A 288,358-nucleotide genomic window follows, 5' to 3' on the forward strand; every position below is an offset into this window, starting at 1 on the left:
TGTGGCAGACGGCGCACACTTGCACCATCCTTTGCGTATGAGGGTGATCTCTTCCATTATGAAGTTTCCGAAAACAACGACAATGGCACTGGATGGATGGATGAATGGATGGATGGATGGATGGATGGATGGATGGATGGATGGATGGATGGATGGATGGATGGATGGATGGATGGATGGATGGATGGATAATAACGGTCGTACTCTCTGTATAGGGCGGTAGCTAGCTTGAACCACCTAGCCTATAAACTAAAAATAAAAAGTATGAGTCCTGGCTTCCCCCTTCAAGCCCAATTTGTTTCTCCTCTGCAATTTTGTAACTATCACTAGGAGGTGTGGGATATCACTAGGATGACCTTTGGGAGATCGGGCAAAAAAAAACTATAAACATCACCCCCCGCCTCTTTCCTCCAAAAAAAAACGTCGCCAATTTTCCTCTGGTCAGACCTTGTCGGCGTTACCCCAGCGCCGGGCCCACTGCTATTCAGGGTTGAGACTTTGGACCGGAGCCACGCGGTAGGTAGTCCCAATTTTCCTCCGTGCCGTCTGTCCCCAGCTGTGTTAGTTAGTTGTACATCATTAAAATCTCCCTAAATAATTTCCACCAGTCTTCTAATCCCCCTTTTGTTATTTAAATGCACTTATTATCTCTCCTTCGATTCTAGTCTGCAAACCCCAGCGCTCCAGCTAAGTACGTCGCCCCCTGCGGGAGGGTGGGAGCAAGCCATGTGCACCTCAACACCATCTGTTCTATTGCCTCGTCTTCCCCTTTTTATACGGCACACCGCGTATTGATTTTCTCATACTTTGTCCCATATGTTTTAGTCCTCAATACTCCTGTTCTAGCCTCAGATAACAAAGAGCTCCCCCGTGAAATATCTTTCCTTATTTCCTGTTTCCGTCCCCTGTATATACTAGTTAAATCTGATTTTCCCTGCATTCTTTTTGCGCACATTTTCTATTAGCTTCTTTTACTTCGTTTTTACAGAGGTGGACCGTTATATTGGTATTTCAATTTCAATTTTCGGGTTCGGTTTGTCCATTCAATGTTCAGACTTTACTTTTCATATACAAATGCTTATGTACCTTTCTCGCCCATTGTGTATGCTGCATTGTGTCCAGCTTTGTTCAAATTTCAACTTACTGATCGCTCGAACCCAGCCCATGTCTCCCTGAACTTCTTCATTTGGTGTATTCCCATGCGCCCCCAGTGCCAGTCTGCCCACGCTCCTCTGCCGGATCCCTGAACTCGACTGAACTTCAGATTTTATGCACAATACTGCACTGCCAAAAGGCAACCCCGGCACAGTGACTCCCTTTCGATATTCCCGCAACAATTTCATATCTACAGTAATTCCACATTGCCCCATGCTTCACGATTGCTGCATTGCCTTTTCCTTTATTTAGAATATTTTCTTCCGGTTCTACTAAGTATTCTCTTCCGTCATTCACCCATGCTCCCAGAAATTTATACTTCTCCACGCGTTCTATTAAAACATCTTGAATTCTCAGTGGGTCCCCTTGCTCATCGTTTTAAACCGTTATTATTGACTTGCCGCCACAAAATTTAAGTTTCCGGCCTAGGGCTACCATACCGACTCGATCAAAGGCCGCGACTTATGGGCACAGATACAATCCCACCATTTCACACTACTTACAGACGCCGCCTTTCCTTCCCGTATCGGTAACAGTGCTACTCGCGACACCTGCCAGGACTTAACGTTCATAACGCCATATCCAGGTCAGGTACATTGGACAAACACGGCGATTACGTTAGGAAACGACCACTTTATTTTAGCTACAACCATCCAATTTCAAACACCGCGCACACGTTGCCACCAGATTACCCTAGTTCACTGGGACCACTTCCGGACGCGGCGAGATAACAAAGAAAGTGGGCCTATTAATGATGTCCAACAATGGACAAAACATATGACAGACAACTTTCAAGCAACAAAAAAGCACCTACCTGAAGACATACCACACTCTAAGAAAAAATGGAGGAAAAAAGTAGCAACGGCGCGCCTTCCTCCCTTCTACCGACGCGCCCCCAAGCGGACACGAGAAAAGGAGAGGAACGAAATGTTTTTCTCCTTCTCCAGGCAGACGGGAGAAAGCTTTCGCCCTCCCGACTCATCGTCTTTCGGTTTCGTTTTTCGAGCAGGTCGCGCGCGTTGTTTAATAAATAGCTGTTGAGTTGAATGAGCTCCAGCAGCAGCGAAGGCCGCCTGTAATTCCATCTTCTAGTTTAAACGTCCAGAACATTTCGGTTGCATTGACGTTTTTATCACTAATTTTATCAAACGAGCAAACGAAGCCGCTAGAAACAGCGAAGTTCGGAGCAGTGCCAGCAGCGCCACGTACACTGGGGGATGGCCGTCTCCGGATTGCGTGACTCGCGCGGCACGGAACGACGGAACTACAGCCACTGCAGGCTGCAGCGGGAGGCACTCACTTGATCGAATGACGTTTTAGCGAACGCCCACGTTTCATCGAACGACACTTTAGCGAATAGTCGGACGCCGCGAAGCGGCGTTTTCGGGTGGGCCAAGTGAGTTCATATTTTTGTAATGAGTTGCCGCAGACTGTCGCCGCGAAGCGGCGTAAAGCGCAGCGCGACGGATGGGTTAACGCGCGCCCCCGTTATTCGCTAAAACGAGCATTCGCTCAAATGTCGCCGTTCGCTAAAATGTCATTCGCTCTTGTGATATGGACCCGGCTGCAGCACTACAGACTACAGTAGCGAAAGCACGCGTAACTGTGTCGACGTTTTCGACGTTATGGAAACTGCAGGAACTGCGTCCAAGACAGGCAGGCTTTGCTGCCGGCTGCCTGGGTGCCTTCCCCCCTGAGTTCGGTTCTGTTTTCCGATGCCGAGTGCAACCGGCGTTCAACGTGGTTTTGTGTTTGTGCGTGTCAGCAACATAGCTGCAACATCGTGATGACAGTGTTGGGTTGTGAAAAGAAGACTGGAATTATCGCCGATGTGACCATGTGTTCGCGTATCAGTGGTGTAACAAGAAGATGAGATCGTAAACTGTTGGGCATTGATGCCGCTGGTCGGGTTGTGATCGGAGGGGGCGGGGTGTCGCAGGTTGACATTCCGCTTTACATTAAAAAGTTTAATACCACTTGAGGGATTACGTGCAATCGATCAACGTGCGGATAGTCATGTTGGAACGCTGGTCTGAACAGTAGAAGCTCCTACCGTACAGTGGCCAATGTGACTGTCGGAATTGTCTCGTCCCCGACAGCGATTGCGCTCAGGGGCAAGGACTGAACAGTACGAAAGCGTGACGTAAAGTGCGTATATTTACAGTATGGAATATCGGCATTAAAAACAACAGTAGGTAAAATCGAAAAAAAAGCTACCCTTTATTTTGCTGTTTAATTATACTACGGTTGCTGGAGAAACTGCCCTCCGTGGCGCGCTGGGATCAGCGCTGGAAGTTTTCGGGCTCGCCACGGCGTAGTTCCGTACACTTAACACCTGCCGCAAGTCGCGGCTTTGACTGCATTCAAGTTGATCGAAAAGCAATTTCTCAGTCCGTGAAGCATCACTTCCAGCTGACTGAATACCCACTCTACAGAGATTAATTCAAACGGCAATTGCAGCTTCGCGCGAACAGCACAAATAGAAAAACAAATAGAAATACAAGCTACGACTTGCCGTGTGGGGAAACAAACTCATGGCTTCGAACCGCATTGGAGCGGCTTGATTTATTGGCTTTCAAATAATTACGGCATAATTGAGCGTTTACTTTTTAATAAGAGATTCAACCCCTGAGCCATTCAAAATACTCTCAGCGGTATGACATTGCAGGGAAAAAATCAACATGCTGGGAATATTTTTTATTGCTTAGGGAGTCACCGAAAAGTTCCGCACGTTCAAAACGACCAGTATAAAAGACGGAAACGCAGAGCACGAGTGTAGTGTTCGGGTTAGTGTGGTGTTCGGTTGTATTGATATTTGTGTGTGTATGTGTATGTGTGTATGTAATGTATGTTCACCTGATGCTTGTAATAAGTGTATGGGTGTCATGTGTGTATAGTAGAGGGTCCTGAAGCACAGTAGTGGCCTGAGAGAAGCAAATTATTTTTTGTAGAACATGAATTGGGCGGTACCTAGCGCCACCTAGCCTAGCTACTTGCAATTACTCTGCTTGACCCCGCCATCTGGTGGCTGGCGATTTAACCTTCTATCACGCTACGTGATAAACAGCAGCTTCGAGTTCGTTCTTTCGAGAGCGGCTTTTGGTTTCGCGGAGTGAGTTTGCCCTTCTCCATGATGTGCGGTTGACGAAGGAATTGTGACTCGAGGAACACCAAAGGTAAGACGCAAAGTGCGCGAAGTAACTAGGTATCGGTTGTCTCCGTTTAACATCGCAGTGCTGTCGACGAGAAGACTGAGTAACTGCTTTCGAAACGCAGGTGTCTGTACCTGTGGGGGGAGTCTGGCTTCGGAAATAAACACAGTTTGCGGAAAGCTCGTGTTACGCTTTTATTTGCTGCTGCTCTCGTCCCGTACAAGAGACGTAGCGTCCTCGTTAAGCCTTATTGGGCTCGATTTTCTCGATTCGGGGCCGCCATATTGAGATGCAAGCAACGGTGGAACTTTGCTCCCCTGCTTCAGGGACGAAGGTTTCTCCCTTTCTAAAGGAACATAGGTTACAAGACCGTTCCTCCCGTAAGGGAGGACTATCCGTACCCTTTTTTCTAAGAGTGCAGCTCCTTTGGTAGGCGCCCGCCTAGCTTCACTATGACGCTCCTGTAACCTATCCCTGCTATCTGCTAAGAGTTCAATGTCGTCTGCGTAGAACATGCTTGGTAAGCCTGTACGACACATCAAGGCCTAAATTGCACTCTTCAAATTTCTTTTCCACTTTACTTAGGTGTATCATAAAAAAAAAAAAAAAACAGGCGATAAGGGACAACCCTGAGTCCAGGCACGTAGCCAGGGGGGAGGCCCATGGGGCCCGCCCCCCCCCCCCCCCGAAACCTTTCATTTTGCGGGAACCTCCTCTCCCCCCTCCCCCTCATACAGTATTTTGTCATGGGCGCCCCCCCCCCCCCCCCCCCCCGAACCAAAATCCCGGCTACGTGCCTCCCTGAGTCATCTTGTTATTTCTGCCAGTTCTGTTATTTCTGCTTCGCATGTTACAAGAATCTTAATATTTTTTTTAATACCTGTTGCAACAGCCTAATCAAATGTACATTTAAATCCTACTCTGAGCTGTACCGAGAGTTTTTTCCTGACTCACATTACCGTACGACCCCTTAATATCTAGAAATGCTAGTCGTAACGGTATTTTCTCATCTGTGCCACCTCTATATATTGAATGATGATGAATAAGACATCATTCAATCTTCTGTCTTTGGAACCCAATTTGTAGCTCACCTAAAGTTTTTTACCGGTTCTTCCGTTATTTGTTTACTACCTGCATCGCTATTCTGTACAGGGCCGAAGTTACTGTTATTGGTCGGTATGATGCTATCATATCCTATTTCCCTTCCTTTTATTTAGTAGCCTCATTCTACTTAGTTTCTAATAATTGGCTACTCTCCCACCATTATTATTTGATCGGCTGTTTGTCTTAGCTTCAGTTTGCTTTTTGTTAAGAGTGCCTTGACTAGTCTCATTCCTATGCCATCCGGGCCTGTCGCCGTTCCTGTATGTATTTTAGTTTCTGCTTTGTCCTATTCCCCCGAGGTGGTCTCGTTAGTGTTCTCGTCTTATGCCGTGTTGCTGTTTGTGTTCTGTCTGGTTCAAGTTCTGCGAACGTTGCCTCGATTGTTTGTCTAATGAATTCCCTTGCCTCCTCGCCCTCTACATTTATCCTCTCGTGTTTGGTCAATAAACTACGGCACCCTTCTGTTTCCTCCCCTTGTGCATTAACGTGCTCCCAGAACCTCTTTGCTGCATTCCTATCATTTGGATTTACCTCCAACGTCCACTGCACTCCAGCTCTACTACTCTTGGTATGGATTAGAGAAGGTGCCTCTCTTTGTCTTTCCTGAAATGTATTCCATCTTGATGCTACTTCAGTGGCTGTGTCCCTTCTTTTCTTCGCCCATCTGTGTTCCTTTGAGGTATCTAGTCGCCCTGCTATGACCGCCTTAGCTTCTGTCCCACCAGCTTTTTGATGTGTGTTTCGTTCTTCTTCATATTTGTTTGATTTTGAACGTCCTTGGTTCACATTAAAAAGTGTTCACTAAATCGTCATATGTCCTATCTCTCTCCAGTTGTTTGGATACTAAGTCTCAATGCGTTCTGATACTTCTTGTTGGCCGTCGTTTAGGGTCAATTTACTTTCTCGTTCAAGAATTTGAAACGCTGGTTCTGCTGCACCAAATTTTAATTTTACTCGCTTATGATCACTTCCTAGGCTCTTCGTACCTTCCTCATCTATCTGCATGTGTCCTAATTTCTTATATAATTTTCTAGATATCCGACTTTAATCATTTGTAGAGTGCGAATTGCTTCTCTCCCACGTTATTATTCCATCGCATTTTACTTGGGCGTTAACAAGCAGTAGATCAAGGGCATCGCAAAATTCTTGTAGCATCCTCGCTTTTTGAATTCGTATATCCGTTGAAGTCTTCTAAGTGCGCATTCATGCCTCTTAAGAAATTTTTTGCCGATTTAAGCCAATTTCTTTAACATTTTTTTAAATACACTTCAAGTGCTGTGCATTTTCCATTTCTGACTGTCTCCGTTTTTGGATGCACAAATTCTATGAGCGTGTCTAAACCTCTAATATTGCCTTTTACCCACATGTGTCCTCTGCAGCTTTCTCTCGCCCTTTTCTAGCCCTGTCTTTTCATGAGCACTCCCAAACTGCCTCTTTCCCGTTCACCTTCACATCGATTGCATTCCACTCGGAAATAACCTGACAAGTACGTAAGGTGGTTCTTTCATATTTCTAAGATGCGTCTCTGCCAATTCATACTTTACAAAATTTTTATCATTTATTTATTCTGCAATTTCGCCCCACTTTGTTTTGTTTGTGCCTCCTGTATCTTTATAAATCCAATATTTATTTGCTTATTTTTTCTTCTGCGAGGCTTCCTCCCACCCTCCATATTTTCATTTCAACTCTCAGCTACCTGAGGGCACTGCCGGCTCATAAAAAAAGCTTTTGCTCTAGATCCCACCCTCCTCCCCACCCGCAACCCCGTCAGTTCCCCATAGTGGATGCCGCCTCGGCTAAGCGAGGGGATCGGACTCTCCTGGTACACCTCCCTGTTCACATTCATGACCGGATATCCGTTCTTAAAGCTTAGTCCCTTGATGGTCCTCTTAGTTTCGTGGACTGCCCACTCTGCTGCTCTTCGTTACTATGTTCCCAACTCTCGACGTTTCACTCTAGCTGCATTTGCCATGTCGGCCTTCGAGCTGCGTGGGTGCAGGTAGAATCCCACAAATTACTCCTTTTGCACCTTTGTTTATTTATATTTGACAATCACTACGAACCATCGGGGGTTTCGATGAAAACAAACTGAAAAAGGATTATATTCGTAACGAGAGTGTTGGTAAAAAGAAGAGGTCATTATGTTTAAAAACAAATGAGGAGCATGTTTACTTTAAAAAGTGCAGAGGACTGCCGAATAACGCCAGTCATGTAACGTCCGGAATGTAACACAAAAGAAAAGTAGAGCGGAAGAATACACTAGGAGAGGGGAAAGCATAAAGGAAAGAAATAGGGCGAAAACTGTGGTTAGTAATTGCACGCACGTCTGCACACACATAATACAAAAAGGCTTGGAGATAGACAAGATACTTTACGCTGGGGTTTGAATGAGTCAGAAGAGATATTATATTAACTGCAGACGAACTTACAGCGTCGATAATTGTACTGCAAGCAGAGTTTTAATGCAGAGGAATTTTTCTATCCTAGCTACACCGTTACATTTTTTGCCACGTGCTCATGAAGGCCCGACTACGTGAGACGCATTTTGCACACCTCGTTCGTGCCAGCGGCACCCCGCGTCGGCGAGCGCGCGTCGCTCAAGGTCACCCCCTACAATAGCAAATTAAAAATTATTACAGGTCAACGGCAGCACGCTAGTATTTCAAATTATTTTCTTCTAAAGCAGCCGTTTTATGAGCTCCAACAAAATTATTTTATCTTCTCTTTGTACATTCTTGATGTAGCAGTTATGTCTTCTTCTGCGTGTTCCCTTATTATAATAATACATTAAAAAAATCCTCTATAAATTGAATAAGACTAAAAGTCGGAATTTTGTAAGGGAGCGCACTGGCCTGTGCACGCCCGAAAATGGACTCCGTGAAGGGGCTGTATGTACTTCATCAATAATGTAATGCGAGATGTGTTTCACAGGGATGGAGGCCCATATAACGTAGAAAAAGTAATACAACTCTAAAAAATACCGAAGGTTTTGTTTTTCGTTTTTATTGTCAGGTGTTGTTGTTTTGATGTTAATCAATGCTTCTTAATTATATCATGTTAAGGTTGATTGTCAGGGAAATATTGTTTTGAGAATTTCCTTTCTCCCATAAATATATCGTAAAATTCAGGCCTGCAAAACTTCGCAATCAATCACTCAAGGTGCCATGTTCGAAAGATTTTTTTAATAAAATACACGTAAAACAAATTATCAACAAATATTTTCTAAAACCACTTACCTGCACTCATTCACTGTTTCTAAAAATCAAGACTTTTTCCTAACATAAATACTTAAATTCCTTACTACCGAACGTGGCCACACAGGCAGTGCGCGTAAATGCGAGCCTCCACCTCTTGATGATCTGCAATGTTTTGACCCAATGTTGATGTTTTTGTTTGTTTGTTTGTTTCGAGAACGAAAACATGTACTGTACTTTTTTATACTAAAGGATGTTTTAGCTAACCTGTGTCACGACTTAAAAGAAGCAAAAGCAAAAAAAGTTGTGTATGCTACCCGTGTCGAACCAACGCAGTTTTGTAAACAATTCATTGAGCATGTTAACATATTTTTGCGATGTGCCAAACTGACTAATTATCTCCCATAAATTAGCTAACTTCCTAAATATTGGTATGTACTCGAATTAACCAATAAAAACTGGTAGGGCGTGTCGAGCTTCTCCGGGCTTTCCTGGGCTCGGGAGTTCGCTTAATTTGGCAGGCGATGCCTCGCCAGTCAGATTTAAAAGCACTCTGATGGTTTTCGTGACGCTCTTTCGTGACGTTCCGTTCAGTTTATAAAAACCAGCAATACGGCGCATGCTGCGTTAAGATACAACACATCTATACTTCTTTTTTTTTTTTTTTAAGCCGCGGCTCATCAAAGTTTGGTCAATACTCATTTTTCCTTAGAATACAGGATATCTGTTCTAGTTGGCATGGCTTCATCCTGAAACAGTGCAAAGGTTACACGGACGAAGGAAAAAAGTGGACGGTACAAGCGCCAACTAACTGAATGTTAATTCTTGATAAACAGCGAAAAAACATTAAAAAACACACCACTCTTTAGTCATGATGGAGTGGCGTATGTGCATCACAGAATTGGATGCTATCAGTATGGTGCCTGGATCGCGTCTTCGACTGGTGTGTTTAGCGTCCTATGCTGCCCATACATCAAAAGTGGTCCCCTAGTGGCAACAAATGACGTCACACAAGTCGGAGTGTCACGCTGTTGCCTATCGCGATCCTGGCGGTTGGTCGTAGAAATGCTGGCGAAAAGCACGAGTGAACGCGAGTGTCGCTGTCGTCACGGCGGGCGTCCCAACTTCCGGCTGCCCTAGCTTCCGTGAACTGTCACAGTGGTGAGCGTCCTGCAGCAGAACTTGCGTCTGCCATATATACCACAACTGTTGGGACTCCGCCAGGGTCGTGACCGGCGACAGCATAACACTTTTATGACGTCATCAGGCGGAAATCGAGGGACCACTTTTTGGGTCGCGGTGAACACACCAGGCGGAGACGCGTTCCAGGCACCATACATCAGTTATACAATCTCGTAAGGGATCTCCCTCAGTCTAAAAATTCGACCTCACTGCCTATCAAAGCCAAGGAGGCCTGACTCACGCAGGTTGTTTTCTTCTTTTTTTAATCTGTGAGCCTCCACAAGCTCCACAAGCTCGCGAGATTGTGGTGGCTCACAGAGCAAAAAACAAGGGCACAACCTGCGTGAGTCAGGCTTCCTTGGGTTTGATAGACAATGATGTAGAATTTTTAGATCGGAGAAGATCGGCTATGGAATTATATTACTGATAACACCGAATTCTGTGATGCGCAGGCACCATTCTATTATAATTAGAGAGTCGCGTGTTTTTAAGTTCTTTTCGCGGTTTACCAAGAATGTGCACCTCAGGCGTTAGTCAGCGCCTGTACCGTCCAATTCTTTTCTATGTTCGTGTAACATTCGTGCTTTTTCGAGATGAACTTATTTACCACTTTAACAAAGCAATTTATTTTGTCGACAGTTTAGGAATGGTACTTTATAAAACTTCATATTAAGAAAGCGAAACAAATTGAAATATTTTATTCATAGAGCAGTTTCAATGCTTCTGAAGTTAATGTCATTAAAAAACCAACGCTCCCGTAACAAACTACCTTTTTTGTAAGAAAACGGAAACTCTTAATTCACCTAAAACTCGTAGGTTTTGTTTTGTTTTTCTAGGTTTTCTTATCCCCGAAGACTATTCTTCTAGTACGAAACGAAGATAGGTAAAAGTAAACGAAGTTTTTCAAGGCAAACACCTTAAGATAAATTAACGAGAAAGTACCAATATAAAGTAGAACGTCATCACGTGGGATTTCGGGGGCTTCCTTTGTTCAACAGAATCATATATCAAGCCCATTAGCAGGACCAAGGCCGAAATCAAAACTGAAGTAGTTTTTGCGCCTTAGGACTGTCATTTGTTGCACGATCGTTGTATTTAGGCTGCTGCGTAACTATATCTTAAGTTCCTTATGGAATCTGCATCAAGAATAATTATATGTAATCAATATACATATCTAATAAATACCTGCTTATATTAAAAGTATAGTATTTTAATTTAAGTATGGAAACATGTATGAGCGCCGAAACTTATTTGGTGAATTTTCACCTATATATTGAATATATTTTCTTAACGTTAAGTGTACATTTTCTATGGCATTGATCTGGAGCATGGTGAATTTGGTCAAAATTTAATTTAATTTTCGCAACGGTAGGTTACTTCGAATCTCTTAATTGCCCACCAATCAAGCAACGGATATCAACATGACAAAATAATAGGTTATTGTCAACATAGTTGCTTCCCTGTTTATAATGAAATATGATCTAAAAATTTTTAAAATTTCCAAATTAAGGTTGCATCTTTTTTGTACTTTCATTAAACAAGGAAAGTGCGTATTTGAGCGGGAATGTGCTGCGCTCATTCACAAACTTGTACTTTGCATGACTTGTCATTCTTAAGGAAAAGAGACTTACAAAGATCCAGGTAAGGATTCTAGTGGTTAACAAAAAGCAACCCAGAGGGTACCCTGGATGTGCTTCATTTTTAACGACCTAACAAGGCTCCACAGTTGCCACAGTCACATTTCTTCAAACCGCTGACACATTCCAACCAACATTTCATCGCATGGTGAGTGGGCGACACGTTATGATGCGCCACAGCGATCGACATGACATTCAACACTGATGAGGTTCACTCGAGGAGCGGCTGATGCTCAAACTGCCAAAACTACAGATAGGTAACATCCGGCTCTCCACTTCTCTAAGTTGAGGGACAAGAGAGACTTCAGAGCTGTAAGCAACGTTTAGTGGGTCTTTGGTCCCGTGTGTCGTCCAGTGTGTGAACAATGCAATAGCCTGACTACGCCTGTCTAAAGACAATGACAGGCACCGCGTGAATGTACTCGAGCGTGGAGATAAAGACCTAAGTGGGTTATTTGGCTAATCGTCGGTAGAAAGTGGTTTGCAGACGTGTCGAGATTTCTTTGCCGTTAGAAATAACGGGAATAAAGCAGCTCCTACATTTTTTTCGTTCCTATCTAGACCCACCCTGACACAATTTGCACAGTATTTTTTTTAAGGAGTACATGTTGTGTTAGGTGCCACCAAGGGGCATCCCCCAGATTGTTCAGCCTCGTTGCCGTGCGCTTCGTGACTAAAGTCACGTAGAGCAGGAGGCTGGAGATGAGAGGCTCGTATACGGCGCAAGCGTTTTTCAGGCACTAATTAATTCTGTAGAGATCCCTTTCTTGAACAAGATTAAGGGGAAGAGGGGGGGGGGGGGGGTGTTCACCGATCGGAACGTCAAAAGGAGCTGTTCAGTTTTTTCGCCTCGCTCATGTGGCTTCTTGTACGATTTAAACATTTGTGGTCATTTACCTGCAAAAAATGCCCGTGAGTTCACTATCCCACAGAGCGCTCAGAGAGACAAACGCAGCCTTCTGGAAAGGAAGGCAGCAATTATTATGCATTCGATCATGCATGAAAAAATATTTGAGGCTACAATCCTACAAAGGCGGCGTGCTCATATTGTGCGCATGGTCAATAATACACACAAATATCCGAGGTACCTGCAACCAGAACTGCACTCTGTGGCATGTTGTAAGAAGAGGAAAGTGAAGAGGGAACAAAGGACATAAACAACTGGGGCTATACTCGCGGTCAGCTTTCTGTGGCAGTGCAATCAATGCTAGGCGAGAGGGTGCACCAACTCAAAACGGGAAAGGGCAAGGCCTGTACATGCGCTTTCCTCCTCTCTTCGGATCGCCACAGAAAGCTGACTCCAACCATAGTGAGGAGCGGGCAGCTCAGATCGCTTCCTGCCACTGGCAAAGTAGGTTGCTGTTTCTTTGCTTCAACAACTGGCGCCCAAGCCATATTGGGAGTCTAAACAAATACTGTTTCACAGTGCTCTCGGAAGGCAAATAGTAAGTCCGATCTGAATCCGTTTAACAAGCATGGCTAGCGTTATCACACCCCAACAAACATGCAAATCCAGCCGAAAAGAAAAAAAAAAAAAAAGAACACGAGGCTTTGAGGCTGGATCGGAATTGGCACTGGATATCGATCGCCTTTCTCGATGGCAGAACTTATTAAGGTCAAACAAGCGACTGGCCGCGTTCTGAGCTAAGCGCAGTAGCTCCCTTCCTTGGAATAGCAGACACCGCTCCTACGTTCACGTACTGCCCGGTGACCCGGCGTTTTCCGACTAGGGGATAAGCACTGGAGTGGTGTGTACACCATTCCAATACTTACAAGTCCTCAGCCCAGCGTGCGATCTCATCAGTCAAGAACGCGCATATTCGTCGCTTCGCAAAGCGAGCAATTCCCGCGTCATACGCACGAACACCGAAAATAAAACCGGCCAGGAGTTCTTTTTTTTTTTTTCTGGAAAGGTCTGTACGCCTGCGAATATATGGGAGTGTACGTTTGGTTGGAGTTTTTGTAGTTGGTGACAGGAAACTAGTAGATGCTTCGCTTCGAGAGCTTCAGCGTACGCGCACCCGAGGCCAGGCGCAGGGCAGCGAGCGCGTATACGCCTTTCCGAAAAATACCAGGAGATCTCGCGGCGACGGGAATTATGGGGCTGTTTCGATGTACGCTTCTGCCGAGCCAAACGCTTCGAACGCACAGAAAATAAAACGAACACAAAAGAGGTCATCGCATACCCTTTTCTGCTTTCCTTCTGCCTCCTCTGTGTTTTGAGGTGACAAAATTTTAATTAAGCTAACGTCAGCGTCGTTTTCAAATCCTGGATGATGCGACCAGCTGACGGTGAGGGAATCGCACTTTTCAGGAAAGGTATATCGGAGATGTCACTTTTACTGCGTTCTTAACCTGTTAGCGACTGTAGGTGCTCCCTCCCTCCACGCAGCAGGTGACAGGTGGCTGCTGAACTCCCTTGATACCTTCTTTTACAAGCAACAAGAACCAACGCGCATCAGGGAGGAATTTTTTTATTTGACCTAATGGCGTCTTTTCGTTCATCAACCTAAAACTTGCCCCGTCACCCAGTTGGCGCAGCAAAGAATGCAATGGCGTCGGAAAACGGGAAAGGGCAAGGGGAGCGACCGCTTTCCCATTTTTAGATATTTTAAAAATTTACCGCAAACAGTACGGGAAGGGGGCAGGAAATCGCTTATGCCCCCCCCCCCCCCCCCCCCCCCCTCTTCCTTCCAAATAGTTCCGACGCCTCTGAAAGGATGAGTCCATTTGTAAAAAAAACACGAAGTGAGCATTTTCTTCCGGAACTTCAGTGACTGCACGTAAAACTCCATGTCGCTCTACAGAAAAACCTCTACAAAAAAACAGGCATGTGTGTGCGGTGTGACGTAGAGAGTCGTTCACATATGGATAACTGGGTGCTCTCCTTACACCATAAAGCATAAAGTTGAGGATATGCCATACGCACGCTGCTATGTCTGAGAAGCGCGCCTGTATTCTAGAACAGCCAAAAGATATCTTTCTCAGTTACAGATTTAGCTCAATATTATACATTTTCTTCTGCCTGTCTCTTTTCTTCTTTTTTTTTTTTTTGTGACACTAGAAGTGTGCTTTATGGCTCAGAAGGGCATGGAGAACCAGAGTATGTTGAAAAGAAGAGGGCAGGCAAATCGGACTAATGCAAGGATAATTATTTGCTATTCTTTTTTAATCATCTGAAGGATTGTGAACAATCATTTTCACAGTCCTATTCAGCAAGTCAGCATATTTTTGCACTTTGGTAGGCTGGTTAAGTAACAAAACTTAATTAGCTGTTTTTTAATTATCGTTTGTTTTCCAATTATCAGACCCGGAATCGAAATCGGAGAATCCTGAGAGCAGCGGCTGGTATCGGAAATTTTCTATTTCGTATATTAGGCGATATCGACGGCGGATGTCCTTACCACTACAACTACATCACTGCAATTAAGGGAGGGGAGTGGAGAGAAAGAGTTCATACCTGCAATCGCCGGTATGAACCCCTGGCAATTAGCCTGTGCGAATGAAGACCTCTGGCAATTGAGTTAAGTTTGGAATTTATATATGGAAAATTAAAAGCGCTATAAACACGAAGGACTAGTAGTAGAAGAAGGTACACCACAGGGCGCTCGTAAATACAGCAGCGCAGACATTTAAGCACGACGTGATCGTTTTCCCCACGGTTGGAGGGGGAATCTTTAAAAACATCGAGTATAATTTTCTGGGGTTCTTTCAGACCGCTGCTCCTATTGTTCCGACACGTGTAAGACAAATGCCTCATCTCTCCCAAGCTTGTCTGACACGCCTCTTTTGCTGACCCTGAGAAACGTGTCGTCTATTCGGGTGATCGTCCCCTGCTGCTCTCCCCCTCCCACAACCGCATCCCGAAATCAGGTGGTCTCGCTTGAACGTACTTAAAGAGGCCCCACCGGCTTGCAGGCGTTAAAGACACGAGTCGTCGTAGAAGCGACGCAACCCCCCTCAAAGCAAACCGGCGCACGTACACCGGGTTTGTCGTCAGTGTCCGAGAAGTGGGATCGGTAGCGCGGCACCGGAATGGATCCGCAGGTGACTTCGAACCTTAATTGGCCACTGGTAAAGCTGCTGGCCCCGTGGATTTTGGGTTCGATAGTGTGCGTCTACGTGACCGCCCCCGTCCTTGACTGGTTCAGGATGTGGAAGACACTGAGGCCCATGCCCGGCCCTTGGAACCTTCCGCCCTTCGGGTTTTTGTTTGTACTCATAAAAGATAGCTTCAAAAAGGAGGTAGAGCATAAGGAAGCCACCGCAAGTAAGTGATTTATAATGTTGTTTTTTTTTGTGGGTCCGCTTTGCAGGGACAGCGGCTAGTACCCTAACGTGGCAAAATTCGGCGGTGTCCGTATTCGCGACTCCAACTAACTATAGGTGGCGCTACTCATTTTCCAAGATGGCGGTTATAGTGAGGGTCGGAGATACGTGCCGCTGTTGAGCCTGTCTAGTGTACTGGCTTCACTGAGTGACAGAAATTATTTCTGGTAATACGAGGAAGCTAGGGTGTTAGGAGCGCAGGTCACCTCTTTACCCTGAAAACAAGAACGGTGTTTAGCGTAAAATTAACGCAAGAATGCGCGTTTTAATTCTGGAGCGAAATCGAAACTAAGCTCTATTTTGGATTTAATTTCTCGGTATAGGGCTTAATTTTGGGATTCTTTCATAACTCAAGATGTGTCTCACATCGTAATTATTTAGTTAGAGAAGTTGTTCGCGAAAACTTTATTTTGTGACATACATTTTGATCCAGGCTATTTGTAGTTGTTGAAGCAATCATTGCTTATATGTGTGCGTCCTCGCTGCCTTTTCTCGCTCAGATAATTGTCATGGGAAATAATGAACTGTAGGCCCTTTTAATGGCTTTTGGGTATTTATATGATTAATTGGTATAACATTCTTTCCAGCAGATTAATAATATAGTTCAAATTTTTACAATATATCTACAAAACGTATGAATTAATAAACGAACAATCCATAGACGGAGTCCGAGTCAGACAGCTGAAGTTTTTTTATAGCAACGCGGTCACGCATAGGACTTTATATTCCATCCAGTGTTTGACTGTTTGTCTATCTTGATAACGATGTCAGAGTTTTTCATATGCTAAATAGAAAACGAACTGAAACCTTTCTGTAAATACTATTTCGGTTAAACTGTGTTTTGTTGTGATCGAAGCGTTAATTGGGGGCATGCATTGCCGCGATTTGTATTAATAATATTAATAATATTAAAATTCAGATATTTTAATACGTAATTTTTTAAGCTATAATATAATTTGTTGCTTATGATCTAATTTGAAACGCGCGAACAAATATGACAATCAAAAGTGTGCTAAGTATCATCACTGGTGTCAATTGAAGCAACTTTAATTACCAAGTATTAAAATAAAAACAGTTAAAAATAAATGAAAACATTCTAGCTAATGTGAGAAATTCATGTAAAATTACATTTTTGTGGGTAATGTATATTTTGCTATCAACGTCGCGACTTTTAACGATCGGCAAAACGCCTTAAGTCGCCGCCAATGTCGTTCCTAACCAAATGCCCAGAAATAAAAAAAATAAAAAACTTTTTGTAATTACCAATTTTTTCATAACATTTAGTTACTTTCATTTTTACACTCCGTCGTTTTGCCAATCTCAGCCTTTCAAGTTCAAAGGAACGCCTATCTGCTTGTACGTCTGCTCACTGCAGCACGTTGCGTTGGCGTTGGAAGCCGGTGAAACAGTAGTGAGTTTTAGTATTGCGTACACGAGCGAACGCAAGCGCTGTGTGTTTGCGTTAGCTTTGCGTGCTCCGCGCTGCGCGTGCGTGGAGCCCAAAATTGCGGTCTTGGATGGCGCATGGCGATGAGGCGCACGCACAACGTGTCGCTCGCAACTCTAACGCAAACGCACACCGCTTGCGTTTGCTTCAATGTGCAATACTGAAACTTTCCAGTAAGGTACAATCCCATACCGGCTGTAGCACTACGTTGGGACAGTGAAGAGTGTTGTTTGCATTGGGAAATGACATTTCGCGAGCCAGGATCGCGAGCAGTTCCGCCGTGCCCGCTGAGCAGGAGAATCGGGGGACCCTCTCTAGAGCGCTTCCTGTTTCCGCCGCGGGAGGGCGAGCGTCGAGCTGGAGACGCGAATGCACAATAACTCACGTCATCACAGGGTGACTACCGCCGCCGCTTCGGGGTTCCGGATGGCTCTCCGGCGTGTCTAGAGAATCTCAACTATTATACTAAATCAGAGCTTCTAAAACAAATATGTTAAAGCACATGTCTAAAAGCAGGTCTCCTAATGAAAATCTTTCAACAACGCGACAGCCGCCGTTGTCAATTAGAGCACACCTTGTGGGGTCATTTGCAATTTTTGTTTGTTGTGCTTACTTAACCTAACATGTTGTCACACATCAATTCCAATGACAACCAGGGGCAATAATAATATTTCTCCTAGTTTTTTATTGCATCATTTTTATTGGAACTAATTAACCGATTACCTCTAATTGGTTTTTTTTTACATTAAGGTAACAAAAGACAAGTATATTCTTAGAAAAGGTTTCAGAATTTTCTGATCCTTGATTTTGATTCAAGTGTTCAATATAAAAACTGAAAACACTAAAAATCAACACTTTTTTTATAAAATAAAATTCCTATTTTTTTCATTCTCATAAAAAAAAGATATTTGTATTAATTGTGCGAAACGTACTTGACTAACATTTTCCGTACTGAACCCATCGGACGCCGTCGGCTGATTCATTATTTACGGTCTTTGCGTTCAATCGAGCACATGCAGGGAACCTGCCGATCCAAAATTGATTTCTATCAAATTTAAACCAATATCATATGCGACGACAAAATTTCATTAAGTTTTGACATTAAAACTGCTATAGAATCTTACATTTCACTAATTATCGCACCGCAACATGTCTATTTTTAAACAACTTTATGTTTTAAAGGTTGCTTTTTGTCTCCGTCGTGTTATTTTAAGATGTTGCGCTACTGACGCGTAAACGTTGCGGAGTCTAGAGTCGGTCAATGATATTCAAGAAAATGTTTTAAGTTTTAAGCTAATTATGTCATATCCGCCACATTATAGAGTTCGGTCGTGACGCAAAATATTCGGGTGCTGGGCAAAAACGAGTGCCGCTGGGTCTCAAAGCCGGATTTCAAGGAGCAAGCTCGCCCTGTTTCTTGTATGGTCGAAATTGAGCATAAATTATGCTTCTCCCAACAGAAAATTGAAAGCGACCATAACCACCGACAGCTCATTAAGAGGCGCCAGGCCTGCCTTGTTACGTTCATGCTGCTTGCTTCTTGATTGGTCCTTAGGTGTTTTCATCGCATAACACCGCAATTTGATTGGCTGCGTAGTGATAATTAAATGCTCGCCACGACCTGGAAGGATAGTGGGCTAACCTCAATGCTAGCTGCCTCGAGGTCTACCCACTATCCTCCCAACTGGAGCCAATCACAGTTCGGCGTTCGGACGCCACCGCAACCTCGGCGCAAAAAGCAGACGAACTTGCGCTCCGTATAGGTTGAGTTTAAAAAATCTAAAATTTGTTATATCCAATATAAAGAAAGGTGATCGCGAAGAACTACATATTTCTTCTTGAAACTTGAATTATTGTCCGTTATTTTCTTACGTATCAGTGTGATGAGAACACCTTAAAAATCGATTTGTACCAATCAAGGTGCGTGTGTAGATTCTCATATTCTGTGTTGAGTTTTCTTGTTTTTGTTTCATTTGCTAGAAATATTCAGCCTGATATGTGATACTTGCAAAAAGTACACGGACAAAACCTTCAAGGTGTACATCGGCCTCACTCCCGTGGTGGTGATTCATACTCCAGATGCGGCCGAGGTATGGACGTGAATTCACTCTTATATCGTGAAAACTTCTCTTAAATATCAAAGTGCCAGCGCAGCCACGCTGGTTCACGATGCAACTGGAAACAGCGTACAACTAACAAAGACGTGGAAGGTGCAGACGGAACAAGCGCTGGGGTGTAACTGATTATTTGGTGCAAAGAGAAATGAGCCGAAATTGCTGCAGCCGCCACGCTGATTCTCGAACTAAATGCGTAAGCGTTTCGCATAGCGGTTATGTATAACAAAACATGGTGAATGCAACCTCTCAGCACTTTTCCGCGGGGGTGAACATCCTCCAAACTTCCATTTCTCCCCGGTGCAAGCAGATCAGGTCACACAGCGTGAGCATGAGGGGCGGCGGCCGCACAGGATTAGCTGGTGTTAGAGATCGACGGCGTGACGTCACAACTATAGCCACGGAGGGGCAGTGGTGGACTACGGGGCTATAGCGTTCTTGGGCCGCCGTCGGAACGCTGCGAGTTGGCGTGTACGGGTGGCCCAAGGTGGGTTAATAATATTTTGTAATGAGCCAACCTCAGACTGTCGCCGCGAAGTGGCGTGAACGGAGGGGCCGGGGTGCGTTAACACGCGCTCCAGTGATACACACGCCGTCCCCCACTGTGCGACGCCGAAATCAGCGAGGGGGACGTCACTGGCGATTGTCGGTCGCTAGGTGTTACGTCACGACATCGCTTTCTATAACCAGCCAATCCAGTGCTGCCTCTGTTGCTATGCGTCCTATCGCCAAGCCTCTCAAAATATGCACCCCGCCGCCATTTGATGGTGCTTGCAGGTGTTTCTTAGCCAGTTTCCACAGCCAGTGGGGCTGTGGCGCCTTCCCGTGGCGACGTTACGAACTTTATGTATGTGCGCTCCAAACCAGTCCAAGGTCAGCAGATGTATCAGGGCTCTAATGCAAACGCATTAAAAAAAACTTTGCAAAACTAAGTTACTTTTCCACTGGGTTACGGAGCAGTGCCAATATTCATTTCAGCATGACCATAACTGAGTCGCTGAAACCGGTAGACAGAGAGCCCGTAATATTGTTCACCAGAGTTTTTTCGCCCCTATGCACTATGTCTAAGGGCTATTCGAACCTGAAAATTCCCTCGGAGAGCGTTTGCATTACAACCTAGATTATCCCCTTGGCTTTGCTATCCTTCAAATAATTCAATACCAGCATTTCCGATCTGTAAAAGTCTATGATTAGCAGGTGAACGAAAAGCGTGGTAGAGATGCTGGCGACTTTAATTTTATTTCACACACAAAGTACATTGAAAATTCGCACGGACACTGATTCCAAAGCTAATTCCTAGAAAAAAAACGATCAAAGTGAAGCAAGAATATTAGGATTTAAAGCGGTCCGGATCTTGTTGAAACCCTCGTGAGCACATTTTTGTGCAACATGCTCCCATATGCCTGCAGTCTTCGGGAATTTATAAGCAGGGTGTTCAATTTTTAATTAAAATAGATTTTTAGGAAAATTAAGTGAGAGCTAGACGAGAGCATCTTTACCACGAATTATCAGGCTCAGCGGACATTAAATAAGGGGATAATTTTCAGGGTAGGTTGAATATTTAACTGAAATCTGTTCATTCGCTTTCTAGTTATTGGCTTTTTGAGGGTTATAATGTCGCAATTGCAGTATTCACGGCAAGTTCAATTGGAGGCCAGACCAATTTAAATTATTTGCAAAAGGTAAGGGTTTCTTATATATTAGTTTCGCGTTTTGCGTTTTTTTCGTTCGATTTAAAAGAAAATAGAGTGCCGCAAGCGCTGCCTGCTATGGCGCGTAAAGGAGTGACTTCGTTGCTTAAGTCTGGTTGTCACTTCTGTCGTTGGCGCACCAACCAAGGTAACGCTGCTGAGATAGTGACGACGTGATTGAAACAAGTACGTAACTCTTCGGTGTCATTGTAAGGCATTCGTTTTGAGTACAATATATTTTAATCGGGTCGCGAAGAATCGCGAAAATTGGTCAGTTCCTAACTTTAAAACTATTGCTTTTCGCAGTTTTATTGGTCTGGCCTCTAATAGTAATTGTCGTCAATTGTACAATTCCAAGATGAGGCCTGAAACCAATAATTTAAAAGTTAATAAGAGATGTTTAAATATTTAGGCATTTCGTCAGGACGACAATGCTCCCATCTAATTGCAGAAGGGTTTGGATTTGGGCTAGTTGGTTCAACATGTTTAGGGGTTGAAAGCGCTAAAAACGACGGACGAGTAGGAGAGACACACACCACAGAGCGCTCTGTGGTGTGTGTCTCTCTTACTCGTTCGTCGTTTTTAGCGCTTTTAACCCCTAAACATCCCATCTAATGTTCTCCGAGCTGGTGAAGATGGCGCGCTAACATTTAACCTAATTTTTATCTGTTCGAATTGCAATTAAACGCCCTGTAGATACGTTACGAGTTACAACACGAAGGGAGGTGTGCCATGCATTACTACCTGACAGATTGCTTGTGGTTGGGAAAGATCACTGGGCCGAAATATTTTGCGTATTTTTTTTTGTCAATGAAATAAAACGAAAGAAAAACGGTTCTTCACAATATTAGATACTTTTTATGGGGGAGGGCTTTACATCTCTAGTCGTATCTTAATCGGTTTCAAAACTTACCCACTTCATGCGATCCGCAGAATGTGTTCCTAGGATATATAAATCATAAAAAAACCTAACTTCAGTACTGGCGCCCTTTGCCGTTACTATCATATGTCTGGAGATCTGATTAAAAAAAATACAAAAAGAAAAAGTACAAAACATAAAAGGCAGTAGAAAAAAAATGGAGGAGGATTACCGCTCCCAAGCGAAATTTACAGCAGCAAAGGGGGTAAAGAAATACAGAATGCTACGCTAACAATTTATTATAAGGATGTTCTCACTGAGTATCTACGGCTTTGGAGGAAATGCTGCCAGATCGGCCATTCCCCACGCATTTGGCCGAACAAAGCAAAAACAGGCATGTTTCTTTTTTTTCCAGACGCTACTTACAAGTAACACCAACCAGAAGAGGCCGTTCATGTACAACTTCATTGATTCCTGGGTGGGACAATTCAACATTCTAGTTTCGTAAGTACTAGCTTATAAATGGACAAACTTTGGTCAGTGGTGATATCCCGAAACTGAACTGATAGAAACGGCGCACCTATGCAGAGGACTCGATGGAATAAACGCCTATTCATGAGGCTTGCAGTCACTCTTCGACGTGGCAAATGATGCGAGACTCGTAACGTACAACAGCGGCCGGGAGAATCAGAGGTGTTTTTCTCTGGCCACCCTGGTATGCTGCCTGGAATGACCACACAGGAGCAGAGAAGAGTTCAGGGGAAGTTGCATTGGAATATATTAGATAGACAATCGAACAGGCTGTCCTCTGCTTGAGCAGAGGCGGAGCGTTCCATCAGGTACAGCGACAGGCCCGACCGACATACCCATGTGACTCATAAAGGCCCTATGAAAAACAAGCGAGTTCAAGTTACGGCGTGTGACTAACAAACTAATTATGGGAGTAGAGGTGTCCAACTATTTGAAACTAAGTAAAATGAGACTAATATGGAAAGGCAGAGGAAACAAAGAAATATTAAGTCACATAGCCCGATAACGGTCACTTCAGTTCTATACAAATTAGGTATGCAGATAATAAAGCGAAAAATAGAGGAATGGTCAGAAGATTGCAAGTAATAAGTGAGCTCCGAAATGGATTCCTAAGAAGGCTGAAAAATAACTTATTTGTCATCACTTAATGTATAAAAATATATATTAAAAACCAAACTTCTTTATGGTTAGCTTATTTGGACGTCAATAGAGTGTACGATAATGTGAGCGAGAAAAAATACTGGGGTCAGCTAAAGGAGTATAATTTAGATGCAAATTTGGTTAGGCTTCTTCAGCAGGAGTACACAGACTATAAGGTAGTTATAACATTGAAAGGAGAAACTACACAACCAGCAGCAATAAAAAGAGGGCTCAGCAAGGCTGTCCATTGTCACCTCTGCTCTTCATAATATATCTCAGTGAAATAGAAAATAAAGTAGTGCAAAGCAGCTTAGGTTTTGATGTGAATTATATGGACGAAGGGAGAAATGTAATAGAACTAATTCCAGGACTAATGTATCTAGACGACATAGTAGTCATACCAGATAACCGCGACACATCACAGGAACTACCCGGAATATGTGTAGAGGAAGGGGACTGTTTGGGCCTAAGTTTTAGTAGTGACAAGTCTCGAGTAATGGTCTACAACGACGAAAAGTGGAAGTGCCTGAATATACAAGACAGTAAAATAGACTTAGGTAAGAATGAAAACATATCTGGGTATATAGCTTAATGAGGAAAGGAGGAATATGGAGAAATTAGAATCAAAAAAGGGAAAAGAAATGCGTCCATAAGCTCAAGGCAGTCCGGACCTATAATAGAAATAAAGTGGTCAGGGGTATATGGAAATGAGTGATTATGCCGGGAATGTTTTTAGGCAATGGGGTAATGTGCATAAAATCAGCAGTTCAATCAGGATTAGAAATTCGACAGAGAAGCGATGGCAGATTGGCACTGGGACCACATGGAAGGACACGAAATAAAGGAGTATGGCGGAGCGGGACATGGAGTGGTCCTTTTTTGAGAGCAGAGAGGTAACTAGTAAGTTAAAATTTGAACAAAGTTTAACCGAATGGATGATACGCAGTAGAAACGGAAGATATTCGAGTATTTATATATGAAAAGTTTAAACACAAAAAAAAAAAACCGAACTCAAAAGCTTACATCGAAATACTTGCACACTGGTGATGGAGCTAAGCAGACTACTTTGGTGGAAAAGGGAGTGATAGATGCAGAAATAAAATGTGGTAGGGAAGAAGGCAGAAAAAGCAGCTTTAACAATGTAAAGGTTGCAAAAACAAAACATAAGAAAGGAAAATGTGGTTTACCATTGTTCTTTACTGTTCGAGGAGAAAACGGGAGTTTCCAGGACAAGGACGTAAGGGCTAAATTTCAGGAGACCGATACATTATGTACCGCACGTCATAATGGAAGCTGAGGGGGTAACGGATTCGGTCGGGGCCCCGGGTTTTGCTGCGAAGATAGAGGGACAGAAGAGAAAAGGATTCCAATTACAAAGAGGCGATCAGAAGATTGGTGGAAAGTATCTAAAAAAAACTGAATGGTGCAAACTAACAAGCACTGCTGAGGACATGCGGGACAGAGGAAAATTGAGACTCCCTCCCGCGTGGCTCCGTCCCAAAATCTCAACCCTGTCTCCCAGTGGGTCCCGCGTTGGGGTAACGCCCACTTGGTTTTGAGCAGAGGAAAATTGGAGACACCCTCGCTGGGGGCCGGAAGCAGGGAGTGATGTTTTTAGTTGTTTTGCCCGATCCCCCAAAGGTCATCCTGCTGATATCCCACATTGCTTGGTGACATTTAGGGGGAGAAAATTCGCTTAGAAGGGCGAGAGGATGTTTGTCTTCCTAGACTTAGGCAAGGTGGCGCAAGCTACCACCCGTTACGAAAGGCACAGCCATTAACATCTATCCATCGATCCATCCACGCGTCTCCGACTGGTGTGTTCACCGCGCCCTAAAAAGGGGTCCCTCGATTTCTGCCTGATGACGTCATCGAAGTTTCATGTTGTCGCCGGTCGCGATCCTGGCGGTTTCACAGCAGCAGTGGTGGATATAGCAGACGCTTGTTCTGCTGCAGGCCGCTTTCCAGACAGTCTATGAAAGAAGCTTTCATGGTCTGTCAAACTGTACAGCAGCCAGAATTCGAGACTTCAAGCAGACAGCGACACTCGCGCTCACTCGTTCCTCTTGCCGGGACTTCTAGCACCAACCGCCAGGATCGCGACGTCCGATAGCATGACACGCCGGCTCCTGCGACGACATTTGTTGCCACTTCGTGACCACTTTCAATGTGTGAGCGGGATAGGACGCGAAACACGCAAGTGAGAGACGCGTTCCAGGCATCTTAAAGCAGTGGCATTGAGGTTGGCGGGGTTATCCAACCTGGATCATTGAAGATCCTTAGCGGCCTTAAGTAGGAGGAAAATATCACAACATAAATTATTCAAAATTAAATTATTGCAAGCTCGGATTCTAGGTCAAAGCTTCATCATTCTGTCAGCGAATATAGTCAGCTCTTTGAATAGGCTAGACTAAACGAGTTTTGAAATGAAAACAGACAGGCAAGCTGGATTATCGTGTTATCTCGCGCTTTGTATTGCCCCTGACCTCTGAATTTACAGGACTGACGAGGTGTGGCGCTTCAAGAGGAAGCTGATGACTCCTGCCTTTCATTTTCGCGTGCTAAAGAACTACATGCGCATCTTCAACGAGCATGGCGATGGTCTGCTTAAGAACATCTGCGCAGCGATCGACAAAGCGCCCGAAGATCCTGTCCGGCTCTTCGAGACCACCCAGAAATGCGCCATGGACATCATCGGAGGTGGGCGTAAAGTTATAAGGAATATTCACTGGGCGCCATATTTGTGGGTGCTGTCTAGAGCGCATGCTCAGATTGAGCCCACATTAATAGGCTGCTAAGGCCGGCAATCTTGAAGGTCCGGAATGCACGTTACAAAAGAACTGTGGAAGCTCGACATCAGCACGCGCTCAGCAGTCGCGCACACAGCTATGGCCGCCAGTGAATACTTTCTATAATGTCCGAGCCCAACCCACTAGAGCGACGAACAGAAACAACCGACATAAACAAGCGTGAAATAGGTGCAGCGTGAACACGAAGATGCTGTAAGGATCAGAGCGTATGTTTTCCTTAATTGGTATTGTTTTGTCTTCCACCGCTTGCTAGCATTGCCGAGAGGGTCACTTCTTCGAGGGGAGGGGGTGCTGGCGGTGCGCGAGAGCGAGCAAATGGCCCCTCCGCGAGCGCGCGCGGCGCCGCCGCGCGGAAGGAATGTGTCCCCTTGGGGGACGTAGGCGGACCCCCGGAGGAGCGGGGTCTGGGGGGTTGGAGCGGGAGAGGTCCCGGAGTCGGTCGCGGACGTGTGTCGTCCGCAGGTCCTTTGTTCTTTGTTAATATATGGATAGTTAAAAAGCATCAAATCGTCGTCGCTGCCACTGCCTCGCCATCGAAGTCACCAGCCGCGACCGGGGAGAGGATCTTCGACAGCTGACGTCTCTCCCCACCACAACAAGAACTTTCCTGATGCCTTTGGTAGGCTCGCTGTCTCTCGGTGCACGTGAAATAAGCACGAACGATTGAAAGCCTGCCAAAGGTGCCTTCGCGTGCACCGTGCTCGTGCTTGAGTCTTGTCTGCGTCGGTTGTTTCTGTTTGCCGTTCTAGATGGCATTACAGAGGAAGCGAGGTTAAAGACTGCGAATAGACTGATCTCACTGAGCGTTTCACGCATGCGTGGCGCCGCCATAACTGTACTTCATAGGAAACAGGCGCCGGTTCACGAGACAGCTCGTGCTGTTTCGTGCACCGCTCGTGCAGAAAGTCTACAGTTCTTCTCACGTTGCATGGGGGCAGCGGGGGCGTAATGAAACTGGCTGTGAGATCGGTCTATTAGTTATTTTAATCAGAAAGCAGAAGTTATGACAGTCTTTATTTTATCAATAAAACTAATGAGTGTGCCTTTTTTTTCACATCTTTGTTTTTTGTGACTCAAATGAGCATCGACGATTTCTTGATAGTTTATTCTGATTTCACTGCCGCTTATCTACGAAATTGTGGTTTGCTTTCTTTTCAGAGGTCACGACGGGAGAAAAACTAGGGCTGCAGGAAAACAAAAACTTGAGCTTTATGGAGTCTTTTAACCGGTATGACTTTTATATACAGAGCGTGACACAATTAACGCGAACAAGCAATCCCGGGTATATTTTTTATAGTATATTCAAAAAGTCAAAATCAAAACTTTTCGTCTTTTTATGAAGTGCTCATTTGGTGCGTTAACTTGATCAGAAAAATGTTTTACTCGAAAATATAGTCTCGAATCACACTGCGAAAAAACGCCGATGCCGCGTGTCCCGCTGCGTCGCGCATTGTGCAATGGTGTGCTGTCGTACTTCAAGAGTAAAACAACAACAACAAATTCGCTATATTCACTGCCAAAGCGCAAAATTGTTTATCATCTATATTTCTCGTAAACAAAATATAACAAGTGCTACTTTAATTGCAACACAAAAACAAGCAAAAATTAATTGATTAATAATGGGTATAAAAGAACTTATATATTAAAGATATGATAAGATAAAACGCTGCTTAATATTAAAAGCTGCACCGCAACTTTCATGATATGCTTCGCTGCGTTATATTTGTAATGCCACCGTATTTCTCCCACCTTTTTTTCTGAGGCATATCAGCATTCCAGCACGTGTCTTAGCCAGCTTTTAACAGAGTCTCTTAATTCTTCATAATTGTAGATGCTAGTGCATATTCAATAGAACAAAATGTATGAACAGGAAACGAAACCAGGAGCTATGCTTGTGCCTAATAACCGTTCAAGTCCACTGGGAACCCCTACATCAATGCTTTTTTTAATTGTCTTTAATTCAAAGCACAGATGTTTGTGATAAAACATTGGCCGCCTCCTTTATTTTCATTTTCTTTTTCTTTTTTAACTTGGCGGTGTTCGACGGCTGTGAGTGAGGGCGCTAAAATGACAAGGTTGGGGACGATTGAAAAAATGGCGACGACTCGTTCGAATTGTCTTAGAGAAAGAAATTAACGGAATCCCCTAATAACAGAAAACGCATCAGTTTGCCATTTACGCCATTTATTGGGGCAGAAATTTAAAAACTGGATTTAACCATTTTTTTTTTCCTTTCGCAAATACGCTGTTCTCAAGCTCGACATTTTTAGAGTGATGCCTAGGGATCATTTCCCTTCGTTTGCAAGAACACAAAATTATTTTGATATCGGTGTTGTCAGTGGCCTTTCGAGTACCCAGTGAATACATTGAAAACGAACTATATGTGTGCTATAACTATAGGACTGGTTCAGTATTCCGCTGTTTATTTTTCAGCGCAATGTTCCTCCTTTCCACGCGATCCTTCAGTCCGTGGTTCTGGAATCAAACGATTTACGACAATTCAAGCGATGGAAAACACTACAACGGTGACATTCGAGAAATGATGGAATTCACACACTCGGTGAGCAAATTTGATTCGGATTTATTTTATAGTTCGATAAGCGGAGACTATTTTTTTTTTTTGTATCAGAAAACTTGTATCACATTACGTGTATCACATTTCACGTGTGTATGCATTGAGCATCCAATCAGGTTACTGCTTATCCCACCCTTTGTCCGGGTGAAATAACAAATAATTATTGTGTTTTACGTAGCTAAGCTATACTTATTTTACCTTCTCAAGATAATTCATATGCGCAGACAGGTAATTGTTTCGACCTAACTAGATGAGTAAACTGCCGAAAAAGGCACTCGGGTGGAGCGGCCGGCACAGAGCGCGTCGCCACAGTTCACTTAGCTGCGCAAGTGACGACGGCGAGGGGGAGAGCATTCCCTCCCTCTTCGCGATCACATGGGATTTTGGGTTCGAACATCGTCGCTTTTCGCCAGCTACCGTTATAAACAATGCAAGGTAGGGACATCCCCCCTCCACAGTGCCATGACACCCCACCTTTTTTTTTTTTTTGTATTTCTTTATTGTGAACAATACCTTGGATCAAATCCGGGGTCCCTGATTGACCTTCTTTCGAGCACATCACAAACGTACGCACTTGATCGACCAGACACACACGGCGGCGGCTTCTTTTCAGACTCCACACGTTCCCCCGGTATACGCTGTAGTGAGAGAAGAGAGGGGGAGGGTGGGGGGGGGGGGGTGGCGCTTGAGTAAGCAGTTGCGAGTGGGCGCGTTAAGTCCGTGCTCCGGAGCGCGAGAGTTTGGTGCTCCTTTCACTAAACGGACAGGAGTGCCACCGGAGACTGATACTCGAGCGCGCTCTTCGTTCATCAAGAATTTTTCGGGGCGCGAGTGACTTCTTCGCGCTCCGTGATGTCACGTAAACAAACAAGATGGCTGCGCTGCTGTTTGTTAGACGAAAGGCGTAGCCGGACCGCTGCCCCTTTTCAGTTGATTAGTGCTTAATCCAGCAGGTAAAAACGATTTGATGTGAAAACCAAGACAGCAATTAGCGTTCTGAAAAATGTTTGTTCGTGGATCTCGCCTGAAAAAGAAATTCATTTATCAAACGGTAGCGTGACGATAGCACAGCGACAGAAAAGTGGTCGAGATGACACATTCGGACCGCTCTGTGCCATTTATAATGCTTAGCCTAGCGAATAAAGATACTTCAATTTGAAAGCCAAAACATCAGTGAGCGTTGAGGAAAAGGTTGGTTCGTGCGTCTTGCCTGAAAACGAATTGATCTATCGAACGAGAGTGCCGACAGCTCGGCGACCGAAAAGTTGTGATGAAAAAACCGTCAGACCGCTGCCCTGCTTGGAATGCTTAGCCCAGCCGCAGCGATGAAAGATACCTAGATTGAAAAGCCGAAACACCAGTTAGCGTTGCGGGGATAGTTTGTTCATGCATACCGCCTAAAAACGAATTGTCGTGCTATCGAACGACGGTGTCCCGGAATCGGCGTAGCTTCCGTCTCGCTGCGACACGGAACCGACGGAGCCAGGGAATCTCTGGCAAATTTGGGGGTTTCCGGCGTCGACAAGCGGGTTCAAGCAAGAATGTTGTCTTTGATTTAAATGGGAACAGCATCCATGGTCAATCAATAGATCGGCCAAGGTATCCTTCCACATATGTGCAGGAAGCGAGTCTCCAAACCTTTCAGGAATATTCAAACGTTCGTAGAAACTTCATAACGTCGCCGTCTCTTTTGCTTTACACTCTGCCGCTCCACACGGACCTAATTATTCGAAATATTTTCGGCTTCTGCCACCCGTATCCACGGTTGAAAGGAGCTCGTGTGGGCCGTGGCCCGTCGATGTGTCTGGCCGTGTTCCAAAACTTACTCGATGTAACTCTAGGGTAAAGGTGGTTATCGAAAACCTACCCGCGTCCAGCGTTTGTCTATTTTTGTTGTCACGTGACATAATCCGCCACGGTAACTCGGATCCATTCGAGTAGGTTGGGAACGCAGCCTCGGTGGGTCGCGCTCCTGTACGCTATGCGTCGTTTAGTTGCTGCGCTCGGAGTATGAAACTCGGAGCGTCGGAGTAGGAGTGAAGGAGGCCGCGCGCCCAGAGTTTCACCCGTACATGGATAACGCCTCGGAGATTTGTCTGCTTACGTCCCTATAGAAACCGACCAATCTTCGACTTCGCGTGTGCTTCTACGCGCAATAATTGTGCACGGGCCAACGCGTTTAGCGCGCACACGGTGTTGTTTTCGCTGCCAAGCTGCTCTTTCCCGGCAATATCGCTAGCCATTGTGTCGCCACCGTCCTCGGTGGTCGTCATGGTACGTCCCGTCAACTCTGCTCGGTTTACTGTCATGAGCCGTCTTTTCTCGAACAAAAAGCCGCGAAAGTTGACGTTCGTCTGCTGCTTCCGACAGGGTGGGACGTTCAAACGGGCGAGTCAGGGCCCTGGAGTTACGCCATGGTCCAATTGCGCGTCCCGGTCCCCCCGGCCGTCCCAAGTACCTACTTACCTCTTATGAACTTCCGACGCAACTACACACGCCGCCTCTCCGTTACCCCGATGGTGTTGTTGACGATGGCGGAAGATGAGCTCGATAGTCGGCTACTCCGCGTACGGCTCCGCCATGTCGAAAAGTTGAACCTTCGCCTCGGATCGGAAGCGAAAATTTGGGGCTCAAACAGCTCCTTCCAAAATTTGTGAAACGTCACTTTGACGTCACCGATACTCCCACGAACAACAAGCCTGAAAGCCCGCCTGAAGACAATCTCGACAGCATTGACTCTAACGCGGTGCAGGAATGTAAGGACACAGGACGGCAGCGTTATCAGCGCAGTCGTTCAATCAGCGGGTCCCACGTGTTGGGCGCGCGAGTTCCGGCGAACCTCGTTACGACTTTGTGTTCCACAAATCTCGTTGGGTACCCAGCAACGAGAAAGTTCCAATGACTGAAATTACTTCCCGCGTGAGATCATCGTCTCAAGGGTTCAATCACCACGCACCGCACAATCCCGCGCCAAAAAAAAAGAAAAAAATGTGTTTGAGGAGTTTGATGATTAGTTGAAGTCTAAGTTTTGGTTTGCTTGTTTCCCGATGGAGGTTTGGACACCGGTAAGTTTTACTTTTAAAGATGCGTTCGGTGTATCTGCAGCCAATAGGAAATTGAGCCAGTGCAGTAGAACTTCTAACCTGAGTTTTCTGACGTACTATCGGCAAGGAATGGAACGCGAACGCCGGAAGGCGTGGCCTCCCGTTACAGAACGCGCCTCCTGGAGTGGCCCTGGGAACTAGCAAAAATACGACGGGGAGGGAAGATATTGATCCTACTGAGATGTGCTCGACCCTCGCTCGGTGCGTCTGATGCTTCCGCCTTTCGCCGGCGGTGCTCTAGATGCTTTGTCACTGAGTAGCGACAACGCACTGACGCTCGCTCGGCGCCTGCGGCTTGGCTGCGGCTTCTAGCGCACCACCGCCGAAAGGCAGAAGCATCACATGCGCCGAGTGACGGTTGAGCTCATCTCAGTAGAATCAGCTAGTATCCTCGCTCCCCGGCGTATTTTCGCTACTTCGCAGGACCCCTCGAAGACGTGGAGTTTGTATAGTAGGTCGCGCGTTTCGACGTTCCACTTTCATTATTTTCCGATAGTACATCTCAAAGAAGTGATAACACAGTACTGAAAACACAGTAGGGATTACACAGTTGTAATTACAGGTACAGAGATCAATACCATAAAGGTCCGGGTTCCGTAGCGCTACCTCTGTTGGCAGTAGTACGTAATACATTAATGGTCTGTGCTATCAAGGTACCTTTACAATCCTAGCTTAACAATAATCGAGCATTTAAAGGTGATTTATACCATATTCTTTTCGTTGTTTTTCAGATCATGCAACAAAACTCAAAATTATCAGACGAGAGAATAATTTCAAAATGTTTACCACACCACAATGAGCTCGATTTCTCTGTGAAGAACAACACGCTGATGGATCTACTAATGAAGAAACATCGCGAGGATAAGAGATACACTCTGAGTGACGTCAGAATGGACATCGACAGCATTATCGGCGCGGTGAGTTCCCCGCAAAATTTGCATCGATTCAGAAAGGTTAACCTTCAAGATCGATACTTACTGAGACACCAAACATTTTAGGCTAATTGGTCTGGATTTTACGCGAGGAGCGTTACGCTCGAGTGTGACGAAAAAGCATTACGCGCAGCCAACGTTACTAAAACACTCAGTTGGGAAACTCCCATAGAGACAGCTTTGAAAAAGTGGCCCCAATCTGTCTCCCAGCACCGAGCTAATGACTAACACAACGCCACCATTTCAACCGCAGCGGCCACTCAAAGAACTGCACGTGACTTGTATTTTGGCTTTAATACAGATACAGCGGTAGAGGTTACAGGGGTGCCACCCCCGTCTCCCCGGCGGACGCGCCGCGATCTACTACAGAAGTTAAAATGCACCTAGGGCGGGACGCGCTACCTGAAAGGCCCGCTGAGGCATGGTTGTATGAAAACAATACTAATTGTTCCGCAAAACGTTGCGAACTGAAGATGATAAAAACATCTCACGCCCGTCATTTGGTACTAAACGCCAATAAATTTTATACGAAAAGAGTCTTTTCCGTTTGTTTTTACGCAAAAACAGACTTTCAAAAAGCTCGAGGTTACCATAGCACAGACAAACGAAAAAGAGTGGCGCTGTTGTCGCATTTAGCTCGGTCTCGGTGGACGCCAGCGGCCCAGGTTTCGACGGCGAGTTTCCCAAATGAGTGTTTTAGTAACGTTGCGCACAGCCCAAGGCAACATCAACCATACTCAGCCCCCATGACAGGCGTATATATATATATATATATATATATATATATATATATATATATATATATATATATATATATACTTAGTAATACGTAATTGGGCCTAATTATTCATAACGATTGCCAGATTAACCGAGCGACTCAGCGGGAATCCAACCACGGACGTGCGATATCCGGAGTCCGACACCTTTGCTCGTCGCCAGGAGAAGTTTTTTTGGTCTCCGTGCGCTAGCATCGGGCTCGTTGTGAGAAACTGCATGATGCACTGGCGACTATGTTGACGCGAGCTATGCGGTGCTATGTGAATTCACTAGTTACGACTTTGAGGGGGGCAGGCTTTGTATTCTAGGTGGTATTGCTACGGCGCCTCAACGTCCCTGAAAGGAAACGGAATCTGTCTCGAAATGTTGAAACCGCCAAAGTTAGGACTTGGTTGGAAGTCTGTATTTAGCATACATATTAAGGGTCCATTTTAGAGCGTTTCAGTAATCTTTAGCGTCGTCAACTGGCTACCTGTCTTCCTTCTTTTTTTTTCTTTTTTTTTAGGGAAACGATTCGACAACGACTGCCATGTGCTGGACGTTGAATCTTCTTGGCCATAATACTGACGCTCAGGCCAAGGTTCACGAGGAGCTTGACGAAATATTTGGCAGCAATAATGACGGCGAGATTAGTGCGGACGACCTCAGAAGAATGAAGTATCTGGAATGCTGTTTGAAGGTACGAATTTGCCATGGGACACGCTGCATGAGCTACGTTATTACATGATCTGTTTACTCGATCTGGTTCAGGAGGCCCTGAGACTGTATCCCTCCTTCTGCGTAATTGGAAGATTACTCGACGAGGATCTAATAATGGGTGAGTATAAACTGACATTTTTGTAAGAAGTAACAATTCAACTGACATCTACCTTGGTCATAATTTTTTACCCGCTAATATTTGTTGTAGCTTGAGAAGCGTACGGCTGCAACGTTTAGAGTCGGTGGACACAATGGAGCCGTTAGATTTCTTCTTCGTAAACTATAATCAATTATTCTTGAGACAGTGGTAAGAAAAAAGAAACTCCAAACAGTTGAAGAGACTGAAAAAAGGGCAAGGTGTATTTTCTTCTGTCTCTTCAACTCTTTGATGTTTCCCTTTTCTTACCACAGTCTCAGGATAATTCATCACGGTTAACCTTCACCAGCTCGCCTGCACGCTTACTATTATTTCTTCGTACTGAGCTGTCTCTTGTGCACAACACCAGGTAAAAAATGATTGCCTTTATGCGAAAACAAAAAAACACCATTTCTTGGAACGGTTACGACACGACTTTGTCAGCTTCTCATTATAAAGATCAACTTAACAAATAACATATTTAATCTAAACAGCGAGCCTTTGTTTGTTTGTTTCTTTCTTTCTTTCTTTCTTTCTTTCTTCTTTACTTCCTTTCTTTCTTTCTTTCTTTCTTTCTTTCTTTCTTTCTTTCTTTCTTTGCAAATCCGCTTATTTTATGGTGTGAGCTAATTGCTCGTAAAAATATTCATAGGAGACGCATCTTATCTTTGGGGTATTGACCGGCATGCTTTAAGATGCTGGTGAACACGCCAAAGACAAGATGCTGGTCTCCTATAGATATCTTTACGAGCTAGAAATTCACACCCAGAAGGCACGTCATTCAGTTTTCAGACGCACAAAAAAAAAAAACAAAGGCAGATACACACGCAGTCAATCACGCACGAGAGTGGGATCCCAACCCTGTTCAGTGCACTCATTCGCAAGTGACCGTATAATGATAAACAATAATAATGTCGTGTGCATGTTTAGACAGCCGCAAGTTAGTCAGCCTCAATGGGCGTCTGGTGTCCCAGCAGTAGATGAGAAATTTAGCCAGGGCAGTACAACCACTAGCCTGAGGTCTTTAACGTGCACCACGCAGTAGTGATGCAAGACCGCACGTCGGTACGATGCTCATCCAGATCGAAGAGGGCAGGGGTGGGTTTCGAAGCCGGGATTCCTGGCTTCGGCATCGCAATTACGAAGGTCACAAGTATGTTGTTTTGCTCTCGTCAGTCTGTCATGTAAAGCCTAATATATTTAAGTTCAGGAAATGTGTCTCCAAATATAAAACATCGTTACAGGCGATAATTATTAAACATAGTCGCAAAAACAGCCTCCGCTAACGCTGTTTGAAGTGGTGTCAGTGCACCAAACACCGTTCAAAAGGTGTGTATGCCTCGCTTCAACAAATCCCACTTTTCCGCACTATTTTACGCCCTTTAAAAATGAAGAGTGTTCCATGCAGCAGCACTTTACTTCGCCGTTAAGAAGGATGTATTGCTCAAAATAAGGATGCTGGGAGGGCGCAGCCATGAACGTAAGTTTCTGAAACTCCCTTTTCACAACATTAAGGGTGTAAAATTTCTTCGTGTGTATCCACAAAATGATGGATGACGTTTCGTCAATAAGCTCCTTTAGGGCTGTCTCCTAGCGAAACGCCGTTCGACACGCTCAAGCTTCCTGGTTGTCTCGTTTTGAGTTATTCTCTGCCAGCTTTGACTGATTTTATGTTTTCGTTTCTTTAAGATTAAGCTCAATAAAATGCAAGCAGCTTGAGGAGACGGCTCGAGTGTCTGTTGACACCAGAGCGATAGCGCGCTGGTAGAAGGTTAACAAAGTCACAGCATACGCTGATTACTCCTTCTCTGTTTCTTTTTTTTTTTTCAGACGGTCACAGGGTACCAAAAGGCGTAACGTGCTTCGTTAACATATACAGCCTTCACCGCAATCCAAAATATTTCAAAGATCCTGAGCAGTTTCTCCCCGAAAGGTTCCTTTCTGACGAGAACAAAAGCCGGCACCGGTTCAGCTACATTCCCTTTTCTGGAGGCCCCAAAAACTGCATCGGTATGCTAACTTTTTTTTTCCTGAAAAAACATTTACATTTAAGATCTAGTTATTCCCAATGTTTCACTCAACCAGATATCGTTGCCCTCGTCTGTTGTCCCTTGGCTGAGAAGAGGTTATCGCATTCTGAGCCGCAGAAATTTCTCTCCGTTTATGGTTCCCAAAATATAACCTTAAAAATGTTAACCACTTAAAAACTTCTGCTAATCATTGCCTGATTTTTATTTTGTTTTTAGCGTATTTTTTCTATTTATATTAATATATGGCTAAACTTAGTTCGACATATTATATATCTATAACCCTTATGGTGTTTCAGCTTCGAATGAGCCTTTGAAGATCGGTATAACCCTCCAACCCCCTGCCCCCCTTCCTTTTTCCTTCCCTCACCAGCCACAGACGCACACATATCCAGATACTTTTTTGTGTGTCTTTCCTCGTACTTCCGTCATTTACAAAACCAAGTCCCCTTTAAATTCTTACAATAGTAAAACAACCCCTTGTTTTGTTTTCAGGGCAGAAATTTGCCATGATAGAGATGAAACTAATATTGGCGAAGGTGCTTCGGAAGTGCGAAGTCAAATCCAAGATTCCGCTTGATCGACTCAAAGTTGCCTACGAAGTCATCATTAAGGACAAAGGCGGTAACAAAATCTGGATTCGAAGAAGAACAGCATTCTGCTCGACTCTGCAATGACAATAATTAATCGGCGAAACGACTGAATCATGCAACTCACCCGCATGGGTGAGATAGGATATCTTATTTAAATAAAAACTTCAATTACCATCTACGGGAGTTGTGTCTTTCTACCTTCGCGACCTCTTTCGAGCAACCTTGGGGTATTTCACGCAAGGTTTGTTTTAACTACTCTACAAATTTCGCATACAAGTGTCATGCGTGCCCAAAATTGAAGCTCGTGAGCTTTTTGCAGAAGAGACACCGATGGACACGATTGGACACCATTTATAATATCACCACGGAACGCGATGTGTAGACGGTATGTTATGTGACGTCAAATTTAAATTCAAATTCAGCTTTTTTTTCCCCTTGAGAGAGGGAGCACAAAAGAAAAAGGAACTCAGGTGTTTGCTTGTCAAGCCTCTGCCTTCCCCAAAGCAGCGGTTAGGTTATCTAGCCAGAAACCTGGTGTAGCCAAATGACGGGGCACGTGGTCATTTGGCGACACCAGGTTTCTAGCTAGATACTCAAATAGGGCTCCTAAAGAGATGCGTGAGGCTTTCGAAATCCAGGCAAAAGGCAAAAAATGCATAAGTGATACGTCCCTGTCCTTATCGGTGAATGAGTATTCCTTCTTGTTGCGGGGGTTAAACAGAAGTTACGAGAAAGTATGTGTTAGTTCGAAGCTATATATATATATGATTGTTTTCACAAATAAAATCCAGTTGCGAGTGCGCTCTTGTCAGTCTACTTCCTCATTCTTGTGTGTGTATTTTTTCTTATTGCGCTTTTTAGGTGTATAATGTAATTCTTTCATTCATTCATTCATTTGTTTATCTGTGCGCCCATGAAGAGCTTTCGCATTTGTAATGATGCACAATTAACATACAGCAAAAGGGGAGAATATTTCTACAGATTGACAAGAGAAAACTTGAACGCTGCAAAAGATAGGTTAAAAACGTCAATACAGGAAGCATCGAAACTATTATAGAAGGTCTGAATGCGTGTTATGGGGCAAGTTTGGAAGAATTGATTGACATAAAATGAAAGAGGAATTCGTAACAACCTTCTCAGGACATGAATATTTATCGCTGAAGTTAAGTCAGGGAAATCAATGACTCCGTAAAGGCATTTGAACAAAAATATGAGATGTATGTCCCGTCGTCTGGAACTCAAGGTAGAACAGTTGTATCGTTCTAAAAGTATTCTATATTCAAAGTAAACAGTGCGACCGACATACCGGTCGTACATACCGGTCTTGTTTATGTTGTTGGGACTGCTGTTGTCTTCTTTGTTTTTTGCTGTACTCTTGTGTCGCCTAGCCACTTTTTTAGATTTTTATCTTAGCTGTATACTGTAACTCTTGCTTATGTTATTCTGACTGCTGTTGTCTTCTCTTTTTTTTTTTCTTTTGCATCTACTCATTTTTTTTTTTTTCTTGAGCATAGCAGAGTTAACAAAAAATTCAGATAGGATTTACAATTACGCCAACTCTAGTGAGTAAAAATCACTGGATAAACACGGGGTTCAATGCACACGAAGTCGAGTAATTGCAGGGGATGCCCGCACCGAGAAGAAAACCTCGCCAAGCCGCAGCTCGCGTTCACAAAAAGAACCGAAACCGTGTCATTAAATTTCTGCCCTTTCCTTCCGGAAAAAGACCCGCACGTATTGTCCGCGGACGATGGCTGTACGACTGGTCAATAGGCGTACCGAGGGTCACCTCCTACCTTTCGAAGCAACCGTCAATTGAGGATCGGGGTGAAGGACGCCAAACAAGCAAAAAATGCGTCACCATTGTTCGAACTCGCGCGTCATTTTCGCTGGTACATTCGGTGGCCTCGCTTATGAGGTTTACCACATTGTACGGGTCGTCCAGGTGCAATCATCCCGGCAAGTAGTCTGGGAAACTGCGTCCCTAGTCCGACTCAGTCGTTTTCGGTGGAACGATCATTCGAAAGGCCGCCCGTCACTATAGGCCATAATACCAGGTACACAGTACACGGACGACCAACTAAAGCGAAGGCGGCATATCTATCTGAATTGAAAGATTTAATCGACGCTAGTGCATTCTTTAAAAAAAATTACAACAATATCGGAGGAAACATCTTTTCTTTTTCTTTTTATCATGCACTCATCAAGTTGAACTTGGGAGACCATACTGGAGTTAAAACCTTTAGTTTTCTTTTTTTCACATTAACTGCGAACGCAGTTGACTGTACGAGCTGCGGAGCCAATAAAGTAGTGCCGAAAGCGCACCGTTACACCGTTCTCCGTCTTTCTTTCCGTGGTCATCCGCCAGCTCATCACATCAAGTCCCAACAGTGCACGGGGACTTTACGGCCCGCAACCGGCTGAGTCGTACTCCATTACTCTGATGAAGACGTTCCAAACAACAGCAATCTTTTAGTTTTTGTGTCCTCTTGTTTGTCTTCTAGGCCTTGGCTGCGCACGGATTCAAGATGAATAAATTAAGTAAACTTGTCCCTTTCAAACACGGTCCGAAAAAGCGCTCTTACATTGCGATGATCAAGCTATGGCGATCGCATCTTAGTGCGAACTATCTTTGAACGTAACTAACAGGCTAAAAATGTCCTTTAAAGTCAAATGAGAGCATACTATTTAATTAAAAACCTTCAATCCCTCTTGAAGTAATTTACATTTCCCTTAGTAATAGTAACTCTGTCCTGAAGGTCGGACGTTCAAAAACGACGTCCTGCCGTTCTCACAGTTTGCAACTTGTCAGGGGTGTTGACTGTGGCATAGCCTCCTATATGCTGACAAGGCCTGGCAAATTGCCACGAGAAGCGGCCACCGAAATGGAAAAGGTCGAGCTGATGAGAGGTGAGCCACGTGACTGGCGCCTCGCTGCGGCGTGACGCCGAAACACACTTGTACCGAGCGAACAAGTGTGTTTCGGGTCCTCGCCGCTGAAAAAGTTGTGCGCTCACGTCCAGGTTCCACGAGAAATGACTCGTTGATGCTCTGTGCTACCAGATCCTCGCGCTCCAAATCTGTGACAGGGCACTCCATGGCTCCGTCGTCGAATTGCCAAGCTTTGCGAGTATAGAGGAGGCCATGGCTGTGGTCAACGCCGATTTTGTCTATTGTTATCGACAGAGTGAGAACGGCATGGCGTCTCGTTCGAACGCCCGACCTCCAGCACACGCTCCGTGCCTTCCGCCGTGCTTCGGCTGCGCGTGCGCGCTCGAGGTGGACGAGACGCTGAAGCGTTATGGCGAAGGTAGGAAGCGCGCGCTGAAGGCAGGACTGCTGCAGCTCCTCGTTGTCGTTATCACTTTGTCGGTGACTATGGTAACGTTGGTAGACACCCCGACGTGCCGATGCATGCAAACATCCGTCTGAGCACACGAACTTGAACTGTGTATAGACCATTCCATTTAGCGCTCTCTGGCCGGCACCATTTTGTTCGACAGCAGCGCCCTCTCCATACATCCGGGAAATTCAGCGGGTTCGGCGGGGTAAAACGAGAGAGAGGGCACGCGCCCGACTCCGCTAGCAGACGACAAACCGGGAGGTTGTCATTCTCCATCTTTGGGCTGTATCGGCGGGCTGTACGGAACATCAAACTCTCGCTCGTGGCTGCCGTTGTGAAGTGGTTCGCGTTCTTAGAATAGTTATGGCCACTCCAAAATCAGCCTAGAGCTCTCTGTTGCTCTATTTCCGTAAATGATCAACTAGCATATCTTTCTTCCGTTACTTAAATAGCAGTTGAGTCAGCCGGCAGTACTACCCTCAACTACTGCGTGTATTGAGGCAGGAGAGCACGTTTTTATTTAATATTTCAGACTTCCACTCATGGTCGATAAAAGCCTACACCAGTACGAACTTTGTATGATAAAAAAAGGTACAGCAACCGGATTTATTTTCGCCAAGGAGACCGGCCAATCTGACACAGTTTTCCCTATTTTTGTTTTTTATTTGCACGCAGGTAACAACGCAATTGGACCCTGTTAGTCTTTTTATCTAGCATAGTATTACACGATAACTGGCATACCAAAATCTGCGCATCTGCGCTTGAAATTTCCAAAATGACGCGATTTTAAACAGAGTTTGTACGCCAGCGGGATGCTAGGTACAGCCCACTCGTCGGAGCAGACGAGATACAGTTGAGAGGGGGAGGGCATTTTTTTTCTCTTTTTACCCTCTCTGCTTTGACCCTAATGGAACGGTCTATTCGCGACTCCAGCGACCTATAGGGGGCGCCCCCACCAAACAAACATGGCGGCTGAGTCCAGGTCGCGGCGGCTCGGCCGGGCCGCCTGAACAGGTGGCGCGTTCAATTTAACAGATTTTCTTTTGTTTAATGCCCAATTTTATAGGTATTTGAACTGAGACGGTTAAGTGTAGCCGGTGCAGATAAACTTGCAAAGCATAGTTTTGTTTTGCCGATGTTTTTTTGTTCTTTTCGTGTCAAACTTTCGTTTCGGAGACTTCGTTCAAAACCGAAACTATGGGCTCCGGAGAGACGGTAATATACTAATCAGTTTTGATCATCTAAGGAAAGCGGCGATGACTATAGAATTGTTCCACAGAGAGTAACTTTTCAGCTAACTCGCACGCCTCGACCATGCGACTTATCTGTCCGCGAAATTGAGCTTTTGTGCGTATCCGCGTTTACGAAACAGCTCCAGTCGTCTGCTCGGCCAACAACACAGGCTGCAGGAAAATTACGAAAATTAAACAACCGCTTCTTAAGCCAAGGACCATGTTAACCCGCCGGCGCCCCACTAAGCAGCTGATACTCGTATTTAAATTCAGGTTTTAGTAGCAACCGAGAAGTCATTTTGACGAGCGGGTTATGTATTATATTACGTACTATTGGGGGGGGGGGGGGGGGGGGGTCCCACTAAAGCGATATTAGTACACCCTTCGGGTTCAAATATGAGCTTAGTTGACTAGCTATTAGGTGAGCTGCTGAATAAAAGTATATTTGACAGACGGAGACATACTACTTAAACTTAGCCAAATGGTTCTATAGCCGGCAGCACGGGGACAAACTGAGGAGAGTCTTCATTGAAGATCCTTGCAGAACCTCTCTGCATAATATAAATATTGGAGGCGCGATAGGTCAAAATGCCGTGACAGCATCTAACGTTGCGAGACTTGTCTCCCACCTTTTGAAAACAGATAATTTCCCCCATTCATCATTTGCAGTGAGCAAGTTTTCCTGAATCAAGTAAGTGCGAAATCAGCCCAACTGCTTCAGTGTGGTCCAGAGGCTTTTTCGGCGAAAAGCAGCCAAGATGAATAGCCAACGCACCGACCGGCGTGGGTGGCTCAAACGTGAAGCTAACCGAACACAACCAAACTCAAGAAAAGCAGCTATCGAACCTTCCCATTCACTTGACTGCAACATTGATGTTCCCTCCAGTATCAGTTACCAAGCAGTCGTCACTTTGAATGTGACTCGAGACAGACAAGAAATCAAAAAGTTTTCCGTGATTCCTCCCCATCCAAAAAAATCGAAAGCACACGACCGTGTGCTGTGGAGTAAACGGGCTTTCAAACACGTAATAGAAGAAAAAAAAATCTACTGAGGCTTCACCACACTAATGATCACTCAGGCAAACTTAAGAAATATTCGGCCTTCGTCAAATTACATCGTACGCCACCGCGCCGACAACACTTCTCCGCGAAAGCCACCAGAGACGCGGAGGGGCGCGGAGCGACCTGGACCGGCTGGTTCCCGGTTTTCCCGCTTGGCGGCGTCCGTTTTGCTGGAGTCGCGAATAGCTAGACCTTAGATAGTCCGTAGAGGGCTTGAAGAACGCGAATTTCATTAAAGGCATCGTGAGGAAGCTTGCCAAAGACGAAGTGCGGATAAGCCAAAAAAAAAAAAATCAAGAGCAGAAGCAAAAAAAAAAAAAAAGATACGGAAGGACACTTGAGATTGCTTACGTGTAGGAATACGAAAGTATCCGTATACGAAGCGTATTCCTACAAATTGAGCGCCCCGCTATTCTCTGCAGAGGCAGGCCGAACAGCCTCTGCGGACGCCGGCCTGCGGGGCTCTGGGAAGCGGCGGGTGTGCGCTGCTGCGGCGGCCCGCGGTCCGCGTCGCAGCCATTTTAAAAGCCGTTCCGCGGAGGAGTTTCTTTGCCGTTTTTTCGTGGTTACGGCGCGGAGGGAATTTCTCTGCCGTTTTTTTTTTCCAGTTACGGACAACGCCGGCTCCACTTCATGAAACAATGAATGTTTTCGCATTTAAAAAAAATAAAGAAAAGCAAGTAAGCGACCTTTACTTTTAAAAGTCCTATAATGCATGAAATGCATTATAAAGAATTGGTGAGCGAACTGGCGTGTCACGTGACGTGTATTTTCCCGCTAAATTTAGCGGGAAACGAATGGTTGTATAAGTCATGTGACGTCGATTTCATCGCTAAATTTAGCGGGGAAACTGGATTGGTGTCTGCGTCACAAGACGTGAATTTTCCTGCTAAAATTAGTGGGTAACTGAATTGGTGAATAGGTCAAGTGACTTCAATTTCCCGATAAATCTAGCGGGGAAACTGAAATATGCTTACGCCACAAGACGTACATTTTCCCGCCAAATCTAGCGGGGAAACTGAGTTGACGTATAAATCACGTGCCGTCAATTTCCTTAAGGTATAGGTCACGTGACGCCACTTTCCCCGCTAAATTTAGCGGAAAATGCACGGGTGGACGAACGGACAAGATTTTGGGATGGCGGGTAGTGTCAAAAAGGATTTCATGCCTTTAAATGGCATGAAAATTATCAAAGTCGTGCTGAGGAGGCGGCCCTGAGACGACAACGGACCTCAATAATGACGAATTACGCAAGCACCAATCTGCAGTCTCTGTGACACACGTGACACACATGCCTGCACGCATGGGGAACTGGTTAGGCCCCATGCTCGCAGTTATCTATACAGCCTTTAATTCGCTGAAATTCGTCCCATCGAAAGGGGTGTCTAATCTAAGGGAAACGATTTCTGTCATCTACGGATCTCTGGTAAGGATAGGGTTCTACGCACATAATTTTTTTTCCTTATAACCTCCGCGGTGGTGGCGACTGGAAGCGATCATATGACTGATGACGTCACCAGGAGTTTTCGAAAAACGATTGTGCAATTTACCAGGGGAGGATCCCATGAACCGCTGTGGCTGTAAAAAAAAATCGCTTGGGGCTAGATTACGGAATACGCAGGATGTGAAAAGACTGCCTGATGCCTTCTTTTTTTTTTCGCCAGCTCGCTTTGCACGAGAACCGAACAATGCACGGCAACATTGGAAATTGATTTCATGTGCACAATGTCTGAAAGAAAAATACTTCGAGCATGATTTTGCCTTTTATTTCTGGCAGCACCTTTTTCTGCGAGAAGCCAAGGGCGAAATCCCGGTCACTAATTGCCGCTTCAGTTGTGCATCCTAAATAGAACACCATGTTTCATCACCTGCATTCATGTGCTACAGAAATATGGCATCATTGTTCACGCTAGCAATTATATCTCCAAAAATTATCATCCTTTCCTAACGCCCGGTCTTTTGCTGACAATTGCGAAACGACGTGTTCCGCAGCACGGGTTACATGTTCAACTCATCTTTCAGAATAGCGTGACCTCTAGCATGGCCGAAACCTGCTGCCGTTTCAATGTCATCAATGATCTGCGAGCGATTTTCACGAACACGCCTTCTACCTCGCTAATTTTGCTATCTCTTCTCACCGCAGCGGGGTGGCCTACAAGCGTGTCGCCTTTGACAGAATATCTACACCTTCTGCGAAACACCGGTGCCACCTAAACACGAAACAACGTATCGCGGCTTTGTTATCATACACCTGCTGAGTCACCTGCAAGGTTTCGGAAGCATCAGTGATGAAACGTAATGTTCATTCGCAGCCCTAAATGCAACATGATGCTCTTCACCACTGACGCTCCACCACCTTGGAGAAAAACGCGTCGTTTGCTTGCACTGATTTGTCGTCTGGTAACCGTTTGCGGTGTCTGACAAGCCAATGAGGGCCGCTACCTAGAGGTAAAATATATTCGGGGATATTGTGAAAAATTGTTCCACAGTGCGACTGGTCCTCGAACTGTTTGACTGCAGTGGTGTTGATTCCCGTGAAGAAGTTGAACTACACTGGAAGAGTTGCCCGATTCGGGAAAGTCTTTGCAGGGTGATGGCTGGACTAGGTTCAGTTTCGGGTGCCTTTATGCGCGTTCAGCCCTCCTCCCTGCAAGAGGTAAGCCGAGGAAGGCCCGTGACGTCTCCATTCTCGCCACTGATAAACGTGTAACTCCGCATGTCCGCATCATTTCTTGTTGCGCACAACACGAAATAACGTTTTTTTAGGTTTTATGAGATAATCGGATACCAATTCATTCCCAACCTCACTTCTTCCCCTTAGTTTTAAACTGGACTGATATAATAATAAAACTACTAATAAATTACTTCTTTAACATCGCTATAAATTAAACAAAAATACGATTCTCATATGTTTCGCGGCCTTTGTGTAGTGACATTATTTATTTTCTATATACCATTTCACTTTCTCGTCGTACACACAGTTGCGTTGCGCTGCGTTGCGTAGTGCAACACAGCGCCTCCCCATTGGCTAATCATAAGGGTCGGCATGGCAACAACTCGACGCGGCCGGTCTTAATAAGACGCGAGCGGTTGCAGTCGCACTCCAACGCGATTGTGTGAACGAGCCTTCATGTCGGACCCCAGTCGACGCTACGATCTGAAGGAGTCAATCACACAACGCCAAAAGGGCTTCGTCACTGCTCTCGTTATTTTTGTGGCTATGCTCTTCGCGTATTCTGCGAACGGCACGATTCATTCTCTCTTATAGACTCCTTTCGAACGTCACGTGCTCATTGTTAAAAGGTATAAAACACTGCACAATGCCGGAACGAGCCACACCATATTAATGCGAGATTCTAAAACTACATGAACTAAAAATGAAGTGTCATTAGTAGAGTTTCTGACGTTACAACAGTGGTGATGTTTTTTGTGTCCGCCATTGTGCAGGGATTCCGCAGCTTCCGACGGAGGGCGCACTTCCGAAAGGGGTCTACGAAAACGAAAACGAACGCAAAAGCAAGACCATCCCGTACTCTGTTTTTCCCTTCTTGTTCTTTTTCTTGCGTTCTGCAATCACGAATTGATAAACTAACGCGAACTTCGTCTTCCCTTTTCAGATAATATTTCTCGTGTAATCCATCGGATCGCAGTAATGCGTCAAGCAGACGGGGCGCCACATACTTCTTGGGATGGTCTATTAGCGCCTTCACTCGCAATTCTAATGTCCCGTATTCAAAACTAAGGCAGTCCGACGCCGTGTGCATGACGGCACGTAGCAGCATTCCTGCTAGCAGGGCGGCACCGTCATCAACGCCGCGCGGCCAAGGGGACATCACGCCCCACGGAAGAAGCTGTGCGAGAAGAAGAGAGGCCGCACGCCCAGTCCGGTTGTGAGTATACGTGCACTCCACGTGCTTACATTTTTTTTTTTTTCTATGCAGGCATTTTAATGGCAGCGAAATTGGAATATACGTCGCCTCTCCGTCGCTGCACAGCGCCCACGGGAGCGACACGGCAGTGACGTAGTCAGCTAAGTTTAGCAGAACGTCACTGTGAGTCACGCAAGCACATGGCTGGTCCCCCTGCGGGTCACGTGGTCACGTTACCATGTGACGTGCTTCAGGAAAAATCAGGTCGCGTGATGCCACCGAGTCAACAACGTTGAATGTGCGATGCACCGATGCGCACTCGGAATGTTTTGCCCTTGGCACGGGCTCACTGACACAAGTGGGACCCAAGTATACACGAACTCAATTCTCCTACGTCACGCCGCGGTGGTGGCGCGGCGGGCGCACTTCCGGTCTGGAGCGGTGGGCAGAAGTCGCCTTGCGAGACATGCATTCCTGCGTTCCTTTGGAAGAAACCAGACAAAAAACCTGCCGTCTCGTAAAAATGCTGCGATGGGGGCTGTACCAAGAGAGTCTGGAAAGGTTTGAAGATCAGTTTTCATGTGTTTCTGCCCCCTCCGTTCGTCCGAGAACGTAGATAGTAGCCGTGGAAAGGGCAAACCAGACACTGTCGAACTGCGATTGCTTGTGCGGACAAAACTTTGTGGTCGCCAGATGTATTTGCTTTGTTTCAGCATGAACGAGAAAGAACCGCCAAGTTATCCGGACCACCCGCGGGTTCAGTGAGTCTTCAAATTCACACGGCCGCCTGATCGTTCGAACTATCGTCTGCTCTTCCAAACTTGTCTGCTCTTTGTCGTCTGCTCGTTCAAACAAAATCGGCCCGTAGACCAAACTTTGACCCGGTGATTGCAATAAGAAGTAATTGCAGGCCTCAAAAGACTTAAGTAGGCTCGGTGTAAACAGTAGATACAAGATGTTGATCATTGGTACCGGTGGCCATCACCGGTACCAGTGATTAAAATCGGATGGTACGCGCTTTCGATTTTCAGTATCGACGTCGATCATCGCCGCTATCTTCTACACTTTTGCAGCACGAGCGACGTCGCGACCGAAAATAGCTAGAAGAATCTCATCATGGTTTTGGCGTCCATTCTGCGGCGTTCATGCGAATGAATCGCCGCACGTCAAATTATTTACGCAAAGTTTAGCGGCGTAACGAGCCTTGATAATTTCGCTCAGGCGGTCGAAGTGGTAAAACATTGTGATGAGGACGTAGAATCGACAATTCCAACGCGAAAAAGACTATGCACGCTCACGCAGACGCCGACAACGTGACGTTCCAATGGTTTGTTGACGCGGGACGCGCTGCTTCTTGCCTGTACTCCATTGCGCATGCGTTCGAACTGTCGTCTGCTCCTTCAAACTTGTCTGCTTTTTGTCGTTAGCTCGTTCAAACGACAGCGGCCCGTAAACCAAACGTGGACCCGGTAATTGCGATAAGACCTAAGTGCAGGCCTCAAAACACTTTTGGAGGTTGGTTGGAGTAAGTAGGCCAAGTGTAAACAGTAGATACAAGAAGATGTTATCATTTTTATCAGTGGCCATCACCGACTTGTAATGCCCGGTTCTACTTGCGGTTTTCAGCATCGACGTCCACCATCTCAGCTACGGTCCACGCTTTCGCAGCCCGAGCGACGTCGCGACTGAAAATAGCGCCCATTCTGCCGCGTCAACGTGAAATGAATCGCCGCACGTCACATTATTCACGCAAGGTTTTGCCTCGTTAATTTTGCTGAACCCGCTCAAGTAGTCAGACATTGTTAGGAGGACGTAGAATCAACAATTCCAACGCGAAAAAGAGCACGGGGACTCCCACCGACGCCGACAACAACGCAATTCAATGGTTTGTTTATGGGCGACGGCGGGCTTCTTGCGCACCATCCACCGCGCATGCGCGGCGCCGGTGGCGTCCGCTAGGGGCGCTCCGGTTTGTTTGTAAACATGAGTTGGTGTATACAAGCACGTAACGCCACCGACCACAATACTCTTTTGTTGCGGGGTAAACTCAAGGATAAAAGAGAGCGTTTTCTTTCAACCCTCCCTTCGCAAAACTTGGTGGCCTAGCTCGGAGGTCGCAGTTTTGGCACAGTCCTCCCGAGTGACGATATTTGAATGTAGCTCGTGGACTGGACCCGAACTTTACGTGAGCACTCGATTTGGGCTAGCGATAATAAATAGTTCGACAAGCCATTGGTGGTTCATGTTCAACCACCGGAATCACGACAACAGCCGAACCGCAACAATATCTGAAACTCGGCGCGTGTCCTGTACTTTGCCAACCCCATCGCGTGTCTATATGTTAAACGCTGGCGGCGTGTGATTGACCCCAGGGTCGGCTTGCTAGAACCGTCTCAGCCGAGACTGGGTGAAAGAAAGCACTGCAAAGGCTGGGGCGCGCGAGTGTCCTGAGAAGCTCTGTTGAGACGCGGTTTGTGTCCCCCTCAGCTCTCACGCTGTCTTTGGCAGTGCTTTCAATTACGATATAGTTTCGCCAATGCTGGAAACTCATCCGAAAACCTATGAGAGCGGCGGCGAACGGGACAGTGGCGCCTCTAGCGGACTCGGAGTCTACGGAAGCAGACGACGCAATGGAAAAGTATATGCTCCGCGACGTCCTCGAGCTTTGCGAGCCTCGTTTCTTCACCCTAACAGCTGAAACAATTCATTACGGTCAACGCGTTTGCAAAGCAGAATCCACTGATCGCAACTGCACCGAAAATCAAATAACAACGCGCGCAGAAACAAAGATAGAGCAGTTTATTTAGAGGTCTCAAACGCCACTCAGGAAATCACGCGCGTTTGAAGCGCATCTGGGAAGCGGAAAAAAATGTGTTTAGCTTCCCGAACTACAGGTTACTGTTGATCCGTTACAAACTGCGTTGTCACAATTTCTTACATTAAAAGAAGATCATTAAAACGTGCGCAAACAACATGTTAAGATTACCAGAGCAAGCGCACCAGCCGCTGCAGCATAACAAAAACAAAAAGAAACGGAAAAAATGACCATGCGAACACTTTCCGAAATTCGCTGGAAAGATAGTCTTCATCCCAGACGAAAATAAAACGAAATCGCGAACAGCGGCGAATAAAACATAGAAGTTAGCAGACTATACAAATAACCCAGCGAAGACCTTCTCCGACGAAAACAATCGTTGCGACGCTTATAAAAAAATATATATATAAAGCTTTTTTTTTTTTTTTGGTTGGCAGCAGCAGCTTGGGTATCTCACGCGCGGGGCGGGAGATACCAGAGGGGTGGCAGTGGTGGTCGCCGTCGTTGTTGAGTCCACAACAAACAAAACCAAAAACGACACGACAAAACTCCAGTTTTTTTTTTTTTTTTTTTTTTTTTCTTTAGCCGCTTGGTAATATATTTAATAAATGTCAAAACGCACATCTGAAGATTTCGGGTTAGAAACTCAATCGAAGGCGAAAATAGGAGGTTATCGCAGACCACAGTATAGAAAACAACAAGTACAACAAAGTTGCAGACGGCCCTCAAAAAGCCCAGGCATCGCGTAGCAGACGCAGACGAATCGACGGTAATAAGGGCCAAAGCGAAGGAAAGAAAGTGAAACCTAAGCCGAACAAGGCAAAGCAAAATACGCGATGGTTCGATCGTCAAGTAAACAAAAGAAAAAAACTCACAAAGAAGAAAACCTAGAAGCAGAAGGAAGAAAGAAGCAGACCTGTGCCCGTTACTTGAAAAATGCAATGGATTACAATTCCAAATTCCAACCCAGCCTAAAAAGTAATGGATTACCGTTACAAATTACTTTCGCTAAAAAGTAACGGATTACTTTACTCGTTACGTTACAAATTACTTTCGCTAAAAAGTAACGGATTACTTTACTCGTTACGTTACAAATTACTTTCACGTTACTTTTTTCGTACACTTATCAAGAGAACAATAAAAACAATTTCGATGTTTTCACAAATGTTCTAAAATACTACATTCCCTTTCTCGTACCCCCCCTTATGGCAGTCCTTCTAAAAATAAAATATTGTATTTAAGAGAGAGAATGTAGGTGCACTACATTCACCTGTAAACAGACAAGGCAGCAAAAGCTGCACCCCCACCCGCCACCTTTATAGCTTACAGCGACCGGAAAGGATCCCTGGAATTCCGCAGACAAAGCTAGTGATGCGCATGCTCAGTAGCAGCGTCTACCTACGCTAGTAGATGAAGAGGACAATGCCTGCTCGACGTTGTCTTCTTGATCTTTATTTTTCGGATATTTGTATATGCCTTGCACATTTTTCTAGTGGCTCAAGTGACTGGTCATACAAAAAATCGTGTTTTCTTTTCGGTTATTCTCTTCATCACGATGGTCTCTATTTTGTTGAACTTGCTATCTTTATTCTGCTGATATTCCTGCTCATATGGCTCCAATTTCTGTATTATGTTCATATTAAAAATGAAAATACGTGTAATAAAGTAATCCGTTACCAAAATTTGTAACAAAATTACATTACATTTTACTGCCGCAAAAAGTAACGTGGCAATTACAAAATTACTTGAAAAAGTAACGGATTACAATTAAATAAATAAATCCGTTACTAGTAACGGATTACTTCCCAAGTCTGCAAGAACGCGGCGGCGTTGCATCGCCGCAAAATATAAAAAGAAAGTAGACTGAAAAATTGAAGAGGTTGCAAAACGGTTCAACGGGTGCCGGCCTTTATTGTAGAAGACGCAGAAGACGTTAGTCGTCCCGGCGCTAACAATCAGAATTTGTGCACCAAATGTAACGTAACCGAAATCACCTTTATTTGCGCTACGACGCTCTCTTTTTTTGCTTTTGCACGCGCGAGAAGTCTGCTTTTTTTGTAAATCCGCTTTTATTAATTTCAGTAATAGCATCAGATTTGCATGTGCACAAACGACTTCTTCAAGAGCATACTGACATCTCAGTAATGTACGTGGTTCGAAAGTGCCTTTTGCTTCTTCATCCGGAGACGATCTTAACGAGGTTAGCCAGCGCGACCCGATGGTTTTAAGCAAGACATTTATGCAAAATGGGTATGGAAACAACATAACGAACTTCCTGATAAGAACAGTAAAGTCGAAACGTAGCTAGGTTAGGAAAATTTTGTACGTTGCCCAGACTTGTACCGTATGCATTACAAGTAATCAAATTACTTGTAATCGATTACTTTTTGGAGTAATTATGTAATCAGTTAATTACTTTTATTAGGCAGTAATCACAAGAGTAATCTGATTGCTTTTTGTAGTAATGAAAATTACTTCCAACCGTTACTATGTTTCCACCCCCCCCCCCCCCCCCCGCACTCATCTTTCTTTCTGAAATGACAAAAATATAATTTGCTTCTTTTTTCGAACGGAAAAGAAACATTTTTGCGGAGCTTTAGGAAACGAGGTCAATCCCTTTGTATGTACAGTTTCTGTGAAACGTCCATACCTTTTCTTTTTTCTTTTTTTTTTTTTGAGCCAGACTGGGAGTGGCAAGCCCCAGGGAAGCCCCAGTGCGTGACAAAGGACATTCAGGGCGAAGTTTGAGGAAGCTGAATGTAGCTTTGTAAGTCCGTCGTTCAAACTAGCCCCCTCACACACACACACACACACAGAAAGGAAACAATCCTGCTTATGGTACCAACTCGCAGCCCATACGAGAACCAGAACCGAAGAATGTCTAAAGCGGATGCAAAACATAACGAAGCCAGTTCGAATACACGTCAAGGTCCCATACTTCCCCTACGTGGTCTTTGTGACAAGCAAGGTTTCGAGTTGAGAAGTGGTCGGGCGATCTTTTCCGCTAATGGATACTACACATGATCCGTTTCAAATCCTGGAGCTGTTGCTCTTTTGCATAACATGCGAGTTCATCCACATGTGAATAATGTCTGGAGAAGCGCGTATGTGTGCGAAAGAGAGTAAGGGCCTCTTAGTTGCCAGTACAAGAGAATATATAGAGCAAAAAAACAGAATACCTGTTATTTGGAACCAGAGATTCCAAGAAAACGTAGGAAAATGAGCGACGCAAACTTTGAGCGACCACTCCCCCCCCCCCCCCCCCCCTCCCCCTTTTCCGCCCAACTGGCGAACGCCCAAATCATTAAACTTCTTCAAACGAATTCTATGCTTGTGTCCGCATTGTGAAGGTGCAACGACCACGAAGAGGGAACCCGTTTTTTTCTTCTTTAATACTTGTGAAAATGTGAAATATAGTTTGGAAATTGTTCATTGTTATGAGCGCTAAAGATGTAAGTCTTTACACAATAAAGTACTCGGAAAAGTAACGGTTACTTCTTAAAGTAATGTCCAATTACTGTTGCTGTTGAGTGATTAAGTAATCTAATCGAATACCGTTTTAGTCGAGAGTAATAGTAATTGTAATCGATTACTTTTTTTCAGTAACGTGCACAAGACTCACGTTGCCCTTTAAAAAAAAAAAATAGCGCGGAGTTACGTTCGTGTTTTGCGTAGCTTACATTACTTCTGGCGGAGTGTTTTCTTTAGGAGAGCCCCGAAATTGCACCCTAAAAGTTCTAACACCTTTCCCACGCAAAGCAAACGTCCTTCGCTCATGAGGTAGAACCTATTTTTTAACAGAGCTCGCAGCGCCCCTGGCGAGCTTGAAGTCTCCGAGCTCGCCAGGGGCGCTGCGATCACTTTTAGCCTGTGCTCCACGGGAGTTGCCAGCATTGGCTGTATATGGTATTTTGTGCTTTCTTTCGTCCAGTCTCAGCTGAGACGCGGCTTCTAGCGAGTCGGTCCAGGTCACTCGCAGCTTCTTCTCGCTGCTAGTTAAGATAGTGAGAGCAGCTCGTTTTCTTTAATTTTCTTTTTCGACTACGATTGCGCGGAAAGAAAAACTAACACGTGTTCTCTAGGTTACGAACATCGTGAATTCATTGTAAGCGGTTTTTTCGCAAGGTAGAAATATTGTGGCAGCGCCCCTTTAATTTTAGAGCACCCTTCGGGGATCGCTAACGAGAATTTTGCGGTGCTTACGACAGCTCGCATCGTCACGTTGAGCACGGATTGAGCTCACACCGGTAGGGCTCGCAGTCCGCAGATGGGGCCCGCTTCAGACGGTGCAATTTCTCCCAGCAACCTCATTTAGGGTCCAGGGAAAGCTAGAGAACAACTCGCCAGCAAGAATGAAATTACTTGCAAAATTTCCCTGTCTGAAGCGGGTCTTACGATTGACGACGACTGGATTGGCTGGGATCGCTTGTAGCGTCCGCTTGCGACTGGACTTGAGGTGAAACAGAATAGGGACCCTATTCTGTTTCACCTTAAGTCCAGGCGCAAGCGGACGCTATAAGCGATCCCAGCCAATCCAGTTCTGTGAGCGTTGCACGTGACTGGGATTAGCGCGGCATTGCACTGGCTCCGATGGCTCGTAGCATCTGTTGCGGCCAGACGTACGGTGAAACCCAGTACGTGCGCCGAGAAGCTGAGAGCCAGGAGGAGAAGAGAGGGGACGGTCAAAACGCCGAGCTCTGATTGGAATGATTACTGGGTAGACCTAGGTAGACCTAAAGCTATAGCTGCCTTTGTCTTCATGGCACTCGTAAAACGCTTGAGAACGCAGAACGCCGGTGTCCAGCGTTTGGCTTTCGCACTCAAACGAGTTCGACGAATTAAAAAAAAAAGAAAAATTGGGTCGTGTGTATGTTTATACAGCCTAGAACTTGGTCTGCCTAAACGGGTGACGAATCTCCCAGCTGTATACATGAGAAATTTAGCCAGTGCAGTACAACCACTAGCCTGGGGCCTTTAACGTGCATCGCACAGCAGTAGTGATGCACGACCGCACGCCGCGGTACGAAGCTCATTCAGATCGAAACTGGCAGGGGTGGGGATTGAACCCAGGATCCCTAGGCTTTTCGTAGAGCTTATAGTTCTTATAAGCTGTGGATCCTGTGGGCTCGTGCTCTATGCAGGCTCAACTAGAGTCACCGAATGTTCTCAGAGTACCGAAACTCCCAAGCTTCGTTTCAAAACCGAGTCTAGGCGCAGCCAGCGCCGCAGTCGCAGAGCGCAGTCGCGATATCCAATATGGCGCTTCCCCGTGCGGTCGACGCGAAGCGCGTATGCAGTGTAGCGTCCGCTCTCGTGCGAGCTCTTCAGTCCACGTTCCTGGCCTGTGGCGACACTGGTTTCATTTTTATTAATGTCATTTCCTTCGTTCCGAGCGGCGCGCTACTTGCTCATCTCTGTCTCGTATCTTTCTGTCGCCTCGAACACACATCGAAGTCGAGTGTTTTAGGCTTAGCGTCTCAGGCGTAGTGTTTGAAACTCAGCACCAGCGCAACTGGAGCGAGGAAACGGGCCGGCAACCTTCTTTGGCGAACCAGATTAGCGGCTACTTGATATGAAAATATCTAGAGAAAATCAACGCATTTTCCGTTCTGTCCTAACTCATCAATGCACAGATCTCCCACCCTTGCGTACCCGCCGTAGCCGTGGTAACGCGGAAGGTTTTTTTTTTTTTTTTACGGTTTTTGTTGTTTTGGGCCGATCCACAGAATGGCCGACTGATAACTTGCGCCACGGGCTAAACCGGCCAATCAGAACTGGGTCTGCGAGATTGACTTCCGGTAAGCGGGCTGAATGGAATTCGGTATACTGTGGGAAGATTTAGTGACTTTCTAGGCTCAACGTGACGGCACGATGTTCCGCTAGCAAAGCAGAGCTCTCGCGAACGACCTACGAAATGTTCCCTATAATATCGACGACTATTTGCACGTTGTTAAGGCTAGCGCTACTCCCACTGTGCAGCCCTGCGCTGCTGCGACAATAGGGAGTTTTCGTAGACCGCGTTTCCCACTCCGCTAAGCCCTCCTCCACGAAGAAGCCGCTAATGCGCCTGTGCGCCGATGGCCTTGACTGCAGAATTCCGGGTAGCGTACCGTGTTGCGGAGAGCTTTGCGGGACGGCGAAAGCGATCTACGAAAACTCCCTAATATACGTGGCTACGTTTGGCGTTTCACGTGCACTCATTCTCGTGGAAAAGAGGCGCGTTGGAGTACTGAGAAAACTACGCTAGCCTTGACAGTGTAGCCCAAAGTAGTTGACGCCAAGTATAGTAACGCTGGGTGTGCTGCCCTGACATGCGTGTACAGTATATCCCTAATGCATTCTACATACGGATCGTTTGAGCAATATATTGAAGGAGCGTCTTTATTTTTTTTTTTTTCAAGTGCCAGCAGGAACTTATTTGACACACGACTTGTGATTGCATATAAGAGTCAAACAATTACGCTAACCCTTTTCTCTATGGAGCTCCAACGAGCGTTCACCAGGCGGCGGCTCCGTGACGTCTTGACGCACATGCGGCATGGAGTCGATGGCGGATTGGCCCCTTGAAGAGACCACATCAATAGATTTTTAAAGAAATTGCGTTTTAAGTTAGCACAGATGTGTACTTAGATGGTGCTGATCCAATGAAACGGTAAAGTGAGTAAACGAAAAGAAAACTCTTTTCGTACGAAAGAAAGTCTAGCTCGTGTGAAAAACACCAAATTACAATGTGGACGACTGTGGCGTTTATTTTGTCGAAAAAGGAGGAAATGAAACGTAAGACCATTTTATTCCTCTTTCCTTCCACATATTGTTCTCTCGTAATAAACGCCGCAATAATAGACAACGCTATCTCATGGCTCCTGCCACCCCACAAACAAAAATTTAACTGGAACATTCATAAAAAAAAATAATAAAAAAGTTTTAATTTTTTTACATGAGTGAGTTCATATTTTTTTTTATATATTTTGAAATCATAAGCGCAGCCCTTACGGGAAACTTTGACGTAAATCGTCAACCTATGCGGCCCCTTTGAGGGGTCAACTTCCTTTCAAGGGACCGCGAGGACATTCTTCATATCGTTCCGCTGACATTGTGTTCGACATTGTGTTCCCGGTGAGAAGCTCTCTAGGAGCGCTTCTGTTTTCCTCACGTTAACCTCACTTTGGGTAATGGACGTGCTACCCACGCGCTTATATATTTTCATTTTCATAGTGCATAGCAGCTTGGCATTGCACGTGCTTGCACCAGAAGTGGAGGTTGAAGTATCCTCACTCTGCGTTGTGAGAAAATTCCACCAGGCGGCGTTACTCAAACTCCTCGCCGCGAACAGGGGGGAGGGGAGGGCGTCACCGTTTCTCTTTGAATAAGTCCACGACTTAGTTCTTCTATCTCGACCCTTGTCCAGCGCTGAACCCGCACCTTATTCTAGTTTGACATCACTGGAACTGGGGACTCGACACTTCCTCCTGTACCTCGTTTCCCCTACGATCACGATGGACCCCGACGGACGCTGCGAGAAATCCCAGTCAGTCCAGCGCTCTGAATGTATCGCCTGCCTATGCACCCCGCGAATCGCTGCCCGCCTTCTGAAGGTCACGTGACCCTCACGCGGCAGCGGATTGGCTTAGGGGGCTCCCGCAGCGTGCACATGCACGCGGGTAAAAACCTTACCCCTCCCCACAATTTTGCTTTGCTTGGTCCGGAAGAAGGGAGCAGCTTTCACGACACACTTCCCGCTCAAAATGCCTCGCCGCATAATTTGCGTCGGACGGACGGCGAGTGTACTCCGTGCACGCCTTAGCTGACAGCGCGGTGGCAGCTACGCGCTCGCCGGACCGGTCGGCTGCCCCTCTTTCCTCGCCCGACCCCCATCTCTGCGCCTGGGTTTGGGCGGGAAGCGCGTGATCACGCGACGAAAGACAGATCTCATGACTGGTCCAACTAGAATGTAGCTTCCACCGCACTGTCACAGTAATAGTCAACATGGTGCCCGTATTTATTTATTTAGTTAGTTTTGTTGTATGTTATACCTTCGGAAGTTGACGTTCTCGACCGTCCGAGTGCAATGCGGAAGCTGAGGCCTGCTCATTACGTCATCGTCGGTGGATCCCCGACTCTCACCCCCAGTGGGACAAGATGCGTCCGTCCTGGCATCTCCGCGCGCTAGCGTCCGACTCTCGGTGAGACGCTGCAAGGGCCGCTGTCGGCGGTGCGGGCGCGAACCATGCGGCGCTGCGTGGAGCCACTGGTGATGACGTATGGGAGGCGGATTCCCGGCCCTTGTCTTCCAGGTTGTATCGCTGCGTGCCCTGGATACCGAGGCCATCACGAAAGAAGCGTCGCCGCGGCTCCGTGTCATTATTCTGTCCGGCTCCCGTCTTCTCCAAAGGTGCGCGCCTCCAGTCGAAATGCTGATTTCGAAAGGGCCGCTGATGTGCACGATACGCCCCGCGCAGTTGCATTCATTTGCTAGTCGCGTCTATTTTGGTTCCCGCCGCGACCAGTCTACGACCTCTTGCTGGGAGCGCGGGCATCGACGACATGCGTCCGACGGTTTTCCGCCCGATTCCCGCACACCTCGGAAAGTCGGAGAAACAAACGCTACCTGATTTTCATATCGCTATACATTTTTTTTTTTTTTTGCTTGTTTGGTTTTGCGAACTCACGCAGGGTCTCGGGGAATTTCTAAATAAAGTATCGATGCAGCGGAATACTTTTCCTTTAACCACCTGACAGCCGACAGTCAAGAGCAAAGTGTTCCTGACAGGGCCGTCATAGGTCGCTGTTATCTTATACATGTTCTCTTCAAGTTAAATGCGCGTATCGAGATATTTCAGCTAGAGATTTTGTTTTAGTTTCTGTTTTTCACCAATCACTTCTTTTTTACATTTACTAAAATATTTCACTCATATCGAGTTTACACTAAGTGTTACAATTCAGCAGTTCAAAAAAAAAAAAAAGTCACAAGACAAAAACGTTGTTTCCTCAACCTTTGACATGCTGTATTACATTTTACAGCCTTGTTCCTTACGCCTGGAGGTGAGATTACTGTTTCTTGATAGCTATTTCTTATTCCCACTTATAAAAAAAGGAAACATTCTTATTTTGCTTGTGCATTCTCTAAGCTCATACGAAACCACTTTCCTTAGAAATGAATTATCTGGTTTTGTACACCGGGTGCGCCTTTTTTGCTTTGGTCATTTTCTTTCTTTAAAAGCAAGCACGAAAAACGCATTAGATGACCTTTTGATACCACAATTCAGAGCTAGCATTTCGCCAGTAATAAGCCACAATTCAAAAGAAATAATAAAAACTTACTCAAAATTAGTTATAAAAATCTGCTTTTTTTCCCCGGCAGATGTGGGAAACCGCATTTACAAAAGAGAGGCTACAAATTGTAAACACTCAAATTCAAAATCGCGCGCGGCGGTTTTCGGCGGGGCATGGAGGGAATCTGCGTTTTCAGTTTTCAGGTCACGTGTAAAAAAGATAGTGTCGAGTGTGGCCCCGAACGTTTTGTATACCGCTGTACTCAGATGAGCTGAAGTTCCTAAGAAACTATTGTTTGCTCCTATCATTGTTGGGAAGTAATTCAAGTACATTGTACTTAATATACTATGTCATGTAGGTTTAGAAAACTTGTACTTTTGTTGAAGTACATTCTCTGAGTATGTACTTATACTTTACTTGAGCTATTTCTCTGGTACTTTCTAAGGAAAGTAAATTCCCGACTTCAAAGGATATTTCCCGAATTCGGCATTGTTCAATTTGTATCACACAATGGTTGATTTATATACTCTGAAGAAATACTGAGAGGGATATTTTACTCTCACCACAAACGCGAGCAGACGACACATCGCTCCGTGTGTACTGAAGGCGGCTTTCCCGCAGCACTTTGAACTCTTGCTTAGTCAGCGCAAGCGCGGCAAACGCGGAGGATAAAAATATTAGAAGAGGACACTTCTCCACGTGAAGCAATGCATATCAGAAAAAAAAAGTACTGTATAGGGAATTCAAAAAGCCACAGTGAAAGAATGTTAAAAGCACTTGTACTTCACTTTAAAAAGGCATTGTATTTATAGTACTTTAATTCAAGTACATTTCGCCCGGTGTAGTAACTACTTTACTTATACAATACAATACAATACAAAAATCATCTTTATTTACTTTGTTTGAAAATAATACAATATAAAGCCCACATAAGCCAATGATGGCTTGTGTGTGGGACGCGACAGGAGCCTCTGCATTTTTATTGCACACATAACTAAAAATAACAAAACATACCAATATTAGTACCTATTACTGCAGTTCCACCTCCTTCTCCAGCTTATATTAGTTCGCCTACTTTGATGAGTACATGTGTAAACCCATCGAATCCTATTGAATTAGCATTTACATTACGTAAAGAAAAACAGAATTCACGACTTACGAGACAATTCTAATAATAGAACACAATAACAACCTTTTATATCCTGCGTTTCGGGGATACTCATCGGTTATACCTATTACCTTTTAAGAATCTTTTTTTCCCTGTTCAATTATCCACTTTTTTGCTATTTTTTTTATTCTAGGGGATTTTATTTCTAGTAGCTCATCGGGTAATGTATTATAAAGCTTAGGTATGTAATATTTCCTTGTGGCCTCTCCATATCTTGTTCTTACAAATGGTTCAACAAATTTTTTATTAGGTCTTAATGTCCTTTCTTTTTTATTTTCGCGCCTATATTTATTGGTGAAAAATGCTTTATAATAATATCATACTTCATTTGATCTCTGAAACGTAATATTCCTAATTCTTTCTGCATATAATCTGAGAGATTAGTTTCTTCGCGTCGGTACCCAATATTCCTAACTATCCTTTTTTGAATCGATTCTATCTTTAGTTGTAAATACTTGGCACAGTGCCCGTAAACTGTTATTCCATACTGAAGTACGGATTTACCCAGTGAATTGTATATCATTTTAAGTATGGATCGCGGTACTAGTTCTTGGATGTGGTACATATGGGCCATTAATACCCTTATGTACTTGAAGTACATAACCTCTCATTTACTTTGTACTTTACTTCAAGTACTTTTTAGATATGCTTTACCCAAGACTGGCTGTTACACAGGTTGCCTATGCCAGTCCGGTCGTGTTCAATGAGAACTACTTCTGATAAAAGCCGCACCGTGGCGCCACTGTCTAGTCACACTCTTTCGATACCAATCCGGTCGAGGCAATCTGCTATTTTCAATCACATATAGACATCGTTGCCGCAACATTACAAATCAAGGAATCGCGTAATCTAGCTTAACCTGGCCTAACCTAACCTAATCCTATTTAATCAACCTAATCCAATCACTATCATCCATCCATCGTTTATTATGAGCCCACGTTACGCCCGAACCAGGACGTGACCCTCCGACCCTGACCCTTTGTGCATGCCTAAAAAATAGAAACAAATTGTTTCATCGCAGAAAAACAAAACAAAAAAACATCATATGCGTGGTAATGTTTCGGTGATCTGAGTTATTATGAAATATAATAGTGTTAAAATATAATAGCTCGTAAAAAAACTGACTTCATCTTAATAGCTCTGCACACCATTCCGAGTATTACTAAATGTAACATGGTCGTAACGTGAAAACTACCTCATTTAAGAAAAATACCGCCATCCCTATCCGCAAGATGGTCATGATTTGCGTGCACCGCAAAAATGACAACAAAATAGATTGCGACAGAGTGGCACACTTCATATTGTCACTCTGTCGCTTTATCCCTTAAGTCACGTCAGTCTCGAGTTTTTGCTACATACACCTCGGGCTGTGCTATAGAGGTCTGGCGTCACACCTCGACTTGAAGAACCAGATAAACAAAAAACGAGAAAGTGAGAAACTAAAAATTTTCTTAACTTTACATCACCTCGCAGAATCTGTCGTGACAGAGTTGATGTGCCTTCGAGGTCGGGGGTTGACCGGGCGCCTCAGTGGACGTGCCGTCTCCAGCTCATTCTTGCGTTAGAGTTTATGAACGGGCCTCTGGCTGCCTTGGGCAACGATTCATCGACTTATCTCGTGTATTGCACATGGTTAACAATGTTTCTGTCTGCTTGTTTTTTTTTCTTTGATGTCAGAAATGTTGCGAAAGTGCTGTCGCGTCACGGCCATTAATTTTACAATATTTCTCGCATCTTTAATGCACACATTTCATTTAAGGATCAAGATATGAAGATAAGGCAGGTAGGCTGGAGGTATAACACATAACACAAGTTCGAGGTTGAGAACATGGAAAGGGAAACAGACAACTACATAAAAGCCTCTAAGCATAATGTAAATGGTTTAGGTAACCTTGTTATCCGCTTTTATAGTTTCTGTGCGCTCAGCCTCTACAGTTTTAACTCTCAGGTTTATAGTTGTTTTCCCGAGTCTCCGTTCTCAATATACTAACATCAACTCGTGTATAAAACCTGTATTGTTGATAAGTAATGTAAAAGCCTAAATCCCGTTTATTTCTTCTTCTCTTCTTGATTTTTCTTGATTTCAGCAAAGCATTTGATAAAGTTTCTCACCAACTACTACTCTTCAAGCTTAGCAAACTCAACCTCGACCCTCAGATACTAACTTGGATTGAGTGTTTTCTTACAAATCGTTCGCAGTTTGTTCATGTAAATAACTCTAATTCTTCAGTGTCTTCTGTTACTTCTGGCGTCCCTCAAGGCTCCGTTCTCGGTCCTTTGTTATTCCTCATATACATCAATGACTTGCCGTTGTGTGTCTCATCATCGCTTAGTTTATTCGCGGATGACTGCGTTATTTATCGTAAGATTACTAATGATTCTGACTCTCTCCTTCTTCAAAACGACTTAAATGCTGTTCTTGATTGGTGCAAGCTGTGGTCCATGACACTTAATACTAAAAAATGTAAAACAATGAAAGTGTCTCGCCGTAACACTACGCCTTTTATCTATCATCTTGATAACGTTTCTTTAGAATGTGTGACTTCATATAAATACCTCGGTGTGCATATTACTTCTAACCTCTCCTGGCATATTCATATTAACCACATCATTGCTAATGCCAATTCTATGTTAGGCTACCTAAAACGTAACTTTTCTCTAGCACCAGTTTCTCTCAAACTAATATTATTCAAATCTTTGGTTCGCTCAAAATTAGAGTATGCAGCTTCAATCTGGGATCCTGGTCAGACGACGCTCACTTCTCATCTCGAGTCAGTTCAGAACCGCGGCGCTCGTTTCATACTTAACAATTATCACCGTACAGCTAGTGTATCATCCATGAAATCTCTTCTCTCCTTGCCACTGCTTTCTTTGCGCCGTAAGTGTTCTCGTCTATGTCTTTTCTATAAAATATATAATTCTAACCCCATTCTTAAAGAAAAGCTCTTCCTCGTCCCACCTTACGTTTCTCCACGCATTGATCATCAGTACAAAGTCGGCATTCCTCATTCTCGAACCTCAGCCTATCACGAATCTTTCATTCCTAGGACATCACCAGAGTGGAACCACCTTCCGGCGTCATTAATATTATTACCCTCGTTAGATCTGTTTAAAAGTGCTGTTACTAATTATTTTTGCGAAAGTGACCCGTGACCTATTCCATGTCTTCTATTACTGTTTGTTGTTGTTTTTTTCACTCACTCCCCTCTGTAACGCCCCCAGGGCCTTGAGGGTATGTAAATAAATAAATAAATAAATAAATTTAGAGATGGACACACTGCGAGAAGTTACGCACCCTCTCCCTTTTCTTTGTATTACCGTTATATCTTTCTTTTGTTAATATTACTACATTCTGCCACTTGGTGGCGCCCGCTAAAAATGCACACACTTGATGGGTAGACAGATATCGATATTTGCAGAATCATTAATTTATTTTTCAAAATGCCCCCCCCCCCCCCCCCATTTCTGGTTACACTAACATAATTCCAGGGAAACTCAATTTAATTATACGAGCCAACAAACATATCACTCACTCTCTCTCTCTTTCTCTCTCTCTATATCAAATTCTAAGAAAGACTCAAGCAAACAAATCCTTTGTTTGTGTCAAGACGTACCAGAAGCTCCGTAGAAATTACGGGACGCTGTTGGCAACGCTACGGTCGTTCACTTCGTTGCTGAACTAGACATCGTAAAAACCTAAATTAAAATTGTATAAATTAGTTTTCTTCGAGCGTATAGATTGTGCGCACGGTATTTTCTTTGGCATTTTGTGCCCTCATGCAGAGCGTTTGGTTTATCTGAACACTGGAAATCGTAGTGTGCAATAGACTTTTCTCAAACTTGCGCGCTATTTGTAGTAGCTATTATAGTAGCTGCTGCGACATTTTTCCGTGTCAGTCAATAGTGACATATGGGCCAGTTGGTACATGACTTATTTTGACAAAATGCGCCGCAAGACAGGGACAGAGTAAGTAAGACAACAGGAAGCGCTACTTTCAACTGAATGTTTAATAAAATAACACACTATTTATACACCCAATCTTGCTTGAGAAGGCCGATTGGGTGTATAAATAGTGCGTTGTTTGAATAAACATTCCGTTGAAAGTAGCGCTTCGTGTTGTCTTGCTTACTCTTTCCCTGTCTTGCGGCGCATTTTGTCAAAATATTTTCGTGTCCGCCATTACTTGGTCACTTAAACTGAGCATGTAATTACTTCTATGTATACGAAGGCTGCGTCAGGCGTGAACTCGGACCCAATTTCACGCTTCTTGCGTGCCCACCAGTGTTGCTTGATGGGGTTTCGAAAATCTGTGGCGAAACCATAAATGTTTATCGGGAGGAGGGGGCTTACTTTTTGGTTGGAAGGAAGGAGGCAAAAAATTAAGAAAATATTTGCCTTTTTTATAAAAAGTTTTTTTAAGAAAACGTCCATGAGGCTGCACATGTGACTGATATCAATACTCTACTGCATGATTGACACAAAAAATGACAAAAAAACTATATTTATTTATGCTATTTTTTCATTCAAAATATGAATAAACACGAGAGGTGTTGGCGCAACTTAAACCACAGCAGCATAAAAAAAAAAGTTTCTTTTGTCGTTTTATCAAAGTACAATATTTTTTTTTTAATGAAGATATAGTGAGAGATGCGGAATTCTGAACGATTAAAAATATAAATCAGGGTGCCCGTCGTTTCATCGTAGTCTTTTTTCTGTATTCACTATGGCTTCTGCTGAAACACGTAGGGTATCCACTTTCATATTTTGACATTGTGCGGGAGAAATAGGGAGAGATAGCGAAAACACTTCGGGAGGGGTTCTGACCCCCAGACTAGCCCCCCACCCTGGCCACTTACCTGTTGAAAAGGGTAAATTGCATTCAGCTCCGCGCGTGGCGTTTCAAGTTTACAAAACGAATTAGTTTCAGCTATAAGCTCAGCTTAAGCTTTACGTACCATTATAGACTCATCCTTCTCCTCGCCATCTTCTTTAGTGAAATGTGCCGTCCGGAGAGTATAACATTGATCTCCATTTTTCGAACACGCACGCTTGCCTTGCTATCATATATTCGCTCTCAAATTTCACGTGAAATAAACTGATTCATCCTCTATTGATTCCTTCCCATTTTTTTTATTCATTCATTTTTTTATCTAGCGCATTGAAGACCAAGCTGCGCTCATTTTTCATGCTTCATATCAAAGCTATGGTATTCAACTGTCTTAGGATTTTTTTGTGTTAAAAGTAAATTTATTTTTAAACGCATATCATACTATAGGACATTTTTTGTTGTTTATTATTACTAGCATGAATAGACGCGCGTTAACAATCAGTATCTTCATTCGTTTTCCCGCCTTTTGGAATCATTATTTATATGTATCCTTAATGAGTGAATCGCCTACTCACGTTGTTAAAAAAAACGGGGACCCTTAAACAGTTTTCTTTGAGAACTTTGGGAGCCCCACCTGATAGTACTTTGTATTTGTACTAAATCCCTCTGTACCGAAATAAATTCTGGCTTTGACTTTGACTTTGACTGACTTTGCATTCCAAAGCCATTTTACAACATGTTAGTGGCACATCTTATCCCAAAAACCAGATAACAATATGTAACTACCGTCTACTTCTCGAAAACAAAACAATACGGTCTGACAGACTGTATGTATTGTTTTGACTAAGAAAAACACTTATTATGATCAAAATTCAGCAGCTTACCTATATACAAAAAGTCATTTAGGTAAACTGCAGTGGACTTAAAACTTGTTGTTGGCCTAGTTGGTTCATGATGCAGTCTAGAGGTTTTTTTGTGCGACACAAGGGACAATCACAAGTGAGTAGACACGGACAAGCGCAAACTTTCGACTAGTTTATTCGTGCTCGATCGACCACGAACATCCAGAAAGAGCATGCGCAGCACGCTACACAGAAGAAAAAGTTTTCAGTGGACTTGATTCTCCCACCCTAGAGGCTCGAACCCATCACCTCTGGAGGGTCGAGGCCTCCTCCTAAATTTGTCAGACGTCCTTCGCATGCATACGTACCCCCTTATAGTTGTCTTGTCCTTCGCTGGGGCAACAATTCTCCAACGCTCGCTTTCCCCGGTGCTTTTCTGTCTCGTTTTTCGTTTTTTCTGTTTTGTCTTCCGTCGGTGCATCCGGTAATTCACTTTGAACTAGAGGCGCAGTGTCTTTCGTCGTGTCTCGCCATCGGCCGTTACGCCTTGTTCAACGTATCCCCCCCCCCCCCCCCCCTACGGAACCTCCCTCCAGGGTGCGCGCATGAACAACACGAAGAAAACGGAGCTGTCAGGAGAAAGACGAGAGTAAGAACAAAAACCAAAAGTGTGCTTCAGACAAAGCGACCGGTCCACTGAAAACTCGCTTTCCGTTCCAGCCTCCGCCGCGAAGCGAGCGGAAGGAGCGGACTCCAAACGCCTCGTGCTCCTTGGCGAGGACAGCTGGGTGCCGTAACGTCCGCTCCTTGGTCGCGATCTGCTCAAAGCTCTTCTAAGGTGCGCTTCGCTGAGCTTTGCTCTGTTTCGAGTACGCCTTTTTTTTCTGGACCTTTGGACCCTGTCTCTTCTCGCTCTTTGGACGACTTTTTTTTTTATTGTTTTTGCTGGATCGCCCGTGACAGTACGTCCAGCTCGTGATGTTGACTGGATCGATGGATAAATTGTGCTTTGAGGTAAGTCTCCAATCAATATTTTTCTATAAATAAAATTTTGATGTTTCTTTTCCTAATATTTTGCTACATCATATTGTAAAGTTACATTTGCAATGAATTAGTATGCATAATATTAAGATTTTAATTGGTTTTGCATATAACCGACGAACCTGCATTCACGCGTCTTTGTTCGCGTTATTTATTTTATGTGACCATGTTGTAAGTCGGTACTGCATGACTAATCTAATCAGATCTGTGTCGCTACTTTTATTAACAAAGCGAGTTGAGTATTAGGCTGGTGTTTAACCTTATTTAATGAGTTCGCTCTTGTATGCGTGGGTACAATAAAAAAATACAGTTAGCATATAATGTATGCTTAATTCTCTATGCATAGTATCTACATAAAGTAACAATACTATAGGTTAAAATTAAACGTAATATTTTTTCACAAATCGGAAGGCAACAATGTTCAATATATTCAACAATATGGGTGTTTACCTTGCGTGGTTTAAAGTTCAGCGCATAAATTCGGGCAAAAGCGACGGCGGATAAAAGCGAGCAGGCGTGCAACAGCATGAGAATGACATTTGCTTCTGTGATTGATGCACCTCTTGTCGAACGTTCTCAAAAGGATTGAGTAGTGGACAATGTCTGCATTCGTGCGAAATAAGAGTACTACTAGCAGGCTACCAGAAAGAAGTCATAAACGCCGAATAAGCTGTCGCACTTTCATTGTTAATTTTTCATTAGTACGTTAAATTAAACCTAACTGTGTTTCTGAAAATCTAACATCAATCTAAAACCACATTTATGAAGCGCGCTAACAATTTTTTTTTCTCTCAAGAGTACTAAGCAGCATGATAAGCAGGGTACGATCGCTTAACTTTAGATTCCATATTTCTTACACGAAAGCTCCTGCTAACCCAGTGTTGCGCACAACCAAGCTTTCAATTCTGTTCCTTTGATGACACTGCGCGCAATTGGTTAGATAAAGTATCAACGTAGAATTACGAATGACTCTATCTTTAGAGATCAAAATACCGACTAGTTATTCTTCTAAAATCCTCACTTTTTTCTAATGCATGACAGTTTTTGTGATATAATAAATATCTTAATGGTATTCCGAGTTATTCGGAAGCGTAGAAAAATTCGGCGACATAGCTCACATGATTTGCTATTTCCGTGACAGTACACGACGCCACGTCACCCACATTCTATTTTATGTAACCCTTGTTTTTAGAAAAATAATTTTTTGAATAGACGACGTATTTTTCTAGCCAATACTTTTTTCATGTTAATATTATCAAGGTGTAAAAGAACATTAAATGTACAAGCAGTAAATGTACATGGTAATATTTTTTCGCGTATTTAAAAAAAAAATATAAAAGTATGAGTCAGGATTAAATGCAGGTTACCAAGAAAGGTACATACATTGTTCACGTACTTCAATTTTTGCCTAGACTGTATACGAATCACAGATACTTGTACCATCACAACCAACATGACCTGAAACACACTATCAAGCCTCTTTCTGCGTCTGTGGTCCCCAGAAGCGCTATTATCTCTCACATTGTCAAAGAGTCCGAGGAATGGGACATCAACTTCACATTCCATTTCTAATTCAGGCCAGAACTCCCTAAAAACTGGCAGGTACGGCAACGAAGCATAAAAGACTGTTTCAGCTCATGCTGAACGCAATAGTACAGTCTACAACATTGCGAAAGACCCATTTGCCATGCCAGGTAATGCGGCTGTCCCCGTCACGCTTTCGCCCGAGGCACTTTAGTTTTAGGGAGAAAACATAACATAGGTTATTTTGTTTCGTCGCCCCAAGCAACGCAGGTCTGGCCAAAGCGAACCCAGCACAGCCGCCTTAAGCTGCCTAGCGGAATGGGTCTTTCATATTGGCGCAGACTGTACATTACTCAACGACTGTCTTTTTTTTTTCAAAAGGTGAAATATTTACTGTAATGTGGGGATATTAATCGTGTTCTGATTTTCAGACAGCGAGTGTTGTACTGCTAACGGCGGCAGTCATCAGCCTTCACGGAGCGCTGACCACAGCTCATCATCCAGGAACCAAGGTATGCACACGCGTCTTGTCGTCATTAGGCATGAAAGCGTACATTCCGCTTCGACTCTGTGTACGCTGCAAGTGGTGCTGATAAAAAGACAGAATCAGAGAAATTATTTGGTGACATATTGGAAAGGAAATCTATACATATGCGAAGCCATTTTGAGTGTGGGACAAAGTGCGATCATAGTTCCAGCTTAACAAACGCATTCAATAATATTACAACACTGGACCGATAAGAACAACAAAGAACGAATCACGAAGCAAAAAGTGTGAGCATATTAAGTCGCACAGTGACTATATACTCTATTCATTTCCTCTATCTGTCCGTTGTCACTTGGCACTTTCATTCTTTCTATAGTTATGCCATGCATATACTAACTAGCCAAAGTGTCCGCATACTAGTTGCTTTTTTTTCTGCAAACCTCGATATTTATTTCCCCAGAGTTAAATGTCTGTCGCAGTAAATGTAAGCGTAAATGTAAATTTCATTGCATTTTAGAAAGGCATATCATCACCTCGACATTGCGGGCAAAGTTACAAAAAGCGTACCTTGGCGCCTTTCCTTCACTTTATAAAGCCCGCTTACCAAACCGATCGACCTTATGACACGAGGTTGACGTCATTTCTACTCTCCACTCTTCTATGTAAAAAAAAATAGAAAAAAAAAATACTTACATTCGCTTTTTCCAGAGCTCTAAAAATCCTATAGGTGGCTTGACTGCAGGACCTCCTCACGACAGAAATTAGGCTAATGTGGTGTGGTATTTTTACTGGCTAGTAAAGGAAACTCATTGGCTACGGAACAAAAATGAGGTTCCTAAGACTCGGCACGCCGTGCGTTTTTTACGGTGTCGGTAACCATGCGGGTGGAAGCTGAGGGAGAGAATTGAAACCACAAAACAGCGCAAATAACGACGGACCAGAGGAAGACAGACCGACGAGGCGCTGACTAACAAGTGACTTTTTTTTTATTAGGAAAAAACACGAAAGCCACGAATCCTCCGAATAATCTCTCACACCGACGTCAACACACACTATAGGCTCCCCATTGGCTAAGACACTATATCTCTCTTTCTGAAACAGGGCAACAGAGGGCGCACTGACACGCATGCTCTTAAAGTCCCTAGATAAGAACTTCCTACATGTAGCAACATGTTTCGAAGCGCCAACTGCGTGAGGGTGCAGGTTCTAGGAAGCGAATGGCTGTGCACAGCAGGGGTATGAACTGAATTTCGCCATTTTGTTCCAGTGGAATGTGCCTTGTCATTTGTATTGGTTGTCGTTACTTGTAAAAGAAGTATAAAGGGACTTTACGTGCCCTAAGTCCAATACAACTACAACCAATACAAATGACAAGGCACATTCCGCAGGAAACAAAATGGCGGCATTCAGTTCAAACCCCTGCTGTACGCCGTCATTTGCTTCCTAAAACCTGCAGCCGGCACTTCGAACAATGTCGCTGCTGGCACACCCTCCGTAAAACGACTAGCGTATACTCTTATAAGATCGAAGTTACGCCTCATCTATATGGTCTTCATGGAAGTCCTACCTCCCGTCCAAAACAGAGCCCTTCGTTTTATTTATAACAGCTACTCACCATATACCAGCATATCAGGATTACGCCAATCAGCTAACCTTCATTCACTTTCCTTTCGCCGTCAAGTATCACACCTTTCTCTCCTCCATCGAATTTTTATCACAATAGCCACCTCAAAGAATCACTTCTATCACCTCCCCATCGTATTTTCCCGGGTCTAGATCACCTATACAAATTACGTCCAATTCACTGTAGAAGGGTATGCACTTGGGCTAGTTAGTGGTCCATATTTTCGAGGGTAAAAGCGCTAAAAACAACGGACAAGTAAAAAAAACGAACAACGCAGAGCGCTCTGTGTTGTTTGTTTCTTTTATTTGTTGGTTGTTTTTAGCACTTTTACCCTCAAAAATACGCCCAATTCTATCATAAACTCTTTCTCACCAGGCATCCACACTACCATTGGCCATCGAGGATTGGAATTCACTACCTCACAACATCGTTTCTATTAATAATACTATACTAATTTTTTGAAGCCATTACCCTCTTTTTATCTAACCTACCTAGCTAGCTTACAGTGTTATAATTGTGTTTACTGTTCTATCTTTTTTTTTTTTTTGTTCTATTGCCACCCCCTTGTATAATGCCCCACGGGCCCTCAAGGAAAATAAATGATGATGATGATGACGATGATGATAATGAACGCTCCATCAGTCAATCATTTACGCAACTACCAGATTGTCCAATGTAATGTTTACCGCACGATAACGGTCCTCTAGACCGTTATCGTGAGAGGAGAGCGCAAGTGGACACCAGAGCGTAGAGCTTTGGTCGAAATGACCGGTGGGGTAGAGGCAGAGCAGGGGTAGAGAAGACAGTTTTGTCTCTACTCAGTGTTCGAACGCGAACACCAAAGACGCCGGCGTTTGACGTTCGAACTCGTTTGAGGAGTGAGTAGAGACAGAGGCAGCTATAACTGGTGCCTCTACCCCACTGGTCATTACAACCAGAGCTCGGTGTTCTGAGATTCCAGCCGCGTTCTCGTCTTCTCCTCTCACTCAGTTTCTATAGCGGTATAGGCTTGGCAGGCCCACGCTCTAAAGCAAATATAAGCTAGTTAACTTTCCTTCTTAGGACTCGAGACAACGGATCACGGCGAATAGTAACTGTATGCCAATAAATCCGAAACCAAAAATACGATTAGATCTGAAAAAATGCGATATTTGCTAAAACAACGAGAATTACGTTTGACTTCCCCATTGCCCATCCGCACATCGCATTTAATTTTTTCTTTTTTTCCGATCTAGTGGTATATTTTAAGAAATCTGGAGCTTCTACTTCCCCACAAAGTTCTCGGAAGAGCCAATTACAGCAATCAACGGAAGAAGGTCGGCCAGTGAACGATGAGGCTGAAAATATGTTTAGACCTAAAAAAAAGACAGCCTGCTCTCAGGCGCCGAGCTTGACGTTTCACTCCGCTCAGTGACACAGCGCAGACTGTTTATTTTTTTTAGGTTTAGACATATTAACGGCCACGTCATTCGCCGAGTTTACTCCATAAATTGCAGCGATTGGGACGATGTCAGAACGCCAATGAGAGCTCAACGTTCTGACATCATCGTCACCCGTGCGCAGGAAGCAGGCATGCTTCTTTCAGCCAGGGGGCGCTGTAGCGTCCTCGGGACCAAAGCCGTGTATAGAGAGAGGAGCTGGCGGAAGCCGGGAGTGGAGCGGCGAAAGCGGCAGCGCCGCCAGCGCCGCATATTTCTCCCGTGATATAGACCAGTGTCCGAAATCCTAGCCCCCAACGATAAAAATGGGAAATAATAATCTCAAACAAAGGTTTCGCAAAGAGAGGGGCTGCGCATGAAATAAGATTTTTGCTCTTTACAGCGCTCTTGTCATCGGTGTTCTTCCTGGAGCCTCGTGACTATGCATTTCTGACTTTCTTACACCGTGAGATGTGCAAAGGTTCCTAAAAAAATCTAGGTCTTTCAAAAAGCGCAGCCCCCGTACTGTGTCATGGCGTCAGCATAAACAGACTTGGCGGCGCCCATGGAACAGAGCAGACACTGGTCTATAGACCTTTCCAGCGGCAGTCTCGAACGAAGCGATTTACAGCGCGCGTCCCTGGTTTTGAGAGTGTACGTCAGTGTTGCCCGACTGCGCTGAGCTTTGGAGTTTCTCGTCAATGAGCAGTGGCAGCCTGCGTAGACGCAATTCCGGACGCTGGTGGAGGCTAAATTGCCGCGTTTTCCTTTTTATTTTGTGTTCTGTGGCGAGCATAACTTATAGAGGTCTTTCAGAAAGCAGTGCTCTATTTTTGAGAACAAAAACAAAGAAGTGAAAGCTGTTTTGGTGAGTCCGCGCGCGACAGAACAAATGCAACTGTTATGTTTGTTTCATTTTATGTTCATCGTTTTACGGCACCGTACACTCAGCCGTGTCAATCTATATAGGTCAAAATATTTGACCACACAGGATATCCAAACTGCATGGATATTCCCCGCCCACAACATGAAATTCAATGAGTCTCATCAATCGAACAACATATATTGTACGTACCCCACGGTGCCGCGTTATCCGAACAGGATTTGAGAAAGGTCTCAAATAACACAGCATATCCAATATACAGTGTCGACGATAGTCACTTCACGTCAATCGGACGGAATCCGGCGCGTTTTGAGGAACATGTAGAAGAGAGCAGCTTTTTTGCACAGCTTCAAAGCAAATGAACGAACGTGTCTATTCTGTCCCCACACCCCGGACCCGACCCTATCAGCTATTTTTCGCGAAGACCCGGAACACAGCCGGGAAGGCTTTTTGGAGATTATCTCAACGGAAATAATCCTCCAAGAACGTCGAACTGCCTGCGTCACGAGCTGCTTGACGTTCGCTCGCTTCGTTCGTTTTCTGCGAAGGCCGAGCAGCCTACGAGCCCTGGTATCATCTGGTTCTCACAGTGGAAGATAACATACAAAGGGTAAGCATCCTAAACAGGCGAATAAAGTAAAAACTTCCAAGAAAAGCCGCCGAACTCCGAATGCAAAATGCAGGTGGGGAGTCACTCTGACCGGGTTTCCACAGCTCAGGCGGGTGCCAGAAATTTCTGGCTGATAGGGGTCGCTCGATTCGCAAAATGGCGGCGGCCAGAACGCTCTTTTTGCAAAGGTCTATAGCTTGCGAAGTAAGAATGCGCTGGGATGACCTTGAAAAATTCGCGTTGCGGAGAACTTTTTTTTTTTTTTTTTTAATAAGGCTAAAAGTTTATGAATGTATACAATGTATACTTGTAAAAGATTGGTGTAAAAGTTCAACTCTAGCATGCTGAAATTAAATACTTGAATACATCCTTACCTAGAAATTGTGATTGGAGGGTATTTGTTAAGCTCACTGCCTCCGCTAGGGGAATATTTGAGGCTAGTGGTTTGTCACAAGAGCTGTCAACCACCACGCCCAAAGTCATTGAAACTCTTTTGGACTATGGCATGCCCTTGTTTTCGCCCTATTCTTACCAATTAGTGGCCAAGCTCTCTACATACACATCTATGCACGGGACGTGACCACAAAAGAGGCACCTCCGCTGGCGTTCACAAGGCATAACCATTTAATGTTGACACGAAGCGGCGTCTAGCGTTCCATCACGCACGATCCTCCACAGGCATAAAGTAGCGTCTGTCAGCACCCCTCAGCGTCTGTTCACGGGCACTGTACAGCGTTTAAAAAAGATACAACGCAGCGCGCAACAGAAACGCGACCTTAAGGTATCCATCTCACTTCGCCCTTCAGGGACGCTGCTCAAAACTTGACAGCCTCAGGCCTATAGACAGCCGAAGGTGCTGGAACGCTGCCACTGCTGCAGCGGGAAAGAGTAAGCTAAAAAGTGGCGCTGATCGTCCGGGGACTTCCGTTCTCACAGCATCGAAGCAACATCCGCAGTGCCTCTGGGTGTATTTCATACGTACTGGCTAGATGATAGTCCTAGTTTACACAAATGTGTGCCATATATACTTCGTTTCCCCTTAATACAACACAGGCCGAAGCTACCGTCTGAGGGAGCCAATCATGAGTAGCGCCAAAAGGGCATCGTCATCGTTGTCTTTGTGGCTAAGCCTAAGTCTTTTTTAGAGTTAGGCTAGCTGGTGCAAGCTACAGCCCGTTAAAAAGAGCCACTAACATCCATCCATCCATCCATCTGATATCAACGGCTAAACCGATCAGGCACAGAAAAAGCGCAGGATCAGGGCGCTAATTCACTGTGCGTGATTAGTTAAGTTGGCGATAGCGAGCCCACAGAGGCTATCAGCGCCGTGACGATGCACTTTTGACGTCGCCTGACTGGCTCTCTTTAGGGTCGTATCGTTGGTTGCGGTTTAAAGGGATACTGAACTGAAATTTGGACTTCGCAAAATAAGGCCGCTGAAGCATTGCACGGGAAGCTACGAACACCAAAGCATCACTCATGCATCGATATCCCAAACGGATGGCCGTATTTTTGGAAAAGAAAGGCGCTATCGAGCGAGGTCTATGACCAGTCTTGTACACGTTACTAAAAAAAAAGTAATCGATTACAATTACTATTACTCTTGGCTAAAAAGTATTCGATTAGATTACTTGATTACTCAACTGCAAAAGTAATTGGACATTACTTAAAGAAGTAATCGTTACTTTTCCGATTGCTTTATTGTGTGAAGACACATCTTTAGCGCTCATAACATTGAACTAATTCCAACCTATATTTCACATTTGCACAAGTATTGAAGAAGAAAAACTGGCTCCCTCTTCGTGGTCGTTGCACCTTCACAATGCGGACACAAGCATAGAATTCGCTTGAAGTCGTTTAATGATTTGGGCGTTCGCCAGTGTGTGTGTGGGGGGGAGGGGGGGGGGGGCGGGGGCGGAGGGGGTTCTAGATCTTGTTAAGCTTGAGCAAGGGTTGTCGCTCAAAGTTTGCGTCGCTCATTTTATTATTCACATGTGGATGAGCTCGCATGTTATACAAAAGAGCAGCAGCTCCAGGATTTGAAACAGATCATAGTATCCATAAGCGGAAGAGATCGCCCCGACCACTTCTCAACTCGAAACATTGCTTGGCACAAAGACCACGTAGGGGAAATGGGGAAATATTTCAACTGCCGTTGTTATATTTTGCATCCGCTTTAGGCATTCTTCGGTTCTGGTTCTCCTACGGGCTGCGAGTAGGTACCCTCAGCAGGATTTTTTTTTTCTGTGTGTGTGTGCGTGGGGGCTAGTTTTAACGAAGGACTCACAAAGCTACATTCTGCTTCCTCAAACTTCGCCCTGAATAGCCTTTGTCACGCACTGTGGCTTCCCTGGGTCTTCCCACTCCCAGTCCCAGCTCGAAAAAAAAAAAAAACAGACATTCCACAGAAACTGTACATAGAAAGAGATTGACCTCGTTTCCTACAGCTCCGCAAAAATCTTTCTTTTTTCCATTCGAAAAAAAAAATGCAAATTTTATTTTTGTCATTTAATAAAAAAAAGGCGTGTGGCGGGGGGGTGGGGGTGGGGTCCCGTGGGCAAATTGTAACGGTTACAAGTAATTTTATTACTTCAAAAAGTAATCAGATTACTCTTGTGATTACTGCCTAATAAAAGTAATCAACTGATTACAAAATTACTCCGAAAAGTAATCGATTACAAGTAATTTGATTACTTGTATACGTACGGTACAAGTCTGTCTATGACCTCATTGTCCCCCTGTAAAAGTCGAGAATCAGGGAAAGCGGCCTCGATTCTCTCCTCCTCGCTTCGGTTCACCAGCTCGACGGGACATAGCGAGGAGGAGAGGGAATAAGAATCGTGACGTGACTTGTCTCGTCGACCTCGTCGGCTGTGTTCAATCGCGCACTTTTTTTTCCAAAAATACGGCGATCTGTTTGAGATATCGCTGTATGAGTGATGTTTTGGGGTTTTGCAGCGTCCTGCCTATCCGTCCAGCCTTGTTTTGTGAGCTCTAAATTTTGGTGCAATGAAACGAAGTATATATGGCCATCAGTGTTGCAATTGCTGACCATGAGAATATTTATTCGCGTTACTTCGTTATCGGAGAGGTTTAGTACATCGTTCCGATATAGGTCTGATACAACCCCGATAACAATACGATGCACGCGCAAAGGCGGCGGCGGAGTATCTGGTTATCGTTATCGGAATCATCGGAACGATCTGCTAAAATTCTCTATTACTAACAGGAAAGGCAAATCGAAACAAACACACGCGCGCAGAAAATATCGAACAAAATTATATTGAGAGCGTGGGAATGAACTGTGTGTGAGACAGTCTTATTGTTTGTAACAAAACGAGCTCGAGCAAAAGGGAACAAAACACGCACATACAAAAAAAAAAAACAGGAGGACGTCAACGAACCCAATGCTTCGAAGGACAACAACAGCAAAAGACGCAGACAAAAACACAGAACTGATTATACGGCAGACAAGCCATATAATTCCTGTCGTTCCATTTTTCAATACGCCAATGTCACTCAGTGATGAAAGAGCAGCGACGAACGGTATTTTCCTGCTTGTTTGTTACCCGAAAATGCGGAAGCGGGAAATCTAGGAAAGTGTAAACAAAAAGCGGAAGAAACACGTTTTAAAAAATTCATTGACGGCTCGAATTTGATTTTTCCTCCTAATCGGTGAGTCAGTAATTATTTCGTTAGCCTGTTGAATGTATAATATTGTTTTGGTGTCACGGTGGTTAACATTTTATATAGAAAACGACTGTAGCCGCATCGAGACGCGGATCTTTTAGTTATTATAAGCCGAGAGACAACTGGGCAGTATAATTTTAAAATGCGCGCGCGTAGTATCACCTTGGGAGATCAGGAATCAAAGTTAGTGTGATAATAACAAAAGGTAAAAGTTGATATACGTAGGCTTCAAATATTTCCTTCTGCTTTTTTACCACGCATGTGTAATCAAAAGCCGCAAGAGACCTCTTTCAAAACCCCATCAAGCAACATTCGCGGACGTCTTTCTCGGGCACGAAGGGTGTGATTGGGTCCGAGTCTCGCCAATGGGTGACGAAACCCTCGCGTCAAATACGTGCTCAGAATTCAGAATACGTGCGCCCCGCTCCCTCCCCCCCCCCCCCCCCGTCCCCCCCCTCTCCCCTCTCACCCCCTCTCCCCTCCCCCCCCCCCCCAAGAAATAAAAATGTTGGATTTGTACATTAGGTTCGGGAGCTGATAGATTGCCCACATTATTTGAGAAGGGTCTATTCTTAGCACAATTATGTATCAATGATTCCAACTTTTAATGCGTGTGTGGTTGCACTTTTACGTAGCCCACGTGTCTCAAAACGATATCTCCTATACAGTGTAAACATTTATGCAACTCCACTAAATTCGTAAACATGGTGCTGTTGTTGTTGTTTTCTTTGCGTATTTAAGAAAATCATCAGCCTATATGCATGAGCTTAATTCTTGCTGTGAGCACCAGAAAATAGCGAAGTGGGCGCTTAGTAGGGGGCTATCCGACGCCCTCCCCCTTCCTCACCACTGTCATTTTTTTCTGAATGCCTGAGGTAACTAAACGTGTAACCCCGTGTTTATGAAAAAAAACTGTGCAATAGCCGTCAGAGGACAGGTCTCGGGGTTTTCGTGCTGCACACCGGCTTACGAGCTGAAATGAAAGTTGCGAAAGACATCCTGTCGGCCGGTGTCCAGTCGCTGCATGCAATGCGCAACCTCATTACAGGTTGCGAAACAACTTCCGAGAGAGGTTGCTCGACGTATGCAACGTCCGTACAGTTGGCTGCCATCCGACATGCAGCTTTTTTTTTATTTGTTTTTCCTGACAACTTGGATACTTTGTCGCGAAATAAAAAAACGCGCAATTTGCTGTTACTGTCTTTCTCATACTACGTGAACGGGTCCCTTTCTTCGCTGCTGCTTTTCAAGGCAATTTAAAAACAATGTACTGCTTTAAGCTACGCGATATATGGAGTGTTGCTTTCTTGAAGTTACATAACTAACAAATTACTGGGTCTTTCTTTATTTTAAGAAATAATTGTTGACCGTTTATTAAATATGCATTACCGAGGAAAGCCTCAATAAAAAGGCGTTATTTTTGTCAGTTCTTTTTTTTTCTATTTAGCATAGTTACTGCTCGCGCGCAATGATGTGTGCATCTAGAACCTTATCCTAGAAAACAAGCAATGAATATTTGTTCATTAATATCGCATACGTCAAAAGCACGTGTTATTTTATTTTTCTCTATTTGCGGAGAGAATTCGCCTCCTGCTTGAAGTTTTCTCACAGCCCAGAGAGAGGATACTTTAAGGCCACGGTCCCACTGAATGTGGCAGTTTAGGTACTTTTCGGCAGGCCATTACTCATCTCCTTTTAAATACTGTTTTGTGGGATTGATGTCATTTGAAAGGCAATGCAATCCTCTTTCATTTGATATTATGTATGTGTTGGTTTTTACTGTTCATGCGCATTTGTAGCGTTGCGAATATGATGGCGCGGACCCTCACTTGCTCCGCTAGTTCATGTTTTATGAACGATCCATTAAAGATAGCACGGTTCCAATGTAGCAGTTTTGTTAAGATGATGTCGGAGCAGAATCTAACGATCCACTTTTTTGATATTTGCACTACTTGGTTTTTTTCATCCCTCCAAATATTGCCCTAAAATTGACATTTTTCCGCACAAATATGTTTTTAATGACAAGAGCTAGGGCAATGAAATTAGCTACAGATGTAGTGCTTATAATTGGTAATATGCAAAAAAAAATTTAATGTTGTGTAAATTTTTTTTTGTTTAGATATTTTATATCAAACGTAGCACTTTTTTGTGCTTCGTGTCATGGTAGTTCAAATGCCGCTGAAGAAATAATTAAACTATGATAAAATCTTTTATAACATTTAGAGCTACAATGGTTGCCCAAGAGGTGGACGATGGCTTTTTTTCATTTTCAAAGTCATAACGCTCCAGGAGCCCTTCAAACTTACCTGTTTTTGACGCATATCTGTTTTGGACATCAAACAGATTTATTGGCATTTAATAACATTTGTAGTTTGGAATAGATATACATTGCGATGTATTAAATTTTCACAATGATATTGCTTTGGTTTCTTAATAGGTGTAGAGCTTAGCTAATTTTAAAAACAATTAAAAACTGTTTGGGTGTTTTGTTGCGCTACCTGGCGGATGGCAGACAAACTGTTGATTTCTAATGTTCAAAAAATTTCCGAGGGCGGCGTTGGCGTCTGTATCATCATCAATCTCCGTGTCTTTTTACCCTCACATTTAAAAAATATATTGGAAGATTTACTATCGATAACTGAATGGTTTAAGTACTGGGTCAGGCTAATAAATCTAAGACCAATATTTACACAAGCGTAGCGTGATATAATGTGTTCATTATTCGATATGATTGAAATCTATAAACAATGAAGACGAAGAGGAAAAGAATACACCCGAGTTCACTTTATGCCTAGAGTCACTAAATGAGCCTTAAAGTATCGGCACTCCGTTCTCCAAAATTGTTTTGGGCGCCGCCATTTTGGGTCTTGCTCAGAGCAAACGCAACTGCCGATCATCGTGATCTAAAAGTACGACTTCCTCAGCATTAGGTGCGGTGCTAGGAAGCTGATGCAATATTGCAATGCTCTGTCGCGGGTTGTTTAAACATTTGTGAGGGAGGGAAAAGCATTTCCTGTGATTTTAGATAAAGCTTCGTATAACTGGCAACCATGATTTTAAGCCACAATATGACCAAGTGTCGTTACTCTGAACCGTAGCTAATTTACTGGCACAAGCGGGAACAATGAAGAAGAGGCAGGTGTCAAAAGGTAGTGGCTTGTGGAATCCACGGGGCTTACGATATGGCCCCTCCAGGTATTACTGGGTGGAGCACTTCATGTGCCCTTTGCATAGGGTGGAGCACGACATCTGGCCATTTTGTCCCCCTCTTTTATTTTTATTTTTTGTTCAGAAGCGCGTGAAAGAGCGTGTCCCTGCACGCGCTCGTGGCGCTGATTGTGCTATGGCGACATTTTGTTTTCGTCGATTTCTTTGTATTTTCCCCGTGAGCGCGTGCTGTCGGCATCGGGTACTACAGAGGGTGGCATCACCCTAAACAGAAGGACATTGAGGCACCCTAGGTATTACAAGCCTCTTGAACAAGAGCATGAATAGTGTTATTAAATAAGCTACGCTTCAGAGTAGCTACGCTTGGCCTTAGTATGGCTTAAAGTTATGGTTGCCAGTTATTTGAAGCTTTATCTGAAATCACAAGAAACGCTTTTCCGTCCCCCACTTTAAACAGTTTGCGACAAAGCAAAGCAACATTACATGAGCTTCCTAACACCGAATCTAATGCTGACGATGTCGCACTTTTGAATCATGACGATCGGCAGTTGCGCCTGCTCTGCACAAGCACCAAAATGGCGGCGTTCACAACACTGTCGGGGAAGAGAGTGCCGATACTCTAAGCGCCGCTCATTTATTGGCTCTAGTTGCCGCGAAACTCCTTTTCCCTGACTGAAACTGAAAGTAAATATGAATAATACACCATTATTATAGCTTATTTAGTTATAACCAAATACACATAATGAGAGGAGGAAGCGGGCGGGTAGGAGAAACGCGGGTTTTATACGCGACCGTTCTAACCGTCTCAAAAGAGAGAACGCACGAGCTTGCGCTGGTTTAGAAAAAAAGGCATCCAAAGAAAAGAGGCGGCACATTGTGTTCTTTGTTATTATGCGTCTAATTGCAAATTGTTGTGTGTATGTTTATTCAGCCGGAAGTTAGTCTGCCTTAGTGGGCGTCTGGTGTCTCAGCTGTAGATGAGCAATTTAGCCAGTGCGGTACAACCGAAAACCTGGGGTCTTCAACGTGCGCCACGCAGTAGTGATGCACGACCGCACGCCGGTACGATGCTCTTCCAGATCGAAACGGGCAGGGGCGGGGTGGGTTCTGCAACGCGAGCTTTCGCTCCCAGTGCTCCGAGCTGGTGTGCGCTAGACCATGCACTCGGCAACCAACCCCCCCTTGTGCGTCTAATTTATATACAGGTATAAGTATTTGAAGACCGACAATGGACGTCGATCGTCTCGAGGTAATGTAACGTAATAACATTATATAAATTATAAACTGGTTGAAGGACTGAACGACTTAATTTTTCAATTCTTGGATTGTAATGTGGCGGTAGCCTATTGTACTTACTGTTGATGAAGAGCAATATGAGGTGACGAGGTAATGATTAAATGATGAGGCTCTATAAGGACGACGACATTAATGGGTGTTGAACCACAACGTACAGTGCCAGACTTGTTTCAAGTATCGTGTACCCAAAGACTTTCTTCACCCGCAACAGTATATGGTAGAATCAATGAGGATGTTGCTTTACAACTGTACGTGGAACAGGAAAACTGCACTGTGCAGAAGCGCGGCTCATTCGTTAATATGAGGGACGGATTTCTAGCAGCATTCCCTGATTGACTACTTGGAACAAATGGCCTCGTTGATGTAAAGTGTCTCCGTTCCAAAAGATTCTTGAAGCATACTTAAACCGCAAAGGAGTATGAGGCGAAAAATAAGAAAAAGGAGTCTGGTGTAAAAGGTCCAGATCACCACCGTAGCTTCTAATATCAAATACAAGGGCAGTCACACAATACACAAAGAAAGGTTTGTGATTGATATCCAACCTATTCAGAGAGATGACACCTCCTGGTCAACCAACATAGAGCCTTTTCTACTCAAGTTTTACATGGAAGGCCAGACTTCCGCTGAAATTCCTCACGTAGACGAGTTGTCCGACCGAATAAACTGCCATTACTCCCGATGTGGGTATCTCTCGATCTTTGTTCGTAAGCGATAGTACCATGAGATCGAGGGGTGTGGCTATTCTTCCGCCGAATATTGCTTCGGCGGGTTCTTTTCCGTGTAAGATGAGACCGACGCGTGCTGCCGGAACAAGAACCTGGCGGTTCTTCACTGAACTGCTTCTTCCGTAAGCTTCAAAAGGGATTTTTTTTTTTTTTTCGTTTCGCACACCATCTATTCTGCTTGCCCGTTAGTTGCAGGATGGTATGGTGCACTAATGTGATGCCTGATGCCGTTTTTTTCTTCTTCAAAAACTTGTTTATTTTATTTGAAGCAAGATTTGGCGCGTTATCAGAGAAAAGTATTTTCGGTAGGGCAAAAGTAGGTAAAAGAGACCGTAGAACGTCAATGGCGTGTTTGGACGTCGTGGCAGACATCGTGTAAACTTCCAGCCAATTAGAGTACGCATCGTACATGACTCCGCAGATGTGGATACGTTTCGCCACCCACCGACTGAATAGTGGATCGTTTTCAGTTACTGTTCGAGTCTTTCCACAAAGTTAGCCCAGGTGCCAGGACTTTTGTCGAAAGCGGTAAGTGTTCGAAACGTCGACAACGTCGGTAGCCACGTGTTGTGCTTGAAACTGGACACTTACCAATCGCTGAGAAGAAACTTGCTTGTTCGTCTGCCATGAGTCGTCCGATATCCGGTCATCACCACAACACCATCTCCCGACAAAACTGGTCTTCATTGTCCGCATGTCCATGGTTAGCAATCACGTCAACTTATAAATTCCCGAACGCTCATAACTTGCCGTCGCTAAACGCCGTTCATTCATAGCGTCTTCATTGCAAATAAACGTCTTCCTATTTCTTCTGATGGTTTCCCTAAGCTGTACTTACAACATAATGTGTGTCGGTACTTCCGAAAATATTGCAACGGCGTTTGTTTTCCGGGAACTATAATGTAACAACCTTTACAACATCTTCCGGACCCCGTGAAACACAATATTTCGTGACGTTATTTTAGTCGTCATTAAAATGGTGAGGTAAGTACCGTAAATCGCGAAGCAGTTTACTAGACGTCCGCTTCCACTGGTTGAGTCTACTGAGCGTGCATTCCTGCAGAGGAAATTTTCATTGATAGAATATTGACACGTCAATCAACATTTGATTCCTTCTTGGTAAGATTTATTGCGAAAGCACGTTACAACCGCCGACCGCATCTCCCTATATCAGACAACAATTTATACCCAGCCTGACATTCTCGCATACATCCGTTTGGTGGGCCACGCTACTTGAGCTAGCTGAGCACAGCTGGCAGCGGCGCGAGCAAGGCCACGAGGGGAACGTGATGGTGCTCGAGCCATCCCACTGTGAACCAATGTTTCGGCCACCCCACGGGTGCGTGTCGCCATCTATTGGTTGAACTAACGCCTTGTTCAAGATGGCTGCCGTGGGACCGCAGCCTTAACTTCCTCTGCTGGTGCAAGCACGTGCAGTGTCAAGCTTGTATGCACTATGAAAATGAAAACATAACCACGAGGGTAGCACGTGCACGACCCATAATGAGGAAAGCAGAAGCGACCCTAGCGAGCTTCTCACCTCAAATAACACCTTGAGACTAAGTTATATAAATGTAGCTGCGACTTATATTAAACATCCATTCATTGTTTGAAAATCATTCCTTGTGGCAATACAGCAGAAATAAGTTAGTTTGTGTGATGTTCGCGAATGCAAACAGAACTAACATGCATGCTTACGAATACGCATATGTGAACGCCTCATCGTTAGTTGTGTGAGAGTAAAAGCAGTCGAATATCAAAGACGTCTCATTTAATACGGCTACCCGCTTAATGCAGCGACCACCCATACACATCTTGGTCTGGTCAGCATCGGTGAGTAAACAAGAGTATGTGAAAGCAGAGCATAAACAGTAATTACATGATGCGTTCACGAATGGAAAGAAATATGTAACCGATCTTGTTCTAGAAATCAACATGCCGACGTTTACGCTCTGGTCGAAAACTGTGATCATGTGCATAGCAGTTCGACAGAACTATGAAGAATAATTCATCAAATGACTTATTACGTGGGAATAAGCGTTTCAATAGTTTTTTTTTCTATCATTGTTTATTTCTTTTTCCGTCAACGTGTCTTCTAAATACCTGTTTATCTTGTCTAGACCATTATTTTCATTGCCATACTCTGTTCCTCATTAAGTAGTGTTGGAGGGAACGCGTTACAAGTAACGGCGTTACCCGTAACGCGTTCCTTTTTTTTTGGTAACGGTTGACGTACACGTTACATTTTCAAAACAACAACGGGTAACGTACTTACATTACCTATTTCGAGTAACGGATAACGTAGTAACGTTCCACGTTACTATATTCTTTCTTTCCAAGGCTTAAATAAATTACTCTTCAATTTTTTTCGTGTTTCTGGGCGCTAAGCCATATGAATTTTAGAGTTTTTTTTTTTTTTCGTTTTCTTTTTCTGATAGTATTTGGGTGAAATCGTAAAAAAAAGGTAGTTATACTCAGTTTTTGCGTGGATGTAATGTTTCTTGAAATATGGCGCTTATGCATACATGTAACGTCAAAAAAGCAAAACGTGCTACTTCATAATTAAAAAAAACAATGTAACGCAAACGTGGCGTGCGTTACTTTATATCAGTGACGATAACGCGGTCACGTGTACCTTTCTATTTTGTGGTAACGTGGGTCGGTTGGCGTTCCTTTTATTTGCAAGCAACGAGTAACGTGTTTCGCTACTTTATTTTTCCGTAACGCCAACAACACTGTCATTTTAGAGAGCTTTCGAGAACCGCTTTTGCACGTTCGACACCGTACGACGGGCCCTCCGGTACGGACTGCGCATGCGCGAGTCTTCTGCGCTAGCGCATGCGCAGTGCGCACCGGAGTGACCATCGTATACCGTATCGGGTGTGCAAACCGTTCCCTAAAGCTGCCTATTAGGTCCGATCGGAGCCAACGTTACGATCCAATGGGACCAATCAAGCGGCGTCAAAAGAGCATCGTCATAGCGCTCGTCGATGTTGTACGTTTGCTTAGAGCGACTAAGCGAATCAAACACAAAAAGAAGTGCAGGATCACGCCAGAGTCATCATGCGTGGCTGGTTTAGCCGATGACAGCAGACGCGCAAAAACGACGAACGCCACGATGATATATCTTCGGTGCTGCCCGGTTGGCATCATCGAATCGTAGCTTTGACTGCGGTCGGACTGGAGGTGAAATTCAGAGTATGCCGTCCCTCCGAAAACCCTCATTCCTCACCTGGCCGCCCTTCCCTCTTCCCTGCCCGACAGGAGGTTCAAACCTTCGTAGTGATCCACCACCCCACCCTCAAACTCGGCCACGGCAACCATCACCATGCAGCCCCTGCGTCCCCCCTCTCCTCTTCTTTCGGCTACCAGATCCACCGGGAGACGAGTCATCACGTCCCGGCGCTCATCTCAAGTGGTCAGCTGTCGCCTCTGCTCCGAACCACGGCGGCGCAGACCGCCTTTGTGAACGTGCAACATCTCCCGGTTGCGCTGCATCACCATCATCACCACCGTCACCACCAGTTTCACCCAGAACCCCTGGTCTTGTTGGGGGCTCCGACCAGGCTGGACCGGCTGGCGGCCCAGAGCTCCAGCTTCCGGCACAACTACAACCCGTTCCTGCACATGCCCTCGTACCCAGCCTATCCTGGCAGAAACGCGGCCCTCGGTCTCGAGGAGGATCTCCTCACAGAAGCCGAAGCCGAGCCCACGCTGAAGGTGTACAAGGCGGACGCCGAGTATCCGCCTCTCAACCTGAAGAACAGGAAGAAGCTGTACGCCGTCGGTTACATCTACATGCTGGACTTCCTGGAGGACACGTACCTCAGACGGCGTCGTCGTCGCTAGTACGTGTACACGTCGTCAGCCTGCCACAGAGCGGCCGGCGCTGCCCGTGGTCGCTACTATACGCGCTTCCTGTACCTGGAAGCGTGGAGGACGTTACGTGAGGCGCCAGAAGCCGTGGGCTGTTGCGGACGTTGTTACGTAGCAGCCTCTCTTCGTGTTGTGTGGGCAGCTTCGATCGCCTGGCAGAGCAGACCAAGGAGTGTCTCGAACGATACACGGATGTGCTCTGGGATAATGTGGCGGAAGGTAGGCCGAGTCGAGGCGTGCACATATTGAAGGAAACGGAGGGGTCGGTTGACCACTTGAAATGACCGCCCGATTTCGTTGTCATATATGTTCTTGTTTTCTTTATGGATGTGCAGGAAAAGTTGTGGCCGCTCTCGCTCGAGGAGCAGAACAGACGGGCCGATCGACGTTTAGCCTACATTATCTTTAGGTTGTTGTGCTTTAATATTTGTATGATGTTGTTGCGAAATCCGAACCGACGTCCGCAGCCGACAAATGTAACTTCAAGTTATACAGTGCGTCTGCTTAGATGATCGCCTTTAATGGTTCCTCTATTGAATTGCGATTATTCGGTTTAAGGTATCTTCCACGCAATGGGAATAATATAGGGGGCGTCGTACGATAACTGTATACACATATTTAACGCAGCCTACCACACGCTTTGTTTCAATGAGGATGTGGAGGCTGCCTGATGAAATGTTCCACGCAACTGCCAAGCTTAAGAAGAAAAAGTTATAATGGTAAGTCTAAGAGCACGTTCGTTTGTACTGCGGACCAGAGCTAAAAACAAAACAAAAACGCATTTCTAGCCGATTGCCATTGTCTTCCTTTAACCCAGTAAATTGCCATTTTACTAACACATGTAAAGTATCTGTTTCACGTGCACTTAGTTTTGTACCGGGCTGATATGATGTTTTCACACCATATCCGGTCGTTTTCATGCACGCGTCCAAGCATAGCCTCCTCTACGCTTTTTATCCCGACCATCCGACAGACCTTTGCGTTTTGTGACGTCACGCAGCAACTATTGATGTCAGCCATTGACACTGGCGAAATTCGGGGTGCAGTTTCGTGCATACGCTCATGAAAGGTTTAATTAGGAGGCTATGGTCCAAGAATATAGAAATGTTTTTCGCTTACCTTTGAAAACAAATACCAAAGGTTTCCGGCCATTAATCGCTTGACGAGCGTTTTATTTATAACGATTTAAAGCGGCCTTTTGCGGCTAGAAAACATATCGTTCATTCGCGAGAAAGGATATGCAAGCGAAGGAGGTTTGAAAAGGCAGATGGAATACTCGTTCTAAATATTTTTGGAAATTTATTTACTTTAAGAGCCCATCATCCATTGCATAGGGTGTAATTATCTTTTTTTTGTTACTTGCATATAATATAAATAATTGCATTAAACATGCCTTATACGGCATTGAAATGCGCAAGAAATTATTTTCAAAAAGATAGAGGAAGGAGCCGGATATGGCTGAGGCCAAATTTGCAACGCTTTAGTATAACAAACAAACGGTTCTCAAATCTTGTACACATAAACGCGAGAAATTTTGAGAGTTTACGAAAGAATTATGATCGCTTCTGCGGCTGTTCAATCAAACCTCACCGGGATAGTTTATCGCAAGCGTGACAAAAAACTGCTTAGCGTGACAAAAAACTGCAAAAAACTGCTAAACAAAACACGATAACGTGTTTTGTTTATTTTTTATTTTCTTTTTTGAGTATGACAAAGACAACATTTTATATCACTGCCTCATGGGGTATTATCGCATGACAAGTAAATAGTGATTTCCTCTTATCTTACTAAGTATGAAACCTCATACGGCCGTTTTAGTCATGCTATCGTAACGTGCGACATTATTCGTTAATCGAGCCATTGTTTCTCTGAGCTTTGCAGGCCTAAAGATTGTCATTAAGTCACCGCTCCCATATTTGTTTTTGATAAGAAAGGTATGGACAAAAAGATACTTGAGTCGGCCGCCGCTTGTATGTCTCAACCACAACCCTATCGGAGGGATTTTTTTCAGACAGCGTGCCAAAAAGACGCACCAAAAATGAGCATGTTCACAACAACCTTACACTTGGTGTTTGCATTCTTGGAGGCCAGTACCCAAGATTGGGTAAATCGATGTTACAAAGCCACCTGTTTCTTGTTTGTTGGTAGGTTTTGTTTTTACATTTGGGACTTCAAAGGTTGATATTAATAAAACTTCAAAAGAGGGAAACGCGATATGCTTTTTGATTTTGATTTGTGTTTGTTTTGCCTCCCGCACCTCGGGAAGCAAAACAAACACAAATAGATAGCTACTTATGCATTGTACCCCTTAAATATATTTTACGACTTAAAGATAACATCCACAAAATATGTGAGCTCCGCGAGCTCCGTACTAAAACAAATTTGTATACGATTTTTTTTAATACTGTCAAGGAATGAAATGCTCTCGCGCAAATGCGTAATCTTTTTTTTTTTTTTTTCGTGTTTGCTTGTTTTTTGTGGTAAGAGCCTGATGAGCGCAGCAGGTCGACATTGAGTAAAGCATAAAGATTAACCGCGCGAGACGTTCAAAACAGAAATGCAGTTGACGAAGTTGACGAGTTAATCTGCAGCAACCTCACGTGAACTTGAGAAAATGAGCCGATGACGTTTCGTTATAATGAACAGTTCAGCATGTAATTAATTTGTCTCGACCGTCTCGCTCGTTATGCTAAGTAATAAACGCAGGTTGTCGACATCCCCTGCCTTGGCTTAGTTGAACTGACAGCGTCCCAAATGAATGAAATAAAACGGAGCCACCCTTGCATCCGCATGGGTCCCGTAAATTGTTGTGCCGGTGAGCATGATAGATCGTAATATGCTTGCTTGTTGGCTGATTAGCAAGTTTGCAAAGCAAATAAATAAGTACATAATAGATAAAAGTGACGCCACTCCACTGCCTAGTGGAGTGGCGTCACGTGTGACGTCACGATCGTAAAATTTCCCTGCTAACCCAGGTAACAATTTATGTTGTGGAGATAGTCTGCGCAACAAAGGCGCGCAACATGAAACCAGTTTTATTGCAATCGCGTAACAATGTTGTAGCAGCAGTCATAACACTGCAGAAGTGTTTGTTCCTAAAGCACTGCGGCAACTGTGTCGGTCAACCGTTGACTGTTTCATGCTCGCAACAGTTACCGAAGCATCACTTTTATCTAGGAAAATGTGTGCTGTCCTGATGTTGCTAAATATTCTGGAAAAGACCAGCGCAACTGTAGGCGAAACATTATCACGCAACACAAGCTCCGCCAACAACGTCACGTTTGCATTTGCGAGATTACGGAACTGCTATTTTGCTACATTTCCACTGATGTTGCGGTAGCGTCGTGCACTTTGATTCCAAAATGTTGTGGTAACGTAACTTTTTTTTTTTTTTTTGCTTTTGCCAAGCAAAGCTTACAAACAGTCATCGCAACGTCCGTTTTTACAGTCAGCAAACTGTACCCATGGCAAATTCAAAAACAGTTTGCATTTATACTGCCAGAATGCAGTCGCCAAACATGTCTTTCCAAAAGTGTTCCAACCGTAGGACACAACAGTTTTGCGCTAGGTTAGGTTAGGAAATGTTTCAAGGAAATGTTGCGGAAACACTGGGCACCATTGTTTGTTGCAGAAGTTGCGCGCCACAACGGGACTGCAGCTGTACATCCGTTTTTGCCCACTGTTGCCGCATGCATCTTCTCAACATTTGCACTGCATGACGAGGCAGCGCTCCTCGCGACAGTGCTTCCCCATGATCGGGGCAACAACGTCTTGCTTCTGTTGTTAGAGTTTGTCGCATGCCACAGCTGCGCGGCATAGTTTTGCGGGTGTTCCTCACTTGTCTCACAAACACTTAGGCAGCATTTTGGCAACTATTACGGGCAGCTCATCGCGGAGAAGTGTAGAGCCAACGTTACTTGAATTTAGTTAGTAAACTACCATAGAACCTACCCCCACAAGTAGCACCGATCCGTACAGATCGGCCAGTCGGAGAATTGCACGGATACTTGTATTGGGTCAGGAGCATCGCATTCGAAAGCGTCAACTATTTCTCGTTTATTTTGGCCTTCATCGGCCATATCGGCGCCGAAACATACACGGCGGAAGGGATTTCAGGGTAAGCAAAATTTATTTGACACCATTGCGAGTTTTTACAATGTTACAAGGTCACATGTGATGCATGCTCTACACAAAACAATGTTTGATGCCAACCCCGTCTTCCAAGTGGACGCGCCGCGGATAACTATCGAAGTCAACACGCGCCCAGGTCGGGACGCGCTACCTAAAACCACCGGTGAGACGTGGTTGATAAAAACAATATCAATTGTGCCTCAAAACCTTGTAAACTAAATAAAAAAAAAAAAGAAAACATCACGTGCCTGCTCTTTTGTACCGATCTCCAATAAAAATTCCTTAAAAAGAAGTGTTTTTTTTTTATGCTAAAGACATGTTTTTTAAGAGCTCATGGTAACCAGAGTCCGGAGAGGTTGCTCTTCCTGTGGCTGCTAGTAGAGGGCGACACTGCCGCCTTCTCCTGAAGTTCTCCGGCCCCGCCAGCACCGCTCCGTTGACTTATGCGAAGCTCTGTGTTACGACCGCCGTTTTAATTATATTTCTTTTGAAAAGAATAGTTCCGAAATCATATGTTTGAAGAGTACCATAAAACTGCCTTTTATTCCCCTGTTTTCCTGCTGCTTGTGGTTCTCTAATTGGGTAAGTGGTGCCGCAGCACCTTCCGCGCCGTTACAAGCGCACTCACGCTACAGTGCCGCTGAGGCAGGAACTAACCACCCAATGACCCAGCTGAAGGTGACATCCTCAAAGATTAACAGAGCAGCCTACTCACAAAATAACCACCCCCCCCCCCTTTGCATTTATATTCTTATTGTAATCCGCTTAAATTAAAGGAGTCATGAAATTATTTTTCATTCCTCCCTAGCTTTAATCCTCAACTCAAAAGCGGATTGAGAAATCACGAGGTCGTGACATGCTTGGGCACCGGTGCGATGACTCGAAGCTCTCACCGTGCTTTTTAATAAAGGGGTCATGAAACGCTTTTCCAACTTTTTCCTGTGTAGCTCTCCTTCTCAACTCATAAATCGCGCATTCTATTAAACAGTTCAAGAAGACGGAAAGGGGGGAGTCTCCTCTTGCTTGAACTCTCGTTTGTGTAACCGGACACAGCCATTCTCCCCCTAGAAGATTAGCCCGCCGCTCAAAATTCAGACTAAAGTTGCTTTCCCCACCCCGTTCGCCCCGAAGCTGACAGTGCTGTGGAAGCTACGTGCTCGTTGGGCCAGCCACATTTTTGCCACATGATCACGCTCTCTCGCGCATACCCACGCGCAGAGAATGAGGTCAGGTGATGAAAGGGAGGCGGCTGATAGGTCCGGCAAGCGCGTAGCTTCCACCACAATGTCAGCTTAGGGGTGAAGGGAATAAGTGAGGTCCGGTGTCATGTGACGTGCGTTTGTCCCCCGGTGACGCGCTGCGGGGACCGCGGATGTATCACAGTGAAAAGGCTTACGAAAGGAAGGAGGTACGAAATAGTCCGCTGTGTTTTCAAATTTTCGTACCGAAAGTCAGGCTTTTGACTTTCTACTTTTTTTTGCCCACTGAACGATGTGCTATTAGTAGAATTCCAATATAAATTAATTTATTCCAGCCCAAAATTTGTTTCATGAGCCCTTTAAGTGTTCTGTGTTTTCCTCTCAGCATTACTCCCTGTTTTTAGATACACAAAACCCAGGATTGTGTCTAAATTCCCAATATTGCCTTTGATCCAAATGTGCTCCCTGCAGCCCTTTCGTTCCCTTTCCCATTCCTGACCCTTTACTAACACCCCTAATTTCCCTCCCTTGCGTTCCCCTTGGGCCCATCCATTGATATCCAGGTATGTATGGTGGTTCTTCCATGTCCCTCAAATGTGTTTCTGCTAATTTATACATTGCAAAGTTTTCGCTTTCTAATTGCTCCTCGATCTCCTCCCACTTAATTCTGTTCCTGCCCCCCCTGCAGGTTATGAAACCTATATTAAGCTGTTTCTTTTTCCTATTCCTACGAAGCTTCCTCCCACCCTCCCAATTCCTCCCCCCTGGATCTTCATTTTGGCCCTCGTTTACATCGGCGCCCTCAGGGCTCCAGGACCCCCCAAAAAATATATGATGTGACGTCGAATTCTATAGCCTACCGTGCTGCCAGTGGTTCCACGTGGATACCCCATGTAAAAGTATCGGAGAGAGCCTCGTACACCACCCTGTTTACTTCCATTACTCCGTACTCAAATCGTCGGCTCATCCCCCTTATCACCCGGTTAGCTTCCACCACCCGGTTCTCTATCTGCAAAGACTGTCCCCAGACCTCTGGGATGATGCATATTTGCACATGCACCATCTCAGAGACCTCCCTCAGCTTACGTAACCCCAACTCTATCTGGATGCCGAGGTTCTGGCTCCGTCCCTTTAACACATCATTTAGTTCTGCATGTACCACCACTAGATTCTCTCCCTCCCTGCATCCCCACATCTCCTCCTTCGCTTTGGCCATCGCGTCTACCATGCACTTTCCTGACTGGGCCACTACGTTTACCCTCCCATCCCCTTGCACCCTGTCCAGCAGCCCCTCCTTAACCCTTGTTATGTTCGAGTCTCCTACCACCAGCACCCTTTTAACCCCCGACTGTCTGCCTTCACTCATTCCAGCTATATGTACTTTCTCTGCCTCAACCTCTGCTGTTTTCTTCGGACCATGCTGTACTGCTGCCCTCTGTCTAAGCTCCTCTACCTGTCGCTCAAGCTCGGCTCGCTGCTCCCGTTCTTGCCTAAGTTCTCCCGCCACGATCTCTACCTTGCTTTCCCATTCCCTGGTCATCTCCTCCACATCCGCTACGGCCCGCTTAATCAAATCTCAGACCAGAGCCTCGAGCTGAACCCGCTTCTCCCGCTCTACCCCTATTTCCCGCTTCAACTCCTCGACCGTGCCCGCCCATTCCCCTCCCATTCTCCTGAAACCGTCCTCGACCTTCGCCTTCGCGCAACTCCGGCATGTAGAGCTGCTCCCTTCGGCTTCTGCTACACTTGCAAACTCCATCCCCATCATGCTGCACCAACGTCCACACTTCTTACATTCTACATCGGGTCCTTCTTTTACTTTAGGCTTCGCATCCTTCTTCCGTCGCGTATTCACCATCGCCTCGACACACAGGGCAACACCCCGAGAAATATCCCTCCAAAACTCAAACCAAGAAAGCCCTCCAAAAATTGAAAACGTGCCCGTGGTTTGGTCTTGTGACCCTACCTAAAAAGACTACTTTAACCCAACTACTCTATCCTACCGCTACTTTAAAAACTCCTTTCAACCACCCCATAAACACACACAAAACTAAACTAAATATACCAAAAAATCACTTAGCTTTGCAGGAGCTCCGGGAAACACGTCCTCGTTCGACTTTGTCGCCCACCGCCCGCCCACCCTTCTAAACTCTAATCTGATTTTTTTTTGTGTGATTTCTGTGATGCTTTGGACCTAGTGTTAGTTAATGCACAAGTGAAATGTGATGGCAAAATAATGTGGAAACGAAACAACTCACACTCAACAATAGACTACTGCCTCATGTCCCACAAACTGTATGAAAGGTTAGGAAGTATGGAAATAGATGAGGAACGTACAACAAGCTTTGGGAGCGACCACAAACGAATTAAAGGGATTGTCCGGTCGAAACCGGAAGTACTTAAGTTTTTGCGCTCGTTGCGTCCAGGGAGCCTCCATGTAGACAAACGTTATTTTTATTTTGATATATGATCTCCCGTTATTAATTAAACCTTTCATGAGCGTAAGTACGAAACTGCACCCCGAATTTCGCCAGTGTCAATGGCTGACATCCGTATGCTGCGTGACGTCACAGAACGCAAAGGTTTGTCGGATGGTCGGGATAACAAGCGTTGATCGATGGATGTCTTGTATTTTGTTTCGAATTATATAATCTTCTAGGGTGTACCCTACTGAAATACGGTTCTTTGAATGCAGTTCCTAAGCATGTACAAAAAAAGTCACGCCTCTTAGCAGGATATTACTCGCAAACAGCCATAAGCTTCGAGCAAACGTATGCCGTTTCGCGCAAACACAACTGTGCAAGTGCGACGGCCACCGAACGAACTAGGGGTGCTTGCAAAGCAAAGGTGGCAAAGGATGCAGATTTCGCCTCTGAAGCTGCACCTAGATACACGAAGCAGCGGCATCTGGGTACACATGTCGTCGGATCCGCTGGATCTGTGATGAGGCTGCGGGACGTTCCCTCAGAAGCGATGTCCGCGGGTGAAAGGCAAACGGCGAATCGTTCAAATGCATGTCGTCACTTGACTTGGGCGAGCTTGGTGAATTAATCCTATAGTCACGCTCCATTTTCACGCACGGGTCAAAGAGAATCGGGCTGCAAGCGTGCTAAATACAACTTCTGGCATTGTTTCCAGACGGCCTAGCTGTTGGTTTTTGTCACAAACTCTGGCGCCCGCCGACTCTCCCACGAGCTTTTTAGAGCGCAGCTCTTAAGCGCGATCCAAACCAACGCTTCTTTTTGCGCCTGTAGGTCGTGCGGCTGCGGATGTGACGCATTTTCGTGACGTCGCGCCGCTTCTTCGCTCCTTCCGGGCGCGCATAAAAAAGTTGGTTGATTTCAACTTCTTCTCAACGCGCACAAAAACGCGCGGTGACGTAGTAGGACGCTCCCGTGTCCCGGCCAATCGGTGGAGGGCAAGCTAGTTCCGGCTCCGCGTTTCTCGCCGTCTGGCTGCCCTCTCCTCCCCCCTTTTATTCTCTTCCAACATGACAACGCAATCTCTCTCTCTCTCTTATTCTCTCGCCGTCTGGCCGGCCAGTCTGTCGCAGTTGCACCTTGTTTGTGCGCTCGTGCCTGCGTGCGCGCGTGCGCGCTCGCCCGAAGTTTCGCCCGTCCAAACCAAAGCGCACGGTTCTGACTCAGAAAGCGCGCCCGGAAACAGCAAAAACGCCACGAAATGCGTCACATCCGCAGCCGCACGACCTACAGGCGCAAAAAGAAGCGTTGGTTTGGATCGCGCTTTAGGGGCCCGTTCCCGGCTTGAGCGGCGTCGGCGTAACCAAGGTCATCCCAAGGTCACGTGACCCCCAAAGTCACGTGACCCCTCCAGGTCACGTGACCCCTCCCAGGGTCATCTCAAGATCACGTGACCCTACGTGACCCCCTGAAGGTCACGTGACCTTGGGGGTCACGTGGGGTCATCTTGGGATCACGTGACCCCCAAGGTCACGTGACCCCTCGAGGTCACGTGACCCCTCCCAAGGTCATCTAAAGGTCACGTGACCCTTTGAAGGTCACGTGACCCCCAAGGTCACGTGACCCCTCTGAGGTCGCGTGACCCCCGAGGTCACGTGACCCCTCCCAAGGTCATCTCAAGGTCACGTGACCCCAAGGTGACCCCCACGTGACCCCCCAGGTCACGTGACCCCTCTGAGGTCACGTGACCCCCCGAGGTCACGTGACCCCTCCAGGTCACGTGGGGGTCACCTTGGGGGTCACGTGACCTTGAGGTGACCCCCATGTGACACCCAAGGTCACGTGACCCCCAGGTCACACCTCCCCGAGGTCACGTGACCCCCTCCCCGAAGTCACGTGACACCCCCCCCCCCCCCGAGGTCACGTGACCCCCCCCGGAGCATATTAAAGAATGAGGGGAGGAGGAGGAGAAGGAGGAGGGGTCTACCCTCCCCTCAGTAACCTTCCCTCCTCCTCCTCAAGAGCTGCGCTCCAATTCGGCGTTACAGGGAGTTATAAACGGCTTTCACTTTTTTTTTTTTTGCGATTTTGTGCTGCTCGCCGCGCCCCTTCGCCAATTTGCCTTTTCATCGGGCAAATTGCGTTGCGGCGACCACAAACGGGAAGACAAAACCCGGTTTTGTTTGTTTCTCCTTTTCTTTCCCCCGGGGGTGCCTTCGCCGCCGACAAAGGCGCGAAATACGTCGCCGTGGAGGGGGACGGTTTTCGTGGGGAACCGAATCAGCCGATGGTTTTTACGCAGAGCTTTTTGGGTCGTCAAGGGGGCAAGACGTTCATGGTTGCGGGGTGAAGTCGGCGGGAATGGCGTCCCGGCGACGCGATATCTTCTGAGTCTTCTTTATCGTCACCGCCGCTGTCTTCCTGCTAGTTCACCACCGCCGAGAGGCTGACGATGCCCCTTCGACACCAAATTTCAGTGAGACCCGTGCGTACGCTTCGGACTTCGCTTTTGCGGACGTTTTATTTCGATTTGCTCTCCGTCCGTGGCTTGGTTCCTTTGTTTCATTGTTGTTTGTATTCTGAACCGCAGTATCGCTGTAGCGCGCCGACCGTTTTCTTTATTGCTTCTTTCTATTTTATATTCAGTGAAGTTCCTGTGGAACCTTGGGGTTTTCTTTTTGTTGTGTATTGTTTGCCATTGCGCCAAACCTTGAAATTTATGCTTATATATATATAATTTTTTTTCAAGTAAATATATTGTTCAATGTTCACACTCTGTGTCCGCCTGAGCTCATTCCGTTCTTCCCCAACTTGGGCACACGCGCCAACCGCGCCGGCTGACCGGCCGGCCTCAACATAAATAAATATTGTTCACAGTCGTTGTATAGGGCCAGCGGGAGAACCGTCAAAGGGGAATCGAAACTGTGACAGTTTCGGTTTCACTGCATAATCAAATTGATTGATCCGATTTGGGCGAGGAGTGGATGAACGTAGTTTAATATCGTTGGCACAGCATCGCACCTCAGCTTGCGAGCCTTCTGTCCGCTTAGAGCTCAGCTCGTAGCTCTCTTCTGTGACGTGATTGCTGCATAAGCGGGATCTCGATCTTGACGGGAACCCAGTCCCTACGCACAGCGACGATCCACTTTGCTCGTCACTGCACGTCTCGCGGAAAAGTGTGGAACGTCATGTCTTGGCTCACATGTGCTGCCCTGTGGTTGTGGCACCCAACCGCACAACAAAAATCTCACCCAACCACGAAATAAGTCGAGCACAACAACAAAAACGAAGCACGCTGAGCCGTTCACTCGCAGGAAAACGACAAGACAGAAATGCTCGCCTGCTCGCTTTGTGTTTTGTGATGTCAGAGTTTCAATGTTGCCAACGAAAGCAGCGCTTACGCTAGAATGCGATTGGAACAGTATAAATTCAATTACTCACGCAGAGGGGCATATAAAATTCAGATATTGCACGTACGATGCTTCTCGAGGCAATAACAATGACATTCAATGATTTTCTCGAATACAAAATTTGACCGGACAATCCCTTTAAGATTAAATTTGGCGCATCCGAACCAGAACAACAAGCTCGGGAACGAGCGGGTAAGCCGAAACTAATACCCCTGTCAGACGGGCTTGTTTAGTGTCACTACAAGCGAGTGCACTTCAACCAGTCGAAACACACTCCAAGTGTGTTGGTGCCACACGGGAAAACTTAGTGTCACTCCAAAATGATGGCAATGACGATGGGTAAGTAATGGGCACGCAAAATATTGAGTGCATACGCATTTTTTTATAAATAACTTCGTCGTCTTATTAGAAACACGTTACACACATTGTTGCGCTAAGTCACGAGCTTTGACCCAAATTTAAATCCAATTTGATAATTACGATCAGCCATTACAAGCCAGTGATGCACGTCCGCACGCCGGTACGATGCTCATCCAGATCGAAACGAGCAGGGGTAGGAATTGAGCCCAGGATTCCTGGGCTCTGCAGCGCAAGCTTTCGCTCCGCGTGCTCCGAGCTATAGATAGTGTGCGCGAGCCCACTTGGCCACTCCCCACTCGCCACAACGAAACATCATGGAGTGTGTGGAGGACGAGCTCGAGGGCGATATCTGCGATGTTGGACAGTTTAAGAGCGTGGTTGGGTTACTTTTCTCCGTGAGAGCCCGACGCCTTTCAGATGAGAGGTAGCTAGACCTGGATGCCGACACACAGGCTAGAATTTCAAGTGACATCGATCAGCAGCTGCAGGTTAATGCCTTCATGATAGCCGCTCTCATGATTGACAGCCTACCCGTGATCAGTCGAGAACGGTGGACTTTCCAGAGGGACGAACGGTGGTTCGAAGACACCTTGCCCCGTTTGGGAGAGTTCCATTTCAAGCGAGCCTTTTGCGTCTCTCCTGCTAGCTTCATATTCCTGGATCGCTAAACTCGTCAACAAAAATATTCTTTGTGTTATGACATAGTGGGAAGGAGCCGAAAGATTGCTGCGAAGTTTTCTTTTCTCACAAACCCGCAAATCCGTCTGTCTTCATGACGTTTTTCGTTAAGGGGACGAAAAATCCCTACGCCTCTCTAGGCACCGAACAAGAGAAGCACTAGAGAGCGTGCGGAGACGACCGTGGCTCATACGTGTGACGTCACAACAAAGATTATCAGCTGCGACCGTCATGTTTGATGGTCCCTAAAAAGCACGACGGATGCTTGGGAATTGCATTTTAAAATCAACACCGTCGAAGTGGATAGTCTGGTATCGTTCTTATTTCCGCCGATAAAGCAGAATGTACTAAAAAGCGTCCCTGCCGTTCTTTTGATTGATCTCGGCCTTTTGAATCTGGCCAAAGTGTAGCCCGACGTGGCTAGGTCACAACCAGCCGACTACCGTTGTCCATTTTCGGGCGAATTTCGCCTCCGGGCAGTTGTCCCTTCATCGGCGGGATAAAATCATTTTATAGTTGACATTCGAAGATCAGTCAGTTTGGGATTAAGTACGTGTTCATCAACGAAAATAAGGAAATAAAAGTAATGTCAGGTTGTCAATATTGGCGGTGATGCTTCAAGAACGCAAGGACACTAAACTTGACATCGTCGATTTGAACACGCACCATCAAATTTGTCGTTCACAACTGATAATCCTGATTCCATCGTCAAAGGTACCAACTATAAAATGACGTCACTGAACGCGCCCGCACACTATATACGTGCCCTGGCACGAGTCTTGCGCTTGAAAGTCTGTTATGGCCACTCTCGAATTCATAGAACGCGAGCCGTTTTAATTCCGGAATATCTTGAACCGTTATTTTGAAAATTGCAGGCTGTGCTGTTCCTCGTCATTGCTCATTGGAACACCTCTAAGCAGGGTCGTCGAAACAGGAAGATGGGGAGGGGGGATTTAGCCCCCTCCCCTCCCCCAGTTCCGTCGAAAGAGGGGGCAAGGGGCATAAGGGTGGAAGGGGGGAAGGGGGGGGGGGGGGGGGGGGTATCGCCCCAGTCCCGAACCACCATAGCATTTCAGAGAGTTATAATAAAATATTAGGGGAAAGGAATATCCCTCTTCTTCACCACCATCACCTACTCTTTCTCTCTCTCTCTCTCTCCAGAACAATTTCTACGGCCCTTCTTGAGACTCCTGTGCGTGCGTGCGTGCGTGCGTGCGTGCGTGCGCGTGCGCGTGCGCGTGTGCGTGTGCGTGTGTGTGTGTGTGTGTGTGTGTGTGTGTGTGCGTCTGTGTGTGTGTGTGTGTGTGTCGTACCTTACTTCTTTCTTTAGAGCGCAGCTCTTCGGCGTCCGTTTCCGGGTTTCGCGGCGTCGCCGTCGGCGTAACCGGCCCGCTAAATTTAGCGCGAAATTGACGTCACATGACCTCAACACCAATTCAATTCCCAGCTACGTGACTTCAACGCCAATTCACTTCTCCGCTAGATTGTCATGTGATGTCCTTTTCCCTGCTAAATTTAGCGGAGAAACTGAATGGGAGGAGGAGGGGAGGAGAGGAAGAGGGGAGGAGGAGGGGCATACCCTCCTCTCTGTACCCTGCCTTATTCCTCCTCAAGAGTTGCGCTCTAATTTTGCATTACAAAGATTTGTAAACGCCTTTATTTTTTTTTTTTTATTTCCTTTCTTTGGCTTTCTTTTTTTTTTTTTGTTGTTATTCCCCGTTTCCCCTCATCTCTCAGACATTACTGACGGCACTACACAAACCGCCTGTAGGTGACCCGGGTGGCGGTGTTGACAGTGGCGGAAGAATAGCTCTATAAAGCCGCCCGCGTACACCGAGCACGGCTCCACAACATCACAAAGTTCAATCTTCGCGTCGATTCCGAAGCGAAGATTTTGGCCTCAAATAACTCCTTCCCAAAGTTGTGAAACGTCACTTTGTCGTCACCAATAACTTCCACAAACGACGATCTTGCGACGAGAAAGTTCAGAGTATTTACCGGCCGCCTAGGTACAATCGACGCATCATTGATTCTAACGCGGAGTAGGGATGTAGGGACACTCGGGCGAGACGTCATCAGTGCATGCCGTTCAAATGGCTGGCACCACGGTGTCGCTCGCACGCACTTCGATGGAGCTCGCTACGACTTTGTGTTTTACATTCTCGCGGGGGGGATCGGTGGCCGAGTGGTCTAGCGCACACCAGCTCGGAGCACGTGGAGCGAAAGCTCGCGCTGCAGAACCCAGGGATCCTGGGTTCGAGCCCCACCCCTGCCCGTTTCGATCTGGATGAGCATCGTACCGGCGTGCGGTCGTGTATCACTACTGCGTGGTGCACGTTAAAGACCCCAGGCTAGCGGCTGTACCGCACTGGCTAAATTTCTCATCTACAGCTGGGAGACTCGTCGCCCCTGTGAGGCAGACCAAGTTCTAGGCTGTATAAACACACAAACAACCCAATTTTTTTTTTTTTTTTTTTTACATTCTCGCGGGAATTTGAGTACCGAGAGAGCTTGGATGATTGACACCTCGCTCGGCTTGACGTCAGCGTCGCGAGAGTCCAATTAGCGCGTTCCGCAACTTTCGGACACAAAGTTGTGCTCGACGAGTTTAGCTACCCTGGTGGAGTCTTGCAGGTGCCTCTTGGCCGTCGCTGGCCGTCGCGCAGGGGCCAAGGCTGGAAACTAGATTAGAAGCTTTTTTTTCTACAATGCACTACTTTCCTGCCAACAGAAAACAAGTGCGTATCTAATATTACTCCTATAAAAATAATAATAATTTTACGCAGCGTTAATTTCCTTTATTATTTTTACTCCTTGAACACTGCTATCGAGATTACACACTTGGTCTACCGGAGCGAGCGTAGTATGCTCCCCGAACTCACTTCATTGGAAGTGTGTTCTTCGGGCAGGGCTGGGGATTGAGCTCAGGATCACTGGGTTCTCCAGCGCGAGCTTTCTCTCCACGTACTCCGATCTGGTGGGCGCTAGCCCCCTCGGCCACCGATACCCCTTAATAAAGACAGGTTAAAAAAAAAAATTTGCCGTTTACAATTCTCTGTAATGCCGAATTGGAGCGCAGCTCTTGAGGAGGAGGAGGGAAGGGTACGAAGGGGAGGGTATGCAGCTGCTCCCCCTCCGTACCCTCCCAACCACCTCTCCTGTTCCCATCCCACTTAGCGTAAAACTTTCGCTAAATTTCCCGCTAAATTAAACCGGGAAATTTTCCCGCTGAATTGACGTGTGACGCCACTTGACACGTCACCTGAGATTTTAAGTGTAACGTCACGTGACGTCACACGGGTAAAATTTTCCCTCTAAATTTAGCATAAAAATTTTCCACCAAACTTAGTAAAAAGTTTTACAGAAAAATTTAGCGGTAAAATTTTACCCTCGTGACGTCACACGTGACGACACACGTGACGTCATTTTGGGAAACAGCCCATAACGCAACGCGCGGTACGCCAACGCCGCTCAACTCAGAAGCGGGTTCCTAGGAGCTGTGCTCTAAAACAACGTTACATTAATGCACGATTTTAACGCCAACTGGATGATTCTGATCGATCATCGCAAGCCAAGATAAAGAAAGAAGCATATCCAATTTTGCCGTTCCGCTTCGTTTCAAGGAAGTCTACGAGGAGGCCCTGAAACTGCCTAATTAGATCACAATTATCCTGTTGTCTCGAATAGTTACATGCTGAAACAAAAGTACGCTCCATCATTCTCTGCTAACCAAGATAGCCGTTGACTGACTGACTTTGTCGTCGTCTTTTATCAATTCGCGCTGCGCTAATCTTGGTTCAGATCAGCCCAAACTCCAAGTCCACTCCACTATTTTTTTGCAATGCCACTCTTCTACATGTCCTCTCTTTCACGAATTTCTTTTTTTTTTTATAAAATAAAACTTACGCCACCCTTTTGGTTTCTGTGTTGTTATGTTTTACTGTTGAAACACTCCTATTGATGCCACGCCCTCGATCGAGCGAAGTGAGTTCGTCAAGCTCACTCCAAGCCAAGTGTGTTCCTCAGGAAGGAGCCGTGTGGCATACTACAGAAATGACACTAAGGGCGAAGTGCACTCGCTTGTAGTGACACTAAACTAGCCCGTCTGACAGGGGTATAAGTGAACCTCGAATACAAAAAGTATCTAAAAGCATTCAGAACATCGTATCGAAAAAAAAAACAGAAAGGGAATGGACGCATGAGGATCTAATACCCCTGTCAGACGGGCTAGTTTAGTGTCACTACAAGCGAGTGCACTTCGTCCTTAGTGTCATTTCTGTAGTGTGCCACACGGCTCCTTCCTGAGGAACACACTTGGCTTGGAGTGAGTTTGACGAGGCTCACTTCGCTCGATCGAGTGCGTGGAATCAATAGGAGTGTTTCAAAAGTAAAACATAACAACACAGAAACCAAAAGCGTTGCGTAAATTTTATTTTATAAAGAGAAATAAATTCGTGAAAGAGACGACATGTAGAAGAGTGGCATTGCAAAAAAAGTGGGGTGGACTTGGAGTTTAGGCTTATCTGAATCAAGATTAGCGCAGCGGTGAATTGATAAAAGACGACGACAAAGTCAGTCATTCATGGCTATCTTCGTTAGCAGAGAATAAAAGAGTCTACTTTTGTTTCAGCATGTGATTATTCGAGACAACACGATAATTATTATCTGATTAGGCGGTGTCAGGGCCTCCTCGTAGACTTGCGTGGAACGAAGCGGAACGCCAAAGTTTGATATGCTTCTTTCTTTATAGTGGCTTGCGATGATCGATCAGAATCATCCAATTGGCGTAAAAATCGTTCATTAATGTAACGTTGTTTTAGAGCAGAGCTCCTAGGCACCCGTTTCTGAGTTAAGCGGCGTCGGCGTAACCGCGCGTTGCATTAAGGGCTGTTTCCCAAAATGACATCACACGTGACGTCACATGTGTGATCACGTGTGACGTCACGAGGGTAAACTTTTCCCGCTAAATTTTGCGGTAAAAGTATTTGCTAGGTTTGGCGGAAAATTTTTTTGCTAAATTTAGAGGAAAAGTTTTACCCGTTTGACGTCACATTTAAAATTTCAGATGACGTGTCATGTGATGTCACACGTCAATTCAGCGGGAAAATTTCCCGGCTAAATTTAGCGGGAAATTTAGCCAAATTTTTAAGCTAAATGGGATGAGAATAGGAGATGAGGATGGCAGGGTACGAAGGGGAGGCAGCTGGCATACCCTTCCCTTCGTACCCTTCCTCACTCCTCCTCAAGAGCTGCGCTCCATTTCGGCATTATAGAGAATTGTAAACGTCTAATTCTTTTTAACGTGTCTTTATTAAGGGGTATCGGCGGCCAAGTGGGCTAGCGCCCACCAGATCGGAGTACGTGGAGAGAAAGCTCGCGCTGGAAAACCCAGTGATCCTGAGCTCAATCCCCAGCCCTGCCCGAAGAACACACTTCCAATGAAGTGAGTTCGGGGAGCACACTACGCTCGCTCCTGTAGACCGAGTGTGTAATCTCGATAGCAGTGTTCAAGGAGTAAAAATAATAGAAGAAATTAACGCTGCGTAAAATTAATATTATTTTGATAGGAGTAATATTAGATACGCACTTGTTTTCTGTTGGCAGGAAAGTAGTGCAACGTAGAAAAAAAAGCGTCTAATCTAGTTTCCAGCCTTGGCCCCTGCGCGACGGCCAGCGACGGCCAGGAGGCACCTGCAAGACTCCACCAGGAATATGAAGCTAGCAGGAGAGACGCGAAAGGCTCGCTTGAAATGGAACTCGCCCAAATAGGGCAAGGTGTCTTCGAACCAGCGTTCGTTCCTCTGGAAAGTCCACCATTCTTGACTGATCACGGGTAGGTTGTCGGTCATGAGAGCGGCTATGGTGAAGGCATTGGCCTGCAGCTGCTGATCGATGTCACTTGAAATTCTTGCCTGTGCGTCGGCATCCAGGTCCAGCTGCCTCTCATCTGAAAGGCGTTGGGCTCTCACAGAGAAAAGTGCCCCAACCACGCGCTTCCACTGTCCAACATCGCGGATATCGCCCTCCAGCTCGTTTTCCAGATACTCCATGATGTTTCGATGTGGCGAGTGGCCAAGTGGGCTCGCGCACACCAGCTCGGGGCACGCGGAGCAAAAGTTCGCGCTGCAGAACCCATTAATCTTGGGTTCAATCCCTACTTCTGCTCGTTTCGAACTATACTCCGTTTCACCTTATGTTGTACCGCAGACAAGGCTAGTAGCGCGAGCTCATAGCGTTGGGAGCTACTCTCAACGCACGAGAGCTTGTGCCGCCGAGATGTGCCCTGAGCAAGGAGCTCGCGCTTGTAGCCTTTCCTGCGGTACATTATATGGTGAAACAGAGTATTAGCGATGTGCGCGGCCAAAAGCGTCGCTGGGATCAGCTTTCCACGATTGGCCAAACCATGGGCATATAAGCGCTGTAAGATTGCCAACTTTGACGGTGATAGTTCCGGATTGCGATGGCTCCTAGCTTCTACTCTGCTTTTTAAACAAACCATCGAACTCGTCGTCGCCCCCGATGGTAAGTAGCCAGAAAAACAACAGGCGACGTCACGGCGAGGCAAATACCAGTCGTGACGTCACGGAGGGAAACCATAAGAGGGCGCCACCGAAACATCTCGGCGCTAATAGAGAGTTTTAGTAGATCGTTCCCATGACTCCGATAACGATATCCCGATACTCCGCCACCGCCTCCCTTGCGCATGCATAGTATCGTTATCGGGGCTATCGGAGGTATCGGAACGATCTACTAAAACTCTCTAATAGATGAGCATTGTACCGGCGTGCTGACGTGTATCACTGGCTTGTCATGGCTGATCGCAATGATGAAGTTGGATTTAAATTTGGATTAAAGCTCGTGACTTAGCGCAACAATGTGTGGTAATGTGTTTCTAATAAGACGACGAAGTTGTTTATGAAAAAATGCGTATGCACTGTAATATTTTGCGTGCCCAGTACCTACCCATCGTCATTGCCATCATTTTGGAGTGACACTAAGTTCTCCCGTGTAACACCAACACACTTTGAGTGTGTTTCGACGGGTTGAAGTGCACTCGCTTGTAGTGACACTAAACTAGCCCGTCTGACAGGGGTATGATAGGAACAAAGAGAATTAGAGAAGCATCGAATTAAACAAAGAGGACAGCAAAAACGAAGACACAAACCAAAAAGCTGGTGAGATAAGGAGGTCAAAACAGCCATATTGCAGCGCCAATTGAGGCATCTAGGGAGCATAGGTGGGAAAAGATAAGGGAAGCTTTGCCAACTGAGTTAGCAGCAAAATGGGAAAACTTCCAAGAGCGAAAAAGGGAGGCATCAGCTTTAATGCAGGCGAAAATTGGGAGGGCAGGAGTGCAGTGGATGATGGAAATAAATAAAAAAAGATAGGATATGCAGCAAAAAAATATTTGGGAAAGCATTAAAGCGTAGGGGAAAAAGACAGGGGGGTTTCGAACACTTACTGACCACACAGGAGGGGAGAAGAGTGGAAGGGGAAGAGGCACGGGAATATATTAGGCAGACAATCGAAGAGCCTTTCTCTCAGCTTCAGCAGAGGGGGACGGTGGATATATCACTGACAACAGCAGCGTAGAGGAGTAGCAGAATTATGTAACAAAGAAGACGACCACAAGAGAATGGGATAAGGCAGAAATTAAGGTTCCAGCAGGTACAGCGACAGGCCCAGACACATACCCATAAAACTTATTAGGACACTAGGAAAAACAAGCAAATTGAAGATACGACCTGTGATAAATCAAATGATTATGGAAGGAGAGGTGCCCAATGATTGGAAACTAAGTAAAATGAGACTAATATATAAACGCCGAGGAAACAAAGACAACATTAAGCCGTATCCCCAATAACAGTAACTTCAGTTCTATACAGATTAGCTATGCAGATATTAAAGTGGAGAATTGAGGAATGGGTAGAAGATATGCAAATACTGGGTGAGCTCCAAAACGGATTCCGAAGAGATAGAAGACTGGAAGATAACTTATTCGTCAGCACACAATCTATAGAAATAGCAATGGAGAACCGGGCTCCTTTGTGGTTACCTTATTTGGACATCAAGGGAGCGTACGATAATGTGAGCCAGGAAAAACTCTAGGTTCAGCTGAGGGAATATAACTGAGATGCAAATTTGGTTAGGTTTCTTCAGCGGGTGTACACAGACAATAAGGTAGTTATAACATGGGAAGCAGGAACTACACAACCCGCAGATGAAAAGAGGGCTCAGGCAGGGCTGTCCACTGTCACCTCTACTTTTCATGATATATCTCAGTGAAATGGAAAAGAAATTAGAACAGAGCAACTTAGGTTTTGCTGTGAGTTATATCGGAGGAGGAAGAAATGTAGTACAGGTAATACCAGGACCAGTGGCGTCACTAGGGTCAGTGGCACCCGGGGCGGTGGCCCTCCGCGACCCCCCCCCCCCCCCCCTTTCCCCCCCGCTATCGCGTGGCCCACCGCGAAGGCCGTAGCGCTCTTCTCGTGACGTCGCAAAGGAAGGCCATCGGGGGCGCGCGTCGAAGCGAAGGCAACGCGCGTGGACCGACCCGACCGTCGTAACGCGTTTTTAGTCACATACGCGTGTCATATTAGCTAAAGTGTAAGCTGCACATAGCAACGGGTATAGAAAACATTTTATTACACGAGCAAAATATTACACCGCTAAATAATCGGTACGAAATGGCACGAGGTATGCGTATAAGACGTCTATAGAAAAATGTGATTGTTTTAAGTCGAAAACATTGAGTCACGAAATTAGTGTTGTAGGAATGCATATTTTATACAGAAATACTTCGACAAAATGGCGAGACACGCAGCGATTTGGAAACAGCAAAACAGAACAGTTAAAAATCAGGTAGACGTAGTCAACGCAGACAAGGCAAGACAAGTGTTTCTCACGATCATGTAAGCGACGTTATCGCGTGAAGTCACTGAATTCTTGCATCATACCCCGGCCACATGGCAAAATTAATGCAATTTCGATCGAATGACATTATGGGGTCGACAAATCCGCTTGCGGAGCTCGTATAATCACTCAAGACCGCGAGCTGACTGAATGAAAATATATTAACTTTTCCGTGTGGCAGGGGTACTAAACGTGCTACTTAGTCTACTAATTTACCTCTCCCTATGGGCTCGAGCTGTCTTAGAACAAAACATAACTTATTTTGTATATAATAATACTATTACCTTAATAGTTAAGATTCTAGTATAAACGCGGTAAAGGTAATGCAATAACCTTAGTATAAATAAACACAGAACCACAAACAACGCACTGTCAGTAATCACACAAACTTGTTTTTCACCTTCCAGTGAAAACTAGATTACCGCGCATATTTACAAATGTCGACGCAACTGCATACGAATAACGACAAATAACAAAATTGCAATCTATCATGCGATTAAAAAAACGATTACAGCATTTTACTTGCGTCCTACATGACCAAGAAAGCCCGTAAACAAGTTGTTTCTCACCTTTAGATCGTATCCATACGTCCCACAATATCCGTGACGAACAGATTTGAACACGAACTCCAATCGTCTCTCTGTCCAGAGAGGTCTATCGATTAATCGACCAGAGTCTTCGTTGGCTAGTTGTCACACGTCACTCAAACCGTAGCAGGACCTGTTTCACGAATCCACGTAAATGCCGTAGTATCCAAGCGAACACAAAAAAAACTACCCGAGACTACGGTGATGACAGAAATACGACGGGAAACATGTCTCAAAAGTACCACACACGAGGGCAGCGGCGACGAAAGGCTTAAAGGGACCATGAAATGATTTTAAAATCTAATTTCATCCACCGCACGTCGTAAAAGGTGTGAAAAGAAACACAAAAACACAAAACTAGGGAGCCAAAAAAAATTATTTGCTATAGAACTTTTAAAAGAAAGCTGGACTCTTTTGCGACTTCTTTCCTTCAAAAGCTCTGCCTTTTCACTACGATGCATCCGCAGAAATGGAGCACGTCAGCCGAATCCACGTCGCCTATTGGGTAAGAGCCTACCTCACCAGCACCGCGATCGTAAACAATAAATAGCCGGCGAATGTTTCCTAAAAGTTTTGTTAAATAATATTCAGACCCACATTTTGTAGCATAATTAGAGATGTGTGGCGAAAATTGCCAAATTTGATAATGCTGAGAGCCAAGCGCCATCTATCGTGTGGTAAACGAAGCAACTACTGCGCGTGCGCAGTAGGGCAGGGCTGGCAGGGCCGAGTTCAGAACGGTTATTTCCTTTGGTTTCCTTCCTCTCAAAACTCTGACTGACTGAACGTTTATTTTTCTACGTGTTCATCTCGCGCGTGCCGACTTCAAGCAGCAAGAAAAAAAATGTACTTAAAACAGACCATCCCGCTCCGACGAAGCTCTCAGAATATAGGCCTAGCAGGCACTCCGACTCGGCGCAGCGTTGCTTCGTCGCAAGACCGTCTGTCTGCCTGCGACCGGCTGGCGTGCTGAATGGAATATGCCCGCGACACCTTGTGGGGTACCCTTGTGGACCCTTCCCGTATAATAGTTTGATCGCTGACCTCAATTTTACATTAAGATGTGAGGTCAATCTCTTCCCCTTGTTTTCCGAGGCAGTGTTGACGAACACTCGTCGAAAAGGGACCCTCGTCGATTCTCTCTTCTTGTTTTGTGTGATATAGAGCTGAAATAAACGCTGTATGGATTACCTTCGTAACACGGTATGTACACTTTGTTATTGGTATGCCATTTTTATTCTGACAGACTGCACGTCACAGTCGAGCAGTAACAGTTCGTGAGAGGTATACGTGCAATACGTGAGAGGTATACGTGCAATACCGGTCCAACCTTTCTTTGCCGAGTGTCGCGTCAGTATCGAGTTGCAATCGTAAAAGATCGGTCCCGAAGCGCTTACCAACAGCGCGAATACAGCACTTCCATCAAACGCGCGCGTCCGCTCCGAGTGTTAACAGGCATTTACGTGGCTCTTGCTGACACTCGTAGTTCAAACGTATCTTTTTTAACGTCGGCTCGCTCCTGCATCTCCGAGACCGCGAAAAACGGCGCGGCAATTTGTTTCCATCTACGTCGCTTTGCAAACGACTGACACTGGCCGCCTTTTGCCAACAATAACAGTTGGGTTGACTTCTGGAGTCTTCACCGGAAGACTCGCTGCACTTCCCAACAGGCATACCGGTGTATGGGACTAGTCCCATGCTGTCGCTGTAGCGCAACATATCTCGTTGGATTTCGCTCAGCTGCGATGCGGCGATGAGAGGCGCCGATTCAGAAAATACATCGGTGACATCGGCGCAGTAAAAACCTACCGGCGCACCTCAACTCGTCGCCGCTAATGCTCCCATCTCCTACTGCCGAGAGAAGTTCCGGTTCCGGAAATAGCGTACGTCACGGCTTGTTTTGCGGTCAAGAAAAAGTCGATATTTCATTAATTTTTTGTGTAGAAGTTAATAAACCGAGACGAAAACGGATGCCTGTTCGGCATTCAGTGAACATTGACGGTTTAATGTAAAAGTTATCTGGAAAAAGTAAAAAAAGTCATTTCATGGTCCCTTTAACGTTGTCGACCCATCTCTTGCTGGTGTGCGCTCCCTGCGACAATGACTGGATTCCTTTTCGGTTTCCTTCCCTTCTGAGATGTCTCAGCGTTCCTTTTCAGACAGTCAGCATCTCACACACAACGTAAATTTACCAGAATCGGAGCCGTGGGGCATCGGCAGCATCGCAGCCGGTCCAAACGTTGGCCGGCTTTCGAAAAGTGTGGGGTGCTGCGGAACTGCACGTAGTCCCGCGGTTACGGGGATATTCATAAATATAAATTTGGTACTCTCAACGTTGGAAGCGCGTTGTATATTAAGTTTATATTATATATATAATAAATTGTACAAGACTGCGCCTTTAAAACGTAAATTAATGTCGGATAAACGCGCATGAACGAACACCACCGCGCCGCTTTTCAAGGATCATTGTTTTCACGTCGATAGCGTATTCTCACGTCGTTGCGCCATGGACTTCCTTCCTCCGCCATTGTGACGTAAGCTCTCAGAGCGCTATGGCCTTGTCTTCTAGGAGGTGTTGCTGCGACACCCCCCCCCCCCCCCCGCCCCCTCTCGCGTGGCCCGCCACGCCCCCCCCCCCCTCCCTCATGGCCTGCCGCGACACCCCCGGTGACCCCCCTGAACGCTGTACCCGGGGCAATCCGCCCTTCCCCCGCCCCCCCCCCCCCCCCCCTTGTGACACCACTGACCAGGACTGATGTATGCAGACGACATAGTACTTTTGGCAGATAACCAGGATACGTTACAGGAATTAGCTGGAATATGTGGAGAGGAAGGGGGACACATTGGGCATGAGTTTTGTAGTGACAAGTCTGAAGGAATGGTGTTTAACGACGAAAAGAGGGAACCCCTGAGGATACAAGACATTGAAATAGACCAAGTAGGAATAGACAAATATATGGGAGTCTGGCTCAATGAGAGAACGAAATATCTAGAGGAACATCAGGAGTATAATATTAGGAAAGGGAAAAGAAATTAATCTATTATGAATCTCAAGGCACTATGGAACTATAAAAGATATGAAGTAGTCAGAGGCATATGAAAAGGAGTGATGGTACCAAGACTGTCTTTTGGCAATGCAGTATTGTGCATAAAATCAGAGGTTCAAACAGGATTGGAAATTCGACAAAGAAGCGTAGGCAGACTGCCGCGGGGGCACATGGAAATGGCACCAATTGAGGGTGTGCAGGGGGAAATGGGCTGGTTGTCTTTTGAAAGTAGGGAGGCAATTAGTGAGTTGAAATTTGAACAAAGGTGGACCGAAATGGATGATATGCGGTGGGCACGGAAGGTATTCAAATATTTATGCATGAAAAGTTTAAACACAAAATGGACAAACCGAACCCGAAAGCTTACATTTGAATACCTACACACTTGTGATGGGGCTGAGCAGACTATTTCAGTGGAAAAGGGGGTGAAAGAGGCAGACAGGAAAATGTGGGAGGGAAGAGTGCAGGAGAAATCAGCTCTAACAGTGTACAGGTCACGAAAGCAGGACATAAGAAAGGAAAATATGTTTGACAATTCACTGGGAAGTTCTTTGCTGTTCGAGGCGAGAACGAGTTTTGAGGACGAGGACGTATAGGGCTAAATTTCAGGAGATAGACACATTATGTGCTGCCTACCATATTGAGAGTGAGACACTTGAGCACTTGGTTTTGAAGGGCACGGGGCATCGTCGTGCCCTCCCTGAAGGGGTAACAGATTTGGCCGGGGCCCTGGGCTTTGTTGGCGGCGATGGAAGGACGGAGGAGAAGAGGATTACAGTCACAAAGAGGCGATTAGAAGATTGGTGGAAATTATCTAGGGAAAATTTAATGATGCACAACTAACTAGCACAGCTGGGGAGAGGTGGGACAGAGGAGAATTGGGACTCCCTCCCGGCGTGGCTCCGGCCCAAAGTCTTAACCCTGTCCCCCAGTGGGCCCGGTGCATGGGTAACGCCGACAAGGTTTGACAAGAGGAAAATTGGGTTTGTTTTTTTTTAGACTTAGACTAGGTGACGCAAGCTACCGCCCGCTACAAAGGTAAAAAAAGTCAAATTTTTGGGGTTTTCGTGCCAAGCCAACGACGGGCATCTGGCACGGCCCAGCGGAGGACTGAGGATTAATTTGGACCACCTGGGGATCTTTTGACGTGCAACCGAAAGCTCGGTTACACGGCGCCTCCTCCGCAATAAGCCTCCGCTAGATTGCGGGCACCTCGGCCGGGATTCGAACCCGCCACATGGGGATCCGTAGGACAGCGCCCTCGCCTCGGAGCCACCGAGGACCAGGGCGGATTTAGAGGGCGGGTCCGGATGTCCTGACCCCCCTCTTGATTTATGCATGTGTTTTTTGCATGTGTAAAATTTAGGACGTGAAACGAGGGGGAGGGGGAGGGGGTTCCTAAACTTATGGTACGCTGACGAACACCTGACCCCCCTCAGGAAATTCCTGCATCCGCCCCTGCCAGTAACATCTATCCATCCATCCGGCCGCAAGCAACCAACGAGGTTGCCAGCAACGCAGAAGCTGACTCAGAGCACTTCCGCACTTCCTGCTCGGCTGCAGCCTGCAGCCATAGAGTTATTATAATGAACACTACAGGTTCAACTAACGCTAGGCGCTAGTGTACTGCTGCAAATCGAAGCAGACAGCTACCAGTCAGAAATTGACTTCCGGTAATGCAGTTCTATGAGAAAAAGCGAGTGCATTTCGTCTGCGTGTCGTCCTGCTATCTTTCACTGGTCGGCTGCACCTTCAGATATAGACGCTTTCAGCGCGCGCCAGATTGAGCCGCCATAAGCCGACCTTCTCTTGTTTTACCGAAATGCCGAAGCACTGAAGCGGGCGTTGACGAGCCTCCACAAAGGCCTATGCTGGGGAGAATAACAAAGTAACACTTAAAATGGCAATAACCGGTCCTGCTGCGGTAATGATGAAGTGAAGAGAACGGAATAAGAGGAAACAAAAACTGAAGGTCAGTTATGGCGGCGCCCATGCACAGCTGCCTGAAAGCGTCTATATTCAGACGCTGCTCCCGACGCCATCTATCAATACGAACGTCAAACACACCCCGCTACTGGACTTGGTCGTCTGGACGCCGCCCGCCGTAGGCCCTGGCAAGTTTCTTGGCCCTACGACCTGTGACATACACCTTTGACGAAAAGTTTAGATGGCTACGTGAAGGCGTCGATTTTTACGGTCCATTTTAGATCGAGCACGGTGACTTGACCCTTTCAGTACAGTGGCTTAAAGGGGGTAGTGTAACGAACGAAACCGGAGAAGCGGCACAGCGTTGGAAGACGGCGACGGGTGGCGCTGGCGCTTGCAGCACCGTCGTTCCGCCTATGGCTCCGGCTTGGCCGCTTGGTCAGCTTGGCTCCGGCCAACTCCGGCCGATTCGCAGCTGTCGACTACAGGGAGGTAAAGGTGGGTGAGGAGGCGCGGGGCGCGACGGGGCAACCTTCAAACAGTCGACACCCTCCCCCCCCCCCCCCCCCCCCCCCGTGCCCCCCTTCTCGGAGGCCGATTTGACATGGGTGGATCACCCGAAATAAAATCAACTACCGGCCTTCCAGGTGGTAGGAGGCTCGGTACTCAAGGACGAGGGTTCGAAATAGGGTAGGTCGCACCCTAGGAGGCACACTTGTACTCTGGACTTGGAGAACCACTCCGTCGCTTCAACCGAGACTGAAGTCCGCGGCGGCGGTTTCAAAGCACGGCTTAGAACCAAAAGTCGGAGCAGCGGCGCACATCTAGGGGCCGTCGGCGCAGTGTGGTTCTGCGGCGGTTAAAACAAAAGGTGCAACCCGAGTCCTGTTATCTTGCTTTAGATTCCCCCCCCCCCCCCAAAAAAAAAAAAAAAAAAAAAAATGGAGTTTTTGGATTTTCCCTTTGGTCAACCGGTAGCCCAGCACAATCCGTGAACGTTCCAGCTCTTCGCCATGTCACGGCTAGGGGTGTCGCGAACTTTTGTCGAACCAGATTTTTAGGTCGAACTTTCGGGGTTCGACCCTTCGAACTTTTCACCAGATTCGACCGGTTCGACTTTGTGGACTTTGTGGACACTGTGGCCAGACCTTGAAGCAAGCATGTCTAGGTTTGGAGAATTTTTTTTGTATGCAATGGGTTATTTTGTTTTATGAACAGTTGCAATGAAAAGAAATCAATTTCTTATCACTGAAGACGTTAATAACTTAATTTTTTTGTACTGAATTAACTGAAAGAGCCAATCAGCGCTGCCCTTGATTCATCCCTTAGCCATCACCATCCAATCCGAAGCCAACTGGCCTGCCTGTCGCGCATGCGCACACGAGTTGAACCTCAATGCAAGGTTCGCCGAACTTTTCACTAAAAGGTCGAAAGAGTCGAACCTGGTCGAACTCGAACCGCGGCCGGTTCGCGACACCCCTAGTCACGGCGTTGCAGAAAGCAGGGTAAAATACAACTACACTGATAACCGAATCAAATGCACTGTTATCGTAAATATTGACTTGTGATTGCGCTTTTGTAGATCATCTTATTCGTTTTGCTGGAGAGACGCAACTGACGGGCATAACAAAATGGTTTGCGTATTCCGCATACCTCGCAAAAGCACTTACCCAGTCACCTCGCGAAAAGCGCGAAACACGGAATCCGCACCGCCCTGACTTGCCAGTCTTTTACCTGCTTTAGAGCAGTTTGTACCTGCTAGTAGGTATGTCTACTGAAACTGCAACTTGAAACTAGGGGCAATGCCAGAGAGAAAAGAGACAAAGTTAGGAAAGCATGCTCGCTCTCTCCAATTTCTGAACTCTCAAGTGATTGTACCATAATTCCCCAACCTCTTTCCAAAATAAAGAAAAAACGCTATGGTCACTACGTAAAAAATGGTCTCAGTTCATGCATCCGCAGGCAGGTAGGAAACGTTGCCCGAATTTATTCACACCGCATGACGAGCGCAACAAACTCACACGAGATTTACAAGAAAATATCGGTGGTGACTTAAGTTTCCCTGAAATTCTGTATGACCGGTCGTTTGCAGGACCGAATCATCTACTCGGGCGGTGTGCGTCGCCGTGCAAACGCCAACAACACGAAGCATAAAAACGGCAGGTCTAGGACAACACTCCGGAGTCCATTGTTCAATTGAAACGACGTAATTTTGTTGAAAACGCCCGCAGCTTTTTACTCACGGTATGCGTCGAGAATCTTCCACATTTTGAAACGGAACAAAGGAAGATTTACTTTTAAAAGCGCTCGCTGCGTCCTCCCGGACCAGCTGGACCGGCCGGATCAGCTGATGACGACGGAACTGAACCCTTTGCATTTCAACCCCACAATAGCCAATTTGCGCTTCGGGTTAGTATGGGCTTCTACCCCCGCACCACACACCACGAACGTTTCAACTCTTTGTCGCATAGCCGTGTTGCACCAAACAGAACGAGATCGCCGAAGTCAACGGAGCGCTGTCGTGAACCTTGGCTTGTGGTTGCGCACTCGTGGACCCTGTGACTCCCTTCACTTTCAAAGCACACACGACGATTACGAATGATACTTTCCGTCTTCCGGAACCATCACAGGGGCACTTCTCCGGTCACGTCTTCGCTACATGTGCTCGTAAACTTCGTCAAACGTGGTCAAACCGAAGCTAGGGTGGCTAGACCGAAGCTGCCGAGGCGCGTTGTTGCTAGATTTTCTCCGACCAAATAAAAACAACGAAAGCAAACCGGCTCTAGCTTCCAGCGTACATCGGCGTTGCGCCGTGGCCAGATTTTCTCCGTCAGCTCTAACCTAAAGATGACCTACAGATGCAGCAACACTGGTATCAAGTTTTAACATGGCGGCCCCCACGGAGCGCCGTAAATTCTGAGGAGAGTGCATTGATACTAACGATACTAACTCCAGAGCACTGATCTCTATGACAATTGCTGGATCGCGCTTCCCCGCTTGTTCGCTGCAGCGCAAGTGAAGCCACCGGGCTTCACTCGCTTGGGATACGATTTGCCGTTTTTGCTAGCCTTTGCTGCGGTTTTCCAGCGTGCTGACGACACGTTTTCTACTCGTTCGTCGTCATTCGCCGAAGAAGTTTTTTGAAGACTCTGTGTATTGTTGAGACTTTCCGTTGTGAACACGTGGAAAATTTTACGAAAGTGCAGTGTCGCAGGAAAAAGGCACAACGCGTCGAAAGGAAGGGCTGGCGGCGTGTTCAAAGCATCCTTGGCACGCCGAAGTGCCGTGTCTCTGTGCCTTCGCACGCTTGGATACCGACCAAGAACCGACGCCGTGTGTATGTGTTCAGCGAGTGCAATGTGCGTGAAGCTGTTCGTGCCTCTGGATCAGCGTCTTTTCCCCTCGCGGTTTAGGAACGAGCTTAATCCAGCGTCCACTAGCGACGGGAGATGGGGACAAGGTACGTCTTTTTTTCGTCCTTAGACGATTTACACAATACCGTGCACGACAGCTCCTCATCACTGATCAGTGCTGGCTTATTATCAACCTACGCGACTCGCCTAATTGTAATTGGTCAACAGATTGCACACGACCATATCGGCCGCGCTTCAAAGATTTTCATTCTCGCCGTCTTGTACATTTGCTTTCGAAAACCCCCCTGGCTCCACGTACAACGTTGCCCTATTCGTGCTCCCACGGAATCTATTAGAGTAGATTTGGGACATAGCCATGGTTAATATAGTACATAAGAATACGTACAGATCTCCCCCTTTTATTGATAGCAACTCACCGGAACAGCTGGACGATCCAGAACTCCGTGGCCGATATATATAAATGATCTAAAGGCATCTACGCGCGACACACGTTCAGAACTTTGGCGCGGCGTCAATTCTTGACCGGTATCCAAGCGTGCGAAGGCACAAAGATGCATCACTCGGCGTGCCAAGGAAGCTTTGATCACGCCGCGACACCGGCGACACGTTTTCGACGAGTTGTACCTTTTGATACGGTTTCACGCACATTGCACTCGCTAAACACATTCACACGGCGTCGGTTCTTGGTCGGTATCCAAGCGCGCGAAGGCACAGAGACACGGCACTTCGGCGTGCCAAGGATGCTTTGAACACGCCGCCAGCCCTTCCTTTCGACGCGTTGTGCCTTTTTCCTGCGACACTGCACTTTCGTAAAATTTTCCACGTGTTCACAACGGAAAGTCTCAACAATACACAGAGTCTTCAAAAAACTTCTTCGGCGAATGACGACGAACGAGTAGAAAACGTGTCGTCAGCACGCTGGAAAACCGCAGCAAAGGCTAGCAAAAACGGCAAATCGTATCCCAAGCGAGTGACGCCCGGTGGCTTCACTTGCGGGAGCGGCAAGCGCGATCCAGCAATTGTCATTGAGATCAGTGCTCCAGAGGAAAACGACCGCCATTTTCCCATACATTCTGGCCATAGAGATCATACATACTAACTCTAGAGGAAAAGGTCCGCCATTTTCCCATACATTCTGGCTGCCGCAAGCGGCGGATCATGCAGGCAGACCCTCGGGGTCCCAAACACGGTTACATCATCAGAGCAGTTTTGTGAAATTCAACAATCCACGAACTTGCCGGTGGAAAGATATTCGCGTTCCTTTCGAAGCTTTCTTTTTGCATAGCGCGCAGATGTACGGCCTAGCGTTAACGCTAAACTAAACCATATACCCGGCTTCGCCGGTGGGGCGCGGCTGGCCGCGGTTGAGGAATACGAAACTGCGCAACCACCAGATTTCCGAGATTTCGACAGAAGGGAAGTTAATGCAGCGTAATGACTTTATTGCTTTTTGTAAGCGTTAGAATAGCTCAGAATTTAGTTTACAACGTTAAATTATTACTGTTTATATTGCTGAGAGTTTTCACTCTTCGCGTTTACCATGGCAACGTTGCTTTCTTTCTCTCGTGTTCCGTCGCTCTCTTTTGCGATCGTTCACTCGAGACCCCGGGTGTCGGCGCACAGGATTTGCCACTCCTCCTCACCCACCTTTACCCCCCTGATTCTGGCTGCCGCAAGCGGCGGATCATGCAGGCAGACCCTCGGGGTCCCACACACGGTTACATCATCAGAGCAGTTTCGTGAACTTCAACTCCACGAACTTACCGGTGGAAAGATATTCGCGTTCCTTTCGAAGCTTTCTTTTTGCAAAGCGCGCAGATGTACTCCCTCGCGTTAACGCTAAACTAAACCATATACCCGGCTTCGCCGGTGGGGCGCGGGTGGGCGCGTTTGAGGAATACGAAACTGCGCAACCACCAGATTTCCGAGATCTCGACAGAAGGGAAGTTAATGCAGCGTAATCACTTTATTGCTTTTTATAAGCGTTAGAATAGCTCAAAATTTAGTTTACAACGTTAAATTATCACTGTTTATATTGCTGAGAGTTTTCACTCTTCGCGTTTACCATGGCAGCGTTGCTTTCTTTCTCTCGTGTTCTGCCGCTCTCTTTTGCGATCGTTCACTCGGGACCCCGGGTGTCCGCGCACGGGATTTGCCACTCCTCCTCACCCACCTTTACCCCCCTGGTGCATTGGAAGCGGCGGCACCTCCCCCCCCCCCCCCCCCCCCCCCCCCCCCGATCCGCTGTCTGCGGCTGTTTTACTGTTACTGCGCGCGCACGCTGAAGTCCATCGCTCAGCATGCATTTTTTTCCTTTTTACGTCAAGATACGAACAACACGACCTTGATTCGTTGCCACAGCTGCGGCTACGGCAGCTGTGGGGCAGGCATGGGACGGATGGGACGCAGGCGACGGCCACAGCTAGTCACTCCTCCACCACCTGCTCCACCTGCGCGTGGACCCAAGATGGCGGCGCCTGACGCGCTTCAGACGCATAGTTTGGGAGTTTAGGTACTCTGAAAGCGTAGCTTTATTTAGTGACTCTGGCTTTCTGAAGCGCGCTTCCTGCGTCGTTCTCCTCAACGCGTGAGACTTTTTCAATACAAAAATAAGCAAAAAAAAAAAAAAAAACTCTTTCATCGACGCGCGCACGGGACGCGCGTTTTTCCCATAGAGATCATATACTATGGGAAAAACGCGCGTCCCGTGCGCGCGTCGATGAAAGAGTTTTTTTTTTTTTTTATGATAATGAAACTGCGCCCCCTATAGATCTACCAACGCCGATTTCCGAAAAATGTTGATCAAGAGCGTTGACCGGGCCGGACAAAAAATGTAGACAAGCATCGGACGAGAACATAGAAAAAAATCATTCCCTTGTTAGACATTTTCAAAACAAATAAATTGTTTAATGTACCGTCGTTCCCGTCATATCTTCCGAATGCAGAGCAACATCGACATCGCGGTTAACGGGTGCAGCATAAAACATGGACGACATTTCGTTGCCTCATGACGCTCGAGTTGAGGATATTTTAGCCGATTATTTCACGAAAAAGATCGAAGGCAAGGACACAGAATCGAAAGGTAAAGCCTCCGATTCCCAACACTCATCGAAGTCTAAAAAATCAAAGAAGCGGAAGCACAAAAAGAAGAAAAAACACAAGTCACGGAAGGCCCATTCAGAGAGCGTAAGTGCCCGAAACGTTTTCGCAACGACTTCCCTACTTTTTGGGGTGAAAAGTAGCCGCATTGGAGCGATATCGGTGGATTGAGTCTACCTGAAGTAGCTTGCGTTAACGGTTTTTGAATAGCCGCTGACTGTTCGGTGCGTCTTCCGCGCCACTTCCCTTGCTTGCCTTCCAGCTTTTGTTGTGCCGGCGTGAACTGCGTCTTGCACGATCTTGATTTCACTCGCCAATGTAGCATTCTCGTGTCCCTCACGCGGTTCTACTAGCCTTTGTGCTTCTGTCGCTTCTGCCGTATAAACTGTCTGTTATTAATATTGTACGTCTGTGAAAATTGGTCAATGGAACTTCGATCACATTGTAGCAGTATTCGCGGCTCCGAACGCGCTTGAGTGCTTTTTTTCAAATTTGGCTAATATATCTTTAAAATATGGCACATATGCCTGTACTAGGTTTCTGTCTTCTGGTATATTATGACGTTGTGGTTGACTCGTTTGCAGAACAAAACATAAAAGATTAGCCGGTTGAGAAAAAGATAAAAAACAAAAACGATTCAAACAAGGCCTAACTTATTAACCGAGCACATCAGCAGATATCTGAAACTCCCGATGCCTTGAAATGAGTGCCGTACATTGGAATGTTTATGCGATAAGTTCGTTAGATTATTTCAGCTGCCATTATTGCCACGATCATGCATAGCTTGCACGTGACGTCAGTCGCGGCCATGCTCGTATTTTATGTGCCGCGAGCGTTCGGTTCGCCGTGTTGCACTTCGCAACACTTGTCGTTCGAAGAAAACAGTAATTAGAAATAACCGTCAGTACCCAGCGATGGCGGCACTTGCAAGCTATGTATAGATTTTAAAACTCCTTGTTTTCAAGTGATAGAAATGTTCAAAGGAAAATATGCGCGTTATATATTTCGAGTTTACCATTTATCATAGAATTAGTTATCTATTTATTTATACATACACACTGCAACCTCATTCGAGATCATTGCAAGGATGGAATAAAATGGCATAATTCATGATTATTTATGCATAATCTAAAAAACTTCTCTAAGAAGCTCTGCACTTCGGTGCCAAACTCCCAATTACTGGGATATAGGTTTTGCTTTTCATAGTTGTTTACATTGCTCTTCCCTCTACCTAAAAGCTAGGGTGCCTTCATTTTCAAGGACCCCTGACAGAAACATTTTGGGGAAATTTTCTATACTATACATGCCTTGCACCTACATCACATGATGACGTCGAACACCTGTATCCACCATGCTGGTGGTTGACTCGACGGCCCTTCGCAGCTAGAGCAATGGTAAACTGCGCCGCGCTCGGCTGTAGCAATTACCCCGTATCCCTACGACCGCCCATTCGTCTCGTCGGCATGCCCTGCGGGGCAGAGTAGCTGTGAAGTTGAGAAAGTATGAGCGGCAGGAAAGGGATGCGGCCGCGGATTATTGAATTTGCGGGACACATTTCATAGCGGCGAGCGACGGCACTTTTCTACCGTTGTTTACGTTCGCGCACGCCTTTGCATCGGCTTTTGCTCGTTCGTGGTTTATATGGCCTTTGGCCTCCATTACATAACGCTGTTTCCACGCTTCGAAGCACACCTTCGGGGCTCCCGGCCAAATCCGGGCGAGTGTCGCGCTGCGAGCCCGGCCAGACGGCGATCGGTCGGCGGTGGCCTCCGTGGGCAAGCTCGCCGAGCCGCCGGGTCATCGATTTGTGCCGTCCGCGAGACGGTAACCTTTGCAAGAAGCGAAGGTATACAGTCAAGCCGGTCAGGAAACATTGTAATATAAACCCTGAGACAATGAGAGTGGTCTTGTCCGTTATTTGATTTTTCCTTACCTCAGGGTTAAGATTATGATGGTAACATTGCGTTGTTTACCAGTATTTCGCAAAATCGTAACAATTTTTCTACAAGCGACTCCTAGAACCGCTTGTCAAATTATGAAGCGCACAATTAAGCTTTCTCGTTTTTTGGCGACACGGCAGCCCTTCGCGTCAAAACTTTGGCGGCGGCATTTTGAAACTATGCTTGTAGCAGGCACGTAGCCATGACAAAATGCCCTATGAGGGGGAGGGGGAGACGAAGTCTGAGCAAGATAGAAGATTTTGGGGGGAGCCTGGGCCCCATGCCCCCCCCCCCCCCCCCCCCTGGCTACGTGCCTAGTTTGTAGCGCAATTGCACCAATGCCGAAAAATTCCGCACATACTAGATAAACGTCATCATCGTAAGCTCAGCACATTTTTCTAAGTTCACGATACCTTTGTTGAAAATATGGTGCATGTTAGCGCATGCCTGGGCTGTTAGCAACATCCTACACCTTGGTAAGTGCATCCACGCGGTGTGAAGCCAACCACCTGTATGGTGCGGGACCCCGTCCTTCCCTAGCGTGACGTCACTTGCAAGGCATGTATAGCAAAGGAATGCAAAATTTGTGTAAACTATGATGTCATCTTCACGAGAAAGTGTAAAGTTTAACTGGCTATGCCCCCCATTTTCCAAAGACAAAATCACCTTAGCATGCTTACTTTTTTTAGCCATTTTATGGTGTACCCCATTTTTTTTCTTGAAACCGAGCGCCTACACCCTTTATATTGCAGTTGTATTTCTGTAAATTCGCTTCACAAATGTGTATAAAAGAGGAAGCTCTACTGTACTCAGTAACAGGATGGGATGAGAATGCAAGCTTCCTACTTACAATTGCACTTTGGTGTCTCATGAGCTTGGAGCGAGCGCACACAGTCAAAGCACGACGGAAGGTGACAAGCACGTGCGGGAGGCAAGGCAATTGAAGAAGCCCTGCACTTGTCCTGTCAGCAAGTGTAGAGATTTAAGTGTGCCGTGCCACGTAAATTACGATGTGAATGTCTGAGTCCTCTGTAATGTGTAGCTCGACATTCCGGTATTTATTATTCACAAGACGAATGTATTGTTCTTTTTCACATAGTAGCAGTGTAAATAGTACTACTCTCACTCACTTTGCAGGTCTAGATATATGTATGGAAGCATTGGTGTAACTTTCTTTTGCACTTCCTTAAATATATTGTTTTGTATTTGTGGCTGCAAATAGTAATGCTGAAGGCCGCAGATCACATATTAGGGTGTCTAGCAACCGGGAATTGTCAGGGAAATTTTAATTGCCGGGAAAAATCAGGAAATTGTCAGGCATATTGTCAAAAAGCGAGCCCAGTCAGATACAATGAGCCGGAAACGCCATCGAGTGCCCTGAGCAAAGACTTGAGGACTTGGGGACAGAAAAATAGGCAATAAATTCTGCTCACAGTGGAGCACGGGCTCTGCTCACCCGATGTAGAGTGCTACCCGATGCAAAGAGAAAAGCCGGCAAACCCAGTCCAAGCCTTGGATTGGATTGAGAGCGTGACACTAGGCTAGATCCAGTTAGAGTTACTAGATTTAGTAACAAATGGGAAAACCGCAGACCCCAATTTAAGCCTTAAGCCGAAAGTATTCGAAAGTGTGTTTCTGGCGGCCGTGTAGCCATGTTGCCATTCGGTTATTGAAATGTGTGGTTGAGCGTTGCGCTTTCATCGTGTTTCGGGAAGTGGCCTCTTCACTGACAATGTCGGTGGCAAGAAAGTGCTTGTTTAATCTGAACTGGACGAACCCGAATATTTCGGAATATGCAAGTTGAATTAAGCCCATGCAAAATTATCCTTGCAGTGCTCAATGCTTAATGCCTTGTGTTGTAATGGTCTTATATACTTAACCGCCTCTACGGTGGTCAGGGAATTTAACCTGAACTTGTCAGAGAAAACCTAAAAAAGTCGGGGAATCTCAAAATAATAATTTGTTAGGCACCCTGCATATACATAAAGACTTCTATAGCTGTGTGCAATGCCATAAGGATTTTTCATATATTCATTTAAATCAAAGGAAATCTATCAATACAGACTTAAAATCAGGTTCGATCCTTCTGCTTAAAATCAATAATTGTCTGACTCAGAACTTTGAGTAAGATTTGACTATATCTCTTAAATGCCACTGCCGACTTGTTGACGAACTATGTCCCTATGTAGCTCACAAAGACTGCGTGTGTGCTGTCATTTCTTACATGGATAGGGTCACAAAGCTTAGGTTGGAGTCTCAAAATCTTGAAGTGTTAGATGTACTTCTAAATTTCCCTATTCCACATCCATGATTCTTTATACCTTCTGGCTCTGTTTAAAAAGCTCAGTAGTTAATCTTTAATTTGCCATTTTTTCTTTCATTCTTGCTTTATGAATGATAGTGCAAGGTTTTATGGCAACTGATAGGGTTTTTTATAATACATATTTTTTTCTTGTGAACAAAAATATTAAAGTGTACTATGTTGATATGTTCTAGGATCAAGAGGAAAAGCATTCAAGCGACGATGAGTGCTGGGTTGAGGTGACTGCTAAAAGAGGGGATTCTCACACTAAGGGTGGTGGTGACACTCAGCCTCAGGGAAAGTCGGATGCTCAAGATCAGAAGCAGCCTGGCATGAATGGTGCTGCTGGAACTGCAGAGACTCCTAGCGGCAAGGTTTCAGAGTCCCCTCCGTCGTCACCAGCCAAAGAGTCTGCTGCATTCAAAGAAAGATCTCACCCTTCGACCACTTCAGCAGATTCGGAAGGTTCACCACGGAAGAATATTAACGGAGAGCTCGTTGAAGAGTCCAACACCAAAACTTCACTGTCAAAGGATACTATAGAAGATCCTCCAAAGAAAATGGATGGTTCAGTGGTTTCCGACAAAGACGAAAAAAATAGCAAGGCTTCTGCAGATGTAGACGATCCATCAGATGATGAGTCATCTCCTAAAAAGCAAGGAAAAAAGAAGCTCCGCAGTTACAGGACGAAGCGTTGTCGTTCTTCTGGTTCCTCGTCGGAAGACCCAGATGCGACAGAAGAAAAGACAAAGGAAGACACGCGGAGGAGTCCTTCTAGAAAGAGTACTCAAAAAGATGACCGCTCAAGGGCTCGCCGTGACAGCAGAAGTCGCCGCAACAGTTCAAGGGAACGCCGGGAGAGAAGCGTTAGCAGAAGCAGAACCCGTCAGCAAAGACGATCTAGCAACGAAGCTCGTGACCGCAAAAGGTCCAGGGCAAGTCGTAGCCCTAGCCGCAGGCGGTCCAGGAACAGTCGTAGTCGTAGTCGTGACCGCAGGCTACCAAGCCGACGCAGCCGTTCTCCCAAGCAGACAATTAGGCGCAGCCACAGCCCTAAGCGATCGAATCGGCGAAGTCGCAGTCCAAGACAATCAAGAGACGGACCTAGTCGTAGGCGGTCAAGTAGCAGACACAGTCGCAGCCGGAATTTATTAAAGAGAAGTCGGAGTCGTAGCCACAACCGTTCCTACACTACAAAGCAGTCTAGATCCAGTCGCAGTCGCAGCCGAAGCCAGAGACGGTCAAGACGGAGCCGTAGTGGCAGCCGAAGACGTGCAAGGAGGAGCAACAGTCAGAAACGCTCGTCAAGTGGTCGCAGGTCTGACTTGAAACATTCAAGAAGTCGCAGCTCCTCAAGAGAGAGGGCAGCTAGTAAGAGCAGAGAAAAGCGAACAGCGAGAAAAAGCACAGATCGGAGAAGCTCAAGCAATGAGCGAAAGGCTCTAGGGCGAGATGGGCCGAGCGAAAAAAACGAAATTGTAGACAGCAGTAGCCTAAACACTACCACGGTTCCAGATTCAAATGAACAAGCAGATTCTAAGACTGATGACAAGACCAGTTCATCCAAGAATCAAGTCGTGCTTTATGGTCCATTTGAGGAGGAGGATGCCACCTTCCTTGATGAAGAGTCTAGTCCTGATAGGGCTATGCCAACTGGTGTTGCTAAGCCTCCAGCTGCTGAGGAGACCACTGTCAAACCTGCGATGAACGACCCAGAAAATGTACAAGAAGGTGGGCCTTTACCTGCATCCTCTGGTAAAAGTATTCCAACGGTGGCATTGGAGAATATTAAGTATCCAGACCCAGAGACAATACTGCTACCAGGAGAATCTCCACGATCAGACGACGACACAAAGCCCACGAGATGTGTTGTGGACACCTGTGAGACTGCTGTAGAAGACATGGACATCTCAAATTCACCCCTGTCAGGGGGCATGTTAGAGGTTGAAGAGACCTTTAGCAGCAGCTATGGGGCTGTAGAGTGCCTTTATCAGCCACCTGGCATTTCTCGCAGCTTTTATGACGGCCGGGGAACAGTGCAGGACGCTCAGGTTGCAACGAGCGGATTGCTTACAGAGCTGCACTCGGGAGAGGCTCCGGTAAAACCAGAGGGTTTATGGGGCTTCAGCGATTCGAGGCCACAGCAGCGTGTCAAGATTGACTTAAACAAGCCGGTCGGACAAGTTAAGCCGATCCTGAGAGAGAAGAATATCTTTGAGACGCTCGAGGCACCGAAGGAGAATGTTTTACAAGCAAAGCTGGAAGATAGAAGCCCTGCTAGGGCACAATTTCACAATGTTGCACTTGGTCCAGTGGCTGAGCAGAGGGCACCGCTTCCAAGTGGTGCTGCCATTGAAGCTCAGACTGTTTACGTCTTGGAAACGGCTATGGAAGAGGCAAAGTCGACTAAGGCATCCCCTATTCGACCTTATCCTGTCTCGGGAGAAGCGACCAGAGCGTCCCGTGTGAGCGGAGCAGGATGTTTTTCTGCTGTGCCATTGCAGTATGACGAACCTAAGCAAAGAGATTCAGAGAATGAACTGCCACCAGAACAGGCCGTACTACCAGCCGCAGCAGGGGTGCATCCTGTCGCCCAGTCGCAGATTCAGGATCGTCCTGTTCAAACCGCGATTGGGAACAGGTCCTCTTCAGGTGGAGAGCAACCAGAGAAGATCTCTACTTCGTCACGCCGCCCGGGAAAGGTTACTAGTGGGGAGACTGCTATGGAGGAAGCCCTTCATCAAGGTCCTAGTGTTGTGGCGACCATTGGAGACGGGACAGGTCCTCAGGACAATAAGGTGTCTATGTTCGAGACTTCTGAACCGACAAAGGCTGCGGCTGATTTGGGAAACAACGAAGCTCAAGAGTTGTCTAGTACTTCCATGCCGTCGTTGGGTGATGTCATTTTGTCAAGTACCAAGGATTTGGCTGTCGACGTTAGTGGTTCTTCGAGTAAGACTAGCATCCTCAATGACAAGGATGGGGGGCAAAGCCTTAGCAAAAGCAAAGATGAGAGCCGTAGCCCCAGCCCCAGCCACAACAAAAGCCCGAGCCCTAGCAGAGGCAAAAGTCGTAGTCGGAGCAAAGACAGGCGGAGTCGAAGTCAAAGCAAAGAGAAAAGTCGCAGCCTCAGCAAGGACGGGAGAAGCCGTAGCAGGGACAGGAAGAGTCACAGTCGAAGCGAAGATAGGAAAAGTCGGAGCCGAAGCAGAGGTAAAAAGAGATCTCGGAAGGAAAGGAGTACGAGCAAAGAAAAGCAACGGTCGAAGCGGTCCAGGAGCAGACAGCGTAGGTCACGTAGCAGGCACCGCTCAAGGAGCCAAAGCAGAGACAGGAAGCGCCCACGCAGAAGCAGCAGCAGGGGTCGACGTAGGTCCTCCAGGAACAGGAGCGGGAGTCGAGGGAGGCAACGCTCGCCCCGTCGGAGGAGTGCCAGCAAGTCCCCCAGGAGAAGCCGTAGCAAGCAGCGGCAAAAGTCTCGACGTGGCCACAGCAAAGGCAGGGACAAGTCTTCGAAGAAGAGAAGCCGAAGCAGGGAGAAGAAGAAGTCAAGAAAGAGCCGCAGCAAAGAGAGGAAGTCTTCGAAGAAGGGAAAACATGGCAAGGAGAAGTCATCTAAGAAGAAGAGCTCTCGGTGCAAGGAGTCATCATCACCAGATTGTAAAGCTGAGCAAAAAAGTGACACTGAAAGCACTCCTCAAAAAAGTGACAATCTACCAGACCCTGCTGAGGAGAAGCCCCATGATAATGGCAAAGCAGACTCAGTTAAAATTTTCAATGAGTCTGTGAAAGATGTAGAGATGAATTCTGAAGAATATACTGTGTTACCTCAACAAGGCACAATCACTAGAGGAGAGGACTCTCTTCTTGAACAGGGAAAGCATTTGGACCTTGTTAGCGACAGTGTCACTACAGAACTCCAACCTGAGGTAAGCTCTGTAGAAGCTACCGAACTGCCTGCTGAAAGCAGCCAAAAGCATGATCCAATGGCGCAGTTGGATGGTGTCATTGAACGTCAGTCAGCATCTGACCTGGGGTCAAGCAGCCAGCAGACAGACTTGGCTATTTCCACTGGTCAGCATTTAGACCATTCAGCAACTGTCACCAACATCGCCCCCGACCTTGAAGAGATACCGACTTTGTCGAAGAGCGACCCTATAGAGACAAAAACTGAAATCATTGACAAGACTCTAGACGAAAAAGAGGTGCCACCCAGTGAAAGTTTTACTGATGCCAAGCAGGTATCCAATGACAAATCTCCTGTTGCAGAAAGGGAGGAATCCTTTGCTCAGGTAAACATTGATCGAGAAGAACTTGCGTCGACAGATGTCAGTCAGGTAGAGGAGGCACCCTCTTCCAAAGACCTTGATCAAGATCGACCACGGCAGGGCGACAGCTCCCCCATAAAGCCCCATGGTGAAGGTGGTACCACTTCGAAGCCTCGGAGTTGCAGTTCAAGCATGTCGAGGTCACCATCCCCAAGTAGGTCCAAGGACGGGGCAGATTCTCGCTCGAGAAAGCGAAGCCCTACTCCAGAGAAGCGTAAGCGCCAGAGAAGCAAAAGTGTATCTCCGAAGAGAAGAAGTCGTAGCCGGGAGAAGAAAAAAAGTCACAGCCCCGAGAGGCGAAGCCGCAGTCGTGAAAAGAAGCGTAGCCGCAGTCGAGAGAAGAAACGAAGCCGTAGCCGGGAAAAGAAGAGGAGTCGTAGCCGGGAAAAAAAGAGGAGTCGCAGCCGGGAAAAGAAGAGAAGCCGTAGCCGAGAGAAAAAGAGGAGCCGCAGCCGGGAAAAGAGAAGTCGCAGCAGGGAGAAAAAAAGAAGCCGAAGCCGTGAGAAAAAACGAAGTCGCAGTCGTGACAAGAGGAGCCGCAGCCGAGACAAAAAGAGAAGCCGCAGCCGCGAAAAAAAGAGGAGCAAAAGTCGAGAGAAGAAACGGAGCCGCAGCCGAGACAAGAAAAGAAGCCGAAGTAGAGACAAGAAGAGGAGCCGCAGCCGGGACAAGAGGAGGAGCCGCAGCAGAGACAAAAAGCGAAGCCGCAGCAGGGAGAAACGAAGAAGTCGAGAGAGGAAGAATAGTCGTAGTCGAAGCCGCGACAAGAAAAGAAGCCGAAGTCGGGAACGAAGAAAAAGTCGCAGCAGGGACAGAAACAGGAGCAGAAGCCGGGACAGGAAAAGAAGCCGTAGCCGGGTCAGGTCGCCCATTCGAAGGAAGAGCCGGAGCCGGGAAAGATTGCGCAGGAGAAGCCTCAGCAGGCGGAGGTCCCCGATACGCAAGAAAAGCCGAAGCCGGAGCCGCCGGAGGTCCAGGAGCCGCAGCTCCGAAAGGCGACGACTGAGGAAGAGTCGCAGTCGTGAAAGGTACTTGTGGGCATGCTTTTATTCACCGTACTTCATGGACTCGTGTTTTACATTGATAGCTGTTATGGGCTCTTCCCACTACTGGAAATGACGTCCGTTGTAGTTGATGTTGTAGTTGGCGATGTAGGGCGTCTGTCGCCAATGTTGCAAAACCCTACGAAAGGATTGCCCGCAGAAATCGAACGTGGGTCTACTGCGTATGGGGCGGAAGCATTATCACTGAGCTGTGCCACAGCCTAAATGACCCGCTCTATACTTTGGGCTTTTGTAGCACCCGATGCCCACTGCATGCGCTCTCTGGACACAAAAAATAGCCGATAACAAAATGCCGTTGTAGCACTGTAAGTGCCAAGAGCTCGTGCCGGGAGACACGCTTTCAGGCGCTTCAAGACAAAAAAGAAACAAAAGCGGTCAGACTTTGTAGTGGCCGATAACAAAATGCTGTTGTAGCAGTCGCAATGCCAAGAGCTCGTGCCGGGAGATGCGCATTCATGCGCTGCGCAACAATAAAAAAAACAAAAGTGTTTGGAATGGTTCGTAACAAAATGGTCAGATGTTAATTGTTTTCCGAGCACTTTTGTTCACACACCCCATAGTGCGTGAACACGACACCAGTTCCTGACGACTTAGCCGCGACGTACCACAGCTATTGCTGCGACTGTACTCTGGATGAACATGGGATTGCTAATTTTTTTCGTTTTTTGCTTTTCTTTGTTATTAAATTTTCTTTCCATATACAGTTGCTGTAATTAGTGTCTAGGTTGTCGGCTGTCTTGTTTTCACATATAAATTTTTGGGGTATGGTGTTAGTTTTGATAGCATGCAAGTAGTTTTGTCTAGGAAATCTTGTTTCGTCATAGTGCGGAGAGGTGGAACTTTGCATAATTTTCTGGTGATTGAAATGAGCTATGAAACAGGCATGTAACTACTATAGTCAGTCACAGGTTAAGAATGAAGTAGAAACTCGTTCTCCATCCCAAGCTTTCTACTTCTGTTATCATTTCGGCATTTCATGAACACGTGGAGCCAAAGCATGGCAGAATGTAACAAGTTGTGCTGGAGTCGGAGCTTCTTAACTTCTTCTTTCTTAACTTTTTGCGAACAGTATTAGCTTTTTTATCATGGAGAGTTACATTCAACTATTTTAAGCTTTTTTCCATGGCATGGCAATGTTTCAAGAACATACCTTTCTGTCAATGCCGGGCAGTAAATATAGTGCAATAGTATCTGAGAAATACTTTTGAATATCTCTCAAGATACTTTTGAAAAATGTATTTGTATTTCAGTAGTCAAATACATTTGCAATGCATCACTTGTATTGCGATGCTTTGCCAGGCTTCGGTATCTCATTTCATTTGTTGTCAAAAACAACCTGTTGGATTTTTACCATAAAAAAACATTGTTTTGGTGTAAGAGCCCCAGAATTTGTAATATGAACCCTGCAGATAACCTTCTCCACAGAAAGGAAGCTTAGTGCCTGGTAAATGACAATTGCCAAAATAGAGAGGAAAAAAAAAAGAAAGACAGGTGGCTTGAAAGAGCAGTCACTTTCAAGAATAGCAGAATAAGCTCCTCCCAGAAAGCCCTCTACTTTTTCCACTTTACCAAAGCGAACAGGTAAAGGAGATGAGTGGAGAGGAGGAAATCGTCGGTCATGTCAGCCATTTTGTCTGACATGGTAAGCAAACATTGGTCTCCTGGTTACTGGGGGCAACAATGCTTTTTTTAGTGGCATTTGAGATTTTTTTTTTTTGTTAAGAGTAGATGAAGAGTTTGAGGTAAGGGGAGGTGCATAAACTGACATAGAGGAATACAGTCACCACCATTTGCGTTTGCTGCAAACTGCACCCTCACCCCCTACAACTGTTCAGGAATAACATATCTGTATGTATCTGTATTCTGGAATACTTTTATGTCAATTTTGCAGAAGTTTGTCGGGGATATCCCGTTGCATAAAATATGAATGTATCTCAGCATCTGTATTTTGACTTTAAAATACAAGTATCTGAGGGATTACATTCCAGAATACTTTTTGGGGTATCTCTGCCCAGCCCTGCTTTCAGTGGCATGGTGGTACCTGCTAAGTCTCGTATAATATATAGCCAGCTGGCAATGGCCAGGCGGCGCCACGAGTGCGCTGCATTCAGCGCCACGAGCGGAGGCGTGTGTGTCTGGGGCGACCAGTCTGCCCGTCGGGCCGTGGCGAGCGGCGGCGACCCCGATTTCAGCAGTCCTCGTGTGTATGTGCGCGCCGAGTCCCTGGTTCTTTTATGTGCTTTTTTTTTTTTTTTTTTTTTCTTCTTTTTTTTTTAGGAGCATTGAAAGGTTGAAGTGTTTAAAGCATATTCTAAGTTGTCATTTGGACACCAGTTTGAGTTGTCTTCACCACTATATAATAATCGGCGCCCGATCGGTATGTGCGCTTCGCTCATCTCCCAGGAAGTGACTCAACACAACGAGAAGGCAGCGAATCGGTTTACTGTGCTACCCGGTTGCTCGTCTTCGAGAGCCGGCAGTCCAGAACCGCCGACCCTAGTTGTCGCCCTTCGTTCTGAGCTCGCAGTCGGGGTCCGTGCCCAGACCTGCGGATCGCCCTTCCCTTTACGCCAGCGCTGCGTAGGCTAGCTGTTCCGGGCTATCACAGCCAGGGTCTTGCTGCGTAGCCACTCGGGGATCGTCATAGCCCAGGCCGGTATGGCCAGGACTCGCCGCTTCCGCCAGTCCTGATCCGAACTTCGCTGGTGGAATGCTCCTGGGAATTGCCATGGGCCAGACCAGCCAGAACGGCTCTATCGTTCCTGCCCGGCCCCAGCCTCGTGCAGCACGTTCTTCCTCTTTCCTCGCCGGCTGGCCCCTGCTCGCACCTCGCTCGGCTGTCCTCTCCTCCCGACGCCCACACACACTAGAATAAAATTTGGGTAATTAGAATCAAGCTCTGCATGCTACAGAACCGTATACGCATATTGCAAAGCCTGGTGTAAAAAGGCGACAGGCAACAAAGTGTACGAGTAAGAAGGATATTTACGCTTCGCACTAGCTTTTTTAAAAGAAAAACTTAGCATCCTGCTGTCTGCACGCCGTCACATTCGTTACCAGATTCAGCATTAAATTTGGTTGCTGAAACAAACAAAACTTTGTGCTACGAAAATCCACTATCTGAAAACTCGCAGGTTTGGAAGGTTTTGGTGGCGACCACGCGTGCCGAACGGCATTAGGAATAGGGATGCCGCGAACTTTTTTCGAATCGAAGTTTCGATGATCGAATCAAGCGGTTCGAAAGGTTCGAAAGATTTCGATTTTTCGAATTTTCTATATCGTAATATTCGACGGAGGTCGAATTTTCGAACTTGTTAAGCTAAGAAGTTCGACGCTTTTCGAACCGTCGAACTTATTACGCTAAAAAATTCGATCTTTTTCGAACTTTCGAACTTATTGCGCTGCAAGGTTCGATGCTTGTCGAACTTTCGAACTTGACTGACCAACAAATTCGATGAATTTCGAACTTTCGAACTTATTTATCAAGAGAATTCGAAAAGTTTCGAACTTTCGAATTCTGAAAAGTCAGAGGTTCGACGAACTTCGAACTTTTAGGGTAAAAGTTCGACGTTCGTCGAACTTCGAAAGACCGGCGGACGGTTTCATTTGATTTCAGGTAGTGGTGTACATTCGTAATTTTTTTTCTCGAACTTTTACACGCGGTGCTGCGTTCCTTACGAAAGACAATGTCGTTTATTTCAATGTTCTGGCATGCTTAGGTTTAAAGAAATAAATCCCCGAAGGGGCGAGGAAGGACGACGGGTTTTTGACGATTATCGTTTGTGCCAGATTTGAAGCACGCTGCAGCCGGAGCTATTTATGGTAGATATGTTATACTTTTTTAAGAATGATCTATGTATAGCCTAGGTAAGTGCCGTCTTAAGATGTGATTATTGTTATTCAACGTGAGTTTCGAAGAAATGTCCAAACATGTACCTGCATGCAATTATGACCTAAACTTGATGTTTATTTTCGTCTAAGTTGTTTGAGGTACCGCATTTAAATTAACACCACACACAGTACATATCATTGCCATCTGCAGAATACAAAATAATATATTCATTGTTTTTTTTCACGTTAAGGAATAAATTAACTCATGGCAGAAGATTTCTAATAGTGTTCAAGTTCAGCACGTCATTAAAAGAAAACTTTTTTTTTCGCTTCACGTTCCTGGGACGTGTTTCTTTTAGCCTGTACACATTTTGGTAAAAGAAACTTGTTTCGAAGTTCTGAACCTCTGAATATGCAAGAATAGAACACTTCCGACGAATTCTCGATAGTTTTTTTTTCCTGCTTTTTATTCCCGCATTTATTCTTTTTTTTTTTTTTTTTTACTATCGGCACAGGTGTTTAGGTCGAAAAGACAGCTTTGAACTTCCGAACCACTAAGCATGTGACGAGCAGTGCCTTCTGACAACGAGTTTCTAACAATGAACATCTACGCAACCTTTTATGGAGTGAAGAGCGACAGTAGCTATACATATGCATAAATAATTTCAGATTAAAATAAGCTCGACCACGCCCTCTTTCCCCGTATTGTTTTCTTTAACAGTCCGAAATACCTGCAAGGGGAAGAAGGAGGCTGAAGCACCCCCCCCCCCCCCCCCTCCCCATTCGCTACCCTCTTCCCCCCGTTTTTCCTCTTTCGACGCCACTTGTATGGTAGAACGCTCCTCGACCTCGAGTTGTGTCGGCTTTTGTGCTTTTTGCGAGGCGATTCCTCCGTCCCAGAAAATAAACCTACAGGACCATTATAAACTTCACCGGATCGGATCACTACCAGCGTGCAAGGGGTGGCGAGCTAGTTTGCCAGGTCGCATCAAGGTTTTTCTGAGCCTCAACCTCCTGCTCGCCCCTGGCCGTTTCGAACTGGATGAGTCTCGTAAAACAGTGTGTTCGTGCAATCACTACTGCGTGATGCAGGTTGAAGACCCCCCCCCCCCCCCCCAGGGCTGGCGGTCACAATTCTGCACTGGCAAATATTCTAGCACGTCCGGCCGGGACACTCGTCGCCTCATTTAATTGCCTGACCAACTTCGCAGAATCTAGATATCACACCCTAACTTTTCTAAACTTGAATTTGTAAAAACCAGTGAGTCGTGAAAACGTTATTTGAAACTGAAACTGTGGAAACACTTGAAAATCGGACTTCTAACTTTGAAAACTTGGATTAGAGAAAAATTCAAAATCTTCGAAGTTTTTTTTTTTTTTTTGAATTTAACGTTAAAAAAGAATCGAAACCTTCGAACTTTTCGAACTTTATGCAAAAAGAAATTCGAAATCTTCGAATTGTTCGAACTTCGTGTCTATAAAAATTCGAAGCGTTCGAAGTTTTCGAATTTTTTTTCAAAGAATTTCGAAGTCTTCGAATTTATCGAACCTGAAGTAAAAAAATATTCGAAATATTCGATTTCGAAATTTTAGAAACCGTGAAAGCTTCGAAATTTTCGAATTCGAAACACCGCTGTGGTCAAAAGTTGCGAATTTTTCGAAATCGAACCTCGGTCGGTACGAAAATATCGAAATTTTTCGAAATCGAACCTCAGTTCGCTTCGCAAATATCGAAACCTTTCGAAATCGAACCTAGGGTGGTTCGCGACATCCCTAATTAGGAATGCCGGAACGGGCCGACGGGCCTTTCGCTTGAAGACCTGATCGCCCAATTCTCGACGTCGCAGCAAAGCAACAATCGGCCCGATTGTTCCTATCGTATCTCCCTGTGTGGATGTCAAAGCAACTAATAATACAACTTGTATAAATATGTTATTTTGCCGAGTAGTCTGCAAAACGAGTTCGTCCGACCACTTTCTAAGCTGGCACATATATTTTCGTTCACTTCCCCCCCAACAGTTTCTGTAAAATTCACTTGCTTGATGCGTCGCACTGCATTAATCCACTTCTGTCGCCATGTTACTTCCCAAGATCTCGAAGGGAAGCGGTGAAGTTTGACGCTTGAGTCACCTTCGCGACTGGCCGTCTTTCACGCAGCAGTATCAACGTTTATTTTTTGGGGGAACTCTAGGAGTAGGCGAGATGTCACAGGAATCCGGTGAGGTTATAGAGACGTGAAGTTGGGATTTACTTTTATGAAAAACGGTTCCAAAAAAGCTCACGCCGATCCGAAATGCAACATTCACACGTGGTTTCTGGACGCGCCCGCCCGCGACCGCGCAGTCCTGGCCTACCCAGTTTCTTTATTTTACAGCCGCTAGATGGTGCAACGTGTAGCGCCAAACTGCATTGCCTATAGGGTGCCTTCATGTGCGCTTCGCATAGAGTGATGCCAACTGCCTGTTTTCCTTTCCCACACCCTCTTCCACCACCATTTTGTTCCTCTCATTGTTTCCCCGTGCACTGGCAAGTGGCCTTTGTGTCCATCGGTCCTCCCATCCGAGGGGGAAAATGCTAATCCTCCCTCCATGAGTTCCACAACGCTGCTCCGAACTTGTGAGATAAGGTGCTTGTTTCCGAGAGGGTTATAAGCCCCACGGATTATCGCCGAGAACCAAAATGGCTGCTGGTTTGTCGGCGGGTGGTATTACAAAGGGTGGTATCATCCTAGCAAAGCGCACATGAAGGCTCCCTAATAATATAAACTCTGAGAAGTTTCACACAGCACATTGTATAAGTCTTGGCCACTGGTAAAGTTCAGGCTTGGAAGGGAACTCAAATACCTGATTTGGAATACATAAGAACAGTGAAATAAACTTGCAAATGTTCTCACTAGGTTCATCATTGCATGTTGATCGAGCCTTGGTAACTTTGCTAGGCCGTGGAAGAAATACCTTTGTTGCCCTTACTTTGGGATAAATAACACATAACTCAATCCTGCAAAAAAAGAACGAAAAAAAAATTGTTTGTCTTAATTGAGATAGAGGTGTGAAACCATTGCTACTCTAGCTGGTAAAACCTCCAATGTTTAATAATTATAAGCAGAAGGTTTATATACATATAAGATATGTAATAGCATAGCTCTACAAAACATGATTTGACACGGATGTTTATGGCAGACAAGTATGTTGAACGGTGCCTCATAGTAGTTTAGGAAACATATACCCTTGATTTGTTTTTCATAACTCATTTTGGGGCACAGAACTCAATGTTCCCCAACGTGGTTTTAAACGAGCAAGCCGTCGTCGCCCCATTTAATCTCGGTCAATGCACGCTTGCTTCACAGGGAGCCATCGGTGGTCAAAGTAGACAAGGCTCAGCTCTTGGAAGCGGCACGCAAGAACATGCAAGCCATGCTTCAGCGTGGGGTGGTAGCTAAAGGCCTGCCCGTGGCTGCAGCCGCAGCCGTCAACGCCACGGTCAAGGTCGTGGCGGCGGCAGTGGCAGCCGCGGCTGCGGATCCAAGCTCCTCGTTGGCCGCGACTTTGGCCGTCTCATCCACCCCACCGTCGACCTCGATGGCACCGGCAGCCATGCCGGTGACCATGGCGGAGGCCGCAGCGGCCGCAGCGCTGCCGTCGGCGAGGACCTCCAGCGAAGAGCAACCAAAGGTCAAGAAGTCCCTGGCTGCTCTGACAGGTGAGGCAGAACTGCAACGCGTCCCGTGTGTCTTTTCTCTTTGAGAGCAAGTGTCTGTCGCGGCCTGTCTGAGTTGAGATTGATGTAGAAATGTAGAAGAGAACAAGAGCCGAGGAGGATTGCAGAAAGGGAAAATGACTGCGGAAGCCACCAAACTTCGTTTTACCTCATGGTGTACCGTAGCAGATGCTACAAGCTATTGGGGCCTATTCGTAACTTGGAGGGTCGCTCCGGTGGTCTCGAGGCAAAGCGCTGGCTTACTGCTCTCTCCCGGCCAAGGTGCCCGTAATCTGACCTAGGCTCATCGTAGAAAAGCCACGGTGTAATCGAGATTCCGGTGTCATGTCAAAAGATCCCTCGGTGGTCGATATTGATCCTCGGTTCTTTGCCGTGGCGTGCTGGATGGCCTCCATTGGTTTGGCATGTGATATGTCGAAATTTCATCCATTGCTTGGAGCATGTCACTGTGACCTTTTAGTTGGGCGGACCATGAAGCCACGTGGCACAAGTGGAGCGCCGGATCGATTAGCACGACCCATAGTTTCCGCTATGGTACATCGTGAGGTGAAATGGAGTGTAGGCCTTTGAAGCTTGCAAGGGCAGCTTTGGCAGGACAGGAATGCTTGGAGACTGTGACTCGGCAAATTCTCGGCATTTATTGCTAAGGATAATGTGCTCGACTTCTTTTTCTTAGACTGAGCTCTCCTTCTCTTGTTAGAGTGTCTGCTGACTTTACTTTTGATCTCTTAGCCCCTCTGTACTGTCAGACGCCTTTATAACACACGTCGTGGGACTGGCACAAGTTTGCATTGTTTGAGGCACTTCGTTGCAAGTGTGGAATGCGAAACACTGAATGCTCAAATGTGAGCCTTTGCATGATGTTGAACCGAAAGACGTGCTTATCCATCCGTGGACCCCTTATTGAAACCCAGACTGTAGTGGAGTTATAAAGTTGGGCACTTGGGGCTCGCTTTAACAAGGACTCGGAAGGAACCTTAGTTTGACCTCGGTGAAGATTGGCATGCTCTTGAAACGGCTGCCTCGACGGTGAAAGGGGGCTGCTGCGGTTGCTTGCAAAGAAGCTTGTCTCATAAGGAGCTTAATTTTACACGAGTCTATGTGATCCGAGACCAATAACATAGGTGAAATTAATTGTTACGATAGCCCTTCTTTCTGTCCCATCGATTAGCACGCATAGAGTGTCGTCGGCATGTGCTTACTTGTATCATACTTTCCTCTTGCAGCTCCCTGAAAAAATGTATTAAGAGGGCTCTAGTGTACTATTAATTCTGGCTACTCAACGTTTGGTGGCACCATAAGAATGGAAATAGCAGCGACTCGAAAAAACGCGCTGTATGCTTTCAGTGTCTTCTGCTTGAGCCCATTTATGAACCTACACCGAAATTGACCTCATTTGTTCAAGATGTAGGGTATGCTCTTATAGCATGCCTTCAAAAAAAGGACAGAAATCATTGCTGTGATTCAACTGTCTGAACAGCCTCTGTTATTATCAAGGTTCAGGCAGGTGACTCCAGCTGTCCTTCACTCATGCTTGTATCTCCTGCCTCGCTTATGCTCCGATTAGGGTTCCGTGCTTTCTGTACTTATTTTTCTTCACAATCTGGGGTTAGTTTTTAATTTTTTGCCCACATTCGGTGTTTGTCGGTGTCTATTTGTGATATCACAAAGAGACACCGACTCACAAATCGGGTTTTTACCATATGGGCCCCGATAAACTCACAAATGGGGGTTTATCGGGGATCGTGTTAAAAGCAAAGGTATATTGGGCACACTCTAAAAGAACACGACGTTATATGCATTATTTATAATTAAATAAAGCACATAGAAACAATTCCCGAAGAAAACAAGCAGCGTCGCAGACAGTTCAGTGTGGTCGGTGCTCGAGTTGGACACAGAGAAAGTTGTTTATAGAAGTTTTCCGCCGTGAAGCTGTGGCTTTTCTTCTTAAATGCAAGCTTCAATTTGGTGTTTTTTTGGTTTTACCGATTTCGGAAAAAAACCTTCAGGGGTTATTCTTTGGTGATTATCGGTATATACTGAAAACACTGAACCCTAGCTATGATGCACCAGTCAAGCATCTGTGCACTAGCAAACAAAGCCAATGCTAGTATACTTAATAATGTTGTAACAAGGGAAATGAAGTATAGACGGGAATAAAGCATTGAGTGTGTACAAGTGCTCGCCAGAAAACTCTGAAAACATTCGCCCCTTTCTCAGACTATCGTGGCAAAAACAGCGGTAGCACAGAATGCCTCGTGCGTGGCTTCAAGGGTTGGTGCTCGGATAGACTTGGGAGGCAGAGTTTTGTACCGTGATGATGCAAACATCATTGTGCGTAGTGTCTCTGAAAGAAAGCCCTGCCAAAGCTAGTGCTCCAGTGAAAGTGGAACACAAAGCCTGCCTCTCCTGCAGTGATGCACCCCAGCTTTAACCCCGCTATTCCACGTCTCCATGTTTCGTCTAAAGCATGTGCCCGTGCTTTTCCTCATCTTTGCCTCCTGCACGCTCTGCCACCATGTTTCAGTGTTCTTGCTGCCATGCGACAACATTTCAAACTCTCTCTTCCCGCATGCGCTGTTCGCACGGCATTGAGTTCACAACCAAATGGACCCCAATTCAAAACCGAGCATCTCTATGCTTTCTGCATGCTTTCTTATACCGGTAAATTTATTGTGTGACCCTCCTGCATTACACAAATGGCCCCTGTAGAAAACGGCTATGAGCCAGCCACATAATAAATGGCTGGCTCATAGCCAGCTGGCTTAAGTCATATAACATATGGAGCAGCAGTATGGTTCCTCCTGAGGGCAAAGACTCAAATTGACAGAACCTTAAGACCGGCTCGTAGCGGTGGCTTCTGCTGCTGCCATTGCAGCATTTGTACTGTGTTTCCAGTTCTCTATTCGCATCATTTGAGCACAGTAATTTATGTGCAATTGGTTACTTGTTATTCAGAAAATTCGAAATAGCGGTCACGTGTGCCTTGCGGGGCGACACATTCTAATTGTAAAACTGGAATTTTTTGTAGGAGGGACGTTGGTTACAAAGGCGTTTGACTGCATCTATGGTCACTTACCCACCTTTTTAGTATTACGCTACATAATTTCTCTTTTGGAGCTACTTTGCCCTTTGTGCTGTTCTTTGTTTTGGGGTACTTTCTTTTTGCTGCCATGTGATCACACTGTTTGATGGTAGCCTAGATCTTTTCCTTTGGCATGGCATTGAATATTATTTAATTATGGGCCACAAATCACAGATTGGCATTTCCCGGGTAGGCAGGCCATTCACATTTAATGGTTGTGGATCTGTGTAATCAAGCTATCAAGCTACCCCCCCCCCCCCCCCCCCCCCACCTTCGCCCCTTTCCGTGTTTCACCAGGAAAAAAAAAAAAAGAAAGGATTTCAGAATAAAGTACACTGCAGCTTGCAGTTTGGCAGCCTTGTACTCCCATACGTACAGTCCTACAGCCTTGTGCCCCCATACGCAGTCAGACTCTAAACAAAAGTTAAGTTTGCCCCCCCCCCCCCCCCCCCCCCCCCCCCCTCGGCTCTTAGAAGTTCCGTGGTTTTGTTTGCGGCTCTTAGGCCAGGCCAGCCTGGCCATCCTTGGTATAGTCAGTGACAGGTTAAGAAAAGTTTTCTGGCTGGGAAGGGGGAAGCAGACTGAATGCTAAAAAGAGGAGGAGCTTTCCTCCTTTCCTCTCAACATTCTATCTGCCTCCTTCTCCCCTGCCCTCCTTTCCCTCAAAAACTTTTCTTAACCTGACACTGACTACAGTTTTTAATTATTTGTATAATTTTGTGAAGAAATGAACGAATGGGTGGAATGACTATGGCTGTCCTGTCAGCCTGCTTGTGCGTTGTAATAATTGAAGGGTACCCTCGATAATGGTGTGATCACAGTGCATAGGACTTTAGGTTTTGAAACATATTGCAAGATTTGACATATGTTCTTTTGGCAAACTAAGTCTGTACAACGTAATGGTGTTCTTAGGTGAGAGAAAGTGCATCCCTAATCTTACAATAGGCATCTGTAACAAGCTCATGTAGCTGAGAAGAAAACCAATCCTTGGACTGAGTGTCACAGAAATTTAAGTCTGCATCCCTAATCTTACAATAGGCATCTGTAACAAGCTCATGTAGCTGAGAAGAAAACCAATCCTTGGACTGAGTGTCACAGAAATTTAAGTCTGCATCCCTAATCTTACAATAGGCATCTGTAACAAGCTCATGTAGCTGAGAAGAAAACCAATCCTTGGACTGAGTGTCACAGAAATTTAAGTCTGCATCCCTAATCTTACAATAGGCATCTGTAACAAGCTCATGTAGCTGAGAAGAAAACCAATCCTTGGACTGAGTGTCACAGAAATTTAAGTCCGACGTGCAGAATGTCTTGCAGCTAGGCTTAGAACCTCTCTCAATGCTATAGTCAGCTACAGGTTAAGAAAAGTTCTCGACAGAAAGGAGTGCGGGGGAGGAGGAAGCAGATGGAATGCTGAAGAGGAGAGGAAGACACCACCTCCTCTCCTCAGCATTTCGTCTGCTTCCTCCTCCCCAGCCAGAGAACTTTTCTTAACCTGTCACTGACCATAGTTGAGAATGCAAAAAACAAAGTCTCAGTTGTAAGCATCTCAAAAGGCAAATTCATTTTGCAGTTCACTAGAAATTGATGCTCTGAGAGAGAGGGACTGGGATTCGGATGTTATTTACTCGAGGTCTTGCAGAAGTCTAACGAATCAAAAGCTGCAAGTCAGCATCTAAGTTAAACCAACCTACTTGTGCTAATTGCTATTAATTTTTTTTTTTTTTTTTAAGTTTAGGAATGCAAATACACAGCTAGCAAAGCTTCAGTGTTTTGGAGGACAGGTTGTAAAGACCTTGTAGTGGGGTGATATATACTGCCTTCATCTCTCCACTTTGCCTTTCAGTGTGTGTGTGTGGTTTCCTTTTAGGAGCTGAGGAGTTTAAGAGTGATGTGTTCATTAAATAATGTATGGCAGTGATGTTGTGGAGTTTAGGCTAAGTGGGCAGTGCAGGTTGTGCGATAGCGTTCGATGTTGTTTGTTAACAGTGTAGCCAGGTTGGGCGTAATCTGTGTGCGGGACAAAAAGCAGCCGCTCACGTAAGCCACCCTTCTTCTGTACTTTGTGACACAAGAGTACCTAGGTGGGACACCACCACAAGAGTCCAAACTCGCTCCTAGCTGGCATCGGTCGCTCGACGTCACAAGTTGCGCAAAACCCTGCAGTTGTAAAGCTGGATCACAGTGTAGTGCAGTTGGAGTATGGAGTGAGATTGCCTATTCCATTTTTATCCTAGTTTGTTAAAGCATCAAAAATGCATTTTGCCTGAAATTGGGCACACCAGAATCTTCTGTCAACTACTGGATACACCAAATTGATATAAGCAAGCAAACATTGAAGGGACTGCATTAAAATGCATTCATGAAAGCATAATACTTCACTCCGCAAGTGAGAATCAGTGGTGTTAGACCAAACATTTGTAGGGAATTTCTAAAACTCTGCCTTCGTAATACTAGCCGCTCATTTAACCGCTCTGAGAAATAGGAAAATCGGAGATCTGTTTCGTGCAAGCTGAAAGCGAGATAAAATATGGCCCAGCAGTCTTTACAAAGTGTGCATATGAAAGCACACCTTATGCCAGCTGCTTTCTAATGTGCTACTCTAAAAAGGAAAATGACTGTGAGCTCTTAGTAGGCTTTCACTACTATACTGAGCATCCTGATATTCATAGATCAGATAGATTCGCAAATAAAACCTGAATGGCAGGTATTTCTTTTTTTATTTTATTTAGTTACCTTGAGGGCCAGAGCTGTTGCAGAGGGAAGTGGGTCACATGAATACTGTAATGTTGACTTCTATTTAAGTTGTAAGCCATAGATGTTTCTACAATAGCATGACCCTAAACAAAAGGAAGTTTTAAACCTCTTTATTTTGTTGTTTGGGGTTGATCGAAGAAAAAAGTGGCCCCTACGTTTTGAGCGCTACTCGTGACGTGGAGTACCATGCTGACTTACTGTAGTTTGTGTTTTGGAGGCAAGAGTAAGTTCAGCTTTAGCTTTTTTTGTGCATATGCATTTGCACTTGACCATGCCCTTAGAGCTTACCCTCTCTCTAAATATTGCGTGAAAATACTTTTTTTCTTGGTAAATGGTTATTGATTGCCTCTGTCCTGAAGCTATTTTAGGTAATTACCAGACACTGAATTTGTTTTTTGTTCACAAGGGCTGCCATGACAGTAAATTCTTTCATTTGATTAAAAAGATAAACTGCTCCCTTTCATTCTTACCACCGTTAAGAGTAAATTTCTCCGTTATTTTTTAATAGACGATAGTTGTACTAACGAAATGTGTTAACAAATTGTGTCTTTCTCGTATGTCATCTTTTATCAGTCTTCAAAATGAGGCTAGAGAATGCTAACTCATCAACTGATTCCAAATGTTGTACTTATAGGGCATGTAACTTAGATATTAAAGGCCAGGATTGTTTGTGTGGGGCCTCTTTAACGCTGCATTTCTTTTCCCCTCAATCCGGTCGCAATGAACCTGGGGCAACGTTTGTGTCCCAACATGCACTTTTGGCAGCAATTAAAAATTGGGATTGACGGTCACAGAACTATGCTCTCTTTAGTGTTGCTGTACAACTGATCAGCAACTTTATCTAGCTTTCTTATCTGGACAGTTCATGAGATTGGAAGATTAAGTATCACACTTCTTTTCACCTTAACTGCGGGCAAAATGGAAACTACTGGCACGAGGCTGTTGCTTCGAGCGGCATTTGCACTGCCTGAAAGCATGGGTGCAGCTTTACGGTTCCCACTAGGGACGTTACGACTAGGATCGACAAGCTCGATGGTATATGTAACAATCACGACGGAAGCTGGAAGCCGTTGTGCTCGTAAAACAAACACCGTAAAAATTTAGAGTAACTTATTCCATCGAAATCAGAATAGTACTACTAAAGGACTTTGATCCTACTGAAGCATTATGGTGCCTGTTTGGCCAGTCGTGGTTTGGTGCAGCGACACTTTTGCCCCATTATTCCAAAATTGCTCCCACCTGAAAAAAATAATGCATATGCCCCCCCCCCCCTTCCATTGGGAAAAAAAAGTTCTGTGGACATCCATGTCCCTGTCTAATGTCTAAGGTGGGTACATTTTGCACGAGTTGAAGAGCTGCAATGGTAAAGAGGCCCGAGCAAGGAAGGCAGTTTGCTGGCGCTCCACATATAGTTAGGGCCATGCCCGTTCGGTCCTGCACGACGCACTCCTCTCTTTTTGACCACCGCTGCAGATATCTGCAAGGCCATTTCGGAGGAGGAAAAGCGAGAGTACGCCGGCGAAGTGGAGCCCAAGACGGCGGACGAAGTCGCCCAAGAGTTCCACGAGACTCACCACCACCCATTCAAACTCAAGGACCCTCCGCCCCCGATTAGGTTTAACATTCCTGTAAGTACCTACTACGGCGACGAGAATAATTCCATTCGAGCCATCACCTATCACTGAGGGGGCAAAAGACCTGGGACGGGATCGGAAGCTTGCGTTAACGACCGTCGAATCTGGCCACCGACGAGCATCGCAGTCTCTCCGGGGCAGACTTTCGGAGGTACAACAAAAGGGACTCTTTTCACTCCTCGTTTCATTGTATGCTTTTTTCCCCCTCTCTTCCCCCCTGAACCCAACTTGAGGGACCCCATCGTTTATGATTTTTTTTCCTCTACTCTGCTGTAAGTTTGTCTTGCTGCAATCGTTGGAGTGAATTAAAGCTGTCTCAGTCACGGCGCAGTACTGTCGTTTGAATTTTGACCACTGGAACTCGCGTAAAATTCTATGTTGCTTTAAAAAAAAAAAAAAAAAAAAAGATGACATCCAGTTTTTTTTTTTGCTTGCAAAACACAGTTTTATTTTTGTGGATGATGATGTTTTCGACTATATTTGCCTTTCAAAGTAGGCTTGGGAAAGACGTTGGTTGATGTGGTGTGAATGTGAATGAAGTGCCAATTCTTTGGGAACCTTGTGAAGGTTTGCAAGTTTGGAGCTGCCTCATTCTGATAAGTAGCGTACCCGTGTGCCTGCGAGGAGAATGGGCACAAAAGCTTTGCATTTTTTCTTCAGTGGCATTGATACTATCGTAGCCTTTCACTTCCATATAAATGCTCGCTTCAATCTGTTGTCTGTTTCTATGTCTCTGCCACTGAATGGCATATAGCTCTTAGCAGTGTGTGTGTTTCTCCTTTAATTTTTTGTAGTGATAGTGTTTTTCTCATGCAAGTTGAGTGTAAGGCTTAAGCATTGCTTAGACGTCAACGAGGCATGTACATATTAATCTGCCGCATGTCAGGTCCTGTGTTGTGAAAAATTTTTAGCATATATATGTATTGACTGTTCATTGGCACAAAGATCATTGTTTAAGTGAGATATGCATAAAACTAGCATATTACTAAAGAAATTAAAAGTAGTCTTGCTAGAGCTGCTGTCTGCTTTGCTCTAGTCTAGTTCAACACACTTTACTTCACTGCTACATTGTGTGAATCAATAATGTAGACTGCATATTTTGCCCGATCCTTTTTGTCTCGTTCATCACATTGTCACTGCCTGGAAAATACAAGTTTGTAAGCGACTGAGAACAAATTAAATTACAACATCGACCATTAGTGTGTCTCGTAACATGTAAAGTCAAATGGTCCTTTACGAAATCTCTTAATGTCTGGGATGGCTCAGCTAGTTTGCGGCAGTAATTGCACTTGGCAAAGACTTACAGCATCACTGTGTACTGCACTTGGTTTCATTGTAAAAGCTAGATCAGGTGTTTCACTGTTGGCACATAGCATCAAGGGCATTGTGTAAACCAACCTTGGATTGTGAATCTGTTTTGTTTTTATATACAATTGATCGTTATTGGGTTTGGTTTCATAGCTGTCGTGACCTCTTTGTGTAATAAACGGTCTGACACATTCACAGTTCTCTGTCTTTTGTGTGACCTTTTAACGGGACTTCCAAGTTTGATGCAGATTTGCCTTTGTTTAGTTCCCTTGTGTTGATTCAGAGCTGTGTTATATGCACTGGTCACCAGAGTGCAAAGAGTTTCTGCGAGAGATCTCCTCGATGGTCTTCGTCTTTGGACTCTTTCTGCAAGATATCTCCTCGGACACAAGCTTCAATGGACATGCATAAAAGAAAACTTGGTCAACTGTTATCAGTAAAAAAGGCAGACTGACTGCAGTGTTGTTTGTTCAATTATGTTTTCTCTGTGCGGTTTATTGTGCAACCATGTATTGCGTGTTATCACTGTATGCAGCACGTGGTCATGTAGGGAGTGTACTTTGTGCATTTGGAATTCTTTTTCACTTATCACCATTGTTAAAGCAACTTGAAGCGCTTCTTTGCTTGTCCTTCGCATAGTACACAAAAAGTTGAAGCCTCTCCTTCCCTCGAGACGTCTTGCCTTCCCCTTCCTCCCTCCATTTATAAGTCAATAAATGAGTGTTTTGATCATTTCCTCCTCACTACGTCCCAGTGATTAAAAATGGGCAGGCGGTTTTGATGGGCTCTCTCCTCTCCACCCACTGCCCTCCCCTTTGACCCCCGTCCCCCCCTGCCCATCCCCGTGCTTGCGGTTAAGCACACGCTTTCCTCCACAGAACGCCACCAACCTCCCCATCAAGACACTCGCCGAGAAGGTGGCAGACGCCGCCCACCTCCACAAACAGTTTCCCGTGTCGAGTGGCAACCAGCACCGAATCAAAGAGCTAGAATGGGTGCCCGTGGAGAAGCCTGACCCGTCGCCCCCGGCGGCCCCGAAGTCCAAGGGTGGCAAGTCTGCCGGAGCCAGGGACGATCCGGACGCAGTGGGGATTGCCAAGTCCCCCCCTCGCCCCCTCCCCGCCCTTCCCCCTCCCCCCGCCCTCAATACCTTCTCCCCTCTGCCCACCATCGCCACTCCGCCTGTGTTCCAGGTTCAGCCGGAGCGGCAGACGGTGTCTGTGGCCGTGGTGCCTCCGACACCCAAGGCGGTGGAGGCGCCGGCGGGAACCATGTCCGGGGTACGGGGCTCTCTCTGCTTGCCGATGGCAATCGTGCCGACCGAGAGCTTGTGCCTAAAACACAGACTGGTGTGCACGTCCGCAGTCGTGGTTCGAGGCGTTTTCAGAATCCTGTGCTCAAGCAAGGGTCTTGATATATCTTGAACAAACACGAACACAAGTCGCACGCAAGCTGCTGCGGTGTGCTCGTGCGTCGTTGCAGTGCTCAGACCGAGTCTTCGACCGGTGCATTTACCGCGTCCTCGTTCCTGGTCCTTCGATTTCACTCGATAATGTAAAAGTGCCGCTTCGTTGCCTGTCGCAATCCTGGCGGGGGTACCCTAGCGGGGCACTCTGCAGACGTCTTCTGCCATGAGTTGCTCTTCTGTTTTTTTTGTACTGCAGAAACTTTGAGACAACGTGATGACGACGCTTGGGTTTGCTCGAGGTTTCTGCCAAAACTTCCTTGTCCAACCTCCGGGATCACGACATTCGACGACGTGACACGACGGCTCCCCGCGACGTGATTTGTTGCCCCTTTGGGGGCGACTTTCGATGTGCGGACGAAAAAGGACGCTAGACTCGCTAGTCGAAGACGCACTTTATGCACCATAGCATTTTGGACTTTTCCCAGAAGGTTCGATAATGAGGGAAGGAATGCTGGCCATTTGCTCTTTCGTCATTTGAAATTGACCTGCTCGGCGATTGCCTCTGAAGTGATGGTCCCGATAGGTGCTTTTAAGTTGTCTCTTTTGAAAGAACGTTTGGGTTGCGGGCACCACGCAGCAGCGATCATCTGTTGGCCAGAAATGAGATTTTTCCGAACCTTGCATTTGAGGAAACGGTGGCTTGCAGGCACAAGTGGAGCCTCTGGAGCTGTGTTTGCGACTCCCAGATTGGTCACAATTCACATTTTACTGAAATTGCCGGTTCGGGGGGTTTTGGGAATGAAAATACGAGAGTGGGCACACACTCTGCCAAGTGGTGCCAGGTCCTCAGCTTCATTGAGCTACGGTGATCTAGACTGACCTTTCCCAACTAGCCCTGTGCCCATTGTGGCTAACCATTAGCCACCAAGTTCGTTCGAAGGAGCTTCTTCACTTCTTACTAGTGGCACTTGTTTCCTTCAGGGAATCCTTGAACCCAGTTTTCTGATGGGTGGGACCAGTTATTTAGGAGATGGTGGATTGGCCAATAAATGACATTTCACTCCTTACTTAATCTTAGTTAAAATTAGCCTTTGGCAGCTTGCACTACAGTCATTGGAATAGAAATAGTAAGGACAGTGTGGCGTCTGATAGTATCCTCATCATACTTGGCAAGAGCACACGAGGCCTAATTAGGGCCAACTTACCGAGTTTTTTTATGCATATACACGTACAATCTCCCTTGGTATGAAAAACCCATTTGCCGAGGCAGTTGGTGCGGCAGTGGCAAGCACACGACCAGGGGCACTTTATTTCTGGGTAAAAGATAGAATGCGGATTCATTTATTTTCTCACCCTAAGCAATATGGGCCTAGACAAAATGAACCCAGCTCAGCCATGTAAAACTGCTTCTTCGCATGGGTCTTTTATATTGCTGGACGCCATACCTTCTTGCCTGTCATTGGGCATTTCTGCTCGGCATTGCCCCAAGTCTCTCGACATAAAAGTAGGTTCCACATGAGGGCATACATTTATCTTGCTTGCATTAAGGGGCACATGTAATTAGGGCTGCACATGGTTTTTGTAACGCTAGCCACGAGGTGCACCTACGCCGGATCGACTGATTTGCACCTTCGGCTCGGCATTCATCATCATAGACATTGGTGTTCAGGAGGTGCACCTTCAATGATTAAGTCTGTTCCCGTCAAGTTATTGTGGAATACACAACTGCACAGATTTATTCGCACCGTCTTCCAACCCGACTCGAGCGTTTTTACACAAGCGCAGCAGTAGCACTGCACCTGCTCCAATGGAAAGAACGGGGCTATGACAACGTTTGGCATTTGTCGACGGGGAGCACTTAACTCCATTCCATACTTTGTGCACGACGCTGTCGCAGCTGCAGCTGCAGGTCTTGCTTCGTCTATTATCCTATTCGTGCAAGAGCGTGTGTAAATGGGCCAGTAGCTTCGACAGGATTTTGCACCAAGTATAACACTATAGTCTAGAAAAGCACCCTCCAACGTGAGAGCGGCAGGAAGCGGCTTTAGTGGCCCCGCCTCGGCGTGAGCTTACCCTTGACAGCGTTTTTACATCTCGAGCGCATACACACTCCAAAGCACGATAAGGAGCGTGCCGGATGCATATTGCAGATTCCTTTGTCCAACCCAGTTCCGGAGAACCCAGCATTTAGCTCTGCACAAAAAAATGCAGTCGTACCGGAACGTTTTTCGCAACATGCTTTCATTGGGTCCTTTTGAACTGACTGACTCTCAGTAGAAGAACACGAGGAGCAACCTTCCCTTCCCCCCCTTGTCAGGACACGAACGACCTCGCAGACATAATGAAACGGCGAGTCGAGGCCCTCAAGGCTTTGAAGGAGAATCCCATGGACCTGGAAGCCATGAAGGTCTACCACAACTGCCACAAACAGGTAGGGGTCCTTCAGTGGAGTGTAGCCGAGCTCTGTTGGGGATTACGTGCAAACCAGTGCCACGTTTGTGTGTGTGCCTGTTCTCCCTTGCCAGTTCCAAGCGTGGGCGCTTTCGAAACACGAACCGGGCCAGTATACAGGTTCTATAGACTTCAAGCCCCTCACTCCGGACGAGCTCTCTGGCCCCAACCCTGCCTGGGTTAAAAAGGTGCGTCCTGGTGCTAACGTGTTCTAAGGAGCGAACGTACGGGGCATTTCCTTTTTGGCTTTACAGATCTTTCTAAAAGAGGCCATGAAATATTCACTAATGCTCTCTACAGGGGAACATAATATAGAGACAAGGTGGATATTTAACTAAAATTTGTTCAACGTTTTAGTTAGGAAAAATTAAAGTGGGTTCTAATAGGAACTTGCTGTGCGTCTTCGAAAAGTACCAAGTCGGTTAAGTTTAGGAAGACTTGGAGTGTGTGGGAAGTGGGGTAGTGGGCTAAAGTTACCGCTAGTGTTACAGGTGCAAGGCTCGCGGTGTGAAAACGTGAATGATGAGAAACAAGGAAATGCAGTGGGAATCTCGTTTATTTGAACCCGAGGGAAACCAAAATTTTGTTGAATAATGCAAATTTTGAATCGCCGGGAGTTTCCTTCCTAGAAACGCACAGGGCGGGACCTGAATGTTAGTTTGAATTAATAAGATTCCACTGTACCATGCGAGCGTGTTCGGGATTGGATGTATTTTTAGGACCCAGAAAAATGGAGCATGCACGTTGAAGCTCTAAATCAACTTATAGAGTGATTTTCAATGATGCTAAGCAAGTTTTTAATTGGGACCGTATGTTCATTTTTAGGACCCAGAAAAATGGAGTATGTCCATTTTTAGGACCCAGAAAAATGGAGCATGCACGTCGAAGCTCTAAATCAACTGATAGAGTGATTTTCAATGATGCTAAGCAAGTTTTTAATTGGGACCGTATGTTCATTTTTAGGACCCAGAAAAATGGAGCATGCACGTCGAAGCTCTAAATCAACTGATAGTGATTTTCAATGATGCTAAGCAAGTTTTTAATTGGGACCGTATGTTCATTTTTATTAATTGGGAAGTTAACAAATTTTGACCCGTTTTATTGGGACGGTAAGCCCCCTATATTACGTCCCCCTGGCGATGTAGCTCGCATGTACAGACTGCATTAGTGTATCTTTTGTGGCTTTTGTTTTGGAGGGTCTGCAAAGGCCAAAATTAAAATGTGTATAATAACTCACCTCAATTTTTCATACTTTATGTGGAGATGCATATAAGTTCTTTAACCATTTTTGCAACAAGGACAGCTCTAGCAGACTTCTGCAACCTGGAAATTCAAATTGCCTCGTATAGGGATTATTTACTCGCAACCATATCTGTGTGCGCAACTACTGAGCCTGTGATGACAGCGAGCTTCCGCAATTCTTTTGCAACGTGCATTCCGCACTATCAAGATAGCTGATCTTAGCAGGCTATTAATGTGAGCTCGTTCTGAGCATGCGCTCTAATTATCACCCTCAAATATGGCGTCCAGTGAATATCCCCTCCGAATTCAAAGTATCTCCCGAGCTCTAACCGCTCGATCAAAAAGAATAGTTGCAAGGCGTCTGCCCTGGCACAGCTGGATGGTACAGTTGGGCCTGTTCAGCCCACAAGTGTGGTCATAACAGGTTCCTTCCAAAAATGATGCCATGCTTGATGTTCAGAGCAGCTTCACTGTGTCCCTACATTCATGTGTCTATATAGTGCCTTGGGCATTGCAACTATTTCTTTCTAGTCTTTTTTTTTTTTTTTTGTGGGGGTCAGTCACATTGTGGTTGACCAAAATGGGTTTTATACCCAAAATAAGGACCACGACCAGCTGTCTGGTTTCTTGAAATTGGGCATAGATCATGTTCATTCCCAATTCTTGGAACCTGTATGTGTACAGGCTGAAATTAGGTCTTGCCAGGAAATGTCACACTCTGTATACAGGGAGAAAGGTGACTGCAACCCGCATCTGTGCATACAATAGAGGAGGCACGAAAAAAGTGTGAGGTATTACTCGCATGTCCAACCAGGCTCCGTCCCGGCAGACTGCATCCTCTTCGGTGGGTAATAACCTATCCAACATTGCAATCCAAAAGGCTTTTGGGTTGAATTCCTTCATGTCGGACGAAAAAACATACCCTTTGAGGTATTTCCTTTTCCCTTTCTCGAAGGCAGAGTGCTGACCGTTGCCAGAAGTACTGACCATTCTGGCAGTGAAATGCTGACCAGTATTTCGACAGTGAATGGAGAACTACCATAGGAAGGAGGGCCCAAGGTCGGGCAAAGGTTTAGGACCGTGCAGTAATGACGTGCATCCTGCTGTCACCCATTATATTATAACTAGGCCCTGTTCACTAGAACACTGTCACTAGCAAAAAAATGATGCAAGGAGACTTTGAATTTTTGGCTCGTGGCATTGCTGCTTTGTCACAATTCGCTCCAAGTGGGAACAATTCGTCACTGGATGTGCCTCGCTTCTAAGTTGTTGAAGCGTGTGAATAGGCTCGAATTCTACAAAATGCCGGCTTTTTCTGCGTCCTTAAAACTATAGATGATGATGCGCTATTTGATTGGACATCCCTACTGAAAACCATAAGAAATATGAGCCACAACGAATGTTGTATGTTTCTGTTCAGTAAGTACGGACAGTAGTTCCCTGCCCAAACTCTTGAGGCAATGAATTCTGCGGTCAGTTGAATAAAATTAAAAGGGTACCCTGCATATTTTTTTCCATGCCGAACTCTTCAATTAAATATGTTGCTGCATCGCGTTTCAAATTCGTGCTACAGCGTTGGGACCCTGACAAGCAGAAATGAAGTTATTCAGCGACCCTTTGATGCACACTATGTAGCAAGCAATGAATGAGCTGCACCTCACAAGAAGTGAACAAGAACACTCGGTGAACTGGCTCCTGTGGTTCCGGGCGCAGGACCAGTTTGTGAGGGCTGCTCCTGTGTGTGAGGGCATCGGGATGCACCTTCTGAGGAAGATGGGATGGGCACCCGGGGAAGGCCTGGGCAAGAACAAGGAGGGCTGCCTGGAACCCTTGTTGCCTAGCATCAAGACCGACAAGAAAGGCAGGCATTTTTTAGTAAACTCTCTCGCTTCGCTCGGAGCGTAGCATTGGCCATTCCGAGTAAAGCAATGCTGGCAATGAAGCTGGGAAAGGGCGAGGGGGTGGGGGAGACATTAATTTACATCGTCAGCAGAAATCAAGAACGCTTGACATCAGAAGCACAAAACCTTTGAATACAGGGTGCGGTTTCACGTGACATACCTTTCATTTCAAACTCTCGCCAGAGCATTCGTCCCATGTCTTCCTATGTGCAGAGGCAGTGTTTTCTAGAAGCCTCGAGCCCTTTGTGTTGCAATCGACTGTGACAGCCAGAGTAGTCGTCGGGAACTTAGAAGGGCATCGGCTGAGCGTCGTATATGGCATAAACTCGTAACGTACCTTGATAGCGATGAAGTTACCAGTCTGTTGTCAAAAATGGGGGGTTGATCTTGCAGTACAATGCGTATAGACGGTGGCAGCTTTTTTGTTTATTTTCGTTTACGCTCACACCGTCGCCAAATATTTCCACCACATTTTGCGGGGGAACTGAATTGCTGCATAAATTATGTGACGTCCATTCTTTTGCGAAATTTACCAGGGAAGCTGTCCTTCTCTATAGGTGCCGGGATGTTAGGTCCTATGACATCAATTTTCCCGCCACATTTAGAGAGGAACCTGAATTTGTGCATAGGTCACGTGACATAAATTTGTCTGCTAAGCTATGTCCGCTAGGTCTATTCATAATTTTTGTACATACATACTATCGGTGCAACAAGCTCCTAAAAAATTGAAGGAAAAGAATGGATATATTATGTTTGATACGGTATAAAACCAGAGACTGAGAGGAAGCACTGTGTAAATAAACCAGCAAAAACGTTTCTAGTCAAAAGTTTACCCATTCGAGTGATTGAATTTATAGGCATTGTAGAAAATGTGATTATAGCATCCCTCTTACCTTATTGTTTCTTTCTAGGTTTGGTTTCGGACCTGGAGCTTAGGAGGTCTGCTGCTCCAGCACACCACGACTTGGGAGGTAGGAGATGGTCTCTTGCTAATCTGCGGCAGACGAAATCGGATCGCGGGAACCCCAAAAAAGACGGCAGCCCATCCATTTAATGTTTGTCCAATGCACTTCGAAAAATGTGTAAACGCAGTGGAAAAAATTAGGTTCCTTCTTTAATCATCTTCGTACGATGTGACATCGCTTTCTTTAAATACAAAGCTGTCTGGCATTGGTAGCCAAAGATGGTGACTTGGCATTTGACATTCCTAGTTTGCTACCTTACTTCACACCATCCCATACCAACAATATACATTCAACAGATGTATCCATCAAATTTAAGGTGTTTCTTTTTCCTTTTTTTAAAAAAAAAGAGGTGCTCATGCAAAAAAGTTCTATACAATGTTATGGGACAACGAGGAAATCACCACCAGACCTCTGTTGCCTATCAAGGTTACTAACTCTGGTTCTAGCAGTAATACTATTAGGATTGCTTCTTCCAAAAATGTTTTCTTCATTGGACCAACTATAGTGCTACGTGTTTATACTAGTAGTATTCACTTCACTGTAACAAAAAACTGCAAAAACTGTCTTTCATCTATTGGAGCCACCTTTCTCTGCAAAAAGTTCTGGTCTTCAAAACCAGTCCTTGTAACTTACCTACTACTAACAAGAAAAAGCCTGAGGCAATGTGGACATTGTCCAGCAGAAATGGCCCATTTCATTTTTATGCTCAAATTTTTGTTCTGCCACTTTTAAACCAAGCCTGCAAACTGTTTGGGCAAAATAAAATATGAATTGAAGAATCAAACTGCCTCACAGGGACATGCATCTTTACCAATAGAAAAACAAGACGAAGAGGTCATAGGATGAAACTCTGATTATAATAGGTATTGCTTATTTTCTTGTGCTAGCTAAAACTTTAGGTAAACAGAACTCATAGCAAAGCTGATGCCTTCCTCCAACCGAGCATAGTGTATCTCTCTTACCGGAGTTTGAAAAAGGCCTTTATCTTTGCTCACAGGCAAGCACCCAGTCTCTGCCTTGACCGAGATGTGCATAAAAGCACGTTGGGGACCACCGGAATTTGTCTTGGTCAACGAGAGCGGGCCGGATCATAAGAAAATGTTCCTGTTCAAGGCAAGAATAATGTTCTCTCGCCTCTTTTTAGCCTTTCTTTTGTGTACCGCGACCTGCCTGAGTAAGTGCTATCTTTTTCTGAGAAGTAAGGCCTCAGTTGTCATTTGTTACACCCATCGGTGAACGCACCTTGTTCATTTTGAAAAACAGCGGGAATATCACACGGACAAGAAGGAGGAATGAATTCATACCAACTCGCCCAACTTTCCATCCTAGTAAGCACCTTGTTCCTAAATGGCGCAGTACTTTTGTTGTGCCATACTCGAACGATGCTTTGGAGGCCAACAAAGGTGCTCACTTCACAGAGCTTCACATCTTTGGAGCATTTCCTCTGCCGCACATTTTGCTGGAGGACACTGCCACGATATATTTTACATACTATAGTGCTTTCTACACACCTTTCCCAAAAATCCCATAAGACCTCTTGTCGACCCCGGCCACACCGTGCAGCACGGAGATTTGATGGGCCGTTCCGATCTGCGCTTGCACCCCCTTGTACGCTCTGTACATCCTGAAAGCAGTGCAATTTCTTCTCTCTTATCACTGCAAGTTTAAAACACAAAAAAAAAAAAAAAAACAGTGAAAACATTACAAAGTTATACGTACCCTGTATACTATCGTCCTTCTTTCTTTATAGTCTCAAATTGCAAAATGCCAAACCAATATGCGTTGCGCCTTCTTTTCATGGGTGCCCTTTCACGCATTGTACACCGTATTTCTGCAGTGCGTCGAAAAGACAAAGGGAGGTCCTGCATACTATGTTTGGAACGGTCTACTGAAAGCTAGCTTACCATCAAAGGAATGCTAAAATGATTTCTAAGCTCACCGTCCAGAGGAAGCCATGTCTTTGCAAGAGCGACTAATTTCTAAAGTAATCCTTACAATCCAAATATCTGTTGCTGCAATCAGCTAAATTTTTGGCAGTCATTACTGTACACTGTAAGTTTGTTACCGAGGTATAGAAACCATACATGAATGTTTTTCGGCCCGTATAAATGAACTATGCATTGCAGGAAGCTGAAACTCTGTGAGAATGTGATGCTAGCGGTTAGGATATAGAAGTCGAAAGTTTGAGAACACAGCGTTACCCGGTTGAAAAGATCAAGGAAAAAGTCCAAAATTCTCTACGAGGCAACGTCCACCGTAGCATGATATCGTCAAAACAAGAGGTGACATTGTGGGCACCTTCAGGATTTATTTTTGAGAGGCAAAAAAGAAAACAATATTCTCTCGCTTCTAAGTGTTTTTCAGATATAAAGTGCCACGCACATCCACGTCGGTTCTTGTTTTGTTGATATTAGCAGGCTCGGGTGGACATCAACTGATAGGGAGATTTGGTATTTTTCTTTTATCTTCTGATCCAGGTTATGTCATGTTCTCAAACTTTCATATTCTATCCCAACTGGTGGCGTCAAATTTTCATGGAGTTTCAGTTTCCTGCGATGCATAGTTCATTCGTGCTGGCTGAAAAACATGGTTTTAAGACACCTGGTATAGTAATCGAATATGATTTGTTCCAGGTCAAAGTAAACGGCATGGAGTTCCAGCCTGCCGAACGAAGTGCAAACAAGAAACATGCGAAAGCTCAGGCTGCCATGCTGTGTCTTCAAGAGACCGGCATCATCGGAAAGTGTTCTCCTACCGGTTCTTTTACGAGTTCAGGTGCACAGCTCAGTTCAGTGCCACAGTCCTTTCTGTAATTTCCGGGGAATATGCAAATTTTTGGGGGTAGTAAATGCAGAAGCCTGGCACCGAAAGTGTACCACTATTGTGAACAAAGTTCGGGTTTATAGTTCCCATCTTAGACTTTTGCAGTTCATAAATAAGGGAAGTCATTGTACAAACCATGTTTTGGTAATATGATGCCGGTACTGGTAAACTGCTGGTTTCCATAATTTCTTCATTTGGTTCTTACTAAAATGTCAAAAGCAGTGCCAATGAAAAGAAGTATCAATGTGGGCCTTACCCCAATAGGGAAGACCCACATTCCCCTTGAATTCTTGTTTTCTTTTTTTTCCTGTGCCTTAAAACAAGAAATCTGAGCTAGTCAAAGTATTTTGTCTGGCAATCCAAAGCATTTTGTTGAAAACATTTTTCAAGGTGTCCTATTTGGAGTTGAAATCTCTGCAGAAAGACTCAACTCCCTAGACAACTTTCCCCCTGTAGTCTTTTCAAAAAACTGTCGCGCTTGACTTAATGTTAATTAACGCGTACTGAACTAGTTTCAATCATTGTCACTGAATCTGTGATAATTTGTCAGTCTTTTCATTTTCCAGCACATTGCATTAGTATAGTATTTAATATATTCAAGCATTCACCACCATGTATTGTTAAAGGCTGTGATTACAATCCATCTATAGACTGTTGCAATACAAGATCTGTGGAAAGGGCTCTGCCCCCAAATTCCGGAAGAAATGTATAGTATCACTACCTTAAAAAAAAAAAAAAAAAAATCTTTTGGATTTTTTTTTTTTTTTTTTATGTTGGCAGCAACAATATATTATAAGCCTCTTGGCACACGGGGAAGGTTCATTGCGGTTTGTTTGGATAACCTTTGAAGTATGTGTGGGTAAGGCCTCCCCTGTACATCTTGTATGGCAACACAGTGTAGTCATATTCATTTTGCTGAGACTTGTATTTATGATAAGTTGAGTCTTCATGGAACCTTTTTGTATTATGCTCATTCATCTTTACATGTTGCTTTTACTGAAAACTTTTTGCTTATTTACATGCAATTTCTGACCAGGCAAAAAGTTTTTTTTGTTCCTGATAAAGTTGCATTGTATGATTGCATAGAGTCTGCTACTGTTTAGTTTCCACTCGTAATTATTTCTGAAATAAAGCCTTCCAGCTGCATTAATGTTTATAAAAATGACATAAGTTGCACCTGAAACAGACCTTAGTGCTCCGAAATGATGACAGGAGGCTAAAAAAGGTGAACATTTGTGTATTTTTTTTGGCTTGTAAAGAGATGATCTGCATCAGACTTAATTATTTAGATCAAAAAGTAGCATCTACAATGCTCGCATCACAAACATTGAAAGAGTTGCACAACAATGCTATGTCCTGCCCTCGTGTAGTTACGAACCCCACTGAAACGTGTGGTGGTGACCTCATAAAACAACCGGTAATTCCTTCAATGATCAGCTATACAGCGACCATAAGCTCACCGTCTTGTCCTTGCTACAACTTGCAAGAAGCATACCCTTCCCACACAGATTTGCCCCGGAAAACCTCACAAATTGTACTGACTCTTTGTGAAAGTCCAGCACTGCCAACGGCTTCAGAGACTTCCAGCCAAAGACCCTCACCCTCCCATCCCACCCGCCTGAGGCGACAATCTTTCCGTCTGGCCGCACGCCCACAGAACAGAAGCCATCGTTCACCACCGCCACTCTCCTCCGCTCGGAAAGTTCCTGCAGGTTCTCGAACACGCACAGTTCCTTGGTGACCGACCCGCAGATTCCCTTCTTGCAGTGTACGTCGTCAAAGTCGACGCACATCACGGGTTCGGCGAACGGCGTCGCAGTGGCAACTTGTTTTCCGCAGCGGGCGTCGAAAGAGACCAGGCTTCCGTTTTCATAGCCAACGAGAATGACCGATCCGTCGGCACAAAGCTTTGTGCACATGGCCATGCCGGGGCTCTGAGGTGGCTTTGGAGTTGACGTGATCACTGCCTGGCTTTGGAGATCCCAAAGGGAAATCTTCCAGTCTTGCTCAAACGGAGTGGCAATCAGTGTCGACGAGTTACTGCATTGGCAGAATCCCTTGGCATTGGTCAGCAGCGTAGCTGGAATCAAAAAGCAGTTGTTAATAGTCTGGTTCTGCAACGAGTGTCCAGCTGGTCTTTTGAACCCCCGAGTTTTTCCTATGGATCTTGGAAGCTCAAGCGATAAATTGGCATCCATCCGTTCGCTTATATCTTTTCACGTCAAATTTAGCAGGAAAATTGACATCTAATGACCTGACGTCGGATGACATCCTGGTACCGCACGATGCCCCAACTCGACATTGTGACATCACGTCGAGTGACATTGAGTCATGTGATGTCAATTTCCTGCCCCCCCCCCCCCTCCTCTTCAATTTATTGGAGAAGTTAACAAACTATCGTAAAATATTGGAGAAGTGCTCACCCCACTTTGACTGAAAACTGGGTTAATCTAGACATGGGGGCTTGTCCGGTTGAATCGGTAAAAACCAAGATGGCGGTTAAAGGCCGACGACCAGACTCGAGATTCTGCAAGGCAGAACATCCTCCTCATCATGAGGGAGGAGGAAACGAGCAACGGTGGACAGTGTAGAAGGGGGGAGAGGAGGAAGCGAGGGAAAAGTGGAAAGCGCAAATTGGTCGTCTGTTTTTTATATAGAGCTTTGAAGGCCGGGTTGACGGAATTAGAGAAAGCACATTTATTTTCACATGATAAATAATGGGGCGACACTAATACCTATTGATCACTGAACCCAGAAAACGACTCTTCTGAGTCGGTGCAGAATAGGAGGTCAAGGCTCTCATCACAAATAGTTTTCCCCTTTCCATTGCAAGAAAGTGGATATCCCCATCGTCGCGGCTGGCAGTTGTGGCCGCCGCAACGGGGTGAATATTTTCAGCTGATGCCGTCGCTTTGGAGGAGCTCGGTGCTTAAAGGCCGACGTACAACCTCGGTTTTCTGCAGGCAAGATAATCCACTCGGTGCTCCCCTCTCCTAAGGCGCGAGGGGAGTCAAGTTGTGGCAAGGTGAAAAGTGTATGGGAAAGGAGGGAGTGGGCAAAAGTGGAGAACACAAAGTGTACGTCTGCCTTAACGTATAATTTGGAAAATTCCCAAGTTTGTGAAATGCTAATAGTGGGCACTTGTACAAAGCAAGTGCTTCCGGTGTATTTTACGGTATGTCCTTCACTCGCAAAAAAAACTGTTTTAAATGTCTTCTGAGCAAGATTAAATGATTGCGTCTTAAATACTGCATTTCATGCTTTATTACCCTTTGAACGTATGGTCGCTGGTAATTTTGTTGATTCTGAGGATTAGTATTATGTTCTAGGTTTTGGCATTAACTTGCAATGAGGTATCCCGCAGACATATAGACAGATGGGTGTTGTTTTATTCCCACGAACCCGATATCTTCCACTTGTCTCCATCTCTCCTCCATGTGCATACGGTTCCGTCGCGGCCCTGCGTGATCAACGTCTCGTCGGCGTGGCCGATCCATAGGATGCTCTTTCCCTGGTGTCCCTCCAAAGTATGCCTTCTCCTGAATGTCTGCAAGTACAGAAATGTATGTTACACATGTTATACGCAAATAAGATTAGCTGCATTAACTTATTTCTCCTTGACAACCGAAATTTCACAACACTTCATTACCTTAACATTATATGCTTTGTTTCACCCAAGTCTGGGCACAGCAGATGCTACAAGTGGAGGGGACCAATCAAGCGGCGTCAAAAGCGCAACGTCGTGGTGTTTGACATGTCTCTCTACGTTTAAAGACAATCTTCAGGGTGTTACTTGATGGAGAGTTTTAGAATAGGGGGCCCAAATGCTTTTGGTTGCCCAAGCAACTTGGGATGTAGTGCTGAGCATGTGCAGAAAGTCTGTGCATGCTCCGTGCAACACCCTAAGCTGCTTGGAGCCCCAATTGTTGGGCCCTGTATTTTAAAACTCCTTATTATACTAGAAATAGAATGAATAAAAACAAGGAGGATGTTTACAGAAAACCACAATCTTTCAGTTAGCAACGTTGTTCAAACGACTCAATTGGGGAACTGCCATAGAGCCTGCTTTGAAAAAGTGGCTCCAATCCGTACTCGAGAACCAAACTAAAGGCGATCGCAACGCCGCCATTTCTCCCGCAGCGGTCACTCTGGGAATTGCAGGAGGGCAGGTAAGGAGCCACCCTGACTTTATGATCTGCCCAGCCCTCCTGATCATGACCCATTCCCTTTTCCCCTTCCCTCTCTCTCTCCCTCCTCCTCCTATTCCTCCCCCCACCCCCCCACACACATTTTTATCTGAATTCTGGTTGAGGGGAGAATTTTTCATGCCCGAAAATAAACATTCTTCCTTGCTAACTGAAAGATAGTTGTTTCCAAACGTCCTCCTTGTTTTACAGTGAAGCTGTTTATGGCTAGGACTCTATGGATTTTTCGTGTGTGTGAACAAAAACTCGAACCACCCCCTCTTTGTCGTCGTTCCAACCATTTGCGCGCCTAGTTTCTTTTCCTTACGCCAGGTGGCGGTCCCGTCGCGCGTCTAGTTTCCTCAGGCACTTCGGGGCGGCGATAGTCCTCGACATGTGTGCGTACCTTTCGTCACGACCGGTGCCGATCAAGACAATAAATGTGTTTGTACCTTTTAAAAATTCTGTGTCTCGTCTGTGCCGGTGCTAAACAGCTTAGCTGGTCATGCACCTTCACAGAGTGGAATGGCTCATGATTTTTTATTGTTTCTGTTTCAACTATACAGATTTACAACACGGCTTTAACCAGTCTTTATTATAGTGTGTTGTCGATTTAAAGGGCTGCATAAGTCAGTCACGTATTCAATAAATGCATTGGAATTTTACTCCAAGATGCGGCTACGCTGAATGGAGTACACTTTCAGCATGCACAACTTCCTAAAAAAAAAACATTTCTTGGCAAAACAAAAAAAAAAAAAACGGGGTTAATTGTTAAAGCGTCCATATCAATCAATGTAGCGGAGGAGGGTCTGGCTAATAACACGAGATATGTGTTCTAACCACCCATAGCCCCGACTCCTCCGGGCACCCTGATCATAGAAATATTTTATTGATAGCTGTACAGTGCAATACACTTATAACACTAATGAGGAGACCCGAGAATTCAATAGTTATAACCGATTATCGTTGTATCTGGACTAGAAACTGATCGAGAGGTACATCGATATAGGTAGATTGCACTGTACGCGGAGCACAAATTCGTCTGCTTATTTTGCAGGGGTTGTGGTGACGTCCCAACGTCGAGCCCTGATTGGCTCTGATTGAAAAATAGCGGGTAGACCTGAAGGTAGCTTGCTTTGAACTCTATCCACTATCCATCAATCAGAGCTCGGCCATAGCCTCCTATATATAGAAGGCTATGGCTATGGAAGGTTCGAGATTCAGGAGACGCCAAAGCGTAATCGAAGGTAGTCTCGCGCTAGGGGCGGGAAACTCCTCCCTGTTCGCGTCCTGTCAGTCAAAGAGCCCATTTATGTGACCTAATAAATCGACAGCACCACATAATGAAGCAACCTGTGACGGATAAGTATCGCATTACCTCGAGGTCCCAACTGAAGATCTCTCCGTCCGACGAGCCAGTGAATAACGTCGTGTCAACAAACTCGGCAGTATTAACCGCGCCACTGTGACCTCGTAGGGTGTAGAGAGGATCGGGAGAGGCATTGGGCATAGCGAACTTGAAGCTTTGAACATCACACCGACGTAAGCAAAGATAAAACCGCCAACCCGGTTAAGAAAACTCGCCACCCGCGGTTCCTCGGGCGTCACAGTAGCCTAGACTACCGCCCTCAAGTTTGCCCTTTAAATGTTGAACCTGTTAAAGTTTTTAGGTGGCGCGACCAACAGTCTAGTGAAAGGTAAGCAAAAATTAGCCCCAACGTTATCCTCACACTGTTTTGACAATTATTCAATGTTTGAGTAACTTACAATGATTATACTGCAAATTTATACGCTCGGCATATTCACGTTGGAGAAAGTATTTCACGGTATCGCTGCTAAACCGTTTTCCCGTGTTTTTAAAATTTTGTTTTTTACGAATACTTGTTTCATTCAAATTAATGGACTTTTAAGAACTAATAATACCAAGACAATTGCCGTGCGTCGTTAATCTGTTTAGTAATCATTCATACGTGTTGAACAGAAGGCGCGCGCGTCGCGACAACTTGAAAAACTTTTAGTTTGTGTGTGTTTTGTCACCGTCTGTCTCCGTCCGAAAAGTTCGCTTGTTCGGTTGCCCGCGGCAACACACAATAACATACCCGAGGCAAAAATGTGACTAACGCTTATTCCTGCCCATCACCACGTCGCCACGCTCGAACTGAGTGCAAGAACCCCCCCTTTCACGCCATTCCCGGTCGCGGCATGCGGTTGTCGAAGCGTCTTCGACCGCTTTAGCGTCCTAAACGGTCCCCAAGTGGCCCCAATCAAGCGCGCGCAGGGCTTTCCCTTGATGCATGCTCCGTGGGAGGTCGTCCGTCTTCGCGAACGATGAAGAGGTTCTTTCAAAAGAAGATACTCAAGTCCTCGTCCAAGAAGCAGAGCACGGCCAGCCTGAATTCGTACAATGGAGAAGACTTCTGCGGCTACCACATCGATTTGGGCGCGGTGGATTCGAGTTTCACTAAGCTCCATAAAGCGTGCTGGCTGGGAGACGAGGACCGCGCCAGAGCGGCCGCCAAGAAAGTGGATGTCAGCTTTCAAGACAATGAAAGCAGGTGAGATCGTTTCTTTGTTTTTATTTATTTTTTAATCGGTCGTTAGGTTAGGTTGGCGTTTATCGAGATCGCTGGGATCGAAATCTGTTCGCGGATTGCCTAATTTGGGCTGGTCCAGACGGCGTTTGGAGGCTTCGAGGCCGCGCGGAAGTTCATTTCACGAGGCGCTCCTCCCCGACTGCGCGAATGTTTTTTTAATTTTTTTTTGTCTCTTTCTTTTTTAATAACGCATGGATGCTTGCGTCCTCGTCGCACGTGTAGGCTTTGCTCTTTTTTTCCTTATTATTATTTCTCGTCACTATCTGAGTACGAGTGCGCACAGGAATGCGCGGGCGGCAAACATTTTTACTAATGCGCATTTCCGCCGAAATTTTCTCTTTTTATACCACTTGTCTGGCTTGGCTTTATTCGCGCGAGTGTCCTTTAATTTTATTTTTATTCCTGTATCGCACGAACCTAAAACCCCTTCCAAGGATTAGACAGCGACATTTATACCAATGAAATGACTAAATTTTATTTTTTGGCCATTAGCAAAAGAAGGCAATGACAACTTAAATATAACGTGAAATACAAATATTCAGAATGTAAAGCGCAATCTCAATGTGGCGATATGCAACCTTTTCAAAGAATAATCAACTTGTAATAGGCGGAGCATAACATCTCTTTAACACAATGAATGGGGCAGCAGAGCAGTACCGTATTGTGCTATATTACTTGTGGCATTGTATCATAAAACTCGATAATACTGCTTTGAAATTAATGTTGAATGAAATAGAAGACATGATGTGCCAAATAAAACAATACAAATGCACAAGGCACCAGAACAGCTTCAGATATGCAAATTTGTAGCAATGCAAGTCACTTAGCCTTATTTTTGAAAGATGACATTTGTGCATCCTCTTCTGTGACTTTTGTCATGTTTTACATTTTTTGCTGGTATTAACAAAATATAACCTACAACGAAAATTTGCTTTCTCCTGATGACTTGGATTATGTTTTTTTGCTGCACTCTTAAAGGGATACTACAACGAAATTTCGGCACTCATTTTTTGGTCTATATGTGTTCAAAGGAGCAGTATCACATCGAACATACCAATATCTTGTTAAAAAAGTCTCGAAAAGGAATTTCAAAACAAATTAAACGATTAGCAAGGAGCACCTGGTGGATGTCGCTAACGCCTCGCTTGTAATGCCCGTCTAGGAACCTTGACAGCTACTGACGGTGAGTGTCTCGCCTCCGGCCACGACGAGAGAAGAGGGGCAGGAGGAACTCCCCTCTTCCCGAGAATGCCTTTTGTGTGTCGCAGAAGTCGCTATTGTCCCCCTACAAGATTATAGAAGATTAACCCGTCACTCAAAATTCGTACAAAAGCAGCCGCTTTGGTGGCTGGAACGACTAGGCCATCTTCTCGACGTCAGCCTCGCCGTAGCTTTGCTTGTCCCGAGACGACTTACGTCACGATTGCGTTGGATGTCACGTGGTCTCCGCTGAGCCTTCTCCGAGCGCTTGCCAGAGTGGGCCGTTTATAACGAAAAATACAGCCACCAGGCTCAAAATACAAACGTGCGATTGTCATTTACGGGTATTGTGGATCATATTCAAACTATTTTTGAACACGACGGGAATATTTCAAATTTCGTTGAAGTATTCCTTTAAAGGGGCCCTGCAATGACTGGTTTTTAATTTGCACCGAACCTGAGCGCACTAAACGTAGAAACTTAATGAAGCTTTTCTTTTCTCGAATTTCGCTTTATTTGAAAAGTTATTTATTTATTTATTTATTTACATGAATACCTGCAGCGCCGTTAGGCATTATGCAGGGGGGTACAGGAAGCATTATGCAATAACAATAGATATTCATACAATAGATAAACGGAGCAACAATAAAACACATTATTAACCGCGGATACAGATTTGCAGTTTATCATAAAAGAGATCATTATCAGTAATAGACACAATTTCTTTCCTAAGTGTATCCCACTCTCGAATGGTTTGAACAAAAAATGAAAATGAAAAACAGTCAGTATTGTAACGAAATAGGCAAATTAACATTACAAAAACAAACAAAAAATAACCTCCTTCATGACGTCCTTGGTTTCTTGAGTGGCCATGAACTAGAGGAGGGGTAGTGAGCTAAGCGAGCGCTCACGGCTGCTGCACTTCGTGTCGACGGCGCGAGGGAGCGCCACTAAAGCATATTCTGAATAGGCTGTATGCAGCGGGCAGCCAGAGCGGCTCTCATTGCATTTGTTGCGCGATTAAACACTAATTCGGCATGACACTTCATTGGCCACAAACGACAGCAAACGCGGGGTGAAGATCAGTTGAGAATGGGAGCCACTTCGCGCTGCCATACCGCAAAATGGTCAAACCGCAAGACCAAGCTGCTTGCAGAAGGCCTTCAGAATGCTCGGAGCCGGTCGGATCCTGCAGTCCATACGACCGCAGTGCCGCCGCCTACATTCGGGACCTTTCCGTGTCGGCGCCTGATTTCACTACTCCTTTCTAGTATGTGCCGCCTTTTCCATCGCTTGGTGGCGGGTATGTCGACGGGTCATTTCTTGTTTCCGTACTTTATAAACTGCATTTGTTTCTTTTCTGATCTAAAATACTGAACAGAAACGGTTAGCGCCACTTATATTTTGTATTCAGCTAAAAAGAAGCTTTTAGCAGCTCTGACCAGTAGTAAGCCCAGGACCAAAGACGTCACATATCGCACACTTTCGGTACCGTGGATCCCCCCGTAGGTGGAGGAGGTTTCGGCGTCGTCCGGTTAAAATATGATGCACTGATATTTAGTTACTCTGTCCGTGCCCGCTGGCTTGCCCGAACCTCAAGAGACATGGAAACCGCAAAAAAGGTAGATGCTTAAATATGTTTTCAGGGCCCCTTTAAGAGTTTTATGCCCTGCCCTTAAAAGCCAGTGGAAACAATGGACGAGTTTCTTACCCACAGCAAGTTTGTCTACGAACATTGTCTGTAAATCAACTCATCAACCGCCTAATGGAGATCTGGGGCGGTTGTGGTCGGTGTAATGAGACCTGACTAACGAACAAGTTTGCTCTTTAAATAGCTGAGCACATATACTATACAGCTCGAGCCCAAGAGAAAGGTTATAGTGAAATAGCCGGTGCATGGCTATAATTGAGGTAAATCGGTTAATAATAGCAATCTGCTTGCCTTCACTATGGCGGAATGGTTGTTTATGGGTCGAGAACAAATGATGATGATGATGATGATGTGTCCCGTTATTGGTCATTACAGGAGCCCGCTTCATCTGGCAGCAGCGAGGGGTCACATGACGATCGTCCAGCTCTTGCTTCGCAGCCATGCCCGAGTGGACGCATTAGATTCTGAGGGAAAGACGCCTCTCATGAAGGTAACGTCCTAGATTTACAGGCCCCTTGTTTACTGGTCCTCTGAAATGGAGAGGCTCGCGCAAGAAACACAGATGGAATATTGCCGATATCATTGTTTCATAAGTTGAAGGCGTGCAAGTCAGACACGGCCTAAATAATAGCAGTACCCGCCGAGCATGGTATTCGAAACTATTTGCTCATACCTATGTCTTGCATCCCATCTTCATTTACTAACAGTTGCAAGTGTCTTTCTTTTTTTTTTTTTTTACTTTTTTTGTGTTTGCGAGTTTTATGAGTGAATTTTGCTGGAATAAAAATTAGTCACAAAGAGATTGCAAAGAGCACAGCAACACAAATAATTGCCCTTTTTTAATTAGTCACCAGCATATAATAAAATAGCCTTTAATTTGATTATCCCAGTTGGAGTGCATTTTCTGAGTGAGGAACAAATGGGTGCCAGTCTGCATGATTTTCAAGATCTAATGGGACTTGTTTTCCAACATGTCGACAGAAGGCGTTACAAACCTAGCCCCCGTCTTGCTATTAACCCTGATGTTTTGTATGTAAGGTAGATGTTAACTGTTCGCATTAGAAACGTTGGCTAGGTGCTGTAAGCCGTCACCCAATTTAAAGGGTTCAGCCACTTCCAACTATCCATTATCCAGGGGTGGTCCAGTTGCGCCATTTGTGCTTGTTTGATAAATTCCTGCTTGCTTGCGCCTTGCTGCGTCCAAAGAGAATAATTGCGCCAAACTGCGCCAAGGCAAACAAATCTGCGAACGAATTGGTTTTTGGGAGAGTTTTCGTTTTCATCTGGCAACTGCGAGAATCCAGTGGGGTTTGGCCATCACATTCAAATCCAGGTTTCCAGCTCCGCGGCATTGTTTCACAGGGTTCGCACCAATCTTACCGACATTCCTAATGCACCGCAGTTTTAACAGTTTTAGTTGCATTTCGAAGCGCACTAGTGAAGATTAGTCAGCACAAGTAATTTTATTTTTTTTGCATACTTAATTTTGGAAGCGTGACACTGTTATATGCGAATGTGCTTGCACACGGTTCCCATTTTGTTACCATAGTCAGTCGGGACTGCTTGGTTACATATTGTTGCCTTTTTTTCACATCAAATGATTTGAATCCTTAATCGTACAACTCGTTAAAATGTCTATACATTAGAGAAGATCCAAAATATTTTTACTGATTATTTGCTCGTTTCATGCGATAAGACTTTGTATAGTGCTACTTCACCTCTCTATCTAGAGCAAAGGTCTCGAAACCCCGGCCCGCGGATGCGCTTTGTCCGGCCCGCAGATGGCCGCAGTCTTTCTAGTGATGCTCAGCTCATGGCCTGGCATAACTGGAAAGACCACGGAAGAGGAGGCTCTCTCCAGCGTTTTCTTGGGAGGAGCTTCCACTTTACTCCTAACCTGTCACCAACTATAGTAGAGCATAACTGCTAAATTTGGGTTTTTAATGGGCATCACGTAACTGATCGCATGAATGCATGCCGGTATCACTAATAGGGAACTGCACTGAATCGCTCCAAACTTAGGTGTGTGCTGCTCCAAAGCTGCTTTAAAAAGCGACTTTTTCTGATACAAACCTGCTTCATAACAAGATATTTTCTGTTCCAAAATTTGCTCCAAACTCAAAACCGGCTGGACCACCCTTGATCATCCATTAAAGGGACATTGACAGGGTATTTATGCTCACGGAGGTTTTTAATTGTATGGACATATGAGAGCCGAACTACCCAGAACAGAATTTGCGGCTCGAAATTCTGTTTCTTTCCGCCCAAAAACCGCTGGTCGAGAACTGGCCGGTTTGAGTCACGCTAACTCTCTTTTCCGTGGTCACAGGCCGTTTTCTAAGGTTTCGACGCGACCATCTAATTTAATCAAAGTCGTGGGTCATTGAGGCACACAGTCAATATTAAAAATAGAAAAAATATGAAACCCATTTTTTGTGGCTTCCAAAAAGCTGCAAATACGTTGATTGAAAAAAAAAAAAGGTAGCACAGACAACTGGAAGCATTCTGTGCTTTCACTGCATAATTCTCAACATGGCGTCGTTTCGCATATCGTGGGACTAGCGAATGGCAGTGGACGACGGGCGTTGGACCTCTACTTCAGAACTGTCGTTCACGGCACCGGTGAATTCTGTCTTCCTTCGAAAGAGAAATTTACCGATCAAAAGAACTGATATTCATCCCGTACGACACGCCCGACCAGTAAGCCGATTGCACGAAGACGTCGCCGAGTCGTCGTCCCTTCTTATGGCTGAAGACATCGCTCGCTCAAACGTCAAGCACAAAGTGCGTACTTTGAGTTGAATACGCACGCGTACGGTTTCTTTACGAGGTGCGAATGTGGCTTATGTGTGGTGCTGCCCGACTTCAAGCCGGGAGTGCATGTATTGAAGGGAAATCGGCAGCAAACTTCCGACATACAGTCGACCTGGTTCATTACTACGCATGAAAGAGTTTGTTCAGTAGCTCAGTGGAAAGACGTTTGCTTCACACGCAGAGGCCACGGGTTCAATCCCTAATGTTTGTGTACTTTTTTTTTTTTTTTAAGCATTTTGTTATGTTTACATTTCTGTTTTTACAATTATCACTGAAAAAAAACCAATTGTTGTGGACGATACGTCGCTGGGAACTAAATGATATGGGATTCTATTTTTGACACCTGCGAACTCGATGTGGTCACTTTCCACAAAATGCAAGGAGCATATGAATCGGGTAGCGTCCGCTTTCCGAGCTTCGCGTAACTGTTCTACAGGAATTGTAGCCATCCATCGATCCCGACCCGTTGATCTTTCGGAAAGTTGTGCACTCTGCCGCGCAATGCCACTTTCAGAGTCAGGACATGTGAGGCAGCTCTTCACGCAACATCTTGGGAGTATTCTTTTCGGAGCCGGTCACGGGAATTCACCACAGGCACTCACTACTAATTGCCAACACTTAAATGTACAAAACAACTCATCTTGAAGTACAGAACAGCGAACGGAGCAAACATAACTGCAAAGGAATCGCACGGTGAACGAACACAATTCGTCTGCTATGTGCAGAGAAGAGAAAGAAAAAAAACAAAAAAACTCACGGTTGGGTGTAGCCACGTGACTTCCGCCACTCACTCTATCCTGTCCACTTCTCCGTGGGGTGCGGGAGTTTCGGTTTCGGTTTCAAGAAGTTGCGTTTTTTTACTTTATTAAAAAAATATGTGACTCTGTAGCAAAATATTAATTGGGTAGTATTCCAACACCATAATAAATCACGTGACAAAAAAGGAAACAAAATTTTGGGGGGTGTCAGTGTCCCTTAAACGCCTTTCTTGCATGCCCTCTCTTGCTGTCTGCCTCATTGATTCATGTTTTTTGACTGCCATTAGTAGTTTGAGCCATATCTCCGGAGAGGCTTTGATATTAAAAATATATAGCCTCAGCCAGTTAATTTTTTCAGTGGTGTTCTTAACCAATTTGAACAAAACTATGGCAGGCACCATTTAGTTATTGACACAGCTGTGTGTATCAATAACATTTAAATATATTTAGGACCCTTTCTGTTGGGTCCTATAGTTTAACGTAACGGAGGATATGCATAAAGCCCCTCAATGTTTTTGCGCTTGTCTTGCAAGTAGCGTCAAATGTGCCAGTGCACGAGGCCCGTTTCTCGAGCGGCCCTTCGAAGCAAATGGCGGCGGAGCACCCACTTGTGGCACGTGTCTTGCGTGTTTCCACAACAACGGTTGGCGGTACTTGTAAGTGTGGATTTTATCAAGGGACTTTAGATATGCGAAATGCACAGTGCCATCTAGTGGGCCGCTTAAGAACATGCTTCGTCTCACCAGTTGGCTTTGGCGCTGGCAGAGGCCAGGTCACGAAAGCGTAGCTCTGAGGAACCCTTCATTCGCACAAGCACTCACGCTGAGAAAGCGCTTTCGAAAACCAGCCATCTGTGCCTTTGCGGGCACTCAAAGCCAAATTTTGAGCTGAAGTGTACGTCCGCCACATTGGTTGCATCGAGAAACCAGCGACCGGCGGGGGGACAAGCACATACATGCACAAGAAGAGCGTAAAACAATACTAACCCTCAGCTCAAAAGCGGTAAGCCTCGATCCTTACCGACAACGCTGTGAAATAGACAAGCAGCTGAGGAATCTCGAAGCAACAAAGATGGCAGCACGCAGGGTGTTGCCAGACGTTCGAACAATTTCTCGTATGGTCTATTAAGACAAATTTAAAACCTGGTGTTATTTTTCGAACCAGAATCCTGGCAATAATTGGGTTCCCTCCCCTATCCGTTGTGAGATCCAGGTTTGGAGTTTTCAGTTTGTACCATATTTACACGCATAATCAATGCTCTTTTTTTTTCCTGAAAAGTTGACACATATTGGGTGGTGTATTCATTACGGTGGGTAAACTTTTTGCATTTACACACTTCCTGCAAATGTCATATTAGGTGCCAATATGACACCGCAAGGTACTGTGGCACGTCTCCACTGACGGAGGTGCACCCACGCTGGTCGTGGGCGCGCCAAAGTAACCATGCTTTATAAATTGTGAACCTTTATAGTGCACTTTCGGCGCACCTTTTGCCGAAGCTTCGTCAAGCGTACGCGCCACTCGGTTTTACGGTCGATCACATCCGCAACTATGCACCTGCAGCCATTACGAGAGCAGCTTGGCTTGACTTGACTTGGCCTGACCGCTTGGCGACAGAAGAAAATTGGCTTGGTGGGCTTGGTGGTTAGCAAAGTTGGATGCAGTTCGAGACTCGTGGAGCCAAAAATTGGAGTTGCATTCATTATGTAAATGCGAGTAAATGCGGTATTTCTGGCCCGAAGTAAACAAAATGGAAGATAACATACACATCCAAAAATTGTTGTTTCACCTAGTATGATGTCAGCTTCTATCTTTGGCTAAAATTAGGCAACAGCTTTCGAAATTGTGTTTTTACTAGCCTTGTTTTCATTTATTTGTGTATTTACTTATTTAATGACTTACTTGCACTATGCCACAGTGCCAGAGGCAAAACTTTAGGGTGGTGGACAGAATAGCAGAAAAGAAAACATGTACTCAGTTTTCTATCACTAAAAATATAGAAAAATGTAAGTTTGTATATAAGATATGCTCATCAAAAAGCCAGTTCATAAAACCGACACTTGATCGCATTATTCCTCGCATATCAATAATAAAAAAAAGTAATATATGGTATGCATACAAATTATAATCAAAATACAGAAATAGAAAAGGCTTTTGCCGTCTTGTGGTTTTTCCAGCAGTCATGTCAGAAATACCTTATAGAACTAGCAAAACAAGAACAAAATAGCACAGTATGATGTTACCAATTGATCATTCTCCACAGCATCCACAAAAAACAAACTTCTGCACAGAAATATTTTCTAGCATGTTCTATTTTAAAAGTTAGCTTTCAAGGTGAGGCTCCAGAGGACATAGCTTTTCAATGAATACACAGAAATGTATGTGTTACACTGCTTTTCGAGACATTCATTGCACACGCCGCATTTCTCTCATTGAAGCAAACACTGGAAAGCTTGTTAAGTTTCTGCTCCTGAATGAGCAGAATTGTAGTGGTTTGGTTCAGTTCCGGTCTGCAGAAAAAGAGAGCTTTCTTTTTGGTTTTAGTTCAGTTCAATATCCTATTAATGCATGCTTCTGAGCTTTGAGATGAAGAGCAACGTAGCTGTGCACTGAGCGCTACCAGACGCCAGTCTGTCCCGTCACCTCGTGGAGAAGGGCCCATATAGGGGCACTTGTTGCGACGAAGCGCTTGGAGCCGTTCAGTCACCTTTTCTTCTTGTCGTGCTCTGATATCTTTTTTTGTGTAATGATGGTGCCGAGCGTGTAGACGTTACGAGTATCTTGTTTCAAACTGTTGGTTGCAGGAATACGTTTTTGTGAAATTATTGCCATCGAAGCACTGCCTAAAAACATGTCTGCAAAGTTGTGCTTCTTTCAGCTCACCTATTGATCTACAAGATGCATTTTAAGTTACTCTGGTGAAGGGATTGTGCAGGAAGTAGTGGTTCTTTGTGGTTGACTTTGTGGGAATTGCATGGCTTTCGAAGACAGCGATTCTCATGAGAAAATTGTGCTAACGTAGGCAACTACTGATGCATGGAAGATTGGAAGGTTATGCTTGTACACTTTGCATTCAATGTAATGTTCCCCTTCATTGCTTTTTTTTTTTTTTAAATTGGATCCCAATTATTACATTTTTATTCCATAACTTGTTGTGCTGTCTTTGAGAAAATATATTTAAAGGGACACTGACACCCTCCAAAAAATTTTTTTTTCATTTTTTAGCCAGGCAATTTTATATGGTATCAGAAGACTACCCAATTAATAATTTACTACAGAGTCACATATATTTTTAACAAAAGCCAAGAAACGCAACTGCTCGAAACGGAAACCTGCGCACGGAGGTCGGAGAAATAATGAGGAGAGTGTGCCGGAAGTCACATAGCTACACCCGACCGCACTTTTCTTCTTTTTTTTTCCCCTCCGTTTTTTTTTGGTTGCGTTCAACAGACGACATTACATTGTTGCGTGTATTGTTTGCCATGTGCTTGCTTTGCAATTATGTTTGTTCTTCCGGCTGTTCTGCACTTCAAGATGAGTTGTTTTGTACATCGAAGAGTTGGAAATGAGTAGTGAGTGCCCGTGGTGAATGCCCGTAATCGTCTCCGAAAAGAATGCCCCCAAGATGTTGCGTGAAGAGCTGCCTCAAAGGTTCTGCATCCAAAAGTGGCATTGTGCAACAGAGTCTGCACAAGTTTCCGAAAGATCAACGGGATTGGGACCAATGGCTGGCTGTAATTCTGCCAGAACAGCTACGGGCATCTCGGAAGCTGGGTGCTACCCGGTTTGTATGCTCATTGCACTTTGTGGAAAGTGACTGCATTGAGTTTGCAGGTGTCAAAAAGGGAGCCCCATACCATTTAGTTCACCAACGTTTCGTCCAGGCTTTTTCTTTTTTCCTAGTGATAATTGTACAAAAGAAATGCGTAAATATCGCAAAATGCTTAAAAAAAAAATAGAAAGAAAAAAACTGTTTTTTACATTGCGGGATTGAACCTGGGTCCGCTGCGTGTGAAGCGGACACCTTTCCACTGAGCTACTTTACAGCTCTGAATATTCGTTTTTACAAATTGTTTTATGCGAGACCCAATAGGGGACAACTGCTTGAGTGATATTTTTAGCCACGAGAAGAGGCGATGACTCGGCGACGTCTTTGTGCGAATCGGATTGGTGGTCGGGTGTGTTCTCTTTCGAAGGAAGACAAATTCGCTGGTACTGCGAGCGACAGTTCTGTAGGGTCCTACTGCTGTTGTTTGCCGTTATCGCTGTCCAGCCCGCGAGTCCCGCGATACGCAATACAACGCCATGTTGAGAATGCGGTGAACGCGCAGAATGCTTCTGGTTATCCGTGCAACTTTTTTTTTTTCAATCAACGTATTTGCCGTTTTTCAAAAGCCACAAAAAATGGGTTTCATCTTTTTTTTAATTTTTAATATTGAGTGTGTATGTGTGCCTTCAATGACCCCTGGCTTTGATTAAATTAAGTGGTTGTGTCTAAACCTTAGAAAACAGCCTGTGACCACAAAGAAGAGAGTGAGCGCGACTCAAACCAGCCAGTTCTCAATGGGCGATTTTCGGGCGGAAGGAAACCGAATTTTGAGCCGCAGGTTCTGTTTTGGGTAGTTGGGTTCTCGTATGTCACGTACAACTAAAAACCTCTGCGAGCATAAATACCCTGTCAGTGTCTCTTTAAGGCTCCAAAAGGCCAAAGAAAGGGTTTCTAATCCGCCTCTCCTATAATTGTCTGAGAGGTAGTGCACCTAACTCTAAATATAAATAAGTAATCACAAATAAGCCATTTCATGGGGCAGCTATAGTAGGTGTAGGAAAACCCCGTATAAAGGGAGCATCACTGAACTGCCTGAGAGCAAGCCTGCTGCCTCTCGGGCATTTCGTTTTGATAAGAACAGCCATTTGGGGCTGATTTCGCTTGAACGTGGGAATGATTTTAGCTGCATTCACCGGTCATTAAGCTATTAGTTAACAGATGGGTGCACCAGCTGCTGATTCAATGCATTCTCAGATGATCCTTTGTCAAATTAGTGATGCAGGTGCTACCTTTGTTTAAGCAAACTGATATTTTCTTTCTTTTTTTTTAATCTTGCAACAAATAATTATTTGCTTGTCCCCTAGGAATGATGCTTCCTCTATCTGCACACTATTGTATCATCTGGTTCTACCAATATACCAAATGCACATGCATGTGTTGATATGATTGCTTTAATTCTAAACTTATGAAGTAGAAGTACAAGCACTGACACAGCTATCATCTTGTTGCAAATGCGGCATACAAATATCATGCATCTTTTACTCGAATGTGGCTATACACAAATTCATGTTTACATGTAAGCCTGAGCACCCCTAGTGCCATGCCACAGGTGCCACGCATGCATGATGGCATGTGGGCACAAAGCGCTGCATCCCGCATCAACAAACCATTAGAATGTGATGTTGTCGGCATCGGTGTTAGCCTCTTTTCTCAACAATTCCAATGTGCTCTTTTCTGCATTGCAATTGTTCATTCGACATCTTCCTAGCAATGCCTTACTACTACTACTTTAGTGGCCTGAGTGAAATTAACAAGGCTCGTTACACTGTGATGATTCATTAAACGTGGATGCCGCAGAATGGGCGCTAAAGCCTGATTCACATAATGAGATTCTGCTCACTATTTTCAGTCACGACGTCCTTCGGGATGCAGAAGATGCGTGAACGATAGCTGCAATGCTCAACGTCAATACTGAAAATCACAAGGAGAATTGGACCGAGTGAATCAGGCAAAACAAGTCGGTGATGGCCACTGGTAACAATTATCAACATGATCCTTGCATCTACTGCTTACACCGAGCATGCTTACCCCGAACAACCTTCAAACTTAAAAGTCTTTTGAGGCCCACACTTACTTCTGATCACAATTACTGGGTAAATGTTTGGTGTACAAGCTGCTGTTGTTTGAACGAGGAGACAACAGTTTGAACAAGCAGACGAGTTTGAAAGAGCAGAAGACAGTCTGAATGATCAGGCGGCCGTTTGAACGTGAAAACGCACTGAACGTGGTCTGCGGGTAGTCTGGACAACTTGACTGTTTTCCCGTGATCATGTTAGAACAAAACAATAGATCTGACAACCACAAGTGTCCGTGCATCCAACCCAAAGTACTTCCCGCACAAGCACTCGTGGTTCGACGGTGTCTGGTGTTCCCTTTTTGTTGCACCTATCCACATTCTTTGATGAACCGAGCAAGCGGAAAACACACGAAAACTGATCTTTACACCCTTCCCGGCTCTTTTGGTACAGCGCCAGTCTCGACATTTTGACGAGGAGGCAGGTTTCATTCTTGTTTCTTCAAAAACAATGCAATAATGCCCGTCCCGCATAGCGACTTCTGCCCTCAGCCCTAGACCAGGAGTTTGCCCGAAGCACCACAACTTTGGCGTGATGTAGCAGAGTCAAGTTGGTGTATTGATAAGGGCTCCACCTCCCCACGATTTCCTGCATTAGATAACCGCATTTTTCAGCGGTGCGCAACCGTACCGCAGAGAATCGTGTCCAACGAAGCAAGCTCAGATCCAACATGCAGCTCAATTTGGCGAGCTCCATTTCAGAGAAAAGAAGTGAACAGATGGCCATCACACATTAGCCACCTGCTTGTAAAAGCACATCTGTTGCCACTGCAGTGCAGCTGCCACAGCCGTGCTCCATCGTTTCCTCGGTTCTTTCATCTGGACCCTACATATAAACTCCAAATTATGCAGAACGGAGGCTTATTGAGCGTCTTTTAGAGCACAACGCACAATATTTGCCCGCAAACTCGAGTGAACGCGACACCAAACCCGTGACCCCGGCGCTCGACATCACTTACGTCACTGTGTGTCGTGATGTTACAAACTTGGAAACCGGTTCATAAAAGCATTCCACTTAGAAGAAGGGAAAAAAAAATATAGATATTTCAGTATGCATCAATTCTCTCTTTTTAGGCTGTGGAAGGTCAACACCGGGAAGTGGTGAGGTGTCTGCTCGAGCAGAGGGCGAACCCCGACGTCCCCGACCAGAACCTCGACACGGCTCTGCACCTGGCTCTCTCCACGGGCCAACCCGACATGGCCCTGCTGTTGGTGCAGTTTGATGCCGACGTCTTGGCGAGGAACAAGGTTGTGCCTGCTGCTTCCTTGCTCTTCTTTTTTTACGGAACAAGGTCGTCTTGAGGGCGGGCCTGCTTGAAAAAGCATCTTGGATAAGGTTGCAGGAAGAAAAGCCTGCCGAGACCTGACCTCGCATACCGCTCCGCTCGTAGGCTAGCTTTTGGAAGTGCTTTCTTTTACAAAAGTCTTAGCAAAAACTTTGTTTGTAAAAAAAAAAAAAGTTATTTTTTTTTTTTATTTTTTTTTTTAATTGAGGTGTCATTAGCTTCTGCTACTTACAAACTTGTTTGTGGTCTTACATGTACTATATTTCAACAGTTATAGTCACAGATGGCTTGATATGCAGCACATGACGTTATTATGTTGATGCTTCATAACTTGTTCTTACAGGGTGTGGGGATTGTGATCCCTCAACATTCTGTCGCGTCAGCGTTTTGGCGCACCGTGGCGGCCGCGCCGATGTAGCGAGAGGTGGCGCTGCTTACCACTGTGAGTGGCTTCCTCCTCTCCCCCTTTGGGGCGATTTCCGTAACGAACCCCTGCACAAAGGAGATCGACGTGTCGCTCCTTGATTGGCCACTTCGCCCCCGCCGTTATCTTAAAACCAGCGGACAGCAGTATCTCCGCTCTTCTTCCTGGGATTCGGCGGCGGCAACAACGGGGAACCGTCCGGTGCACTGGTGAGCGTTTACCCCGTCCTTTGTATCTTTGTGAACGACCGTTCGGCCGTGGGCGATCTCCACACCGACGGCGTTCACCAGCTTATAGCCGTTGTTTTCTTTTTGTTTCATTGTAAATAAACAGAGTTTCTCACCGTTATCAACGTGACTGGTGTCTGTTTGCGCTCAACGAGCAGCATGCCACGCGAGTACGAACTTGCTTCGCAGTAGAGCGTCTCGCCGCGAACGTGGTACTCCCAAAGGCAGTGGCCCAAAGGAGAACCACAATTTGGCGCCCAACAAAAGGGCCGACGACCAGAATCCTGGTACGTCTGTGTGTGGCGACCGCTGCCGAGTGACGAGTCCTCGCGCAACCAGTGCTTACCGTGACGATGCAGACCGACTTCTCAAATTTGCTCCCTCTGGCGACCGCGGCCGACGCATTCGCGCGGCCCCTACTTCAACGAGAAACCGGAATGCCAGCCCTCCAACGAGAAGCGCCCTACGGCGCACCCTTGGAGCCGAGCGTGGTTCCGACGCCATTGCGGACGCGCGCCATCACTCCCGGATCTTCCCTGAACGCACGTGCTCCGCCGCTGGCACAAAGCGAAGCCTACCGGTCTCCCCACGGAGAAACCGCTGCGGCGCCTCATCACACCTTGCTCGAAAACGCGGCACGTGTGATTGAGAGTCTGACAGGTGCGTTGCGAACGACAACACTCGCACCACAGGCCCAACGACCTCCGGTCCAAATTCCCGTCCCGACTTATCGGGGTTATGCAGACAAAGCGAGCGCTACGGACTTCCTTGACGATTTATGGAAGTACCAACGCGCAATGCGAATGTCCGATCGTGAAATATTTGAGCGCATTCTGCCAATCGCGCTCGTCGACGAAGCCGCCCGCTGGTTCCGACTTGTCGGTGACCAACCCGGAACGCTCAATCAGTTCCGAGAGGCGTTCCGCCGCGAATTCCTTCCCGCCGGCTACGAGAGAAGGATGCGGCAGGAGCTTGAACAGCGAACCCAGCATCCGGACAAGTCCCTGCTGGAGTTTGTACGAGCCATGCAAGAGCTCTTCGAGCTCGCGGAACCCTCAGCTCCCAATGCAGAGCGAGTGGAACGCGTCATACGCCAAAGCCACTCGACTTTCGCTGCGTATCTTCGAGGCAGTCGTTTCCGCGACCTGAACGAGCTTGCCTCCGAGGCTCGGCGCCGTCAGGGAGACATTCTTGCTGCCCGTGCGTACCGGCCTCCGCCTCCAGCGTCAGCGGCCCTCGAACTGCGCTGCACGTGGAGCGGGGACACGCCATCTCGAACACCGAGGCGCTACGATTCCGCAAACTATGCGGAAGATCGGGGCGAGATACGTACGCAATCTCAGATCGTGTGCTCGACCCGTACCCCTACGGCAGACGAACAAGCCGGCCGACGCCGCAGTTCAGAACCACCGACTCGCGCCCCAACGAGGCAGCGAGGCAGGAGCAAACGAGGCTCTCTCAAGGTCAGCGAGCCGATGCACGCTACGACAGAGCCGGCCAAAACCAAAACGCACAGCGGAACCCCCGGCGAGGCGACAGCAAAAGATGTTTTCGGTGCAATCGCCCCGATCATCTCGCTTGCCAGTGCCCGGAACGGCCGAACACGGAATCGCACCGTGCGGGAAACGAGCAAAGCCACCGGTCAACGGCCCTTCGACGGACGGACCGGTGGCTAACAAAGAATCGGAGGGTCCCATGGCCACTCTTTTACCAACCGCCTACAGAATAGGCTTCCCGACCTGTACGCCGGCCCCGTTCATTTCTGTAACGATCGCCGGCAAGCCGTTCAAGGCACTCCTTGACACCGGAGCAAGCGCTTCGATGTTCGGCGACGAAGTTTTGACTCACCTTCGACAAAATTCTGTCCGACTCCGAGAATGCAACACTGCCTTTCGCCTAGCCTGCGGAACCGCCCTTTCGGCTGGTACCGTGCGGCTGGTCGCGAGATGGGAGAATCGAGTAAGTCGACAACGTTTCGTTCATCTCCCTGGCCTATCGGTGCCCATTATTTTGGGCAGAGAGTTCCTTGCCAAAACAGGCATTGTAATCGACGTCAGCAGCGCAGGCCATCGGGAGTGCACGTTTGCACCCCTGAAACCCTTCTGCGAACCCCCGGCCGTACCGCCAACGCCACCATTGGCTCACGCGACGAGCCGTCGAGAGGAAACGACGAACTCCCCAAACCGGATCATTGACCCCAAGACACCGAGTCCAGCGCCGATGGCAGCGAGCGCCGCCCCCATCGGGAAAATGACGCACCCACTGCTCACGCAATCATGCAGCGTGTCAGGGCGAGGAAAAGCCCGACTGTCGTCGTTGTTGCGCCGCTATGACGCAATGTTCACGGACCGACCGGGCTGCACAAACGAAGTGCGACATCGCATTGACACGGGCGACGAACTGCCAAGAAGGCAGAACGCGCGACCCGTAAGCTTGGCTAAACGAAAAGCCATCGACCGTGCCCTGGACGAAATGATCGACGCCGGAGTTGTCCGGCGATCTAACAGCCCCTGGGAATTCCCTGTGGTGTTGGTCCCGAAGAAAGGTGGCAGCTCACGTCTTTGCGTGGACTACCGCCGTCTAAACGACGTCAACACGATAGGTCGCCTACCCGCTACCGAGCATCGACTCGATTCTGTCCAACTTGGGCAGTGCGCGGTACTTCACCACCCTGGACGCTAGCCGAGGCTACCTCCAGGTTCGGATGGAGCCAGGTGACGAGGCAAAAACAGCCTTCTGTTGTCACCGCGGGCTTTTCGAATTCACGCGAATGCCCTTCGGTCTGTGCGGAACGCCTATGACGTTCCAGCGATTGATCGACTGAGTACTGGGAGAAGCCAAATAGAAACACGCAATGGCCTATCTCGACGACATTGTCGTCTACTCCAACACCTTCGAAGATCACCTACGTCATCTCGAGGACGTACTCGACTGGCTAAAAGCCGCGGGAATGACCCTGAACCCCGAAAAGGCCCAAATAGCCGAAACCCACATTGCCTTGCTCGGGTTCAAACTTGATCGCGGGCGCCTTGCGACACATCCCGACAAGCTACAGGCAATCCTGGAGTTTCCCGCGCCAACCGACGTGAGCTCCCTCCGTCGCTACCTGGGAATGGTGAACTTCTATCGCCAATTCATCCCAAACTGCGCGACGCTTCAAGCACCACTGACATGCCTATTGCGAAAGTCCGTGAGTTGGAGCTGGGGTCCCGAGCAGGAAGCGGCCTTTTGCCGCACCTCCCGAGCGCTCGCGGACACAGCTGAACTCAAGCTACCCGACTTGAACAAGCCCTTTCTGATCGAAACAGATGCCAGCAATCTGGGCTTGGGCGCGGTCGTGCTCCAACAGCACGAAGGTGTACTCCGAGCGGTGGCCTTCGCCAGCCGCTCTTTGACGTTAGCTGAAAGGAACTACAGCACATGCGAACAAGAGTGCTTGGCCATCGTCTTCGCACTCCGGCGTTTTGACATTTATGTCGACGGGACCACTTTCGTGATCGAAACAGATCACCAAAGCCTAATATGGCTCTCCCGACTTCGCGAACCCGCTGGTTGCTTGACAAGATGGGCTTTGACGTTGCAAAAATACGACTATGTCGTGCGGTACCGGAAAGGCAGCACAAACGTGGTGGTGGACGCATTGTCACGCGCCCCCGTAGACTGCACACAGATTTCCGCAAACACCCAGGCCGAGCCAACGACACTCACAGTGCCAGGCGAAGCCGTGACTCAGTCCCAAAGGGAGGCAGCAGATCTGACCACCCCGGACGAGACGATCAACCACCTAGACGCAGTGAGCGCAGTGGGAATTGTGTTCAGCAAAGAAGAGCTTCTGAAAGCCCAGCAGAATGATCCGTTTTGTCGAAAGGTGATCGACGGACTCGCGGAAGAGTCGGACGCCGTGGAGGCGGGCAATGCAACCGCCGGGCGCAACACTACTGGTATTGTAGTAGGCGCCGAGTGCCGGGACGCATCTGGTATTGGTGCGGGCACGGAGGATTCATATCTGCTGAGCAATGACGGGCTCTTGCTGAGGTACATACCCTCCGAGAACGACTCCGACGAGGCGTTCAAGGTAGTGGTACCCCGCAGTCTGAGAAACACAGTTTTGTGCTACTATCACGACTCGCACTTAGCTGGACACGCGAGCGGCTCCAAGACTTACTCAAAGTTATGTCGCATCGCCACCTGGCCGGGCATGAAACGGGACGTTTTCCGTTATGCCCGCACCTGCCACTCTTGCCAAAGCTTCGAACCGAGAGGCGGCAAACCGCCGGGCCTAATGCAACCGATTCCCAGCCAGCAATCATGGTCTCTGGCAGCTTGCGACGTGGTCGGCCCCCTACCGAGGAGCCCTAAAGGACACCAGTATCTACTGGTTGTAACTGACCACTTCAGCAAATGGACGGACCTTTTTCCACTCCGTAAGCTGACAGCCCGAGCGATAACGGAGAAGCTCATGGAGGTTTTCACCCGTTTTGGGTTCCCCGAAGCTCTTTTGACTGACCGAGCGAGCTACTTCGTCGGGAAGGTATTCGTGAATGCGTGCAAGGCCCTTGGCATAAAGCACAAAACAACCACGCCATACCACCCGCAGTCGAACATCACGGAGCGATGTAACAGAAGCATCAAACCAATGCTGGCTGCCTTCGCGGAAAGGCACCGTGACTGGGACACATATATCCCCGAGATCGGGTTTGCACTTCGGACCACTCTCAACCGTTCGACGGGCTTCACCCCCGCTTTCCTCACATTCGGGAGAGAGCTTCCGAACCCCATGGACCGTGTCCTAGGGGCGAGCGCCGGGGTGGACAACGCGCAGCCGACGCAAACGGACCACGCGCGGCAGCTACAAACTCGGATGACGGAAGCCTTCTCAGAGGCGCGTCGCAATCTCGGGGTAGCGCGAGCGAAACAAAAAGCTCAGTACGACCGCTCGCATCAAGATCTCCGCTACAAAGTGGGCGATCTCGTCCTCAGACGCAACCATGTTCTGAGTGATGCCAGCAAAGGCTTCTCGGCCGCTTTGGCTCCGAAGTGGTGTGGCCTGTACCAAGTGCAAGAACTTCTCTCCCTACTCGTGTACAATCTGACAAACTTGCAATCAAGAAAAGTCGGTGGGCCGGTGCATGTGTGCGATCTGAAACCCTACCATGAGAGGGAAAACGGGGCCAACGAGCAAACTCAGCCCCCGCAGAAACATGCACCTGCAGCGCGAGATAACGCCGACGATGAACAACAGGCGTCTCGCTACAATCTGCGTAGACGGAAGAACTATTATCCAAAGTTTTCGTAGAGGCAGCCCCATTAAGTGGCGAAATGTCACATTAAGGGAAGTGCAAAGCACAATACACCTGCTGCCTTCGCGAACGTGCCAGACATCATTGTTTACTGGCAAGCAGTGACCTAGATACGTCACCTCAGCGTTCGCTCCCGGATGAACCCGTAGGGGAATCCCCCAAACACAGCTTCCGAGGGAAAGGGTACGCGTAACTGCCATTGGTCAGTTATTGCCACCTACGCTCACGTGTGCCACATGTCAACGCAAGAGTGCGGTGCGAGCGTCGTCACAAGCGGTAGGAGACCAAGTGGTCATTCTACCGCAGTACGTTCCGCACCTACAAAGAGGACCTCCAGCCTTTGCTTCGCGTCATTCTGGAGCTGCTGTCTCCTGGCTACGGCAGTTTAGCGGCGTTCAGCGGCGTCCAGGGACCACGGCTAGGCGTGACTCGTCAAGCAGCCCCGCTACCCCAGCCGGCCGCGGGCCAAACCAGTAACTCGTCATTTTGGTGGGCCGTCGGGATCTTCATCCGGTCAGGGACTGCCGGCTCATTATCTTCGGGACCCGCGCCGCGGTCGGAAAGCTCGCCGACCAGAGACCAGCTGTTCCCGTTCGTCCCGTGACAAGTCCCAAGGGCCCCAGGGACCTGGCGCAGTTCACCCAGCAGGTCTGGCAGGGCATGCACTACATCGGTAGCCGAGGGACAATCCACCGGGACCTGGCCGTCCGGGACGTGCTCGTCAACGAACACGGCTGCTGGGTCGCCGACTTCGGACTCTCCATGAGCACTGGGACCCCGAGACGGACGTCTACCACCAAAAGTCCAAGGGCGCCCTTCAAGTCCGACGTCTGAGCGTTCGGCGGAATGCTGCTGTGGGACATTCGTCACTTTGGGCTCGACGCCCCACCCCGGCCTGGGCGCTCAGGAGGTGACCCGCCACGTGCGCGACCGTCACGGGATGACGCAGCCGACCGACTGCCGCTGGGAGCTGTACCGCTGGTGAGGGACCGTTGGACGAACGTTTGGACCATGGACCTATGAGCCGGGCTGTTGTGTCCCGTGGCGGCCTTTTTCTTTTTTTTTATTATTTTAGTCTTGTGTGTTTGTGTTGGTCCACCCGTTTCCGGGTGACTATTGGCTAAGGAGGGGGGAGTGTGGGGATTGTGATCCCGCAACATTCTGTTGCGTCAGCGTTTTGGCGCGCCGTGGCGGCCGCGCCGACGTAGCGAGAGGTGGCGCTGCTTACCACTGTGAGTGGCTTCCTCCTCTCCCCCTTTGGGGCGATTTCCGTAACGAACCACCGCACAAAGGAGATCGACGTGTCGCTCCTTGATTGGCCACTTCGCCCCCGCCGTTATCTTAAAACCAGCGGACAGCAGTATCTCCGCTCTTCCTCCTGGGATTCGGCGGCGGCGACAACGGGGAACCGTCCGGCGCACCGGTGAGCGTTTACCCCGTCCTTTGTATCTTTGTGAACGACCGTACGGCCGTGGACGATCTCCACACCGACGGCGTTCACCAGCTTATAGCCGTTGTTTTCTTCTTTTTGTTTCATTGTAAATAAACTGAGTTTCTCACCGTTACCAACGTGACTGGTGTCTGTTTGCGCTCAACGAGCAGCATGCCACGCGAGTACGAACTCGCTTCGCGGTAGAGCGTCTCGCCGCGAACGTGGTGCTCCCAAAGGCAGTGGCCCAAAGGAGAACCACAAGGGTAATACCGCAATCCCATTGACTGCGGATCAATAATAGCGCGCTTGGCAACCATAAAATATTGTTGCGAGCCATGGGTGATGGGTGAATGAAAGCATAAAGGAGGCAGTGGGGGCTGCAGAAATCTTTTTCGGGGTCCACGTGTGAACTACTACCATAGTACATCTGGCCGTGCTATAGAATCTTTGGAGCATAGCCCAGCATACCTTCATTCGTGTGAAGCTGGGCATTTCACCTTCATCCGACCACTGAAATATAGCTTATCTTACCCTTCCTGCACCTTCCCTTTTTGATTTTGCAAATTTATTCTCAGTGTTAATTTTAGCTTTTGCTGGCAATGAATGCATGAAGGGTGAAATAAGAAAGTTAACATGTGATAATTGCACTTTTTTGGATCAAGCTATTTATTTATGCTATGTATCTTACATTTGCTTCACTTCTTGAGTTTGACTTTGGTCCTTGTTGAGAGGCAAAGATTTCTTAGCTATTTGAGTGAATGTCACATCACAAGCGTTTTTATTAACCAATGTGAAATATCTTATCTGTTTATGAGTTCACGATCGAGTGGTGTTTTGGGAAGAAATTTTCACCTACACACGGATGGTGAAGGAGGTCTTGAGACCACTGATGTGCTTGTCCTGTGCATTCCTTCATCCACCTGTAGATTTCAGCACTTGCATGGCAGCAAAGCAACTCGAGATTCATAATGCAAGCATAGATTGTCGGCCACTGCCTTTGTGAAATGGCACACATTCACAATTTATTTGTGTGTTTGATCACATTGCCTGCAAGACTTGATTCTTTGCAAACAATCCAACTTTTCTTTTTTTGGTTTTATAAGCAAATGATATATAGATACTTTTTTTCTTCTTCTGTTTGCAAATAACACTTTGTAGCAGACAAGTGCGTGTCCCTTGCCCGCATCAGCAGGGAAGTCATCTGTTAATGATACCTCGGCTCGCTCAACGAGAACCAAGTTATATCTTGCCCTTGCAGTGACCAAAATCAGGCCCCTGAGCATTTTCCTGCAGAGCATACCTTAGTGCAGACATACAGAATGTTTCAGCTAACCTGTGTCAAGACTTAAAAATAGCTGGTGGAAACCGCACATGTCGAACAAATTCAGTATTGTTCACTAGCTCCTATTGAACGATTTAATATATATGTTTTGTGACATGCCAAACTGGCTAATTAAGGGAGCAAACTTTTAAAGCATTAATTTGTGTGCAAACCCCTCTAATACGGAAGTTGAAGAGCACGAGGAGAAACATCCCGTCGCGTTTTTTCCATCAAGGTAGCCTTTGTGTGTCTAATTATTTCAAACTTCAGAAATGTGCACAATATTTTAGAAGATCCCACATGGCTGAGGGCACTAACGTCGCACTTTGGATATTTTATAAATTTTGCTTGCTTTCTTTGAAGCTTGAAAAACCTAAACACATAAAGGTTGTCTGGAGGGTATACTCACAAATTGATATTTAGTAAATAGTTCACTGATTAATTTGCATTATTTACCAGTTTGGCTCATTGCAAAAAAAATTGCACGGACGACCACGCGACGTGGTGCGAATGGACAGCATCAGCTGGTGCGGCATTTCAATGATGTTGCGTCGTAATTGACTGGAAATCCGGCAATGTTGCATGGTGGGGTGTCTTGCGCAAACCATGACCGATCTCACACACAACATCTGACACCAGGCAGAATAAAAGGTTAAAAGCGCAAACAGAGCAGGGACAATGAAGGAACACACACGACAGGACAGGCGTGCATCAGCCATCACGTGCATCAACCTAATTGCCAATTCAATGGGCCAGTCCCTAGACCATTTCTTTTTAAAAAAAAGGCTCGAGGTACACTTAAGCACTTCTTATGAGTTGTGAATGCGAAAGCATGCACGCCGCTCTTCGCTCCCTTCTTTCGTCTGTTGTGTGTGGCGTGTTGACCTTGGGCATGGAGCGGTGGAGCCGCTACCTCGCGGACACGCAGCGCCATCGGGTGAGCCATCGCTGAAACTGACGCGCAGCGGCTAATGGGAGCCTTGTCGACGCATGCCAACCAATGGGATCGAAGCCAAAAAGCCATAGTTCGCTCCTTTGGAATCGGGGAAACTAGGTGCTGTGTCTAAGCTTTTTGCGTGGTTTCATAGCTGGGAGCTGGCTACACTTGGAGAAAGGATTTAAAGTGCCGTTTTCGTGCCTCAAACTGAAGACGTCGGCTCGCTCCATAAGACAGTTAATGCTTTCGCTTTAAAAAGCGCCTGTGCTGTTGTGTATGTTTCTTCATTGTCCCCATTTTTTTCACACTTTTAACCTTTTATTCCCAACTAGCCCAAGCCCAAGTTTTAATGCAACAAATTTCTTCTGCGCTGGGGTCCTTCCTTTTTCATTGTGTTAAACAAGATCCTGCCATCACGTGTGTCAACCTATAATCACCATATCAACGTGCCAGTCCCAGACCATTTCTTCTTAAAGCGCCTGTCCTGTCGCATGCGTGTCTTCATTGTCCCCATTTCGTTCGGGCGTTTAACCTATTATTTAGTATGGACCAGCTAGCCCGAACCCAAGTTTTAAAAGACACCAAACACATTCTCACGGGTTCACTGCACAAATTGCTGGGTCACACCAGCATGTCCATTCTTTGCTCGATGACATTCTCTTCTATGTGCAGCTTCACGTTAACGCACGGCATGATCTCGACGTTGAACACGTTCCACCCCAACACCCAGGGTGAGGCCGTCGGCACCCACAGATCGATAATGTTCCGTCTCGCGGGCGCATTTACGCCGTCGAGCAGCCGCTGCTAACTCTGGCGTACGTTTCGGCTGCCTTATTCCTGCAAGCAAAGGCTTAGAGCACCAAGGAATTGGGTAACCGAAGGCGAGAAAGAGCAGGTATGTAATGCGATCGTGTGACCCCCAACGCAGTCGCGATTGGCCAAACGCGTTGCACCTCGACCGCGACTTATTATCTGCGAAAGGGCGAGGGTGTCACTGCTGTACTCACCCTCTCCCGGCGCTGAAGCCACCTGCGACAAACGCGCTCCATTCGTTTTCGGCAACTTGACACTTGCCCAGTGCAGCCGACACTGTGAAATACACCGACTTGCTCAATAGGACTATAAACAATACTGCGTTGGTTCGACACACATGTCGTGCACGAGCTTTTTTTAAGTGTGGGCACAAGTTAGCCGAAACACCCTATATGGATTGGAGCCCAGTATAACAATTTGGTAGCTTCCTACATTGAAAGTGTATGCGAAAAGCGTGGGTCTTACGTACGAGTGGGTGTCATTCTTCCAGGAAGGAATGTCGCCATTGTACCTGGCAGTGTTGCAGCAACACCTGGACGTGGCACGGGTGCTTCTGGACAAGGGAGCCATGCCGAACGCTGGAGACAACCAGAAAAAGTAGGGTTTTTATTGGGTGCTGTTTATTTGTAGAAGCACATCTAGATTGAAACCTCTCAAACGGGGCAGATTGTAGCACAAATGCCGACCTTCTTTTACCAGGCTTCTGAACCCTGCAACACATAGCCATGACGTATGTGAATGTTTCCTGGATGTAACGAACTAGACGGGCTGATTATGGGGGTACAGGCGATGAGGGGACAGGAAAAGAGGCTACAGTTGTTCTGTCGTTCAAACTGCGCTCATCAAGATTTGTGAATAATTTTATTAGGTGGCACGGACCGTACAGAGGTTCACGCTTAAACGATAAAAAAATTGTGCCATTATTGTGCTCTATTGTGTCACTAACACACATCATCAAATCCTCTCGAGTGTAAATAAAGGTCATATTATACCGTAAGATATTAAATTATTGTAGAGTTTGAATTCAATTGCCCTTCTGTTTCAGTGGAATTTGCAACAAAGTTTAGGTTGCCTTACAGGTCAGCTTCCAAATCTTTCAAAAGGCTGACTGGCTAAAATTTTAACCAGCAGCCTGCTTTTGCATTTACAGTAAAGAAAACTTTGTCAGAGCAATGGTGTTGGAAATATGACTAGAGTTTGCACGTCCACAAGTTTAAACGTTGTGCACAAACCTGCGAGAGAGAAAAAGGGGCTTTTGAAGTGTAATTTCACACTTCCCTAGTCTTCCTGGAAAACATTGTGTGGCATCGAAATCTTCAGAAAAGCATGTGGCAGTGGAACGAATGTTATTACAGTGACAAAGGACAACAGCAGCAAACCCGAGACACACAAGGGGTTTTCGGAAGCTGCCTGCTTGTGTCAAGTGCCAAATGAAGTAAATGTTGAGTCTACATCTTGCTTTTCAACTTTCGATCCAGGACCCCCCTGATGGTTGCTTGCGAGGCCGGCTCGGTCCCCCTGGTCCAGCTTCTTGTGAGCAGAGGAGCGAGCGTAGGCGCCATCGACCAGGACAGCCGTACCGCTATGGATTACGCCACCAGGGCCGGCAAGGAGGAATGTTGCAAGGTTCTAGCCGGTACTGGCACACCTCGAAGGATGGGTGGTGAGTGGCTCCCCCTGTAGGGGGGCATTTCAGTGTAGTTTTTTTAAAACGGGGTTACCTTAGGACCACTAAATCTTTTGCTTACGTTCTATAAATATTGTCAGAAACGTTCCAACTAGTCGTATCCAAATCCTCGTGCCTCGATCGTCAGGGGCTCTCAAACTTTTAAATATGGAGGAATGTCTCAGTGTGGATGCAGTGAAGCGTATGCGGAAGCCTAGAGTCTTTGTAAACAGTGACGCACGTTACTAGGGAGCTTATGGCACACAGTTGTGCAGTCATGTGTCATATAGGTGCATAAACTGGAAAGTACTTTACCAAGGATAGGGATGACTGAGGAAATTTGAGAGCTCGGGGGAACCCTTGAGGGCATTCTGAGGAACCCAGGATTTGAACGTGTTTGAACCAGGGATGGGCAAAATACATGCAAATATGTATCGAAATACAAATACAAAATACTTCGTCAAAAATGTATTTGATTACAAATCTAATTACATTTCCAAAAAAGCATTTAAGTAAAAGATACAAATACAACCAAATGTATTTGGTCTCCTCCAAATACTTTTCCAAATACATTCCTCAAAATTTGCATCAGCGACTTCAGGGCACCTGCAACGGGTTTCTGGGTATCTCATTTTAATTTTGCATCGCACACTCGGGAGTTGGTGTGCGAGGCTCTAGTAACGCAATAGAAATATAATCACACACAAAAAAATGTAATCAGCTTAGACGTAATAGGGGAAAAAAGTACAGAGCTTCAAGCAGCTTTTTTTGTCGATTACATTTTGGTATAGACCAACAAAGAACCGAGACGACCAAAACGCGCAGCACTAGCTAGAGAATTTTTTATTGTTGCAACTCGCACCAGTTACGAAAATCCGGATGACCCGCGCATTTAGAATGTTCCAGGCAAAAATATGGACGGAAATCAGGCTGGAAAGCATCACAAGTTGTCACAGACACTTATTTAGCCAGTCTGCCTTTGAACGTCGATTTCGTCACTATTCTTGCCCTGGACTAGCATTGTAATCACGAAGTCACTAAACGCTTGTGCTTGATTGAGAGACACTGTATTCGGTGCAGAACGTAGTTTTCTTCCTGCTCTGGGCACGTCTTAGGATGAGCAAAATGAGTCGTGACAATAAACTTGAGGGATGCATTTTCGCCCACAAAATTGTATTTAATTACAATTGTATTTGAAATACCCACATTTTAGTATTTAAATACACACGTCAAATACATTGCCCAATTTGTAATTAAATACAAATGCAAAATACACAATTTGAAATACGTATTTCAAATTCTTGTATTTGAAATACTGCCCAACCCTGGTTTGAACAGCAAGTAGAGACGGGGCATCTTGGGTCTACCCACTAATCCCTCCAACCAGAGCTTGGTGCTTTGACGTCCCCGCACGCTCTCGTCTCCTCCTCTTTCTCAGTTTCTATTCGTAGGGCAAGATACGAATGCATATACTTAACTCAGCCCGGCCACGAAAGTTTTGTCAAAATGACTGGGTGTTCATATTAATACATATTAATCATGGTTCATGCTAACGTGACACAAGTACAGTTGGACGTTTCTTTTTTTTTCTTTTATAGATAAATGTAGTGACTAAGTTTCGATATGGGTGGCTTGTTCTGATACCAGGTCTCACTAGAAATGTATCTGACCATAAGAGGCATTTGAGTTTGGATGCTTAGGACCTGTTTTGTTGCAACTGAATTTTGACTTAAACTCTGGTCAAGGTCAAAGCTCATTTTAACAAACTTTCACAAAAAAAACCAAGAACAATTACAAAAGATATTTGTTTTTAAAAATTGTTTATAAGGGGAAAGAAAAATCCCAGATGTTGTAAAAGGCAATGTTTCAGGAAACTGGTATTTACGAAGCAAGGTGTCATCGAGGGCTCAGCACTGCGGCCTAGCAGTAAAGATAACTATTATTTTGTGAAATACAGGTTGCACTGCCCTATATCAAAGAAATAACTTATTTTTTTGTTTTATGTACAGGGCTGAAATGCAAATGTAATCCTGCATGTATGTATACAGTAATCTTTTAAATCTTCTTGCAGGTGATGCCGTTAACGGAGATCTGGATTCTTGGAAGTCTTCCACCGATTCGGAAGCAAGTGAGAAACAAAAGGTGAGGTTAAAGCATTAAATCTTTTGGCTCTTTTTTAAGACCGGCAAAATGTGTGAATTAACAAATATTTCTTGGTTCTGGAAATAGAGGCTACCTTTCAACGTGAGAAAAGCATCTTCCACAAGGTCCTCTCAAAAGTCAAATGCCGGTGAGTTATTTATGCTGTTCCTACGTGCGAATTTAAATATTCTTTAGGAAAAAAAAAAGATTGGCTTGCTTTGTGTGTGTATACACCCTTGATGGTGGTACGCCTCAACGGGTGATCTGTTTCTTAGCTGTAGATGAGAAATTTGGCCAGTGCAGTACAACCGCTAACCTGGGGTTGTTAACGTGCATCACGCAGTAGTGATTACACAAACGCGTGCTTATACGAAACTAATCCAGATCAAAACGGGCGGGGGCGGTGGGGATCGAACCTGGGAGGTTCCCAGTGCAAGCGTTCGCTCCACACTCCGAGCTGAGACGCATTAGCCCACTCGGCCTTTCCCTCCCCTATTCTTTAGGAAAGAGACAAAGTATACCTTTATATTCTTTTTCAAGGAATTTCAAATGGCCTGATCAGTTCTGTTTCTGACTGGTGGTTTGCCTTCCTTGGTATTACAAGCAAAATTTCGTCAGTTCATTGTGATACTAGAGAAATGTTTGTGCTAGAATCTGCAGTAGGGCAGTTTTAATAGTTTCTTTTGTGACTTTTCATTTGAGAATTACTTATGGTCTGTAGTATCAATGAACAGCAGAAGGTATAAGAAAAACAATACCTGATTTAAATGTTGGAGGAGTAAATCTATCATGCACGATTCTTATCACTTTGGAATTCTTTAGTCTATTAGGGGTAGCCCGGCTGAACTCGCGTTCCTGAGCTTTCACTTGTCCGCTTTTAAGTTCCGTTAGTTTTAGTCTAACTACATTTATGGACTGTGGTTTCAAAAAGCCCAATGGCTACGTTGGGATGCCAAGTACCGTAAATGACGTATTTGACACAAAATTCAATCTATAAAGATGACTAGCTTTACCTAATCGAGGGGATTTTAAAATTGTCGCGCTATATGAAAAAATCCTTTCTTCTAACTAATTTAAAACTAAAAAAACAAATCGGGAATGATGAATGCAGTTTGTCAGGACATCTCTGCTTAATGTATACTCTCGCATAATTAGGGTTTCGTGTTTTCGATAAATACCAATAAAACCCCGTGCCTTTAGTTAAGACACCAAAAATTGATATTGAAAAACCTCAAATCTTTTGGGAAAGAAAACAAGCCCCGAAAAAACAGCCACAAACTTAAAGAAAACTAAACCTGGAAAACACAAAACGTCATTGATAACGGCAGTTTAAGCTTAAAAAATTTTACTGCAATGTAGTAATGAATGTTCGCAAATTTTCCGTTTATTTTTAAATACACCAGGGGCGCATGCATAATCGCGCTTTGAAAGTGTGCAGTTTTTCCAAGAGTGCGACTGCGGTATTTATTTTCTAAGTGTTTATCGCGACAGGTTAACCCCTATTGAGCAGTACACTTTTTACGTAGCACCAGTGCATTGCGGAGAAGCAACGTCCACGGTCCGCGGGTGTTGCTTCTTTACGGTGCACCAGTGCTCGGTAAAAAGCGCACTCACCGCGGGTGTGGCTTCTCTGCGGTGCACTGGTGCTCCGTAAGAAACATGCTCAATAGGGTTGACCTGCTGCAGTCAACACTTAAAAAAATATAAATATTGAAATTCATTTTGAAGTAAATGTTGGATCACGTAGTCTTCTAAACTGCTAGTATTAGAAAAATATTCGCACAATCTCAATGTAGTATCATGGAACCTCTCGCAAACACCGCTGTAACTCGACGCACGCCGTGAGTGTCCAAGGTAAGAAAGTTTGACACTCTGTCCTCATGTCTAACTTGGGTGTTGCTATGTTATGACTCTTTTACCTCTTTTAATTTGGCATTTATGTCTTCAACACTCCTTATCTTTTTACGGACCAATGCACACATATATCGTCTACTTAATGAGTTCTGTTTAAAGGGACACTGAGAGGGTATGTATGCTTGCTAAGGTTTTTATTTGTACATGACGTATGAGAACCCAACTTCCCAGATCATTATTCTCGGCTTGATATTTGTTTTCTTTTCGCCTGGAAACCGCCGATCGAGAACTGGACGGTTTAGTCTCACTCTCTTCTTTGTGGTCATGTGCCGTTTTGTATGGTTTAGACACAACCACCAAAGTTAATCAAGGTTGTGGGCCATCGAAGGCACAAACTCAATACTAAAACTAGACAGAAAACAGGATATTCTTTTTTTTGTGGCTTCTAAAAAACTGCAAATATGTTGATTGAAGAAAAAAAAAAGTTGCACAGCCACGTGATTTCCATTAAATTTTTCGTTCTCTATATGTATTTCTTCCTCCTCCCCAGTCCAGTTTTGACTTCGGTTTCAAACAGTTGCGTTTTTTTACTTTATTAGAAATAAACATGACACTGTAGCAAAATATTGATTGAGTAGTTTTCTGACACCATAATAAATCGCCTGGCAAAAAATTAAAAAAGTTTTTTGGGGGTGTCGGTGTCCCTTTAAAGGGGTACTCCACCGATTTTTTGAGCTACCTCAACTAACTATATTTTCTGACTCCCCGGCCTTTACTCTCTCCGGTATGCTATTTAGAATCGCGAAATTCATAATAGGTATTGTGAAATCGGCAAATGAAAATGATGCAAAAACCAACATTCAGATATACGCACACTTTTCAGTGCCGTGACGTCAGTGGCAGGCAGGCTTGCTAGTCGAGCAAGCAGCCAAAAAATAGAATATGCCAATCATTTGTTCCGTGCTGGAGAGCGGGTACTGCAGCGAGCTTCCCAAGCATTCATTTGACACCATGAAACTGCTTCGAATCAGTTTAAAACAAAATCTAGAGCCCAAAGAGTGAACCCCTGCCTTCCACTGACGTCACTTTTTCATTGTTGGCAGTAGAGACTTCAAGCTTGAAAAACACGGTGACGACCAAAACTGTAAATTCAATAACTTCGCAAAAAAACAATATTTTGACTTAATATTTGGGATACCATTTTCGCGATGTTTGTTGGTTAGTTTAGCAAAATTTCAAGCAAATCGGAGACAATGAAGAAACCTGTGGAGTACCCCTTTAAGAGATGGCTTCAAGAAGATATGAAATTCGAATATTTGGGAACTGTAAACCACAAGGATTCTTCAGAGGCTTTTGTAAAGTGGGCCTTTTTCAAGTTTTTTGCCTCGTATTCGTTTGTTGAGCTCAAACTCCCGTCGATTCCAGATCAACCAATTAGCCTCAACGGCTTCAACGGCGTCGGTTCCGCAAAGTTTGGAAGATCTTTCAGCGTCGAGACCGGGTCGTCGAACCACAACCGACAGAGCTCGGACGGGCCGCTGCTGCAGACGATAGCGCTCGCCCCCCCGGACAAACCGAAGGAGGCGGAGCCTCAAGCAGCCGAGTCTCAAGACGTCCCCGACAAACCGCACTTCAAGGAGAACGACATCGGCAGCTGGCTGGCGGAGGGCGACTCCATCGAAGAAGACCCGGACGAGGAGGCGAAAGTGACTTCGCTGTACATTCCCTCCGCCTCTCAGAAGAGGAAGCCCGAGAAGGAAGACGACTTCCACAAGTCTGTCGAGGTGCTTCTTGCCTACGAAGGCCAGCAGCTCACGCGCGAGGCAGTGACGAAGAGCGTCGATGGGAAGGATGCGAAAAAGGCGGGCAACGGGGAGGCCGTTGTCGGAAAGGCCGAAAGTGTGAACGCGTCCCGCTCGCCGGAGAGCAGCGACTGGGATTCCACGGAAGGGGTTGCCACTCTTCCTCGACATCAGGTTGCAAGCGTACGTATCGAGCCTTGTGTCCTCTATTGAGAGTGCTTGCTGTTAGGGTGCCTTGAACTCTAGGTCTCTTCTCGCGTGTCAACGTTTATTTTTTTAATGTGTTCTTTTTATGGAGAGTAAAGTTGTTACTCTGTGCGTAAATCATGTTTTTTTTTGTTTTTTTCCCGACCTTTGGCTTGCAACTAATTCTTCTATTTTTACACTATCTCAATTTAGTGACAATGTTTTATGTCATAAATCTTTAGAATCTTTTTTGACTATACTGGACATTTGTAATCTCTATTTTGAGTGGATAAATTAAGGTTGTGGCCTTGCAGGTTGCGTACATTTGCCAGATATGCAGAGCACAAGTCGGTCTGCTTTTTTTGCGAGGGTTGTGGTGACGCCAGAATGCCGAGCTCTGATTGGCTATGATTGAAGGATAGTGGGTAGCCCTTAAAGCAACCAGCCTTGAGGTCTACCCACTATCCTTCAATCAGAGCAAATCAGAGCTCTACGTTTTGACCTCACCGCAACCCCTGCAAAAGAAGCAGACGAACTTGCACGCATGCATTGAATTATGAACCACGCAAACATATTGCCTATATTACGATAATAGGTATATGGAGTTCATGAAGCAGTCTACTTCTTGATTACAGAATTTCATTGCCTCGAATATTTCGAGGCAATGAATCTTCCAGCGGCTTGTGAGAAAGTTGTTGAAATGTGAAGCCCACAAGATATAGTCCTCTATGCCATATTAATGGCAGCTTGAGGAAGTATAAGTTTACATCTACCAGAATGCCAACATCAAGGTCTAATGTCTCCTGAATTATTTACTCTATTTCACTGTGCCTGAAGCACATCTGAAACGTTGAGTTATGTTATAGCTTGCCTCACCAGTCCCCTGTAGTGTTACTTATGTATGCTAAGCCACCTCGGTGGCTCTGAGACAAAAGCACTGGCCTACAGATCCTTGGTTTACAGATTCAAATCCCGGACAAGGTGCCCGCACTCTGACGGAGGCTCATTACGGAGAAAGCTCGGTGTTACCGAGGTTTCGTTGGCATGTAAAAGAACGTCCAGGTGGTCAAAATTAATCCCCATTCCTCCGATGGGGCGTGCCAGTTGGCTTCCGAAATAAGTGCGAGCTATATAGCTGACTCTGCAATGTTCTCCTGTGATGCCAGGAGAATTATCATATTTTACAGTGTATAAGTTGCAGATTTCTTTGCAAAATTTCCGTTAATTAATGCGTCCTCTACAATTTAGTGCAACTTAAATGCATTTTTTTTTTTTTTTCTTATGGAGTTTAACTGTAGCATTTTGCCTCGGGGATTACATTTCTCAATCAATTTGTTTACAAGAATGTTAAAGCTGGCTGCACATATCGCAATCACAATACACATATGCTGGCTTATCAGTGCAGTTTCGCTGTGCCGACCGCACAAGTGTACACATTAGACTTATTCAAAGGTGCAACTTGCGTGTAGCTACATATTTGCGAACACGCCCGTTTATAGGGGGGTGCTACTTACCTAGTATACAGTGATGTTACTTTTAAACAAAAAAAGATTGTAGTCTCATTTCGAACAAAAGCATTTTATTTCTCCTGAAAGCTTGTTTTGTGCTTGAAGTAGTAGCACTTAAAAAATTGCTAAGGTTGTTTTATTCACCTCCAAAGAGGCTTTCTAACTTGAAGGCTTGTATTGTAAATATTTAAGCATTTGTGCAAATCAAACATTTAGTGTATTCTTGCAAAGTAGAGTTTACGTCACTTACTGCCTTAGGAAGATGGGAGGCATGAAGAGATCTGCAAGCTTTCACAAAAAAATAAAATAAAATGATAGTCCCGAACGGGAATCATAAAAGCAAGATAATAAAAATATGGGAAAGGGGGTGCTCATGTAGCAAATTCGTTTGCATTGCTAGTAGGTTCTTCATAGATCGAAGCAAACAAAAGAAGTTTTTGGGCACCAAAAATTTGTCACTTTCTCCTTCTGTGGATACCAATGACTGAGTCATCTTCGTGTGCTCTGTGGAAAACTAGACCTGTTGGTTTTTTCTTAGAAGAAATGGGGTGGCAGTTGTGTGCAAGTAGATGCAGCACCCCACCACAGTTCTGCAGTCTGTATGTGTTTTCCAAGCAGTTTCTGTTTCTTGCAGCCACCCCAGGAAGGTACACTGGGCAGGGTTGACACTCTTCAGGGAACTGAAGAGATATGGGAGAAGAACCCCATCCTGCCCCCAGATGCAGAGGAGACTCCCAAGCACTTGGCCACCCCCGAGCAGGATCCACAGGCTGATGGTGAGGATGACGCACTTCAGTTTTAATCTCGGATGTAACGGAGTAGATAAAATCCGCAATTTAGTAATGTTACATTAAAACTTTGCTGCATCAAACTTTTGTTTCCAGCGTGCGAAGCACATCCAAAGCAGCCAGTTTTTGGTTCTGTAGTAATGTATGTTTTTGTAAGTGTAGAAAAATTCTAATGACAATACTGAGAAAAGTAGTTCGCAACCCTCGTTTGTGCCTTGTTAGATAGTGGCACCGGCTTCACACTGTGTTTGAGGACCCATAGGGTTCGCAGAGCATCCTGTAGTTCAACAACGTGATTGCACCGTCTACTTCTCGGGAGCTCAGCACTCCAAACAGTCTTCGAAATCAGCCTCACAATCTTCATCGTCCTGTTGGGAGTTTCAAAACTGATCCTCTATAATGTTATTGTAGGTTACTCCTTCTGTTGCTGCTAGGTATGTACAAGTCCCCATGCATAGAGGTTGACTTTCATGATCGATCGGCGAGGAGACAAGTGCCGTGTCGGCGTTTGGCTGCCATCGGATTTTCTAGTTCCGTCGCCCGTGCGAGAACCGGTTAGGTACCTGGCGCGCGACACGTTCCGCATTAAAAACATTTTGAGTAAAACTCCCGACATGTCTGCTTTTCTTTCATTTAGAGGACGACGCACCGCAGAGGCCTCCCAGGTTCAGCAAGAACCGGCTCAGGAGTTCGTGGAGCTCGTCCTCTTCGTCGTCGGTCCCCTCTCGGACCGGTCCCCTGGTCGTCGGGGGGTTGGGAAGACGCAGCACGGCGACGAAGAAGGAAGGGGAAGAGAGCGAGGCCGGGAGCTCGTCTCCGCAGCCGGACGACGCGCCGAGAAACCGGGAGCCGCCTCGCAGTGCTGCCAACGGGAACGTCGTCGGCAAGACGCAGGGGTCGCCAGAAGCATCCGCCCGCAACAGCCGCGAAAAGGAGAATGCGTTACTAAGGTACGGAGCACGAAGTAAAGGGAGATGCCCCCAACGACGGCCAAAACCAAGAGACGCTGTTGGACGAAAAGGAGAGCCGACTTGGCGCCAACAGCTCTCCTTTTTCGTCCAATAGCGTCCCTTGGTTTGGATCGTCATTGGGGATGTGTCCCTCCACGCTTGTGGCTTCACCCCTGGTGGCGTCGTGTCACCTCCAAAAGCTTCCTACCTCCGTGGTATGGAAGATCAGATATTGGGTTTGGTTTGGGCACCATGTTTCATTCCTTTAGGTCCGTCGCTCCCCTACTCTGTCGGACTACGGCTCGTCTGCACGGTGACTCCGTAAAAACAAACGCGATTAATTACGAGGCCTGGTTGTGGCCCTCAGAGATGTCTTTTTTTCTTTTGTCATTATTCTCGTTTTTGCCGAGTTACCGTACATCACTATGCCACGGTGAAGTGGGGCAACATAGCCCTCTTATGTAGCAGTCTAACTGATGTTGAACTTCCGTTGCGACATGCTTCCCTAACGAAAGTTTTTGAAATCTAGCGCGAGACTTCAGAATGTGTACACTGAACTTCCAATTTGACGAGCGCATTTAGTGCTGCTGCAGAGTTTATGACGGGGCCTATTTACTCGAAATTCAGGTTCGTACTTGGTGTACAGCGCTGTCAAAGATGGTGGCGCGAGCATTCGGCTCAATCTTTTTGTTCACTTGCGCCATGCTCCCATGAAAATGAGATGCTAGGTAAAGCAATACACCAACACCAGTAGCTTCGGCAGCATTTTGCATCAAGTATGAAGCAGGGTACAGTCGACACTCATTAATTCATACTCCAGGAAGCCACAAACTTTAGTTTGAAATATCAGAAGTCTGAACTATCAGAAATTCATCTAAATATTATCGAGGCAAAGTACAATTTGCTATACAAATAGCTACACATACCAGGCAGATTTTTTACACTTTCTTCCACATAGGCCTATTTATTAGCAGGCACACACAAAACATTGGTGAAGTTCGACGCGAACAGTAGTTTTGGCCGAATCTTTTCTAATCGAACATTGAATAGTTTCTCCAAGCCTTTTACTACCGTTTCACCTTGCCTAAACGAAGATTCAGCTGAACTCGTGAAGGTTCTTCCCAACATCCACTTCTCCACCTCTAAGCTCAGTTTGTTTTAATATAACTGTATCTATGAACCATGGCCTCAGAAAGTCCAATGCCTACATTAAGGTGGCATGTAAATGACAGATGAGATATGTAATTAAACCTAAAGAGACGCCCAGGTCTCCTAATCGAGGGAATTTATAAATCCGCTTGCAATATACAAATATTCTTTCTTTAATCTTGAATTTATTTCCCTCAGAAATATAAAAAAATAAAACAAGCATGAATACTGAAAGCAGATTGTCAGGACAGTTCAGCTTGCATAATCGCGGTGGGTTAGTTTATCAAGTGCGGTCCTCACCGAGCACCAGCATGCTGCAGAAAAGCTATGACCACAAGCTTTGTGGGTATTGCTTTCCCACAGTACATAGGTGCTCGGTGAGAAGCTCATTCAGCGGGGCTAACCCGTCAGGATGAAATGAATTAAACGCTGTTCGCAGCTCGTAAATGCATTAAAAACGTAGTGGGACAAACAAAATTTTTTTATTCATCTGAATTAACCGGAAGTAGAAAATATCAAAGTTTGAATTATCGCAAGCAACCCTTTGACGGTAGAGTTTTTCTTTTTCCAAAAAGATGTCTCCCAGTGGTCGGGTTTTGTTCCCAAAGAAATAGTATAAACGAGGGGTCAATGCGCAGGTTTCTTCCTTATTACCTAGAGTGAGCACGTACAGTGCTTGCAAGCTGTTTAGGTTCCGAAGCATCAAATGAATAAATTGAAGGCGAAAAGGTGTCGCCTTTCTTCCATTCGGATTAATTTTGGTGCATCAACTTCTGCGACATTCCAGGAGCTTGAGATTCCAAAGCCGGCGGAACTTACGGAGCTTCTTTGTCAGGGGATAAGCTCTCATTTTCCGAATTTAATTCCGAAAAGCGTTGGACGTCTCGATCAAAGAGTCAGTGCTCCCGTTGGCACTACCGCCAGGGCGGCCAATATGCGAAACGAGCATCGCGTGTACGGAGCGTCTAATTTTGAAACTGTAATTATCCCAGCAAAGTGAAACACTGTGCAAATACGTTTACACTTCATCAAAGACATGACAAATAGCAACACCTCCCGCGTTGCGCGCAGTTTCGCGTTTAGGCAGCCGCTTCCAATTGTGTAGGTAGTCACCACCGTGCATGTACGGCGATGACCGTCAGAAGGTTAATATCATGTAAGGTAAACAACTTAAAACTTTAAAACAAGCTTTTTTTTTTCTTTTTGAGATGATTTTGATGGCTTTACACAAGAAGTGCTTTATCTACCAAAAAATACCGGGCAAGCATCCACCCACAATCCGGAGGTAATCTCGAAAAACTGAGAAAGGGGTGCGCGTAAGGTCCCTAGCTACACAAATGCAGAAGGGGGACACAGGAAGGGGTGGGCTTCTCTGCCCACCGACTTGCTCGGAGGAGCAGCTGACGCAGTAGAAAATCTCGGTTAGCCTGGTGGGCTCAGAAGTCTTGGAGGGCGCTTGATATGCCCTTTGCTTGTTTTTCAAATGTTCCATAAGTAGTGGGTTGGCGCTATTACAATATGGGCGCATGCTCGGTATTTTATGGTAAGTCTGCAATGTTGAATTTTTAGACTACAGGTGATCATTCTCTTGTGATTACAATGCTGGGGCCAGGCCAGGAATAATGTTATACTGTATAAGGTTCATTTTATGCACAATGTTTACACTTGCACATACTCATTTACATAATTCAACAGATGATAATTCAATGTAACTTTGCCTTTTTGTTTCCCTTCCATCTTCTTCACCTAAACTAAAAAGTGATAATAAAAGAAGTTACAGTTGTTTTGTTGTTCTTTTTGCAAAAATTAATAATGTATTGTGGAGCGCTTATTTTCTACCCAGTTGTAGCGCTTGCGGTCCAGAGCAGACACCAAAGTTTCAGAACTAGCTGTTATCTTATTTAAAAGTCATACGTGATTTTATGAAAATTTTTTATGGAAAAACGGCAGAGCTCTTGAATACATGCAGCTGAATGGCGCTAGTTACCAAGTGTGGGTCCCATTCTCCCATCCAAATTTTTTAAAATTACTTAAAACTTTTAAACGAGTTTGAGAGCAGTTTGCTCTCAAACTTTGACATCTGGTTCAAACCAGTAGCGCTGCCTTTGGGCAGAGAATAAGCGTTTAATAATGCATAATTTTTTTTTTCTTCACTGAAAAGTATTTTTTTATATTTTTGGGAGGGGCACCCTGTACAACTTTACAACTTAAAATGTTTTTCAAGCAGGCCTATGAAAATAAATGGGGGAAGCGGATCTGATCCTGAGGCCCTGGTTGCAACCCTTCAGATGCAAGTCAGTTCTGCCAAGTATGTTTCTGAATCCCTACACCAAGAAAACGGAGAAGTTTGCAAAGTTGTCACAATTCCCTTTTCTTTTACCTACGACAGATCCGATCTTCAAGAGCAAGTTGAACAACGCAAAGTGGCCGAATCCCTCGCTAGGGAACTGCAGTTGCAGCTTAGCAGGAGAGAGGAGGCTATCATGAGGTTTGTGAATACGATTCCATTATCCAGTACACCATTACTCTAACTATGCCAACGAGGTTAGCTCTCTACCTTTCTGGTTCTTTTTTTTTTTTTTTAGTTGCTTATATGAATAAATAGAAACTTGCCGTTCCTGCACTTCGCATCTTTAACACTGGATGGCACTGCTCGTTTTAGGGTTGCCCATTTCCTTGTTTACCAGTGACCCCTTAACGTTTCTGATGTGAAATGGTAATCGATCAGATAAGTCAATTTTAAAAACCTTCAAGTATCTGTCTTAAAAAGAATTGGCGTAGCCATCTAATCACTCTCTGGAACAAGAGCAGCGAAACATCTGGCTCTCCATAGATTTCTTAAAGGAGCAGATTCTAAATGTTACAAATTTGTGTGTAGCTGGTCTAACCACTTGTTTTTTGTTTTCGCTTTGTTTTTCAGAGATGTCGAAACGAAAGATACTATTGATGGTAAATTAGCTGATTTGGAACAGGAATTGAAAAGTGCCAAGGGACTGATCAAAGATGTAAGTGTGTTTCTTATTCCTAATGTTGATGAGCTGAGCAGAGTAAAAAGTACTATCTGCGGCAGAAAACAACTGATGCACGAGAGTAATTAAAAAAATACAGTTTATAGTACCATAACTGAATTTATATATGGTTATGACAGTATAATTAGCATATTTCGGATGTCACGATCGCAGTACTGCCATACCTGAAAGGTTCTGTCATAAAACTTTGAGCATTGCATTAATTTATATTTTCGGTTTTGCAAAAAATGAAGCGCTGCTAAGCTGTTGAATTTACAGCATAGAGATGACAAGGAATTAAGTATTGTATTTACTCGACTCTAGCGTGACCATGATTGTAACGCGAGAGGCAACTTTTCATTCTGCCCTGCAAAAGAAAAAACACCATGAATGTAATGCGAGACCAACGGAGGCGCAAGAAAGTATGTTTTTTTTAAAGACATCGCGGCCAACACTTGCCAACTCCGGGGTAGCTCTCAGTCCCTCTTCGTCGTCTTCGTCGTCAGAAGTGGAGTTCTTTTTCTCGCTGTCCTCTTCCCTGGCGATGTCATCCTCCACGCCATTGAGGTCATTGGATTCCGAGCACTTCTCCATGCGGCAGACACCCACCCAGCAACGGTCGATGCGCTCGGTTGCTTAATCCTTCCTGAACGCGTCGAGGCTTGATCTTGATGAATCTAGTCTGTGTAAAGCTGCCACATGCTGTCCTTAAAAGGCTTACTGAGACAGGCGTCTAGCGGCCGGAGCGCAAATGTCATTCCTCCAAGAATAACGGCAAAACACATTTTCATTTCTCTCAGTTTCTTTTTCACTTGAGAAGTCAGGTGCCCGCCAAATAAGTCCAGGACCAGCATTGATGTGGTGTGAAGAAGCGCGCCCGGTCGTCGGCACCACATCGTGTTGATCCACTCAATCACGGGCAACGAATCCATCCATTCCTTTTCCTGGCAGCGTACAATCACACTGTGCGGGACCATCTCCTTGGAGGTGATTTTGCACCGAAAAATAATGTAGGGCGGTAACTTATGACCATCTGCCAAGCGCGCCAGCATCACTGTCAGCCGGGTCTTCTCGTTTCCAGTAGATTGAATCCAAACTTCAGTCACCAACTCTGAGCACTGTCCTCGACATCGGCATGTCTATGTATACTTGAGTCTGGTTCGTATTGCCTATATGCCCCAATAGCATCTTCAGTGAACGACGCAAGTCGATTACCTCCGAGGAGAGAGCGCTGGCCTACGGATCCCCATGTGGCGGGTTCGAATCCCGACCGAGGTACCCGCAATCTGAATCTGACGGAGGCTTATTGCGGAGGAGGCGCCGTGTAACCGAGCTTTCGGCTGCACGTTAAAAGGTCCCCAGGTGGTCCAAATTAATCCTCAGTCCTCGGCTGGGGCGTGCCAGATGCCCGTTGTTGGTTTGGCACCTAAAACCCCCAAATTTGGCAAGTCAATTATCGTATTTACTCGCACAATGAACGCACTTGCGTAATGAACGCACCCACCAAGTTAGCTCTCAAAATTTCGATTTTTTTTTCACTCGCGTAATATACGTACCCCCCACTCGGATGTCAAAATTTTGACTCCCTCCCTCCCCCCTCCCCCCCCCCCGCGCGCGAAATGAACGCACTTTTTATCCTGGTGCAGCGAGGTCGCGAATGTATGGGCAGGGTGGGCGAACAAAACGCCTTGCAAAAGGCGTTAAAAAAATTTGCAAAGATCCAAGGGGCGCAAGAAAAAAACATGGAGAGGAGCTTCTTTTTTTTTTGCACAGCGCAGTCTGGACTTTAGGTTCGCGCGCCGCCGCGCGCAAGGAGGTAAGTAAGAGAAGCGGAGAAGCGCTCTAAGCGAACGAAACAGCTTGCGAAAAGTGGTAATAGGAAAAAAAAAAACCCGCGGAACTGAGAAAAAAACAAAAGAAAAAGAGGAGCGTTTTTTTTTCTTTTTGCACAGCGCAGTTTGGTTACCGGGGTCGTGCGCCGCGCCCAAGGAGATAAGAAAGATAAGCAGAGAGCCCACGCCTGAGCAACGCCTAAGCAAACAAAACAGCTTGCAAAAGGCGGCAAAAAAAAAAAAAAAGCCACCCAAGGAACTAAGAGAAAAAGAAACAAAGAGGATTTTTTTTTTTTTTTTGCACAGCTTAGTTTGGTTACGGGGTCAGGCGTCGGGCGTCGCGCGCAAAGAGATAAGAAGTTACTTCGATTTTTCAGGATAAAAGGTCAGTTCATTATGCGAGTAAATATGGACTCAAAAATGTTGCTTCGCGTAATGAACGCTCCCCCAACTTTGCATCGATTTTTCAGAAAAAAAAGTGTATTCATTCTGCCAGTAAATACGGTACGCTGAAACTTGACTAGCTTTACCTCGTTGTCTGCCGGCAACTTCTCCTTCTGGGGATCGACGTGGTTCGCTAGAGAGAAAATCAGTTTCTTGGCATGAATTTCTGTGCCCATCCGCCTGAGGCCTTGAAAATATTCCAGAATACTCCCATCTGTCGAGCGAGGTCTCGGGCTTTCCACTTGATCAGATCTGCGCTGACTCCAAGGGGGCGGTTTTGCTGCGCTATTACAAACTTCGGAACTTTCTGCTCCAGTTCCAACTGACAGCCGTGACGAGGTCCAATGGAAGCCTTTTCGCCGATTCCTCCATCCGCGAATCGTAGATTCGTTGAGGTTCAGCCGTCGAGCTGCAACGCAGTTGCCAAGCTCTTCTGCCAACAAAATGGCCTTTTTCTAAGTTTGTGCCATACTGGGCACATCACGTTGCCATCAGTTTTGGTAGGAGGTTTGACGTCTCAAAACCGTGAGAAGAGAATGTTCCAGAATCATAAAGCAATGTAGAATAACAAAGTCAACCATAACCGCACCATAACTGCCAGATTCGACGAGACAAAGAACACTACAACGAGAACCATGGCTAAAACAACATTTTGATTGATTTTGATCTGGATCCGACTATTTTCATTGATAGAATCCATATAGGCATATGTTGGTAGGACAAGACTGAAAAGCCGTAGGTTAACATACCGTATTTGCACGAATATAACGCGACCACGAATATAACGCGAGGGCAGGTTTTGATGCCCTCAAGAAGAAAAAAAATATATTATTACTATTATAACGCGAACCGAGGCCGCGTCAATTTCTCGCACTCAGGGGCATAGCAGATGTGAAAAGTCAATGGAAATAGAAGAAATATCAGTTTATGTTTTGACTACACTCATCCTCACTCTTCAGGTCCTTCCGTTTACAATCCACTTGGCGACTACGCAGATAAGCAGCAGCACGGCACCTGCTTGTCTGGTAGTTCTCTTTTCTTGCGAGCTCCACGGCAGCCCACAATCCAAACAAGGCACGAAGCAGAAGCACCAACACACAAACACGAGATCACTCTGGAGCAGAAACTAAACAATGCGCAGGCAGAAAAAAATACAACTGAATCCGATACACGATCACACTTCTTGTTCTGGTCCCTCTGCATAAACAAATGCCTCGTGTTGCACGATTGCGTAAACGCGGTTGGTGGTCTTAACTTGGCTTGTGTTGACTCGGCCCGGCTTGGCTTGGCTCGAATTGGCCAGTGCCCGCATTCCCGCATGATGCGCGCGCGCGCCGAGTTTCTGCGGTTTCTGCGGCGTGCGTGCGTTGTACAAACACAAAAGCAATAAAAATGCTTTATGTTTTCTATTCTCCCCCTCACGTGGCCCAATAGCTAATAAATTCCCTTCCACACCCCCACTGCTTTTCCCACCGGATAATTTGCATTGAGCCGGAGGCACCGGAGGGATGGCTTTCTCCTCTGGCTTTCTCCAGACTCGCGCGCCTCGTGGCTGAACTCGATTCCGAATATAACGCGAGGTGCGTTTTGGAGCACGTAATTTCGAAAAAAAACTCGCGTTATATTTGTGCAAATACGGTAGTTCAGGGGTGGCCAAGCTGCGGCTCGTGAGCCGCATGCGGCTCTTCGCGTGCCAAAGTGCGGCTCACGGCTCCCTCTTCTCCCTCTTCTTACCCCTCCCCCCTCCCCCGCCACCCTCCCGTTCACACAAGCACTTCCCCCAAAAGAGACATGGAACGCGTTTTAAATCGAAAGACAGGTTGCGGTTTGGTAGTCTTGTGCTGTCTTACGTACAGTTAAACTGCTTTTGACTGGGATAGATTGAAAGTACTTCGAGTTTCGTTTATTGCTCTGGACAAGTTTGCCCCCCCGCGGCTCTTGGAAGTTTCGTGATTTTGTTTGCGGCTCTTAGGCCGGGTCAGCCTGGCCACCCCTGACATAGTTAGTATTTCAAAATGGCTAGCCAATTTCAGGGTGACTTGATTATAATGCGAAAGCCAACATTAGGTAACCAATTTTTTTAAAACAAACTCGCATTACATTTGAGAAAATACGGTACACTGAAGCCTGCCACACTTTGCATCACTACAATCAGACATCTCTTGCTCAAACACCTATTTATGTGTACTGTGCATGATGACTGCCTGAGCTGAGGCCTCACACTACGCTGCATTTATCCCTGGAAAGCTTATTAGAAAATGTTGCGTCTTTGCCATGGTTTTTCACGACAGTTGCATCACGAAATCGAATCTCTACAAAAGCATCTGAATTGCTACAAAGAGTCTGCAAATGTGTACAAAGAAGCAAGTGAAAAGCAGGAAAATCTATTCAAGGTAAAAGCGAGCAACATTTTTTTTTTTAAGATCATAGATGTAGCTTTCAACATGGTTTAAACTTTGCCGCATGACATGCTCTTCCACTCTAGGAACTCCTCTCCGAAAAGGAAAAGTTTTGGGCCGAAGAAAGAGAAAAGATGTTGTCTCAGCTGAAAGAGAAAGATGCCTTAGCGTCGACAGCACAGACAACTACAGAGGTTTGTCCACTTTTCCAAAGCATCCCCCTTCCCCCCTCCCCCCTCCCAATATCACTAGTTTGTCTACAAAAACTTCTCTTTCTTTATAGTTCCTCACCATACAAGAAAAGCTAGTCGCCCTACACGAAGTGTTGGCCTCCCTCAATCTCAAGGCAGACGCGACCTGCGACGCTACCTCCGCCGCGGATGGAATCTCCAAGCTACTCCAGCTTTCTAACTCCGCACTGGGCGACCTTCAGAAGCTCTCCGAGAGTGCAGAGCACACGACATCGCTGCTCCGCAACATCGACGAAAACCTCCAGGGAACCAACGACAGGCAGCTCGGCATCAATCAGTTGCTGGAAGCGTCTCAGAAGCTGGAAGGGCTTTCGTCTTGGACGCAGAACTGCGAGGGAATCGGCCAGACCTTGGAGCGCCTCGAGACGAACCAGAAAGCCCTGACGAACACCCTGGGAGAGCTGCAGTCACTTTTTGCCACAGGACACGATTCCGGCTCATTGCCCCGTCGGAGGGAGGAGTCCGGCAACCTTGAAGCATCCGACCTTTTAGACATCAAGGAGGGCGTGACCCGTGTTCTCCGCAGGCTCGACCGGTTCGCAGACGAGATCAAGACGGCCTCCGGCGTCGAGGGGACGAAGGCGACCCAGAAAGTAGTGGAGTCTTTCAGCGAGTACCATTCGTCCACGAAGCAGGAGATGCTGAATCTGCTGAACAAAGTATCGTGCGAGCAAAAGGCGCAGGTGGATCGAGTCGTTCGCAACACCTCGGGGATGTCGGAGGAATTTGCCGAGATTCGGCTGAACCAGAGTACGGCGCTGAAGCAGCTCCAGAGCCTCAAGGACGAGCTGATCCAGATGGATACGAGCGGGATGTTTGCCAGGTTGGAGTCCTCTCAGGAAAAGAGTGTGCAGCATGTGACGAGGATGGTCGAGCCCGTGTCTGCGGAATTGAAGAACATGCAGGTGAGATGACGGCGTTCGATTGTCCTTTCTTGCGTAGGTGCTTGTGAAAACGAGGACGCCAACTGCGAGGTTTGCTGGAGGTGCGTTTTCTCTCCGTTCAAGCTTTGCTGCAAGAGCTTACTACTGCTATCCACTCTGAAGCATCAGGTATACTGAGGTTGTCATATTGACAAAGTATAAATATTATTTATTATAAAGAAGATAAAGAGAGCCGGTTAAGCGTGTTCCTTAGTGCACGAAATTCGGATCTCAACTGCCCCAGTCAGGGAGCATCACCCTGTGAGACAGTGCATGCTTCAGTAAGGAGGATGATGAAGACGTTCGGTAACTTTCCTACAATATTGCCAATATGAAATGTAGATGTCATAATCTGTTCATGGAGTATTGTTCTCCTCTTAGGCTTTTTTTAGTCATTAGGGTCAACTCAATATGTCAATAAAATATTTATTCTTGCTGGTACTCCTCAAATTTCTTAAAGGGCACCTTTTCTGTTGAGTACTGTTCTCAAGTGAGGGGAAGGGAAAGGTATAGTTAATTATTGTAATGTTTTAATAAGTAGGTATAACTAAGGGCTATACAGTAATACCTCGTTAATTTGGATCTCATGGGACCGGCAAAAATGTCCGAATTATCTGAAAGTCGAAATACCGAAGGACAAAGAAAACTGCTCGAAAACGTTTCCCTGTGACATACCTTTATTTTGAGAAGAAATCTGTTATTGCCGCCTGCTTTCTGGACGACATTTGGGTGGAGACGGCAACTTTCCTTAGCGCGGTCGAGTGCTCCACCGCACTCGCACTGTCAGAGCTATGCTGACAATTTAGCGCAGCAAGGCCTCTTCTACTTTCGGGTACACCACCTTCCACAGCCGCTTTCTTTTCGCATTGAACTTCTCGCTCTCAAAACCCTGTAGGATCTCAGCCTCAGTTTTCACGTAAGTGGCCGAAGTGCTTCTTTTGACGTCGTAACTTTCCATCACTTGTTGTCGAGAGACGCCGTCCTTCAAGGCCCTCAGTATTTCCACTTTCATCACTAAATTCTTGGCCTGGTACAGCTGCAACAAAAAACGAGTTGCACAACTGACCAATGATCGGAGCGGCAAAATTGTAACACCCGGCGCTATTTTTCCCTAGCGCGCTGATAGCGAGAGTGCCAGTCACGTTGCATGTTTCAACGCGGGGGTGGCCGACGAAAAATTGAGGGATAAGATAGCTGTTAAAATGCAGGCTTTAGGATGGGCTGCTTTCTGCCGGCCACCCCGCGTTGAGGCATGAAATGTGACTGTCACCCTCGCTATCGTCGCGCTCGGAAACAATAGCACCGCTTGTCGCGATTTTGCCGCTCCGGTCGTCGGTCACTTGTGCTACTCTGTTTCCGTTGCAACTATGCTTCTGCTGATTCCATACCAGGGGAGTAGCGCGCTGACGCACGGCAATCCAGAGCAAAACTGGTGCGAAACACGGAGAACCGGAAGAGCAAAGAACCATGTGTGCACCTCGGATGGATAGCGGTCATACCCTTTGGAACGGATGGTAGCTAGCGCCGCCTGCTGAATTCGCCTGAATTAACCATAGCGTGCCGCGTTCCCTCCGTATTAATGAGCGTTTGGTGCCACTGACTAATACACACATTTGACGGGACCAAAACGGCAGTTCGGATTCCCGAATTAGCTGGGGTCGAATTAACGTGGTTTTGCTGTACACTGGAAAACTTACTCGAAAATTGGAACATTTCGTCTCAATCTGAGAAAAGACAACTTTTATTGCCCTGGTTGACTGATGAGGCTGGGCTTTGCGGACCCCTAGAATGCCTTCGTGGACCCCAAAGAGGTGGCGGACCTCCGTTGCAGGTTCAGAAAAGCGTCCACTCTCCTGCTCTCCAGCGTTCACACTGCTAAAGTGGAAAGGGTGGACTGCTTTCTGTAAGGAGCTTGTCCCACTTTTCTTAACCTGCAGCAGACTATAGTTCTATGTTCATGACCCCCTAATTCGTCTTGCTAACTACGGGACCACACTCTGCAAATAACATTGTGCAACCTGCTTTCCCATCTCCCTCAGGCCACGTTGCAGAGACAGCACGAAGTGCTCGTCACAAAGATATCGGAGCCGGCACAGCCGGGCGTGGCGCCAGAGCAGTGGCAGGGCGTCATAGAGCGCCTGGACTGCCTCCTGGACCAGACCAGCTCCCTGCAGGCCAAGGAGAGGGCGGGCCGGCTCGAGAGGCTCTCTGCAGACCTGAGGGAGGTGTCTCCCGAGAACGACCTCCCCACCCTGCTGGGGGGCCTCACCAACGCCCTGGCCGACCTGAAGGGAGAGGTGCGCAGGCAGCAGGGCTCGGGCTTCGAGAGGCGCGCAAGCCTCCCGGTCAGTGCTTGCACCGCATGCTCCCCTACAAGTAGTCTGCAGTGTTGCCTAAGCTTCATCTATGGAAATAACTGATGAGGCATACAGGGTACATGATCTTTACTGGCTGCTCTGCTTAGCTTGATTGAGGTGGCATCTTTGGCACAGTTGTTTTATCTTCTACATTAAGAAACGAGTGACAGCAGTATATATAGAATGTTTGGGAGCTTTTTTAAAAGTTTAAAATAAAGTCGTTAAAGGGACACTGACACCCCCCCAAAATTTTTTTTTTTCACTTTTTGCCAGGCGTTTTATTATGGTTGTCGGAGGACTACCCAATTAATATTTTGCAACAGAGTAGCATATTTTTGTAATAAAGCCAAAAGACGCAACTGCTCGAAACCGAAACTCGCGCATGGAGGTCGGAGAGTGGAGAGGAGTGTGTGAGTGGCGGAAGTCACGTGGCTACACCCGACCGTGCGTTTTTTTTTCCCCTTTTTTTCTGCCTAGCAGACGATATGAGGCGTAACGGGAACTGTTCGCCGTGAGATTCTTTTGCAGTTATGTTTGTTCTACTTGCTGTTCTGTACTCCAAAATGAGTTGTTTTGTACATTCAGGAGTTGGATATGAGTAGTGAGTGCCCGTGGTGAATTTCCATGGTCGGCTTCGAAAAAAATACACCCAAGATGTTGAGTGAAGAGCTGGCTTACATGTCCTGCGTCCGAAAAAAGTGGCATTGTGCGACAAAGTTTCCGATAGATCAACGGGATCACAACCAATGGCTGGCTGCAATTCCTGTAGAACATTTACGGCCACCTCGGGACGTGGACGCTATCTGTTTTATATGTTCCTTGCATTTTGTGGAAAGTGATTACATTGAGGTCGCAGGTGTCAAAAAGGAAATTCCACACCGTTTAATTCAGCGACGTTTCATCCACAACATTGGTTTGTTATTTTTTATTTGTTTCTTCAGTGATAATTGAAAAAGAAAAAAAAAAAAAGAAATGTAAACATCAAAAATATCTAGAAAAAGAAAAAAAAAAAAAAATGAAATTCGCTTTAGCGGGGATTGAACCCGGTCCTGCCACGTGTGGAGGTGTGGAGCGGAAGACTTTCCCACTGAGCTACGGGGGGATTTCTTTCCTTAGTAATAATTTAAGCGCTAAACTGTAAGTTGGAAAGTTTGCAACCGATTTTCCTCCAACAAAAGCACTCCCGGGTCGAAGTCGGGAAGCACCATGCCTTGGCGACATTCGCACCTAGTAAAGGAATCGTACGCGTGCATGTTCAACTCGAAGTAGACACGTCGTATTTGACGTTTTCGCGAGCGATGTCTTCAGCCGCGAGAAGGGAGCGACGGCTCGACGACGTCTTCGTGCAAATCGGCTTGGTGGTCAGGCATGTCGTACGGGATGAATACCAATTCTTTTGATCAGTTCCTAATTTCTCTTTTAAAGGCAGACAGAATTCGCCGGTACTGCAAACGACAGTTCTGAAGTAGAGGTCCCACGCTCGTCGTCCGCTGCCATCGCCGTCCCCGCGAGTCCCACGATACGCGAAACGACGCACGCACTGAATGCTTCCGGTTCTCTGTCGAACTTTTTTTTTTTCAATCAACGTATTTGCAGCTTTTTAGAAGCAACTAAAAATGGGATTCATATTTTTTTTTATTTTTAATGTTGAATATGCGCCTTCAATGACCTACGACTTCGATTAAATTTGGTGGTCTTGTCTAAACCTTAGAAAACGGCCCGTGACCACGGAAAAGAGAGTGAGCGCGACTCAAACCGGCCAGTTCTTGATCGGCGGTTTTCGGGCGGAAAGAAACCGAATTTCGAGCCGCAAATTCTGTTCTGGGTAGTTGGGCTCTCATATGTCACGTACAACTAAAAACCTCGGCGAGCATAAATACCCTGTCAGTGTCCCTTTAAGAGAAAAAAAAGCTTTTTGGGAACAAATTATTGGCCCTGGCAGACGTCGGGGATAAAACCATACTAATTTTTTACCTAAAATTGTCTAAGTATAACTTTTAATTAGCGCATTTCGGTGGCATGTACAAGTGGCAAATTCGTTGTTGTGGAAAACACAGATGTTATATTTGTTTTGAAAACAAGTGAAGTCCTTTTAAGGGGAGACACTACCCAGAAAAAAAGAATCATGAGCCATTCCACTCTGCGAAAGTGCATGACCAACAAAGCTGTTTAGCAGACGACAGACGTGACACAGAATTTTGAACAAAGGTACGAACACATTTATTGTCTTGATTGGTGGTCATCGTGATGGAAGGTACGCACACACATTTGTTGTTGTCTTGATCGGTATTCATTATTTCGCGTGGACGACTATCGCCGCCCCGAGGAGCTGGAAAAAACTAGACACGCGCGACGGGACTGCCACTTCGGGAGGGCAGAAGGAAAGAAAACTAGGCACGCAAGCACTTGAAATGACGACAAAGAGAGAGTGGTGCGAGCATAGACATGGCCGACGCGGGTCGTACAGCGGCAAATCTTTGAGGAACCTTTACTATCTACCTGAGAGTCTACTGATCTTGAAAATGGTGCCTGTTAATAGCTAATGTACTGAATAGACCTATTGCTAAATTACCCAAGCATCAAGGAGAATGCAGGGAATGGTGTTCCATGTGCCCCACGTGCCGGTGTCTGCAGCAGTTACTGTTCTAAAGCAAAAGCCTAAAACAAATGTCATCTTGCACGCAACTTCGTCGAGGCATTATTTTGGTTATTTACTTCGAATCTTTTATACGGGGAAGGCGTGCACATGCGGCGGTGCGAGCGTAGAGTTCTTGTTGATGCACATGAAAAATTCACGGAACCCTAGCTATAAACAGCTTCACTGTAAAAATTTTTGCAAAAAACGTTAATTTTCAAAAATGCCATATTTACATCCATCAACATCTAGAGAGTGATGAAAATAATCCCTGGAGAAGGGGAACAAGAGGGACAAGGGACAAACATAAATCTCCAAACACAGCTAGGTGACTGGTGAGCGACCGAAAAAATCCGCCTGGTCCGGGTATCGAACCTGGCACCTCTCCATTACAAGTGGAGCGCTCTACCAACTGAGCTAACCAGGGGTTAGACGTCAGTAGAGCAAACGGGTTTTATCAGCTGCCACCAGTCTAACACCAACAAGGGTGAAGCTTGCAATTTAATGTTATAATTATAATGCAATTAAATGCAAAGGGGCAAGCGAGCTGGACAATAATGATGAAAATAAATTTCATCATCATTAAATTTCATCATCATCATCATTTTCATCATTATTGTCCAGCTCGCTTGCCCCTTTGCATTTAATTGCATTATAATTATAACATTAAATTGCAAGCTTCACCCTTGTTGGTGTTAGACTGGTGGCAGCTGATAAAACCCGTTTGCTCTACTGACGTCTAACCCCTGGTTAGCTCAGTTGGTAGAGCGCTCCACTTGTAATGGAGAGGTGCCGGGTTCGATACCCGGACCAGGCGGATTTTTTCGGTCGCTCACCAGTCACCTAGCTGTGTTTGGAGATTTATGTTTGTCCCTTGTCCCTCTTGTTCCCCTTCTCCAGGGATTATTTTCATCATTATTGTCCAGCTCGCTTGCCCCTTTGCATTTAATTGCATTATAATTATAACATTAAATTGCAAGCTTCACCCTTGTTGGTGTTAGACTGGTGGCAGCTGATAAAACCCGTTTGCTCTACTGACGTCTAACCCCTGGTTAGCTCAGTTGGTAGAGCGCTCCACTTGTAATGGAGAGGTGCCGGGTTCGATACCCGGACCAGGCGGATTTTTTCGGTCGCTCACCAGTCACCTAGCTGTGTTTGGAGATTTATGTTTGTCCCTTGTCCCTCTTGTTCCCCTTCTCCAGGGATTATTTTCATCATTATTGTCCAGCTCGCTTGCCCCTTTGCATTTAATTGCATTATAATTAAATCTAGAGAGTATTCACGGAGAGTTTCATTTGTTTGCACAGCATACGTAATATCCCGAGTCATCGCCCACCCCCCTACCGCCTGAAATTCATTAAAAAAGTGGGGTGGGCCATGTCTCGGTGGGTGAGCACAAACACTTGAAAAAAAGCGGAAAAAACCGCCTATTTTTCTCTGCGTATCTAGCGCTGATGCACAAGAGATACATCAAACTCAAAACTCGATTTAGTTTCATTGTTTTATAGAAAAAAATGCTCATGAAAGAATATTTTACTATAGCGAAGTCCGTTGCTTGCGTACGCGCTAGAAACACCGCCGATCTGCATATAGCGCGAACGTTTGTTCCGTGAAAGAATGTCACCACTATGTTCTCCTAGTTAGTAAAAAAAAAAGAAAGAAAAGTCTACAAGAAAATAGAAAAACCGACCAGGCGCAACGAGCGAGCGAGCGAGCGAGCGGACCAAAGAAGCGACCAAGAGCAAAAGCGGGAAAGCCGGCGGTCGCATTGGCAAATACTTTGGCGTCGGGCCAAGTCGGGCGCCTTGTCAATTCCGAGCTCTTGCGCAACTTTCTTGTTTGGTGCGTACTTAGGTGCGTCCGTGCACGGCGGGCTATCAATGAACGGTTGGGACGCTCTGCAAACGTCTGTGTAGGGCGTTCCAGCAAAGCTTTATTTACGCGTTGGCTTTGCCTAAAATATTACACAGCCGCGGTCACGACGGGCGGGAAGAAGGAGCGGGTTCGCGGTGACTTTACTTCGGCGGAGACAGACTTTGACCTAACACTCCGCGGTTACATTAACAAACTCTTATTTTGTTATCTCCATCGTTTTCTTTTCCCACGGATACACGACCACTTTGGGGTCGCTCACGGAGGAAATGCGTAAACAAAAAGAAGTGTCTGTCCCTCCTTCGTTTTACTTTGTCACGGACGTCCTCCAACTGTAAGGTCCGTGGCCGCGTCATTCGGGTAGGATGAGTGTTCGCGGATAGCAGAGTCCGCGCTGGGGTATTTGAAGGGGTGGGCGATGACTCAGTGTTTTTTCGGAAATCGATATTGGCCCAAAAAAGGGGGTGGGCGATGGCTCGGGGATGGGCGATGACTCGGGATACTACGGTAGTTCTTTTTTATAAATCATTTTCGGTCCACCTATGTAAAAGAAAAGGTAAGGGTTTGAGCACTTTGAACATGTTTTTCTCCATTCCATTTTCTGGCATTATTTTCCACTTTGGGAAAACTATTGTTTGGTAACGGGACAAAAGGAAAGGCTCTCTCATTGTTTTTCTTATATTGAATTTAATGGGCAATGCAGCTGCTGCATTGTATTTTTACTTTTTGGATATACCGTAAAATACCGGGCAAGCTCCCACTCAAACTTTGGAGATAATCGCAAAAAAATGGGGGATGGGCGCTTGTCCAGTCATCAGTTTTACATATAAATGTACTGTGCATATTTTTTGAGATCTTACAAATTTTGGTAATGGGTGCTTAATGTGGAATGGGAGGATGCGCGGTATTCTATGGTAGTCTACAAAAGATGTTAGGATTTTGTCGACAGGGTAAAGGGCAAGAAATTTCTTTGATTTTTCAGCGTGATGTTAGCATCCAATAAATAACTTTTTGGAAACTTTGTTTTCACAGTTGCACTCTCCAGGAATTTTGCTGTGTATCTAGTGAAGAAAAATGTTGGGTATTACCGTAAAATACCTGGGGAGCACCCACCTCACTTTTATTGAAAGCCGGCTTAATCTAGACACGGGCGCTTGTCCGGTCAAATCGGGTGCTTAACGTATAATTCGCAGAATTTCAGTGTTTGGGAAATGTCGTGGGCGCTACTGCGGTATTTTACGGTACATTAGTTTTCTAACGATAGTTTTCCTAAACAATGTCAATGTGTTCCTGATAAAAACCACTATAATTTCTTTCACAATTCATGTACACAGATGAAACTTTCCATTGCATTCTGCCTCACAACTGACAGTATATAGTGTAAATTTTTGTTCATATTAAGCAGGAGGTCCAAAAGTTGACCCTTCTGGGTACTGTTTTCCCTTAAGCCCTGCAACGTGAGAAAACCTCGAGCTTCTTCCACAGAGAACTGAAACGTACAACAGGAAAGCACTCCTCATGCGCTGCATTTCGGTTTTTTTGTTGAGAAAGCCTTCTGCCCTATTTTCAACATTACTCAAGATGTACCGGTTCTGTCTTAAACTGTGTGTCAGTGCAGGCCTCAGCTAAAGATGTGTGTTTATTTTTGAAACCTTAAAAGTCTGCCCGTTTTTTGTCTCAACAGAACAAAGCGTGCAACTACTGCAAAAAGGTTTTCGTGACGTCGTGCAGAAGTGCTCCGAGATGCCGGAAAATGCCAGATGCCGGAAATGCACATGCTTCTGCACATGTTGGCTGTGCTCTTTCTCTCGTGCTTGGAGGAGCCCCGCTAATTTCTTCATTGTGGTGCAACCACAAGATTAATGTCTACAGCTGGAGTGACCCATAAGAGCTGCACAGTTTGTTTGTTTTACCTTTTATGACCTCCAACTCCTTTTTTTATCAGATACCTGGTGATGCTGCCGACCACTTACTGCCTCACCACCGTGCTGCTCTGGCCAGAAATAATGTTGCAGAGGAAAGCAAGCTTGAAAAGGAGAAATACAGGTGATCTAGGAATTCTGTGGGCTCTAGATTATTGCCGATTCTGTTTATCACGATTGCTGTTCACTTCACTTTCAGGAGCAAAAAAGCTCTCTTGAAGTACAAGTCTGAGCTGAAAGGGATCAAAGAAAAGTTAAAGGTAACACGCATATCTTTGTTTTAATTTGTAGAAGTAGCATCTTGCGACTTTTGCTAACCTCTCTTTTCCCCTTCCAAAGAACATCAACCATATTTGTGAGAGGGACGGACTGAAGGGCAATCGCCAGATAGACCAGCAGGCGTCTGAACTCCAGAGAAGAGTAGGTATTGCATATTCTTTAAGAAACACTGACACACCCCAAAAATGTTTCTATTTGTTTTTTTTTTGTCAGGTGATTTAATATAGTGTCAAGAGACAACCCAATCAATATTTCGCTTCAGAGTCGCTTATATTTTTAACGAAGCCCAAAAACTCAACTGCTCGAAACTGAAACACAAGAGCTCACCCGACCACATTTTTTTTTTTTTTCTCTCCGCTTCTTTGGTGTGTGGAGCAGACAGCGAAGTTGTGTGCAACTTTTTTTGTGCAATTGTTTTGCACTTATATCCCTTATACTTGATGTTCTGCTCTTGAAGATCTATTGGCCGCTACTACGAACGAAAGTTCAGAAGTAGCGACCCCACGTCCGTTGCAATGTCGGTCTCTTGTGTGCCGCTATCGCATCATTCAGTCCGCAGTACGTCGCCATATTGAGAATGACATGTACTTCCTGTGATCTGTGCAACATTTTCTTTTATCAAAATATTTCCAGCTTTTTGGAGACCACAAAAATGGGGTTCATATTCTTTTGTATTTTTGTTACGAATGTGTACCTTAGGTGACCCACTACTTTGCATATGTACTTGGTACAGATTTTTTGAACGCCACGTGGCCACGAAAAAGAGAGTAAACGCGACTGAAATCGGCCAATTTTTAACCGGCTGTTTTCGTGCAAAAAGGAAACAAATTTCGAGCCGCAAATTATCTTCCAGGTAGTTGGGCTCTTATAGGTCAAGTTCAAATAAAAACCCCGGCGAGCATAAATGTACCCTGTCGGTGTCCCTTTAAATGCATTTACTGAGGCCCGCCTCGGACGGGGCAATTTCACCCAGCAACTTGACATCGCAACACCAGCAACACGGGCCGCCCGCGTTCATACGCAGCAACCGAATTGCTACGACTTGCCATCATCATCATCATTCAATTTGATTCTTTTTGCACTATTTAGACGCACAGCTACGCACTAAAAATGTGTTTTTATATCTTTGAATGGCATTGAGAATACTAACTCATCTTTTTGAAAAGGTTTACTTCCAAAAACAATGCATTTCAAACCAGAACAGAGTCTTTAGCTGTCATCATCACCACCACAGGTGTGTCACGCGAAAATATTGCTTCCCTGATTGGCTGCCGCCGCTTCAAACGTCTCCGAGTTGTTCGAGTTGCTCATCTGTTTTGAGCCGGGCCCGATCTCAGCAATTTGCGTCTATCTAGGGGAAGCTAGGGAACAACCCGCCAGCAACCTCAAAATTGCTGGAAAATTTGCCCCGTCTGGAGCGGGCCTAAGCTGATGTTCTTGCCGTATTGAAGTCATTCTTTTAGCTTTTGATTGGACGATTATTTTTCGAGTGACCAGTCTCGTTGCACCCAAACATTTCCAGATTGACATGTTGGCCCTGAGGATAGATTCTGACCGACAGTACCGCACCGATCTCGAAATCAGCAATCTCAGAACAGGTGAGAGAGAATTTTGATGTAATAGATTATCAATTAAACTTGGGTAGATTGCTCCATCTATATTTTTAATTAATGTTGTGCCCTATACGATGGCATAAATAGGAGCTTATGAATTCCTTGATTTGTTACAGAAATGCACCACATTCGTCAAGGGCTGTCCAGGGAGGAACTGCACAAGTCACTGCCCAGCACCTATGTGAGTTCTTCTGACTTTACCCTTTGTAAAAAATGATAATTATATGGCAGACTTTTCTTCTTTAGCGGAAACTCGGGCACATGACCCCTTCAGAGACTCCCACGAAGCTCACGGATTATAATGGCTGCCAAAATATGTTTCACAAGTACAGGACTGATCTCACGGTAACTATGTAATATATATCTTTCTTTTTTTTTTTTCACATTAAAATTTAACTTGAGTTTTGTTTCATCAAAGGTTGGCTTGTGGTGACTATTTTTTTCAACTGCTTATAGGTGTACACATGAACCTTGATTTTACGAAACCCCATTTTACAAATTTCCCGATTTAACGAACAAATTCGGATTCCCCGTGGAGCCTATGCGCGAGGTCTCCCGTCCTCGATTTGACGAAGTTCACCATTTAACCAAATTTTCAGCGGGACCCGGTGACTTTGTTAAATCGAGGTTCAACTGTATATGCACATGCCAAAAGGCTCTAAGCTAGGCTTAGGCTGTCTCGGAAAGCACTCTTATTGCACGAGCATTGGGTAAAGCACGTAGTCCTCAGTTTATTTTGTTTGATTAATCGATACTAAGTATAGTGAACGAAAAGGAATGCTTTCGTGGAATTTCTTGGCATTGCACACCTTTAGCAAGTTCCTTATCCCTGGTGTGATTGCATGCATTTATAATGGGACCCTACCAGCCTTTGTTGAAAATTATAAAGATCATATAAAAGTCTTTGAAAAAAAATTTAAATTTCACTAATTTTGGAAGCCGTCTTGCTGGTGATTGAATAGACAACAGTTAGTGAGATTTCCCCATATTGTTATCACACCCTGTGAAGGGTCCTCTTAAAGGTACATGTCCACGTGCATCAGCACTATCTCACTGTGGTCATGTTTGTCACCCTCAGAACCTCTAAAAGTCCCCATTGAAAGTGTCTCATTGGGTTGTACTGCCATAATGTTTACAATGCCATGTAAACATACATAACATTGCCACGCTGCAGGAGGAAGTCCATCACCTCAGACGCAACCTGGGCTCCGAGCCAGATGTTCACTACAGCTGGCTGTCAACGAACAACACTCCAGAGAACCACAACGTAGAGGTGGCAGCGGGTGACACCTATTCCAGGTGCCTTTCGTTTTATGGATTCTTCTCCTCTGCACTTTGTGTGTACTGAAGGGATGTACAGTCCTCGTCAAACTTATATGGAACACTAGTGGAATATTGAATGCAGAAAAGAGATAAAATATGAGAGAACTGCGCACATTTATGTGAACTGAAGGTATGCTACGGACATACTAGTGGGACACAAAGAGAAATAGCTTAGGGCTAGCGCAAGCTATGCTCGCGCACATAGAAAAAAATAAAATAGAACAAGCCAAGAGTAGGCTTGGTATGTGTTCCAGATAAGTTTGCTGAGCACTGCACATCTTTTAAAATGTGTTTTTCAATCTGTTTTTTCAATTTATGGTCTAGAGTAGAGTGATCATATTTGACGAACCATAAAACACGGTGGGGGAAGAGGGAAGACGAATAAACATTACTATAGTTAAGCAAGCTAAGAAGCAAGTGATGATGGTGATATTTAAATTGTTGCAGCTAGATCCATTAAGCCTACGAAATTCTGATCTCCTGATTTCAAACTTTCTAGTTTGAGTTTTGAAACTACTTCTTACCAATCAGTTACCCAGTGCACTACGCTGTGGTGTTGCTCATGCTCAGAGACTTTCAGAATCATGCTACGATTGTGTAATCGTGATAAAAGCAAAGAGGAAAGAGAAGAGGCAGACAGAAGAAAAGGTTGCTGTAACTGGGTCTCCTCGATTTTTGTCAACGCTTGCTACTGGTGCTGCTGGGCTGCTAAGATGCAACTGTTGCTAACCTTGGGGTCACTGGCACCTAGCCTTTGACTGGCAACGGAAAGACCCGCTCGGGAAAGGCAGGTCAGAATACGATCCCGCATCCTGGTCGGGCGGATGGCGGGTTTAGGGCCAACGGGACTGTCCCACCTAAATCAGGACGTCTGGTCGCCTTATTTCGGAGCCTGAAATTTACCTGTCAAACTGGTCAGGAAGAACAGCCTGTAACTTTTGTGAAAGTCTGTTTTGGAGGGTAACTGCAAAGAAAAAAATGTTTTTTAAAACAGCCTAATAGACCGATCTCACCAGGAGTTGCATGACGCCACCGCTGCTGGGTGCATTCTGGTGCCTGTAGTTCTCCCCAGTTTTCCGGCCGCGTCAATTTGCGTTGTACGCCCGGCATTTGGACATTTTCGGGTTAGCACGAGACATTTAACTGGGTGTTTACTCGCAGTTTTCGATGGGTGGCTTTACCTGTTGTGTGCCAGGGTGCAACAATAACAGCACCAGTTACAGATTTTATGTCTTCCCTAAAGAAAGCAGCCCCGGAAAGGGTGGCTAAGAAAGGTAAGCAGAGCCAGACAGAGCAGCAGGAAAAGGAGCATTTTTTTTACTTGTTTCGCGATTTGCTTCAAAATTTATATCCACCATCTTGCACATTAGCTTAAGAGTGTAAGATTACAGGGCACGATGCATAGGGGTGCATGCCGAAGCGTTACGTACGTTGGAATCTATCTAAACACTCGCTTCGCAGTGGTCTATCCGTTACGATGGTCTATTTCAATCGAGACCTCCGCACTGCTTTGCCGCGGCCGTTTTTTAATACACTTTTTGCTCGATGTATTTCGGGGGTTGTAACTGTTATTGCGACGACATGTTTCAAGCACCACTGTACTTCAAAAGATCAGGACAACCACTAAAAAAAGAGCAGCGATTCCTGATATGCATCATGCACTTGAAATAAGATGAACTGCAGTCTTCTCCTTGGAGTTCATGTTAACCCTGTCGCACAGTCTGTCAAGCAGAATGAAACGACATTTAAAAAACTATCGCTCCCTGAGGCAGTCTATTAGCTCTTCTTACTTCATTGTCGATTAAGCGTTATGCACAAGCTGAGTTTTCAGTGCTCAGTTTTCCAACGAAACATTTGATGCTGTTCCGTAGTGCTACACCGAGCCGATGGTCCCTCGAATTTTCGTGTTCTTTGCCATTGAACTATATACGTTCACTTTTTTCCAAGTCCATTGAGACTTCCAAACAACCGGAGTGCTTGTGTAGTGGTATTGTTTTTTTTCCTGTGGCCGCAGTGGAATTATTGCGTGAATGCGGTGGATTCACGTGTTCATGAGACGAAGAAGCAGACTACAACGAAGCAGACGACAAAGCGATTCTAAAGCAATTAGATGACTGGAACTGCTTTACTTTGCTGGCTGACAAACTAAGGCATCACAGCACAATCTTTGGAAATAAAAACGTGGAGGAGAATCCAGGCCGATATCGGGGTGTCACAAACAATGATGTACGATGATGTACGCGCACAGCAAGCCCTATGCAGCCGGGAAGCCGGAAAGCGATGACTACAAGTAGCATGGCGGCGGCATCACCTTTAGAATGTGCGCGCCTGCGCAATTTCGAGACAAGCGTGTCACAAAACAATTATTCTGCGAAAAACAAAATTCTTTACAGTAACATTTTTTGCGTGAAACTAATTTTAGTTTGCGGCTATTTCGTCCGTTTTAAATCGTGTGCCACAAAGTTGGTATTATACGTCACGGAGTGACGTGCGATAGCAACTCTTCTCATTGGCTAAGGGATTGATTGACGGTGTAGATCTTGATTGTTAAACCTTTGTGATATTTTGTAATTTCCTTTTGAGCGGCATATTTTTACATTTAAAGAGTAACTTGAGAATACTAAGCACGCCGAAGCCTCGGGAGGCTCAGGTGGTGCGCCGTCTTCGTTGCTGGCAACCGTCCTCCGGGGCGTATCTTCGTATGGCCGATGACCCAGTTGCTCACAGTGGCCAAGAAGCTGACGCTTCTTTTCAGGGTTCATTTTGCGCATAGCTCACGCAGAACACAGAAACTACAAAAGGCTGTGGTACGCAGCCTTTTGTAGCTCGAACGACGCTGCGTACGTCGTTCAACTCTGCAGCCAAGTCAATTCAAGAGCCAATCCAAAAGTGAGGGGCGAGGCATACTTCTCCTTTGCATGGGGTGAAAGAGTGAGAGTTTCAAATGTGGAGAGGTTGTGACTCAGACTAAAGTATGTCCTGTAACATAAATATTGCTCAAATATATATTTTTTTTTTTGCGGAAGATTTGTTTTGTGACATGAATTGTCCCAATTAGGCTGTTTAAAAAAACACTTTTTTTCTTTGCAGTTACCCTTTAATGACTTTGCCTCACTTATTGCAATGCTCTGATCTTGGCACCTTTTAGTAAATGAAAGCTCCTGGCCTCTTCACGAGATCGCGTAACCAGGTCTTTTTTTTTTTTTTCAGCAATGAAATTACTTTTGTAAATAAAAAAGAGTGAAAGATGTTTACAATTCTCTGTAATGTCGAATTATAGCGCAGCTTTTGAGGAGGAGGAGGAGAGGATATGGAAGGGGAATATGCCCCCTCCTCTCCCTCCCCTCCTCCTCCTCCTCCTCTAAATTTAGCGGGAAAATTTCTGCTAACTTTCCCACTAAGTTTATCGAAAAAAATTTGCCGCTATATTTAGCGAAGAAATTTCCCCACGAGATTTAGCGGGGATATTTTCCCATAATGCAATCTGCGGTTATGCCCGCTTGCATTATTCCTATAATGCAATGTGTGCGGTTACACAGACGGCGACGCCGCTCAAGCCGGAAAAGGGCGCCCAAGAGCTGCGCTCTAGAAAAAGTGAAACATTTGGTGTTTTAGTAGATTGTTCCAGATCTAATAACGATAGCTCATACTTAAAGTACTTAAGTCCCGTGTTTTCTGGGTTTTTTTTTTTTTCTTTTGGGGTGGCAAGGGGGGGGGGGGGGAGATTATGTTGGGCATTTGGTGTTTTTTTTGTGTAAATTGGTTATAACTTATCCAATTTACACAAAAAACACCAAATCTAGAAGAAGACCCCCCTCGCCAAAAAATACTCCAAATTCGAAAAAAATAAAAAAACACCGGAAGCACGGAACCCTTTTTATACTCCATCGTTGTCTTTGTCCACGCAGCATATCATTATCGGGTATTGTTTTTGCTGCGCAAGAACAATTAGCTAAAACTTCCTTTTCCACAGTGAACATGGTCTTAAGATTCGTTTTCCTGCACTGCCAACGGCAGAAGATAGGCAACCAACTTTCAAGCACGTGCCAGCGAAGGAAGCCTCTCGAACCTCGCATCCCTTCTGCTCTTTCAGAAAGCAACTTCCAGGTCAGTCCCAGTCCACACCACACCCGGTTCCCCTGTTTGCCAAGAGGCTCCCCAGCTGGTCCGTGAGTCCGGTCAAGTCAGCGCCTCCGGTGCCTGCTCAGAGCACGAGCACCAGGCAGCGTGTCCAAGCCATGCTGGATGAATCCCTGGCCAGGCACCTCACTCCCGGTACGGCTGATCGTCTGCCTGCATTCTGTGAATTTAACCCGGAGAGTGCCAGACGGCAACGGAAAGATCATTTGGCACAGTTAGATATATCGGTTTTGAGCTCCACTACCATGCATGCGTGCAGTTTGTTTTCTCGCTACTAATTCTCATGTAATATAGCTAACTCTGAATTTGGTGATGGCCTCTGCAACGAAAGAGAAGTCATGTTCATTTTTTATTGTTGAATGCTTGGCAAGGGTCTTCCGACATATTCGACCCAGGTTGTTTGCCTGTTTCAAGGCTTCCGTTTCGGGGCTTCGCGACCCTTTGTACTATTCCAGAGATATCTTTTGCACAGATGTTTTTAGCATGATATATGTGCCTTGCACTTGTGTAGTTTGACTGATCGTAGTCCAACCCTGCAAACCTATTTTTCCCAATGGGACCTGCCCCCCAAGCAAAAAAAAAAAAAAAAACTAAAAAACCTGGTACAGAGATATTAAAATGGCTTTATATAGGAAACTAATTTACATCCAAGTTCCTGACCCGTCTTTATTCTTCCATTGTTGAACCTGCGCTTTGTAGGGTTTTCGCGCATGTTTTTAAAAATGCTGAACTTCATGCAACTTTAAAAATACTGCTACAGTCGAACCCGGATATATTGAATTCAAAGGGGATTGTAAAATAGTTTGATATAGTATCGATAATTTGATATGCAAAAATATGTCAACTTAAGCTCCAGTTGAAATTTCTGCGCGTCTCTGCTAATACCGAAGGCTGCGATGAACGGGACCTTACCAAATAAAGCCTCTAATACCCGTGCCACACGAGCAACTCGTATGCCATTTACAATGAATGACGTTTGAGCGGACGGCCAATCAGCGCGCCACACTCCGGGCGTGGCGCATTCCACGCGCGACAGATTGCGAGCTGATTCGCCGATCACACAAATGGCATTCGTTGTAAATGGCATTCGAGTTGCCCGTGTGGCACGGGTATAGAGCCGCTAAATACAGTAGAGCTTAAATGGTGAAGGTCACAAACACCGCCGCGTTTATGGGACGTTGTTTGCGATCGTTTCGTTTCCGCTAGAGTGCCTTCATGTGCGCTTCGCATAGAGTGATGCCAACTGCCTGTTTCCCTTTCCTACACCCTCTTCCACCGCCATTTTGTTCCTCTCATTGTTTCCCCGTGCGCCGGAAAGTGGCCTTTGTGTCCATCGGTCCTCTCATCCGAGGGGGAAAATGCTAATCCTCCCTCCGTGGGTTCCTCAACGCTGCTCCAAACTTGTGAGATAAGGTGTTTGTTTCCGAGAGGGTTATAAGCCCCACGGATTATCGCCGAGAACCAAAATGGCTGCTGATTTGTCGGCGAGTGGTATTACAAGGGGTGGCATCACCCTAGCAAAGCGCACATGAAGGCTCCCTAGTTTCTGCCTGGCCACAGACCGGCAACAAACCACAAAAATAATAAGTTAAAAACTGAAAGAACGGAAAAAGCAAGCCGCAAGCAACAAAAGAAGAAACCTCACTAAATTCGGGCAACAAAAGAAAGAATGGCAAAAAAAGAAACGTGCAAAGCAAAAACGGCAAAAGAAAAAGGTAAACAAAGATAAGGCCGTTGTTGTCTAAATATTCGACTTTGCGATTTTTTTTTTTTTTTTTTTTTTATTTTTTGCCTATTTTACTTTGGGGTTAAGGAGTCGCGTGGCGACAGCGGTGTGCGGGGAAAGCGCACACCGCTGTCCCCGCACACCAACAGTGAGCAGTCCCTGCCCTCCCTACGCGCGCGCGTGCCCTTCCCTTTCCCCTTGCTTTTGCCATTCTCCACTTTTCTCTTTTTTTTTACGTTTTTTTTTTTTTTTACAATTGCTTTTTTGCTGCATATCTGTGCACGTATGCTGGCTTGGCGGTCTGTAAGCCCACAACGCGAGCTACGTGCTCGCCGCGGGCGCAGTTTGACCGCGGGAGAAGCGACGGGCCCCTGTGCTTTGTTCGTTATATCGAGTGTCCCCGCCATGGGAGCCATTGGAGTTCGATACAGAAAAACAAGGCTCCTATACAATTACATGTGATTTTCAAGGGGATGTTTGCACTGTTCCATATAAAAAATAATTCGAAATACCCGGGTGTGATATAACTGGGCTCGACTGTATGTTTTTTCCGGTATTTTAGCATCTTTGGATGACCGCAAGGTTTCCAACACCCTAATTTATTTTACTGTAAACCACTTATTTTCGCAGGCTCCATATTTTACCAATTTGACAGAGTGCGAATCTCGGGAATATTGCGCGGGTACAAAATTTCTCGATTGGGAGTGCTGCGCTACATATTAATTTCCATTGGGCAATATATTCGCAAGATGTATTTTTCGTGATAGTTTTTGATTCGCAAAAATGATGTCCTCACAAAAGTTAGGTCATTTACAGTAGATATAACTTTTACCGAGTTCTGTTACCTTGTTGTCCAACCTGTTTTGTTTTTTGTCTTCTCTTTTAGGTAATTCTTTCGTGGCACCTCCCCATGAAGAATACGACAGCGTGGACGCCGAATTAAAGAAGTCTCTGGCCGAGCTGACCAATTCACTGGAGAAGACGTATCTTGTATAAGGAAATTTGCCGCCAAGTCGACCTGAAAAAGGGGAAGCACACTACCAAAAGCCTTATTTACATGTACAGCCTTCGTATAAAACCCAACGAGCACAGTTTTTTTTCTTTTTTTAGTTTTGTTTATAGAGCACATGGTTGACTGTTGAAGCAGAGTCAGCCAGCAGATAAAAAAGATGAAGCACAGGCTGTGAAAGTTGGTGGGATACGACAGCATCACTTTGAAAAAAAAGCCAGCTAAGATTCTCATGTGCAGCCAAAGAAAACGTGCCATTGGTTTGCATGTGCGTGCATCACTGTAGCCGTGCGTTTCAAAGCAAGTAGTATTCTGACGCATCTAAAACTTGGAGCTACTTCAGAGTTCTGGCAGCTGTCCAAGCATAAAGCACTCTCTCACTGCACCTTTGTGCACAGTGTTGTGTTTATTAGTGAGAATCATCTTTGTGCCTTCTACGCAAAGAATGAAGCACTCGTTCATCATTTTTCTGCTTGTAGTCGAAAGCATGTCATGGGCTATGCACATGGCACGCCCTAAACGTTTACATGCCTCTTCTCATGCACCAAAGCGCACCTCTTTCTTTCGCATATTGTTATATTCACTGCCTGCACGTCACGCATTTGCACGTCTTGCACGGTGTTGTAGTTTGAATGTAAATTATTTTTTTGTGTCCTTGTTGTTTCTATAGCTCCGGCAGCTTTTTTAGATTTTACGAGGACGCTCGACCAAGTTAAGAATTGTGACCGGTGCACAGCACGTGGTAGTACAAGAACGTTGCTCACTCACTATCTCAGAAAGTACCGATGCTTTCAAGAACCTGATCTAGTCCTGATGAAAGGAAAACAAAGTGTTTGCTTAACCTGTTGTGCCTTTGATCAATGGGGTCTTTGATTCTCTCGCGGTATTCGAACGTTTTCCTGCTGCTTTGCAAGTGTCTGTTACAGTACTACTTAGAGCACTCTGACATGCTTGAATCTCTCAGTTTGAGTGATGCAGTTCAAACTTGGATTTGCGCAACGGTCTGGATGAGCAGTCTACTAGTTAATTGCAGCCTGGCGAACATGTTTCGGACAATCCTCAGAGCTGCCTGTTTAAGATGACTCCAAAGATGTAAAAAAATGGTTTTGTTTTCTTTTTAATAAAATAAAATACCTGTACTTTTTACATGGCTTCCTGAATTATTCCCATCACATCTCAACCACATGAATTGATGTGGCTTGTATCACACAAAAACTCGCTCCTTTCCTCATAGGCTTGAAAAAAACCTCGCCAGACAAAGTGTTTTTTTTTTTTTTAATGTAAGTTACCATTTTGTTTGATGGATTAAAACTTTTGACAAGCAGAATCTTCAAAACACCGCCTTTGTACTTCGCCTTTATTAACCCTGTATAATGCGGGAACGCCAACTTATCCAGTGGTGTCAGAATGGGGACAGGAGAGGCGATCGCCGCTCCAAAGATGTTTCATACTTTTCTAGCAGACAGTATGGGAGGAAAATACTCTCCCGCCTTTAATCCTGAACCCTTCTAACGGCCCTGGATTGACCTCATCCCAGCTCTTGGCTAGCAGAGTGCAACTACCTTCACGGTGACAGTACAGGGTGTGGAACGGGTGAAATGGAGTTAAAATCACACTCACGCCTAGCAGAACAGTGGCTGCTGAATATTGCATCTTTTTTTAAGTTCGCTCCGGACACTTCTGGGTCATTCCATCTCAAACGTCCTAGATGTTGCGCTCTACTATTTCTGATCTTTAAAAGAACATGACTTTTTACTCCAAAGTTTTTAACATGCTCCTAGAATATTTTCGCCATAAATTTTTCTTTTTTGTTATGGCGTGAGCGTGATTTTAACTTTTAAAAGACCATAAAACTATGCATCAATCAATAATTGAGTAAAAATAAGATCTTCAAAACGCTTCACAATTTTTATAATATTCAAATGGCTTTCAGCTTGCCATTTGCCAATACCTTGAGCACAGGCTGGCGAAGAACACCAAAAAAGTTGTTAGATATGTAGACGATTACTTGGTTTTCGTAGAGAAAAACGATTTTAGTAGAACAATGAGTGAAATGTTACAAACGTTCGCGGAGGAAGGGTTAGGACTCCGCTTCACTTCCGAGACTCCTAAGGAGTACAAAATCCAGTTTTTAAACATCCTAGTTGACGTGAAAGAAGATCATGTATGCTGGATGCACCACCCCAGTTCCACGAAGAAATTACTAGACTATCGTTCAGCACACTCAAAGCTCGTAAAAAACAGTATTGCGTATTCCTGCTTACAGTCAGCGTTGACAAAAGCCTGTTTTCATAAGATGAAAGAAAGCTTCTCAGCACAGGTCGCTAGACTTGGAGACTCTAATTTTCCCGACTCAGTTATTACTTCAGCCTGCGATAAGGTGACTCGGTTCATCAAGACTGATTCCAGAAAACCTGACGAAGAAAAAGCCAAAATAGACAAAAAGAATGTCGCCGTTATTCCTTATATCCATCGTCTTTCACACGGGTTAAAGGGAGTTGGTTCGAGGCATGGGGTCAACGTAATTTTTTCAACGCGTAACAAACTGAGCAGGATTATAAACTTGGCTAATAAGCGTGCTGGCAGGAAAAGTAAGCCAGAACTTTTTGGATGTCGCGTCAAGCATGGCATGAAGTTCGTGTTTTGTGCACAGGGGACCGTTTATGAAATACCTTTCTCATGCGGTCACTCATATATAGGTCAGACGGGACGTTGCCTCAACATTCGTCTACGCGAACACCACAGTTCATTAAGAGGTAACGCGTACTCCCATTTAGCTGTCCACTGCCGTGATTGTGGATATGAGCCAAGATTTAGTGACACAAAAGTGCTGTTTAAACGCAAAGACCAGCTATCGAGGGAGGTAGTAGAAGCTTACCATATAGCAAAACGAAAACCCGGGTGCGTGAGTCAACCATCCATTAGCCTAGTGGACAGTGAGATAGTTTTTTGGACATGGGTTGATCAGAGAATTGAAGATCGAGATTGAAGAAAGAAGAAAGGAGGAAGAAGACACGATGACTTATACCTGTGCTGGTGTGCTTTAATGTACTGGTGTGTTTTAATTTGGTATGATTTACAATGTTGCGCGTTTAATGGCGAATGACTGGTGGAAGAGGAAAAAGAAGAAGCCGTCCTCGCGTGAATTTCTCTGTATGTGTTCTGAATAGATAGTTGATAGTCAGCGCCTTGTCCTGTGTGTTCTCTCCTCCTTGGCCGTGTGTTATTCGCGCTGTTTTTCAAAATGCACCCAGAAAAGTTTACTGCTCATTGGTTTCATGTTAACAGATTTAAAAAAAACTGCAAATTGCTACTTGGTTTAACGCAGTTGTAAAATTTAGCGCAATTGTGTTGCAGGGACTGTGAAGTACCCTGTGGATGCTGGGCCATCTCCAGAAAGAATGGACGAGGAAATGCTTTCCGACATGCGGGAAGCGGCAGAACAGGGTGCCATTGCTCGTGGAGTGAAGGGCTTATCCCCTATGATTAACCTTAAGGGATTTGATATTGTGTGGTCCTTCTCTCCAGATCACATGTATTGTGTGCTTCTAGGAGTTGCAAGACAGATGACTGAGCTGTGGCTCTCGTGCCCTGGCGAACCTTACCATATTGGCAGTCCTACAAAGCTTGCTCTTGTTGACAGCAGGCTTTGTAGCATTCGGCCTCCACAGTGCTTTAACTGCCTTCCAAGGACTTTGCGGAAGTTCTGGAAGGCTGCAGAATGACAGCACTGGTTGCTCTAGCTACTACACCTTCCTTAAGTCTCCAGGGTATTTTTCCCGCTACATTTCTAAAGCATTGGGGCCTTCTAGTGACAGGAATGTTTCATCTTCTCAAAGATGAAGTCACATGAGATGATATCACAATAGGAAGTGAAAGTCCTGTTCAGTTTGTTGTGAAAGTGCAGTTCCTTTATATAAAAACTGCAATGACGTACAATGTGCACCAGCTTCTTCCCCTTGCGAAATGTGTCGTCTAGCTCGGCCCCCTTTGGGCACGCTCCTGCTTCACCTTTGAGAGCAATATTGGAGCTGTTAAAGCTTGTGACTTCGTCAAACGGTGTGCCCATCCAGATTGGATCACGGGTCCTGCTGGAGAGCAAGCTTAATGCATACACGGCAAATGACAAGATCAGAGCCCTTGTATCTAGAAGGGGACAGCTGCTGTGTGAAGGCATCAGGCCTTTGGGAAAACCAAAAAAGGGTAGGAGAGTCATTCAGGAGCTTTTTCGAAGAGATCACTGGCTGTAAAGGCAATGAAGTGACCGGGTATGAGAGGATGGTTGTGAACAATCAGTTATTTCACAGTGATAAATACAAGAGGTCAACAAAACTAGCTGTGCTGCAGTTTGGCTAGGTGATGGAACATATGCTAAGATAGACTCAATTATTTCTTACCGTGGGAGAAACAATGAAGTGCAGCTCTTCATCTGCTCGAATGAGTATAAAGTATTGCCTTCTATGACGCCAACTCCTCAAACAAGTGGCAAAACGTCCACGAAAGCAAATCCACAAAGTTGATGGACATATTGCTGCTTGCATTTTTATGGCCTTCGAACAAAACTATCTGGTGAATCGGTATGAATGGTCGTAATTTACTCACATATAGCTGAGGAGTTGAGCGAGGATGGGATTTATTATTGTGCTTATGTGTATATACAGTCTAAAGTTGGTCTGCCTGAACTGGTGACACGTCTTTCAGCTGTAGGTGAGCAATTTAGCCAGTGCAGTACAACTAGCCTGGGGTTGGTACAGATACAACTGGCGTTGCACTATGGTCGAGGAAAAGAGAGAAAGAAGGAGGGAGAGGAGAAAGAAAAGAACGGAGGAGGGGGAAAAGGAAACTGGGGAAGGTTCCCCGGAAATTTTCTTTGAAAAAAAAAAAACAAAAAAATGGGACTTGCAATCAGAAGAGTCCCCTGGCGATTTGTTGTGGGGAAGCAGACGATTTGGGATGAACGCAGTCTTAGTGTTGTGTAACGCGTTGTCAACGTTGCCGACGTTGACAATCCGCGTTACACACATCAAGACTGCGTTAAGTGATCCAATTTGAAACTTATTTTTACTCTCAGAAGCACAGGAGCAGTGACCGGGTGCTCTTCACAGTGGGACTATTTCTGAGGTTTTCAAGAACGTATTAATGGTTTTGATTTCGTAGAGCTACTTTCTTAGCATTTATAATTTGGGTTGTTTTGTTATTTTATTTAACGTGAATTATAGTTTTTTTTTTCGGGATTGGGTCAATCCTGGGTAAAAATGTGTTTCCCAAACTTATTTGAAAGGGGCTGTTCCTATTCCGCTTACAAATCGCCACGGTGAACTGCGTCGAGGGTATTAAAATATTAACTCCATTATTACCTGTAACAATAAGCGGCCAGCGTTTAGTCGGAACATCTAGAAACAGAGTTTCTAAATCGGCTAGAACGCCCTAAGTACGTGAAAAGAAGATATATTACATTCCAAATCATCTGCTTCCCCACAACAAAGTACCCACAACAAATCGCCGGGGACCTCCCCGACCGCAAGTCCCCTTTTTTGTTCGCAACAAATTTTCTGGGGGCCCCTTCCCCAGTTTCCTCCTCTGGCCCGTTCACACTCTTGCAACCGAGTGCGACCGAGAGAGACCAAACCGGTTTTTAAGCCTCTTGCGATCTCTTAGGACCAGCTCCGCTCAGTGCATCCGGTCCCAAGAAGTCTTTCTCGGTCGTACTCGGTTGCAAGAGTGTGAACGCGGATACTTCCATAAAGCCCTGCATGCAACACGGCGCGCGTTGCACTCTGGGAACTAGTTGGCCAGGGAGGAGGGTGGCATGGTTTCGGTTTCGATCGACACGTCGTGGTCCCGAGAGCGTCATTTGTGGTCTCTAAACCAGGGTGTCGAACCGGAACCGAACCGAACCGAAAACCGGAACAGAACCGTTATTTTTAGCCGAACCGGAACTGAACCGAACCGAAATCTTCGCCGCCATCTTGGAACTGAACCGGAACGGAACCGGAAAAAAATATAACGGTAACCGGTTCAAAACGGTTCACGGTAATTTGTTTTTGTTAGTATTACAAATTTATTATTTGGGAATAAAAAATTGGCACGTGAATTCCTCTAAGTATTGATCAAATCGTCATATACAGAATTCCAATGTATAATAAATCCTGGTTTTTTGCGGCGCTTTCTTATTGGCACTATGAATAGCCATGTGTCACATCGTCACGTGACGTCATAATGTCAAGACATGCTGTCAAGCCTGTCAAGTAATGTCACATCACGTGACCCCGTGGCGTCACGTGACTCACCGCGTAAAGTCGATTCAAATTGAGGCCGTCGCTAGATCTATTAACGTTGTTGATACCGTGACGTCACATGACATCACAACTTCGCACTGAGAGTCCCGTGACACCATGATGTACCCGATTGTCATGATCCCGAGTCAAATGCTCTGGTTCATGACAACCAGTATCGCCAAACATTCGGGTAACGGCTCGTGTTCAACTCAAAGATTATGATGGGCCCGAGCCCCACTAGAGCTATAAGCAGAAGCAAACGAAAGCGACAAGCCTCAGACACATGCAGCATGTTCGCGATGGTACCTTTATACGGCTTTGAGTTGTTCTGTGCTCGCGAAGTTAGCAGGAGTGTTTACAAGCCTGCAAATGGTACCATCGTGTGCATGATACTCGTGTTTGAGCATAGCCTTCTTTATTCTACAAAGCCTGTCAAATCGCGAAATACTCTGGTTTAAGGCTAGCCGCTGTCGTTTGTTTCTGTTTGTCGCTTTAGTGGGGCTCGGGCCCCATTATAGCCCAACTAAAACTATATCTGAAGATTAGCCCATGCTTCGCTTTGCCAACCCTGCTTATGGCTATGATAAACACTGACGCTGCATATATTAGGATCAGATCACGTGGCTGATAGTTCTAATTGCGAGTTGAGGAGGGGAAAGCTGTTTCATTTCTTTCTTTCGACTGTCTCTCATTTCTCGGAGGAACAAACTAATGGATGCTTTTGCAAGTTATCAACGTCAGGGATTACAACTTGGCGGTATTTATTGAACTGAAGGTAAAAAAAAAAATGCTGCACGGCCCACTTTACATGTATGCACACCATTGAGGCTCCCAAACATGTTTTCGTTATTACTGAACTGCCTCAGAAAGTTGTACCGAGAATAGAAGTGTTAAAGGGTCTAAATGTGACGTATTGGTCCGACATTACATGGAACTATTAGTGCGTACGTGAGGGATAGCTGAAAAGAAAGATCCTAGTGGTCTCACGGGGATAGCCAAACGTTGGCAGCCGCTCTAAGTCTCACAGGAGTGTCGTTCTCAAGTTCTCCAAGTTTCGACCGCCCTGTATTTTGTTTAACCTTCACAGTTTGGTGCAAAGTAAAAGCAAGGAAGAATTACTGTTAACGAGTGACACAAATATAATTGTCGAGTGAACACCACTCAATACGGAGCAGGCAATCCCTGAGGAATAAAAAGTATCTTGAGGAGCAACTAAACAAAAAAGGGAGTGGGGAGGGGTTTAGTTTTAAAGCATACTGTGTCGTAAAGATTCCTCTACCGCGCACTTTCGGCGCAGACTAGAAAGCGTGGCCTGGAAACGATAGTGACAGATGGGTAATTGGTAAAACTTTTATTTGTAAAAACACTCTTGCCAGAAAGAACGTTTTCGCCGCGCCAGATACTCGCGCCGTGTCTAACGACGATGCACCAACAAGAAAAATGTGTGCCTCTCAAATACATAGCTTGCACTGAGCGCGAAAATTTTGCAGCGTGCATTTTGCCCCATCGGATTTGATATTCTCAGCAAGAAAACTCGCAATGACAACCAGTATCTAGTGCGATTACGTCACGTGCAAACCATGTTAAATACTTCAGCTTTCTGGTGAAGTGCGACGTTCGCAACACTAGCAGTAAACGTCCAAGGTGTAAAGTTGTGTAGTATTTATAGCAGTCTCGCGATGATATACGGCAGCCTAATGAAATGTTGCAGCACATGACTGATAAAGAACAGAGTCGTGAAGTAAGGTCCCAAAACAAGTGCACGTAAAACCTAAGATAACATTAGTAGTATCTCGCGACGTTTCGAGCTGAGGCAAGCTGATGCCCAAAAGTGACTTATATTAGGATTCTAAAAATCTTCATTTGCCCTGCGAGGAATCTATGTTTAATTAGGAATATCATTTTATGCATTTCTATCCATCTCTTTTTGCAGTAAAGCGTTGTGTAAGGGATTATTTAGAAAAAATTGCGTGTCATCTCCTTATTTCTGCACATTTCGTGTATTTGCCTTGCGATATATCATGTGACCACAGTGTTTTTTGGCATACCCTGCAACCCAGTATTTTACACTGCAAAACAGCTAACAAAAGCACGTTGCCGAAGACTCAACAGCTGGCGTCTTTTCGAGTATCGTCCTTCCGTGTCGGTCTCAGGCGGTTATGTGAACTTCATAAAGTCAAATTTATCGATGATAATACAAATATACTTAATTCCTGTCTGAAGATTCGGCAGCATAAATAGAAGATCCTCACCTCAAAGATATATAAGTAAATGCACTTTTAAATTATCTGAAAGATGTTCTGCAAATCTTTTTCGGCGCTTCTATCCTCTATAGACACGTTATAGGTGATTTGGAAAAGCTTTAAATAATGTTGTTGTTTTTTTTTATTTTGAAGCTAATTTAAATAACTATATGTGTTCCTCACGCATATATAACTTCTCAAATATATAGAAGTTTATTATTGCGTTTTTTATGTGTTTTATTATCGCCTTTTTTTACTGGAACGAATGATGGAACTATGACGATTGCACACTTAAACTCTCAGAAAGTGTCCAATTAAGTAGCTTCCGAATTGAGTAGAGCATGAAATCCCACTTTGTTCTATTTGACAAAAATCATCAATTAGAGAGGGTGATGCTTATTTGCAAATTAAATTGACCGGCATTTTGTCAAGAGCAAACCTCAGAACCAGGCTATGCCAGTTTATCCAATATAGAAAATGTTCGCATGGGTAAGCACTGTTTTAGGTCAGATTCGATCTCAGTACGAAGGTGCTCATAGGTTAGAGTGAACAATTTCAGCCACTCCTTTTCGCATGATTCGTCGCCCGCATCATGGTGCTGAGAGCAAACAATGCTAGTTAGAAAAAACAAGCCTTGCGATTGTCGCTTAGTGTTTTTATAAAATATAGAGTGCAAGGACTTGTCCCGTGACTTTCGTGACATTTTTAAAATTATATTGCCTTGAGATCAGTCGTCTCGTCGTCATATATATATATTGTGAAACGTATTCCGTAAATCACATTTTATGGTATATATGGCGACGAGGTGCCCATTTCATGATTTTATTCACTGTAATTAATTTCTTAGTTCAAGGGCAAAACCACGATTCAACATCTAATACTGCGATACAAAGTTTTACCTGTCACGGGTATTTTAGGCAACCTACTTCACTTCGCGAAAACATTTCGATTCAGGTACAATGTATGTGACTCTGGTAAACGAAGGGAGGTTGAGTCGTATAAACACGACGTTTGGTATGTTAATGGAGATTTTCCTTTCTTGTTGTGTAGGTATAAATAACAGAATTTTATAATTTTTGTACCTGAAAATAAAACTGGATTGAACAAACGATAAAAAAAAGAAAACTATATACTGTAAACGACTTATTTTTCGTGGGCTCAATATTTCGCGATTTAGGTCAAAGCTGAAGTTTTCGAATAATTCGTGGGTTGTAATTTTCTCGACGCGGTGGAATCTCACTATAAATTTCAATCTGTTTACATTTTACCGAAATTGTTCGCTGGACCCATTTTTCGCGAATTGTAGGCGATTCGCGAAATTCTAAAAAATAGGTCCTCGCAAAAATCAGATTGTTTACAGCAGTTAGTTTCATGGCCTAAATAGTGCCTATTGACAGAACAACGCAGAAAATATATTCTCAATTTAGCGGTTCAAACCGGTTCGAACCGGTTCGAACCGGTTTGAACCGTTATTTTTGCGCCCCGGAACTGAACCGGAACTGAACCGAAAGCCGTGAACCCGAACCCGAACCGAACCGATAAAAATATCGGTTCGACACTCTGCTCTAAACTAACCTAAATGGCCGGACCTCGAAGCTTTAGCACAAGCCCCAGACGTATCGCTTGTCTCACATGCTTGTTGTATTTTTGTACTTGAGCCTTCCTGTTAGCGTTCCAATCGAGGTATGTGGACGAGCCAGTGCTGGGAATCTCGACGCTGCGAAGCTCGGGGATCTTGCTTGTGTACGAATTAACAAGCTGCAGCAACCAATAAGTATGCACACATCGAGCTCGCGCCTTTACATTAGTGTTGTTGATCAGGAAGTTTGTTTCGTGCGTCGATAGACGAAATATTACTATTTGCAATTACTGTTTTCTTAATACGCCTCAGTACGTGAGGTAAAACTCGGAGGCGCCATTGAAAAGCTCACTTCTTATCTCTTATCTGTACTGACCCGCAGCACTGCACGAAACGAAGTCCCCACCCACTTTCATTTTATTAATATTCAACATCGCGTATGCGCATAACGTTATCCTGCAATCTTATACGCAAATTCGCACATACAAACAGTTTTAAGAGAGAAAAAGTCGAGCACTTGTGTGAAGAACGTCGCACCGTTCGCCTGAAGTACGCCGGACGGGCATGAACCCCTATGCGGTGCGCCAAACGAACGAAATTATTCAAAGTGCATTTGACAATTGCTAATGGCCATACTATTTGTTATGTGTTTGCTTTCTTCCTGCCTGAGTATGCCGAGATAATTTCAGACACACCGTTCAGGCACAGATCTTGGGTGTCAGTAAAAGCTCGTCCAAAAAGGCTTAGCAAGGAGTAGGGACGCTTGTTAGGGAATCCGTCGTAGCTAGCCGATCTCAGCGTTTGCGAAAACTTAATCTTCTATCAGCATAAAATTTGAGTGGGAGATACATGATTACACGAGGAAGACATCATAGTAACTTTGGTGCAGTAGTAAGGTAGAATTTATTGCGTTTCCTTAAAAGTTTTTGCGTCGACGCTGGGCTCAACTTCGATACTCCTGTGAGGATGCGGCTTGCTTTTCGCCCAATGAAGTAACAAGAAGCGGACGTTTGGCAAACAAAATGCGTGTAAGGCTCCAGGTGACCAAATTTCAGTTGTTGTTCACTTGATTATTGAAATTGAACTCAAAGGTGAGGTGACTAACCACTGATCTCTATTGTAGTAGGTGTGACTAACCCTCGTTTTACTGCGTTTACATACGCACTCATAATATCCGGTGTTTCCGGAACCAAGGAAAGTGCCCCGGTGTTCATTTTGTATCTCTCCAAAATGAGTGTATTGTACGTTCGTGAAAAGTCAGATAATCGAAAACGCAAGCAGTGCGTTCGGTCGCTGCGCGATAGCATGAGATGGAGCTGCTCAGTCGAAACCGAAACTGAGTGGCCAACTAGTTCCCAGAGTGCACTGCGTCGTATTTCGCCGCGATGGGGCGCGTCGGTTTTGGAAGAAGTCCATTGCAACAGAGTTGCGTATTTTTTTTAATAAAGCCAAAAGACGCAACTGCTCGAAACCGAAACCCGACGGAGGTCGGAGAAGTGGAGAGAAGAGAGTGAGTGGCGGAAGTCACGTAGCTACACCAACACGCTACACCCGACCGTGCGTTTTTTTTTTTTTTTTCCTCTCCTCTCCGTAGCATTTCCTCTCCTCTCCGTAGCAGACGACACGACATGCGGCGTGCGATGCGGCGTGCGGGAACTGCTCGCCGTGCTATTCTTTTGCAGTTATGTTTGTTCCGTTCGTTGTTCTGTACTCCAAGATGAGTTATTTTGTACATTGAGGAGTTGGAGATGAGTAGTGAGTGCCCGTGGTGAATTTCCATGATCGGCTTCGAAAAGAATACACCCAAGATGTTGCGTGAAGAGCTGGCTCACATGTCCTGCATCCGAAAAAAAGTGGCACTGTGCGACAGAGTTTCCGAAAGATCAACGGGATTGGGACCAATGGCTGGCTGCAATTCCTGTAGAACATATACGGGCACCTCGGAAAACGGACGCTACCTGATTTATATGCTCCTTGCATTTTGTGGAAAGTGATTACATTGAGTTCGCAGGTGTCAAAACGGAAATCCCATACCATTTAATTCAGCGAAGTATCGTCCACAACATTTGTTTGTTATTTTTTTGTTTGTTTCTTCAGTGATAATTGCAAAAAAAAAAAAAAAAAGATATGTAAACATTGAAAAATGTTTGAAAAAAAAAAAATACACGGGGGATCGAACCCGGTCCTACTGCGTGTGAACCGGACGTCTTTCCCACTGAGCTACTGGGCACCTCTTTTGTGGTGGATCTCTTTCCTTAGTAATAATTCAGCCGGTAAACTGTAAGTTGGAAAGTGTGCTGTCGATTTTTCTCTAGCAAAAACACTCCCGGGTCGAAATCGGGAAGCACCACGCCACCACGCTTTGGGGACATTCGCACCTAGTAAAGAAATCGTACGCGTGCATATTCAACTCGAAGTAGACACGTCGTGCTTGACGTTTGCGCGAGCGATGTCTTCAGCCACGAGAAGGGAGCGACGGCTCGGCGTCGTCTTCGTGCAAATCGGCTTGGTGGCCGGGCGTGTCATACGGGATGAATACCAATTCTTCTGACCAGTCCCAAATTTCTCTTTTAACGGTAGACAGAATTCGCCGGTACCGCGAACGACAGTTCTGAAATAGAGGTCCCACGCCCATCGTTCGCTACCATCGCCGTCCCCGCGAGTCCCACGATACGCGAAACGACGAACGCACAGAATGCTTCCGGTTGTCTGTGGAACTTTTTTTTTCAAACAACGCATTTACAGCTTTTTAGAAGCCACAAAAAAATGGGTTTCATATTTTTTTCTATTTTTAATATTCAGTGTGTGCCTTCAGCGGCCGCCAGCGCGCGCATAGCAGACGACAGACGGGGGTTAACAGTCAAAGCGAGAACAGCGACAGGATTTCTACACGCATGCGCAAAACTTCACAACGGCACCGCAGGGAGGCGCCTCAAGTAGCGGCGACACATGGAGGCGCGTTCACGCTCATATTGTTTCCGATAGTACGTTTCGATGCACGGCGTCTAGATGGCGTTTCAGCTCTGCTCTACGCAGCTCGTTGGTAGCTCTATGGAACGCACAGTTATGAAACGAAAATCTAGATGGCGCTTCGAACGACGGCAGGGTGGGGTACCCCCTTCCGCGGGGAGTTCCACAACTGAGCATACCTCGGCAAACCTCACTCCATGAGGGCCCTCACTCACCTTCACTCACCCTCATCTTCACAGGTGAGGTGAGGGTGAGTGAGTTTCTGAACCAGAAAATTCATGAGTGTGAGGGTGAGTGAAGGCCGTGAGGGCCGTGAGGACCGTGAGTGCGTGAGGGGTGTGAGGGCCATGAGTGCGTGAGGGGCGTGAGGGCCATGAGTGCGTGAGGGCCGTGAGGGCGTGAGCGGTGTGAGGGCCATGAGGGCGTGAGGGGCGTGAGGGCGGTGAGTGTTTGAGTGGCATGAATGCGTGGGGGGCGTGAGGGGTGTGAAGGCCGTGAGGGGTGTGAGGGCCATGAGTGCGCGAGGCCCCTTTCAGACAAAGCAACTTTCTCAGCAATTTTGGTGTTGCTGGCGGGTTGTTCCCTAGCTTTCCCTAGATCAACATGTATTGCTGAGATCGGGTCCGGCTCGAAAGAAGCGAGCAGCTCGGAGCAATTCGAAGACGTTTGAAGCGGCTGCATCCAATCAGGGACGCAATATTTTCACGTGATACCTCGCGCTGGTGATGATGACTACAAAAGTCTTGGTTCTGAATGCAGGAGAAGCGCTAAGTAGATTCACTCACCCTCAAACGTTATGAATACCCAACTCGCCCAAGCATCCATTCTTGGTTCTGGTTTGAAATTGATCGTTTTTGGAAATAAACTGTTTCAGAAAGATGCATTAGTATTCTCAACGAGATTTAAAATCATAAAAACACGTTTATAGCCCGTAATTGTGTGTCTAAATAGCGCAAGAAAAATAAGATTTCATAATGATGATTGCAAATTGCAGCAATTGGTTGTTGCGTGTGAACGCGGGCGGCCCGTGTTGCTGGTGTTGCGACGTCAACTTTCTGGGCTAAATTGCCTCATCTGAAGCGAGCCTGAGTGGCGTGAGGGCCATGAGTGCGTGAGGGGTGTGAGTTCGTGAGAGCCGTGAAGGCGGTGAGTGCGTGAGGGGCGTGAGGGCTATGAGTGCGTGAGGGCGGTGAGTGCGTGAGGGGCGTGAGGGCCATGAGTGAGTGAGGGCGGTGAGTGGCGTGAGGGCTATGAGTGCGTGAGGGGTATGAATGCGTGAGGGCCGTGAGGTTCAGTGAGGGTGAGTGAAGGGCTGAAGGTGAGTGTGACTGTGAGGGTGAGGGTGAGAGGTGCTGAACGTGAGTGTAGCTGTGAGGGTGAGGGTGAGTGAGGGGCTTAGGTGAATGTGGCTGTGAGGGTGAGGGTGGGTGAGGGCGACCTAAGATGCCGACCGCTGCAGCAGAGGTAATCCAGTATCGTTGATGGAGCCCTATCTCCTCCCGACTTGGCTACATCCCCGCGTATAAATGTAGACACTCCGTTTTCTTTTTGCCACTTTTTTACGTTTTTTTAGTACTGTCGTATATTTGTATCTTGATATTATTTTCAAGCTTAATTCCTGGTGGTTTCACTTTATTGTACTTTAATATTATTTGCATAATCATTTTGGAGACTGACTTCCCACCTGTGAATATTGTCACCAACGAATCGGGAGTCCCGATTTGGTTCTTATGTATTTCTGAGCCATTATCATTTCAACTCTGATTGAACAACTTTATTTGCGCCCAGAAATCAAAGAGGAAGGTCGAGGACCCGCTAGGTGATCCCCTCCCCCTGCCTCAAACGACGGCTAGAATCCCTTGGACTCCGGCGACGTCTTTGGCCAGTCGGACGGCTTTGGATTGCACATGGGGTCGGTGCTAAGCAAGATAGCTTCCCAGCTCTTTAGGTTGGTGATCTGCCCCAGTAGTAGCTGCGCTTGTCTGTCGATCTTGCTGCACTCCCAAAGCATGTGGTGAAGGTTAGCCCGTCCACCGCTCAGCTTGCGTTCGCCCTTGTAGCTATCCGGGTGCCAGCGGCTCAGCTTGGCTGTGCACGCTGAGCTCAATGTAAATAATTTAATTTCATTCATTTATTAATCTTTTGAGGGCCTTACATAAAGCATTACATTTACAATAACATGGTGAGAATGTGGTCGTATTAGCACGTGTGGATTTTAGTTTTATATTAACACTTGTAAAGTACTCATATATGACTTATTGTCGCATTTTTTGTTTTTCTTTTGCCTGGCTGACAAAAGTCTATCAACCCAATTTATTCTGTAGCGATCTGGCGTTTTCCAGCACATGAACTGGTTCACTATTATTTATTAAAAATATAAGAACATATAGTACTTCATTGCCTCAAACTGTCAAGCTCTATCAATTTAACAAAACTAATAGAAGGAAAGTACAATACGTGACATTTATGTAGCGATGCTTAAAGGGGCCTGCGGTTTCCACATCTCTTGGCGGTCGGGCAAGCCAGCGGGCACGGAGAGAGTAACTAAATATCACTGCGTTATATTTTAACCGGACGACGCGGAAACCTGTTTAACCTACGGGTGCAACCCGCCGTGCCGAAAGTGCGCGATATGTGAAGTCTTTGGTCCTCGTTGTCCTGGGCTTACTACTGGTCAGAGCCGCTAAAAACTTCTTTCTAGTCGGAATACAAAACATAAGTGGTGCGAACCGTTTCAATTATTTATTAAAGTAGTTTTACAGTGCAGCTCTCAGGCGCCCGTTTCCGGCTTGAGCGGCGTCGGCGTAACCGCGCGGTGTATCATGAGTAAATTTTCCCGCTAAATTTAGCGAAAAAATTTTCCCGCTAAACTTAGCGGAAAGTTTTCTCCACTAAACTTAGTGGAAAAACTTCCCTTCTAAATTTAGCGGAAAATTTCCCCCTAAATTTAGCGGAAAAATTTCCCCGCTAAATTTAGCGGAAACGTTTTCCCGCTAAATTTAGCGGCATTTAGTGCAAAAACTTTCCCGCTAAATTTAGCGCGAAAAATTCTCCGCTAAATTTATCAGAAACATTTCTCCGGTAAATTTAGTAGGAAAATTTCCTTGCTAAATTTAGAAAGAAAAACTCCGTCAAATTTACCGGAAAATTTCCCCTAAATGGGAGACGAGCAGGAGAGTAGGAGGGGCATAGCTCCTCTCCGTACCTTCCCCTCCTCCTCCTCCTCAAGAGCTGCGCTCGAATTCGGCGTTACAGGGGATTGTAAACACCTTTCATTTTTGTTCAGTATTTTAGATCAGGAAAGAAACAAATGCAGTTTATAAAGTACGGAAACAAGAAATGACTCATCGGCATACCCGCCACCAAGCGATGGAAAAGGCGGCGCATAATAGAAAGGGGTAATGGGATCAGGCACCGACGAGCGGCGAGCGTAGAAAGGCCCCGGATGTACGCGGCGGCGCTGCGGTCATATAGGCTCCTTGCACATGACGTCATTTCCGATACCCTCCAGAGAAAAGGGAAAGAAGGAGCTCACTTCTTATCAGGATCCTTCTTTGTGACCCCCGGATTTGCACAGGCGTCGCTATTCTCCCCCCAGAAGATTATAGAAGATTAGCCCGTCACTCAAAATTCTTACAAAAGCAGTTTCCCTCTCCTCCTCTTACTTGGTGTTCAAAAGTATGCGATGTGACGTCAGTGCAAAGAGCCTATACAGGCTCGAGGATCCGACCGGTTCCGAGCGTTCCAAAGGCCTTCGGCGAGCAGGTTTGGCTTGCAGTTTGGCCCTTTGGCGGTATGGCAGCGCGAAGTGGCTGCCGTTCTGAACTGATCTTTACCCCGTGTTTGCTGTCGTTTGTGGCCAACGACGTAACATGCCGAATCAGTGTTCAATCGCGAAGCAAATGCAATGCGAGCCGCCTTGGCTGCCCGCTTCATACTAGCCTATCGAGAACATGCTTTAGTGGCGCCCTCTCGAGCCGTCAACACGGAGTGCGGCAGCCGTGAGCGCTCTCTGAGTTTACTACCCTCCCCCCCGCCCCTCCTGCTCATGGCCACTCAAGCGATCAAGGACGTTATGAAGAAGGTTATTTTTTGCTTGTTTTTGTAATTTTAATTTGCCTATAACTTTTAAAACAAAGCGAAATTCGAGAAAAAAAAAAGGTTTTATTAAGTTTCTACGTTCAGTGCACTCTGGTTCGGTGCAAGTTAAAAACCATTAAGTCTCTTCAAACATTGGGATAAGGAATGAACAAATCTGTTGCATCCTACACAATTCGTTTAAAGTTATATGGCCCAAGTCGGGGGTCTCTCTCGGAAATAAGTAATTGTAAAGTAATTGCATTACTTTTTGAATGTTATTTGTAATTGTAATTAATTACTTTTCATGTAGTAGTATTTGTAATTATAGTTAAACTATTTTGGGAGCAAAGTAATTCTAATTAAATTACATGTTGGAAGAAATTTAGCTATGTATGTCGGGTACAAAAAGTGCAACGAGCCTGCTATGCAGTGGCGGCACGTACGATTATCACACGATAACCGCCGTTGTTTGCATTGCAGCCGAAAAGAAGGACGAGTGGAAACGGTCGTGCGCTTGCGCAGGACCCTCTGCGAAAATCACATCCCTGATTGAAAATCTCCTTGTGTGCGCGCAACGCCTCTCGGCTCTCGTGTCAGATGGCGTGTTGTAAGCTGAAAAGGCGCTGAAGGCCCGTTCACACAGTTGGGTTCGGAGCGACCACTACTAGGGTGACCACCCGTCCCGCGACTCGCGGGACTGTCCCGCATTGAGGGCTCGTGTCCCGCGTCCCGCAAGAAATTCCAAAATCTTCAAAATGTCCCGAATGTCACATTGTCGTAACGATCAATGCGCAAATTATGGCGCTTCCGAACAACGGGCAACGGAGAACCGCGGAGGTCGCTGATAAATGTGTAAATCTCGATGGTATATCATTTTCTTGCCAAGCACTGCAGGAAGCAACCGTCATACTTGCAGGAGACTGACGGGCATGCGCCGTTCTGCCTCACCCCTTGATGCAAAGTATTGCAAGCGAAAATTGCTCCCCAAAAGTTGAAAAATAAGCTATTGTAATCATTTCCACATCATATTGTATCATGCGAAAGGGTTGTTGTATAAAACTGCTTTTTTTTTTTTTTTTAGTGAGGACAGTTACACAATGCAGGGAACCTGCAACTTACAACGTTCAAAAAACAACAACATAAGGTTCAATTTTTGTGTACGAACATTTTAGTATAAGAGTAAGTATCGACAGGAAACAGTAAGCCGAAAAATATTTACTGTTTCCTATTTCCTTTTGATGCATTGGGGTCTGGTGCAGTCGATTTTTATATTTTCAACTTTGAAACTTTTAGTACCATTACAATTAAACAAAAATATATCACTGTGAGTGAAACTTATATTAGTTTAATTGCCGCGTACAATTTTGTACAATTTTCAGGTGTATAATACGCTTTGGGACAGCACAGGATTTCGGGGTGCGCACGTTGGTGAGTTTCCTGTTGGTGTTCACCACGTTGGTGAACGTTGGTGAACTTATTTCTTAAGTCGTGAAAATACAGCCTTCCTCCCCCCCCCCCCCCCCCCCCCACCCCCCCGGATCAGGGTGTCCCGCATTTCGGCGGCAGGAAGGTGGTCACCCTAACCACTACGCTTACGAACGAATGCAACCGGTTGGAACGACGAGTTACCATAGCAATTAACGAAGCGCCGAACGGTCGTTTCGTTCGTGTTCGTTCGGAACGCAAGGAGTTGAGCCGGGCTGAACTTTTTCGTTACGTTCGGGAACGACGGGAGCGACAGACCAATCACAGGTCGAGGAGAGCTCGGTCGCGCGCGTTGCATGCCGGTCGTGCCAGGCTCCTTCTGTCTGCAAACATGGCGTCGGTGGTGATCGTCGCTGTGGACGGCGTGGTGGAAGCTCATCGTTCCGCGTAAAAGCCCTGTCCTTGACTGTGAATTTTCGTCATGTGTCGTTATGATAACCCAGCACGTACCGAAAGGGAAGATCCACCTACTCGTGCGGCGCTCTCGTGGCGGCACTCTCAAGACAGCAGAAACGCCGGTGCCGTCGTGTTTGTTTACTTCGACTACTGTGGTGCTTTCTTGGCATTTGTGGCCTCGAACATCACCCGGATTTCTTTTTTGGCGCATTCCATGCGTGTGCTCAAGTTCAAGGTATTACTGGTGCTTACCATATAAAGGTAGCGAATTTTCACGCGTTTTCATAACCCGAGAAAGGTGATTAGTGTTAGCAATCCTGAAAGTTCGCAACGTCTCGCTCGCAACGTCTATCTGATCACAAAATTATATATCTACGTTACTATATCGCTGCTAAGATTACATCGCCTTTTATAATCGTAGAAAAGGCGTGTGGCGAAATTTGTACTGTTGGCAAAGTCGTGTATTAAAAGTCGTGATCGTGCAAGACGGCGTACTGCATCTTTTTTTATTTTTTTAATGCACCCTGCAAGCGTATCCTGAGAAATAAAAAAAATAAAGTTTGTGGTCATAGAAGACGGTATGTCTATTTTCTGTTACGCAAGTGAGTGGCAGCGCCTCCCCTTCTTTTTAGAGGCACCGCTGAAACAGCTGACGGCGGCGGAGAGGCGGTCGCCGTGCTGCCGACGCACTACGCTTGTTGCAGGCTGCAGCGTTGCAGGAGTGTACGCGCGGCGCAGAGCGGTCGTTCCGGTCACAACGGACACAGTCGTGGATAACGGGCTCGTTTCAGATGTCTGAACCAGCCTTTACACAACTATTGTAGGCGCAAAGCAGATCTTCCTGACTGTACGCCGTAGCCGGTACCTCCGGCTGCTTTGGTGGACCTCGCGTCTGGCAGTAAACCGTGCGCCATGTTTGTAAGCGTAGCTGGGTTGCTTCCCATTCGCTAGGACCAAGAGCTGAAGCTCGTTTCTCATTGGCTGTTGATTCGTGCGGTTGCATGTGTGTGTACACGTCGCGCACAGTTGTCGTTAAAGTCGCAGCGGTTGAATTTGTTCGTAAGCATAGTGGTCGCTCCGAACGCAACTGTGTGAACGGGCCTTAAGAAACAATGCTGATTTGCGCCGCGGGAGCTAAACTTCAATATTTTTTTCTCGATTTTGACAAACATGATTTTGATTGAACTTTCAGGAATGAAAGACAATAAACTCTTTTTATAAACCCGTCCTGTTTTGTATTTTTAATTGAACCACCTCAGGGTAGAACAGACGGCTCTTTCTAGATATGAGATGCGACGTATGTAATTTAATTACATGTGCCATTTAAAAGTGGCTGCACAGAAGTGGAAAGGCAAAGCACTATTTTAGAAATAAGGGTTATGGCGCAGCCGCACAAATTAGCTAATAAACGTTCATATCTAAAGAATGAAAAAAAAAATAAAATGACCGAGATGGGGGACTTTGTTGTGTTTGTCCCTTTCCTTTCCCCTGTCCAACAAAATGCGAAATATTCCCTTCGTGTTCAAAAATAGGTTGAATATGATCCACAATATCCGTAAAAGACAATCGCACGTTTGTATTTTGAGCCTGGTGGCTGTATTTTTCGTTATAAACGGCCCACTCTGGCAAGCGCTCGGAGAAGGCCCAGCGGAGACCACGTCACATCCAACGCAATCGGGTCGTCTCGGGACGAGCAAAGCTACGGCGAGGCTGACGTCGAGAGGATGGCCTAGTCGTTCCAGCCACCGAAGCGGCAGCTTTTGTACGAATTTTGAGGGACGGGATAATCTTCTGTAATCTTGTAGGGGGACAACAGCGACTTCTACGACCCACGAAAGGCATTCTCGGGAAGAGGGGAGTTCCTCCTGCCCCTCTTCTCTCGTCGTGGCCGAAGGCGAGACAACCTCCATCACTAGCTGTCAAGGTTCCTAGACGGGCACTACAAGCGAGGCGTTAGCGACATCCACCAGGTACTCTTTGCTAATCGTTTAATTCGTTTCAAAATTCCTTTTCGAGACTTTTTAACAAGCTATTGGTATGTTCGATGTGATGCTGCTCCTTTGAACACATATAGACCAAAAAATGAGCGCCGAAATTTCGTTGTAAAAACACTATTTTAGTGGGTCAGACGAACATATCATAGTATTCTTAGTGGAATGATTAACATGAGAATGTTTGTGCTCCCAAATAGGTTTTTGGTTTCTCCAAAAGGTGCTCCAAAGCGATTAGAGTCAAACACATCAATGTTTTAATTTGATGATGTTCAAGGAAACCATGGCAACAAAACAGGTCAAAATATGCCCTCATTGGTGTCCAGTTGCTGTTCCCACACAGCCGAAGCACAGAAAATGAAAAATTCGCTCACAAATTACATGCATTGATTGATTGATTGATTACGGTTATTTTGGCTCAACAGCGAGGTGGCCTTTCTGCACCAAACAGAAATATTTAGGCGAAGCAGAGGTAAAGAGTGTCATTGAATGTAAAATTAAATGTCTGATACCCCACTAGAAGTCAAAATGCTAAAACGTAATTAGCTGTGGTGATCACATACAATTGAAAGCACATGTTGGAAAACCTAGAACTTACGCAAATAACTCGTCTTCAAAAGGAACACCACAACACGCTCCGAAAGGAATTAAAGGCTGCTTACCAAGCAAAAGTGCAGGGTGAAATGGAATGCAATACCTCGAGAATTGCGAAAAACAAGAGCGTCTTTGGTGCGCAAGGCCAGAGCCGTGACCAAGAACATGCCAGACGGTCAAGATCTCACCACAGTGTTTTCACAGTGGTGAATCTGCCCCATGCAGCAAGTATAAATGGGTGGCATAAGAATGACCAAGCCTCAACAACAGAGCAAAACCTCACGAGAGCGGGTTTTATGGGAAGAGCTCTCCCACGTCACTAAAAAGGCTTGATGGAGTGCAGCATAATTATTATTATTATTATTATTATTATTATTATTATTAATAATAATAGTGCAGACTAGTCACCCATGCTCTTGCATATAGTGTGTTACAATATGGCGTTACGGTGTTTGGAAACTGTTCCGGCTTCTGGCATGAGAAAATTGACTGCATTTTAAAAAATATTTTGAAAAGTGTTTCTTATGGCATACAACTTCCCGATGGTACTGATCTCTTTCAACATTTACAATTTCCCTGCCTCCGAACACTTTTTATTCAAACTGTTATCTTACGATACTTTTGGACAGATCAATTCAAAAGAAAAAACGTTGTTCTTCGTTCTCTTCGTTTTCAAGAGACTTTCGAGATACCTTTCGCCCGAACAAGATATGGACGGTGTACACGCGAATTTTACGTGCCTAAACTCTTTAATAATCTGCCTTCTGAAATTCTACAAGCGAATTCACTGCGTCAACTAAAGAGAATGCTGAGACTTCACCTACTGGGATGAGATGTCGCCTAGCGTGTGCATATTTTGTTAGTATCAGTGTGTATGTGCCTAATTACTGATTCAGTTTTGTACATCCTAAAGTTTTTCAGTTTGTTTTACTGATGTGTGTGTGACGAACTTTACACTGCTTTTTCGTGGACATATCAGTTGTTTTTTTTTTTTGTAATTTTTTGGGCGGCATCACACAAGCCATTTGTTGGCTTTGATTGCCCCCGCACTCTTGTATGCTTTCATGAATGTGTCCTGAATACAAGTTTATTATTATTATTATTATTATTATTACTATTACTATTATGAGTTGTCACTCATCACCTGATATATGATAGTGCCGTATGTCTATTAGAGCACGACGGAACGCAATCAATGAACTGGTTGGAAAAAAATTTATTTACGGTCATAACGTACAAAACAAGACTGGTATGTTTCAGGAATCCACTAAAGAAGGCGGATGTTAACTTGCCAGTAAAGTTACACAAACGGAGCTGCTTGAATTGTGTTTGTTCTCCGCTTGAATATGTTAATACGGTAGAGTATTTGGGAGTGTTTTTTGTTAGGACATGGAATTCACATTGATTGAATGTTTCTGGTAAGCTGCGAAGCGTTAAGCTGCTTAATTTACAGTAGCAGAGTGTTTATGTCGTTTTCTGTAAGGAAGTCTGTTGCACATACCCTTAGGTACAGTTTATTGAGGTATGGAATTACACTGTTTGGTAATTGTGCAGAACTGTGGAAAACAAAGATTGATCGTATATTGAAGGAATAGTTAAGAAGTGTGGGGTATAACTTTGACTTTTGAACTGATATGAATATCTTCGTGCGTTTGCGAAAGCCCAATTTCTCTTCTCTGCTCGTGGAAACAGTGGTGTTACGCCACTTTTTGAATAACGATTTTAAACGCCCCTTCGTTCCCAACGGGAATCTCCGTCACGCGTCCCGTTTTGTCATTCCCCATTGTGTAACTCGCTACGGTAAAAGCATTCGCTCTCATTATATGCCATCTGTCTTCAATAAGTTGCCCGATTGTGTCTTTGAGTGTACTGCAAAAAGAAAATTGAAAAGAAAAGTTGATGAATTGAAGACTCTAGCATTTCTTGTTCACTCTGCACTATTTCGTCTTATTAAGTGTTCTTTGTTTTGCTTCTTCTATTTTTGAGAGCTTTCGCTGTCCGACTTGCCAGGCCCTGTCCCACAAGCCTCCCTTGCCTTGTACAAACCCCTATTTGTACAGTGTTATTAAATATATGTTGAATAAAATTATTATTATTATTACTATTATTATTGTCGCCATATGTCCTGCGCGACTGCAAAAAGTCGCTTCACCGGGGGAAGATGTGCACCGGTGTTGCGGAAAGCACCTTCCAAACCACGTGTGCTGCTAAACCGGGGATCTGGCGCTGCCGTGTTTGCCGACAACAAAGTAGTGTGGCTGTTTCCCAAAATGCGTCACAATGTGACTCTCCGTTGACTGGTGACCATTCCCGATCACTTGAATCTAGACTAGAATGTCTTACCTCACTCAAAACAAACGTTGAGTCCCTCCTTGATCTGCCATCCAAGATCGATCAGCTCTTGACCTTAAAGCCGGTAGTGGAGAACCTCAAATCCACCGTGACGGAGGTTCAGAAGTTCATTGACTTTCTGTCAGACAGGTATGACTCCCTTTTAGCGACAGCCACTACCAACTCTGCCTCAATAACAGAACTCCGCAATGAAACTACGTCTTTAAGAACAGTGATAGCGGAGCAGTCTGAAGCCATTCAACATCTCCAAGAGGAGCTCAGTGACAGCGGACAGTTCAGTCGGCTGCCTCATTCCCCAAAAGAAAATCTGACTGTTGTAGGTGAGTTAGCCAGTCAACTTGGCCTTCCTGACTTCCATCCAAGACAGATTCTAACAGTGCACCGTATACCATCTCGATTTGACGTTCCTCCGGCTATTAGCGGCGAGATGTTTTGGTGGCGCACTCCTATGGTTTCCTCTCGTGACGTCATTACCTTACGAAGAACAAGTTCGACGGTGTTCATAATTAGCATGGTGGAAGCTTGAGATAATTGCGCTCTGAAACCAACCCTGTCAACACTGCCAACATTGAAGTTCTTCCATTCCTCTTATTCCGTCGATGGGAAATTCTTTGCTGACGTAATAGTCAGCATTCGGCCAATCGTGGAACGCCGACCACAACGACACTCTCTGTAGCACTCGTCGCCAATAGCAACTACTGTCAATGATACGATAGCATTGTATGTTTTTGAACTAACAGAAATCAATGTTAAAGACTACTTTTGTAATGAATTCCAGATACCAGGTTATAAGGCATTATTTTTAACACGTACAGTTGACCGAGGAGGAGGAATTGGTATATTCGTTAAAAATATCTGGTCCGCCAAAAAAACAACAAAAAAACTTGATGTAGAGAGACGTTGTCAGTCCCTTTTTTTTTCTGCTTCACGATTTTCCTTTTTTTATTTCAAACCACAGTCTCAGGTTTTCAATCATCATGTATAACTTACACCAGCTTGCCTGCACTTTAACCGTTTTTTCATTGATGTAGATTTTCTTAGTTGCGAGCCACTATCACTGAACGGATCGAATTCTAAGTGGTCGTTGATGCTGCTAGCTTTTACAGGTCTCCTCCAAGTAATCCTTCAAAATTTTGGAACGAACTCCGAGATACGCTTAATTAATTTCAGTCTATCACTGACATTTGTCTAATAGGCGAATTTAACATTAACACGCTTAAACCCGCCAAGTGACTATCTTAACCTATTGGCACTCTTTGGTCTTGAATGTTTAATTCTTGCTCCCACCCGAGAAGAACTTCTAAATGATCATCTTGTGGCGTCATGCCTTGATCATATTAATGTACGCGCACCGGATATAGTTGCAAAATCAGCAGTAATAGGGCAAAAACCTGCTGACCATTACTTTGTGGCATGTCAATTTATGCCACAACTTAATGTTAAATCACCAAAAGTGACAGCAAAAAAAATTGAAATAATTGATCGAACGAAGTTTGATAACTGAACTTAATCGCAATAAAAAGTAACCTTAAATGCTATGATGTAGATATTGCTACATCACTAGAACTGGTGTGCGTGCGTTTGAAGGGTGTCTATAGAAATGTTATTGTGTGCGCGTGCTATGGTCCTCCCAACGCGACCACAGGCTTTTGCTCTAAGTTACACGATACTTTAAATACAATTTTGTCTAGATTTCCTTTTGCGCCCATTTTAGTGCTGGCTGACTTTAACCTACCCCTTATTGATTGAACTGGTGCTTTCCCAGCAACTACTTGCAATTCGCCCGCTTACTCCGATTTTCTTGATCTTTGTCCTGAGTTTTCTTTTTCTCAACTTGTTACTGAACCCACTCGCATTACCGATACTACAGCCACTGTGTTAGATCTAATTCTTTCCACTGACCCTAGCCTCGTCTCTTCCATAACCCACTTACCAGGAATTAGCGATCCTTGCATTCTATACTTCAGCTTGCATACTCCAATGCGTATTTCGAATAAAACTACTGCAGTCCCCTGTTTATAGTAAGGCAAATTTCAAAGGAATGAATAACGAGTTAGCTGCCTTCCTGTATGAATTTCTGCTTTCTTTTTCAGGACGTTCGGTTGAAATTAATTGGAACTTGCTTAAAAATAAGGTAAATTCTCTAATCACATTGTTCGTTCCATGTAGGGCCTTTGTTTTTAAACCACAGTCTCCTTGGATTAATGTCACACTGAAACGTCTTTCTAATAAGAAGAAACATTTTTTCCGTGCTGCGAAGTCCTCTGCCCTTGATGCTCGTTGGGATCTTTACAAAGAAGTTTCGAGCTCCTATAGGAATGCCGTGAAAGAGGCCAAAACGATTTTTTTTTTAAATATAACCTTACCTTCCATGTTATCCAATAGCACCAAGCAATTTTGTAGTGTTGTGAACGGCCCCAAAAATACTGTTCTCTCACTTACAGGGGATGACAGTGTAGGTATTCCGAGCGGGCACTGTGCATCTGCACTAAATGATATTTTTGTGAAAGCGTTTTCTAGTGATGTTGACTCTGGTTGCCCCACTTATCCTGTTTATAACTTCTTTCCAATGGACCCGCTTGTTTTTGATTATGACGGGATTGTTAAACAAATCGATGATCTTAAAGTGTCCTCGTCAAGTGGTGTTGATAACATGAGCTCTAAATTTCTTAAATCTACAAAAAGTTGCATTTCAGTTTTCCTTCTAAAATAAACATTTTCGAACAATCACTTGACCTTGGCACTTTGCTGAACGATTTGGAAATAGGAAAGGTTGTTCCGCCTCATAAATCAGGTAACAAACATAGTCCTCTTAATTATCGACCCATTTCCTTAACCAGCACGCACTGTAAAATTTTAGAGCACATCATTTATTCTAATCTAGTTAGTTTCTTAGATTCTAATTCTTTTTTTTTTCACCCTCGCGACATGATTTTCGGAAATTCCTGTCATGTGAAACACAACTTCTAACTTTCAGTAATGATCTCTTTTCCATCCTTGACCGTGGATCTCAGGTTGACTGCGTCTTTTTTTACTTTTGCAAAGCCTTTGATGAAGTATCTCACCAACTACTGTTTCTTAAGCTTGACAAATTGAATATTTATCCTCAAGTCTTGTACTGGATTAAATGTTTCCTAACTAATCTATCACAGTTTATTACTACCAATGAGGCAAATTTTTGCCTCAGTGCCGTCACCTCCGGTGTTCCCCAGGGGTCCGTTTTGGGACCCCTTCTGTTTCTAATTTATATTAATGACTTACCAATGTTTGTATCATCCCCTATTAGCTTATTCGCCTATGATTGTGTAATATATCGTGAAATTACTAACGAATCTCACGCGGCACTTCTTCAGGCTGATTTATGCGCAATATCGGAATGGTGCAACTTATGGCAAATAACTCTGAATACTAACAAATGTAAAACTATGAGGGTGTCTCGTCGTAACACATCACCATCACCATACTCAATATGTAATATTCAGCTGGCATCTGTAACTCCTTTCAAGTATCTCGGTGTTCACGTCACTTCTAACCTATCAGGGAAAACTCATTTTGATCATATAATCGCTAACGTAAATTCAATGCTTGGATATTTAAAAATAAACTTTTCCTTAACTCCTATGTCCCTAAAAATTCTCTTGTATAAGACTTTAACACGTTCAAAGTTGGAATATGACGCAGCAATCTGGGATCCAGGTCACTCAACGCTTATAACAACATCGAAGCCCTGCAAAATCGCGCCGCACGATTCACAGTCTGCAACTATCACCGCACCACAAGTGTCTCATCTATGAAGACCACCCTCACCCTGCCTCTTCTTTCCTCACGTCGGAAAATATCTCGTCTATGCCTCTTCCATAAATAAAACAAACTATTCATTAGCCCCCCTTCATTTCTCCCCGCCTTGATCACAAACTTAAAGTTGGCATACCTCATTGCGAAACTTCAGCTTACATCAACTCTTTCATCCCTAGAACGTCATCTGAATGGAACCACCTTCCTGCATCATTAGTAACTATTCCATCAATATATTTATTTAGAAAAGCTTTAACTACACACTTTTGCTAGGATTATGCCGTACTAACATTTATAACCAAGTTGCCTTGTTGTTTGAATTTTATGCAGAGCCAATATTTTATGTCCACCCCATCTGTAATGCCCCTCGGCCCTGAGGGTATTGAAATAAATAAATAAATAAATAAATACACTTGGTTGGGGCGAACAATTGGAACATTTGGTTATCTATTGACGACTTTGACGACGTTTACATTAGGTTTAAAGATCAATTTTGTGCCTTCAGGATACAAGCAAAAAGGGTCATTACTGTGAAGAGACGTCGGAACGAATACGACCGGCTAACTGGTGACATTATGTTAGCAATCAGGTCTAAAGATGCCCTTTCGGCAGGATGTCACGTTCTCCAAACAATTGTCAGTTGAAAACAGAATTCCGCAGTACACGAAATCGTTTAAACCCGCTGATACGTTTTGCCAAAAGAAAATACTTTCGAGATAATTTTTTTAAAGCATGGTCAAATATATCATAAACGTGGTGTTTAGTTAATCAACTACGAGGCAAGGGGAGTAATAGATCAATTAATCACACACTCATGGAAGCATTCGGTGACAATACAACGCAACTGGTTGAGGATTTTAATAAGTTATTCGCTAAATTCTCCGGAGTAGCCCGTGATGATGCTCTGTTTTCAGAAGGGTCTCTAGACTCAAATGTTTCCTCGGCTCTCCTTTTTCAGGTGACGGAGCTTGATGTAAGAGCTACGCTTTTCAGCTTCAAATCAAACAAGGCCGCTGGTATAAATGGCATCAGTGCAGAAGACCTGCCTAAAAATTATGATTTTATGAAACATGTGCTCCTTTATTAGTGAAATTGTTTCAGTTCTCGTAAAAAAATCCCGGATGATTTGAAGAGCGCTTTAGTAAAGCCTTTGTTCAGAGTTGGAGAGCGAAACAAATTTGAAAACTACCGTCCAATTTCAATTTTACCTTGTATAATGTAAATTTTGTAAAAGCATATTGACAATACCTTGACTTTGTATCTAGATAGATTTGATATTCTATCGTCTAGGCAATATGGGTTTGTTAGTAGCCGGGGGCCCAGGAATTCTGGAAGATTTGGCTAATAAACTGCATCTTGCTTTTGAAAGGCATCAAGTCGCTTGTGCACTTTTTATGGATGTGGCGGAGGCATTCGACCTTGTCTGCCAAAGCATTATGCTTAAAATATTGCATAAAATTGGATTGCCCGGCCCGTTCCTTTCTTTGCTTAATAACTTTTTGAGCGGCCGTACACAAGTAGTTTCTAAACAATAGTCGAAGCTCCAAAGTAAATTTAAAAGCTGGAGTCCCCCGGGGATCTATGTTTTCACCTCTTCTTTTCAACGTGTTTGCCAACGATATGTCCAACGCTGTATTCACATGCAGACTATTCCAAAACGGTGACGACACGGTGCTGCTCTCGCTCCATCTTGACTACGCTCTAGCAATCACGCTACCCCAATAGGACACTTGATGTTAACATAACTTGTTAAAAGAATGTCTTGAAGAAAATATAAAAAAACGAAACTTGTAATTCCTTAAGAATTCCAACATTTAATCATACACTTTACATGCACATCTGACTGTGCAGACTGCAGATACCCTTATGCAGATCAGGTTACGTATTTAGAAATTGAGTTTGGTAGTGCTTTGTCATGGAATTATTATATTTCATCTATCTCTAAAAAAATTAGAAAGGTGTCATGCTTACTTTATGTCATTAATGTCATCAATTCCTAAATCAACCAAAGAGATGATAGCTCAAGCATTAGCGTACACTGTTTTAAGGTATGGTATAATAATTTTTGGGCACGGGTCTGTAATATGGTGTCGAAAAATAGATTCAGTTTTGAAAGGAACGTTTAAGAGCATTGTCTATGGACCAGCGTCACAAAATGGAGAAGAAACTGAAAGCTTTAGGTTTGCCATTATTTAATGTCTTTATTGGTCCGGGCTGCTGTACTGAAATATTTTTGGAACGATGACTATAAATAACCTCATATAGTGTCTAGATCACTTCGTCGTACCGAACGCTTTGAAATGCCTTCTATCACCTCGAACTATGGAAAAAAAAAGTTCGCAATTTTTATGTGCCTCCAACCTTCAATGACCTACCGGAAAACATATATGGTGTGGACTCTCTAAAAAAACTCAAACATGTGCTCCAAGATCTCAATGAAACAACATAACTATGCGTAAGTGTGTGCGCGTGTTTTTTTTACATAATCATTTATTGCATCACAATGTAGTTATTGAAACTATGCGCGTGTTCTTTGCATCATATTTTATTGCATTACAGTGTGGTTATTGCATGATGAGCGTGATACTTATTGTGTGTGGAGACATTGTGATTATGACTTATAGGGTGCTGTCCTACAAGCCTTTACTGGCTTTGACAGACCCGTGCCTCGACTTGAAGAACTATCCTGGTAAATTAAAATCACCTATTAACTATATATTATATTCGTGACCAAGAATTTAGCTCCGTATAATTTTGTTTTGTTTATCTAGTAGATCGACCGACGAGTTGGGAGGTCGATAGATGCCTCCAACGTATACTGTACGGCTATTCAACTTAATCTTAATCACCAACGCTTCAACCTCACTCACATCACTAAGGATGTAAAATACAAGATTTTTTGAGCCCTAATTGCAACACGGCCAGCCCTCACTCCTCGGTCTTTCTGTGTTATTGTATAGCTTGGCGGCGTGACCTCAGAGTCTAAAATATACTTATGAAGCCAGGTCTCTCTAATTTCAATATTATCAGGTTTGTGCTCTAAGATGGTACTTTCAAATCGCACTGTCTTGTTCGAAATGCTTCTAACGTTTAATAGCAGTAATAATAATAATAATAATTTTATTGCAAATGACCAAACGTATGTTAAGTCAGACCTGCCTAAGGCACATTGGGCTTGACTGGAAGCACCTTTCAATCAGGGAAACAAGCCGTTTGCAAAATGAAACATGTAAAATAAAATTCACGCAAAGAAATTAGAGTAACAAAAGCAAACTAGTGAGCATTTACGAACTAAAATTTCTCAAGGCTTTCTTGAGCTTGTATTTTGTTCTTAAATTGGAATACTAGAAGATAGTTTGTTTATAAATGCTGGTACTAGTAACTCCGGGCACTTTTTCTAAATCTTGTCGAACATCGAGGTATCCGGTAACGCTCTTTGGGGTCTAAGAATACGAGAAGGTACAAATGGATCTTTAAATTGACTATCCCAAAATGCCTATGAACAACAGTTTCCATCAATAGCGAGTTAAAATCAGGCAAATCCAGTGCTTTAAACACGTCAATGTCCTCACCAAGGCAGAACTCATAGGAAATGTTCTTTAACAAAGGACGCAGAATCGAATAAATTCTAATTTGCCAACGCAGAGCACAATGACCATACACGGTAATACCGTAACGGAGCACACTGTAAACAAGAGGATATACAACAATTTTTCGAACGGATAGTGGCATAAAATATGTCTCGTGTTGTATAGCAAACAAGACACTGCACAAATTTTTTTACACACATGAGCAAGATGAGTGTTCCAGGTTAGGCCACTGTCAAAGAATAGGCCAAGATATTTTATAGAAGATGTATGCTGTATAGGCTCACATGCACATGATAGACATCTAGACGTATATAACTGTAAAGAGGATGTCATATTAACTTTTTTCAAAGGGTTGTGGAAACATATTAGCTGCGTTTTGGATGCATTGACTTTAATTAAATTAGCTTTAAACCAGTCCATAGTTTTAATTGCCGCAGTTTGTAAAGACGAAAAGGCATCTGAATAATTGGACGCTCTAGATAAAACAACGGTGTCGTCAACATATTGAAATAGTGAAATTGGTACCACCGTGGAGAGCTCATTAACATAAGGATTACATAACAGTGGACTTAATAAGACCGAGCCCTGGGGGACACCCGCTTTGATTGAAAAGAATCCGCTTTGATAACCTCCAAATGAAACACATTGACGCCTATCCTCTAGAAAGTTTTCCAGTAAATGTAAAGAAGAGCCTCGAAAGCCTAACTTTGAAAGCTTTGTTAACAAAATGCGATGACTAACACTGTCAAATTCCATGCGGACATCAAGGAAGAGTGCGCAGGCGACTTGATTCGGATCAAAAGATAAATTGAGCATGTCAAAAAAGTCCTCAAGGAGCATTTGAGTACCTCGGCCTTGTGTGAATCCGTACTGATAAGGAGATGGTAAACTCTGTTTATGCAAAAAGCTATTCATAGTTATCCACAAATGTTTTTCCAGTATTTTAGCGAAGCAAGATAGAATGGAAATAGGTCGATAATGTTCTACGTCATTAAACGCAACTCCCTTGAAGAATGGAATCACCAAGGATGTTTTCATTGTTAATGGGATGATACCATTAGATATATTGTGATTAAAAATCGAAAGTAGAACAGCCCTAATGCCTACAAAGTTTCTGCGCAAGTCATTAACTGAAATAGCGTCGATACCTGGAGATCTATTTGGCTTAAGGCTAAAAAGGATTGACCTAGCCTCTTCTTCAGAGAAAAGAGGAAGATAATCCGAGTCTAAGACACTATTGTTTAAGGTACATGAAGCTGGGTGTTGTCCTGCAATACCTGATACTCGAGAGAAAAAAAAATGTTAAACTCATTGGTATACTCTGCCCATCAGTAGAGAATTGCGAAAGAAGGTAGCTATCATTGCTTTTAGTGCACTTCGTACCACGGAGATCGTTGATAAGCGACCAAGTTTTTTTTTTATATCAGAACGAGCGTCCTTAAATTTATTCCTAAAGTGCATGCGTTTGGCCTGACGAATCATGGCATTAACCTTATTTCTGTATTGCTTAAATTTCAACCGTAGCATAGTGTTACCGGGAGAGCGCTTCGACTGTGCCCATACGAGATCTTTTTTTTTTTTTTTTTTTTTGATGGCTGTTAATATTTTTGAAGACACCCATTTCTGGTCTATGTTACGTTGTTTCATTTTTACAGTGCGTGTAGCCGCCCTTTTAAAAAAGGTTAAACTGAGCTGCAAACTGTTCATAACCGTCGGCTGGAGATGTAGTTAGAAGAAAAGTATTCCAATCATGTCGCTCCAGAAGTTTATCGAAGTGCCTGGGATCAATTATTGACAACTCCCTCACAGCGCCAACATAAGTCAACGGCTTAGATATCTCTGTTAATGAACAACATACAACATACTGATCAGCAAGTTTAGTTTCAATAATCGTAGACTGGATTACTACGTTCCGAGCTCGTACGTCTATATGATCAATGTTAGATACCACCAACTGGCCAGATATAAATTCCTCCCATGTTGCATTCTCAATTGTTGCTTTTAAGCCCCATTTAGACAGAACATCAAGATAGTCTGCGACTATGGTCACTGTGGGACGGAGTATGTCATTATTAATATTGCCATTTACACATACAGGCTCTTCAGATGAAAGAGAGGACTAAGCTAAATCAAATTCGACCAGAAAAAAACCGTGCATTACAGCATGGGGGACGATAAATTGAGAAAAGGACCAGGGGTAACAAAGAAGTGCTTAAGTGCAGCGTAACTACTTCTGCCTGTTGGAATGAAAATTTTAACTCGGTCACCGGCCGAATATTTTTTATAAGCCCAGCCACACCCCCTCCTCTTCCCATTGGACGAGTGTAAGAGAACACCTGATAGCCTGGTATTTTATACTCAGTGAAACTGACCGAAGAAATTTTAATCTCGGTCAGTACAAAAACATCAACAAGAGCAAAAAGGGGAGATTAATGCTAGAAAATAGTCCCAGTATTTCCGAATGCTTCGGATATTAACATAGGTAATACGAAAAATATTACCTTTGAAACTTGTAAAAAAGTTTTGTACTTCTGAAAAGGAAACAAAAGTATGAAAGTCATCACAGTCCATAATCAGACGGTGCTCTCTGGTTCCAATATCCTTTTAGTTTATCTGTTCAAGATCGCATTCACAAATGATGCGCAATGGGGTTTCTTCATCTTGCCGCTTGGCAAAGATCTTGCCATTTCGAACCCAAACATACTTGAAGCTTTTCTCCTTTCCCCGTGTGCGAGCTTTCCAGAACAGGTTTCGGTTGATTTGGGTGAGATTCTCGTTAAAATAAAGCTGGGGTAGAGTTCTCGCTTGTGCGAGTTCGCGCAGACCGTCACGTGCCTTCATCCATATCTCTCGTGCAGCTGATGACGAAAATCGAATCAAAATCGGGGGGATCTTATCCTTTTTGCTGGGGAGCCTGTGGACAGCTACCATGTCGAAAGGTTGAAAAGATGTGATTGCCAGTTTTTCTGCGAGGTCGTAGACGAATTTTTTGAGGTCTTCATTGGTTTACACCGGCATGCCATGGATTTCTAGATTAGGCAGGCGGTTGTACTGTTCAGCGTCGTTTAACTCGACCTGTAGATGGGAGATGCATGCAGTGTTCTCAGACACATTTTTTAGTTCAGTCATCTCTGCTTTCAGATCTTTTATTTCCGTTTTACTTGTCATTAAGACAAGTAGCTGGTCATATTGGCCCGAGTTGAACTCCACAGAGGTCTTCAGCTTGTTCATAGTGGCCTTCATTTCTTCGAATGTTGTTTTTAAGGTCAACAGGTCGTTGACCTGAGCTGGTAATCCAAGGACACTATCTACTTTGTCCTTAAGTGAAAGAAGTTGATCCAGCTTTTCGTTCACTTCAGCAAACTGAGCTGACAGGTTCGCAATATCCAACTGCGAGGAGACCTTATCAGGGACCGATGACTCCCGTCCGACTTTCGCGCGACATGACCGATATCGCCATTTTTCTCTTTTCTTAGTTCCCATAACCTGGAACGTAGATTCCGCCACACCTGAGCAAGGAGTACCCATGTGGTACGGAAAAGAGCATTTTACTCAGGTTAAAAAGCGTCTGTCATATGGGAGCAGTTTTGAGCATGCTATGCACTCTTTCACAGGCATGGTAAACTGGCAAACAAAAACTGTGAATACTTGCTGCAGTTGGGTGAAACAGACGTCTTCGTTTGTGATGACTGTTGCCGGTGAGAGCCACGCAGTTCCTTGAAGGCGAGGGTAACAGAATGTCAGTTTCAGTAATGCGATACCTCGGTCGTTCCTAGCATATCGAGAACGAATGTGATCCCGTAAAAAGGTAGAAGTCTGTCACCAGACTGGAGGTCGCCGGATGATTATAGCGGTAGTCGAGTCCGTGGCGCAAATCTGTAGTTGGCAAGTCGCTTCTGAGTCATCAGGATTGCTATTCAAGATAATATATACAGAGCGGTGGAAACAAACGTTCGGTTGCTGCGGCTTCTTCTTCTTCATCATTCATAATTCATATTCATATTCATAATTCATATTCATAATTGCCAAGCAAACAGACCCTTTCGTTTTAGTCACTCATTATCAGCTCCGGGGGAAACATGACACTTGTACCTCTAATTCGAAATTTGTTCTAAGCATTTCAAACCTTGAGCCTTTTCTTATCAAGTACAAAGTTGACTTTGGCACCTTTTCGCCTGTCTTCTGTGGTAGAGTTCCATGCCCTGTTCTTATTTCTACAACTCTTTAAGAATAGTCTTCGTTAATACTGATTTGTGTCACTTTAAGCTTAAAGCACTCCTTCTAAATAGTCATCTTTTTCCTAAAGTCCGCAACCTTGACTATAACAGGACGACCCCGACTCGGCATCTTTTCCCCTAGTTTGTGTATTCTTTCTTTCAATGAAATTTAATTTTTGATTGAGTATATCACAAAATACTCCATAATTTACCCTACTCATTCATGTTTCGATCAACGCTTGAAATACCTCACTAGGGGTTGCTTTTCAGCGAAACATGCGATCGCTTACTTTACAAGTTTACTTCGTGTTCTATTATTATTCTCCTTTGTCTTCTTTATTTTGCACATTTCGTTCTCACTTTATATGAAATTAGTTATGCAATGGGGCTCCGTGAAGTGATCGGAATAAGATAAAGTTATAGATGCGTAAAAGTACCACATATAGAGCAGGGGAGCATCTTCACTTCCTATTTCGATCGGCGCGCAATATCTGCGCCATCGATCTGTAGATTTCAAGAAAATGTCATCGCAACGGGCCCACGGTGCGACTTAGACCGAAGCGGTTTCAGCGGCGGTTTCTTCGCCGTTGAATTTTTCCCGCATCGGCAGTGGGCTTGGCGGCACTGGCATGGCTGGATTACTGAAGCCGCATCTGTTCTACATTCAAGTTGGTTAAAACCGTTCTCATGCTACTGTTAGGGACGATTGTCCTGGTTTAATAGTGCTGCCAAGCCCACAAGCCCTTTGTGTCATTGTTGGTGATTGTTTATATGTTATAGAAATCCTATTTTTAAGCTGTGGCGACATTGAAGCTAATCCAGGCGCCGATACAGCCGTACCCGAAGAGATTATTTCTGAACTAGAAAGATAAAGACATCATCACTGTGCTTAGGCGAAAAGTGGACATTGTTGAAAGAGCTGTGTCAGTAATTCCGGAGCTCAGAAAAAGGGTTACAGAGTCAGAGAGAGAAATATCGGGCCTACATCAGTGCATAGGCGGCTTAATAAAAAATTTGATGATTTAGAAAATCGTAGTCGGAGCAACAATCTAGTTATAAAAGGCATTAAAGAGACAGAGAACGAAACTGAAGAAAAGCTGACAGAGGAAGTGCTCGGTAATATTTTCCGAAACATATTACAAGTTAGTCACAAGTATAGAATCTGTCCACGAATCGGAAGGCCTTCTTCAGGTAGGCCTAGATTAGTTATGCCTTTCAAACTTTTGATGAAAAAAAAATGCTGCGTAACGATAAAAGGCTGAAAGGGATCAATATCTTTATTGATCAGGACTTTTCTAGCGAGGTTAGAAAAAAAGAAGAAACCTGTGGCTCAGCGCATACGATAATATGAAAAGTGGTAAAAAAATGGCTCTTGTCTTTGAACGTTATAAAGATCAATGTAGCTACCTACATCTGGAATGACGCCATGGGTCAAGGATGTCTGGCGCGTTAACAAACGACTAGAGGATTAACTGAAGTTCCTATCCCGACGCAGAAGTGACATACACTGCCCAACAATTTTAAGTTGCTCAATATAAATGCACGGGGCCTCGTCAATAAAAGTGTGGAATTGGAGCATGTTGTAATTGAACACGAACCGAATGTCGTTGTGGTCACAAAAACGGGGCTCCACTCCGAAATACAAGATTGTGATGTCTGTCCACCCGGTTAAGATTGTGATGTCTGTCCACCCGGTTAAGATTGTGATGTCTGTCCACCCGGTTACAATATAATATGAAATTATCGTTATAAGCCGAGGGAGAGGGGTTGCTATTATTGTCAATAACAGAATGAGGAGCAGTCTCATTCAGTATCACCCTGATATAGAATCAGTGTGGTGTAATATTTTTCTTGGAACTCAAGATGTTATTATAGGAGCCGTATATCGGCCGCCCTGTGCTGAGGTAGGTTATCGATAGGTTAAATGACGCCATGAGTGAGTTACGGACACAGCGAAAAACTGTGATTGTTGCAGGTGACTTAAACGTACCGGGTGTTTTCTGGGATGAAATGTTAAACGGGAGAAAGCAAACAGGAATCTGCTGCTGCAATTTTAGACTTGCGCTTTTAACCACGGTCTTGATCAAATAGTAAGGAACTATACTCCTATTTAGCATGGCAGCGAATCTGTTTTGGATCTTGTATTTTTTCATTGATAGCTTATTATCAAGACTATATGAGGTTGATGTAATGCCCGGTATGTCGGACCATTTGATTGTTAGTCTATTTATGACCTTGAACCCGATTAGGAGAAAACTAAAACTTCTTCTACATACACAGATTATAATTCGAAAAAAAGAAAACTCAAACCAAAAGTTTAGAAACAAAGAGTTCCCAACGTTTCGGGGTCGACTTGACTCCTGCTTCAGGGGTGTCTAAAAATGGAATGGGACTGCACGAGCTTCGACCTCTCCTTCCTCTTCTACCGAGGTGATGTTTTGTGAACCTGACGCAGGCCGTGGACGTAAATAGATGGTGAGGCCCCGAGGGACCTGTTAATGTTCCCTGGTGTATTCTGGATAAACCAGACAGATTCCTGTCGAAGATGTTTACTTTCAAGAGATTATAATGTGGCGGACGCTACAGATATATATACTCGACGAGTTAGACATCTGCTTTGAACCGTTTGAGGCACTCGGTTACCAACAGGCAGTAAGTGTGAATAATATGTAGCTGAGGTTGAAAGAAATCGTACATGAATGTATAACACAATATGCTCCTTCGAAGGTAAAAAGATTCAAAAATACAAAATCCACGGATAACAAGGAAAGTCATTCAGCTAAAAGGAAAAGTGAAAAGACGCAGGGAAAGACTCCGTCGGGAGCGTAATGAAGCTTTAATACATAAAATAGGAACATAGAGCGCTGCAATGAAAATCGGATGAAAAAATCGAAACACAAGTACTTCAATGTCACAATGTAACAATTCCTCAGACAATCGCTTCATATGTTTTGAAGGTATTTAACAAAGGAAAAAAAAGTGTCTCCGCGATATTCACAGAGCAGGGAGTTACTTCTAACATCCAAGATATTGCAGAGGAGTTTAATAAAAAAAAATTACCAGCGTATTAGCAAAAGATGACAAGGAACCAGTAGAATTCGTGTTACCTAGTGACTGTCCAGATATGGAGGACAACACTTTCGGAGGAAGGAATTCTAGCTTTATTACTGAATCTAAATACGTCTAACTCGATGGGCCCATATGGAATTCCCAATGCCTTTCTAAGGAGGTACGCAGAATGGATGGCCAAATACCTTTTGATTATTTTCGAAAAATCACTGTCAACGGGAACCCTTTCAGACGACTGGAAAGTGGGTAAACTAATTCCTATAGCGAAAGGTGGCGAAACCACAATTGCTTCCAACTATAGACCCACTGCTTTAACATCAACATCGTGCAGAATTTTAGGACATATAGTTTCCAACCATGTCCGACAATTTCTTTCAGAAGGCTTCTGAGCGACTACCAATATGGGTTACGGTAGGGTTTATTGACAGTGACCCAGCTTGTATAAAAGACAGGACTATCTTCGTGTGTGGTTGATAATAAGGGACGAGTAGACATAATCTTTTTGGACCTCAAGAAAGCATTAGCTAAGGTCAGTCATAAAAAACTACTAAGTGAATTAAAATTGGTCTTGGGAGATAATAACGTCGTTAATTGCATCAAGGCATTTCTTACCGATTGTAATACAATTTGTAGGTATTGAAAAAAAAATGTCTTAAATAAGTCACGTTGAGGCGGGAGTGCCACAGGGTTTGGTGCTTGGGCCATTGTTTTTTATGTACATTAACGACCTCATAATAGATTCGCCCATTCAATCCAGATTATTTGCAGATGTTGGTATTATTTACACTAAAGTCAAATCTGTTGCAAACCAAATCAGGTTAAATGGATATTGGTCTAAAATAGCTGATTGGTGTACATCATGGCAAATGTCCCTAAACACTAGTGATGGACCTAATCTGCCAAACTTCAGATTCGGCAAAGTTCGGCAAATGCCGAACTTTTGAAGGAAATTTCGGCAAAGATTTGGCGAAAATTCGGCAAATGTCTGCACACGCGCGAGAACGCGACGGGGCTGACGGGGCCGTGGATTGCAAATGGACGCCGTGCAGTCGTGCGGTTACTATCGTGCAGTGCACGGTGGTGCAGCGTAGTACAACCTGTGGTTACGGCGAGGTGTGGAGTGAGCAGGCAACACGGTAACCGCGTCTGTGAGCGAGCGTGGTTTTCTCCAATATCTTCTGCCTCAAGAGTAGAAGATCGACCAGTAATTTACGCAGTCCGCTGCGCAATTAACAAATGATGCGGTACATTCTGGATGACGTGATTTTCATTTGACATTTCCAGTGATTCATTCATTAATTTGTTTATTTTCTGTGCTCATGAGCAGCATAACGCCTTGGTAATGATGCACAACAAAATGTTCACAGGTTAGTTACAAAAGTCTTAAAAGCTACAAAAATTGGGTTAAAAACATCAATATCTGCTCCCCTGAGGGTATTGTAGAAGTGTTGAATACGGGTCATGGGACTGGTTTGGATGATGTGATTAACATGGAAAGTTAGAGCAACCCGCAAAACTCGACTCGGATTGTGAATATTAATAGCAGATGTGAGATCTGGGCAATCAATTAATGCATGAATACATTTGTACAGGAAAACAAGATCGCGCTCACGCCGTCTGGAACTCAAAGTAGTGCATTTGCATCGTTCCAACAGTCTCGCGTAAGAATAATAAACAGAACGACAATGTAACGATCGTAAGCAATTCGAAAAAAAAAAAAAAACGCTTTTGGGCATTTTCAATCATCTCTGGGCTCGTAGAACTAATACAATTCCAGACTACAATAAAAAACTCCAACTTGGTCCGAATTAACGAGAAATATAACCGTAGAATACAGGTTGATGCGGAGAACTCACGCGGGATTTTGGAAATTACCCCCAGCTTACGCAAAGAGTCATTTACAAGGTTGTTAACATGTACAGTAAAGTATAGCAAAGGATCTATGTATACACCTAGATCACGTGTGCTCTCGACTCTTCGCTAGGGATCATTGCCAATATCGTAACAGAAGCTTATTTTTTGTACCTTTCTACACAAAGACGTAATAACAGTTTATAATAACAGATGCAACGAGTAAGTTGAAACATTGGCCGACAATTAGTTTAAAGCACTCCTCGCAAATATAACAATTCTGTTTTCAGCTCAGAAGTAGCGTGTGCCAAAACAAAATAATATTGCTTTTTCAATTAGCGTTATTTCGCCATTTCCCTGTACCGGCATAAAACTAAACGCGGAACTATAATTCTCGTGCGCTGCACATCCGACGGTTCTAACTTTCCCTATCTTTCTAAACGTTCGTGTGTGTCCTAACACCAGAAACTGGCATTTAAAAAGGTAAAAAACAAGACGTTGCTAATATGGGACGCACACTTTCATGCAAAGCTGATGTCAAGTGACTCAAATCGAAAAACATGCATATTTACAATAATATTATTCTCTCTTATGGCGAAGGCTCAGCAACCGTGGCATTCGTTTTCGCACACAAAACTGTGAGGATCAGAAAAAGCAAGAACGCAGCGTTATTGCCCTGATTTTAACAATGTCACACACATGCAGGCTTGCGCTAATAATGGCACAAAACCGAAACTCTTGTAGCGTGATTCGTGACTGCGCCACGCACGCTTCTATCCAACCAAACCACGCCACATCTTCAAGGAGTCACTAAAATTGCCACTAAACACACAGAAACGACACCGATACAATTATATTGTAGAATATCACCTTATTTGGTAATAACTGTGTCAATTTGCATTACATGTCGCATTTAAGTTAAGAAAAAGAAATCTTTTTTTTAGCCAGAAAAAACTAAATTTCAACGTTAAGTCTGGTAGCAATGTATTTTTGCCGAATCTTTGCCAAATCTCTAGAAAAGTTCTGCAAAAGTTCGGATTTGCCGAATCCCAAGATTCGGTGCCGAACTTGGGAGTGTCATGCTGGCCAACTTCTGGCTGCCAAAGCTTCCGTGGACCATGAAGCTGGAGACAACCTGAAGCAGAACAGGCGTTTAGCACATCAGCCAACGATGCCGCGGCACCGCCTGGGTCGAGGCCGGCATCTTCTATGAGTCGGACTATGACGTCATCAGGCGGAAATTGAGGGACCACATTTTAAGGCGCGGTAGATACACCTGTCAGAGACGTGTTCCAGGCACCATAGTTGCAGTATAAGTAGGGTTCGGAGTTTTCGGTTTAAACCGATAAAGAGCGAAAAAAGCACGCCCAATTCATTTTCGTAAATTCGGTTTTAACCGAAAAAGGTCAGTTTTTAGGTTCGGAATTTTCTATTAAAACCGATAAAAGTACGTCGAATCCATTTTCTAAAATTCAGTTTTAACTGGAAAAGGCCAATTTAACCTTCCAGTCGTACCGCAGAGCCGTGGAGAAAAAGTGGAACGACAGTGTCTTACGAAACATGTCCGAATGTGTGGGATACACGTCAATCGGAACGTGAAGTCCGAAATGCCCCATGACTTCGCCATGTACGAACGTGTTTTCAAACTAACTTGTTGTAAGGAAGGCTGACTTGATGCAAGCTCTGCTTGTTGTGTTGTGCTTCAAAACGTCGCACCGTGTCTCTTTTGGCGGTCAAAATTGGTTGATTGGCCCATTTTGGCTCAGGCAGCGCTTCATCTCCTCAGCCTGCCAGTGTCCAGTGGTAGCGTTTAGGGGGCATTCTCGAAGCTCAGGGTCATATCAACAGAAAAGAAAGAGTGCGGATCAACGAGGAGAACCTGGGAAAGTATATGCGTGTGAACTATAATAAGATCACATATTCCTGATATACAGAAGGTGAAGTTTCATGTTTTTTTGGGCATAGGCTTCATATCTGACTTGTTTGTAGTTCTGTTTTTTTTTTTTTTGGAGTTGCACAAGAAACGAACAAATAAAGTGTCCATTTATTTTTCAATATGTCTGTGCTGTTATTCTTTGAGTGATCACAAATATCAGAGCTACAAGGATCATCTGATCCGGTGTCCGTTGGTGTTAATTTTATATTCACCGAAAAAAAGCCCAAAAATCGTTTGTGGGCATAAATATACGCCAAAAAAATGAATTTTAAAATAAACACCGAAAAAAGTACGCCGAATTTTAAAAAAATAGAAACCGAAAACGCGGAACTCTAAGTATAAGATATTCCAGGCGACAGGTGCTAATGAAAGTAGGCGCCGGTGATCGGGTTTGCATTGTGAAAATGCCTCGACCCAGGGAAGAACTGAACTTGAGGGCAACTTTCTTTCTATCTCTCTCTCTCTTCATTTTAGGTATTTTTAGCCCACACCGAGAATATTTCCGTGTGTCACGGTGTTTATGTGGGAGCCCATGTTTCACTCTTTTTTTCACTAAAAGCTTCCGTCTGCCGCTGAACTCGGCTTGTAGGAAACGCCGTCCGCTGTGTTGGTTTATAGCGAGGGTCTTCTTGTTTTTGCGGACGCGCTCAGTTTCCAGATAATGAAAAACGCGTAATCGCAGACACTTTCTTGTCTTTTTTTTTTCTGGCAATGAAATTTAAAGGTGAGCTTTAGCTAGATCGTGGATTTATTTAAGGATGTCTTGTCTTCAGAAAATTTTACCTGTGCTCGGAGTTTTGTGCGATCTGTCCAGCTTTCTCACCCTGCGTGCAGGACAAGCCTTTCTCACAAAGTCCCCCACTCTAGAGCTCTGCATAGGGCCGGGCCCGGGCTGCATAGCCCAAATAGTTTCCGGGCCCTGGCCGGTTAGCACGGACTGTTTCCGGGTTCGGGCCAGGTACGGGAAATGATGTAGCACACTTTCTAAAACGTTGAGAAGAAAACCTTTAATAATAATAATAATAATAATAATAATCGTAATAATAATAATAATACATTTGATTTTCATACATACTGGAATTCAAGTATTAAATACGGGGATATCAAAGCCTGCAGAAAGCTTGTATGATGACGCCCATAAAAAATTCAAAAGACCGTTAGTGATTCCAGAATGTAAGACAGGAAGTCGAACTATGAAAACACGAAAAAGCATTAAAAAAAATCACTAAGAAAAAAAACCCACTAAAATCGTTAAAAAAAAAAGAGGCACGAAAAACGAAAAAAAAAAACACGTAGGGGAAAAAAACACGAAAAGCGTTAAGCGAAAACAGAGTAGGGAAAAAAAAGGCGAAACTAAGTTAACATTAACTTAGCTAATTACAGTTTTAAGCTCGAAGCATGCAGACACAGCAAAGAGATGCTAGATGAAATCAACGTTGGTGCACTTGAGTTCCTTCTTCAGTTGTTTCAGTGATTTAATGTCAATGAAAGTGTCGGGGAGGCCGTTGAACAAACACGGCACGTAATAATTTCTAGTGCATTTACAAATTGGCACTACAAAACGAGGAACGCGACGAAGTATTCGGGGAGACTGAAATGGTGTTTTAAACTCATTTTTTCAAAAGCTACGGAGCACTACCGTTTGTATAAAAAGAGAACGCAGAATAGGCAATTGAAGACTTCGAAAAAATATCACTGTTGCTAGAAAAATTCGAATTGTATGCAACGCTTGTCAGGATTCCTTTTAAAAAGAATTAACTTTGGACTGCCAACGACCCGAACAGTCGCCAAACATCGTAACACCGTATCGAAGGATACTGTAAGCAAGCACATGACCGATTATTATTCTAATACCGACTGGCATAAAACATTTAGTATTATAAAACATACAAGACACAATTAGTAATTTGCTACAAATATATGACATATGTGTGTTCCAAGACATATCAAAATCGAAATGTACACCTAAGTATTTCACGTGATCGACAGACTCGATTAAGACACAGTTGCATTGAGCACAACTGGACTGATGAAGCAAAAACTTTACCTGAGCCTGGCGTCTTTTAAGAGAGTTGTAAAACATACCAGCTTTGTTTTAGAGCGGTTTATATCTAGGAAGTTATCACCGAACCAATCCATTATATGAGAGGCGTTTATTTCGAGTGTGGTGGAGTGAGTGAGGGAAATTAATAATAATAATAATTTTTATTTTGGGTGCCCCAAAACAATTACATCGGCCTTCTTTTTCTTCTCCAAACAATAAAACCAGCAAAAAAAAATCCTAAACACTAATAAAGTTAAGAGACAAATGCAAGATTATCAAAATGGCTATGGTACATTGTAACAGATGCAGTGATATCAAGGTGGGGTGTAGCGATGGCGTTATATAATGACTGAATCCTAGAGAGAGCTGAGGTATTGCACAATGAGCGAACATAGAAGCGTACAAAAAGTCTGATTACACGTGAAGGAACATGAAAATTCACCCTTTCAAGGAGTTGTGGAGAATCAAATGCACCATTAGCAACCTTGTGCAGAAAAAGGAAGCCTCGAACAGATCTCCTCGTAGACAGAAGTGAAAGTGAAAACATTTGGAGCATATGTTCATAATTATAATAAATGCGCCTCCCAAAGTATCGATCATAAACAATTTGGATAATCTTTTTCTGAACATTTTCGATTGTTGTTGCCTGTGCCTCAGATATCAAGTTCAATATGACCGAAGCAAACTCAAGTCGTGACTTCACTAGAGAATTAAAAATAATGAACAATGAAAGGGGTTGTTTGAAATTATGCGTCAAGCGAGATCTTATTGCTAGTGTTTTATTAGCATTTCCGACGAAAAAAAACACGATTTTTAAAAGTTAAAGCACAGTCAAACACACGCCACGATCCTTTACGAGAGGTGCACGCTGTATTGGCGATCCCTCAAGATAATAAGTAAAGTCAACAACACCATGCCGTCGGCACAAAAAAAAAAGCACTTTTGTTCATGCGGGGTTAAGCGACAATTGATTTTTCTTACAAAATTTAAGAATGCTTGTCACGTCATTTTGTAGGATATCGCAATCTTAAAGTGTATGAACGCTTTTGAATAGCTTGATGTCATCAGCGAAAAGTAATAGCTTATAAGAATCTACGGAAGACACAATATAATTATAAAATAAGTAAGAGCAAACTACCCACCACTAATCCCTGAGGAACACCGGAAGTTGCAAAAAAGAGTTCGGAGAAACTGTCATCAACGCGAACAATATTAGAGCGCAACGACAGATAGCTGTCAAACCGTTCACACAGCTCATGACACACTCCATCTGAAAACAGCTTATGCAATAGTAACGTATGACTGACTTTGTAGAACGCATTAGTCATATCGTAGGATATCAAATCAACTTGTGCTCTATTCATAACAATTGACGCAGAAAATTTTGAAGAAACGAACACAAATTATTCTTGACGGACCGACCACTCATGAAACCATGCTGTAAAGGGGTTATTTTATGGCGGAAATAAAAAGGAAATGAATTCGCTTACGAATAACAAGCTCAAAAACCTTTGAAAAACCACAAAGCAGGGAAATTGGTCGATAATTTGAAACAAGAAATGCATTATAATAGCAATTAAATGCAAAGGTGCAAGCGAGCTGGACAAGAATGACGAAAACAATCTGTGGAGAAAGGGAATGAGAGGGACAAAGGAGAAGGGGAACTAGAGGGAAAAAGAGAAAGAGATACGTCACCGCTGTTTAAAATCGGAACAATAACCGATCTCTTCCGAAGTGACGGAAAGGTGCTAGAACTGAGTGAAAGACTAAATATATGTTTCAAAATTGGAATGAACAGTTCACTGCAACCTTTGATAATAAAACTGGGTATATCATCAGCACCACTCGAAAACTTAGGTTTCAACTTTCTAATCGCTTCAGCGATTTCACCGGAATCGACACTCACGGAACGTAAATAGTCATGACAGTATCTCAGTTCGTCGCCACGTTGAAGAGATTGCTGGCAGACAGTAACACATTTGCTAAGATAATCAGCGAAAATGTTTGAAACGTCCGCAGGTGAAGACTGATAACTATAGGAACATTATCGTTCCCAACTCGAAAACAGACGCTACGACCGGTCTCACGCGTGTGCTGTTCCACAAATTTCGAAATGTTTTTGGTCGACGGCTCAAGGTGTTTTCTATACTATCATGGTGTAGACGCTTATCACGCTTAATCAGTTTTTTTTTACTAGGAAACAAAATATGCAGAATTTGGCATACCAAAGAAAAGATCCGGACTTGTTAAAAAGTCGATGAAAATAATCTTTTTTCTATAGGCTGACTCGTAACTCCTTAGAAAACTAAGTAGGAAATATCGACGGCTTATTGCAGCATTTAGGGATGCATCTGTTAATAACACTTTTTCAACTGACGTAAGCATCTCGGTAGCATGATCAACCTTAGACATAGAAAGAACACTATCCCAGCCAAACTCTTCAATATGCCTATAGAGGCTCAAATAATCACCTCATATCGGTGTGTGTGTGTACTTATGTATACATTGACCCCATAACCGACCACTTGCCCATTTTCGTTGTCTTACAAAAACAGTCGCCAGATTACGTCAAATTATTTCGTCCTAAATGGCGCATCAAACGGAATTAATATTATCTTCGTAGATTGTTAAAACAAAGTGATTTTTATGACACTTACGACCACAACGTTCATATTGAATATGCCAACTATTTTAATGTTTTTAAAACTGCAGTAAAGAAGTGTGCCCTAAAGGAATGTTATTTAGTAAATATAGCGAACTGGTCTGTCCCTGGATGACAAACCACATCTGGGGGGTACTAAAAAAAAAAAAGAATAGCTGGTTTCATAAATGAAAACAAAATAGAAGTAACACTTACAATTTACGCCAGCTCTGACGTTTGAGGAATAAATCAGTGTCTCTGATAAGTAAAAATATTAAAAACGTTTACAATTCTCTCTAATACATGCCGAATTGGAGCGCAGCTCTTGAGGAGGAGGAGGGGAGTGTACAGAGGAGAGGATATGCCCCTCCCCCTCCTTACCCTTCTCTCCTACCGTAGTGCTCCCCACCCTTTTAGCAGAAAATTTTATCTAAATTTCCCACTAAATTTACCGAAAATTTTCCCGCTAGATTTTGCGGGGAAATGTTTTCGCGGAATTAAGCGGGGAAATATTTTCTGTTAAATTTAATGGTAAAATTTTCTGCTAAATTTAGCGGTTACATTTCTCCGCTAAATTTAATTGGGAAATTTCCCCGCTACATTTAGCAGGGAAAGTTTTCCGCTAAAGCTAGCGGGAAAATTTTTCGCTACATTTGCCAGCTACATTTAGCGGGAAAACTGATCTTCACACCTTCCAAGCTCGTTTGGTACAGCGCCCCAGTCGCAATGTTTTGACGAGAGGGCTGGTTCTAGTCTGGTTTCTTCCAAAACAACACAGGAATGCCTGTCCCGCACAGCGACTTCCACCCACACTCCCAGACCGGAAGTGCGCCCGAAGCGCCACCACCGCGGCGTGACGTAACAGCATTGAGCTGTATATATTTCATTCCACTTGCTTCGTGCGCGTGACATCAAAGTCACAGGCGCTTGAGTGTAGCTGCGCAAAATACTTAGTCAAAAGATGCATCGCTGACCGAGTCTGTTGGCGCATCGCAGCTTGGAGCACGTGGAGTGAAAGCTCAGGCTGCAAAATCCAGATCCCAATCCCCACCTGTTTTGATCTGCATGTGCATCGTACCGACGTGCGCGGGTGTAGTTGCGTGATGCGTTTTAAAGACCCGGGGCCAGCGGTGGTGCTGCGCTGGCTAAGTTTCTTATCTACAGCAGAGACACCAGACGCCCAGTGGGTTAACCAACATCCCGCTGTCTTAGCAAAAAGCATACTTTTTCTCTGTCTTTTTAAAATTTTTTTTTTAATTTTATTTGTGATTTTTTGGTAATTTTTTTCATGAGCAATAGGAAAGTGCCCCAACATTTGAGAGATTAACTTTGTTTCTCTATTTCTGTTACAAGATAAATAGCAGTACCATGAACCCTCGCGCAATGAAAGGCACCCCTAGTGCCCCGTGCTCGAGTTCGTGCCAGTACTGCATAGCACAACCATCAGTGCCCATCACTATATTTGCTGTTTGTCCCGGGTCGTTTCATTCATCACTCGCACGATATGATTGTCATTTCGACACCCCAATGTTCTTGTCACCAGTGCTGCGGCGTTCTAGAATGAAAGCCTAATAAAACTGAAGCTCAACATCTGGGCAAGACACGGGGATGTGGGGGGATTGTGGCTGTAACTTGGGGCGCGTTGAAGGCGTCAGCAGCTGTGCGTTCTGTGCTGTTTGAAACAACCGCCCAACGCGCAGGGTCAAGGACCCGATTCCTGGGTTCCAATGAATCGGCTTGAAATAAGGCGCCCTATGAATTCTTTCTTCGATTTTCTGTTTTGTTTGTTTCACTCGACGCTGCTATTTCCAGGCCGAAAGTCAAACTTGAAGGTGCAAAATACTCCGCTATTCCGGGGTTGATGCAAATGCGTGCGAAGCGGCGCGAGTGACTTCGGTGGAGGTATATGCTTCGCGCGGATGGCTGAGCGCATAAGTAAGGAGACGTCCCTGTCCGCGAAGTTTCCAGGTTGCCACAAATAACGCGCGTGCATAACTCCTCCACGCGGCGACGACAAAGTTGGAACTATTTTGATTTTTGTTTTTCTGCCCCGGTTATCCGGAGGTGTCGCAGTTTCCCTCGCGGAAACGGGCGTGGGAGGTCATTTAACTTGATTCGCTTATCCGGTCCATAAAGACACCGCCGAGGCTAGAACGCCTGGTCGAACTTTAATGAACGGCAGACACTTCGTGTCGTGCAGTTCGAAAAGTCGATTTGATTCCATGGAGATCTCTAAACTAAATTTCGTTCCCAAATACGAAATCTTTGGTTTGCTTTAACGCAGTTTCGTCGATGTATCTTCTCCGGCTGAGATGCCTATGCCACGGCTGCAGTATTCTGGTTCCCGCTACGCTGGGAACGGACTGCCGAGTGACTCTTTTTGCCGGGGGAAGCGATAGTCCCCAGAGCGATCGCGGTGAGCGGTATTGAGCCTGGTGGCGCCGACCAGCCGCCACGGTAGCTGGCGGCGAACGAGAGGGAGCTACGAACTCGGGACAGTTTTAACTCAGCTGGATCACTACTTCTACGCGTCTCCGAGTGAAGCGGGAGGCTGTAGAGAAGTGAACTTCTCTACGACCTCGGGTACTTTTTAGAGACGTTAACCTATAATATTACGCATGCCGGAAAGCGACAGAGCGATTTCCATCGTGCTATTGGTATAGCATTTGATAAGCAAATATATTATTGGTTTCTTCGATGCTTTTTTGTCGTGAGCTGTAGGATTTCCCTTCACTCTAAAAAATGTTTGTGCGTCTACTTTCACGAACAACACTCGGAGAGCCAATCACAGAAACTTACGGAGGCAGCTCAGCGAATGACAATGCCGAAACATATGTTTATACCGAAAAACGCAGTCTGAGTTGAGACATTAAGCATTGCAAAACGTCACACTTGCATTGCTTAATGTCACAACTCAGACTGCGTTTTTTAGTCTAAACATATGTTTCGGCATTGTCACTCGCTGAGCTGCTTCCGTCAGTTGCGGCAACTGGCTGTCCGAGTGTTGTGCGGGAAAGCAGACTCACGGGCTTTTTTTAGAGTGTTGCTGCTACCCGCCTCGAGGTATGAGACAACGCACTCGCTCAACAACACGTAGTCATTTATTGGCTGTTCACGCCGCGCGCTTTTACCCATAAGACCTTGCGCATACCTCTGCGCAGGCTTTTTTTATCAGCAGCGGAGCGCCGCTCACGTGACCGATTACACTGCCACCTCGTGGCACGAAACGCGAGAGACGATTTAAAGTGTGGTCGATCGCTGCGGATTAGCCAGTTGCCCACAAAGTAAAATGCCTTCGCAGTAATCATAATAGAAACAATTTTTTACGAATATAATCTCGTGTCGTCCGTTCAATAACGAACTATCCAGAGCTGCGCTATTCGGTTGTTTTAGCAACGCCTCTTAAAACGTGTGGCACCAGTGTTGTAGGTCATAATGTCACATAATCGTTTTGCAGATTCAAAAAAAAGAAAAAGATTAGCCACATTGCGATTGACCACACAAAGATGTCATTGCATTCAGAAGTTGTGTCATTTGTTTCTATAGGAGACGTTCCTCTAAGTTAATTAACCGCGGCAAACTTGTTGCGCCTCCGTAGTCGCTTGATTATTTCGTGGTCTCGTTAGGGAAAAGTTCCGCGCATCATTTCCGCACAGCATTCGGTTACACTGAGGGCCTGGCGTCATGTATGTAATATTTTCACACAGAACTATCGTTTGCGCTACGACAGCGGGCATGAGGGCATTTCTTGGGAACTGACATTATGCAGGCATCGTCGTTAGGGCTCGTTTTCCAATATTGCGATGGTTAAAGTCCGTGTACTAGTATTTTGACGCCAGTCTAGTGAAATCAAGCACAAACACAGATGGGAAACGAGTACTGCGTCAGCGTTTGACTGAGCCTCGTATTCAATCAACGCGCCCATGGACACGTTCATTGGATAAGAGTTCGGGTTTGGGACATCAGGTTCGAATCCATCAGATTATTCTGAAAAAGCGCAGTGCCTCCCATCATCTTTTCGACGCACTACGGCAATCCAATAAACAGCGCGTGAAGGAGTGCCCGTGATTAGAAGGGGAAGTTCGTGTTTATCTAGCACTTCGCAAATTCAGAACCCAAAGAAAGCAAAATGATCACAAAACAGGGTATGTATCGGCTTTGTATTGTGTTCGCTCAGTTTTCTTTGTGTTCTGAACTCGCAGTTGTAAGAGAGAAGAAATCGAGCCCCTCCCAGGAAGGTCGGAGCGCACGAGCGGGCTTGGACGTACATCGGAACGACCCCACAATTCCCCGCGCCGGGCGATACAATCTGGGGTTGAAGAGAGGCCTTGCGAGATTTTCCGGAATGGTGTATTGTTGGAAAAAAAGGTAAGCCTACAGGTGAGCCGGAGAAGGTTAACCGTGGTTAATTATACTCATGACCGTGGTAAGAAAGGGGAAACATCGAACAGTTGAAGAGGATTCGATGTATCACTCCTTGGAGATAAGCTTTGCACTGTGTTGTACTAGGTTCAGGGTTTAGCGAAGTATGGAGGTTGGTGACTCCTTTCAAAATAAAGTAAAAAATGTCCGAAGCGTTAGTAAGGTCAGTAGTGTGTGTGTTTTATTCGAACAGTTGTTAACTTAAACTTCGCTTCTTTGTTTTAGTTTTTACTGTTTGGTGGTTGGATAAGGAGTGAGACTGAATAAACGCAGCAGCTGAGTTTAAGACGATTGTATTATACTTCTTCGTCTCTTCAGCTGTTTGATTGTTCTTTTTTCCTCCCACAGGCTCAAGTATGATTCATTATGGCTATCGTTGAATCAGCGTCATTCCACTGTGATAACGTCGCATGGAGGGAAAGGAGGATGCACGAAGGACCTAATTAATCTAGGTGGTGGTGATCTTGCCCGTAAGCTATCGCAGAAATTGAGCACATATAAATGTTCACCAGCTAGAAGCACAATCCGAATAAAGCAAGACATGCATTCTCCCTCACCACAAGACCGTCAGGACACTTTGCCCGATATCGGAGCACCGATTGGTGCAGCTATTGCGTTACTAGCCGCTAAGGACTCTCGTCCAATCAGGGCATCGCGGTGGTGTGATGTCAGTCAAAGCGTGCTGGCGTTTCCTAACATTAGTTCACTTTGCTTACGTCACAAAACGTCAGTGGCGCTAAAGGCTTTGTTACACTCCGACGTTGAGCGTAGCAAACGTGGTGGCGTAGCGCAGCGCACGCGGATGCTGACTGGTCACAGATATCGAGCTCCTGCACGCCGGCCAATGAAAGGCCCGCGTTCTGCGCTTCTCTGCGTTCGCTGCGCTCAACGTCGGAGTATAGCAGAGCCTTAACGTTTTGTGGCGTCAGCACACTACGACCCGCACCTCTCGGACGCTACAAGGCATAGCACGCCACCAGGATGCGATAGATGGGGACATCCATGCGACAGAAACGCGAGGAACATGCTCCAGCATCAGGAACAGCTTCTGGTTGCACGCATGCCGGCCCAAAGTTTTTCTTCGAATCTGTTTCCTTTGCTCTTGTCTTTTTTTGGGGGGCGCCCGTCGCGGGAAAGTGGTTCGGTAGTCTTTCCGAACCACTGACCCGAATCTCGTTCGCTCCGTGGCAAAGTCATCCTCCCGTCGACGCGTTGACCAATCAGCGGCGACCGGCGTCCCTGGAAGACGCGGGACAACCACAGCCCCGGTTAAAAGGTTCGGGTCGACCGCTGCGGCGTCTTTCGGAGCCGCTCACATTGGACGTACGCTGGGTACGGCCAGACCTCGGCGCGCAACAACTGCGATGGTGAGTGGCCCCGAGCTACGAGCACACTTCTCCTTGCCGATGAAGCTTCCCTTATATATTGCGCAAGAAAATAAATTAAAACACCTTATACTATCAAATCTGCGTTACCACAGGTTCGTTTTTTCTCTTTGTTTTTGTTGTAAATTCTGCTTTGCTGAATAGCAACAAACATACCTATACAGTGGCAAATCTGATCCGTATGCACAGCGCGACAGCTTTCCTGTTTTCTTTTTTTTTTCTCTTAGAATCGAAGGGATGTTACTAAAATTACCAGTGTGCTAGACAGTGCTCTTTAGGACTCTATAAGCCACAGAATTTTCTTCCCGTCGCCCCTCTCTTTTGGAAGCATAATATGCGGAAGAGCACCAGTGTCCTGTTCGCGCTAATGGTGTCGCGCAGTGTATAGCTGTAGTGTCACTGACAAGATGAGAACGGGTTTCAGATGTAACGCCTCCAGCGCGTTCGACTTTCTTTAATAACACTTGTACGCTTCGAGCGTGCGCGCGCAGTCAAAGCACGACGGAAGGCGACGAGGGCGAGCTGGAGACCCAGTGTTCGAAACAGACGCGCGGCCGTTCTCATTCTGTCAGTGACTAGTGTGCGACGTGCGCGACCGAAAGCGTCGCTGTGGTCGCCCTTCCACGATTGGCCAAACGCTAATTGTCACATCTTGAGTATGACGAATTCTGGTGTCATCATGGGAAATGAGAGCAATTTCCCATTGTCAGCTTCGACGGTGCTGTTTCAAGGACGCGATGACGGCAAGCTTACACCGTACTTCTTACACCGACAATCGCAATTGTCGCTGGCAATCGATAATCCCGGTCATGAGTTCACAAATATAGAACCACAAGGGAACCACGTAAATGTCTCGACACCAAGGGTCAGCTCGATCGTGTACGGCATGGCGTGTAGTGCATCGTACCTCTATAAGAGTTATGCAGGGCCGTCTCGTCTGCATCTATGCATTTGCCAAAAAGAAGCCGTTTTTTTAAGAGGCGCAATAGCAAATGTTTTTTTTTTACCATCTAATAAATAATAATAAAACAAGTTATTAGAATAGGAGTGTTTTGGCATATTTCCCTGAGTTCAGACTGCGTGGTCGAGGCTCACGTGGAGATGAAGAGGCATCAATGCAGGGTCGTGAGAAGGGACGGGTATCCAGAATCCGTCAGCGCGAGAAATTCAAAATATATTTTCGGGGTGATAGCATTGCGTCATGTTTACAAAAGTAGCTCTAAGCCCCTATTTGTTTTGTGCACGTGTATGTGACCTCTAGTCAAGGTCAAATATTTCGATTGAAAATCTAGGTTGAAACGTCCTTGCAGGTTTATTTTTGTGGGAAATATCACCCCGCAAATAAAACAGGTGCGGGAACGTGAGGATATGACTTCAATTAAAAGAAGAAGAGAAAAAGAAAACAGGTGGAGATTAATACGTTCAGCTAAATTACAGGTCACAGAATTTGGAACATATGACTGCTATGGAGTTGACCCATCTTTCTTATTTCGGACCAATTCACTTAATGAGCGAACAGTTGACGGTGCTTTTTTTTTTTTTCTCAAAGAGCTGCACAATAAGAAGGCGACACCTTAAGAAACGTCAATAGGGTGTTTTCACTGACGTAATTTCGACTCCCATTTTGTTGTTGTGAGCTGTTTAGTGTGTGCGGAAAGCGAGCATTCCAAGAATTTACATGAGTTCTTAAATGCGCAGAGCACAAACACTACCGCGGTAACATCTCCTCAACAGGTTGCGATGGGATCTTTCATATTAGTAATTTTTTTTTTAAATCGACACAACAAAATGGCGGAATGACGTCATCTGAAAACACCCTATAGACCCTGCTCACAAGTCAGTCTACCCACCCTTCCGGAGTCCAACCCGATGCTCTAATAGCGGCATTGTTGGCACTACGCAGCTTCTCTCTGCAGGTAAAGCAAACGTCCTCGAAAGCATAGAGCAGAAAGCGGGGGATGTATTTTATCACGTTGGTCATTATAGGTCGCGAAGGTGCTTGAAGTTTGTCGATCTGGTTCTCCTATCACTGCCATTAGTGTGGAATCATGGGAGCTTTCGAGACCGCCACTAGGTGGTTCTGACCTTTAAAAATGTCAATTGTTCGCTATCATGAACATAAAACCACAACGGCACTCTCAGAGTACCGACTGCACCTTTGATGGCTTACACAATTTCGTTTTACGACCGAACTGTTATTTTGATCAGTTTAGTTCAAAACAAAATCCCACACTTTTTCAATTTTGTTCATTCTACTCTGCCCTTAAGGCTGATTATGGTCAAATTGTCAATGACATATGCAAGGAAAATTTTTCAAAAAACGTCTTTAGTTTAAACTAAAAAGGACCCTTGGATGCTTTGTGAGCAAGAGAATGCCATATATTCCCGAGATAGATGCATAGTCTGTGCCCGGTGCATAGTCCTAACCTGATGCATTGTCCGCACGTAAAATTCTCATATGCAGCACACCTTGAAAAAATTATTGTTTTATTAGTGCACTAAGAAGCTTGTGTCGTAAAGAGCTCATCATTAGCATGAGCTGCCATTCATAAATTGCATGCTATTTCGTTATAACAAAAACGATCATGAAAAAAAAAGGAAGTCCGATTGTCCGCATTGCCTAACATTTTAACTTTTAAACATGTATTGTTCGAGACTATAGTGCGAAAATATGGTAGTTAACATCTACCGGTTTCCTCCGAGCAACATTCATAGAATGCGCGGATACCAAGTTGAAAATCCAGGAACACTTCTCAAAATAGCTGAGTGACTTCGGTGGCAACGTCTGTAACTAGCCCCAGGACTGCTAACGCACGTGTATAGAAATAGAAAATACGGTTAGGAAATGTCTGGTGTAAACACAATGCCAAGGCCGTAAACCCAAGAAGCTATCTTGAGGTGCTTGAAATTAAGGTCATGAGAACCTTTGACAGAGAAGTTAATGACTTCAGAACCGTGAGAAGAGCGCAAATCTACTGGAACGCCGCACACTCACGCTACGCAAGCGGAAAAAACAGACTCCAACAAACTACCTAAACTAAGAACCGGGATGCTTGGTTGCTCACACTTAAGTTCGTCCTCCTCGCTGAAAACCAAAGTGGTTTTTACCTTTTCTGCTCTTTGTTTATCCAGATGTCACATGATAGCCACCTCGACGCTCTGAGCTGAATACGCTTCTCCTGAAACCTTCAGTCAGTTTCGGAAGGAAAAATTAAACGCCAAGATACTTCAGAAGGGTTAATATACTAGACATTTTCTTTTTTTACAATCTGTGGTAAAGTGAGCGTTAAAGAAATACGCTACTTTCAGTCGTATAAGCGCCAGAACAGGCGTAACATGCATTAAATATTTTTTAGAAAAACTATACTCTCTAAAAGCTTTCCAACTAGCCCGAAATATATCATACTTTTTTTCAATTGACAAAAGAACTAATTAGTTGTAGACAAATAGCCAAGACAAATTTACGCAAACAACGATTGATTATCTCATCTATACGATATATGCGTTTAGATCCAAAAAGAAAAAAACAAAAAATGTGAAATGTTTGATAAATATGAGGCCAGACTCCGACGAAATATCACTTGGCGTTGAATGCACAACGCGAGTTACACAAAATGTATTTGTGTAGGAAGATGCGTACACTTTATGGGTATTCATGGGGATGGGTCCTTATCTTTTTGCATGTGGCTCAGACACTGTCATTAAGACAATCGAGTAAATCTTTTCTGCTAAAGTGTTGTTTAGACCCAAAAAGTCTTATATGTCTTATCTATTTTTGCCGAATTCACCTCGGAAGTTTAAATCATCCGCATACTTATTACTCCGACTGCGCAGGTGTCCTGTTCACTATGGGCCGTTTTGTTGGCGTCCCTCCACCCAATGATCTCATGCGGGTCCCTCCACTCCACACCTATGTTTGGATCAGCCGAAATGAAAGCCGCTTCGGACTACGGCCTCAACTACGAAGAACTCTACCCATCTCCGGCGAGCCTGGCTAAGTACACTGGAGTGTTCGGCTATCCTGGGTCTCTCGATTACACCGTGGCTGCTGCCGGCGACGGCACTTACGATTTCTACCCTACCATGATGTCCGAGACGGCGTTCGACAACTACGGCTTCGGCCCCAAGGTGAAACTCGAAGAACTGCTGTACGACGAACCACGCCGACCGGCAACGAGGCATTCGAGCAAGGTTAGGGACAATCAAAATCGAGGCGATGCTAAAGACAGCAGAGAAAGGACGATGAGACGACGTCCACAACCTGACGATGATGCATCTTCTCTCGAGGTTTTGAGCAGGAGACCTCAGGAGAGAAACCGCGGTGGGTACTACAGGGGCGTTCCAGACCGAGAGGATGACAGAAGGAGAGACGAGGATGAAGATGAGGAGGCCGACGATGGTCCCTCTTCTGTAGAAGGACGGCCATCCTCCACTTACTCGGACAGGGACGAAGTCGCTTACTCCAAGAGCAGTCGCCGCCCTTACATCAGAGTGAAAGACAGCTCTAATGGGGAGGAGAATGGTCCTAAGGAGTACAGACCTCCCAACAGGGACGAGGACCAGGAGCCTACGGGCAGGATACGGTCCACGTTGGGACACAGAAGGCAGCCGAGTTACCTGCCTGGAGAGTTACCCAGCTTTGGCAGCGAGCCTAAGGATAAGACGGAAGAGGTAAACGAAGACTTCGAAGGCAGCAATCAGGATGGTGCCGGAGAACGAAGCAACGGAGAGTTAACATCGCCCACGCCAGGAGACTTACTCAGCTACACCACTACCCAGAATCCGGAGGAGACAACGGCGTACACTGAACGAGCGACCTCTCTTAGCCCAAGCTCATCGAGCTCTAGACGTGAGCCAGCGTATGGCCCGGCTAACAATGACTACGACAGCGAACAAGATGAGGATAGACCTATCAGTACCGCGACGGAGGCCAGCGTTTTTAGGTCGACATTCGAACCTCCACGATACCCTTCAAAGGACGAAATGATGCAACCTCTGGACGCTGCTGGAGACAAGTTTCAGTCGCTGCTGAAGAACAGCCAGAACAGGAAGTTGAGGAAGCCCGTCCCCTCTGACACGCAAAAAATCGAGGTCGCGACCACGGCATCCAGCTTCACAAAAAATGGCAATGAGAGGAGTCGTTCTAAAGAGACGAAGAAAAGGGGAAGTTATGGCACCCCTCCGCCATTGCCTCCGGCATCGTCCTTGATACTTCTCGCTAGAGATCCAACACCCAACGGAGATCAAAAGGCAGCAGCGACCGCGGTGACAAGCGGGGCTGACCAGAAAGCCGCGGCTACAGGTGGATCATACCGACCACGGACACTCTTTCATCAACAGGTATGTTCCCGGATATGTCTTCTGAGTAATTGTTCTATGACATTTCGTAATGTTATGGAAAATCTTCACATATAGGATTTTCGATAGTGTGAACCTCATTCAAGAAGGACAGGGCTTGACAGTGCTACTAGTAATTTCTCTCATCTAATGTTGTCAGCTTGTTCCTACTTACCACCACGCACCATTGCTTTTATAGATGCAACACTGCAGGCGTTCTATGGCGTCGTGGCTTGTCTAAATCAATTTAAGTGGTACCCATTAAACTAACCTTAAAAGCGAAATTATGAGGTCTCAGAATTGCTTGCAAGAATTTGTTACCATCTACCACAACTTTCTTTCGCCGTAATTAAAGCGCTTCAGTTTTATCTTTATGTAATCATTAATATACTACGTTTATGAGGTACATGAAGTAAGGGTGTGCGAAAACTAAAATTTTAGCTCTAATAAATTTGTGCTTAATAGTGCCGAACAGTGTCCAAAATGTCGAATGTTCAATTGAATGTGGGGTTCAAAATACTCGTCTGAAGTTCACAAAAAGTAACAGACAAAACACGGATCACTCTAAAAATCACGTGAGGCATTTTTTTTTTCTTCAGTCATGCGGAACAGTGACGACAGGTAGCGCTCAGGAAGCGGCGTCAATTACCAGTGGTAACGACAAGCCGAAACGTACCTGAAAAACATGACCATCCATCCATCCACACATTGCCATCAGGATGATGGGGGAGGGAAGGGGGAGGGGGCGCTATTACGTCCGGACAGCGATCGCCCCTATCACTCGTACAACAGACACAAGGCTGGCAATGCTGCGAAAACGTGGATAATATTTTTATCACCCGCGTTTTTGCATCGTCAGCCTTGTGCCCGCTTTATGAGTAGAAATAAAACCTGTTAATACTACAGATTGGGCGAGTTAGTAACCTGTGCGCTGGTTTGTAATTACGAGTAGAAACTTTAGCACACCCCTAAGCTTCACACGTGCTATAAGTCTTTCTAAATTGGCTGGTTTATGGGTTTTTTTTATGACGCTCAGCAAGTTTCTAATCGAAACTCATTTTATTTATTTATTTATTCATTTTCTCCCAAGATACAAGTTAAATCGCGAAGGGGAGTGAACACACGCAGAAAGATGGCAATTAGTATATCAACTAAGAATTGTATTCCTAAAAGTTTTTTTCTTTTTTATAACACTGCATCACTAATTGCAGAATTGAAGCGGGAGGCAGAATTGAAGCGTGATTTCAAACATCGCAATCATGCGATGTTCGAAATATGAATGAGGTTTCGAATGTGTGAGTGTTTACGCTTAGTATACCAAACTTATAAGTGTTATTGAGATGAGCTAAGTCATTAGATAGTTCATGTATGAGTTTCTGGAGAAAGAACGGGATAGGATGATAAAGCTTGTGAAATAAACACAGACAAGCGTTTTTACGGTGGGACGGTAAATCAGATAATGCTGAGGTTGCTTTTATGTTAGCTCCACTCGCCGTGCGAAGATAACTGGTCAAGATGAAGCGAGTTTCTCGGTTTTGAATGGCGTTCAATGTAGTGATCAAATTTTGATGACCCAGATCCCATGTTGATAACGCGTATTCTAATTTTGAACGGACTAGGCATTTATACAAAATTAGGTTTAGTGCGGAAAGAGAAAGAAATTTAGTTTCAGGTAGTCATGCATGCTGGTTTGCACTGCCTGTAACATACGCCACATTTGTCTTTCAAGAAAGGTTAAAGGTTATATAGACGCCGAAGTATTTGTAAGCTGAAACATACTTCAAGATATTAATTATTAATGGGATACGTAGGGTATGCACTGTTAGAGCACGACACTCTCATTGACTTACATTTATTGAAATTTAGTTTCATCACCCAAATATCAGACGAATGGGCTATGTAATTAAGGTCGTTTAAAGTTGTAAAGTGCCAGATTAGTCAGTTATATTACGGTATATAACGCAGTCATCAGCAGACATACCGGTTAGAGATAAAATGTTAGCTATTAAATCCTTATAAATTATAAACACTAATGAAGCAACTTCTGAGCCTTGCAGTACCCCAAAGTCTAAAAGGGGTAAAGGGGAATCGTCATTAACATTGACAAACTGTAAGTGATTAGTTAAAAAGCCAACTATTCAACCGAGTACTTAAGGGTCACTTTTTAAGGTTCAAAGCTAATGAATTGATAGGGCGCGATACTTCATCGAATGCCTTTGAGAAATCTATAAAGAAATACATAGTCTGCAAGCTACAATTGAGGAAACGATGAAATTATGAGTGAAAGACACAAGTTGAGTCTCACATGAGAATTCCTTTGTAAACCCATGCTGAGCCAACGTAAAAATTGCTTCGATTATAAGAAACTTAATAAGTGTGTGTACGTAAAGTTCTAAGAGAACGGCCCGCCCCCGGGAGATCGCCCATCCCGTTCTTCTGGCTAAATACGTGTAACATAACAATTCCAAAATATCGCCCCCCCCCCCCCCCCCCCCCCCGATTCCCATCGGACGTCACGCAATGTCCGAGGGAGGTGCATCTGCCGAGCGACCTGCTATACCTGTACGTCTGATACCCGAGTTTATAGCAGGTTTCCGCGTTTCTATCCACAATCTGCGCGCGCGGTATCGACTCTCGTAACACGTGAGTTGTTCCCACGTGTATATTGCATCGCGAAATGCGAATCTGCCTGCGTCCGCGATTCGCGGTATCTGTTCCCGTGACATGCGACTTTGTAGCGGATTCCGCGTTTTTGTCCGCGATCTTCGCGCGCGATATCGGTTCCCGTGACAGGCATGTTTGGAGCCGGTTCCCGCGCGTCTATTGCACCTTAAACCTTGAATCTGCTGTTCCCGCAATTTGCGGTATTTGTTCCCGTGAGGTTCGAGTTCTCGGCAGGTTTCAACGGGTCCTTAGCACTGTAAAACACAAATTTGCTGCGTCCTCAACCTGAGGTATCCTTTCCCGTGACACAGGAGTTTGTAGCGAATTCTCGTGTATTTATCGCATCGTGAAACGCGAATTTGCGGTGTCCGCGATCTGTAGTATCAGTTCCCGCGTCACGTGGTTTCACTCTTAAAAAAAAGGGTATATTCTTACACCCCTTGTCACATATACGAACCCCCAAATCTTCAGTTGGATGTACAGCGCACTGACGTTGCACCGACGCTACGAAATTTCCCGAGCGGCTTGATAGCCGAGTTGTACGACTCATTAAAATAGTTAATGTAAGCGTGACTGACTGTAGAAAAAGTTATCGGGGTTTTCTAGGCACAACTGCAAAACCTGTGTCTTTTTTTCCTTTAGACTTTGATACGTACTTTATCTGTTTAATATGTCATATCGCACCGTCATCAACCCTCTCGCAAAAGTAGGGGCAGTGAGTTCGACGTCAGCACGCTGAACGTCGAACTGAAGTTTTGGGGTGTCGTATATGGGACAAAGGGTGTAACGTCTACACCCTCCTTTTTTTTGTGTTGTAGCTGGTGCCCCGTATTTATCATTAATTTTTTATAGCGTTTTGCTGTATCATCCCTAAAAAATAGCCCACCACGTGTTTTTTACCATTTATCTCTTCATTTTGAGTGGGCGTTCTTTCGAAACTTTACGGTAGATGACATGGTCAAAGATTTTACATGAATGATTGTTAGAGAAATGAAACGGTAATTGAATGCGTAATATTTGTCTTCTGATTTCTACAATAGAACCACCTCACGGATGTTCCATTCATTGGACACAGTGCTTGATTCGAGTGACTGAGAAAATAGCCGAGAAAAAGTAATAAAACAATAAATTTTGGTGTTCAAAAACATTTAAAATAATATTGTCAACACTGCAGGTGATTTAAGTTTAAGCCTATTTATTAGGTTACAAATACCTAGTACATCAACAACAACCAAGTTGAATGTTAAAAAAATCACTTAGAGTGTCGATTGAGCACATATATCAGCGTGAACTGAAATGATTTGACAGAAGAAAAAAAACATTATTGCAGCACGCTCAATGGAAGATATGGCTTGCTTGCAGGCAGAGATAATAGATGAATTTTAATTATCATTGTTGTTAGCAGTTTTCCAGAATTGTTTAGGATTATTCATTAGCATGTAAGAAAGTGTG

General features: G+C 45.1%; 5 protein-coding genes across 11 annotated transcripts; 4 read left to right on the plus strand and 1 right to left on the minus strand.

Annotated features, from left to right (window-relative positions):
• The first annotated feature begins 15,459 nt into the window (after positions 1-15,459).
• LOC8030456 (cytochrome P450 4V2-like) lies at positions 15,460-36,771 on the plus strand. The gene is made up of 11 exons (XM_029992349.2): positions 15,460-15,694; positions 19,181-19,290; positions 22,280-22,368; positions 25,535-25,734; positions 27,003-27,072; positions 28,278-28,404; positions 32,255-32,440; positions 33,738-33,911; positions 33,983-34,049; positions 35,898-36,077; positions 36,590-36,771. The coding sequence occupies exons 1-11, from the start codon at positions 15,460-15,462 to the stop codon at positions 36,769-36,771; spliced, it is 1,620 nt and encodes a 539-aa protein (XP_029848209.2).
• Positions 36,772-83,377: 46,606 nt separating this feature from the next.
• Positions 83,378-85,435, plus strand: LOC121046536. Its single transcript, XM_040500894.1, has 2 exons — positions 83,378-83,419; positions 84,851-85,435. Exons 1-2 carry the CDS (start codon positions 83,378-83,380, stop codon positions 85,433-85,435), a joined length of 627 nt encoding a protein of 208 aa, XP_040356828.1.
• Positions 85,436-118,466: 33,031 nt separating this feature from the next.
• LOC8030454 (serine/arginine repetitive matrix protein 2) lies at positions 118,467-156,511 on the plus strand. 4 transcript variants are annotated; one of them, XM_042292066.1, is made up of 12 exons: positions 118,467-118,696; positions 123,046-127,066; positions 127,100-128,207; positions 135,421-135,773; positions 143,107-143,261; positions 145,454-145,855; positions 148,301-148,414; positions 148,509-148,622; positions 151,390-151,537; positions 152,489-152,548; positions 153,540-153,655; positions 155,176-156,491. In XM_042292066.1, the coding sequence occupies exons 1-12, from the start codon at positions 118,496-118,498 to the stop codon at positions 155,353-155,355; spliced, it is 6,972 nt and encodes a 2,323-aa protein (XP_042148000.1). In that variant the 5' UTR covers positions 118,467-118,495; the 3' UTR covers positions 155,356-156,491. The 4 variants fall into 4 exon arrangements, with proteins under 4 accessions (XP_042148000.1, XP_042148001.1, XP_042147999.1 ...); XM_042292067.1 differs by having other exon boundaries at positions 123,046-127,063; positions 127,097-128,207; XM_042292065.1 differs by having other exon boundaries at positions 123,046-128,207; positions 155,176-156,511.
• A 76-nt stretch (positions 156,512-156,587) lies between these two features.
• Positions 156,588-161,176, minus strand: LOC8030453 (guanine nucleotide-binding protein subunit beta-like protein 1). The gene is made up of 3 exons (XM_002401248.3): positions 160,928-161,176; positions 158,768-158,912; positions 156,588-157,445 (listed from the first exon to the last, which is right to left on the minus strand). The coding sequence occupies exons 1-3, from the start codon at positions 161,057-161,059 to the stop codon at positions 156,799-156,801; spliced, it is 924 nt and encodes a 307-aa protein (XP_002401292.3). The 5' UTR covers positions 161,060-161,176; the 3' UTR covers positions 156,588-156,798.
• Positions 160,910-227,133, plus strand: LOC8030452 (ankyrin repeat domain-containing protein 35). 4 transcript variants are annotated; one of them, XM_029992360.3, is made up of 26 exons: positions 160,910-162,104; positions 165,370-165,484; positions 175,544-175,717; positions 186,700-186,806; positions 187,688-187,872; positions 189,947-190,017; positions 190,105-190,165; positions 193,297-193,856; positions 196,002-196,143; positions 196,793-197,105; positions 200,482-200,562; positions 200,644-200,742; positions 201,175-201,259; positions 205,830-205,931; positions 206,024-206,131; positions 206,221-207,093; positions 209,151-209,456; positions 215,921-216,021; positions 216,097-216,157; positions 216,237-216,317; positions 217,699-217,774; positions 217,906-217,970; positions 218,036-218,134; positions 218,964-219,088; positions 223,206-223,387; positions 225,865-227,133. In XM_029992360.3, the coding sequence occupies exons 1-26, from the start codon at positions 161,878-161,880 to the stop codon at positions 225,972-225,974; spliced, it is 4,509 nt and encodes a 1,502-aa protein (XP_029848220.2). In that variant the 5' UTR covers positions 160,910-161,877; the 3' UTR covers positions 225,975-227,133. The 4 variants fall into 4 exon arrangements, with proteins under 4 accessions (XP_029848220.2, XP_029848219.2, XP_040356823.1 ...); XM_029992359.3 differs by having other exon boundaries at positions 161,550-162,104; positions 200,479-200,562; XM_040500889.2 differs by having other exon boundaries at positions 161,575-162,104; positions 200,479-200,562; positions 209,151-209,408.
• Positions 227,134-288,358: the final 61,225 nt, after the last annotated feature.

This window comes from Ixodes scapularis, unplaced genomic scaffold (genome assembly GCF_016920785.2).
Source record: "Ixodes scapularis isolate PalLabHiFi unplaced genomic scaffold, ASM1692078v2 PGA_scaffold2__306_contigs__length_199485367, whole genome shotgun sequence".
Classification (NCBI taxonomy): Eukaryota; Metazoa; Arthropoda; class Arachnida; order Ixodida; family Ixodidae; genus Ixodes; species Ixodes scapularis.

What these genes read in the sequence shown, in the direction of transcription:
- LOC8030456 (XM_029992349.2), top strand. Translation starts at nt 15,460, where the DNA reads ATGGATCCGCAGGTGACTTCGAACCTTAATTGGCCACTGGTAAAGCTG. An exon ending in TTTATGGAGTCTTTTAACCG is followed by an intron (nt 27,073 to 28,277) that starts GTATGACTTTTA and finishes TTTATTTTTCAG; the next exon opens with CGCAATGTTCCTCCTTTCCA. An exon ending in AGGCCCCAAAAACTGCATCG is followed by an intron (nt 36,078 to 36,589) that starts GTATGCTAACTT and finishes TTTTGTTTTCAG; the next exon opens with GGCAGAAATTTGCCATGATA.
- LOC8030454 (XM_042292065.1), top strand. Translation starts at nt 118,496, where the DNA reads ATGGACGACATTTCGTTGCCTCATGACGCTCGAGTTGAGGATATTTTA. An exon ending in GTCCCTGGCTGCTCTGACAG is followed by an intron (nt 135,774 to 143,106) that starts GTGAGGCAGAAC and finishes CCACCGCTGCAG; the next exon opens with ATATCTGCAAGGCCATTTCG. An exon ending in CATCAAGACCGACAAGAAAG is followed by an intron (nt 151,538 to 152,488) that starts GCAGGCATTTTT and finishes GTTTCTTTCTAG; the next exon opens with GTTTGGTTTCGGACCTGGAG.
- LOC121046536 (XM_040500894.1), top strand. Translation starts at nt 83,378, where the DNA reads ATGCAGCGACCACCCATACACATCTTGGTCTGGTCAGCATCG. An exon ending in TCTTGGTCTGGTCAGCATCG is followed by an intron (nt 83,420 to 84,850) that starts GTGAGTAAACAA and finishes CCTGCCCGACAG; the next exon opens with GAGGTTCAAACCTTCGTAGT.
- LOC8030453 (XM_002401248.3), bottom strand. Translation starts at nt 161,059, where the DNA reads ATGCCCAATGCCTCTCCCGATCCTCTCTACACCCTACGAGGTCACAGT. An exon ending in TCTTCAGTTGGGACCTCGAG is followed by an intron (nt 158,913 to 160,927) that starts GTAATGCGATAC and finishes CTGTACTTGCAG; the next exon opens with ACATTCAGGAGAAGGCATAC. An exon ending in AGACAAGTGGAAGATATCGG is followed by an intron (nt 157,446 to 158,767) that starts GTTCGTGGGAAT and finishes TTTTGATTCCAG; the next exon opens with CTACGCTGCTGACCAATGCC.
- LOC8030452 (XM_029992359.3), top strand. Translation starts at nt 161,878, where the DNA reads ATGAAGAGGTTCTTTCAAAAGAAGATACTCAAGTCCTCGTCCAAGAAG. An exon ending in AAGCAAGTGAGAAACAAAAG is followed by an intron (nt 190,018 to 190,104) that starts GTGAGGTTAAAG and finishes TTCTGGAAATAG; the next exon opens with AGGCTACCTTTCAACGTGAG. An exon ending in CGGAATTGAAGAACATGCAG is followed by an intron (nt 207,094 to 209,150) that starts GTGAGATGACGG and finishes CATCTCCCTCAG; the next exon opens with GCCACGTTGCAGAGACAGCA.